This window comes from Eublepharis macularius, chromosome 12, assembly GCF_028583425.1.
Source record: "Eublepharis macularius isolate TG4126 chromosome 12, MPM_Emac_v1.0, whole genome shotgun sequence".
Taxonomy (NCBI): domain Eukaryota; kingdom Metazoa; phylum Chordata; class Lepidosauria; order Squamata; family Eublepharidae; genus Eublepharis; species Eublepharis macularius.
In genome coordinates this window covers 21,817,168-22,105,525 of record NC_072801.1, presented here as the reverse complement: position 1 = coordinate 22,105,525, position 288,358 = coordinate 21,817,168, and the positions used below count along the sequence as shown (strand labels likewise).

General features: G+C 45.5%; 1 protein-coding gene across 1 annotated transcript; it reads right to left on the bottom strand.

Annotated features, from left to right (window-relative positions):
• Positions 1-117,849: 117,849 nt before the first annotated feature.
• On the bottom strand, positions 117,850-256,505 carry TRRAP (transformation/transcription domain associated protein). The gene is made up of 71 exons (XM_054993020.1): positions 256,456-256,505; positions 253,606-253,768; positions 252,645-252,694; positions 250,335-250,445; positions 247,870-247,974; positions 247,645-247,728; positions 246,937-246,993; positions 243,693-243,818; positions 243,399-243,476; positions 243,050-243,138; positions 241,167-241,263; positions 239,133-239,271; positions 237,147-237,225; positions 235,090-235,324; positions 234,334-234,661; positions 234,123-234,220; positions 232,736-232,930; positions 232,124-232,315; positions 230,574-230,739; positions 227,740-227,996; positions 226,287-226,487; positions 224,379-224,530; positions 223,833-224,032; positions 222,056-222,273; positions 221,752-221,949; positions 221,037-221,297; positions 218,902-219,063; positions 218,691-218,787; positions 217,912-218,033; positions 217,648-217,818; positions 217,355-217,423; positions 211,320-211,439; positions 210,436-210,555; positions 208,612-208,776; positions 207,778-207,959; positions 206,840-207,038; positions 206,345-206,473; positions 203,944-204,210; positions 201,743-201,949; positions 199,533-199,691; positions 199,276-199,410; positions 199,047-199,157; positions 198,024-198,170; positions 190,410-190,623; positions 189,282-189,407; positions 186,505-186,651; positions 184,091-184,293; positions 182,725-182,846; positions 181,347-181,560; positions 178,548-178,727; positions 178,189-178,335; positions 176,737-176,856; positions 175,504-175,791; positions 174,297-174,434; positions 173,487-173,599; positions 171,367-171,502; positions 167,575-167,766; positions 160,585-160,780; positions 159,187-159,452; positions 157,882-157,982; positions 154,031-154,232; positions 153,690-153,854; positions 151,968-152,058; positions 150,049-150,248; positions 147,068-147,329; positions 135,268-135,493; positions 134,014-134,231; positions 129,609-129,793; positions 125,433-125,636; positions 124,102-124,296; positions 117,850-119,185 (listed from the first exon to the last, which is right to left on the bottom strand). Exons 2-71 carry the CDS (start codon positions 253,703-253,705, stop codon positions 118,901-118,903), a joined length of 11,514 nt encoding a protein of 3,837 aa, XP_054848995.1. The 5' UTR covers positions 253,706-253,768; positions 256,456-256,505; the 3' UTR covers positions 117,850-118,900.
• Positions 256,506-288,358: the final 31,853 nt, after the last annotated feature.

The window sequence follows — 288,358 nt, the reverse complement described above, 5'->3', positions numbered from 1 at the left end:
CATTACTTGCTTCTTATCATGCTAAAGGCCCCCAACACATTATATCATATTGCCCACCCCACCATTAAATTTGCCTCCCCTCAATGGTTCGTAACAGCACTAATAATAACTGAAAAGAGCAGAGCGAAGATTGAAAGAAATAAAACCTTCATGCTGTGCCCATTTTCACACCCTGTTAATGATGTTTCAGTCTCCTTGTCCATGCTTTTTTTTTCTCTGATGCAACTGTGACTTTTTTTTCTTCTTTTTTTCTGAGCAGGAATTAAATTAATCATGAAGATATTTTCTCCTCTGCTAACCTCCATGGGATCAGGTGCTTCTCTGGAAAGCAGTATCCATGAGAATTGCTTTGCTGCAGCAGCCCAGTGGGCCATGTTTTCCAGCAACCTGTTTCCTGTCTCTCTGCCCAGTGTCTATTTATCCCCCGCTTCCTCTGAGGCTCTCAGAGTAACATGCACGGTCCTCCCCCTTCATTATTTTATTGTCATGGCAACCCCGTAAGGTCATGCCTCAATGACAGGCATTGACTCACTGAAACGGAATAGCCCCAATTATTTATTTATTTATTTATTTATTTATTTATTTATTTATTTATTTATTTATTTATTTATTTATTTATTTATTTAATCGATTAATTAATTCAATTTATATTCCGCCCTCCCCGCATCAGCAGGCTCAGGGCGGATTCCAGTTAATACAATAATATAAAATACAAACACCTTTTAAACCAATAAAACATCTTAAATGTTTAACAAAGAACACACACAACAGCAGCAGATTTTGAAAAACATATGGCAGCAGATTTCACCAGCAACCACCATCCAATCACCTCCAGAAATATATGGCAAAGGCTAGGTGGTAGCTACCCTTTGTAGGGGCACGGCTATCTCTAGGTGGCTGGCAGGGAGGCTCAGAACGTCAACCATATGCCTGGCGGAACAGCTCTGTCTTACAGGCCTGGTGGAAGGATAGCAAATCCGTCTGGGCCCTGATCTCTTTAGACAGAGCATTTCACCAGGTTGGAGCCAGGACCGAAAAGGCCCTGGCTCTGGTTGACGCTAAATGGACCTCCCTGAGGCCAGGGGCCAGTAGCAGCTGTTTATCACTGGATCGACTTCACAGAGAACTTCAGGATAGAGTGAGGAATACAAGCCAAGTTCCTGGCCCAGGACCTTAACCACCACACCATGCTGCCTGTCCAACAGTGAGCAGCTACACACCCTAGATAAGCTACAAGCAGGCCAAGAAAGGGCTGATCAGATCCCCAAGCCAGGCTAGGGGCCGTTGGCCTTGCATTCCACAGTGAGCAGGTAGAGAGTCTCAGAGCCTTGCTACAAGTGACATTTTACACGTGAAGGATAAAGATCATTTTCGCAAGTCTTTCTGGGAACTGAAGTTCCTCTCCCCCACCCCTTTTCCTTTTGTTCCGTCCCCTCGCTGCCTGAAGAGACAGAGAAAGCCTGCGGCAACAGCAACTTTTGCGAATCGTTCCTCCAGTCACAAGCCTGCTCTCAATGATCTTTGGGGCAGGCAGCTGCAACTTTCTCAGCTTTCTCCGGAGCATTCCCACCCCCCCGCAAGACGATTTGCAAAAGCTGATGTTGCCGTAGGCTCTCTCTGTCTCTTCAGACAGCAAGGGGAAGGAACAGAAGGAAAAGGGGTGGGGGAGAGGAACTTCAGTTCCCAGAAAAACTTGCGAAAATGATCCTTTATCCTTCACGTGTAAAATGTCACTTGTAGTAAGGCTCTCAGACAAGGATCTTTTCAAACAAAAAGATTGCAAAATTGGAGTCTAGTAGCACCTTAAAGACCAACAAGATTTCCAGGGTATAAGCTTTCAAGAGACAACTCTCCTTTTGTCAGATCAAGTAGCTTTGAGTCTTAAAAGCTTATACCCTGAAAATCCTGCTGATCTTTAAGGTGCTACTGGGCCCAAATCTTGCTGTCCTACTGGCCGGCTGCCTGATGTATGGGTACAGCATGGGGCTATGTTCGTTAGCTGACCAACATATGAGTTGCAGTACATTATCTGTCTGCTTCCCTCCCCTTGTATGTTGATGGGCAGGAATCTGGAATTGATCCCGTTTTGGGACAGTTATCTGTTTGTTGATTTTATAATAGGAGCTGTTGTTTTATGAATTGTTGTTTAATATTTTATTGTATTGTTATAAACTGTTGTACCTCACCCTGAGCCCGCTTGTGGGAAGGGTGGGTTAGAAATGTAATAAATAATAATAACAATACTGCAGACCAACACAGTTACCCACATGAAACTTTAAAACAAGACACAGCTTTATGGGAATTACTTATGCATCCTAGGTTAACCTCATTCATGCTCTCACATTCGTTTCAAGGCTAGGTTGGACAGATCTAATTGTGTGCATAGGATGCTAGAGAAACACAGTTGTGTTGACGATGGAAAACAGAACTCTGCTCTGCCCCATCTCGGTCCCCTCCTTTGTAGGGCTGGTCATGTCATGGCTAGAGATGGGCACGAACAGAAAAAACAAACAAACATGATATTCATTGTTCATTGCCATCCATGAACAGGGACTCACAAACAACCACGAACATTGCCCTGTTCACGAACATGTTCGTGGTTGGCTGTTCGTGGGGGCCAGCAGCCTCTCCTCCAGCCATCATCCAAGTCAAGATCCCTACTGCACCACTCCCAGAAACCTGACCTGAGCAGGCACCAGGAAAGGTATCAATAATAAATAATAGTTTGGTTTCAGAGCCTGGCGGCAGCCGTGAACCTTAAAGGGGTAGATCCCTACCACACCACTCCCAGAAACCTTACCTGAGCAGGGAGCAGGAAAGGTACTAATAATAAATAATAGCTTGGCCCAGAGCTTGGCAGCAGCCCTGGAACTTGAAGGGGTAGATCCCTATCCCACCACACACAAAGTAAATTCAAGCTCCAATGCACTCCCTCTTTCAAAATGCCAACAGCAACTGTCTCTCTCCCTCTCCACTTTCTGCAAACTAAGCCAGAGCTGGGAGCCCCCCTCCCCCCTGCTCTTTGCTCCCTTGTTGTAACAAATTTGGAGCTCCACATTTGAAAGGAAGACCTGCCTATCAAGCTAAATTGGGCTTAGATTGGGGTCTCCAGGGCAACAGCAGGAGTTCAGACAGAGTTCAGACAATCCCTGCCTGAGTTGCCAAGGGAATTGATTGCAGGTGCCAGACTGTCTGCCTTGACAAACAGCAACAAACATGGCTTGCAACGACCACCTGTTCGTTTAGAATGGGGTCTCACGAAAAGCTTGTTCGCAAACAGCAGATTGGACTGTTTGTGGCTTTTTTTGTTCATAATACTGTTCGTGCCCATCTCTAGTCATGGCCCTTCTCTGCTCCTTCATCACCTCTTTAATCCTTCCCCCTTCAAGAATGTGGGTGCACCCTGTTCTTGCTCAGTACCAGATGTTCCCCCTGAGGAAATCTTGGTTGCCCTTCGCCTGTCTTATCATCTCCAACCATCTTTCGCTGCTTCATAGTTGCTGGGTGTGCAGGATAGTTCAGGGTCAATTATGGCTTGCAAATGAGCTGTTTTCTTGGTCCTGCAGACTGATGCATGTATATGTCTGTGTGCCATCAAGCCACAACCAACTCATTGTAATTCCAGCAAGGAGCTTTCAAGGAAAGTGAGAAGCAGAGGTGGTTTGCCATTCCTTGGTGGTCCTCCATCCAAGTACGGACCCTGCTTAGCTTCCAAAATCTGCCAAAATCAAGCTCTACTATCCCATTTCACATCCCCCTGCAAACTTAGGAGCTGATTGTTGGCACTTAATGAAACATAATCTATTAGCAACCACAATCTATATTTCATGTCTAGCACTCCTTTACCTGTCCCGGCCTCTGGTTATCAGAATGGTAACTGCTGTTAAATACAGGACCTTGGGAGGGCAAAAAAATGGACAGCTTTTCTTACAACTCATTTGTTCTCCTGGGATACATCCAGGGCACTACATCAGGCTGAAATATCTGCACTGACTGCCCTTCTCTTTCCAGACACAGGGCCTGCTTTCACCTTTAGGGCTCTAAATGGTTTGGGCAAGAGTATTCAAGGGCCCCCTCCTCTCATGCTGTCTAGTCCTCTGGTTAAGATCATCCACACAAGCCTTGTTCTCTGTGCCTCGACCTTCAAAGGTGAAGCAAGTGGCAACCAGAGGTGGGGCTTTTGGGGGGGGGGGTTCCTTCTTCAACTTTACCTGGTGCCTACATAATCCTCTTTAGGCTGCTTTCACACACATTGGATAATGTGATCTCAATTAATTTCAGCAATTGTTTGCAACTGGATTTTCCTTGCAAATGATCACTTGAAAATGTGTTATCTGACATGTGTGAAAGCAGCCTAAGGCCTCTTCCACATAGATCCAAGCTACAAGAGACAAATTACACGAGGAGGAGCAGGTGAAGCTGAGTTTTAAAAGAGATCAAAAGGCTTTGTCAATTTCCCCTCTCTACAGAGCCAGCAAAGATCGCTCCTCAGAGGGTTTGTTAATTTCCTCTTTGCCTCCTGCAGGCTCTGTCAGTTTCATCTCCCCTTCTAAGAGGCAAAGAGGAAATAAACCAACCTGCTGAGCAGCATCTCCATGGCTCTGTAGAGAAGGGAAATGGACAAAGCCTTCCGCTCTCTTTAAAAACTCAGCTTCCCGGCTAACATTGCGCCTCCCTTCACATGCTCCTCCTCGTGTAATTGTAGCTTGGCTTATAGCCAGTTTGGTGTAGTGGTTAAGAGCACGGGACTCTAATCTGGAGAGCCGGGTTTGATTCCCCACTCCTCCACAAAGCCAGCTGGGAGACCTTGGGCGAGTCACAGTTCTCTTGAGCTCTCTTAGCCCCACCCACCTCACAGGGTGATTGTTGTGGGGTAATAATAACACTTTGCTCTGAGTGGGTATTAAGTTGTCCTGAAGGGCAGTATATAAATCGAATGTTATTATTATTATTATAAAAGTGAACTTTACATCGGGCTTTTTGTAAATTTGACCCTTGAGGATCACATCTGCTTTATTCATCAGTTCTGGCCCCCTACTGCTTCAATTATTTAATTCCACACTTTGAGGGAGTCGAACCCAAGTGGTGTCTGTTTATTATTTCAGCATTAGAAAAATGCGCTGTTTCTGCAGAAGGCTTTCTGGGGTTCTGCTGAGGGCTTTCTGACATCAGTTTCATCAGTTGATCGCTTGAGGGATCCTCAGTTTCCTCGGTTGATGGCTGAGGAAACTTATAAGGTTTTTTTTTTTAATGGCACCAACCTTGCAACTTTGCTGTTAAAAAAAAATTAAAACATCAAAGAAGAATGGACTAAAAAGTACAGGAAGCAGCGGGGAAATATCAAGTGGGATTCAGAGCTCTCTGCAAAGATTTTGTGTTAGCCATACTGCAGCACTCCCCTACCCCACTCCTGGTAATTGCAAGGGTTCTTTTCTTTAAGGCGCTAACATTGCAACATTGCCATTTACATTTTTTTAATCAGGAAAAAAACTGGATTGGCTGATGTTCAACCAATCAGGATGCAGGGGAATAAAGGGGCGGGCAAAAGGCAGGGCCAGGCCTCACACCAAAGAAAGCATTTTGTGCTTTAAAAAAACTACAGTTTGACTTCCTTGGGGGGGGGGAAACATTGAGGTATATGCACAGGGGGGAAAGCCGGAGAAAAGCCGGGGGGAAATCGATTTCGCAGCAAATGCAGCCTGTCTCCGTGAAGAATGCAAAAAAAGTTTGGGAAGCAGTCTGGAGCCTGAATCAGGGTATTTTGACTGTGCATGCAGAACTCTGGAGAGAAATCAATGCAGTATGGGACCAGAACTGATAAAAAAGCCCCGTGCAGAAAAGATCAATGGCACCAGGCCAATAGTCTGTTTCTAGCCTGAGAACTGTTTTATGATAGCCTGCCCAGTGGTTCATGCTGTTTTTATGATCTGGCTGGATTTTCAACAGTTTCTCATTTACAACTTTTTTAGCTTTTCACTTTTTACTTTAAGTCACCTTGAGAAAACATCTCAGGAGAGGCAATATAGAAAATTTCTAGCTAAATGATAAAATATAAATTCATCTTTCTGCTGACTGTTTTGCCAATGATTGCTATTTTTTTCTTCCAAATTACATATCCCATTCTACTTTAGAAGTGTTTTCCCCCCAAGACTTTGTATGTTTGGGAAACAGAAAACCCATGGCAAATTGCAGGGATGGATTCCTTGCCAGAACATACCTGGTTGGCTGTGCAGGGTTGAAGGGAGCCAACACTAATTTACACGGTCAGAATCCGGGACTGAGTAATAATTTATGATGGCAAAGCTCTTCTGCAGCTAAAAGAGGGAAGGAAAATAGATTCTTCTGTGTGCCTGCCTGCTGCGGCAGGTATAAGGCAATTGGCAGGCATTATAGAAAGAGTTGCTGTGCCATTCTAAGCAGACTTGCAACATTATAAGTCCCTTGGATTCAATAGGCTTAGAAGCATGATAAAAATGCTTAGGATGGCACAGCTAGACAACCACATCTCCTAAGCCTGTAGAGATTTTTCTAAAGCCAAAGTAATACAGATTTTCCTCACTCCCCCCTCCCTGTTTTAAAAAACTGTAGTGCTTACAGGGTAGGTTAAAGCAACTGATCCTTTCTCAAACAAACCCAGCAGTGAAAAGTAACCTATACCTCTATGACAACATGCTTCATTTCTTTGAAGAGAAAAGAACAGGAAACTCCACTAGGAAATTCTTTTTCACAGTCTCAACTAAAATAAGCGCTATTGTCTTAACTGTACGGCTCCCATCATTTCACTGGGGCTTGTGCAGGACAGTATGGCTCAAGTATGTAGAGCAGGATTCGAGTTCAGTAGCATCTTAAAGTCAAACAAGATTTCTAAGACATAAGCTTTCAAGAGTCAAGCTCCCTTTGTCAGATATCCGATGAAGGGAATTTTGATTATCAATATTATCAAAATGCAAATATAGGAAGTATTGCAGAAAGAACAGGATAATATTAAAACCAAGAGCCGATAGTGATCCAAACAGCAGTCGATTAATTGAAAGGAAATTTAAAAAGCATCTTGATGTGGCACTAGAAGAAAGGTAACGTGCAGGCCCCTTGAACCAGACTTCTTCAATGAAGGTCGGATTTGATGATCAGGCAAACACGAGTTAGTTCGAGGTTTCCCCATGGTGCAGAGTGGTAAGCTGCAGTACTGCAGTCCAAGCTCTACTCACAACCTGAGTTCGATCCTGGAGGAAGCCAGGTTCAGATAACCGGCTCAAGGTTGACTCAGGGCCAAGCTACAAGTGATGACACTTGAACGGCAAGTGAACAGTCTCGCATGCATTCCTCCCTGTTCACTTGCGCTCCACTTGCGCTCCACTTGATCACTATGTGTGATCACTCAATCACTAGAGCTACTATGTGATTGAGCGGAGGGCAAGTGGAGTGCAAGTGAACAGGGAGGAATGCATGCGAGTCTGTTCACTTGCCGTTCAAGTGTCATTTATCACTTGACATTTGTCAGCTTGGCCCTCAGCCTTCCATCCTTCCGAGGTCGGTAAAATGAGTACCCAGTTTCCTGGGGGTAAAGTGTAGATGACTGAGGAAGGCAATGGCAAACCACCCCGTAAAAAGTCTGCCAAGAAAATGTCGTGATGCGACGTCCCCCCATGGGTCAGTAAGGACTCAGGGCCAAGCTACACATGACGAATGACACTTGAACAGCAAGTGTATTTCTCCCTGTTCACTTGCCCTCCACTCAATCCACTTGCCGTTCAAGTGTCATTCGTCATGTGTAGCTTGGCCCTCAGTGCTTGCACAAGTGACTTTACCTTTTACCTTTACCTAATCAGACTCTGACACTGAAATCCTACAGAACTTTCCCCCAGCATTGCTGAAATGAAATCAGAATATACCCACACACGAAGAATGGATGGTACACATACCCTAGGATGAAGTCCTTCACCACTGACTTTGACAAAGTGAATATCAAGTCTTAAATATAGAAGTCTCTCATTAGCGAGAATTACGGCACAGTCCTAAACAGATTTACGCATCACTAAGGCTATTTTCCAGTGGCCTTCAAAGGATGTAACTCCGCTTTAAGTTGTACTGTTAATCATTTTAGACTCAGCATTCATTTGGGGGAGCTAATAACTTCCTCTTTCATCCATTTAAGCCCCCCGTTCACCTTTTACCATAAAGGGAGAGAATAGGTTTCTGCCCTTCCCCACCCGTAAGCCTTCCATTCCGTCTGGACATCTTCTGAAAATACATTTTATTTACTTACTCGATTAAAACATTTCTGTGCTAACAGAATCCCCAAGGCTGAGAACATCAAAACATTAAAAGATTTGAAACAGCATTTAAAATAAGGGATATATAAAACATTTAAACAATTCAATACAAATATAGACTTAGAACACAATCAGGGAAGACGGCGAGTACAAGTTACTGGGGGGTGCCAAACGGGAAAGTCTGCATCAGTTGGCAGAAACACAATGGCCATTTTCACACTGCTTACCAGCCACGGAACATCGTGCCGAGGTCCCGGAACGACAGCGGCTTTCTGGCGCAATTTCGAGTGAGAACGGTAGTTCTCGCGCAAAATTGAGCCAGGAAGATGCTGTCGTTCCGGGAGCTCGGCACGATGTTCCATGGCTGGTAAGCAATGTAAAAATGGCCAATGATAGAGGGAGGGAGACAAGTCTCCCCAGGGAGAGAGTTCCAAACTTTTGGAGTCATGACTCATGACCAAGAAAACCCCTTTGCTGGTTTGCCAACCATCTAGCCTCAGGGGTAAGGGCACCGGAAAAAGGGCCTCTGAAAATAACCAGAGTGCATAGGCAGGTTCAGATCTCTTCTTCCAAAAGAGATATTCTCCTTCTTTGTCAGAAAATGAACAGATTTGAATTTTAGTGTTGTTTGCGGCTGTTGGTCTCCAGCAGTTGTTGGGATGTACTAATGATAGTCAGGGCAGACCAAAACTGCTTTCAGGTAATGAAACGTAACAGACAGGATTTTTAGGTCTATTAGTCTTATTGTTCAGGGGGATAAATAAGGGAAAGAAAATACAAACAGGCCCTTGCTACGAACAATTGCCTTTCTAAAATTTGAGAGACCCACATCTGTTTCAAAAAGCAGGCTACATAGCTGAAACATCACATTTTCTGCCAACCGTTAGAATCAATAGAACAATTAATAAAGCAAATAGAAGACTACGGAGGGATGGTGGGAATGAAGATTAACTATCAAAAAACAAAAATGATAACCAAAAACATGACTATACAACAAAAAACAGAGTTGACCAGAATAACAGGATTTCAACTAGAAAAAAAGTAAAGTATCTGGGGATATATTTGACAGCAAGATGTAGCTCATTAATGAAAGATAACTATGTGAAGCTATTACAGGAAATAAAAGGAGATCTGGACAGATGGAAAGGACTACATCTGTCGCTACTAGGAAGGATAGCAAGTATTAAAATGAATATACTGCCACGCGTAATATTTTTGTATCAAACCATTGCTATATGTATCAGCAAATCATATTTTGAAGGACATTTTCTGCCAATACACCCAGGCAGCCAGTACAGTGTAAAACCAGGGCTGTGAAGTGAAAACTCAATGAATACACATTAAGAACACTCCAATTAGCAAAAATATAGTTATAATGTGTATATACAAAATAATCCAAATACTGAAGTAAATCAAGATGTGAGTATTACAACAACCATCCCAGTAAATACATCACAAAAGTGCTCACTGGCACAAAACACTAAGGGGGGGGGGTGCACGCAGGAACCTCCTAAGAATTATACAACCTAAAGGCAGCAACACTCAATTACAAATATACAAAGGTGCACACTGGCACTACCATTCAATTAGGCAGCCATGGAACGGCTTACAAGGGATACCGTCCACAGCAAAAACATTTAAAGGGCGAAAATGTCCAATAACATCAAGCTGCAATTGAAGGAAAGAGGCTGTGAAGAGCTGAAGGGGTCCAACGCCAAGTCAGCAAATTCAGCCACATCAGCCACAGGACGGGATTTGCCAGCATACGTAGCATTAGCCCGTTTCGTGAATGGATCACTTCTTCAGCAGGCACATGTAGATAGATCCCTGTGGAACAGTTTCACATACTCTCTCAGTGAAGCCTCCAATTAGTCACAGACGCTATGGAGGCTCACTGGGTGAACTTAGGCCAGTCATACTCTCTCAGCCCAACCTATCTCACAAGGTTGTAATGAGATTAAAATGGAGAATGGGAGCACTGTGACGGGTCCCCACTGGGAAATGTGAAGTATAAATAAATTAACTTTAAGCAAATAGATCTATCGATTTGGGGGGAGGGTGCTTGCCACTGGCATGTTCAACATTTATTTGTTTATTGTCGAAGGCTTTCACGGCCAGAGAACGATGGTTGTTGTGGATTTTCTGGGCTGTATAGCCGTGGTCTTGGCATTGTAGTTCCTGATGTTTCGCCAGCAGCTGTGGCTGGCATCTTCAGAGGTGTAGCACCAAAAGACAGAGATCTCTCAGTGTCTCAGTGTGGAGAAGGAAAAACAGTCTCCCACAGGAAAAGTGTTTTTGCCATATATCAAAGGAATCACTGATCAGATGGGAAAGCTTATGTGAAAAAGCACAGCCTACAAACAGTATTCAATTTCAGACCCACCATAAAAATACAACAGATGCTATGTTCAGCAAAATGCAGTAGAGACCCCCTCACCTCTGCAGGAGTATACTGTATACCCTGCAGCTGTGGACAGGTTTACATCGGGACCACACAGCGTAGCATCCAGACAAGAATAAAAGAACATGAAAGACACTGCAGACTTGGCCATCTGGAAAAATCAGCAGTGGCTGAACATAGCCTAACTCAAACAGGACACAGTATCCTGTTCCAGGACACTAAAATACTTGACAACACTTCCAACTACTTTGTCAGATTGCACAGGGAAGCCATTGAAATTCATAAAAATAAACACAATTTCAACAGGAAAGAAGAGACTTTAAGAATGAATAGAGCATGGTTTCCAGTCCTGAAAAACACCAGGCTAAACAAAACACTCTACATCCCACAATAGCCCTGCAGAGAAGATTAGCATATCAAGCACCAATCCATATGCAAAAGAACCTCCTCAGGATACAGTGAAACCTCCCTCCATTAGCATTCCACACCCTGGGAAACTCCTACAGGATGACTCAGCCCAAACCCACTTTCCTGAGTAGATATAAATTACCTGCCAACATCTTCTCCACACTGTGACACTGAGAGATCTCTGTTTTTGGTGCTACATCTCTGAAGATGCCAGCCACAGCTGCTGGCAAAACGTCAGGAACTACAATGCCAAGACCACGGCTATACAGCCCGGAAAATCCACAACAACCATTTATTTGTTTGTTATGTCATTTATAGTCCACCGTTATCACTGAGACTCAAGGTGACTCATGTAATATGAGACAATTTAAATCAACAAGAATGGTACCTCCAACAAACAATGCAATAAAGCTTGGACGGCAGAAAGTGGACAATAAGCAGAAATCTGTAAACAGAGCTGAAACAAAGCATAAACATTTAAGCACAGCAGGTTAAGTGATGCAGTAATTGCATAAGAGGAACATACTTATAGCACTAGACAGTATGCACAGTACACAGTAGGCTAGTATCCAGTTCCTATCCCTTTACCAAACCATCTTTCTGAAACATTTCATTATAGGACAGCCCTATTACTTGTGTAAAAAGCCTTCCTTAATAACAATGCCTATATTGATTCTCACCCCGAGAACCTTGAATACAGGTGTGACACATGCACCTGTATATAAAGGACACACCCCACTGCCAAAAAAATTACAGGCACTATCAATTCAAATAGCACCAATTACCTGTTGTGTGTGAAAGGGATGAAATCACTTCTTCAATTTGGCCGGAAAAGTCCCCCCCACCACCCCAATCTAGGTGACTGGAGCAGCCACAATGGTGGCCAAACCCTTGAGAGAAGAGAAAAATAGTAAAGAGTCTAGTAGCACCTTTAAGACTAACCAACTTTATTGTAGCATAAGCTTTCGAGAGCCACAGCTCTCTTCATCAGATGTATCGTCATGCATCTGGCGAAGAGAGCTGTGGCTCTCAAAAGCTTATGCTACAATAAAGTTGCATCTGACGAAGAGAGCTGTGGTTCTCAAAAGCTTATGCTACAATAAAGTTGCATCTGACAAAGAGAGCTGTGGCTCTCAAAAGCTTATGCTACAATAAATTTGCATTTGACAAAGAGAGCTGTAGCTCTCGAAAGCTTATGCTACAATAAAGTTGCATCTGACAAAGAGAGCTGTGGCTCTCAAAAGCTTATGCTACAATAAAGTTGGTTAGTCTTAAAGGTGCTACTGGACTCTACTATTTTGCTACTACAGACTAACATGGCTAACTCCTCTGGATCTTGAGAGAAGAGGTAATTGCATAAGAGTTCAGGAAAGGGTATAGGTGTCTTGCCTTGCTATTTTGAAAAAGCATCACTTCCAGGGACAACAATAGAGAGTTAGCAATAAGGGGGGGGGGGAGTCAGTTGAGGTCAATGATGGCAACACCAAAAAAAATCCTTAGTTTCCCCCAACATTATCATATGACAAATTTATATTTGTGTGGGCATACAGTGTGATATAGCTAATGATTCATAATTTTCTGTCTTGCAGTTTTATTGTGATGATAATTCCTGATAGGTGCTTCCGCATTCCATGCTGGTTACCCCTTTACAGTCTGTCATTATAAATATCAATAAAAATGTTTTTAAAAAAATCTTTAAGGAGAATGTTGCAGGAGAGGAAATGTCTACCGTTAACCGTTATAATGAAATAAACGAAAGACGTAAGAGCCAAAACGGTGCACAGAATGGAGAGCCGCCTGTTCCCAAATAAGTAAATAGAAATCCTCCTTTTTCCAATAGCCTTCAAAGTGGAACAGCATAATCTGATGCCTCCTGCTTTTAAAAAAGGCAATTTGGCTCATTGGATTCAGTGTGACAATCCCAATTTATCATCCGTCTAATAAGAGCCTTTCAGCAACTTGCAGCTCATGAATTACTATAGCTAGGTACAGCTTGATTTAGGGCCTGGCGCACTCCTGAGGACTGAATATAGGATGCATCAGACTACTGGCCCGACCAGATCAGGACAGTCTCCTATGACCAGCAGCCATTCCCCAGGGGTCTCGGGCACACAAGAGTCTTTCAATGGCTTGCTAGATGGCATCCGTTCAGCAGCAATTACAAGGACTGAGGGCCAAGCTAAAAGTGACAAATTACACTTGAATGGCAAGTGAACAGACTCACGTGTATTCCTCCCTGTAGCTTGGCCCATGTGTATTCCTCCCTGTTCACTTGTGCTCCACTTGCACTCCACTCGATCATGTGCAAGTGGAGTGCAAGTGAACAGGGAGGAATACACATGGGCCAAGCTACAGGGAGGAATAAATGTGAGTCTATTTACTTGCCATTCAAGTGTAATTCATCATTCAAACCTGCCCTCAGTTTGCAAACCAGTTCGTTTGGTTTGTGAAAAAGTCACATCCAGATCAGAAAATTGTCACTTTCGGGTCAGCAGAAGGTCACTTCGGGCCAGCAGAAGGTCTGCATGAAGTCAATCCCCTGTTGCCTAGGAAACTGATTGATCGGCACCAGGCTGTCTGCAGTGATGAACCAAAAAATGAACCAAATGAACTAGCCTAAAGTTCGTGGCGGTTCATCAGAAATGGGATCTGACGAATCGCTGGTTCACGAACCACAAACCGGCCTGGTTTGTCATGAATTTTGGTCCGTATTTTGGTTTGTGCCCATCTCTACACATAACACACACAACTTATTTATAGTTCATTTGGGATCCAAAGTGACTAACAATATAACTCTCCACTCCTCAAGTTTATCCTCACAAGAACTACCCAGTAAGATAGGTTAGGCTGATAATGTGTAACTGGCCCAAGATTACCCAGCAAGCACCCATGGCAGAGCGGGGTTTCGAACCTAGTTCTCCCAGAGTCTAGTCAACAAGCCTCTTTTCCCTTCATTGCCTTGAATCTCTTCTCTATGGGGACCAGGCATGGTTGCAATGGCTCTCTAAAATCAAAGGGGATACCCTTTCCTCATGGTTTAAAAATAGCACGATACTCACAGAAGTCTGCTGGCTTCCTTGCACGATTTTTGCGGCATTTTGTAAACAGAGGGCGTCAAAAATCACACGAGGAAGCTGGCAGCCTCCCATGAGTATTGCACTATTTTTAGACCATGGGGAAACGGCCCCTACCTACAGATCTTCCATCACTAGTCTAGTTTGCCCTGTACTGGATAGACATGTCCATATGGGAAGAGACAGTCCTTCAGTTGTCCTGGGCCCACCCTGTATCCTTTGGGAGCTTTGCACGTCAATGTCACAACTTCGTATTGTCCGCAGCAACAAACGAGGATCCAAGCTCTTCCGCTTGACATGCAAGCTGTTTCCAAGAACCACCCGCCTGCTCACCATTCATCTTCAGTTCACAACCTACCAAGCAAAAGTTCATTGTTTGCTGACATTTGCTGGCCATTGCTTTGCTGCTGTTTGAGTTGCAGTCAGACTTGGCAGCAGCAGCTAAACAGACTGAAAAACACCAGGCCAACAAAACACTCCACACCCGACAATAGCCCTGCAGAGAAGATTAGCACATCAAGCACCAATCCATATGCAAAAGAACCTCCTCAGGATACAGTGAAGCCTCCCGCCATTAGCATTCCACACCCTGGGAAACTCTTACAGAATGACTCAGCTCAACCCCACCCCTCCTGAGTAGATACAAATGACCTACATCTTTTCCACACTGTGACACTGAGAGATCTCTGTCTTTTGGTGCTACACCTCTGAAGATGCCAGCCACAGCTGCTGGCGAAACGTCAGGAACTACAATGCCAAGACCACGGCAATACAGCCCGGAAAACCCCCAACAACCATCGTTCTCCGGCCGTGAAAGCCTTCGACAATACAGACTGAAAGGACTCCGTTCAAAGGCCTTGGAGAAAAATATATTTTTATCTGCCAGGATCACTTGATTGGTATGTCTGGCTATGCACAGTGAATCCACTCACTGCTGAAAAGCTGATCTCTGCCAAAATATTACAGATTAACCAATGGGGAGGGGCGTATCATTGGATCACTTCCCTCTATTACCTTACAAATGTTTTCCCCAACTCCTGAAATAATAATACGGTTAATGACTCCAGAAATTGAACGATTTAGTGAAACAATACCATGAAAGGCACAGCCAGCCCTGTGCTGCTAGAAGCTCTGGACTCAATACAATTAGCAAATTCATCACAGCCATGGATGTATTCATTTATTTGACCCTCGACCACCACTATCATTCATAAACTGATGGTCTTTCTCAATTCAAGTAAACCAATCACATCCTTCCCAAGGTATTGAAAAGTCTGCAACAGCTGTCTCCCCCCCACCTCTCTCTGACCCCCCCCCCCGGAGCACCTTGCCTTATGTAATGGAGAATGATGGTGCTTTATAGTACTCTAGTTATTTTTATGAACATGCTATCTATACGCTTGATTCTGCACCGTGGTCATATCTCCTTAATTTATATAAGTCTCAAAGTGAGATTAGGCCAGCACTGCAAAATCATAATAATGCAGCTCTCCTGGCATTGCAGAAGCTTCACTAATGAGTTAGGGAGGGACCATAAACTTCACCACTATGTTGCCTTACATATTATCTGTTGCTTTAAATATGTACTCCCATATACTACCTGTGCTTCATGTTTTCTAATGTCAGTCGTAGAATTGATTACGTTCTGTTTCCACATTTCTTCAACTCTGTATTGTATCCTTGATAATGTCTTTGTAAACTTGTATTTATTTATCCTATGGCATTGTCTATAGAAATGTCCTTGACACTGTATGGAAATGTCCTTGCTACTGATTGTACTAATCTCACACTACGTAATCCGCCTTGAGTCTCAGTGAGAAAGGGGGACTATAAATGACATAAATAAAATAAATGAATAAATATTTTCCTGAAAGGTAGACTAGGATTGTTTCCACATGTGTCCTCACGTGAAAAAGATGGGGCTGTCTCAGCCTTACTCGTGCTACCTTCATTATTCTCTCAGTAAGGAGGCCCTTTCCTTCTCTGCTATTGTGGTGGTGGTGTCATATCCCGGCCACCTTACGGCAACCTCATAGGGTTTTTAAGACAAGACAGGAACAGAAGTGGTTTGCCATAGCCTGCCTCTGCATAGCAACTCTGGACTTCTTTGGTGGGCCAACTCTGCTTCGCTTCCAAGATCTGAAAAGACTGGGCTAGCCTCGGTCATCCAGGATAGGTCATTGAAGGATCTCTAAAATAGCTTTTCTTTTGCGATAAAGCATTAAAGCAACAATTCCACAGCGGCAGAAAATTCAGTAACACACAAATACTATAAAAGTGCTTTCTGCAACCCAGCCCACAAAGACCCAGCTATCTACGCTTCAAGCCATTGTGGTGGGCAGGGCTTTTTTTCAGCTGGAATGCGGTGGAGTGGAGTTCAGGAACCTCTTGAAAATGGTCACATGGCTGGTGGCCCCGCCCTCGATCTCCTTTTTCAGCTGGAATGCGGTGGAACGGAGTTCCGGAACGTCTTGAAAATGGTCACATGGCTGGTGGCCCCGCCCCCTGATCTCCAGACAGAGGGGAGTTGAGATTGCCCTCTATCTGGAGATCAGGGGGCAGGGCCACCGGCCATGTGATCATTTTCTCTGAGGGCAACCCACTGAGTTCCACCACCTCTTTCCCCAGAAAAAAAGCCCTGGTGGTGGGAAAGGGGGCGTGCTGCTGAGTGGCAGAGCATCTGCTTGGCGTGTAGAAGGTCCCAAGTTCAGTCTCCCACATCTCCAGTTAAAAGGAACAGGTGGAAGAACTGCAATTAATACCCCAGAGAAGGCGGCACCTTCCCAGCTGCCTCATAGAGGGGCCATAGTTTGCCCCCATGGAAGGAGGAAGAGACAGACCTCCCTCCTTCCCCGGCATCCAGGAACTGCTGGGGGGCTGTAGAAGGCATCTCCACCCCCACTGGCTTCGGTTGCTCCGTGCGATCAGCCCACCCTCCTCACCCTGTTTCAGTGTGAGATTAGCCGGCTGCTGTTTGGAGCCAGGTAGGAATTTTTTCCCATTGTCCTAATTGGCAAAGCGGTGATGGGCTTTTCGCCTACCTCGTACTGCAGCAGGGGGTTAAGGCATTTGGTTGAGTGGTGCCTGTTAGGCTGTCCTTGGCAGGAGAAAGTTGGGGAATAGGGAGCGGGCCGGTGAGCACCCTCATGGCAATTCCCCATTGGTGGGGAAATGGGGTCTCTGAGGAGGGCTGGTATGCTTCACGGCTAGCACCACCTGTCAGACCGCCTCCAGGGAACCCCAGGTGCAAGTCCTTCCCTTGTGCTGTACGGCTGAGGCTTTAGGAGCTTGAGGCGGGGAACCCTTTGCCTGGCCGGCTGATGCCAACACTATTTCAAGAATGGCTCACACCCGGGGCAGTGGGCCTCGCCCAGACAGGTCAAGGCAGAGGTCCTGGAGTGACCCTGTGGCTTGACTTGTACCACCAGTTTGCCTTGCCACAGTTTAGAGTTTATGTAGTATTTAATAAAGCGGCCCTTAATTCCAAAGACTTGTGTCTGTCTCATTCTTCTGACGGGGGGGGGGGGGGTGGCAATTACTGCCCATCAGAATTGACAATAGCAACTTAAATGGACTAAAGCAGTGCGAGGCGGTTCAGGCATTCCCACCTTGACTGATTCATGACAATGGAATCTGTCCCGAAAAAATGGAGACAGAAAAAAAAGTGAGGAAGGGTGATAAGAGGCAAAAAGAAGATGCACAGCATTTTTCAGTGTCTTAAATGTTAATCACCAGGAAACAAAAAAATAAATGAGCTATGGGGATTGTATAATTGCAAGAAATTTTGAGAAATGAGTTGTGTCCAGAGAAATCCAATTAAGCTCAATAATCTTGTGCAGTGGAGGCAAGGAAGAGAGATTCTGCACTCTGTGGAAGTGTGGTGGTGGTGGGGAATAAAAACCCTTAAATTAATCAGACATGTAATGATACTTTCAACTACTTTTGGAACAGATTGCCCTAATTATCTGGAACAGAAGTGGAGGTCTCCTGTAAGCAGACTTACTCTGTGGTGTAAAGCTATTTTATGAAAAGTTTTCATATTCACCCGAAGCGATTGTTTTTGCCTACCCTCTCCAACAAGGCCAAGCCCCACGGTTAAAAAAAACCCCATTTTTGCTTGGCTGTCCAAGCAATAATGTATTTCCAATGAGAGCCGATGCAGTGTAGCAATTAGTGTTGGACTCAAGTCCAGTCGCACGCTTTGCAACAGCAATCTCCAATACGGCAACTATCAACATGTTTCCACGCACTCAGGGGCAGAGGAACTCAGCATAGATGGAACTGACAGCACAGTGAAGGAACTGAACTGAGGAATTCCATTCATCACTCATTCCAAAGTTGTTTCTCACCCAAGTGAATGTGTAGACTGGGCTCTGTACCCAACCCCATTCCATTCAACAGCCCGTCTGTCCCGTTTTCAGTTAAACCGAGCAATGCCACTTGGCTGCCGATTCTCTTATCCCCAGAATGCAAGTGAAGCAACTGCAGACAGGGATGATAATCCTTTGTGAACACATTGTGCTACAACAGACCCACTATTTACTTTCCACTCTATCCCTTCTTTGCTTTCCTTGCTCTCGCCTCGGAAAACCATTTCACAAATATACTCCCAGAAGATCAGTGTCGGTGGCCCGTTCAAGGGAGAAACTTTAGAAGAAGAGAATGGTCACTGAAACTGGCATCCTTCTAGATCTAGGAATATTCCCTTTGCACAGGAAAGTGGTATCAGAGGACTGGCACAGCAAGGAAACGTCCCTGGACTAAGGAACACGATTTCCATTTCCCAAATTCATTTTTTTCAAAACAGCAAGAGAGTCGGTGGAAGTCTCTATGAAATATAAAAGGCCAACTGAACCTTCTAGGAATTCAGAGAATGAAGAGTATTCGGCTTTGCTTCTGGGGGAATTGCTAGCCTTTTATCGTTAGGTAACACTACCCAGTCTGGCTTCATCTGGCTCTTTGCATAATGAATTGCCTATCTCCAGCTACCTTTTCACTCTGGCCGTTTTCACACTGCTTACCTTCTCTTGGAATGACCCGGAACATCGCACAAAAAACGCAGATCTCCCGCATTTTTTGTGCTATGTTCCAGGTCATTCCAAGAGAAGGTAAGCAGTATGAAAACAGCCTCTGTCTCAAGCAATTCCCCTCCATGCCACAGTGACCATCCCAACATGACTTTTGTACAGGCAGGTCCCATGAGTCTCAGCTCAGCACAGCCTTTTGGGTATTGGTCAAGGAGGATGTTTCTTCTTTGGGCTGATTGGATCCAAAGCAAAGACTATCATGTTTTCCTTCCACTCTCTGCCTTCAGAGGGGCCTGTGGTTTCCAAGCACAGGTCCACTGGGAAGGCATCTGATTAACTGCTGGCTTTTTTATTCTGTGATGTAGTGGCTAGAGTTTCAGACTAGGATCTGGGAGGCCCAGGTTTGATCCCCCTCTCTATCATGGAAGTTCCCTGGATAACCTTGGGCCAGTCATACAATCTCAGCTTAGCCTGCCTCACAGAATGGTTGACATGAGGAGAAAAGGGAGAAGGCGACAACATTGCAAGCTGCTTTGAGTCCCTGTTGGGAAGAAAAGTGGAGTATGAATGATGAATTGATAAAATTAAGGCCTGCCATCAAAGTCTTGCCAAACAGGTCAGTACTGGGGGAAATAAGGCAAAGAGCAAGAGCCTGGCTTGTTCAAAATCACCTAATTCACGATAGATTCCACCCAGGGGGTTCCTGAGCTGTGGCTATCTGTTCTCTTTGGTGGTAGAGAGTACGTTCAAGTCATAGCTGACTTATGGCAACCCCTGGTGGGGTTTTCATGGCAAGAGACTAAGAGAGGTGGCTTGCCGTTGCCTGCCTCTGCAACCCTAGTCTTCATTGGAGGTCTCCCAATCAATTACTAACCAAGGCGGACCCTGCTTAGCTTCTGAGACATGACAAGATCAGGCTCACCTGGGCTATCCAGGTCAGGGCCTGTTCTCTTTATGTAATTCTGAATAAAAAGTGCCAATTTTAATGTATTAAACTGAGTTTATATCAGGGCCTCCCGGACTAGGATCTGGGAGGCCCAGATTCAAATCCCACTCCGCTATGGAAGTTCACTGGGTGACCTTGGGCCAGGCACTCTCTCCCAGCCAAGTGTACCTTATAGGATGGTTGTATCAAAGATAAAGATGTTGTAAGCATTTTTGGGTTCCCCATGTAGAGAAAAGCAGGTACAAATAACTAAATCAGGGGCCTCCAGAGTGATGCCCTTGGGACCACGGAACCCACTGACACCTTTCCTGGCACCTGTCAAGTCTTTTTAGAAAGTGGGCAGGGCCAAATGAGGCTTTTGCTCAGCAGGGCTTCTGATCAGCCATTGAATCTGATTGGCTGTGCTGATTTTTAAGACGTTGCTTTGGCAGCTGCTGCCACTATATCACTGTGTGACTGAAGGTAAGCTGCATTTACACACAATAAAATATTTTAAACAATATGTTTATTAAAAAATATATCCTGTTAAGCAGAGCTTCTGCCTGAAATGTAGCTATTCATAATCTAATTCCCTAACATTTTGTGGTTCACTCCACCTCCTGCAGCAGCCATTTTGGGCTTGGTTCCACCTCCACAGCAGCCATTTTGTGATTACGGCTAGGGATGTGCGCTTCGGGTACCCGATTCAAGTTTTTAACCTGAATCAGGCCTGATTTGGAAAGATTCGGGATTCCCAAATCAGCCCCAGTATTGCTGAGATGATTCGGGAATCCAAAAGCAAAGCTTTCTGAAGCAATTTGTATCACTTCAAGAAGCTTCAGGCAAAACGGCAGCAGCCACGTCCACAGCACTTTTCTAGCAGTTTTAAAAGGTAAAACAGAAGATGGAGGAAGATGCTGAATGTAAGTAAAGCAAGTTTGAAGCTGTATTAAATACTACAAGCAAGTGCTGCTTGCTTTCAAACTTCCCACCTCGCCACTTCCCCCCCCCCCCCGATAGGAGGGGAGGGAGTCTTCCCCTCCCAGCAAGTAAAGAAAGCGTCGGGAGGTTTGAAACTTAAACAGTTTTCTTGCCGCTTGCAAGCAGCAAGAAAAGTTTGGCCAGAATTGGGTCCAAAAGTTTGCTTTAAGTTTCAAATGCCCTGCCACTTTCTTCACTCAATGGGAGGGGCAGCCTTCTCCCCTCCCATTGAGTGTAGAAAGCGTCGGGGCATTTGAAAGCAACACTTTTCTTGCCACTTACAAGCGGCAAGAAAAGTGTAGCTTTGAGTTTGGTGTGCTCCGTAAAGATTCCCGAATCTTTACAGAGCATACTGAAACAGCTTAAACACCCAAATCCCGAAGTAGCTTGCCACATAGGGATTCAGGTGATTCCAAATTGTTTTCCCACTTCGGGATTGCACAAATCTTTTTTTGGGTGCACACCCCTAGTTAAAGCACTACCCTGTGTTAGAATTTGAAAGGAGCCTGCAAGCTCAAAAGGGTTGGAGACCCCTGATATAAATAAATAAAAAGGAGACCAGTCTTTTAAAAAAACTTCGTTACTCTTGTAGCATTTGATACAGCATAAAACTTGCTTTACATTCCGAATCTTCTCCCATCTTCTGTTTTACCTTTTAAAACTGCTAGAAATAACCATCTCTAATCACTATTACTGGAAATGTCAAAGTAAATAAATCAGATTTCAAACATTTGGGGAGGGATCATGTCCAGAAATTCAGACCATTAAGTGTGCTATTTTAGACCAAATGTTTAAAATAACAAGTTATTGGATACCATGGAAGCTTACATATTACTGTGTTATCTGAAAGACAATATAGATTTAGAAATGGGTATACATTTATTAAGAAGAAATGAAAATTCAGTAGCCACAAACTAGGAAAATGAAAAGCTACCAAGATTATAATGGTTTAATAATAAGATTTGGAAAAGAAGTTTAATGACTAAGCTAAAGTACATCGTACAACAACAACATTCAATTTATATACCGCCCTTTAGGCCACGCAGAGCAGTTTACAAAGTGTGCTATTATTATCCTCATGACAATCACCCTGTGAGGTGGGTGGGGCTGAGAGAGCTCTGAGAGAGCTGTGAATTACCCAAGGTCACCTATCTGGCTTCAAGCGGAGGAGCAGGAACTCAAATCCCATTCCCCAGATTAGAATCCTGTCGCTCTTAACCACTATACCAAACTGGTTCACACAGTACATCACATTTGGAGGTAAATAAATTTGTTGAACATTGGTCATTATAATGTATTGGAATTCAATGTTCCAAAATGGAGTTCACCCATACGTATTTTTAGAACGTATGCTAATTTTTTAAAATGACAATTGCATCAAAATTAATAACTATTTGAACAAATATTACTTTTTAAAAAGAAATGATAGTCTTGGGGCTTTGCCATCTTTGAAGCAACTTATTGTCTCCCGTACCCTCTCGCTGGGTGTTTTGTCATCGGCAGACAGCTTAACAGAAAGTTTTTGAAAGCCTGTTGGTTACTTTATGATGTTTTGCTTGGTTGTAATTTTAAAAAGGGCTTTTATAGGGTGATTCCGCACGAATGGTTTTCCCTGCTTCAGCTTCTAAATGACCTCGATTTTTTCTTGTGTTTCCACACGTGGGAAGGCAATCCTAGATGCAGATTCGAAGTCACTGCACGTTTTGTCCATTTTTTTTCCATCCTGCTTTCCCCCGACTTATTTGTCCATGCGCAGCAGATTAGGGATTTTAATCATGCGGAATTCTTTATCCGATGTTCTCCCCACCCTTGCTCTTTTCTCTTGCCCTTCGAATCAACTTAATTTGATTGGCCAATCATGTTTTCTAAGCTACACCCACTACCCTTTCCCTTCCCCTCTTTTTTTTTTTAAAAAAAAAATGTAAAAAAACGTTGCAACGTTTCTACAAATCTATGCAGAAACATATCCTGTGTCAAATGACAACAGCTGACCAATAATGGGTCCATTTTACAACACGCCAAATTTGTTACTTGTTCCTCGCTGACAGCTGACAGCTTCTGAGGTAGAGTGAAAGTGTGATGGAGGGACTTCAGCATTTAACTAGTGGTCTAGGCATTTCATGGAGGGAGAAAGAGACCGTCCTCAACACACCTATCACTAAACCACACCGCTCACGAAGAAAGTGGGAAAGATAGACGCGGGGTCATTGGTAACAATTTTCCCTCCAAATGTCAATAGCCAATACTCTTCCACAATATCGGCGGGAAGTGCTCTGGCCTATCCAATATGTTTATTTGATGCAACGTTTATGTGTAGCAACGTTTTTTTGTGAGAATTTTTTTCTAATATGTTGGTTTGATGCAACGTTTATGTGTAGCAATGTTTTTTTGTGAGAATTTTTTTTCTAATGTGTTGGTTTGATGCAACGTTTATGTGTAGCAACGTTTTTGGGGGGGGGGAATAAAAATAAAAATATAAATGAAGATAGTCATCATTCGACACTTCCCCCGGAAAAAGCGATGAGGAATCGATTTTTATCCTGTCAAAAATTCCGCATGATGGACTTTGAGCCGATGAAATGTGCGAAACAAAAGCCTAATGTGGAATCGGGGAGAAGTGGGTTCGTAGGATTCCACTGCGGCATGACTGCTCAGAAAGTCCGATCAAAATTGATCATGCGGAATTCCCCATATATTACTATTGTTTGGGGGATTTTTTTCCCCTTGTGAAGCCACAGGGCTTCTCACAAGCTTTGTCTGCAAATGAGGACAAACTATTCACTCATTTTGCATGATTTGATTTGCACTGAGCATGCATGAACAGCAGACTTCCTTCTGATATATTAAAGATATCCTCTCCTCTGCTATTGGTCTCCGGTTTTTTAATGGTTAATGCTACAGTATCTATAATGGCTGCATGCTTAGTTCTGTTTATTCTTCCTCACTTAAATTGTAATGCATTAAAGGGGCAAAGGAGAGGGACAAAATCAGCCCCCAACCCCAAGGGGATTACTGTCAAACAGTGAAATGCGGCTAAGCCGCCAGATTTCTCCTTGGAATACTGCAAATGAGGAAAAGGCATCTGCAGAATTCTTCACATTTCGTGGCCCAGATAGAAGAGGAATGCTTGAGGCGGAGGCTGCAGTAAGACAGAAAGGGACAAGAGAATGAAAATAGAGCAGACGACTTGTTTGGCTTGTCTGCAGAGAGGTGGCCCTCTCTACCACCCTAGGTCCCAGAAATCAGCTACTTGGGAGGGCAGAAATTCTAACATTTTTGCCTTTTCTGATCAAAGCCCCAGGGTTCTACTATTTATACAAGGTCCAAACAGTCCACAGGCTTCATACTATCTGCCAATCACAGGGATAACTTTTGCAACACCCAAGCTAGAAGTGGGCTCTCAGTGGGTCACACATCTAACTCACAGGATTTGATCCTAGCCTAAGAACTAGAGTTGCCAGGTCCATGTTGGAAATTCCTGGAGATTTGGGGCAGAGCCTGAGGAGGGTGTGTTTGGAGGCCTAAGCTGGGTATAATATATATAACCACCTTCCAAGTCAGCCATTTTCTCCCGGGGAACTGATTTTTGTCACCTAGAGACCAGTTGTAATTCTGGGAGATCTCCAGCCCCCACCTGGAGACTGGCAACCCTTCCTAATACTACAGATGGGAACCCAATTTTGAAAATATTCTGATTTGATCTGAACATCTCCATTCTGAATTTGTTTCCTCTACCAACAGGTTTGAGCCTAGTCTCTCTCCTCTTGCGCTGAATTTTTTTCTCATCAACATTTAAAACCCTTTGAAAAGGTTATCTTTAAAGGGTATGAAAGTAGCATGAGAAGAAGAATCATCTGAGAGCCAAGCGACAAGTGACGAATGATGCTTGAACGGCAAGTGAACAGACTCACGTGCATTCCTCCCTGTTCACTTGCACTCCACTTGCACTCCACTTGATACGTGATCAAGTGGAGCGCAAGTGGAGCGCTAGTGAACGGGGAGGAATACACGTGAGAGCCAAGCTACAAGTGAGGCATGACACTTGCCTGGCAAGTGAACAGACTCGAGTGGAGCACAAGTGAATGGCAAGTGAACAGGGAGGAATACACATGAGTCTGTTCACTTGCCATTCAAGTGTCATTCATTACTTGTAGCTTGGCCCTGTGACCACTCTGAAAATGAGGCAACAGCAACACGTGTTGTGTGAGGACGGAGAGGGGCTATGGCTCAGTGGTTAAACCTCTGCTTTGCATGCAGGCAAGTCCCTGATTCAATCCTCGGCATAGTAAGTGATGTGAAAGACCTCTACCAGCGTCCCTGGGGAGCTGCTGCCAGTCTAAGGAGACATTGACCTTGACGGAAAGATAATCCCATCCAGTAGAAGGCAGCTTTTCATGTGAGACCCTGGAGAGCAGCTGTCAATCAGTACAGACAGTGCTGATTTTAATACACCAGCGTTCTGACTCAGTATAAGGAACCTTCATGTATTCATTCACCAGCTTGGAAAGACCGAGCGCATCGTCATCATCACAGCCTCCCCCCGCCCCCTGCCCTTTCATTAAACCTTCCATTTCCCCCATTCATCCCATGCTTCACCTCCTTGGCGGCAATGAAGAAAAGGAACGATGGACTCCCCTCCAAAGCGGGATGCAATGTTATGCATTTCAAAGCACGGGTGTTTCAAAGAACACTGCCTGGGGCCCCAACAGATAACCATTTCGGACGTTTGTGTTGGCTTTTGTAAGACGCTGGTATTTAATCAAAAGCAAGTTCAAAAGAAGCAGCCCACCTGGCAGCGCATGGGGCATTCTTCCTAGGGTCCTTGCCATTAAGAGGCTTGCATCTCAGTGGTGCACAAGACAGCAGGGGGGGAAATGTGCATTTTACAAATTTAATTGGATTGCCGGTACCTCCAAATCCAACTGGTATCCAATAAGGCAGGGGACGTTTATTCAAAAGGCGAACATGCATACAAGCAGGGCTCATTTCGAGGGGGAATGTGCAGGAACACAGTTCCGGCAGTTCCCCAAAGAGGTCACATGTCAGGTGGCCCCACCCACCTGACTCTCGGCCATTTTGGGCCCATTTCAGCCTGGAATGGGGCCGAAATGGCCTGGATCGGGCCTCTAACAGGTGGTGGGTCACTCTCTCACTCAGCAGCAGCCCGATTCTGACCATTTGGGGCCCCTTTTGGCCATTTTCAGCCTCTTTTTGCCATTTTGGGCCCAATTTCGGCCCTGAATGGCCAGAATTGGGTCCAAAAGAGCCGGGATAGGTGATGTCAGGGGGTGTGGCATATGCAAATCAGTTATGCCAATAACACATTTCTGGTGATGTCAAGGGGTGTGGCATATGCTAATGAGTTATGTTAATGGTAGGTAGTAGGTTTAATTGTATATGGCCAAAGGCCGTCACAATACAAAGTTAAAAACAGTAAAAATAGACATCTATCTTACAAGCATAAAATAGTTATTAAAATAATAAAAATAAAAATAAAAGTAATGTTAATGAGTCATGCTAATGAGTTCCGCCAGCTCTTTTTCTACGAAATGACCCCTGCATACAAGGTAGGGTTGCCGTTCCCCTTATCCTCCCGTCAGGACGGTGGAAGACCAGGCACTCACCTTTTGACACTCCTCATGCACATGTGAAGCACGTGTATGCTCCTGCTGCGGCATGATGATGTCACTTCTGGGAGTGACATTATCACTCCTGGCGGTAGGCATGCTCCTGCCTTCACAGGGGCCAGTCCCAGAAGTCACATCATTGCACCTGTGGGGAGCTCGCTCACTGCATGCCAGCCAGGTGAGTGGCAATGGGGGGCAGAGGCTGGGAGTGGGGGATCCCCCACCTGACAGCCACAGCACAAGGCAATATGTTAAACAGGTTAAAGGTTTCCCAACGAGAGGTCTGACATGTTTCCCCAATGACTGCCAGTTTGGTGTAATGGTTAAGAGCGCAGGACTCGGATCTGGAGAACCAAGTTTGATTCCCCACTCCTCCACTTGAAGCCAGCTGGGTGACCTTAGGTCAGTCAGAGCTCTCTCAGAGCTCTCTCAGCCCCACCCGCTTCACAGGGTGATTGTTGTGGGGATAATAATATACTTTGTAAACCACTCTGAGCCTGCAACCACCTTTGGAATTCTAGCACAGGGTGGTGGGAGCAATCATAAAATGGCTGCTCTGGGAGACGCTGCCGACCACAAAAAGTCAGGGAGTGAGTTCATGCATAACTCTAATAGTTACTTTTCAAAGTGTCAGAGGAGACCCACGAGCCCCATGTTGGGCAACTCTGTGGTAAAGCATTAGACAAGGATCAAGGAGGCTATTATGACTAGACATGGGCACGAACGGGGAAAAAATCCCGAACACCCTGTTCATCGTTTGTTGCCATCCACGAACAATGAACAATGAACATGGACGAACATGAACTGTTCCCGAACATGTTTGTGGTTCGTTGTTTGTGGGGGCCAGAACCACCCCCACCCCAAACCCCCCACTTAGCCCCCCTCCCCTCAAACCCACTTACCTGGCCCTTTAAAGATCCCTTTAAACTATCAGTGGCAGGCGGCAGGGGAAGATTCTCCCCTGCCGCCTGCGAGCTGATAGTTTAAAGGGCCCTGTCCTGGCAAAAACAGCAGTATCTGCTGGCAGCTAGTTTGAGGGGTTACAAAAGTGACCTTCCCAATGTCCAATACCCACCAAATTTGCAGGGGACATAGTCCTCACTGTCCTCTGAAGACCCCCCAAGTTTCAGAGAGATTGCACCCCGGGAAAGGCATGATACATAGGTCTCCCCATTGGCTATCATTTTCTTTTCACAGTGGTAAAAACGGGACTCTCTGCTGGAAGTACTTTGAAGGGTTAAAGCCGGAAGGAAAGCCAGAAGGAGTTCAGACAGAGTTCAGTCCCTCCCTGCCTCCAGTTGCCAAGGGGATTGATTGCAAGTGCCAGACTGTCTGGCTTGCCGAATGGCTGCCGAAGGCAACGAACGAGGCTTGCAACAACCACCTGTTCATTTAGGATGGGGCCTCAGGAAAAGCTTGTTCGAGAACAGCAGGCTAGGCTGTTCGTGGTTTTTTTCTGTTCATAATGCTGTTTGTGCCCATGTCTAGTTCTGACCCCTCTGTCCAGCTCAGTGTCTCTGGTTTGGAGGACTCAGGGAAAGACCCTGTAGAGCCAAGGTTAGGGAATCAGGAGGACCAGTAGGATCAGGGAGGGCCTGATTCTGCATAGGCGCCTTCCAACCATGCCCCAGCAGTTCCGGAGGCCACACTGCCAGAACCTGCAAGACAGCCCTTGGCATCAGCGTCTGAGATAACCACTAGACCTCTGACAGGCAGGACACAAACCTGGGCAGTGGAAGGCCCAGACTGAAATGACACAAAGGAGGCAAAGTGCCAGACTGGCTGTGTGCAACCTCCTTGTTGATCCAGTGCAGAGAGCTGAGAGTGGTGCTTCCTTGAACGATCCTGGGCAGAGCGCAGCACAGGCTCAAGAGCTGCAACGTCTTCCCACAAATACAGCTGAGCCTGATTAACACACAGCCTATTTCATCTGATGCTGGAGAGTGCTGTATTACTGGATCAACCAGTCCATTAGGCACAAGCTTTGCGCTCCATGCTCCCCAGGTGTAGCTCTATGCTCCAGTCTGCAGTCCCAAGTCTAGCCAGCCAATCTTGTGGCCTTACTCCAGAGGAGCCCAGACCTGGCCAGCCTGCAGAGCACAGGACAGAGACCCAGGTTCAAATTCCCCTCTCCATCAAGAAGCTGAACCTCACTGATGACCTTGGACCAGTCACGCTCTCTCAGAAATAAAATGGAGGATGGAAGAATCATTCTAATAACAACAACAACAACATTCTATATGCTGCCCTTCAGGACAACTTAATGCCCAGTCAGAACTGATTACAAAGTATGTTGTTATTATTATCCTCATGACAATCACCCTGTGAGGTGGGTAGGGCTGAGAGAGCTCCAGAGAGCTGTGACTGACCCAAAGTCACCCAGCTGGCTTTAAGTGGAGGAGTGGCGCACCAAACCCAGTTCTCCAGATTAGAGTCCTGCCACTCTTAACCACTGCACCAAACTGGTTCTCTTCTACTCTGAAGTGTGCTAAAAGGAAAGCCAGGATAAGAATCTACTAAATAAATAAATGTCTCTGTAAACATCTGGCAGCGGCATTCCATGTTAACTCAGGTTTTGAAACAGTCTTCAAAGGCAGCCTACCAGTGCAGCTGTCTCACCCAAACAGGGCAGTTGGGCAGTAGGCAGGCCATAGGCTGCGTGCTGACCCTGCTGAAGATATCCACATGGAATAATCCACAAACACAACTCAAATATTTAATCACGGGTGGGAGGCATTAATTGCCACTAGCAAGCCACATGGCTTGTGAGCTTTGAGAGATCATAGCATAGTGGTTAAGTGGTTGGGTTGCAAATCTGCACTTTGCTGGTTCGAATCCCACTACTGGGAACCATGAGCTTAGCAGGTAGCCTTGGGTAAACCCCTCCTCTCAGCCCCAGCTCCCCAGCTGGATTGTGAGGATAATAATAACACTGACTTTGTTCACCGCTCTGAGTGGGCACTGATCTGTCCAGAAGGGTATATAAGCAGGGCTTTTTTTCAGCTGGAACGTGGTGGAACAGAGTTCTAGCACCTCTTGAAAATGTTCACATGGCCAGTGGCCCCGCCCCCTGATCTCCAGACAGAGAGGAGTTTAGATTGCCCTCTGCGCCAACCTAAACTCCCCTCTGCCTGGAGATCAGGGGGTGGGGTCACTGGTCATGTGACCATTTTCGCCGAAGCAGATCTAAACTTAAAAAAACTCCCCCCTTGTTCCAGCTGACCCAAAGTGACATCATTGTGTAGTCCTGAGTTCCACCACTGAGTTCCACCACCTCTTTTCCCAGAAAAAAAAGCCCTGTATATAAGTATACTGTTGTTGTTATTGTTGTTGTTGTCGTTGGTGGTGGTGTCAAGAGGAATGCTTGCAGAAATGGCAACGAGTAGCATTTTTACTGATCCCAGCTTCAGGCTGAAGAGCAGGACAGTACAAAAAGTGCTGCTACAAGCAGTTCTTAATCTGTAGTTGAAATTCAACAACCATGGAAGGTTTTATACACCACCATCATTTTGCGCTGACACAGTCCCCAAGAGTGGGTCATTTAATTAGAAGACTCATTGTGATCTCCCCATCATTTTTTTTTCAATCTCCAGAAGCGTAATTAAACTGTTAAATTGTGGACAAATTAGCTCCGTTTACAAACCCCTTCAAAACAATATTGCAAAACAGGTCACGGTCAGGAGAGGGCAAGGGGGGTGGAATATGGATTCAGCAGTCATGCCACAAGAAAAAGAGAAGCAGATGTCAGGGATAGACTCACAAACCTGCCATTTCCTTGGTGTACCATGCAGGTAGAATCAGTTCAGAACCGTGTCTACAGTGGGCTGCCCTTGAAGAGAAACTGGACAAGTGGTTCATAACACAGCAGCCATCCATTGTCAGCTGACAGGAACACATCTCACGTATTTTAAAAAGAGCCACTTCACCTGCCAGTTTGTTTACAAATTCAACTAAAGTATGACTTGGAAAGCCCTTCAGGGCCCAGGACTGCCGTATCTGGACCATCTACACCGCTTATGCCCCATGCACCAGCTGTGGTCTTCTTGTTGCTGCCATCTAGCTGTTCCCCTGCTAAAGGTGACTCATTTGGTGTCTTCTAGAGCCTGTTCTTTGCAAGGGGGCTATTAATGTGTTTAAGATACAGGCATTTTCTTGGGGGTGGCAGATTATAAATTGGGTTTTATTGTATTTGCTTCACAAGCCATGATCTCTGTGCCCCCACCTTCAGAGGTGAGACAGGTGACAACCAGAGACATGGCTTTTTCAGTAGTGGCACCTTGCTAATGGGATACCCTTCCTCCTAGGCCTTGCCTAGCACCTACATTGCTTTCTACTTTAGGCCGTTTCCACACGTTCTTAAAGGGACAGCCCACTCACCAAATCCTGGCAGCTTTTCTCCTTCACTCCATATGTCTCCGATTTCAAAGCAGTAGCAAGCTGTTTGGCTTCCATTTTTTCAGCGCCTTTTTGGGGGATGCAGGAAAGTGTGGGGAATTGTGTTCTCATAAAAGGCGCCAAAAAAAGGAAACCAAACAGCCTGCTACCACTTTGAAATCGGAGACATGTAGAGTGAAGGAGAAAAGCCGCCAGCATTTGGTGAGTGGGCCATCCCTTTAAGGACGTTTAAAAATGACAGTCTGGAAGCTCTTATTTCAAGCTTTCAGTGGTCTGTTTTTACAGTCTATGTTTTTATGCTGGGCTGGGTTTTTAAATGCTGGATTTTAATAAATATCTTTTAATATTTTGTTTTTATTCTTTTTTAAAAAAAAATTGTGAGCCATCTCAGGGAGGTTAACCTAAGATCCCTGCTGAATCAGACCAGCGGTCCATCTAGTCCAGCATCCTGCCTCACACAGGGCCAACCCTGGAGGGCCAACAACAGGGCATAGAGGCCGAGTCCTTCCTCTGAAGTTGCTTCCTGGCACTGGGATTCAGAGGTTGACTGCCTCTCAACATGGAGGCCCCCTTTAGGCACCAGTTGATAGACCTCCCCTTCATTTATTATTATTTTATTTATTTACCTTCAATTTCTATTCCACCCTCCCCGAACTGGCAGGCTCAGGGCAGATTAATAACATTAATAACAACAATTTTAAAATTTTAAAATTAAATAGCAATATAAAAACAGTACAACAGAAATATTTAAAAGTACAAGGAAGGCAGTGCAGGAGTAATGGGTTTATCAATTTCAGTCCACCACCAAGCCACCATATTAAGATTCCTTGCGTAGCTGGTTAAAAGAAAGGTTGGTGGTGGATGCCTCTAGCAGGGAGGGCGTTCACCTCTATTGGCTGGTAGGGGCCCAGCTTAGCTTCCACCATACGCCTGGCGGAACAGCTCTGTCTTACAGGATAACAAATCTTGCTGGGCCCTGGTCTCATTGGATAGAGGGTTCCACCAGGTTGGAGCCAGGACTGAAAAGGCCCTGGCCCTGGCCCTGGCCCTGGCCCTGGCCCTGGCCCTGGCCCTGGCCCTGGTTTAAAGCTGCCTACGCCTATGGCCATTGCATCAGGTTCCTGGAAAGATGGCATACATTTTTTCCGAAATATATTAATTTCTAAATAACATCAGAATTTTTCAAATCTTGGAATGGTAGGCTGCCTTGAGCCAAGCAAAGATAGGGGCCATTTCCCCACATCTTTAAAATAGCACAACACTCACTGAACACTTCCTCACACTCTTTCTGACGTCACCCTAAGGCAAGCAGTAATGGTTCCGTTTTCTTTTATATATATATATGTAAGATTTTTATTTTTTTTTAGATAGAAAATAGGGAGTAGAAAGTAGAGGGAAGGGGGATAGAAAGAAAAGAAAGAACGAAAAAAGAAGTTACATATCTATTACGTTGCACCATTCACTCTAATACATGTCATAGTATTCTGCTAGTATTCAGCTCTCTATTTGCAAGTTTTTCCATTTATCTTCTATAATGTCCATAAAGGACCACATCTTAACTGAAAATTAAATTTCTCCAAACTTATCTTGTATCCATTTGTAAAAAGGCTCCCAAATGTCATTATAGGTTGTATTGTCCAACTCTTCCAATAAACTCGACAATTTGTCCATTTCAGCCGTCTCAAGTATTTTTTTCGACCAGGTTTTCTTATGTTGGGATAGTTGTCATTTTCCAAAGTCTTGCATATGCAATCCTAGCTGTTGTAATTGTATTCAACATCAAATGCTTTTCCTCTTTATTGACCGGGACCGATATGTGGTTTAATAAAAATAAGTTCTGGTTTCAGTAATGATTCCATATTCATGGCGCCGTGAAAATGGAATTGTCAATGACTGTCTCAGGGTGATGACCGAAACAGTGCAAGGAAGCCGCTAGCATTCAGTGAGTGTTGCACTATTTTAAGGATGTGGGGAAACGGCCAGGGTTTAATTATTTTAAATAAGTAAAACTTCAATCCTAACGCAAACCTTGGCTGCTTTCCCAGGTGGCATTAAAAAATTATTTTGGGAACTGTACATTTTTAACATCGTCAGGTCTCATGGGGACATGGGGAAAACAATGTTTCTGATCCAGAGGGGCAGAACCTATACAGTCTGGAGGCAAGTACTCAAGGTACAGGCACAGAAGCAGAAGCTAGGGTCCCCAACTCCAGGTTGGGAAATTCCTGGAGACTGGGCGGGGGAGCTTAGGGAGGGTTGGGGTTTAAGGAGGGGAGGGACCTCAGCAGGGTGTAATACCAAAGAGTCCAACCTCCAAAGCAGCCATTTTTTCCAGAGACTAGCATGCTTGCTCAGGCTTGGCAGGGTTGGACAGAACCAGCACCATATGCCATGCCTATACTTTTCTTACATCCTCAGAAAGGAAAGAGGCTGCAGCCTTATTCTCGATATCCAGAGATCGTTCGGAAACGAAAGACTTGACATCCCCATCTCCGAAGATGTATCATGGTCCAATCTGTGTTGAGTTAGCAGTGACATTCGAACACTAAGATATATGACAAGGTTCCAATAGTCGGGTGGAGGAAATATTAAGAATGAAATAGATAGCGCTTGGTGTGATAAGAATGGCATGCGAGGATAAAGAGATCCATCTCCTCAGTAATAACCAGAAAGCTCAGAGATGGGAGGCGAGACAGAAGTAGTAATGATGGGTAAAGGAACTGTATTTTATTATTGATCAAAAGTTCAGATATTTTTCAAGCAGGCCTGGGTGCACTGTCAGCTCTATTATCTTGAGCCAGCTGGAGCACACCAACATATTCTCATTGTCAGGGATGACTATGCATTAAAAAAGTAATAGTCAATTAATTGTCAGCTGTTTAGCTAAATACATTTGCATCCTTTTTTGAGCGGCTGAAGGAAGATGTGATGTGACAGAATGAATGATACTAAGAAGTGGTGCAACTCGAATAGCATGCTGGATGGTCTAACCACTACTATTGATATATGATCCTACCAGGTTGTGTCTGTGTTGTTCAGTATGTCACTTGTAGAATTGCTTATGCTCTGTTTCTGCATTTCTTCAGCTCTGCCAGGTCCCCTTACCTTCCCGGCAGGAGGAAGGACCTAGAGCTTATCTTCTTGTCGCACCTGTTGAGTTCCTCACGTGTGCATGCCCCTGGACCTGTGTAATGACATCACTTCCACGAAGTGACATCATAACGCTGGCCAATTTGGGCCCACTGCAGAACTGGGGAGTGCTCTCAGGGTGGCGTGATGATATCATTCATGGGAAGTGATGTCATCACACTATCCTGGGAGCCCGCCCAGCAGGCCCATTCCCACACCTCCCCCCCCCCCCACACCAGCCATGTAAGTGGTGGCAGGAGGTGAAGGGTGGAAGCAAGGGATCCCCTGCTCCCGCTGAGGGAAATAGGATCCCTATGTCTGCTGGTTTTTAAATCTTTGTAAAATTGCATGTATATATCCACTACATGTTTATTGAAATGTCTTTGATATGGACTGTACTGGCTCATGCTGCATAATCTGCCTTGAGACTCAGTGAGAAAGGCAGACTACAAATAATGGAAATAAATAATTAAGAGGAGAAGGTAGTTGGATCCCTTAAAGCCCCTTCTCTTACTGCTTTCACACACATAAATTGAAATCATGCCTTCAAGTCATAGTCAACTTATAGCGACCCCTGGTGGGGTTTTCAAGACAAAAGACTAATAGAGGTGGTTTTGCCAGTGCCTGCCTCTGCAACTCCAAACTCCCATCCAGGGCTTTTTTTCAGCTGGAACGCAATGGAACAGAGTTCTGGAACCTCTTGAAAATGGTCACATGGCTGGTGGCCCCACCCCCTGATCTCCAGACAGAGGGGAGTTTAGATTGCCTTCCGTGCCACTTGGCGGTACAGAGGGCAATCTAAACTCCCCTCTGTCGGGAGATCAGGGGGCGGGGCCACCAGCCATGTGACCATTTTCTCCTAGGACAACCCACTGAGTTCCACCACCTCTTTTCCCAGAAAAAAAGCCCTGCTCCTATCCAATAGCTAACTAAGGCTGACCCTGCTAAGCTTCTGAGATCTGACAAGATCAAGCTGTCTTCCTGGGCTATCCAGGTCAGGGCTCGCACTGATAAACACAGACAAAAAGCTGCCCTCTAATGACTCAAGCCCCTGGTCTATTAAGGTCAGTATTGTCTAGTCTGATGGGCAGAGGGTCTTTAGGATCTCTGCTGGAGGTCTGGGGATGTTTCTAAGTTCTACATCGACAACCAGTGATTCACTAGAGGAAAACCTCTACGGATTTTAATTTGAGCCCCCTTTGAAGCTACTGGCAAAGATTTCTCATCGATTTCCCGTAAGTTTCAGAGAAAGCCCTTGCTGCATTTCTAAAGATCTTTGAAGATAACTGCCTCGCCTTGCCATCCGTATACAAATGTAGCTATAAGAGATGTGTTTTGAGTATCTTTTTGAAAGTTGTTTGAGAAGGTTAGAAGATCAATAAGGAAAAGTGTCAGCGCCTATGAGGCAATTTAATTGGATTTTTCTCTGACAACACTTGAGGGGGGACAAAAAAAAACACGAGCACACACATGCACACCCTATGATTTAATACAAATGAAGAGCTGATGGAATTTGGGTGGGGGGGAGAAAAGAACATTTGTTAGAATGGTTTGAGGTACGCTATAATTATCCCAGCTGGGGTTTTTTTTAGCAAAGAAATGGGTTATAAACACATATGGAGAAAGGGAGACGAGAAAGTCTTCTTTGCTGAAGGCGGAAATGCTAGTTTCTGTGTGACATCTGAGCATCCTTCCTTAGACTGTTTAAGCATTGTACGTAGGACAACAATTTCCCAGTGTTCTGGGATCCACCACAGTGAGTTTGATAAAGTCCTAGCACATATGCAGATCAATGGGTCCACCAGAACCATTTTATCCAAACCTGGAAGAGTCCTTGCTCCAGCCCAAAAGCAGGAGTATAGTCTATTTATTTGTTCATTAAACGTATAACCTGCTCTCCCTGCAAACAGGCTCAGAGCGGGTAACGTCAATTTATAGTAACACATTAAAACAGATTAAAACATAAAAATCAGTATAAGAGGCAGCAATTCTACAAGCAGCCCATAAGCCAAACTCAAAACTAAATCCATCTCATGGGATGGGAGACCGTATACATTAGGCGAGTCAGCAGACAATTGTGGGGGGGAGGTGACATTCTCCTTCAACAGGAGACTGGCAAAGGGAACTTGCTCGTGCCCCAACTTCAACCATAGGCCTGGTGGAACATCTCTGCCTTGCAGGCGCAGCGGAAGGATAGTAAATCCTACTGGATCCTAATTTCCACAAACAGAGAGTTCCACCAGCTGGGTGCCAGGACCAAGAAGGCCCTGGTCAAGGTCAGGCAAGCCTCCTTGGGGCCAGGGACCCCCAACAGTTGTTTATCAGTTGATCTAAGTGCCTGCCAGAGAACATTTGATGAGAGGCAGTCCCACAGATATGCTGGTCCCAGGCTGCTAAGAGCTAGGATGAGTCTAGATCACTAATGCAAGCTGGCAGGAACCTGTAAAAGGGTCCCCTCCTCTACAGCACCAATTGTTTAGGATGTCTTTCCCCCCTGGTACATGGAGCAGAGCAGGTTGCCTAGCTCTGGCATTTCGCATTTCCTGGATGTCACAAGACCTGTTCCCGTAGACCTGATCGTGTACATCACTCTATGGCTCTCTGTACCCTCAGGAACGCTGGTCAGAGAAAGAAACTACCGGCCATTTGTAGCTCAGAGCTGCAATAACACATACATGTCCCAGCCTGGGAAGTCAGGTGATGCTGGAGCACCAATTAGGAGCAACGGAGGGTGTAAAGAAATGCTACATACATCCAATAGTAAGGCCGTTGGTTGGTGTCAATCATGAAACCAACAAAACAAGTCCTCCCACAGACCAGGCAGAGTTTCTCTGTGTTCAAGGGACTCCTCCATTATATATTTATCTAGTACATATTTACTCCATCCTTCTTCAGGGCAGCATATTGGGTTCCCTCCATTCCTTTCTTGTATTCTCACAACCACCCTTTGAAGCAGCTTAGGCTGAGGTTGACTGAGGGCCAAGCTAGAAGTGACGAATGACACTTGAAGGGCAAGTGAGCAGACTCACATGTATTTCTCCCTGTTCACTTGCACTCCACTTGCACTCCACTCTATGTGATCGAGTGGAGTGCAAGTGGAGTGCAAGTGAACAGGGAGGAATACACGTGGGTCTGTTCACTTGTCATTCAAGTGTCATTCGTCACTTCTAGCTTGGCTCTGAGAGTCACAGCCAGTGACTTCAATTCTCAATGGGGAATTGAACTGGGCATCCAAGTTGCTGACTTGACGTGGATGGCCCAGGCTAGCCTGATCTTGTCAGATCTCGGTTGCTAAGCAGGGTTGTCCCTGGTTGGTACTTGGATGGGGGACCACCAAAGAAGTCTAGGATTGCTATGCAGAGGCTGGCAATGACAACCCACCTCTGCTCATCTCTTATGTTGAAAACCCTATCTGGTCTCTATAAGTCGGCTGTAACTTAATGATGCTTTCCACCTTCACCCCAGATGCTAGTCTGACACATTGCACCATACTTAGTGCATGAAGCAATATGTGAATTTAGGACACTTTTGTTAGATTATTGGTTCATTTACAGTGCAATCCTATGGAGAGTTACTCTAGTCTAAGCCCATTGAAGTCAACAGGCTTATACTGGAGTAACTCTCGATAGGACTGCACTGTTTGCCTAGCATTCTGTCCTCCAATGGAAGCATGCCCCTGGTGTTTCCCAGCCCTGACACTCAAGATTCTTATTTTTATCACGGGCTGAAGACGTCGTACGTGCACACATAAAAAGGAAGTAGATAAAATTTAACAATTTTTTGGTGGAAGGGAGAAATGAATTGCTCAGGCAAACAGCTGCAGAAAGATAATGTTTGCCCCCTATTTAGATCTTTGCTGAATTATACTCCACATTACCCCAACATCGCCGAAGTCAAAAGTGACACCAGTGACGGATAAATTACACAGCTTTTTTCTCCCACAATCTCTGCACAACGTGGTGCTAATTGCATATCCCACCGTTTTGCCTTCTGCTTTTAGAATTGTTTTTTTTTCCTCCAAAGGAAGCAATTAAGGCCATGGTTAACACTGTATGTTTTCATTTTTGTTCGTTTATCTCAATTAGATTATGGCTGCTCTGTACCTGACAAGGAAGCCCAACTGCAACAGAAGGGGCCAGTTTTTAGAACCCAGCCACAATGGGAAGTGGGGTGCAGAAAGCATTTCTGAAAGAACTGAGCTCAGGAGGTGCCTGAATTCCAGAACTCCACCACTGCAAACTCAAAAAATCACTCTCGTCTCACTTATAACATTTTTCTTTTTTTTCCTTTTTTTTTGAAATTTTTTAATATTTCCAAAATAAAGAGGGTACAGAAAAAAGAGAGGGAGTTACAGGGTCAAAGGAGGGGTAGGATTTTGCACTACAAGAGTTATTGAAATACAGAGTACTCAAAACATATCTTAATCAGAGTTAATCAATATTAAAATAAAGAAAACATACTATTCCAGCTACTGAGTATTTTCACCTTTACTTTCACAAACTAAATACATTATGCAATCTACCTCGTCATTAATATTTGACCATTTCCATCTTATCTTAGCTTTATATTCAGTATTTATCAATATATAAACCTCATTCCGTAATTGCTGCACTATTTCATCTTAACTCTTTATATAACTGCAAACTCAAAAAATCACTTTCTCATCTCACATAACATTTTTCAGTCATTACCTTGTGTATGTAGAGATCACATACAGATATTTTTGAAAAAAAAATTAATGCAGTTATTTTTATGGAAGATGATATTTGGAGTCCCAAAAACAAGATATTTGGCAGGCAAATGGGGGTAGGGCTGTGGCTCGGTGGCTGAGCACCTGCTTAGCATGCAAAAGGTCCCAGGTTCAATCCCTGGCATCTCCAGTCAAAAGATAAGGTAGGAGGTGATATGCCATTTGATTCTGAACTGACTGGGACTCTTATCCTACCTCTATAGTTGTCTGAAATGGAACCCCAGATTGGCTTTGCTGCGGTTTAGACAGCTTAACCGAGTTCCAAAACGAAACATTTCCCCCCGTTCAAATCCTGCAATTCCTGCCACGCAGATGCTAAAAATGAGTCTCATTTTGATGTTTAAAAGAGAACAAACTGCTGGAAAGCCTTTTTTAAGATGCAAAAAAAAATGGCTGAAAAAGTAGATGAACTCCACAAGCAAAGTAGAAATATCAAACTTTCTTGATTCCGGCAGGAAGAGGAGGAAACTGAAACACATACAATTGGGATGGACCTGTCCTTTAAAAAAAAGTAATGGTTTGTAGGGCAAATAGTTCCATCCTAAGAAGAGTTAACCCAGTCTAAGCCTAAACCTACGGGCTTAGACTGGAGTCACTCTTTTTAGGATTGCATTGTAAGCAGGGCTTTTTTTCTGGGAAAAGAGGTGGTGGAACTCAGTGAGTTGCTCTTGGAGAAAATGGTCACATGGCCGGTGGCCCCGCCCCCTGATCTCCAGACAGAGGGGAGTTGAGATTGCCCTCCGTGCTGCCAAGTGGCACAGAGGGCAATCTTAACTCCCCTCTGTCTGGAGATCAGGGGGTGGGGCCCCCAGCCATGTGACCATTTTCAAGAGGTTCCGGAACTCCGTTCCACCACGTTCCAGCTGAAAAAAAGCCCTGATTGTAAGTCTGATTTCCAGGCTTATGGTGTCATTTGTGGCTGGGTGGAGTAGGGGGAGGAGGATGGCTGGGCATTTGTGGCCCAGAATTGGCTATCCTATCAGCCAAGTGGCTTGCAAGCGGCTTCCTGATTCCCTGCCCCATGGGCCAGTTGCATCACTGGTGAGGTCAACAAGACTGAAGGCTGCAGGATTTCCATCTGGTCTGTGACTCATCTTGAAGTGTAAGAGGCTGGAGGATGCTCATAATTGAGTCTCCCCAGAACACTGGGTTTGTGTCGTCCTTCTCCTCCCACGCCACGGGATGGTGCCCACTCCAGGCACAAAATGGGACCTGAAAGTTACAGATTTTCAGGTGCTCAAGATGGAAAACAGATGTTACTACTGCCACATGTTGCTGTCGTTTTTGAAGCATGTGATTTGATTCATTGTGTTATGGGTTTCCTATCTGTGAAGTGAAACAGAGCAGAACGTATAATGCAACACGTATGAAGACAAGAAGCTGCTTGATATTGAATCAGACCCTTGGTCCATTTTCTTCTCAGACTGGCAGCTGCTCCCCAGGGTCACAGGCTTTCACATCACCTACTACCTGGTCCTTTTAACTGGAGATGCCGTGAATTGGACCTGGGACCTTCTGCATACGAAGGAGAGGCTCTACCACTGAGCCACAGCCCTCCCCAACAGCATCGGGTCATGATTTTGCTTTAAAAAACAAGACTGGGAACAGCGGGAGGGGGAGAAGACATCGGCCTGCAGGGTTGGGTCGTGACCATTTGTCAACTGCAGTGTGTGGCAGTTTCCACACGGCTCCCCACTGCTCGTAACAACCCGGAAGATCACGCAAAGAACACGGAAGATCGCGTTTTCTCGTGCAAGATTTGCGCGAAGTGATGTCACGCAAATCTCACGCAAGAAAACACGATCTTCCGCATTTTTTGCGCAATCTTCCGGGTTGTTACGAGCAGCGGGGAGCCATGTGGAAATGGCCTGTACTTCTGACCAGAGAATCTACCTGTTCTGACCCTAAAGATGCAATATGGTCAACATGAATTACAACCCCTGATAGTAAGTCTGGTAGATGACCAATCGAATGCACGCCTCTCGTAATATCTGCTTTTCTGCCAATGGTGTTTTCCATAGCATCAAATTTCTGGTACCTCTGTTGCAGTGTGGCCTTGAGATGGAAAATTTACCTGGTTCCTATCCTGAAGGCACAACCTGGTCTCTGTGAATGGGACTACTCACATCTGAATCCTTGTGAGTAGCAAGTCTGACTCTCGCTTCTCACTGGCTGGTACATTTGCTCTTTCAAAACAAGCAGTTTCGAGTGTCTGTGCTGCTTCCATAGCTGCACAATTGGTGGCGCTCGTCATCACCCTTCCTTTGGTTCCCTAAACATGTTTCTGCTTCTCAAAGGCAAACCCACAATCTCTCAGTAGATGGGACACAAGGCCCACACAGTTCCCCATCTTAGACACACTCCCTTCTTTCTATTTGACTTTCCAGCTACTTTGATCTGCCCCAGTTGACCTCAGCCACTGAGTTGTTGACTTAAAAATATCCTTCAAAGAAGAGAGGGCAGAAGCCTTATTGAAAGAGGCCATTGTCTAGGATAAAAACACATTCCGAATTCATCTTATCTTTTCTGTTTCTTCGTAGCTCAAATTTCTTCCCTGCCAATGCACAAATTGGAATGATCTCCTGTCCCATCTTATATCCAATAAAGTGCAGCCTTCAAATCTTCCTTTCTGTCCCAACATTGATCAATAATTGATAGATCATCCCACCTGGAGGCACAAACCTCAACGTCCGCTGATGTGATGTGTTCATCTCAGACCATCATTTCACGCTTGTCCAAAGAGTAATACTTCAGTCTACCACTAACGATGGTTCCAATGGAGAGGGTTAATAAAAGCAAACGTTGGAACCTGCTCAACTGAACCTCATTACGAGCCAAGCCCAAACTTCCACCAAAGTTTGGTTCCAGCTCAGAATGGGTTTGCCTTGGTGCCACCACTGCCTCCTCCCCAAACACACTGCATTCCACTCTCTTCCACCAAGAGTCACTTGCAACTGGGGTAATGGAGGGGAATTCTGCCAGGACTCTCTGCAAGGCTTCAATTCCTTCTTGTTGCCCGGAATGTTGAAATGTCAGCTTCCCAGCTGCCTGGGAACCTGGGACATATGGGAGCAGATCCAGAGGAGTTCGCCGTGTTAGTCTGTAGTAACAAAATCGAAAAGAGTCCAGTAGCGCCTTTAAGACTAACCAACTTTACTGTAGCATAAGCTTTTGAGAATCACAGTTCTCTTCATCAGATATGTGCAGGGAGCAGGGACAGGGGCTGTAAATAAAGGATGGCAGAAGCATTTGAGCCTTGCTTTAGTTTTATGTGTAATATCATGAGTATGATGGAGTCCAAACTTCAAAAGGGGGCACAGAAACAATACACATTATTGGCTAGAAATTCCACCAGTGTAAGAGGAGTGATTTTCACTGATTTCCTGGGGACACTTCTGATTCGCCTCCAAACTATTCCCCATCCTTCAGGAGCAGCATTTGGGCTACTGCAGGAGGGGAAAACTGGTGAAAATTATTTTTCCCCTCCATATCTGTGGAAATACAAGCCGTTTTTTAAAACAGAATGTATTCGCCAAGGCTATTGCTATTATCATTTTTTAAAAATCCATCACAATAACTGAGGTGGATCCTAATCCTCTGCTACCACTCCACTAAGCAAAGTTTATCTATTTATTTATCAATATATTTATGCCCCAACTTTCCTTTTGGCTCAAGGTTGAAGCCTTCCTCCAGTCTAAGGAGCCTGCCTTTAACTGAAGTGGGCTCTTCCATTGGTGGAAGAATCAATTATGTTGGAGGAAGACTCTTTAGACTGGAGGGATACTCGGCGGGTGGTTGCATCCACACCCACTATAACCTTTCAAGGGATAGGCCTGAAAATCCACTATAAAAAGGGGTGTAAGGTTATTCAGATGGTACGATAGCATTTTTATTCATTGCAGTAACAGTGGATTGCAGTAAAGTGGATGACACAAATGCCTTCCTTTTGCATTGATGGATGGGGCAAAAAAGAGAAGTCACCCCAAGCTATCCGAACCCTCCCTCCGGCACAGGTGTCATAAATTCTAACAGCACCTCAGCTGCACACTATATAACCAACCCCACAAAAATATATGGACATCTGAGGAGCATTATGGAAGTTACACCAAGTGGCCATAATGGGCACAAATGACTCGTCCGTCTGCTTTTCATTCTACTAGCATTTAAAGGAAGTGCTCAGGTGTGTTTTTTCGAGAGGAGTGCACTCCAGATGAAGACAGAGCCTGCAGATCTTACCATTTAGGAAAGATAGAAGGTAGGCATTGGAGACACTCAACTGAGCTCCTTCCAAATTGAGTCCAAACTTCGGAGAGGACTGAACCAGTCTCAGAAGAGGCTGGGCTTGATCTCAACAAAGTCATTAAAGCTTCTTTGTTTCAAAATTCGGCGCCCCCTCTAGTTGCAAGCAGCCTGAATAGCACTTAGTAGCTTGATCTCATTAGAGCTTGGAAGCTAAGCAGTGCCGACTATGGGCTACAAGTGACGAACGACACTTAAACGGCAAGTGAACAGACTCCACTCGAGTGGAGGGCAAGTGGAGGGCAAGTGAACAGGGAGGAATACATGTGAGGGCCAAACTACAAGTGACGAATGACACAGGTTGGACGCTTGCCAGCTTCCCTCAAGTTTTGATGGGAAATGTAGGCAGCTTGGCGGAATGTTGGACAAGTGACAGTTGAAAAGTCCATTGGGCAGCAGTCAGAGAGTCAAGCTGCAAGACCAGGATGCCTACATTTCCCATCAAAACCACCTCTGCTCATCTGGCAAATGTGCTGAGGGTGAGAGAAAGGGAAAAAATTGATAAAGGGGATAGGAAGGGAGAAGGAGGGGGAAGCAGGAGGGAGAGGGTTTACTGTGATTCCTGTGATTATTATTGGGTTCCTGGGGGGAAGGTTTACTGTCATTCTTTTTTTATTAGTAGTTAGAATTACAACCACCTGTAATTTATTTTGCCCTTTTTTCAACAAATTGGCAAATTGTACTGTATTGCCATTGCCATTGCTTTCTCAGTGCTTTTATTATGCCAAAAAAGGTTACTGGAACTGGAACTGGAAAACCTCATGGTTCTGGGGTCACCATGAGTTGGTTGCAACTAGACAGGGCACAGTTATTATTAGTTGCAAACATACTCCATGCCTTTCTTCCTCACAAGGGTAAGTCTGGAGAGGGGATGAGGCAAGAAGGGCTACCACAGATAGGCAGGTGTTTACAACTGAGCACCTTCAGAGTCAGACCCCTAATTTGGAGAGGTCTAGGCCCATCCTACAAGGGACTCAAGGAAGCTTGAACTTCTGAAATTCATTGGGAACCACCACTAGACATGGGCACGAATGGGAAAAAAAAACCCCGAACACGCAGTTCGTCGTTTGTTGCCATCCACGAACAATGAACATGGATGAACATGAACTGTTCCCGAACATGTTCATTATTCGTTGTTTGTGGGGGCCAGAACCCCCCCCCCACCCCAAACCCCCACTTAGCCCCCCTCCCCTCAAACCCACTTAAGTGGCCCTTTAAAGATCTCTTTAAACTATCAGCTGGCAGGTGGCAGAGGGCAGCTGATAGTTTAAAGGGCTCTGTCCTGGCAAAAACAGCAGTGTCTGCTGGCAGCTATTTTGAGGGGTTACAAACTGACTTTCCCAATATCCAATACCTACCAAATTTGCAGAGGACATAGTCCTCACTGTTCTCTGAAGACCACCCCCCAAGTTTCAGAGAGATTGCACCCCAGAAAAGGCATGATCCATGGGTCTCCCCGTGGGCTGTCATGTTCTCTTCACAGTGGAAAAATGGGACTCTCTTCTGGAAGTACTTTTAAGGGGTAAAGCCAAAAGGAAAACCAGAAGGAGTTCAGACAGAGTTTAGTCCCTGCCTCCGGTTGCCAAGGGGATTGATTGCAGGTGCCAGACTGTCTGGCTTGCCAGACGGCTGCTGAAAGCAACGAACGAGGCTTGCAATGACCACCTGTTCATTTAGGATGGGGCCTCACGAACAGCTTGTTTGTGAACAGCAGATTGGGCTGCTCGTGGGGTTTTTTTTGTTCGTAATGCTGTTCGTGCCCATGTCTAACCACCACCACCCCATTTCAAAATTCAGTCCCATCACTAGTGAAAGGCCTACATTCAAGTCACACGTCGTTTTTCAGCACCCCTGAGCCCACCTGCCTCCATGCTGCAAGTGCCACCCAAGTTCATGTGGACAAACCGCGTTCTGAAGTCGTACTGTTTTGTGGGGTGGGGGGAAACTGAAAAGAAGCCACAGACATGTGCCTCACTTCTTGGTCAGTACAGGACCAGAAAGGCTTGGCTGTTTTCAGACATGTGGTGGGACAGCTCTCGGCAGCTGAATGTTTACAGAGCATGCCGCCAAGTTCACAAGGTTTGTCAGCCCCCACGTCTCTAAAATTACCTTGTTTTCTACAAGATGGCCAGATGCTGAGCGAAACTGAACCCGCTCCAGCATGTTTATTTCCATCTTGGCATCTCTGTGGGTATCTGAAAAAACATGGCAGGGTTAGTGGCTGGCCCCTGTTAAAAGTCATGTATTAATGTAAGAAGAGAGTAATGGATTAAGGTCATCATTGGTTTCTGCAGATAGATTCAGAGTTATATCTTCTGTCTCCTTTTTCTCCCGGTAGTAGTTTCCTCCACTTGGCCTGCAACTGAGAGTCCAACTGCATGCGATTCTGTGAGTCCCACCGCTTCTTTAGAAAATAGTGAGACAGAGTCCCAGTCAGTAGTCAGCTCACCCATCCTGGGCCCACACTTCTTCCAGTGGCACGGGCGCAAGAGGGAGTGGGTGCATCTCACTTGGGGCTACATAATACTATGAAACAGTGCTTTGTTGGTCCAATGAACTGGCACCTAACCCCAAGGCTCCTGGTCTGATATCCATGGCATATTAACACCCTTGATACTTACTTAGTGGCTCAGGACCACATGTGGGTCTTTGCATGCCACCCATGGTTCTTCAGAGCTCCATTCCCCAATATGATATCTGCCACCATCAAAGGGACTGAAGGAAGGGTACGCTGCTAACATCCCTGAACTGCAGGCCTCATGTCAGGGATTGAAACGAAGGGCCAGTCTTCACCAAAAACCTTCCACTCTTCCCACAGCCTCATAGTTATAATTGTACATGTAATATTAATAGTCATGTTATTGTAAGTTATGTTGGTGGGGTGGTGCTAGGGTTGCAACTTGCCAGGCCCAGCTGAGCAACCAGCAGGAAGGATGGATGGATTGGGAAAGTGGGAAGGCAGCCATTCACAACAATGTGACATCACTTCCAAGGGAAACTTATAATTGACATCATGCCTCTCTAGGAGTGGTCAGAAATTCTATGTTAAAACTATGGCGTTTTCAGCAATTCCTAGATATGACTGATGCCACTTTCAGGTTTCCCTTGAAGTAACATCACGCTGTCACTGACGGCAATTTTTTGTAAAAAATATCTTTCTCCTGTTGGCTGTTAAGAGTGCCAGTGGGCAAGTCTCAGTGTCCCCACTGGCAGGTGTTTATGGTAGCTAGGTGCCTCTTTTGGCTAATAGCAATTGTGAATATGGCTCTCCATGAGCCATGGAGTGAGTCCCACTGCTTTAGATGAACCTGGGAAGATCCTTTCATAATGGGAGCAACTGAGCACATTGTAAGCATCAACAGACCTTAGCTACACAACCAGCCTCCATGCTGAATGCCTGAAATGTAGCTCATTCTAAACTGTGAACAAGCCATTGGTGTAATTGTACAGGGTGCTCAAAGGCAGAGGGGGAAAGGGTTACATCTGATTTTCCCACGTCATCTTTGCAACAACAACAACAAAAACAAAGCATCCTTGAATTTGGCTGGCCGAGAAGCAGAGGTCAAATTTTCACCTGCAAAACGTGGGCCAAATTACCTACAAAGGTGAGTCAAATGTATAAAGTACAAACAGAAACTAACTCAAAATTCATCCCCAAGTCTGCGGCTTTGAACATAAGAGGTTTAAACCATTTATCTCTTCCGATGACAATAGAAGCATTAATACTAGCCTATCTCCCGTTTCTATTTTCCACCAGGAGTTTTTTCCCCCCACGGTGATATCCAAAATCCAGCAACGCAGACACCATTCTCTCACAATACGAGCAATTTTAAGACCAATTTTCAAGTCAGCTTTACAAAGAATGAGAGCGCGCCTATATTTCTGGCACAAAAGGAATCTCTCCCCCACCCCGAAAGCTCAGAGGCACCTGCTGTGTAAGAGGCTTGACTTCAAAATCACCAAAGAGAGGGAGTAGAGGGGGGACGCACACTTATCTTAATGGCCAGATTTTAAAAGGAGAATCCAGTCTCAACAAAGAAACACTGACTCATGGGAAAGCTACATCTCTGCATGAAGAGTAGGGCTTTCACCCTTAGCAGCTGGTGATAGATGAAATAGTGAAGTTGTCGGGATCCAAAGGATAACCTAACAGAGATAAGTTTGTTTGGAACAATTTGTCTCCTGTAGCCATAGCCTACTTTATTTATATCAACATGAGGCATGTGTTTGCTGTTACCCACAATTTATCGGCAGCAAACCAAAGGGAGGCACCATTCAGCTATAAGCAATGAATGCTGGGTGAGCTGATACTTTGAACAAATCTCAACACCTTTGATACAGTGTGTAACCATTTCCAAGGCCTGGACCCCACAACATCCCACTTTGACATACTTTCCTCCATTTTAACCAGTATCAAGCCCTTGACCTTCTTGATCTGTCTTCCCCACTTGATACATGATGTGGTTTATTTGATTTATTCAAATATCTGTATCCCACAAGGTCTCAGAACTTGGCTTTCAAGACAGCTTGAAATATCAAAAAATAACGGTAAAACCCAGCCGTGAAACCATGGTCAATGAGCCCAAAGAAGCTCTTAAAATGCATGCATGGCAATGACAAATATCCAAAAAGTTTTTCAGTGTGGATAGAGATAGTACAGTTGCTCAAGCTAGATGTTTGTTCACCTCTCGCTTTAGGGATTCCTTCCCCGTTAAATCCCCCTGCATATTTAAACTGTCTTACAGTTCCCACTCATAGATTTGCTTTTACTCTTGCATTTATTCTTCCCATCAGTGGAACTAACAAATTTACCCAAATTTCTTATTCAGATTCTGCGTATGTGCGTCTGGCGTGATAGAGACTTTAGCCCCTTGTTATTGTTTTGTTCTCAATAAATTACTTTTAAGTTCTATTGGATATTCCCTACTTTATTTAAATACCATCCCACATTAGAGCCATGGGTGATTTCTTATTTATTGGTGGACATTGATCCGGAAACAAGTCTTGGTGGTGAAATTTTTGGCAATTATACTTTCATTGAAATGCCAAAATTAGTCTTAAACTAGTTCTTAGGAGATTCTAACCCGTGTCATAGAATCTGTAAAGTTTTTTTACATGCCTATTGTTAACTATATGGGTTTTTAAATCTATTTTGTAAAGTATTATTATTTACTATTCACCTTTTACTTTGTAGATCTTGTATTTTTAATGTATTATTATTTGGTGACTGTATATTTGTATTTGATTTTAATCATGTTTAATTATACCTAAGGCCTATGGCCATATAAGCAGAATAAATTGGTGATGATATCCAAAATTAAGAGTAATAAAATGGTGTTAAACGTTAATAAAGATAAGACCATTTAATGGATGGCCATTGTGTAGTTGGATCCATATTGTTTTCTAGAGACAAGCTATATTCTCAGATGATGAGTCATTTAGCTTCCTAGGGTGGCAAACAATAAACACAACATCTCTCAAAAAGCTCATGTAATAAACATAGGTCTGGGGCTATCAACGGGGGGAAAAATAGAACAAGTGGCCCACTTTAAATATTTGAAAGTAACTAATTATGATGGAAACACAAAATCCAACATTAGGTTCAAACTAGATAAATAAATATCAACAATAACCAATTAAAAAGCACATTAAAACCAACAAAATGACTGTTAGAGCAAAGATTAAACTATAAATGGGTTGCAAAGAGGGAGAGAAACAAAATTCAGATACTAAATCAATATCGTCAATCCAATTATTGGATCAAATACACATGATTTATTCTGGAAACAGAAACTGAGCAGATAAGTTACCAGGTCAGTACTAGAGATGGGCACAAACAGCAATACGAACAAAAAAAAGCCACGAACAGCCCAATCTGCTGTTCGTGAACAAGCTGTTCATGAAGCCCCATTCTAAACGAACAGGTGGTCATTCCAAGCCTCATTTGTTGCTGTTCGTCAAGCCAGACAGTCTGGCACCTGCAATCAATTCCCTTGGCAACTTAGGCAGGAATTGTATGAACTCTGTCTGAACTTCTGCTGTTGCCCTGAAAACCCCAATCTAAGCCCAATTTAGCTTGATAGGCAGGTCTTCCTTTCAAGTGTGGAGCTCCAAATTTGTTACAAGAAAGCAAATACCAGGGGGGAGGGGGGCTCCCAGCTCTGGCTTAGTTTGCAGACAGTAGAGAGGGAGAGAGTTGCTGTTGGCATTTTCATAGAGAGAGTGCATTGAAGCTTGTATTTTCTTTGTGTGTGGTGGGATAGGGATCTACCCTTCAGGTTCCAGGGCTGCTGCCAGGCTTTGGGGCCAAGCTATTATTTATTATTGGTACCTTTCCTGCTGCCTGCTCAGGCAAGGTTTCTGGGAGTGGTGCAGTAGGGATCTACCCCTTCAAGTTCCAGGGCTGCTGCCAGGCTCTGGGGCCAAGCTATTATTTATTATTGGTACTTTTCCTGGTGCCTGCTCAGGTCAGGTTTCTGGGAGTGGTGCAGTAGGGATCTTGACTTGGGTGATGGCTGGAGGAGAGCCTGCTGGCCCCCATGAACAGCCAACAATGAACATGTTCGTGAACAGGGCCATGTTCATGGTTGTTTGTGAGTCCCTGTTCATGGATGGCAATGAACAACGAACATCATGTTTGGGTTTTTTTCTGTTCGTGCTCATCTCTAGTCAGTACCCAAGGACTTTCCACAGATGAGAAGCCACCAGCTAACCTCAGAAAGTGGGGGCACACAAAGAAGAGCCTCTGCAAATTCCCCCCCCCCCATAATTGAATTATTGATTTCAGTATATCGATCAAATAATGTGTTGGATTAGGAGGTAAACAATGGTGTTCCTATGCCATTTGATAAATAAATCATTATGTAGGCACCAGAAACCTAATTAAAGGATTCCATGTTTGGGCTGTTAGCAGAGTCTACCATGTGGCATAGGAAGCATGATTATAGGTGGTTTTGAGCTCGTTCTGCTGTCTGGTGTGTGTGCAGGAATGAAAATAATAAAAGCATACACTTGGTTTATATTTAGGAAAGAAATAAGAGTTCTTTATTGCAGGAACTCCATACTTTGATAGGAAAGGAAAACTACCTATCTAGTCTAAGGATGGTCATAGATGGCAGGACAAGGCCTGCATTCATGCTGCCAAGATGGAAGGAGGAGAAAGAGAGAGGTGTTACCTGGAACAAAGCCAGGAAGAGAAGGACTGAGAGGGAGGAAGTCAGGAGGAGGAAATCCTGACAACAGCAATCTACATATCAAAGGAAGTCAGAGCAGTAATCAGTAAACAGAGTGCCCTGACCTCTCTATCTTTCTAACTCTTTGGTTTGTCCCCCTCTGAAACCTGAGGAGAGAGACAGCGCTGGATTCTCCTCTTCCAACACCATTATCCCCTCAAATGTCGGAGGGAGAAGTCATTCCTGTTCTTTAATAAGAAATTACCTTTATTTACTATCAAATCATTCTGATTTGTGGAAGAATATAAAAGTGGCTTATGGTGGAGTGGTAGCTAGTGAGTCTTTCATATGGAGTCAGTCATGTGGCACGACATCTCAATCCAGGCTGGAATTCCAACAACAACAACACGGTGGGCCCCCACAAATGATACAAGCCACTGATATCAACCTACCATAACATAATGTCCAATAAGCATAATTATTAAAATAAAAATTTAAGTAGCTGAAATATAATTTTCTACATATTTCTATTGGTTTAACCTAACATGAGTAAATGGTTAAATGGACTCCAAAATAATAAGTAAGAAGGCTGGACCCAAGTTTTAAAGTAATGAGGTAACTGAGCACCCACTGATTCCACCCCTGTCATGACCATTATTTGTATTTGAGGGTTGTTGTCAAACGCTGTTCGGTGGTTTGGGGCAAGAGGAAGCCAAACCACCTAGTCCGGTCAAACGCATGTGGTGAGCTAAAACATATGGACCATAATATGGAGGAATCTTCACTTGGAGATAGTTTAAAGAGGTCTCCATGAGGCTACTGTATGGTTCGAAGTAGCTGGATTCTAAAGGAAACAGCTTGAATTCTGAGGAATAAATATTACTAGAACAGCCTCAAAGAATTTAAAAGGAGTGGACTATCAACGATAATAACATTAATAGCATTCCATTTATATACCTCCCTTCATGACAACTTAACACCCACTCAGTGCGGTTTACAAAGTGTGTTGTTTCTATCCCCACAACAATCACCCTGTGAAGTGGGTGGGGTTGAGGAGAGCTCTGAGAGAGCTGTGACTGATCCAAGGTCACCCAGCTGACTTCAAGCGGAGGAGTCGAGAATCAAACCCGGCTCTCCAGATTAGAGTCCTGCCATTCTAATCTTAACCACTACACCAAACAATGGTGAAAGCAACTTAAATTTATTTCTTGTATGGACTTTCTGAAGGGACTGGAGGTACAAGATGAGAGTTCCAATAGGGTAGGATTGCCAGCCTCCAGGTGGCGGCTGAGTTCTTCTGAAATTACAACTGATCTCCCCTGACTATTAAAATCATTATATCTGATTTTGCCCAGAGAGAAGCAAACGACATCTCCACACTTACTTAGTATGGCAAAAACTCAGTAAAGCAAAAGATCAAAACATGCACAACCAACTGCCCAATATTTCCATAATGTGTCTGAATTTTCATATCTTTGTATAAAATAATAAATAATAATAACATTCGATTTATATACCGCCCTTCAGGATAACTTAACACCCACTCAGAGCAGTTTACAAAGTATGCTATTATTATCCCCATACAACAGAACACCCTGTGAGGTGGGTGGGGCTGAGAGCTCCTACAAGCTATGACTGACCCAAGGTCACCCAGCTGACTTCAAGTGGAGGAGTAGGGAATCAAACCCGGTTCTCCAGATTAGAGTTCTGCGCTCTTAACCACTATACCAAACTGGCTCAAACTGGTTTTGAGACATCACGATGGAACCATAGAGGTGCGCTGACCCTAGGCTTGCCATCCTCCAGTTGGGGCCTCGACTTCTCCCAGAGTTCAGCTGATTTCCAGACTACAAAGATCAACTAGACTGGAGAAAATGGCTGCTGCAGAGGATGGGGTCTATGGGATCACTACACGGCTGATCTCCCTCCCCTCCCAAAACTCCACCATGCTCAGGCCCTGCCCTCAAATCTTCAGGTATTCCCCAGCCCAGAGCTGGCAACCCAAACTGACACCGAAAACAAATAGAATCTGACGAGAAGAGACAGAAATCAGAAACAAAAGCCCCACACAGCACATTTCATTAGCAATTGAAACAAAAGAATATACTCTGAAGATTTGCCATGTGTTTGAGGTATAGAACAGAAGTTTGGCTAATAGCATTATAAAGGATCGTGGCAAGAAAGGAGCATTAGGAATATAAGAGGGGGGGAGAATTATTGGCAGGAAGGGTTTTTTTTTTCTTTCCAAGAATAACATAATGAAAAGGGTTCAGACAAAGCCACCAAGGCACCATTCTAAGCGTATATATTATAAATCAGCACAGCCCTAAGGCGTCATGTTTATATAGACACTTAAATTTAAAATAAGAACACTCCGTCTTCATTGCAATGAACAGAGATTCAATTACTTTGAGTTTTACAGTCTGAATAATATACAGCATAAAGCTGTATTTTTGTCCCCCAAGGTATCTCTCACTTGCAGGTCATTTAAATCACCTAGCTAACAAAACAAATTAAACACCCAAAAAAGAGGGGGGGGGGGAATTAGTCCTTTATCTTTGCTATGACTTGCAAAAAAGAGCAACATTCCATAAATACTCTGCATTGCAAAAGCTTTCAAAGGTCTCCCCACCCCCCACCCCCATCCCCTCTTTGTCTCTCTAGACAAAGGCAGGAAACTTCTTTTTTATTGCAAAAGCTGTTTGACAAGTCGATTTTAATACCCTTATTGCTGCCTAGGTGGAAACAGTGCTAAGGGAAAAAAATGTGCCTAATGAAATTTCAAGCATAATGCAGCATACATTATGACTATCATTTGAAAGTTTGTTAAAACTGTGCTGCAGTTGGAAGTAATGTTCCCCCCTCCCCGCCCCAAGTCCAAATGCTGCCTCAGGGATTTGAGAATCAGGTATGGCTCAGAACAAGAGATGCGAGGACATCTTCCAAAGCACAAGAAAATAAAAGCATCAGAAGAGCTCTGTTGGATTACTCCAGTGGTCCATCTAGCAGCATCCTTTTTCACACAGGTGACCAACCATTTGCCCTGGAGGGCCAACAAAGAGGGGCATAGAAGACACAGGCTGAATCCACACGTCCCAGCATAGCGCTAAACTGTCGGAATGATAGCGTCTTCCCAGGGCTGGATCTACGGTTGCCGGCGCCCAGGGCAACCAAAGCACCATGGAGCTGGCGGCAGCAGCGCGAGTGGCTGAGAGGCCGCCCGCACCATTCGCCTGCCCAGCAGGACAGGGGGTGGCTGGCTTGCTGCATGCCCCCTATCCTGTCGGACAGGCAAATGGCGGGGGCGGCCTCCCAACCACCCATGCTGCCTTTCGCCTGCCCTGCAGGACAGGGGACATGTGGCAAGCGCACCCCCTGTCCTGCCACTCACGCGCTCCTGGGGCTGGCAGCTGCACCCGGAGCCCCCTCTTTGGCTGCGTCAGAGGCAGACTACCCCCCTGCCTCCCCCCCCCCCCGTCGATCCAGCCCTGCGTCTTCCTGGCACGATTTCTGATGTCATCATTCCACGAGAGCAGAAGTATGGTGCCATGAAGTCAGAAATCGTGCCAGGAAGATGCTATTGTTCTGATAGTTTACCGTTATGCTGGGATGTGCAGACTCAGCCTTCCCCCTTGATGTTATCTCCTAGCACTGATATTCTGATTCGCTGCCTCTGAATATGGAAGGTTTATGTTAGTCTTCACGGTTAGCAGCAATTGATGCACTTCACCTCCATGAATATTTCTAATCCCCTTTCCAAAGGCATCCAAACCATGATGCAAGTCATACTGAAACCATTTTGCTTTTCTACTGAGGAGGAACTACAGTTGCTTTTGAATTTCTCGTCACCTAAAGTTCTCCACGATCTTTCAAATTCTCATTAGCTAGCCCTGGAATCCTCATTCCGTTTCCGAATTTTGTAAAAAGCACTGAACGTTCCTGGTTTGCTTTTGAGGGGCAGGCAGTGTTTTATCAATGTGCACATAGGGGGAGAAGACATCACTTTCATTTGAAAATGAGAGAAATCTTGTTATGATCATACGTACGGTGGCATTATTTTCTTGCTCTTCTCTGCTGCGTGAAAAGATGTGGTGTCACTTCCTGATTCTGGAACAGCTTCCACTTTCACGCATTGGAGATGCACAAGTGTACGAATATTACACCTCTGCCTTACATAAGTTCCTCTTTGGACACACCAGGGACAGCTCAGCAAGCAGAAACAAAAGGTACTTGCAATAGCAACTTCTCAGTGCATCTAATAATTATCAAACATGGAAGCACGGTGGAAAGTGCTGTCAAGTCTCCACCGACTTATGGTGGAGGATTTTCAAGGAGAGAGATGCACAGAAGTGACTTGCCTCTGCATGGTAACCCTGGACTTCCTTGGTGGTCTCCCACCCAGGGCTCATTTTGAGGGGGAACGCACAGGAACGCAGTTCCAGCAGTTCCCCAAAGAGGTCACATGTCAGGTGCCCCCCCCACCTGACCATCGGCCATTTTGGGCCCGTTTCAGCCTGGATTGGGGACGAAACAGCCTCGATCGGGCCTCTGACAGGTGGTGGATCACTCTCCCACTCAGCAGCAGCCCAATCCTGACCATTTTGGGCCCCTTTTCGGCCATTTTCAATCCCTCTTTGCCATTTTGGGCCCAATTTCAGCCCTGAATGGCCAGGATTGGGTCCAAAACAGCCAGGATAGCTGATGTCAGGGGGTGTGGCATATGCAAATCAGTTATGCTAATAACACTTCCGGTGATGGCAAGGGGTGCGGCATATGCTAATGAGTTGTCCTAATGAGTTATGCTAATGAGCTCCTCCAGCTCTTTTTCTACGAAGTGACCCCTGCTCCCACCCAAGTACTAACCAGAGCCAACTCTGACAAGATTGGGCTAGCTTGTGCCATCCAAGTCAGGGCAATAACCAAACATACCCATAAGTAATTCAAAACATATCAAATTGATTTATTCCACATCAGACCATTGTTCCATCTAACTCTGTATTATCTGCTATGGTAAAGGCTCTTTAAGGACACAGGCAGAGAAAGGTCTTTTATCTGAGAACTGAACCTAAGACATTCTGCAAGCTGATGGTATGCCACTGAGTCACATGATCTGTCCCTGAAAGCACAAAGCTGTTCAGGATGAAACCATCCCTTGGTGCACGTAGACATCTAAAACTAACAACCCTGATATAACCACCTCTGGCTGTCAGTTGGATGACATTAGCCCCAGATAGGTCTGATGTTCTTGCATAACAGAGAACTGGAGAAATGGAATGGTCCAACTCCACAACAAATACCATCACAGCAGGTTAGTAGATCTTGTTCATGCCATGCTAGATTTCTAGGAGACGTTGTTACATTTAAGAGGCAACAAGATCTCCTCCAGAAAAAATGATGACACACTGCTGAATGTCAAAGCAGAATTTCAGCTGCAGCACAGCAGCTTTCCTTCTCCTTCTGGAAGCCAACTTCATTTACCAGACTACAGCAAGCACCCACGTTCTAATGAACAGGCTTATTCTTCCCTGCCAGTCACAGCAAGTTCTTTCTGCAGATGTGAAATATTCTCTCTCCCTGGACAGCTATTTCTTTTCTTTTCCCACAAATACTCTGTTTCTCCACCTTGATCATATCATAGCAAGTTGTTCTTGTGTCATGACTTGCAAATTTATTTTTTAAAGCCTTGCTCTTGGGCGAGGGGAGGGGCTGCATTTTGTAGTGGAAAAATAAGTCTCTTGCTAAAGAGTTTCAAAAAGACAAGAGGACAAATGCGTGTGCAAGGCCAAGATTTCCACCAAATGATACACGCAGGCAGGGCTTTTTTTCAGGGAAAAGAGGTGGTGGAACTCAGTGGGTTCCCCTCGGAGAAAATGGTCACATGGCCGGTGGCCCCGTCCCCTGATCTCCAGACAGAGGGGAGTTGAGATTGCCCTTCGCGCAGCAGCGCAGAGGCAATCTAAACTCCCCTCTGTCTGGAGATCAGGGGGTGGGGCCACCAGCCATGTGACCATTTTCAAGAGGTTCCGGAACTCCGTTCCACCGCGTTCCAGCTGAAAAAAAGCCCTGCACGCAGGGGGACTTTAATGACTAACAAGATTTACTGTGAGCTTCCAAGAGGTCTCCCATCCAGGTAGTAGCTTATCAGGATGGCAATAAAATTAGAATAGACCCTGGACTTGTGAGTTCTCCATGGACAGAGCATTTCAACTAGCCATGGATTTCATAGTGAATGTGTTTGGCAGCTAAGCACCCCATTTACAAAGAAAGGAGAGCTGATCTGTTCATCTCAACTCATAGGTCTTGAGCTACTGCCAAAAAACAGCTGCCTCCCAAAGGTCTAGATGAATCCCAGCATTTCAGGGACATAGTCCGATGACTGGTGAGGGAGATCTGAAGCCAGTACTCTACTGATCCTTCCAGTCAGCTGAGCTGGCTGCTGTTCTTCCCCACAAAACCACTTCCTTGCAACATTGGGAACTATGGGAATTTTCCTGTCTTGGCTATAAAGGAATAAACGGCCCAGAGATAAATCTGCCTTTCAGGCTCAGACGCGCCCCACCCCTCATGTGTCTCTTTCTGCCATGGTGGTGCTCACTCACCGCCTGCCTGACTTCTACTTCTTGGCCTTTGGGTCTACTCCACCACTGTTGGCCCACTAGTCCCTTTTAGCTACAGGGATATTGTCTCCTGAAGGTCTCAGAAGCAGGGTGATTGGGCCCTGGGTACTTCCCAGCCCCCCCCCCCACAACTCTGAGTAGACTGACCTCCACTCCAGGAACAACCAAGCAAGCAAGCCTCCTGCTCTCTCCACTTGTGGGTGGACCTCCCTTTTATCCCCGCCCTCACCATTCCCAGGCACCACCTCCTAGCCCCACCCCCCAACAGCTTAGCTGCTGCCCTGGCTGCCTTAGGTAGCCACAGCTGTGCCTGTTTTGCCCCCAGCCTCTCCTGGCCCTTTTCCATCCCCTCTAGCCTGTTTGCTGGGTTGTTGGGCTGCAGTTCTTCCCGTGCCTGCCACTGGGTTGGGGTGCAGCCCTGTGCCACCGGTGCTGCCCATGATCTGCTGCCTGTGGTGGCATGGGCTGACTGTCTCTGCCCCCTGTGCCCTCTTCCTCCAGCTAGGCTGGGCTGCTCTAAGGCTGGAAAGTGGGCAGTGGCTAGGACCCAGGAGCTGCCATCTAGCCTGCCCCCTGCTGACGAGAGCTTGTCAGCACCTGGGCCATCTAGCCTGCCTCCTGCTGATGAGGGTTTGTCAACACCTGGGCCTTCTTTGGCGTTCCAGTTCTCTGTTGGTGCCTTTGCTGCCTGTCTCCTCCTTGCTGCTGCTTGTTTCCTTCTTGTCAGGTGAGTGCCAAGGGTGGCAAGGCTGGATGGTAGGGCTGCCAGTCTGGGTTCTGGGTGTGGCTCTGGGAGGGTTCCCAAGTCCGGCCTGGTCGCCGGACACTGCCACTACTATCAATGAGGACATAAGTCAAAGATTAATAAGGTATTATTCCAACATAAGCTTTTGTGTACAATCTGGAAGTGACATTCTGTGCCCAGGTCTACAAGCAATGCAAATTGCATAAGGCAGACTGAATGTATTTTAACCTTTTAAACAACTAATTTATGATGATTTTATTTTTCTTTTACTCATGTATTGCTCTTCTCCTGTATTCAGTCTTAACTGTTTTTAAACTGATTTGCAAATGGTTTTTTATGTGTTGGTCGCAGACTGTAATAATAAACCTGAACCAGAATCTGGAAGTGACAGTGGGTAGCTCTAGGAATAACCAGAAACTGTATGGTCAACTCTATGGTATAGAATTTCCAGTGATTCCTAAACCTACCCATTGTCACTCCTGAGTTATACCTGGAAGTAATGTATCAGGACAGAAGCTGGACACTTTTTTCATTGATTTTTCTCACAACACCAGATAATTACCAAGAGATTGCTCACCATTAGCACGCACATAGTAAGTCAACTAGAACCCGCTTCGTCAGCTTATCTGTGTCAGTTGCATATTATTATTCATTGATACAGTGCAATCAATATGACTGGAGCTTTTTTAAAAGAGGCACATCTCTGCCCCAAGGAGCTTACAATATTTTTTTTGTTGTTAAATTTTATTTTATCAAAATAAGAAAGAATACAGAAAAGAAAAAAGGAGAGGGGAGCAAATAATAAGATAAAGAAGATTTTACAACTGTTCACTATAAGAGTTGTTAGAATACAGAGTACACAAAAACTTAATCATTTTCAATGTTTGTCAATATAGCAATGGAACCTTTATTAAATCTGATTACTATATATTATCCCTCTATACTGTACACATACTTAATGCATATCTCCTCCTCCTCAACATTCAGTAATAAATGTTAATGATCAAAAAGGAAAGACTCCTTAATTCATTATTACTGCAGTATTTTTCAACTTATCTCTTAATATAACTGATTAACATAATTTTAGTATAAAAATAATTTCTACTTATCCTTAACTTTATACCAATATTTCCATATCCTACAATCTATTTCAGCAATTATATATTCAAACATTTTCACCCTTCTCAAACTATGATCTCTTATAAACTGTGTACAACATGTCAGCATACAATCTTGTTCAGATTTGCAAGACTAAAACGTTTTGTATATTCTATTCTTTATGAGCAAAATAATTTCCCCATTTCTCTTCAAATTCTCTTATTGGTCTTCTATTTATATAACTTGTCAATGTTGCCATCACTGCATATTCTGCTATCTTGTCTTTCCAGATTTCCCTGGTTGGGCATTGATCTTCTTTCCATTTATTTGCAAATGTCACTCTTGCTGTCGTCAGCAAATATCTGAATAATTCGTGAGATGTTTTATCAATATTTTCTGGTATTATTCCCAACAGCATAGTCTGGGGTTTCATGGCAAAATCAAATTTTAAGATTTTTTGCATTTCAGCATGTATGTTTTTCCAAAAAAATTTACTTTTTTTGCATGTCCACCACATATGATAAAAGGAGCCATCTGCTTTTTTGCATTTCCAGCATGACCCTACATATTTCTTATCCATTTTCTCAATGTCTTTTGGTGTGATGTACCATCTGAAAAACATTGTATATCAGTTTTCCCTTAGAGTTTGGCTTGCCGTGAAATATATGCCCTTTGTCCAAAGATTCTCCCACTGTTGAAAGAGTATTTCTTCTCCAAAATTTTGCATCCTTTTTATCACGCAAATTTTAACTTTTTCTGTTTCTTATTGAAGTAAAAGTTTATAAATTTGACCCAGAATGTGCTCCTTCTTCTGTGTGATTATCTTCTGTAAATCAGTAAGATCTCTTAACTGTCCTGTAAAAAACTGATGAAGAGAACTGTGATTCTCGAAAGCTTGTGGAGAGAACTGTGATTGTCAAAAGCATCTGACGATGAGAACTGTGATTCTTGAAAGCTTATGCTACAGTAAAGTCGGTTGGTTAGTCTTAAAGGTGCTACTGGACTCTTTTCTGTAAAAAAACTGGTTTTTTCAATGGCATCAGGGAGCCAACATTAACCTTTTGTCTCCACCATCTAGATTTTCTTAAAATTAAATGATCCTCCTTGTCCAATCTGAAAATCTTATTAAATATTTACATAAGACATATAGGATCAAAACACTTGGTTTTTAAAAAGGGAATTCTTCTTTTAAGGTCAGGTAAGACTTAAATTGTTCTTTAGCAGGAAAGGGAACTAAAGAGAAGGATAATAAAATGTTTAATAAAATTTACAACGTTGTGTTCAGATAAAAGTTAGAGGAGACCAGATTTATGAGGGATGTTTCGCTCTGAGCAACAATAAATGTCAGCCCAATAAAGTGATTCTCGCCCCCTCCCCGCCCCTGTGAATGTGGACCAAAAAAAATCTCCAGCAACACAAAGGGACTGCCATAAAACATCAAGCTAGGAGCACCAGTTTACAAAACTACAGGTAACCAATGGAAGGAGGACAAATATTACAACAAAGCCAATTATGGGTGGACTATGGTAAAACTATAGAGTTTCAGAAGATTCCTAGAACTACCTATGTCACATCTGCTTTATGTTTTTACTGGAAGTGGCATGATGCCACAATTGGCCTTGTGGCTTCCATGTCCTTCCCCACAGGCCTCCCACTAGTTGCCTGCAGAATATTCCTCCATTGCTTTGGCCTTCCTTGAGTTTTAACTCACCACAGTCTGCCTCTTGGTGCTTGGTTTACATTCCCTTTCCACAGCTTTCTCAGTCTGCTCTCCACAGTCCTACCCCTTGATACTAGTAAGATCATAATACTGCTTCCCCCTCTCCCTGTCATGTGACTCTGACATCAGGTTACTTCTTCCCATCTGCTTAAATCTCATTGGGTCCCATCTCATCTGAGGGGATGGTCTGGAAAGGATGATGTCTGTTGCTGCAAAGGAGAAATGTGAATAAGTTTTCCCTTCTTCTCCTATGCAAATTGTACCACTTCCATTTTGCCAACCCTCAGCAGACATATGGTATTAGATCCAGAAGATTAATATTTTTGCCAGAACAAAACCTTCCATACACACAGAGCAATTTACCTGAGTTCCTTCTTGTGGCAATGTAACACTTCCCCTGTAATCCTTTTCCTGGGTAAGAGGGATTTCAGTGGGCATTTTGAATGTTACAGTAGTAGTGTTGGCAAGCTGAGCCTGGCAACTGGCAGGAGGACTCATGGTGGGGACACGGAGGCATGCGTGTGACATCCATTCCAGCAATTCCTAGAGCTAACCTTTGTCAGCAACATCACTGTTTTTACTTTATTTTTCTTGCTGGCAGGAGGCCTGCCAAGCCTATGAGGGAGGGTCATGTTGGGAAAATCTCACTCCATGCGTGAAAGTCCTTTCTAATCTACAGCAAAGCCCATTGCCAATAGGATGTGCAAAACAAACAAACAAACTGGAAATACCCCCAGAAATTGCTGTTGCATTTAGTTAAATTGGCTTCCGGAACAGTGAATTAAATCCAGGAAACCAAGTTATAATGCCACCCTCCCAGCAAGAATATTGTCGAAGGCTTTCACGGCCGGAGAACAATGGTTGTTGTGGATTTTCCGGGCTGTATAGCCATGGCCTTGGCATTGTAGTTCCTGACATTTTGCCAGCAGCTGTGGCTGGCATCTTTAGAGGTGTAGCACCAAAAGACAGAGATCTCTCAGTGTCACAGAGAAGACTCCACACTGTAACACTGAGAGATCTCTGTCTTTTGGTGCTACACCTCTGAAGATGCCAGCCACAGCTGCTGGCAAAACATCAGGAACTACAATACCAAGACCATGGCTATACAGCCCGGAAAATCCACAACAACCATCTCCCAGCAAGAAGTTCAGATGTTTCATTTCAGTTATTATTGCATAGTAGCAGCAGGCCAACAGGCACTGAGCAGGCAACATCTTGTTTTCATTGTCAGCATGATCTACCAATCAGATCCCAAGGAGAAAGAGCCCTTACATTATGTTATATCACCTCATTAACTCCATTGGTGGGAAGGGGGAATATGTGCAATGTGCATGAGTGCATCTTTTTTTAATCTGGAGCTACCCAGGGAATGGCATTGTCCTACTGCCAATGAGGTCCGTGCAAGAAGAGGAGCACCGACCAGTCCCCTCCTATCAGCTTCAGAAACATTTGTTTAACTCCATTGGAGGGAAGGTGGAATGTGCATCTATTTTTTTTCTTTTTTTGCAGCGCTACCTTGACAATGACATTGTCTCCCTGTTGATGTTGCAACAAGCAACAGCAGAACACAAAGGTAATAATTTATTGGCACTATCATTACTTAGAAAAAGGGGAGGGGGGAGTGAATAAAAATGGTTGGAACACTCTCTTCTTTGATGACCCCCTGCTGGCTCGCTACTACTTTGCCAGTTTCATACTATAGCGTGCGCCCGTCAATACTCACTGTCTGTTGTTCTGTGTCTGTAGTATACTTGAGGAAAAATTTGATGGATCAATGGTTTAGAGGGAGAATTATAGTCTGTGTAAATTTGGTGCTGTTAAGTACAAAAACAGCTGCCCCATAGCCTATTTCCCCACTCCCATCTTGAAAAGAAGTGTGCACATGCGCAGCTGACCCTTGCCTTCCTCAAGCATTCTTCAGGGTCCGTAAACACCAAAATCCATTGTTGTGTGTGCTCAAACTTGGTCAGTAGATGGCTTCGAAACAGTGATTTTGATGCTGTTAAGTCCAAAAAGAGCTGTCCCAAAGAGCCTCAAAGTTCTCATTGCAAAGTATGGGGCTGAAACTCATGATAGCCTGGAGAGGAAACGACTGAGAGATGATATGATGACCATCTTCAAGTACTTGAAGGGCTGTCATATAGAGGATGGTGCGGAGTTGTTTTCTGCTGCCCTAGAACGTCGGACCAGAACCAATGGCTTGAAATTAAATCAAAAGAGTTTTCGGCTAAACATTAGGAAGAACTTCCTACCAGTTAGAGCAGTCCCTCAGTGGAACAGGCTTCCTTGGGAGGTGGTGGGTTCTCCTCCTTTGGAGGTTTTTAAGCAGAGGCTAGATGGCCATCTGACAGCAATGCTGATTCTGTGAACCTTGGCAGATCATGAGGGGGAGGGCAGAATGGGTTACATCAGTGCTTAGTTCTCGTGGCCCTTCTTACATGCCCAGGGTAATGCCGATGGACACCTAGGAGTCAGGTAGCAATTTTCCACAGGCCAGTTGACTAGGGATCCTGGAGGTGTTTTGCCATCTTCTGGGCATGGATCAGGGGTCACTGGGGCAGTCGGGGGGCAGTTGTGAATTTCCTGCATTGTGCAGGGGGTTGGAGTAGATGACCCTAGAGGTACCTTCCAACCCTATGATTCTGTGATTCTAATCTATGATAACGGAAAAGCCAAACAGATTAGAACCAAATCAGGAATGCCTCGCCTGGAAAACACCAATAATGGTAAACAGTTTGTTTGGACACTCCAGTTTCAAAGCTGAAATGAAATGTTTTTCAGCACACATCCCTATTGGGATCTAGAGACTCTCACTCCTGTTCCTGTAGGCTGTACCAAGCGTCTCAAGACCCCTAGGAGCATCTAAGATCTCTGGTTGCTGATTTGTGAAGCTCTCCGGCTTCCTGGGTTCATTTGAGCACGTGTACCTCTTAGGCAAGCAATACTGGACACAGGGCCAAGCTACAAGTGACGAATGACACTTGAACGGCAAGTGTATTTCTCCCTGTTCACTTGCCCTCCACTCAATCCACTTGCCGTTCAAGTGTCATTTGTCACTTGTAGCTTGGCCCTCAGACAGGTAAAATATAATATTGGAGTTTATTCAAGAAAGAACACAGGAGCGTATGCAAAGCAGGAATTGCTCTTAAAAGGCATTTAGGCAAGACATGCAAACCTCTCTGAGTGGGTCTTAAGTCATCCTGAAGGGTGGTATATGAATCGAATGTTGTTGTTGTTGTTGTTATTAAATAAAGTCTTGTTGTTCTAACTAACTTCTGACTGACTAAAATACTGCAGGCTAAGTAAGTCTCTGACGTAGTTCCAGGGTTGGTTGATCTTACCCAAGGCTTTGCAAAGAGTCCATCCATACCAACTAAGGTCGTTTCCGCACGTCCTAACATCACGCAACCCTCACAGAATGAGGGCGTCTTCATGGCGCGATTTCTGACATCATTGCACCACATGGCACGATGACGTCAGAAATCACACCATGAAAATGCCCTCGTTTCTTGAGGGTGCATGATGTTAGGACATGCAGAAACGGCCTAACTCTAGGCATCGTGGTAGAGTGGTATGGAACTGAGAAGCTCTCTCATATTGCAGATGATCAGCAATGGCTGAAAGGTAAAGGTTGAAGGTGTCTGCCTAGAGACAGTGAGGGTTCTTGAGATCTAGGGAGGCCTCGGCCTATCAACTTGAACGAATCAGGGCTCAGTTATTTAATTGGCATTATGGCATGCGAAAGTATAGGGAGTACAGCTAGAGCTGAGACCAGCTCCGGGCTCCAGTCTTCTCAAGGACACTTTCTCACAAGAACAAAGCAAATCACAGGTGTACTCAATTAACAGCTTAGGACTTTCTAGCAAACAGGCCTGGTGAAAAGTTTATAGGACAGAAGCCTGAACCAAAGTTTCAAACTTAGCATTCTATATTAGGTGGTAAAAGGCCCGATCCTTACCATCTCTAGTTGCAAAATGTGCAGCTGAGCCCTACAATTAAGATTGGAGTTGATTGGCAAAATAAGCAACAATGGAAGGTTTGGTTGCTTCTTTACCTGTTTCTGAAAATCCTATTTTAGACAAGCCTGAGAGGACAAAGTTGGAGTGATGGGTCAGGGAGGAAGAAAATGAAACTCCCCTCACATATATAATTTACTGGTATAAAATATTTGGGTGGGAAGGTGATACGCAGGAACAAATCTTGAGTGATGTCCTTCTCTCTGGATTCATAAATACATCAGATACTCAAACCTCATCGTACAAACTCTTTTTCTCAGCAATGCAAACGTCATCTAAATTATTGAAAAGGCCCTGGATAAATAAGTACGAAAAAGGTTTTCCCCCTCAAAATCTGATAGATTTTAGCTCAGCTTCGTGGTGCATGTATCTGAGACATTCTATTGGATTTCCAGAATGAAATTCTTTCATTAATCTTCAAGATTTTCTATACCAAACATGCAGACTTAGAGATTCAGAGGTCTTCGGTCTGATAATTGCTGATTTATGAACACGTCCTTTGATGAACAGGGTTTTTCCCCCCTGGGCAAATAAGATTTATAGCATGGATCCAGCCCCGTGCATTAATAAAGATCAGATTAGATGGCTCTGACTTCTTTTTTTTTCCAATTTGGATTACAATCTGCCACCACACAGAACATTCACAGAGATAGAGCCTATTTGTTTTGTAGTCTGCTATTATAGACATCCAATGGATTATATGTCAAAAAAAAAAAACCCCAGTCGGCAGTGCCATTAAATAAATGAGCTCTGGTGAAGATGAGGTGATAGAGGTGACCTCTCAGGCCGCACATTCCAATTGTATAGTGTGGCAGATAAAAAGTTAATGCTCTTAAAGAAAGCCAGCCAGACGCAGACACAAAACGCAGGTGAAGTTAACAAAAAATGCCCATCATGTTTAGAAAAAAAATCTGATGGACAAAGAGCAGAGGACAAGAATCATGGATTCTTTTTCTTTTCAAGGAATGGATGTTGAGTGGCAGGGCTACTCAATCAGGGATCCTCCAATTTGTTCGCAATCTGTGGTTGTCACCCACTGGGTTTTTGCCACATTGGCTCAAAATATCCTTTTTAACTACAGAGGCTTACACAAGGCTCAAACTGAGGAGTTGAGTATCACACCTCTCATTTGGCCTGTAAAATGCACTCGGGTCCAACCCTCATCACTAGGTGGTGAGCTCCTACCCATATGAGCTTGTCTAGAAGTAGATTACTTCTCTTTGGCTTCATCTCAGCAGCCCCCATGTCCCTGGATCTTGCTGGCCAGCAGGGGTCATTTCGTAGAAAAAGAACTGCAGGAACTCATTAGCATAGCTCATTAGTACAACTCATTAGCCATGCCCCTTGCCATCGCCAGAAGTGTTATTAGCATAACTGATTTGCCTATGCCACACACCCCGACATCACCTATCCTGGCTGTTTTGGACCCAATCCTGGCCATTCAGGGCTGAAATTGGGCCCGAAATGGCCAAAAGGGGCCCAAAATGGTCAGGATTGGGCCGCTGCTGAGTGGGAGAGTGATCCACCACCTGTGAGAGGCATGATCCTGGCCATTTCAGGGCCAATCCTAGCTGTTTAGGGCCCAATCCTTGCTATTTTGGGCCCCAATAGGGTCATTTTGGCCCCGATCCAGGCAGAAACAGGCCCAAAATGGCAGAAAATCAGGTGGGCAGGACCACCTCACATGTGACTTCTATGGAGAACTGCCAGAACTGTGTTTCTGTGCGTTCCCCCTTAAAATGAGCCTTGCTGGTCAGTCTGACCAGAGCTTGGGGGCCTCAGCTTTTGTGCCCTTCAAGATCATGGCGTCTTCAAGCTTTGTTACCTGGGAGATGGGCAGGAGGGAGCAAAAGGGAACACATCCTGGCATATGACATCTCTGTCCTCATCTCTGTGCCGGCAAATGTTTAGTCCAGAGGCCCCCAAACTTTTTGAGCTTGCAGGCACCTTTGGAATTCTGAAACCGGAGTGGAGGTGGGGGGCAACCACAAAATGGTTGTCGCTGGAGGTCAGACCAAACATGAAATGTCAAGGAGTGATATTATGCATGACTCGAATAGTAACTCTGCGATGTTTCAGGCAGAAACGCTGTTTGACAGAATGCCTTTTAAAACAGATATCTTGTTTTAAAATATTTTCTTGTACATAAACAGCTTACCTTCAGTCACACACTGAAGATCCTTGTGCTATGGTGGCAGCTCCTGCCTATTGGGAATATATATTTAGTTTGGTTTAGTTCAGTAACTTAGCAGAGTAACATAGCAGTGTTATTTTAGTCAGAAGCATTTAAACCCTTAAAAACGTGCATTAATTAATTAATCTTCAGACAAAATCGTAGAAAGATAGAACTTACAGTTTATTGTAGCACATTTCTTCCATAGCAATATCTTCTGGTAATAAGAAGGGAAAGATCCCAATCTAAAGAGTTACATTCCCTATTCTAATGCCACGGCCTGAAAAAGTAGGTGGCGAGGCTGTAAGTGGGTCTGTGGACAAAAAGAAGCTCCATAGTGGAGCATGGAGAATTTATATCCTTCCTCTTTGGAAGACCATGTGGGGAGAGAGGAAAATTTCCCAAGAGGCACAGAGGCAAGAGAGGAGCAGTCAGTAGGCGTTCCCATCTTAGACAAGAGAGCAGCAGATTGCTAGACTTATACATTACATTCAAAGAGACATGCAGCGCCCCCCAGTGTCCAAAGGCAGGCTGAGTCACCTATTCCAACACTACCAAATCAACATTTTAAAAAATCTGTACAGCCAATTGGAACTCCAGTGGCCCGTCAGAAGACCTGCTGAGCTGACTTTCTAAAGACATCATGAAAGGTGTCAGTGGGTGCCATATTGGGGACCCCCGGTTTAGTCAGATTTATAATATTGTCTGCATGTACACGGTTTACCAAGTTCCACAGTTGCAAAGAAGCAGAATGGTGTGATTTCACAATGTTCTACCTGGAGATGAATGTTCAGTATTGAGTTCTCAGTGTTGAGAAGCTCTTGCAAGTTGGCACAAAATACTTGTACCCATGCTGCAGTGGATTCTGAGACAGATTCTAGGGGGGCATTTCAAGAAGGCACTAGACAGGGCTGGGGATGGCCCAGCAGTCTTGGTTTTGTCTGTACAAACGGTTTTCTCTGTGCATAAGCTGCTCATTTAACCCCAGATTCCCAGCTTTCATTAAACAAAAAAATTAGTCTCTAATCCATGAAAATCTGGGGATCTTAATTATCACTGGTGTCACCCCATCAAGGTATTAATGCCATCAAAGAAAAAAAATATATCCGCAATTCCTTACTATGTTTCAGGCATCCTATAAAATAAATCAGTAAGCGGGTTTCCGACAACTCACCCTGGATCCCACAGCGCAGGCGCATTAGTGCGCCCCTCGGGGATAAGAGGGGAGTTGCTCCTGGCAGCACTCATCGCCTTCAGTGCCCGCTGTGTCCCAGCTGCCAGCCCAGTAGGCAGGCAGGCGCCCGACTTGCTCTGCTGCCTCCTGGCCATTCAAGGCAGACAGGTGCCACATGGCCAGATCTCTCTCTCTCTCTTTCTCTCTTTCTCTCTTTCTCTCTCTCTCTCTCTCTCTCTCTCTCTCTCTCTCTCTCTCTCTCTCTCACCTGCATGTGGTCACGTGCGCGCGCACGCCAGGGGTTTTCCAGCTCCCCTCAGCAGAGGCCCATGGAGCACGGGTGGAGCCTGACTTGCTGAAGAACAGCACCAGCAGGCAGGCGGGCAGGGGCCCAGCTTGCTCCGCTGCCTCCCAGCCACTCAAGGCAGGCAGGCTCCGGCTGCTTCCTCTTCCTCCAGCAGGACAAAGGAGGAACAAATCCATGGGAAGCACAATACAGATAATCGTGCCAATTTAACAATCATTCACAAAAATGTATTGAAAGTGCAAGTGCTATAGATAATTCATAAATATTTCATACAATCTCATTTCATACATATATATCAATGGCTCAACCAGGGAACTTTTCTTGGGTACATAGTGACCAACCGGATATAATATAAAGTCTCTTAGAATACAGAGCCCCTCCAGGGCTGCTGCCCCTTCAGCCTTCCTGCCCGGCGCTCCTTCTGCCTCCGGGAGCATCTCCTCCTGCACGCCCACTATCCAGCAGGGGTTGTCATGGCAGTGACTCCCCCGGCAGAACCCCGTGGAGCGCACGCAGAGTCTGGCCCGCCAAAGGACAGCACCGGTGGGCAGGGCTGCTCTGCCTTCAACCATCCCAGCGCTGGGCCGGGCTGGCTGAGGGCTCCTCCCTGCTCCTCTCCCTCCCCCCGACGCGCTCCCCAAACCTCCTGCCGGGCTCTGTCCTCAATGACCACCTCCTAGGTGAGAAAGGAGCAAGGGAGTCTCCCCCAGAGACCCAGTGACCCTGGAGAAGGCCAGATGCCACAGGGTGCCAGGAACCACAGCAGAGAGTTCTGTCTGTGGAATGCCTGGAAAGGAAAAGGGCATTTAGTCTCCTCTTTTTTGTTCCCCATCATGGTAACCCTTCCAGTCCCAGAACAGCCTCTGGAAGTAAACCCAGCCACCTTCACTGGAGATTTGGGGGTAGAGCTTGGGGAAGGCAGGGATTGGGGAGGGACCTCAACGGGGACTGTACAGCCCACCATCCAAAGCTGTCATTTCCTTTGGGGAGCACAAGAAGAATCAGAGGAGCAATAGGGAAGGAGATCAGTTGTAATTCCAGATCTCCATCCACCAGCTGGAGGCTGGCAACCCTGGCCTCCAGCTGCCCAGTTCAGCCCCCTTCCCTCCCTCCCCCCGCTGCACTCCCCATGCGGCTAGGGTTGCCAGCTCCGGATTGGAAAATACCTGGAGATTTTGAGGGTGAAGCCTGGAGCGTGCAGGGTTTGGGAAGGGACATCAGCACAGTATAATGCCATAGAGTCCACCATCCAAAGCAGCCCTTTTCTCCAGGTGAACTGATCTCTGTGGCCTAGAGATCAGTTGTAATTCAAGGAGATCTCCAGCCACCACCTGGAGGCTGGCAATCCTAGCCTCCAGCTGTCTGGTTTGGCCCATTGGGGCACTGGGTAGGGGACGCCAGGCTTGGCCGCCTTGCCTCCCCCCCACACACACACACCAGATCAGGCTGGCAGAGGCTGCAATGTCTGGCCCACCTGCCCTGCCCTTTCTAGTGCCCGTTGTATTTTTTCCCCATGACAGGCTTTGTTACTAGTTAGTTACTACTAGTTAACTAGTAACTAGTTAGTTACTTCAGATATATAGACATTGTAAACCTTGATAATTTACAGTAAGGGGAAAGCTTCCCAGACACACTGCCATGGTCATGGTATCCTTCGTAGCAGAGCATCAAAACAAACATGAGAGCTAACTAATGGATCCACATTTGGTCCTTTGGATGATCACCAGAGATTTGGTTTCTAAATCATGGTGAATGTTGTCCTTTTACTACCGGTTAAATGTTCTAGGCAATGTCCTTTGGATGAGAGAGCACTAGATGGATGGAGTACTTGTAAGTGCTGTTTTATTTACAATGTGCTTTTCCATCTTGCTCAAGGAGTATTCAGAACCTTATTTCTGAAACTGCTAATTAGAGATGGGCATGGTCCGCATAACGGACCTAATTTCGTCACGAACTTACCCAGTTCATCCTTCGCAAACATGCGTGCCGTGGGAGCGTGTTTTTCTCACGAAACCGCCAAACATTAGGGCTTTCTGTCCGTGTGTCCGTTTGCCCATCATGCCAGGATTCCTGCTCAAACAATTTCCTCGGCAACGGTGTGGAGCCACCTTCCCCGTTTGGAACACACCAATCTTAGCCCAGGAAACCTTGATTGGCAGCTCTGTCAGCCAAACAGAGATCACCAGCCTTTCTGCATAAAAGACAAAGCGCGCAAAGCTCTGCTCCATTTTGCTGGCGTGGGGACGCGAGTTAGCTTAGCAACTGCTTGCTGTGGGGAAGGTGTTTTTTTTTTTTGTGAGAGCACGGCTTGTGCCTTGGGGCTTTGGGGCTTCAGTTGCAAGAGAGCTTACTCTTTTCTCCATTCCTGTTTAATTTTTTTCTCCTCTTTTCTATTCTAGTTTTCTTGAGAGCACTTTTTAAAAAATCCTTTTACCGCACTATCGGGTTACTCTGTTTTCTTTCTGAGTTTTTTGAGTCTTTGGGTTCTTCTCGGGCTTAATCCCCCCTCCCCCCCCAATCTCTTCCTTTTTTCTAGGTTGCCGGTGGGTTCTATTGTGCTCTGACGCCACCCACTCACAGACCCACAGTGGGTGCAAGGCAGCTTTGGGCGTTGTCTGCCTGAGTTCTTGCCTTCTTTCCCCCACGTTCTTTCTTGGCTGCTGATGAGATGCAAGCGGAGGGAGAGTGCTATTAGGCTCTGTGAAACACCCACTCTCTGATGACCGGCAGCAGGTTTTGGGGGGCTCAGTCTGCTTTACTTCTTTCTAAGCCTTTTAAACTCCCTAAATAGTGGGTGACTTGGGGGCCATTTCCAGCCTGGCTTTTGAGGTGCAGGGGGGAGACTGCTACTGGCCTCTGTGAAACACCCACCCTAGAACCACTGGCAGCAGGTTTTGGGGGGATCTGTCTGCTTCACTTCTTTCTAAGCCTTTTTCACTCCCTAAATAGTGGATTTGTATTTGTATATTGACGAAACAGTGTAAGGCACATGATGACTGAGCTTTACAAACATATATTATCCTCCTCCCGACGACAGGCCCTGTCCCTGGCACCTTCTAAGTACCTCCTCTTTTTCTTGATATGATTTGTATGCTGACAAAACAGTCTAAGGCACATGATGCGCTTCCTTGATGGACTGCATCACGTTCGGTGAAGTGGGTTTCGTCGACGACCATCCTGCTCTTGCGAGAGCAAGGGCCCCGCTGAGGGGCAATCCCCAAAGTCCAGTGAGAAGTAGGAAAGTGGCCTAGGTCAGCTTGCTTGATAGCAAGCAAGCTGACACACCACGTCACTAAGGTGGGACTCGTTGTCCACTGCCCAAAGAGGCTCCCTCTGAACAGGGTAGCATAAGTTTCCTTCCCTCAAGGTGTGGAAGACATCCTTTCCATCCCTCCCGTGCCTTCCATTCCAGCAAGGGGCCTTTGAATTGCTACATGATCCTGTTGCGGAGTTGGCTTTCACTCAAGTACATCCATTCATTTCCCATCATGGAGAGTTGGTCTCCCCGCCCCCGGGGAGGGCATCTCTTGTTGATGCAGCCCCATGTAGGTGGGTTTTGTGGGCAGCCACCTCTCCTGGACAGGAGCACAAGTCTCTCTCCTTCCCCCAAGGGTGGGTAAGGGTCAGTCAGATAGGGGAGGAGAAGTTGTTGTTTGTCTCTTTGGAAAAGTGATAATCAAGGAGCATTACATAAGAACCTTTGGTGGGGAAAGTCGACTGAAGTGAAAATCTGTGGGAAAACCAAGGCCTTTTCTGACTCGAACCAGTTCTCGAACCAGTTCTCGAACTGGGCCTGGTCCGTTAAAAGTTCGTGGACCGTGGTCCGTGGAAGCCCACGAACCCCGAACTGGCAGTCCGTAGGCAAATGCCAGTCCGTGCCCATCTCTACTGCTACTTCTTATTTCTGAAACCGCTACTACAGATGATGCCATTTTTTAATGTACAGAGAAAGGCCTGCATATTCTTGGATTTTTTATTCTTCAGTATCCACAGATATTTCCTCTCAGATAGCTTTTGAGATGCTGTAACATAGCCCTTTTCCAATAGACGGCAGAGGGTTCAGTTTGGAGACAAAGAGGGCTAAGCTAGAAGTGACGAATTACACTTGAATGGCAAGTGAACCGACTCACATGTATTCCTCCCTGTTCACTTGCACTCCACTTGTGTTCCACTTGATCACTATGTGAGTATGTTCACTTGCCATTCAAGTGTAATTCATCACTTCTAGCTTGGCCCAAAGTGCCATGTTTAATAGAGATTCCAACTAGTGCAGGCATACATGACTGTGCTTCCAAGCAAACATCTGCCATCAATGTGAACTCTTCCAGAGTTTTTCAACTGAGGGCCAATTACAATGTAGTAGAAGCTTGCTGGCCTGTATCCCACCACAGTGCTCAGCAAAGTAGAAAATTTTCTTCAACCTTAGGAACTTTCTTCCAATTTAACTGCCCCTTTTACTGGTGGAAAAGTTACTTACACAGGAAGGTTTTTTATGTTGGAGGACAGTTTCAAATTTTGCTGACAGTAGTTTCAGGATACGCACCACTAGGGTCACTCTACACCTTTATGAGATCCCCGTGCAAAAACAGTGTTTGTGGAGGGGGGGAGTTTTCCCATTTCTGCTGCTGCACATGCACAAAATACCTTCACGTGGAGCAGCAGAAATGGGGAAATGTCTCCCCGCTGTACTATTTTTGCATGGGGAAAAAAGCTTGGGGGGAAAGCAGGAGGTCTCCCTCCCCCCCGCCCCTGGCGGCAGCTTTCAAAACTCATTTGTGCTGGCCTTTTTTAATAGAAGCCATTCCCAGGAGCTACTGTGTGACTGCGTGGAGTATGGGTTGGCTCTATGGTAGGGATCCCATTCCCCCGGTGGGTGCAGAGGAATCCCCACTTTCACCCCTATCCCCACTCACCTGGCCAGTGGGGGGGGAAGGCATGAGAACGGCCCTTCCAGGTGTGCTCCAGGGGCTGCACAACAACATCACTCCTGGGAGTGATGTCATTGCATCGCCCTGAGAGCGCTCCTGCACTTCACCACAGGGTCGTTTTGGCCCATTTTAGGCAAAAATCGGCCCACAGTGAAGCACGTGTGCGCCCCTATGCCTGTGTGATGACATTGCTTCCCAGTGGAGGATCATGGGAAGGCTGGAAAAGTAAGTGTTGGGTCCTCCACCTCCTGCCAAGAGGCTAGGGGAGACCTGGAAATCATACTCCATGGTGACCCCATAAGAGAAGTAACGTATCAAGTGACCCTTAAAGGATTCAGTCATCGAGATCCAGAAGTATATAGCAGACATGAATTTGCAAGTTCTTTTCAGAAACAGTCGGAGGCGGGGGGAGGGGGGAGACAACGACAGAGTGGACTTGCCTGGAATCCCAGAGCAACATGTTTATGGAAGGAAAAGATGGGATAGTTTTGTTGCAATCTTGATACATTTCCTGTCTGAGTGTGTGTGTGTATCATAAAAGTCTGCAAGCGAATGCACTCCGTAAGCATGAGCATAAGGGCAGCCTTTGCAAAATAAAAAAAGACGTGAAAGGATTTCTAAACAAAAATTCTCAAAGGGTCATCTATAACCATAAAACAATCCTTTATGCATTTAAAAGAAAAACAATAGCTTCATATGCACCTACACATACATGATCCCCCCCCCCCCCCGCTTTACTGTTGGGCTTTTTTGTTTTCTTGTAACTTGAACGCTGCTCTTTAAAGTCTCAGATTCGATGGCTGTGTGTTTATCCAGGCCATCAAAATCCTACATGCCCCTGGTTAATGAGTTCATGTCAGGATATCCACCACTAGGTCTGAACTCTTGAACACTTGAGTTGCTGAAAAAAAGCTCTCCCTTGATCCTTTAATCCAGTTGACTTTTTCATATTAGAAAACACTTAGCATTCATTGTACATGATTTGCTTTACCAGCTACAACCAGATTTTCTTGTTGTCGTTTTTTTATATATATATAAAAATCCCTTGCATGAATTACAGAGGATATCAATCCATGCTTGCTTGCTGCTCAGGTGGGATGAAAGATTTCCCCTCACTATCTCAGTGAAATGTGGCTTGTACAGTGAAACCAAAAATTATCCATTAAGAACTTCAGAGGAGGTCTGGATGACGTGGGGAATCCAGTCTTATATATATTGAAAGGCATCAAGAAACTTACCCACAAAATAATCTATCTTTGCTATGCGATCTATAGGTATTAGTAGGAGTGCCATTCCCCCAGTGGAGGTGGGGGATCACCCAACCCTGCTCCTGTTGCCTGAGAGTGACAATGAGAGAACTTTTTAAATATTTCAATGTATTATTTTTAATCTTTTTGATTTTAACTTTTTTTTTAATTTAATTTTTTTAATTAATTTTTATTTTTTAAAATTTAAATTTTTAAATGGGGTATCATCCAACACCTGCTCCCATTGCCTGCTAGTGGCAATGGAAGAACTTTGTTTGTTTGTTTGTTTGTTTGTTTGTTTGTTCGTTCGTTCGTTCGTTCGTTCGTTTTGAGATTTTAAAGAGTTCATTATGCTTGCTTATATCTACATTCTAGTTCTCCAGGTTGTATGTTTCATCCTAATACAACTTTAACTGTGAATTCTAACATTACATACAGTATTGCCTTATTATTAGATTTTAGTCTCTATATTTATTCTTAATCCAGTTGTAGAGAGGATCCCAAGGCACAGAGAAGTCTTCTTCCATTTGTCCTTTCATTAAAGAAGTTAATTTGTCCATCTCTGCAGTTTCCATTATCTTCACTATTCCTCTTGCTGCGGTATTGTTTGTCATTTCCAGTTTGATGCCAATAAAATTCTGGCCGCAGTTACTGCATGAATTGTGAGGTGCTTCTGTTCTTTGCTCATATCTGGCCTACAATTGAGCAAAAATGTATCTGTTTTGAAGGGAATTGAAGTCTGTAATATGGTTTGTATTACAGTATGCCCCATTATCCAAAATCTATGCACCTCCTTACAGGACCACCACATATGAAACCATGTCCCTGTATGTTTCCCACATTTCCAACACTTATTTGACACATTTTTATACATTTTAGCCAGTCTATCCGGTGTTAGATACCATCTGTAAAACATCTTATATAAGTTCTCTTTGAATGTAACAGATTTAGTTATTTTAACATTCATTTTTTTTTAAACTCCGAGCCGGTTGCAGCATCAAGTCATTTCCAGTACAAAAAAAAATGTAAGTGATGTAGGGCAGCCACGGCCATCATCATCCCCCCCCCAATATCCTCAACCACTGCCAGTTGCCAGGCACAGCCCACCGGTTGCACTGCTTACCCAGCAATCCTAGTGATTATCCAATTCTCAACAGACAGGATGTTCGGAAATCGAACTTGCCTCGCTCTCAATGACTTTTTCTCTGGTTGAGCACCCCAAACGCATGCATTGATAATTTGCTGGCAATTTCACATGAGCCATGCTTTTGAGCTGTCTAACTGGGTAACTACCATTTGTAGGTCACGGACACAACTTACTGAATTGCTTGGTTTACGGTATTTATTCAAATGCAAGACAAGAGGGTTTTACCCCCCATCGGGGGGTGGAATTAAATGTCCCAACTATTGATCACGTAGACTTACACTGAGTAATCTGTGTTGGGTTTCAGTGAGAACGGTAGACTGTAAATAACATAAATTGCTATTTCCAGCCTCCAGGTGCTGCCTGGAATTCTCCTGGAGTTACACACATTCTGCAGACTACAGAAATCAGTTCCCCTAAAGGAAATGGCAGGTGTCAGAGTCCAGTGTATACTATAGAGTATAAGAGAAACAGTATTCCTAGACTGATCTCACAGCCTCTGTGAGCTTCCCCAAACTCCTCGTCAGACACCACTTCCAAATCTCCAGGAATTTCCCAAGATGGAGTTGGCAAGACAAACAGCAAGCCTCCTCTTTACAAAGGATGGACAGCTTTGTAAGGAGACTCTTCTACTCACAACTGTAGAAAAGGTCTTAGGGTATTCCCACTACAGCGAGATTTTGTAAGCGAGCGAGCCAGAATTGCCTGAAGGCATCTGCACAGGGAAAGGAAATGTAACAGATCAATCTGCCTCCTACGCTGTTTTGGGGAGGAAGGGGAGGAGAGAAATTTCCATTACAAGTATACCATGCCAGGGAGCTATTGATGTGACGAAAACCACCAACACAAGGAAAATAAAAGCAAAGCACTGAACAAGAAATAAAATAAAGTAGAAAAAGAATGCCACCCCCAAATGTCACATTAACAGTGAGGCAGGGGACAAAAAAAAATCTCTTTACAAGAATTACAATAGTCAATCCCTCTGAGATACATTCTTGGTTTCTGTCAACACTCCTAGCTGTCAATGGATGCGAGAGCTAATAAAGAGGGATGTTCTCCTGTCTGTTCCTCTTTATTTACTGGCAGGAAATTGGAGATGGAAATTGTTTAGTATTAGAGGGTTAGTGGCAGGTTTAAATGATATGCCGCACTCCTATGTGATTAAGAGTCATGTTGGAAACATTTATCCAATTAAATCTTCCATAATAATGAGATCCCCTATCGCCATCACAGCCCATCCACCACCACCAGAAGGAGGTTCGTTCCAGTTTGGAGAAGCAAATCCATCACCAGTGAATCAGAGGTGAGGACTGGAATCATACAGATATGCTTTACACCCAGTCGGACAATTGATCCACCTGTAGCGCTGTACATTTTTTTCCCTAAGTATCAACAGCTCTCTAAAGTCTAAGATGTGTGTGTGTGGGGGGGGTTCTTTGCAGTCATGTTTCCTGGGGTTCTTATAATTGGAAATGTCGAGGATTGAAGCTAGATGCAAAACTCTACATACTGACCCTGCTTAGGGCCGTTTCCGCATGTCCTTAAAGGGACAGCCCACTCACCGAATGCAGGCAGCTTTTCCACTTCACTTCAGACGTCTACGTTTTCAGAACAGTTGCCGGCTATTTGGCTTCCATTTTTTTTAATGCCTTTTCTGGAACCACACTTACCCGCGGTACCAGAAAAGGCGCCAAAAAAACAGAAGCCAAACAGCCTGCAACCATTTTGAAAACGTAGACATCTGAAGTAAAGTGGAAACGTTGCTGGCATTCAGTGAGCGGCCCTTCCCTTTAAGGATGTGCGGAAACAGCCTAGCTTCCAAGAGCTGACAAGATCAGGCTACGCCATACCATTCCGCATCCCCTTGGATACCTCTGAAGTGGGGTATAAATATCAGTATCTAAATTGGGGTGTAACAGCTTTGTTCTGCTGTTATTTTGGCTGTAGAAGCCAACACAGTTACCAGTCTGAAATTGTTGCTTCATACTTTTCTCTTTCCTACTTATCGACGTAACTACATCTCTTGCAGACTTTCTGTGTGAAATGCTCCAGACCTAATTCCCACCTCTAAATTTCTGCAGACCGAGAAAGCAAACACTAGTTTGGGGAGAGGGAGAGAGAGGCTGCCCACTGTGATGTTAAAGAAAGAGTCTAACATCTGTTACGATCCCTGTTCATTAAAAAAACATCGATTTCACTTTTGGTTTCCATAGGACATTTCAGACAACACAAATGCCCCACAACCAAACAACTACTGCTAAAACTTTTCTCAGCAGGGTCTTTCTCACAGGCTGGCTTCCAAGAATGTTTTTCTCCAGGCCTGAACATTTATTTATTGTGATTTGAGTAATCAAGCCGAGCAATGAAATGGCCAAAGGGAGAAGGCAGCAAAAGGCTCTTCTCAATGCTTTGCAGGGGATTAAGGGATTAAAGAAGTCAAATCTTTCCAACCCCATGTTTTTCATGCATGTCAAGTCATGCTCTGGCAAATCCATTCTTTCTCGTCTTTGGCTCCCTTTCTGGAATTTTGGCATCCTCCTCCTCCCCTCCCTGCTATTATTTTCTTGGGGGTACTTCAAGATAGATTGCCACTCTCCTTAAAGAGTATTGCTTATTGGGGAGTTGTTGTGGATCAACAGCTAGAATAGGTAACCTTGTCTGGTGGAGGGTCTATAAAGTCATCCTCAACCAGTTTGAGCCAGTTTGGTGTAGTGGTTAAAAGTGGCAGGACTATAATCTGGAGAGCCAGGTTTGATTCACCACTCCCCTGCTTGAAGCCAGCTGGGTGACCTTGGGTCAGTCACAGCTTCTCAGAGCTCTCAGCCACAAATACCTCACAGGGTGATTGTCAGGAGGAGAATAATAACCCATTTTGTAAACTGGGCCCTTTTCACACTACTTACCTGCTCCCAGAACATTGCGAAACATCCCACAAAAAACATGGAAGATAGCGTATTGTCGTGAGAGTTTTGCATGATGTCACGCAAAACTCTCATGGGAAGATGCTATCTTTCGCGTTTTTTGCGCGTTTCGCAACGTTCTGGGAGCAGGTAAGTAGTGTGAAAAGGGCCCTGCTCTAAGTGGGCATTAAGTTATCTTGAAGGGTGGTATATAAATTGAATGTTGTTGTTGTTGTTACCTCTGGAGATGCTACTCTACCCATAAACATAAGATGAGAGAGCGAGATGATTGTATTTGGCCGGACATACTATGAGTAAGCCGAGCCCCAGAGGCCACGCCTGTACCACAGGAGTTCATCTCTGAGCTGTGGGGGTCCAGGAAACAATGATGGTCAAGTCCTGCTGTAAGGAGCAGGCCTTGTTCCCCCTACTACAAAGGAAAACTTTGGTTCAGGCTTCATGTCTTCTAAGAACTCTTACTAGGCCTGTTTACTGGGAAAGGCACAGTCTCTGTTAATTAACTGCAGCTGTGCCGCTTTCTCCCTGCTAGAGAGTGGCCTTGAGAAGGCCGGAGACTGGTCCCGATCTCTGCTCTAGCCATACTCCCTAAACTAAGTAACAAGCCCTGATTGGTTCCTTTCAGTGGGCTGATGGCCCCTCCAGATTTGAAGAAACCTCTCTGTTGCTAGGCAGTTTATCATTCTATACCAAAATCCCAGTCTTCTTGACCAGCCTTGCAGCCATTAACAAGTACCAGCTGTGCAACAAGAGAGCTTCTAGCTCCATGCCATCTTCAGGATGCCTAGAGTGAGCTAGCATGGATGAACTACCAGCTTCGGAACCAACTCAGAGAATGTTTAGTCAGTCAGCCAGCAAGTAGTATTTTAGCTAGTTAGAACATGGTTAGATCAGCAAGCTGTTATTTGTTTTTGCCTAAATGCTTTCATGAGTGGTTTCTGCCTAGCACACACTCCTATGTTCTTTCTTGAATAAACTCCAATAATATATTTTACCAGCCTGTGTCCAGTGTTGCTTGCTAAGGAGGTACACAAACTCATAAGAACCCAGGAAGCAGGGGTGCTTCAAACAAACGACCAGAGCTCTTAGAAGCCCCTAGGAGTCTGAGTGGCGAGCCATCGGGAACAGGGGATGAGAGCCTCTGGGTCGATACACCTACTTATTGCCTTCTCTCACAACACTGGCTCCAACAGCACTACTAACACCTCATGGGTTTGCCTCAGTTGCTTAGGGAGAGAACTAGCACTACATGCTGAACTAAATGACGTGGTGGTATGCTGTTCGGCATGTGATCAGAGATCTTTCTACTCCTGGGCTAGAATCCTGGTCTGTATGTGGGAAAGAACTTCAGATCAGATTTTTGTTTAGATCAGGATAGCTCCATGTTATTGGTCGAACCCAGTCAAGATTTTACAGCGGAGGTGCACCTGACACTAAATGCTGATGATGCACACGCATCTAAATATGTACACAGTCCTAGGAATCCTGGGTGAGCCATCCAAGATGGAAATGTACATGGGATTCCAGAAAAGGAACCGGATTCCTGAGATGGTTAATATATCATAGGAGAAGACCAATGAAGCGTGATTCTGGCAACCATTCTATATTCAGGAGAAAGGGTCAACTCCTCCATGCTAAACACTCTACATGGTAGATTATTTATCAAGGTGAAAAGCTAGTATGAAAAGCGTGAACATTCAAGCTCGAAAAGTAATAATTCCCTTCTAATTGAAACATAATGACTGCTAGGGTTGCAAGGTCCCCTTACCCAGCCGGTACTCACCTTCTCTGTGTCCTTCCCACACCTGTATGACAACATCACTTTCAGTGACATCACTTCCGGGCAACATCATCGCACAGGCACATGAGCGCATGCACACTTCCCAGTTGGCTGATTTGGGCCTCAAATGGGCCCACTTCTGCTTGTTTAGGGCAGAAACTGCTTGTTTAGGGCACAAATCGGCCCATTGCAAGGTATGGGAGTATTCTCATTGTGGAACGGTGATGGCACTCCCAGGAAGTGATGTCGTTGCTCCACCCCAGGAGCACACACAGGAGGCCCGTTCCCACACCTTTCTCCCCCGCCAGCCAGGTGAATAGTAGCAGAGGATGGAAGGTGGGAGCGGGGGATTCCCCGCTTCCACTAGGGGACTGGTAACCCTAACAACTGCCCTCCCAAGCAAATGTTGTTAATGCTGTCCCCAAAATGGGGAAAGTGGGGAATTTAGACAGTGAAGTTGCCCAGCTCAAAAATGCTCAGCTGTGATTCCAACCAAGTGCTGTTCCTCTGAGAATTCGGCTCAAATGGTAATCACAGCCATAGAAGATTACAGCTTCTCCCTAGTGCCTGAGATGCCAGAAATGTTAGCATACCAGCACAAGGGACTATGGGAAATGTCGTTTTTCCTGTGGTGTCTGGGGTACTAACATTCCAGAATACCAAGCATCAAGAATTTAAAAAGGAAAGGTAGGAAGGGAATCTTCCTCCCCATTATTGTTGCCAGTACCACTGGGCAAGGTCGGTGAGAAGACCACTGCCGGGCAAAGTTTAGAGAGTTTGTGATGGTGATCACAGGGCAGAGCTTAGAAAACCAACCTCACTAGGGGCACCACAGGGTCTCTGAATTTCAGACTAAAATCTCAAATAGGAGAAAATGAGGGGATTCAAGAGCTTTTCCTGTTAGCTACCCTTACATATTCCTCATGGGATTATGGGATTATTTGATTTTGTCCCACCTCCCCCAGGCTCCACTCCTTTGTCCTCTGGCTCCGAGCCTGAGCTTCAGGGGAACTAGCATCGTGCAAGACCCCATTTCTATTTCCCAGCCCCTCCTATATGGCCTCACTCCATCCACTCTTATTCAACCAGGCTCCCTCAAGAGCTATGAAAAGTCTTTGCACATCATGAAAAAGTGTTGAGGCATCCCATGAAGATTATCACCCTCTGTCTTCCTGTACTGTTCTCAGCTTCATATCTATTCCCAACCAGTGTATGCCTGTAGGTCTTGTAAGCCCTTCTTGCCACCTTTCCTTTGCCTCTCCCTCCAGGAGGCTTCCCTGCTGTACCGCTGATCCACTTCAACTCTTCTCTTGTATGCCCAAAGGGACTGGAATCAAGCAGCTCAGCCAAAAGCTCCAGTGTCAAACCTAGATAATGCCAGTGGATTTCATAGCAGAGTCAGGAGCCGGTGGATGATACTTCAGCTTTCAGGGGACAGACAAGGGTATCTTCACTTGCCTTGAAAGCCCCTCCAGTGCTCTGATTTCAGGTGGCATCCATTACAAGCCACAGCCAGAGCATGTAAAACTTCGGCCCCGTCTGCATGAAAACAGCTGAATCTTCACTCATGTTGACAGCTGTCAGAGGTCTCCCACATCAGGCTCTTGTTTCAAGCTTGTACCTTCTCTGAGCAAAGAATCTGTCATTCAAAATTTACCAACCAGGGCCTGGAGCTGGGGGTGGAGGGGACAAAACAGACTAATTGGGCCCATGGTGTGAACCCCTGGTGAAGTGTGTGTGTGTCCGCCGCGCATACATGCATGTATGTGTTGCAGATAGTTAAATGACACCCTGGAAAACACTAATTCTGCAAAGCGTCACTGCTGCTCCACAAGCCACAGCCCAAACCCCCAATGAGTATTAATCAAACTTTTTCAGTGCGTATCATATGCAATTTTGGTAATAAGGCATAACACAGTCCCACATGCCACACTTGTGGCTGAACATCACAAACATCCCCCCAGGGTTGTTTTCATCTTAAATAAATCTTTACAGGCATAGAAAAAGCTATATATAGAGATATATATTTTTTCCTCCTGATATGAAAAAATACCAGGGAAAACAAGACCACTCTTGTTCACTACGGGCATGTAGAAACAGTAGCTTCCTGTACCAACCTTCGACTTTCATTCAGTTTCACTATCTAAATTCAGACTTTTCGCCTTGTTATTAATATTTCTCCTTTAAACAGCTAACAGCAGAGTGGAGGAGCCAGTTCCAGATACTGAAATCAAGTGGAGGTTGAACTCTCTCCCTTCTTTGCACAGCCCTTAGTCAACTTGGGGCTGCAAGCGGCATTTTAGGGACATAACACGCATTATTTCCATCTTATCATTTTAGGGACATGACTAGGCATGGGCACGAACAGCATTACGAATGGAAAAAACACACGAACAACCCGTTTGTCTGTTCGCGAACAAGCCGTTCGTGAGGCCCCATTCTAAATGAACAAGTGGTTCTTGTTCGTTGCCTTCGTCAGCAATTCGTCAAGCCAGACAGTCTGGTGCCTTTCAATCAATTCTTCTGGCAACGGAGGCAGGGATTGAACTCTGTCTGAAGTCCTTCTGGCTTTCCTCCTGGCTTTAACCCTTCAAAGTACTTCCATCAGAGAGTCCCGTTTTTGCCACTGTGAAGAGAAAATGACAGCAAAGGGGGGACCCATGGATCATGCCTTTCCCGGGGCTCAATCTCTCTGAAACTTGGGGGGTCTTCAGAGGACAGTGAAGACTATGTCCCCTGCAAATTGGACATTGGGAAGGTCAGTTTGTGGGGTGTTTAAAGGGCCCTGCCCCTGCCAGCTGATCGTTTAAAGGGATCTTTAAAGGGCCGCGAACAACAAACATGTTTGTGAACAGGGTCATGTTCGTTACTGTTCGTTGTTCATTGTTCGTGGGTGGCAACAAACAATGAACAGCTTGTTCTGTTTTTTTTTCCCGTTCATGCCCATGTCTAGACATGACACACATTATTTTCGTCCCATCTCAGCATTTATTGGGAAAGACTTGTCTCAGCCAGAAACCATGGAGAGCTGCTGCCAGCCCGTGTAGACAACATTGATCTAACAGGACCAAAGATTTGGCTTTGTTGTGCATGTCCATAGAGATAGGAAAGGAAGTAACTCATACACAATGATGGCCTTTATTCCCATGTCTGGTAAAAACAGCTGGTTTTCTCTTCCAATGCAAAGTACATTAAAAATGTAAGCAAGGAGAGGGTCAGCAGTGCACCCTGTACCTACAGAGAATCACGGCAGCTAACAACTCTTACCAGATGTTCAAGCTACACCACACTAGTCTTTTTCTAACTCTTGTGTATCTGCAGTTTGGCTAACTCTCCTACCCTTCTGCACTCCCAGTAAAGGATAGCAAGGCATGCATTCTCCATGAAGATAAGAAGCTAAAGGATAGAGGGCCTGCTGTGGTCTACAACAGCAGCCCACATGCATTGTCAGCATGCAACAGAGTACCAGTTCTTCATTGCAATTAGCCTCCCAGGTCTGGCTGCAAATATTGTATTTGGCAGGTCTGGGAATAACATTAGTGACTCATAGCCTTCCTGCACTGATATATTGGCTGCCAGATCCTCCTGATGCTCGGGGGGAGGGGGCAGATAATGATGCATTCTGAACCTTTTGTGGCTCAGTGACTGCCACAGCATCTCTTACTCGCTCGAAGGCTTTCTCAGGAATCACTCATAGTCCTGCAGCTGTTTTGTTAATAACCAGCAAAAGCACAAAATGGCAGGCATGTGTGGAGGGGACAGACGTGTTCACCGGGTTCCCTACAGTTCCACAGGGAATCCCAAACACTCCCAGCCAGTGCTGTTCATGCAAGAGGGTAACTCCAGGGGACAAGAGTGTTCAGCTCAGGCTTGGGGCCAAGTACTCATGAACACGTGGAGCTGCCTGATACTATTGGCCTATCAAAGTCAGTCTTGTCTCCTCTGACTGGAAACAGCTCTCCAGGGTTTCAGACTGAGACCTTTCCCATCACCTACTACCTAATACTTTAACTGCTGTGGCAAAGTGGTTAAGTGGTTCGGCTGTGAATCAGCACTCTACTGGTTCAAATCCCACTACTGCCATTTGCTCAGCAGGTAGCTTTAGGTAAGCCACTCCTCTCAGCCTCAGCTCCCCAGCTGTATTCTGGGGATGATAATAACACTAACTTATTCACCACTCTGGGTAAGGCACTAACCTGTCTAGAAGAGTGGTATATAAGCACAGTTAGCATTCGTATTCGTATTCATATTCATATCCGCATTCGCATTCGCATCCTCATTTGCATTAAATGCAGATGGGCAGGGATTGAACCTAGTACCTTCTGCATGCTGTGGCACTGAGCCATACCTTTCCCCAAGCAGAAGTTCTATTCATTTTCATTCCCCTATCTTTTTGATTTCGTTGTCTAGGCCCTGCTGGAAATCTACAGTCATGTTAGATGGCTTGATGCTGACTATAAATCCATAAGACTGACAAAAAAAAAAGAACTGACAGGATGCACTAGAGGCTAGTGTCAGGGGATGGCCCTCACCGCACCCCAGCCTCCCGAAGCGGCCCGCACAGCCCCCACCCCGCTGGCGCCCGCTTACCAACTGGAGCAGGGGTCTGACCGGCACCAGCAGCAGACGACGGCCCCGGGGGAGCGGCAGCCCTGCGCTCCCGTTGCAGCCCGGGCCCGGGAGAGCCAGTCAGGCCACTGCCGCCTGCCAGAGCAGCAGGGATGAGGAAGACGGTGCGGCACAACCACAGTGCCCGCAGTAGACACCACTGCCCCTAAGCCTCGGTGCGGCTGCCCGAGAACCAAGCGGCGGGCTGAGCTGCTGTAATGTGGCAGGCCGGCGGAAGGCGACCCCACCCACCACCGGAATGCCGACAAGGGCCGCCGCTGCCTGGGGGTGGGGGAGTAGCCCGCCCTTCAGCCCCCGGGTGGCTGCCAATCACCAGGGGGCAGGCAATGACCCCGGGGCCAGGGTGAGCGCTGAGAGGCTCCGAGCCGGGCAGGCACAGAGAAGGCAGCTGGTCCGTCCACCCTGCCAGCCGGGCCAGCAGAGACAGCACGGGGATGTGCGGCTACGGTTAGCACAGGTGGTGGGGCTCACCTTGGGCATGGGTGGTTGGGAATTGGGGCGGGGTTTGTTAACGGAACTGCTTTTAATTGGATGGGGAAATTAGCTTAGCAGTCCAGAACTAAATTTAGCGCAGATCTAGCCAGCTATACCAAGGTCCCTTCTTCAGAAACTCACGTGATAAAGAGGCAGACTACAGATATTCAATCAATAACGTGTATTTACTAATGGTGTGGCGTATGCCTAAACTTGCACAAACACACAAGGTTGCACACAAGAGCTAAGAAACACAGAGTAGGAAAATTAGAGACGGTTGCATGAGCAGGAACCCCACGATGACAAGGGATATACTTACAATCCTGGGGCAGAGCAGAGATCTAGCAGCGAGGTGGTCTAGTGCCAGCAGTAGGACCACGGGTAGAAGGGCAGCAAGGAAGTTAGGATAGGAATGGCACGCGCCCTCTGGTTTGAGGGACTAGCTTATATACTTTCAAAGTATTCGGGGGGCGGGCACCCCGTTCAGTGGTTCTCACGACTTAAATCAAAGGATTTGGGGCTATTGGAATAGACTTGATTGGACACTGTTTGAAGTCTGATTGATATCATGACAGCTTTTGGGAGAGGGGACGAAGGAAGGAAGGGGATCCAGGCAGTTTGCACATTAACAGCGCTCCTCCTGGTGCCATCAAGTCCGGAGTGCAGAGGTTGCTTTCATGTGCGATTGTTGATTTCTCTGGCTGACCAGTGCTCAATCTCCATTCCGGATAGGTGTCAAGATATGCAGAGGAGAGCGGAGTTCTCTCACTGTGTATGTGGTCAGCTCGCTTCTTCGAAATGTCTTCCCAAAGCAGGCAGTTCCCCTTGGTTTCCTGGCTGCCTGAGAACAAGGCTGTCATCTGGGCACGGCTAGGGCTTACTAGCAGGCTGCCCAGTAGCGAGGGCAAGCTTGGTAACCGGCCCGCAGGAGGCTCCCAGTGGGAGCTGGCCAGGGGCTGCCTGGTCAGGTCCCTGGCTGGCACCTGGCTGCTAGCAGCATGGCTGGGGCCCAGAGTAAGGCAAGCTCTCATGGCAGGCGAGGGAGCAGTGTTTAAGACACAGTCCGTGGTTGGTAGCAGGGCAAAATCACACAGGAGAGTCCCGATACAAGCTTGAGAGGGGCTGTGCCCCACAAGGGTCCTGAATGCAATTGTCCAGGAAACTGACACAGTCTGTTGCAGCATCAGATATGAAACTGACACGTGTATTAGAGGCACACGGGCAAGGCAATCTTTTAGTGTAGGACTCAGACACAGTTCGTGGCTGGCCTCAGGGCAGGAGGGGGGGTGCTGCTCGGTAACAGGTTGGCACTAGGGGATAAAAGGAGGGCTCTTAACCCCGACCAAGGAGGAGATGGAGAGACAGGGACAGCTGCCTCTGCTGTAAGAGGCAGCGCCTGACACAGAGGGAGACTTGGCCCAAGGCGACTAGTGACGGGCAGGAGAGGCCCCCGCCATTCTGACACTTTGGGGGGAGCCCTCAGCAACCCCCCCCCCCCACGGTGACCTCAGGCCAGCCAGCTAGGCGGCTGGAGTAGGGACAGCAGAGCGAACCCGCCAGCCCAGCCAACACGGCTTCGACCCCGCCGCGCCCCCCAACGGACCCGTCCAGAGTTGACAGCTAGTATGTCAGACCATGAAGGGGAAACCTGGCTTCAAATTCCCATTCCACTGTGATGTTTATTTCCATTGGCCCCACTTCATGTTATGGCTTGTACTGAAAGTTAAAAACTGAGACGTGCTGTTTTTTATCCAGGGTTGTACCACTGAATCCTACAATAGCATGATGTCACTTCCAGCTTCACCCAGGAAATGATGTCGTTATGTCAATGTGACAGCATACCCCTTGTCCCATCTCCTCCAGTTTCTCATCAGATGCCAGCCACTAGCTGACAACCCAATTTTTGACACTGAGAGCCAAGCTACAAGTGACGTCTGACACAAGTTGGACACTTTTCAGCTTCCCTCAAGTTTTGATGGGAAATGTAGGTGTCCTGGTCTTGCAGCTTGGCTCGCCATTTAATTGAAGTTTACAGAGTGGCAGTCTATGGGAGGGAGAACATGCAGTCAGGAGGGGATTGCAGGCATCAGGCTCTCGCCAGGCACCCCCTATCCCCTCTGCTGGGTGTGTGTGTATGTGTTTCTGTAAACCAATTAAATGGAGAGCCAAGCTGTAAGACCAGGATGCCTACATTTCCCATCAAAACTTGAGGGAAGCTGACAAGTATCCAACCTGCGTCAGACGACACTTGTAGCTTGGCTCTGAGAGACACTGAGAGATCTCTGTCTTTCGGTGCTACACCTCTGAAGATGCCAGTCACAGCTGCTGGCGAAACATCAGGAACTACAATGCCAAGACCACGGCGATACAGCCCGGAAAATCCACAACAACCAACCCAATTTTTATCACTCTTGTTGGCAGCAACTTTCGTGTAGTGGTTCAGAGCAGCAGGACTCTAATCTGGAGAACCGGATTTGATTCCCCACTCCTCCACTTGAAGCCAGCTGGGTGACCTTGGGTCAGTCACAGCTCTTCCAGAGCTCTCTCAGCCCCACCCACCTCACAGGGTGATTGTTGTGGGGATAATAATAACATACTTTGTAAACCGCTCTGAGTGGGTGTTAAATTGTCCTGAAGTGTAGTATTTAAATCAAATGTTGTAGTAGTAGTAGTAGTTACACTGCTAGTTTTTACTCTTTCCATTCTGGTTTGTTTTCATTTGTCTGAATGAGCATTGTAACTCACTGTAAACCATTTTACTGATCATCCAGGATATTTATTTATTGTTCACTTCACTAATACCCACTTTTCTCCCCAATGGAAACCCAAAGCAGCTTACATGGTTTTCTTCTCTTCCATTTTATCCTCACAACAACCCTGTGTGGTAGGCTCTGTGTAGGATTGGGCCTCTGACGGGTGGTGGATCACTCTCCTGCTCATCAGCGGCCCGATCCTGACCATTTTGGGCCCCTTTTTGCCATTTTGGGCCCAATTTCGGCACTGGCCAGGATTGGGTCCAAAACAGCTAAAATAGTTGATGTCAGGGGGTGTGGCATATGCAAATCAGTCATACTAATGACACACTTCCAGTGATGGCAAGAGGCATGGCATATGCTAATGAGTTATGCTAAAGAGTTCCTCCAGCTCTTTTTCTACAAAATAACCCCTGAATATAATAAATAATATAATAACAATAAATAGCATAGCATAATAAATGGGTCCCTGGTTTGAAAAAGTATAATACAATGTTCCCATGTGATTTTTATTTCAGTTGATGGAGGGGAAGGGGATAGAATTACATACCTCCATACGTTGAAAGTCTACATAGAGCCCATGAGTATACAAATCTGTGCTTTCTCTCTGTGTGATTCAGGAAATTTGGAGAATGAAAATGCCTTGTTATATTGAGAAAGAAGAAAGGCCTTCATGCATTGTATCAATGGCTATATGCAGGGCTTTTTTTCAGCGGGAACGCAGTGGAATGGAGTTCCGGAACCTCTTGAAAATGGTCACATGGCTGATGGCCCCGTCCCCTGATCTCCAGACAGAGGGGAGTTTAGACTGCCCTCCACGCCAGCTGAGCAGTGCAGAGGGCAATCTAAACTCCCCTCTGTCTGGCGATCAGGGGGCGCGGCCACCAGCCATGTGACCATTTTCTCTGAGGGCAACTCATTGAGTTCCACCACCTCTTTTCCCAGAAAAAAAGCCCTGGCTATATGGGACTGATTTTCTCCCACCACCACACCTCACTTTACCTGTTAAGGTTTTACGATCTTTAAATGATCGAGCGATTCTAAATTTTTCAGCCAGTACTTTGCTAATGACTCTTATTGCCATCCATTATTCAACAGGAAGTATACAATTAGTTCCTTACGTTCAGTTTGGTGTTCGCATTAGCATGGGGTTATCATAAAACATAATTATGTGGAACTGTAAATATGTCTTCACTATCTCAGCACGTATTTGTCTCTCTCTTCTCTGTGGAGCGGGAGGGGAGGGGAGGGACAAACAGGACCTCACTGTTTTTTGCTGAACCGATGGCAAAAGAGAAACCACTCTGCAGGAAAAGATCCCAAGCCACAATAATCTATTGTGCAGCGAGGGCCACAAAACACCCTAGGCTTGTCTTCTCTACAGACTTACACTGGCTAAATAACCATTCCCCCTCACCAGGAAATTCTGGGAAGAGATACCAGTTTTATGCCATTTTAACTGCCAGAATGTCCCTCAAACAATCCTTGAAATTGTAGTTTGGTGTGAGTCCTACAAACTCTTGGTTAGGGAACGGTCCCCAGTAAATTATGCTCTAGGATTCTCAGACCAGTGGGGCAGGGATATATGTTGGGAGCATGACATTGTATGCACTGTTACGGCACTTCCAGGAAAAGCCCAGAAGTGATGTAGAGTAGCTCTAGGAATCTCCAGAAACTCTATGGGAAAACTAGCCGGAAACTCTATGTTCCTAGAGCTCACTCACTGGATGGACGTTATGCAAAGAGGAATAATACTGTGGAGTTCACTGCTGGTGGTCACAGTGATGTCCATGAGCGCTGATGATTCTAAAGGAGAACTAGACAGATTCATGGATAAGAGGTCCCTCAATGGCTACTAGCCATGGTGACTAAAGGGAACTTGCACACTGAATTCCAGTGCCACGAGGGAGCCTTAGGGGAAGGCCTTGACCTCTGTGCTCTGTTCGTTGGCCCCCGAGGGGTAGCTAGTTGGCCACTGTGTGAGACAGGATGCAGGAATAGACAGATCACTGATCTGCTCCAGCATGGATCTTCTGATGATCTTGCTTCTCATTCCACTGGGTAACATGGGAGGAATGTTGAAGCCAACACGATGTACTGTGAACGAGCAAGACCTTGGAAGAACCAATCAGAAGGCACTTTTGCATTCCAAATAATTTGTGTACCGGATTCAAAAAGAAAAAAAATATGTCTAATCGTTATCTTGTTCCTTGACTAGGTAATTAATTTTTTGCATTGTTGCTCGGCTCCTCTGCCCATGTTCCGTTCATGTTAACAAAGTTTAATTGACAGCAAGGGGGGGAACAAAAAATGTTAATCAGCACGAGCAAAATATTTCTTTCAGAAGACATAATCTGCAGTAATAGAGAAGCAAGTGTGTATACATATTCTCTTATCAAACACTTCCTCCTCCCCATTAATTAGAGACCCAATGATAAAGCCCGCTTTACATTCTTGATCATACTGGCTTTTTAAAAATTAGAAACATGTTTTGGCTATGTGGGGAGGGTATGTACACCCTCTGGAAAACCAGCATGCACTCCCAGAGTTATTCAGGCTTTGTTTGGGACACAATCTTAAGTCAGAAATTCTTGCTTTACTCTAAAAAATGTTCACAAGATGACGTTTTAATTCTAAACACCAGTCAAGTCGCCTCTGCTCTCGGCAGACCATGCTGATTGGACTCACACAGCTCTTCCCAGAGGGAGCTAAAAAGCATTTTCCGGTGTAAAGTGAATTCGTGCTTCCAGGCAGCAGAGAGAGGTTTAGGAGTCTCCAAAAGCCAAAATCATGTCCTAGAATCCATATGACTTCTGATTACCAGGTAGCAGGGGATGAGAGATAATAGACCAGTCCTCCGCACAGCATGAGGGGGCAAGATCCACATTTCCCACTTGGTGCACCAATCCAATTCCGCCCACCAGCAGGGGTCCATGTGGTGGCATTGTTTCAACCTTTGCTAAATGCAACATGCGCAGAGCCGTGTGGTTGGGGGGGGCGGGATTTAATGCAGGGCTTTAACCAGGCATAGTGAGTCGACTTCATTGATGTTGGCCCCATCAAATGGTTCAAAAGGCTTTTGAAATTCTTAAAGCAGCTTGTGTTGTTAGCGATATTATGATTAACCTTAGGCCAGTGTCATGCACGTGGCGGTATCTTTTTCCTTTCCCTCCTGCACAAACAGCTTACACTAACATCTACCACGCAGGACCCAGGATTGGGGAAGTGTCCCCCCAGGTGCTTGGTATTCTTCACAGGGCACACCAATTATTTTCTCACTAGGAAGGCCGCTGCAGAACTCATTAGAATTATGCCCGTCTCCATGGAGACCCTGCCTTCGATATAGCCATTTGCTCACAGAAAGAAAGGCAAGAGGAAGATGGTAATGCTTTTTTTCCCTCCCTTGTGCTTGATTCTTTGCTGCACTTCCATCACCTGGAGTAGGACAGAAGAGGGGAAGCGACTGGACGTAGGGTTGCCAGCTTCCCGGTGGTGGCTGGAGATCTCCCAAATTACAACTGATCTCCAGGCCATAGAGATCAGTTCCCCTGGAGAAAATGGCTGTTTCGGAGGGTGAACACTATGGCATTATACCCTGCTTTGACCCTTCCCTTCCCCAAACCCTGTCCTCTCCAGGCTCCGCTCCCAAAATCTCCAGAAATTTCCCACCCTGGACCTGGCTATCCTAACTACTGGAACAACTTGCTCCACATCCCGAGAAAGCAAGCTGCTGTCACCGCCCTGAAGCCAGAGGGGTAGGTCCCCCATAGGGTTGCCAGGCCCCCTCAACCTCCCAGTGGGGGACAGGTGCCTGGCACTTACCTTTGGGGAGAAGGGGTGAGCATGTGCGGAGCACGCATGCGCACCCCACGGGTGTGATGATGTCACTTCAGGAGTGACGTCATTGCACAGCCCCTGGGCAGGTCCGTTTTCGGGTGATGTGGAGCGCTCCTACGCTGTGCAGTGCTGGAAATGGTCCATCCTGCCACAGATCAGGCCCATTTTTGAGGTGCTGCGGAGCACAGGAGCATTCCTGTGCTCTGCATTGCCTTAAAATGGGCCCGATCCATGGCAGAACAGGCCCATTTCCAGCACTGCACAGTGCAGGAGCATTCCTACGCTCCACAGCGGCTCAAAAACGGGCCCAATCCATACTGAAATGGGCCCATTTTGAGGCGCTGTGGAGTGCAGGAATCCGCAGCAGAACTGGCCCATTTGGGGCACTGCGAAGCACAGGAGCACTCCTGCGCTCTGCAGCTGCTGAAAATGGGCCCGGTCTGCTGTGGATCGGGCCCATTTTGAGCACTGTAGAGCACAGGAGCGCTCCTGCGCTCTACAGCAGCCCCCATCGGGGCCAAAAAGGGCCCGATCCCGGCGGCTGTGGTGCACAGGAGCATGCCGCACCACACCGCGGTGAAGCATGCAAGGAAGGTACGTGCCCCCCCTGCTGCTCAGGTAAGTGAGGGTGGGGATGGGGAGCGGGGGATCCTCACCCCCACTGGGAGTCTGGGATCCCTAGTCGCCCATTCACATGTAGCCCATAGCACCAAGCTAATAGAAGGTATTTAACAACTACATAAATACGCACATTCCACGGCCCCCCATCAGAACCACCACCTGCCATTGGCCCCCAGAGGATGAAGTAGACCAAAAGATCCATGCGGAAAGAAGACAGGCGTGCTGTCTATTCCCCTTGCAGAGATGCCAACCTGCACCCATTATACGCTACACAACATCACACTATCGCCAAACAAATAGAAACCTAGACTCAGAGGTGAGAAACCTCAGCATGCTGTTTACCACCCGGGACCTTTTCACCAGCAGTGGCATGAACACAGAAATCAGAGGAGATCTTTTAAATACATTTCAAAAACTGTCTGGGAGATCCAGAGCAAAACTTAGACTGGTGCAATCAGCTACACTATACTTATTCCCGTTTGTCTCTTGGGGCCTAGCTCCTCCTGTGTCCTTTAAATGAGAAAGCAACAGGTGGTTAAAAGCTTGTGGTTAGAGTGGCCAGCTCCAGGTTGGGAAATTCCTGAGACCTGGAGACTGAATCTGAGTAAGGAGCTTAGTGGGCATAGGAGGTGCCCAGCGGGTAGGTGTTGGTGGGAGGCCCAGCACCTACCTGCTATTTCCTGGTTGCGTGTGTGCAAAGTGCATGCACACGCACATGCACCCACTTCTGGGAAGTGATGTCATTGTGCAGGCCGTGGGTCATCCTGGGAGTGCTCCTGCACTCCACAGGGGCCTGATTTGGGTCTGGATTGGACTGCTGCGGTGTGCAGGAGCATGCTGTGCAGCCTAGGAGAGCACCCCGGGAGGCGCATCCCCCCCTCCAGCCAGGTAAGCAGGGGTGGGGTGGGTGGGTGTGAGGAGTCTCCCGCCCCCAGCGGGGAACTGGCAACCCTAGGGCATGTGAATCCATAAAGTCCGCCCTCTGAAGTTGTCACTTCCTCCAGGGGAGCTGATCTCTGAAGTCTGGGGATAGGGATGCCAGGTCCCCTTACCTTCAAAGCAGGGGGTGGGGATGTCTGCGGGTGGGGGCCTGATTCTGAGTCCTCTTGCATGCACATGCTCCAGAGACCTGATGATGTCACTTCCAGTTGAAAAACAGAAGTGATGGGGTCTCAGTGGGGGCAAAATCTGCCCCAAACAGAGCCAGTTTGGTGTAGTGGTTAAGAGCGGCAGGACTCTAATCTGGAGAACCAGGTTTGATTCCCCACTCCTCCACTTGAAGCCAGCTGGGTAACCTTGGGACAGTCACAGCTCTCTCAGAGCTCTCTCAGCCCCACCCACCTCACAGGGTGATTGTTGTGGGGATAATAATAATATAAGTTTGTAAACCACTCTGAGTGGTGTTAAGTTGTCCTGAAGGGGGGTATATAAATTGATGTCATCATCATCATCATCATCATCATCATCATCACTGGGGTCTCTGTTGTGCATGTGTGCCATTTTGCCATGTGCTCTGATAGTTCCAGGCATGCCTCCCTCTTCTTTTTCTCCTACTGGCCAGGTGAAGAGGGCTGGGGGGTGTGTGTGGAAGGTGGGAATGGGGATTCCCTGCCCCCATGGGGGGTTGGCATCCCTATCTGGGGACCAGCTGTAATTCTGAGAGAACTCCAGACCCCACCTGGATGTTGACAATCGTGATCAGGGCCCGGCAAGACTTACTATCCTTCCGCTGGGCCTGCAAGACAGAGTTGTTCCGCCAGGCATATGGCTGAGGCTGGGCCTCCGCCGGCCTGAAAAAAGGGGTGTATAAAATCTTAACCCTCCCTGTGAAGGCTGTCCACCATCCTGTTTTAAATGTGTATTAATACGCTGCGGTTTTAATGATGTTTTAATGTAGATGAATTTTATTATATTTTAATATGTTATCCGCCTTGAGCCCGCTTGCGGGGATGGCGGAATACAAATTTGAAGTAAATAAATAAATACCCCCTGCCAAAAACTCATTCCACTTCTATTGCATTAATATAAAATTTTGTAATCTGCCTTGAGTCTCAGCGAGAAAGACAGACTATAGCAAAAATGTATTCCACACAGTATTTGGTCCTGCACTTTTTTAAAAACCCAGGAAGGGCTCCTGCTTTCTTTTTTTTACATAAAGATATGCTAGAAAAACATAGTATGGTATCAAAGATGTCCTGGCAGCTGCGCGCTATGAAAATTGGCAGGCTGCGTGTTACATGGAGCCTAAGCATTCGTGTGTCAGTATTGGTATTCATATGTCTATAGAATCAAGAGGGCTCCCCAGCCAGCAATTTAACTGCTAGACTCCAAAGGAGGGAGCAGTGCCTGGTAAATGACAATTCTAGCTTATGAAACAAAAAAATAAAGCATTCCCTCAAAGGCATAAATATGGCTGGTGTTTTAGCAGGGACGTGTGCCAGAAAATAGGAACGTTCCTGGTTAATAAGAGGCACGCTGGGATTGTCTACTGAGGTCTCACAGCATTTATCTCTCCACAGAGCTCAGGGTGGTATACAGTGTTTTCTCTTCTCCATCTTATTCTTTCAACAACCCTGCAAGGTAGTCTAGGCTAAGAGAGACTTGGCCCAAGCTCACTCAGCAAACTTCATAGCAGTGGAGATTTGCGCCGAGATTTCCTAGGCCACGTTCTGAAATGCTAACCATGAACCCCAAGATGGCTTTTTAATCAAAGTATTCCTCCCTTCCATTTATAAGACATTCCTTTCTTTGAGGAAATATATGATAAATTTTATTTTTCCCCCTCACAAAAATATGGTGAGGTAAAATATAGTGAGACAACCATGGGCCCAAGGTCACCCACCGTGCTTAACAGCCTGAGTAGGGATTTGAACCGAGGTCTTCTCCGGCCGTGTCTTACTTGCATCACGGGGAAAGTAATACATGAATTCAGGGCTTTTTTTCAGCAGGAACGCGGGGGAACGGAGTTCTGGAACCTCTTCAAAATGGTCACATGGCTGGTGGCCCCACCCCCTGATCTCCAGACAGAAGGGAGTTTAGATTGCCTCTGCGCTGCTGCGCGAAGGGCAATCTAAACTCCCCTCTGTCTGGAGATCAGGGGACGGGGCCACCGGCCATGTGACCATTTTCTCCGAGGGGAACCCACTGAGTTCCACCACCTCTTTTCCCAGAAAAAAAGCCCTGTATGAATCGTTCTTTTATAAAATTGCTCAGATGTCTGTTTTTACATCTAACACGCACAGGGATGGCATAACAGTATTGCATACATCTACCTTTAAATTTTCTCCTCTGTATATTGTAATAACCCGTTTGGGGTGAGCTTACGGAAGGAGGGTAGTGTTTTTCCTTCATACACTTTTGCCCAGTTGGCAAACACTTTCCTTCACGCTCCTTACAGAGCTCGAAATGAACGTGGCTTTGTGTTCGCTGTCTTCTTTGCACGCCATTACCGAGGATGCTGGGGCAGCTTTGAAAACGGTGTTTGGTTGTTAATTGCAGCCACCCAAGCTCTCGGAAGCGGCGCAAGAACAAGCTGCATTTTATTTAGAGGGAAAGCCACGGTACATAAACATTGGTTAGTGGTGGGGTTTTATTATTATTTTTTAAATGAGACCCAAGTTTGCAGCCTGATGGCTGTTTTTAAAAGGCCATTTTCCCTGGGCCTGTTTTTATTCTGGCATATTTACTGTGGAAAAACATCGGATAAAGATAAGATTTCAGCCCTCAGTTTATCTGACAATAGAGTTGCTATCCTCTAGGTGGGGGCTGGCATTCTCCCAGAATTACAACTGCTCTCCAGGCCATAGAGCCATTTCCCTGGAGAAAACAGCTGCTTTAGAGGGTGGACTCTGTGACACTATGCCCCACTGAGGTCCCAACCTTCCCCAGCACCCGTCTACAAATCTCCAGGCATTTTCCAACCCAGAGTCAGCAACTCTAGCCACAAGCCACACTAGAGTATTGTGTTCAGTTTTGCAGAGTGGTAAGCTGCAGTACTGCAGCCCAAGCTCTGCTCAGTCATGACCTGAGTTCGATCCCGGCGGAAGCTGGGTTCACGTAGCTGGCTCAAGGTTGACTCAGCCTTCCATCCTTCCGAGGTCGGTAAAATGAGTACCCAGTTTCCTGGGGGTAAAGTTTAGATGACTGTGGAAGACAATGGCAAACCATACCATAAAAAGTCTGCCAAGAAAATGTCATGATGTGACGTCCCCCCATGGGTCAGTAATGACTCGGTGCTTGCACACCTTTACCTTTAGACAAGCTGGAACGCATCCAGAGGAGGGCAACGAAGATGGTGAGGGGTCTGGAGACCAAGTCCTATGAGAAAAGGTTGAAGGAGTTCAGAATGTTTAGCCTGGAGAGGAGACGACTGAGAGGTGATATGATAACCATCTTCAAGTACTTGAAGGGCTGTCATATAGAGGATGGCGTGGAGTCGTTTTCTGCTGCCCCAGGTCGGACCAAAACCAACAGGTTGAAATTAAATCAAAAGAGTTTTCAGCTAAACATTAGGAAGAACTTTCTGACAGTTAGAGTGGTCGCTCAGTGGAACAGGCTTCCTCGGGAGGTGGTGGGCTTTCCTTCTTTGGAGGTTTTTAAGCAGAGGCTGGATGGCCACCTGACAGCAATGCTGATTCTGTGAACCTGGGCAGATCATGAGGGGGAGGGCAGAATTGGTTTTGCCATCTTCTGGGCATGGAGCAGGGGTCACTGGGGCAGCTGAGGGGCGGTAGTTGTGAATTTCCTGCATTGTGCAGGAAATTCACATTGTGGACTAGATGACCCTAGAGGTCCCTTCCAACCCTATGATTCTATGATTCTAAATCAATGGCCCATGAGACAATGTGAGAGCCCTGGATCCAACCTGTGTTCTCAAGAAAGTATGAATCAGACTAGGATCAGAGAAACCCAGGTTTGAAACCCCACTCTGCCAAGGAAGCTCACTGAATAACTTTGAGCCAGTCACAACCACCCCAGGTTTCTGGGCAGAAGGTGGTTGTCATGAGGATGAAATGGAAGCGAGAACAGTGCTGTAAGCTGTTTTGAGTTGCCATTGGGGAGAACAGTAGGTATCAATAAATAGTTGCTTGATTGTTCATATGTTATATTATACAGGTTGTCAGGTCCCCTTACCCTCCCAGTTGGAGAGGGGGGACCCGGTTCTTACCTTTTGAGGTTCCTCGCATGCGTGCACACAGCGTGATAACGTCGCTTTCAGGAGTGACATCATTGCATCCAGTGGCGGGCATATTCCTGCCCTTCACAGGGACCAGTCATCGTGCCTGTGGGGTGCATGCCCACTATGCGCTGACCCAGGAGATTTCTTACCTCCTGGGCCCATTACTTGGGGCCTTTTCTCCACACCAGCCAGAAGAGTGGCAGCAGAGGGCAGAGGTTGGGAACGGGATCCCCCGCTCTGACAGGAGGACTGGCAGCCCTAGTATGGTAGGAAGCAGGGTGCTCACACCAACTCCTCCAAGGTAATACAAGGGACGAATTTTCTGTTGTGCACCCACCTGCCAGTAGTCTTGCCAGCCTCTAGGTGATAGCTGGAGATCTCTCGGAATTACAACTGATCTCCAGGCAACAGAAATCAGTTCCCCTGGAGAAAATGGCTGCTTTGAAGGTCAACTCTATGGGATTATACCCTACTGAGGCCCCTCCCCAAACCCCACCCTCTTTAGGCTCTGCCCCCCCAAATCTCCAGGAATTTCCCAACCTGGACCTGGCAACCCCCACCCCCCACCCCGCCCCGCCAGCCACCATCAATTGACTCCCAACTCCACAGTCACCTAAATTGGGCCTCCTAAAATAGCTTTCTGTGTGAGATGAAGGCAACCAAAAACAGTTTCCAGAGTGCCTGATTCATTGTGGGGGCCATCTGATCTTAATTAGGAGTCAATCTGTTAACTCTCCATATTGAGAGGTTCACTTGTTTTCCCTTGTATTTGACACACACGCACACCATATGGTTCATTTTCCAACTGGGAAGTCTGCTCCATAAACCAATAATGGCTCTCCCAGGTGAAATATTGTGTTTACAATTCAGTGACATAACTAGAGTAAATTACGTGTGCAAACAAACAGCAAATGGTTTGGAACTGTGTGTGGGGGGTGGGTGGGGAGAACAGACCTGTTTATTTCCAGGTATACAGAAAGCTTATTTTATCAATAACTATTTCATTGTTCCTTACCTTCTGGAAGCATTTCTTCTATTGTTTGCCTGTGTAGTAAGAAGAGATAGCTATCACGGCTTTCCATGTACACTGAACCTCTCTTTGAAATAGCTGGCCATTAAAAGCTAGTTTCAAAACGTGACTGCATGCTAGCATGCAAGCCATACAGCCTTGAAACAAGGGATTGCCAAATCTCCAAACACGCTGTTTCCCGTTTGAAAAACCTCAGTCCGGAGATGTGTATCTTCTCACTCAAGAAGAAACCACAGTCATCTAATGAAGTACAAGAGAATCATCACAGCTAAAACTGACATCTTAACCCAGGGCCAATGATTAAAGGGTCAGACTAGAATCTGGGGGGCCCACATTCAAAATCCACATTCTGCCATAGAAGCTCACTGGGTGACCTTGCCCCCCTCCTCAGCCTAACCTACCTTACAGAATTGTTATTGTGAAGATAAAATAGAGAAGGAGATGGTTGTAAGTCACTTTCATGCCCCAATGGGTAGGAAAGCAAGGTATACATAAAATAAATATTTCTGTAAATGGTTGCCTAGCTTAGGATGCAGATTTCTATTTAAGTGTGCATCACTGCACATAGACAGTTTTAAGCTAACCACAGCCCATTACGGTCTCGCCTCGTCATGCTTATAAAGCAGTGATAGGACTGTCTATAATAGATACATCCTGAGCAGAGCTCATTATAGCCCGCCTACACCCCAGTAGAGGCAAACCTTGCAGACAATTTATCCACCTTGCATTATATGTAGTAGGAAGGAAGAAGCCATTCTAGAGCCATAGGAGGAGACCGCACCCATTAACATGAATAAGCAACCAATGAGAAAAGTCCAGACAGATCAGCCCTGCAGAGGACGCCTCAGTAAAGGTGGATTGGGGGCACTTACCATGTAGGAGCCCACACAGGTTGGGCTCTTGACTTTTGGTTGTGAGGGACAGATGGCCTTGGATGGCCATACTCCACTGTGGAGAATTGATGCAGAGCAGTGGTTACAATGCCAGGCTATGACGAGGTCTGGATTCAAAGTCAGCCATGAATTTTGCTGAGTAACCTTGGAACAATCTCTCTCTCTTTCTCTCTGTGCTTGATCTCCCTCACTGAGGGCCAAGCTACACATGACGAATGACACTTGAACGGCAAGTGGATTGAGTGGAGGGCAAGTGAACAGGGAGAAATACACTTGCCGTTCAAGTGTCATTTGTCATGTGTAGCTTGGCCCTAAGTTGATGTGAAGATAACTGAAGGAAAGAATTAGGGACTTTTGCCCTGAGCTTGTTGGAGAAGGAGTGGGTAACACAAGTAGTAGTAGTAACAACATTCAATTCATATACCACCCTTCAGGACAATTTAACGCCCACTCAGAGTGGTTTACAAAGTATGTTATTATTATCCCCACAACAATAATCGCCCTGTTAGGTGGGTGGGGCTGAGAGAGCTTCTAAAAACTGTGACTGACCCAAGGTCACCCAGCTGGCTTCAAGTGGAGGAGTGAGGAATCAAACCCGGTTCTCTAGATTAGAGTCCCGTGCTCTTATCCACTACACCAAATAGGCAGAAGGAAGGCAGATGTGGAGAATGTATCTCATGGCTGGTTATTTCAGTTGCTGCCTTAAATTCAGTAAGCAGATAGCAGTGGTGTATTGACCAGGCCAGAGTACCAAGCCAGGCTCTGGTATTTATATCAGGCTTGGCCAATCCAGAAATAGAGTGGCCAGATCCACATAAGGCCCAGATATCTCCTGGAATTACTAACTGATCTCTAGATTACATGGTTGAGTTCGTCTGGAGAAAACAGCTGTTATGGAGGTTGCATTCTACGCCATTATACTCTGCTGAGGTCCCTCCCCTCCCAAAATCCTAGCCTCCCTAGGCTTCACTGTTAGCAATCAGACCCTCCCTCATACTGAAAGGGCAGTTTATGAATATGGCACTAAACCTCCTCTCCTCACATGCCCTGAGCACAAGACACACTGCCTGGCTAGGCAGAATGGTTCCCAACCCAGCTGGAGTTAGAAAATTACTGAAACTGAGCCATGAGGCAAGACTGGCTAGTTGCCCCCACATCCCAGAGATGTGCAAAGATTTCCAGGAGTCCAAGAGGTCTTCCAGGAGTTCCTAAATTAATCTCCCTTCCACACCCTTCCCATCTTCCCCCTTCCAATTTCCTAATCAAAGTTATTCAGGGACTTGACAATCTTCCCTTCCACTAATCGCAGGTCATTGATCACTTTTTTAAAAACCTATAGTTCTGCCCAGATAAGCGCAATCAAGTGTCTCCCAATTTATTGTCTCACCTCTGGAGACTGCCATTAAGTTATTATTCTAGGGACAGAAGTCAGCCCAATATTCACAGCATAATTGGGATGCCTGCTGCAATAGCCATGTGTGTGTTCTGGGATCTTATGCACACCCTCAGATGTGTGCCTGAGCCTTCTTCTTGCTGCAAAGCACTGGTCGCTCAAGCTGCTTATCACTACAGACGTCCTCTACCTTCTAGACTGGTATATATCGCCCAACCCCTGAATCACTCTCCCTCTTCCTCCCTGTTTTTTCCGGTTAGCTCTGTGTGTGTTGTGTGTATTCTGTGCAATTGCTCTTTTACTGCCCCTTTAAAAAAAACTTCTCCTGTTGAACACCTGCCTGTTTATTAGAGAGTCTTCTGCAGGAACAATCCTGATATACATTGGTGGACAGCCTGCTAGTTACCCCCTCTTGCTGTATCTCCTCGTATGCTAATTCACCCAACTCACAAGGAGACCCCTATTTGGGTATTACCACCCCCCAAATCACCAAGATTTTCCCAATCTAGAGTTGACAACCCTAATCCAGAAGCTTCATACTATATGCCAATGTAGCGTGGGACTCTAATCTGGAGAGCTGGGTTTGATTCCCCATGCCTTCACTTGAAGCCAGCTGGGTGACCTTGGGTCAGTCACAGCTCTTCCAGAGCTCTCTCAGCCCCACCCACCTCACAGGGTGTTTTGTTGTGGGGATAATAATGACATACTTTGTAAACCGCTCTGAGTGGGCATTAAGTTGTCCTGAAGGGCGGTATATAAATCGAATGTTGTTGTCGTTGTTGTTATATAAGTTCCCTTCCATTCTAGAAAAAGCCACTGGCACATGCTGGGCACATGGATTAGGGCAAGCCTTTCTCTGATCTGGACACCTTGAATACCAGAATCATGCCCATGATTTGACCCCATGCATTCATCTCCCTGTGCCCCATTCTCCTTGCTAAGTGTGCATGGATTAAATCAAGACAGAGAAATACACCGTTCTAAATTGTATGGTGCAACTGCGATGTGCACTCTAGCCAACCCTTCCATTTGCAGGCAGCTAAGAAACTTAAACATCTTTAAGATCAAGGGAGGGAAACAAACCATGGTGAGGAGGGGGCACAAGACCCTCACCTTCTTGCTCAAAACAAATAACCTCCGATGTTTCCAAAGGCGACCTACTGCTGCCAGGCTGCAGCAACGGCAAAAAAAAGATTTTTTTAAAAGTTAAATCATCACATAATATGATGGTAATGAGATTCTCAGGAAATCATTATGTCTCTGTCAGGTGGTAATAAAACGGTGTATTTGTCTCTGCTCCTGGATCGCTGGGAGAATATGCAGATCTGCCAGTCCACATTTTATCATGATGGAAACAAAATGCATTAGCATAGGTGCTGTAGATTTTAATGAGGGAGACATGCCGGAAAGTAATCCGGGTCAACGATAATGAAACAGTTACACCTAGCTGAAACTGATAAAAATCTAATTATGCCCATATCAATGGACTACTTCAGATCTGTGTGGCGTTGATCTCCCCATTTCAGGAACGCATTAGCTGTTTTCTACCTAAATGATTCCAGGTAATCGGGGAGTAAAGAACAAAGGAGGGGAGACCGGCATGTTTCAATTTTACAATAATATTAGAGAGAGAGGATATTTCTTGGGAGGGGGGGAATTAAAAATACATGTGTGCTTTTCTCTCTTTTTTCAGTGCAGCAATGTTTTTTTTTTCTTACTCCAGATCAAAACATAAAATACCTCATTGAGCAAAACAAATTGACGAGGTTAGACAATGGCATGGCAAAACTGTAAGTTTCAACATGTTTGGGTTCATGAGAAAGGAAGTCAAGTGGCTGGTGTTAAGGATCGAGATGTTGGTTGTGTGAGTACCTTCTTCAGACCATACAAAGGGAACTTTGTTATGGTTTAAAAACTCAGGTTCTTTCCTGGATTCCTTTTCGTACATCGCAGAGGGCACAGGCTAGGTCTCGGATCCTCATCCAATAAGTTGTAATGCAATCACATATGAGTTGTGGGATCACCTCTTCAGCGTTCCCCTGGAACAGTCCCTGGGTGCACTATTGGGCCTGTTGATAAGGCTGCCATCTTTGGGTTGGGAAATTCCTGGACATTTGCGGGTGCACATGGGGAGGGCATGGTTTGAGGAAGAGAAGGACCTCAGTGAGATATAATGCCATAGACTCCACTCTCCAAAGCAGCCATTTTCTCCAGGGGAACTGACTGCAGTCGTCTGGAGATTAGTTATAATTCCAGGAGATCTCCAGATCCCATCTGGAGGTTGGCAGTCCTCACGGGGATCACAAACAACATGTGGGTTTCCCCAAACGGCACCACTTGGGATAGTTTCAGGCTGGGGGAAAGGCAGAAGCTGCTTTCTCCATGGACACTGCGGTTCTGATCCTAACAGGGCACAACTAGAATTGCCAGGTCCCCGTAACCTCCCGGTGAGAGGGGGGACCTGGCACTTAGCACATATCACTCGTGTGTTGCTTCTTTGCGTGCGCACACCCCGGCCCTTGCACACGACTTCCCGAAATCAGCCCCAAATGAAGTGCAGGAACACTCCCGTGGCTAGTGCAACAACATCACTTCTGAAGTGGTTTCGCTGCACCCCCTGGGAGCACGTGCAATGCTGGAGCAGGTCACCTCCCGGCGGCTTCTCCTGTCAATCGCTGGCAGATCAGCGGGTGAGGGGGCAAATCCCCAGGAGTTTTCCCACCACTGCCAGGCACCTGGGAACCCAAGGCATGACACATGCAGGAATTGAAGAGACCCCACAACCCCACTCCCTTGATTGTGTTATGCCTGACACAGGCTGTGCCCTTATAATGTGGGGATGTAGAGGCATATAGAGAAAAGCAGGTGAAAAGCAGATATGAAAGGGAAGGGTACAGAGATTATTGCTTCTGGTCAGGAAAAGGAGGCTTGCATTTCCTGTGTGGATGACCCCTCCCCTCATGCTCACTGGGTCTTTTTGTAAGCAGATAAGTCTCATGAAAACTACCCCAGGTTTCTGGGTATCTCTCCTCATATTGACCTTGCTGTAAAATGGTTGCCACTGGAACTTTGAATCACCACAGAGTTTCTAGTGAATCCTAGAGCAGCATGTTGTCACTTCTGGGTTCAACCCAGAAATGATATCATGCTATTGACATGCCAACATTTTCCCCATGTTGCCATGGCAGCTGTCAACCCTAATTAGGATGCTGGGAGCAAAGCTGCCCACCAGATGAATATTTTCTCAGAAGACAAGAAGAGGTCATTTTGGTTGTGGAGGAAATGGGAGCTGTATCAAGAAGATCCAGAGGAGTTAGCCGTGTCAGTCTGTAGTCACAAAATAGTAGAGAGTCCAGTAGCACCTTTAAGACTAACCAACTTTACTGTAGCATAAGCCTTCGAGAACCACAGTTCTCTTAGTCAGGATGCATCTGACGAAGAGAGCTGTGGTTTTCAAAGTCTTATGCTACAGTAAAGTTGGTTAGTATCAAGAAGAGTCACTGGTTGTCCATAAGATGTAGCCAGGCCTACCAGCTTCAAATGAGCCTTTTGTTAAACAAGTGCAAATTCATCCTGATTTAAAGGAAGACCCTCAGCTCTGTGATAACAGCACAAGCCTTTAGGCCCCTGGTTCAACCCTCTTCAGTTCAGGGATCTCAAGTAACAGGTGCTGGGAAAGATCTTTCTCTTCAAGGTTGCTGAAGGCAGAGTAGACTGTACCAAACCCAATGGACCAAATGCTTCCCCCAAAGTTAGCTCCATAACGTCTCTGTATCCACAATGTCCTAAATCCTCCGCCTCCTATTTTGCTGCAATCTAGGCACAAAAGAACTGCCACCCACCCGCAGCGCTGCACTTGGCATAACCTTGATTTGCATCTGAATTTTTATTTAAAGTGTGTGTGTACTTGTGGATTAAGGGATTCAGTCTTGTCTGCAGGCCTCATCCAAGAAACTGATCCCTATTGCAAAATATTTGCCTACCTTAATCTGCCTTCTTGCTGACAAGTTATATAGTTGGGCTGCTTTCTCCTGGATAGAAAGGGAGATCAGGGTACACAGCGCACATGTATTCACTTTCAGATGTACACTCTTAAAAATCCATGCTCACAGGTCCAGGTATTCCCTGGAGATCCCCACCATATACCATTAAGAGTGGGTCAAAATATGATCAATTAAGGTTGCCATTCTCCTGGAGCAGAGGGCAAGCTTCCAGCATCCCAAGATCCCAGGGTCCACTAGGCCTCTTTGCTCAAGAGCAAAGCAAGGGGCAGGGGATGGGGAGCAACAACACACAACATTGTGACATCAGTTACAGTTTGTTCCTGGAAGTGACATCATGACACTCTAGGAATTTGAACATCTCTATGGTAAAAAGTAAATCCCTAGTGTATCATGACATGACTTCCAGGTACAAACCAGAAGTGAAATCATGTCACACCTTTTTGGTCCCCACCCCTCACTGGCTCTGACTTATTGCTAGCATTCAGCAGCAATCCTAAGATCGATAGAGCTGTCTGCATCTGGTATTGCTCTAAGCTTTTGCTCTAGGGTGGGGGTCCAAACTAGGGTTGCCAGGTCCCTCAAGTCTCCCAGCAGGAGATGGGACGCTAACTCTTACCCTGTCGCTGCTCTTGATGTCGCTTCCAGGAGTGATGTCATCGTGCAGGGTCAAAGGGCACCCCACATGACAAAGTCACACACGCTAGGAAGGAGCAGAGAGAGCAGGCAGCTCTCTCTCGCCACCGCCACCACCACGCCCCTTGTCCCTGCCGGCGCAGGCTGCACAGGGGCGGTAGAGGTGGCGAGAGAGCAGGCTGCGGCAGCCGTAGCAGCAGTAGTGAAAGCGGCCTGCTCTTGCCACCACCACCTGCTCTCTCTCTGCTGCCGCCACCGCTGCCCGCTCTTGTGGCGCGGGAGTGTGCCCCGCAACTGGGGGTGTGCCACACCACCCGGGGAGGGGGCGCCCCAGGGAGCGCCCCCCCCCCACCAGCCAGGTAAGTGGGCATGGGGGGAAGGGTGGGATTGGGGGATCCCCCGCCCCAGGTGGGGGGATGGCAACCCTAGTCTAAACTGCCCCCATTGGTTGAGGAGCTGACCTCTTTGGTGGCCCCTCATGGGCTTAAGCAGACAATAAGAAACCCACACCAGGGAAAGATTCAGTAATACATATTTTTTTAAATGCCACACTTAATACAAAAATGATGCCCAACTCGCATTCAATACTCTCACAAGACTTATCGTCCAATACACCATTCAAGATGATATTCAATGTCCCAGTGTCCCAGTGTCTGGAGGGGTGAACTCTCTAAGACCCCACGGCACACTGCAAGGTATAAGAATGTCCTCTAGCGACGATTCTCCGTGCTACAGACAGAAACCCGTCTGTATCTCCAATATAATTTGATTGATATATTTTGTAGTTGTTGTTTTTTCTTTTTCAGGTTGGTGGTACAATGAAGACGTAATGGGACCCCTGAAGGGGTCCCCCCGCCCTACAAGCGGCCGGCAAAGTTGGCTTGTTTCGTGTGATGTCCACTTCCTCAGGGGCCAATCAAATGACCACCAGACAAGCAGTACTCAAAGAATCACCAGAGAAACTTTCACATGCCTACAATTCAGTGCACTCGTCACGATTGTATGCACGTGAGAGTTTCTCCCACTGCCAGCTACAGAATCTCCATAGTCACTCTCTGACCTGTTTGCTTCACAGAAAGAGGAGAATGAAAAGGTAGGTTAAACTATACAGATTCAGATTGCCGTGGGAGGGGGACATGAAGAATCACATTTTGGAATGCTTCCTTGTGTTAAAGCCTCCCTGCAAATATAAAGCCAAGACAGGAAGCGGACCAGTTCTGTCTGCTGTACTAGTTGTTTGCATGCATGGAGTTTTTAAGGACAGAAAAAGATGCCTGAGCCCATCTTCACCAGACCATTTCCCCCACCTCAGTTGCCCTCCACTTCTTCTCCCCCACCTTATAGAACGCAAGTCTCCTTCAAAGAGAGTCAGAAAGTCCTAATAATAATAATCCTTAGCATTTATATAGTACTTTCAGTGTTTGAAGCATTTTTACATATATTCTCACAGTGATTCCAACAACAAGCCTATAAGGTAGACCAGTATTACAATCCTGATAGCAGGTAAGGTAGGGTTGCCACTTGCCAGCCAATGGCTGGCTCTTAGGAGAAGACTGGGGAGGGGGCAGGAACATGAGGGTTTCTCTCACTTCAACAGTATGATTTTATTTCTTGGATAACTCGGAAGTGATATGTCACTCTAGGATTCAATGGATCCTAGAATAACTTGATGTCACTTCTGGGCTTGCCCTGGAAATGACATTTTGCTATCAATATGGTGATTTTTGCTTTATCCCCCCACCCCCTTGCACTGGCCTATTTGGGTGGCAGTGGCTGCCAGTGGGAGATCACCTGCTATAAAGGGAGATCTGGCCACCCAAAATTGTAGGACTGAGAGAGATTGCCTATAGCATCCCAGAGAATTTGGGATTAAGATGAGCTTTGAACTGGCAAACTTTGAACTGAACTCTCCCTGTATGTACCCCGAAGAGCACTAAGATCGGCAAATAAGTACCTACTGGTGGTCCCTGGCCCCAGGGAGGTCCAGCTGGCCTCGACCAGGGCCAGGGCATTTTCAGTCCTGTCCCCAACCCGGTGGAACTCTCTGTAGGAGGACACCCAGGCCCACCAAGACCTCATGTCTTTTCGGCAGGCCTGTAAGACAGAGATGTTCCACCAGGCATAAGGTTGAGGCCAGCCTTTGATCATTTTAGGAGCCTCCCTACCAGTCTCATGGTGGGGGGGACGGGATGAAATCATCTTCCCCCCTATAAGCGCAGTCACTGGAATATTATTAACTGTGGCCCCCACCCACTTCCTTTTGTTTACATTATGATTGGGGAAATTGGAGGGGGCCGCTATCTGAGATGTTGTTCTATATGTATTTGTGTTTTAAATGTATTTATATGTTTTAATGTTTACTGAGCATTTTATTGTATCCCCTCCCTGAGCCTGTTCGCGGGGAGGGCAGGCTAAAAATTGTATGAATGAATGAATGAGTGAGCTCCCAGATCATAGCCGGTATCCTCAGCTACTGTAGTAGCTCAAGAGAGAATGCAAAAGACAGCCAGAAAATTGTAACTCATTGTACAGTAAGTGGCACTCACTTCCACTTTCCTTTTAGCATCCATACCACTGACACTTCTGACATATTCCCTGTTTCCTAACCCATCAGAGACCTTGGGCTGCCCAGCTTCTATTGGAATAATTTCATTTGTCTCTGATTGTCCTGAGTCCCTTTTGGCTCTGCAGAAAATGAAATGATTGTGTTAAAGATGATATAATGATGGGCATTAAAGTTTCCTCTTTTTAAAAAAAAAAAAAAAACATCCACGCTGTTTATACCATTTCAATAACACATCTATCATCTTCTGGCTCGGTTCTGAGCAGTAATTGCTCTACTTTTCTAAAGGTACACAGGTGGGAAAAGAGGCACTCGCTTCAATATTAAAAGGGGCTTGCAACTCCAGTGACATCAGCGGACCTCAATTAAAACCCAGCGCGGTCGGATGTCGAGGCGCATGAAGGTTCCAGGAGTGTTCTTGACCCCCCAGAGCTGAAAGCCTGATTGAGCCACCGCAGCTGATCAAAAGATCTTGCTGAATGAGGCAATTTGATCCATTAATGCCGCAGGCTTGTAAATACCACCAGGCAGCATGTGGGGAGACAAGAATTAATGTGGCCAGGAGACGTAGGAAGCCTGCCAGGGCCTCTGCCCTTCTCAGATAACACATAGAGGCGTCCTTTAATAAAACCTACAAAGCCAGGTCTGATTGGGGCTGGAAGGAGGGCAAGCTGTGATTGATTGATGATGCTGTAATTCTGACAGCATTGGAGCTCCTGTGGAGAAATATCATATTGCCGGGGTGGGGGAGCCCCACCATCCAGCCAGGCTTCCTTGTTTGAGCCCTTCTCTTGTTGACTCCATAAAACTAATGTGACCCACAGAAATAATAAATGCATGACCCCCCCCCCCAAGGGAACCAACAGGCTACTTTCCTAGATAGTTGTGTATTGCCTAAATCTTGGGTTAAACAAATCGCTCAGGTGGGAATTCTAACATGAACCCCTTCCCCAAAGAGGAAATATTTTCCCCATCTACCCACACGCTATCTCAATTTCACCAGGAAGAGATTCAAAGCGTACCCCAAAACATAATGTCCAACAAACAGGGCGCAGAGCTCAAGAAGACCTTCCCTTGAGGTTTAATATACAGAGATTGACTGCATCTGGATGCAGAGGTTCTTTTTATTATTTATATTTCTGCACCATCTTTCCACCCAAATAGGGTCACCATTAAAATGTTTCAACATTAAAACAGCATTTAAAATAATTTATGAAACAATTCAATAAAAACATACAAGGACAAAAACACACATCGCCCAAACCGGGGAGGAGGGCCAATAATAGTTATTCGGGGTATCCCAAACATGGGCTAGTGGAAGACAACGATAGACGGAAACAGACGAATCACCCAAGGGAGGGAGTTCCAAAGTTTCCGTTTGGCAGACACTCGAATCAGGGCATCGAGAGATTATTAGAACAGACTGATATGAGAGGCAGCGTGGTGTAATGGCTAGAGTGCTGGACTAGAACTGAGAAGGCCCAGGTTCCATTCTGCTATGGAAAACTTGTTCGGTGGCCTGGGGCGAGTCACACGCACTCAGCCTAACCTACCTCACAGGGTTGTCGGGAGAGTTAATTGGAGGAGAGGAGAACTAAGCAGGCCACTTATGGTCCCCACTTGGGAGAAAAATGGGATATGCATGAAGTAAATTTTAAAAATTAAAAGATGGAAGAAGGCTTATTCACTACGGCTCTCTTTCTGCCTAAGCTACTTTTAAGACTATCCATGCTTGTGGACATTGCTATGTCCACTGGCAATGAATAATAGATACAGAAGCTATTTCTAGCCCTTAACTGTCAGAATTGGTTTTTTTTAAATTTTATTTATTTATGTCATTTAGAGTCCGCCTTTCTCACTGACACTCAGGGCGGATTACACAGTGCTCGTTAGTACACTCAATGACAAAGAGATTTCAACAAACATGTAATGGGAATTAGAAAAGAGCAAAAGTCCAGTAGCACCTATAAGACTAACAACGTTTGTGGTAGGGTATGAGCTTTCATGCATCACAGCTCACTTCTTCAGATAATGGGTATATTCATGCAAATTTGCAATGATTTCAAAACCAGCAGAAATATAGGGTCGAGCTGAAGAAATGCAGAAATAGAGCATAAGAAATTCCATGAATGACATATTAAACAACATAAGAACTACCCAGTAGTATAATAGTAAAGAGTCCAGTAGCACCTTTAAGACTAATCAACTTTATTGTAGCATAAGCTTTCGAAAACCACAGCTCTCTTCGTCAGATGCATCGTCAGCTTATGCTACAATAAAGTTGGTTAGTCTTAAAGGTGCTACTGGACTCTTAACTATTTTGCTACTACAGACTGACACGGCTAACTCTTCTGGATCTATGACCGAGTAGTATCAAACGTATAGCAATAGTAGTGAAGTCTACGGTCCCTCAAAGTTTACAGCAATAGTAATAAAGTCTTATCCTTTTATTGATCGGTCTCTTGAGACTTCCTTACAGTACAGCCCTCCCAATTGAGTAAAAAGTCCTCTTGAATAATTCAGTTTTGCATTGTTTGTGGAAAGCCAGGAGAGTGGGAGCTTTCCTAACCTCCTCCAAGAGACTATTCCGTATGATGAGGGCCATCTCAGACAATTCATGTGTATGGGCAGCTGTTAATATTGCCCGTGTGCAAGGTGGCACCTGCAGAAGGTCCTGTTTAGATGAGCAAAGCTGCCATGCTGGAATGTAGGGAGAGAGGCAGTCCCATAGAGATGATGGATCAAGGCTGTGAAGAGCTTTGTAGGTGATAGCCAATACTTTGAACTGTGCTCAGGAATTGATAGGTAGCCAATGGAGTGACTGAAGAATGCAGGTAATATTCATGGCGGTCCTAGCTGCCAATAATAGGCAAACTATAGCATTCTGCACCAACTGGAGTCTCCAAGGTATCTTAGAGGGGAGGCCCATGTACAGTGCTTTACAGTAGTCTAGTCTCGATGTTACCATGGCATGGATCCAGGCGGCCAGATCAGCCATGTCAGGATTTTGAATAGCTAGTGAGCTCTCCAAAGAATGGGGTTGATTCAGAGTTCGTGCTTCAGTACCAATTTTTTATTATTCTTTCACCTTCCCTAGTGGGAGCTGAAGCAGGACAGACATATGTAAATATATGCAAATTTGCTTGGTTTCTTTTACCACTGCTTTGACTTTTTAAAGACAGAAGTTCTGTTTTACCTGTCAAGTTACTTCCTAGCAGGGCTTTTTTTCCTGGGAAAAGAGGTGGTGGGACTCAGTGGGTTGCCGTTGGAGAAAATGGTCACATGGCTGGTGGCCCCGCCCCCTGATCTCCAGACAGAGGGGAGTTGAGATTGCCCTCCGTGGCACGGAGGGCAATCTCAACTCCCCTCTGTCTGGAGATCAGGGGGCGGGGCCACCAGCCATGTGACCATTTTCAAGAGGTTCCGGAACTCCGTTCCACTGCGTTCCAGCTGAAAAAAAAGACCTGCTTCCTAGTAAGCATTCTCTTCAGTACTCACCATGTTAGAATGGTTATCTTCCCTAAAAATAAAGAAAAGGCCTCTTCCCACATCTTTTAAAAATCAGTTTGACCCGCAGACATCCACAGGTGACATCATCTCTTGGCCATGAAAAGTGTCACCTGCTGAACTTTCAGATAAAGCTTTTGCTTTATACACAGAGGGTCCCCGGTTCAATATCTGGCATCTCCAGTTAAAAGAATAAGGCAGCAGGATGTGTGAAGATCCTCTAGCTGAGACACTGGAGAGTTACTGCAGTTACTGCCAAGCAGTATAGACAAGAATGGCCTCGATGGACAAAGGGTCTGACAGCTTTGCGCGTCCCTGACATGCAGGCGAGGTTGTGTTCTGTTTTGTTCAGCTGCCATTGTCCATAAGATGGCCGACTGATCAGAAAAAGAAAGGCTGGTGTTTTGTTTTGTTTTTGCTTTGGGGGCAGCAGCTTGAAGAACAAGGGACCAAACTTTCTTTTCACTCTCTACCTCTCGCTGTTTTTTGTTTACCCGTACACTTAGGGTTGCCAGTTCTGGGTTGGGAGATTCTTGGGAGATTTGTGGGATGAGCTTGGGGAGGGCAGAGTAAAATGCCATCCAGCCCACCCTCCGAAGCTGCCACCTTCTCCAGGGGAATTAATCTCTGTCATCTGGAAATCTGTTGTAACCCTGAAAGATCTCCAGGCCCACTGGGGGTGGGGTGGCAACCCTACCTGTGAGGCACAGAATTGCACATTTTGGGGCAAACATTTCCACGTTTGACCTGAAACCACTTGTATTTCTGTGAATATTCCTGTCAAATACTCAAAAAGTGTTGGATGAGCATTTAAGCAATATACTGGCAAAATGGCAGGCATACTTGCCCAACACAAGGGGCCCCAATCTCTTATCCACCCATTCCCTCCTCCAAGTCACAAGTCTTTCCTGTCTAAAGGAAGAAGGAGTAAGCTGTTTCTTTAAAGAGAGGGCTGATCTATCTTTCTGGAGTTACTCTTCCACACTAAAAATAATAACAACAACATTCGATTTATATACCGCCCTTCAGGACAACTTAATGCCCACTCAGAGCGGTTTACAAAGTATGTCACTATTATCCCCTGTGAGGTGGGTGGGGCTGAGAGAGCTCCAGAGAATTGTGACTCACCCAAGGTCACCCAGCTGGCTTCAAGAGGAGGAGTAGGGAATGAAACCCGGCTCTCCAGATTAGAGTCCCGCATTCCCAATGGTAATTCAACACATCCTGACTAAGAGGCATGCAGACGGCTGCATAGGTGATACTGAAGACTTGAGCAGCAAAGAAATCCTCAATTCAAGCATGTGGGATACTCAACAAGAGAAAAATGCACACTGGGTCCAGTCCATTTTGAATGTGTTCAATTGCAAGGCTCACATTGCCACTACAAATCTCCTAATAAAGCTCCATATTGGCTCAAGCCAGTTATTTGGTCCTTTGGGGAGGAAGTCATTATTAATATTTTGCATTTGATAATTTTAAATTAGAAATCACATTTATTTTTGAGGATGTGAATGTATTTTTAAACTATGTGCCTGTCTTATGGACCCTAACCGATGGTCAACAGAAATGGACCCTCTGCGATCTTACAGTCACTAAAAGACTTATATTACAACATTGGAAAGACGAAAGTCCCCTTCCGGTAACTCATTGGATTGAGGACTGTATACACTTATCAACGTTTGAACATATCACAAATAGACACAACAACTGCGTATGGACTTATTTTTAGATATTTGAAGACCTTTTGTAGAAGCTTAGATTTGTCACCTTTTTCGCTTTTGTATCTTTTTTTGCTTTGCACAAATGAGCATTTTAAAAAAAAATAGCTCAAGTCAAACCAAAAGTTCTACCAGAGAATTAGTTTTTTCTGATTTCTCTCTTTTTTTATTAAAAAAAAAATCATGCATCCAGTTGAAACCAATCACCACTGTAAACTTCTCTCTCTCTCTTGGCATTACAAAAACAAATCTTTCATCGCTGCAGACGGACTCTGAGTCATCTTCACCCAGTACTTACTTATCTGTCTCTTTCTCTTTGTATCTGACAATTCGTGAAGAGCCCAATTACCGGAGAGGGGAGGGAGTTGGCATTCCACTCTTAGAAGATAACTAGAAACACTCAGCTAGTACTCTGAGATTTCACAGGGGAGAGGGGAAATTCAGTCTGTACGGCCAGACTTTCAGCAGCAACAAAATGCAATGAAAAAAGGAAGAACAAAAACACATGATACATTTACCAAACTTGTGAATCTGTTGTTTGAGAAGCTCAACACATTTGCCAGATGAATTGCCTAAGAAGGGAGGAATTATTTATTTAAAGTATTAACACACTGCCTTTCCAGTACAGGATCTTTTGAGGTAGTTTGCAGTCCAGCATCAGATAAAGCCCACATCAACAAACACAGCCCAACTGGGGTCTTCAAAACGATGCAATTCAGCTGTTATCAGGACTAGGCAGTGCGCGTGCACTGCAGGCTTTCTATTGACTGCCCATCAACCGCTGGGTTCCATTTGAGGTATTAGCTGTCACACGCAAAGCCCTGCATGCTCTTGGACCATTTTATCTGCACGATTGCCTCTCCTCCTACGTTCCACCACAACAGATCTGCTTATCTGTTCAGGACCTCCAACGGGTGCCCTAAAATGAACATCAACTGTCTAGTTGGTCTTTAAGGTGCTACCAGACCCGAATCTCACTGTCCATACACGTGCATTCTCTGTTGTGGCCCCCACTTGCTGGAATGTCCTGTCTGAGGTCAGGAAGGCCCCCCCACTCCTGTCATTATATATATTATGTACAATGGAGTTGGTCGGGAGAGTTTTTCTACACCATAACAGAATATAAAGCAAATGGGGCTGTGGATTCTTCTATTGTGCATCGGATGTGTTATCCGTTTGCTGCACCTATCACCCCGGAAAGGTAATTATTTAGCTAAAGGCTTGGAGTGATTCACAGAAGCCCTGATAAAGTTAAACTAGGTTGTGTTCAGGGCTGTAGGATCCAAGATTCATGATCTGGCCAAATAGGCAGATTTATACCAATCTGGCATAATCCGGCTATGCCAGATCAAATAGGCGAATCCCAGATCAGATCTGGGCAGCTGAATTTTGCTGGGCTGGATATTTATTCAGCCACAGGAAGCTGCAGCAGAGGCAGGGCAGCAGTGGGCAAGAAGGCAGCAGCGCAAAGCAGAGGCACCATAGCAGGAGTGCGGCAGGAATCTGGGACAGAAGGCAGCGGACCATCCCACCCCACTCCTCCACCCCTGCCTGAGCTCCAAAAGAGCCCATCAAGCTGCCTCTGGCTGCCTTTTAAACTCTGTGGTTCCAGCGAGCCTCACTTCCACCCTTTGCTTCAGTTCAGGATTCTCTACATTTACATTGAGGGGGGGGTCTTTAGTTTGACTTTATTTTTCGTTTATGTCATTTATAGTCTGCCTTTCTCACTGAGACTCGAGACGGATTACACACTGTGAGATTAGGTAAAGTTAAAGGTAGTCCCCTGTGCAAGCACCGAGTCATTACTGACCCATGGGGGGACATCACATCACAACATTTTCTTGGCAGACTTTTTGTTATGGGGTGGTTTGCCATTGCCTTCCCCAGTCATCTATACTTTACCCCCAGGAAACTGGGTACTCATTTTACCGACCTCAGAAGGATGGAAGGCTGAGTTAACCTTGAGCCAGCTACCTGAACTCGGCTTCTGCCAGGATCGAACTCAGGTCATGGGCAGAGCTTGGGCTGAAGCACTGCAGCTTACCACTCTGCACCACGGGGCTCCTTAGTGTGAGATTAGTACAGTCGATTTCAATGACATTTCTATAAACAATACCATAGGGTAAATAAGCACAATTTATAAAGACTTAGCATTAGTAAGAATCCATACAGCGTTGAAGAAATGTTGAAACAGAATATAAGCATTTCTAGGGCTAACATTAAATCACATGAAACACAAGTAGCTCATAGGAGCACATATTTAAGACAACAGGTAGTACATAAGGCAACATAGTGGTGAAGTCTATGGTCCTTAACTAATGTGAAGCATAAGAGCCCCTCCCTACAATACAAAAACCTTTTGGAATAATTCAGTTTTGCATCGTTTGCGGAAAGCTAGGAGAGTGTGGGCTCTCCTGACCTCCTCAGGCAGGCTGTTCCACAAGGGTAAGGGCCACCACAGAGAAAGGCCATTTACGGGCTGCTGTTGATTTCGCCCACGTGCAGGCTGGCACTTGTGGGAGACCCTGTTCAGATGAGCAAAGCTGCCGTGGAGGAACATGGGGAAGGAGGCGATCCCGTAGGTGTGCCGGGCCATGGCCGTGAAGAGCTTTGCATGTGATAACTAGTACCTCGAACTGAGCATGGTAGCTGATAGGTAGCCAATGGAGTGACCGCAGAATGGGGGTGATGTTCATGCTCCTGCTCACTCCTGATAGCAGTCGAGCCACAGCGTTTTGCACCAATTGGAGTCTTCTAGTTAGTTTAGATGGGAGACCTATGTATAGTGCATTACAGTAGTCAAGTCTTGATGTTACCATAGCATGAATCCAGGTGTCCAGGTCAGCCATGTCGAGGTAAGAAGCCATCTTCCAGGCTAGAGTGAGGTTGTAAATGGATTTTTGGATTTTCTGGTTGGACACTGGTTCCCCTCCTCTTCTATGGTTCTATTGGGCTTTCTTGGTTCAGTTTGCAGGGGAGTGGGACTTACTTAAGGTTTCCGTTTGCCTGGAAAGCCTTGGAAATTTTTTTCCCATAGGAAACAATGGAAAGCGGCTAAGACCCATGGTTAGTAAGACACCCGGTCCAGAAGCAAGCAGCTGTAAATTCTAAATAAATATAAGAATGGCAATTTTTAAAAATTCCCAGGAAAATGCAAAACAAGATAGGAACAAGAAGTTAGTTTAAGTGGAACCTCTTGAAGAATTACATTTATTAAAGAAACAATAATGCGAGAAAAGCTTGTTCAGCAAGGACAGGACTTTAAAAGATATATTTGGTTTTGTAATGCGTTGCCATCTGGTTACTTAGGATGGGAATAGGCTAAAACTTTGATTTATAACAGTAAAATACCGTCCAAAGACATTTTCCTGAAGACAGCTCTTTCTCTTTCACACATCCCCTACTGGAGCAGACCAAATATCCATCTAGTTCACTGTCCTGTTAAAATGTTTATCAGGGGCCACACAGATGTTTCTGAGAAGTACACGAATGAGCTTGAAGGAAACTAACCATTGGCTTGAGCTCCGGAACGTTCCAGAACTGCTTGTTTGCAGGCCCCACCTTTGGGTATGATTGGAGATACCGCCCCCTTCCCCAGTTCTCTAGTAAAAATAGTACACACTCCTCTGACCTTTGGGAGTCTAAAGCTCAAACGTCCTCAAATAGGCTAATAAAGTGATTCCTGAAAAGATACTCATGTTATCTCATTTCAGCAGCAAAATTGGCCTTCCTTTATGACGGATTTGAGGATTCCCGCCCTGGTGCCAACAACAAACATTAGACAGAGGTACTGGCTTTTAAAGCCAGAGGCTGAGCGGACAAGCAATTTAGATGACGTAATTATACTCCACAACCGTCTGCAGCCATAAGCGTTTTACAAGCCATATATATCGGTTGTCTGTCAGGCTTTGAATTGGGCCCAGAAACTATCACACCGCAGAACTGGATTATCTGTATAAAGCACAAGGCATAAAGGCGTTGCATAGTGGCTAGAGCATCTGACAAGGGTCTAAGAGACCCAAGTTCGAGTCCCCACTCTTCCGTGGAAGCTTGCTGGTGGTCACAACCTACCTCACAGGTTTATTGTGAGGATAACATGGAGGAGTGGAGTATGATGTAAGCCACTTTGGGTTGCCACGGGGGAGAAAGGCACGGTATAAATGGAGTAAAATAAAACAAAACAGGAGGTGGAGACAAGTCGCAGGGCTACAATTCTCTCTGTTTTGCCATAATTTATTTCAATTTTCCAAAGCATTCTCTTCGCTGCAAGAAAATCAGCACTTTTAACGCATTTTAGAAAATATTTATTATGAAAAATTCAACCTGTACAAATTTTAACTAGAACATTCTCAACACTGCAAGGTTTATTTTTAAAAATGCTAACACAGACTCAAATAAAAGACGTATCTTTTTTTTTAATTACAAAAGTAAAAGCTAAGAACATTTTTCTCAAGAAGCTACTTTATTGATATACATTTAATTGTGTCCAAGCTCAAAAAATATCGCCACCTTATCTTATACTTTTTTAAAAAAAAAAAACTGTGTTGCACCAGTTCCATCCAAATACATCTCTTGATGATGGTTTTATAAATTCCCTTTTTATGCATAAGTAAACTACTAAACTAGACTTCTGAAACATGCCCATTTTCACTGTACAGTAGCTTTGCCCCCAAGGGGGAAAAAAAAAAGAAACCTTAACACAATTTGATCGTTTTTTCTAACAACCAGCAAAAACACAGGGCTCTTCTATACATCATTACAAAAAAAAAAAATCTCTGTACAAACCCATCGTAGCTCAGGTATATTTCTGACTGAATAAAAACACTATTTGAGTCATCTTGGTACCAATGTGAAGGCAAACAATGAAGGAAAACACTTTTCTTAGTTTTTAAAAAAAGTCCATTCCACGAGTTCCCACCATGTAGGAATACTCGTTTTCTTCAGAGTATATAAAAAGGGCTTAGAGCTCAGAGCAGGTTGATCGTCGACTTGCGAAGTAGTGTCAATATTCTCACAATTGACATAAAACAAGATTTCTTCTGTGAAGTATTTAAGTCCTCCTTCCCCAATTTTCAGCTGTTGGTTAAAAAAAAAAGTTACTCCTGTATAACGACCACCTGAAATTGCTTCGAAATGGTACGATTGCTTCGAAAAACAGCAGTACATCTGTAAACATGATCACACCAAAGACGGAGGCGGCCCAGAGGGTGGCTGCAAGAGGGACAGAGGCAGCCATGGCGCCGGAATAAATTGCTTCACATTTCCTGCTCTCCCCCACCGACACCATCACACAACACAAGCTTCACAAAGCAACAGCGAAGCGTGCCGGCCGCCAGGGTTAAAGCCAAGGGTGCCAAGCTGGATCCATGCGGCAGAGGTTATCCAGGCTGTTGGCCGCGGCTACCAGAGTGCTGACTTTGCTCTCCCCTCCTTCGAACTGAGCCAGATTATGCAGCCGGGTCATGATGGCGGTTACGGCTTTTTGAACCAGTGAGACCAGCTGCTGGCTGTCCATGTTCTCCGGCTGCCCGGCAGCCGAGAGTGGGGAGGAAGTGTCTTCCTGAGTTTTCTTATGCCAGGCGATTATTTCATCTCGCAGCACCGTCTTCAGGATGCCATCGACCTGCGAAGGAGGAGGAAGATAATTACGTTTAACTAAGGAGGGGCCGTCAAGGGGATTAAGGGTTAAACAAAACTGTAATTTTTTTTAAAAAGTACACATTGGACCCTCCCCGCCACATAAATCTTTCTTTAGATGTTGGTAGGGGTGTGCAGCAAAAAAAATTGGTATTATTTGGATCCAGGTATCAGTAATACCATAAACAGGGCTCATTTCGAGGGGGAATGCACAGAAATGCAGTTCCGGCAGTTCCCCAAAGAGGTCACATGTCAGGAGGCCCCGCCACCTGACGCTTGGCCATTTTGGGCCCATTTCAGCCTGGATTAGGGCCGAAACGGTCCGGATCGAGCCTCTGATGGGTGGTGGATCACTCTCCCACTCAGCAGCGGCCTGATCCTGACCGTTTTGGACCCCTTTTTGGCCATTTTCAGCCCCTTTTTGCCATTTTGGGCCCAATTTCGGGCCTGAATGGCCAGGATTGGGCCCAAAACAACCAGGATAGGTGATGTCAGGGGGCGTGGCATATGCTAATGAACTATGCTAATTAGTTCCTCCAGCTCTTTTTCTACAAAATGACCCCTGACCATAAATATTCAGTATTACAGATGTCCAAATCCAAATAAACCAATATGGGTTATGGATCCAGTTTCATTCAAGAATACCAAACGTATTTGGCCATTATTCCCTATTCCGCTCCCTGCCGTCTGTATGCAGCCTGTCACTCAGTGGCTCAGAGCAGCCTCGAGGTAAGAGCTGCAGACGTCACCCTTTATCGCCGGTCCTCCTGTTCTCTCCCACCCCTGCAAAGAAGAAAGTTAACACAACACCACAGCATGCCGCCGTGGCAGCTTCATTTCTGATGCCTCTGTGTGGGCTTTTGCTTGTTTTTTCGGCACACCCAATTCTCTACTTTCCCTAACTGCTCTCTTTCATTCCAGCGGCAAGAGAACATTTTTTTTGGTGCTGCCTTTCTCGATTCTCTTCACAATATTGTGCCAAGCTCCAGGGAGTGTGCAGGCAGGGCTGGTGTTCCGTTTTGGTGGGGAGGGAGACTACCGCGTTGCGGCATGAATTTTATATAGTGAGCGTGCCATGGCAACGGCATAAAGTGTCCTGATGGTTTTCTACCTAAGTTAACTTTGGGAAGAGCGCTTGTCCCCATCTCTCCAACAAAGACTGGCAGAGGATGCAGGTGCAAGGTGTGCGCGCCCACTTCAGTTACTCCCAAAAGCCAGAGTCAGGCAACTGACGAGCAGCAAGTTGAACTTCAAGAAGACCAACGGCTCAGCTCTCCAGTGTGATGAGGGCCAGCAATGTCGTCCATATGGGAGAAGACACGCTCGCTCTGCGTGCTTGTTGGAGGGCACGAGAGGCGCCTCCAAGCCTTGAGAGAGGGGCCCGGCCAGACTGCCTTTTTGTTGGCCCAGCAGATCGGAGGACAGACGGTACACAAATCGCAGGGCTCTGAAAGGAAGTCCCTGACTATTTCCGCTGCTAAATCCTGGCTCACGTGCCTCACGTTCCCAGACAGCCTGAGCTCTTCCCCAATGGCCACTATCTCCATGGACATCTCAGGAGTGGCCGTGGGAGAACTCTGCGGAGAAGGGGAGGTACAGGGAACAGCAGAGCTCTACTCTACCCCTCTGCTGGCAGGGTGTCCTTCTCAGGCTGCGTACACTGTAGCCAACGAGAGAGCTCGTCCCTCAAGCTGGCGAGCTTCCTGGCCCTCCTGGCAATGCTGCCCTTGATGCTTAGGTCCCACAGGGTTGCCAACATGTACAACTCCTTCTTGGTGAGAGGTGACAGGTGGGACGGGATGCCCTTTTGCAGCCTTCTCACAAGCACATGCACAGCTGGAACCAGGTCTGCACATCTTACACATGGTACAGGAAGGAGGCCACCCTCCTCGGAAGTGACTGGATCAGAGGAATGGCTAGACCCAGAGTGGCCGTGTCAGAAGAGATCGTGACAGTGAAATCCTTCAAGGGCCGAAGGACCTCCACTGTCAGGGAGATGGTCAGCCAGCCCTCTTGGCTGCACTGACTCTCCTCCCTCCAAGCGTCGCTCTCGGAGAGGGAGGCCTGCTGCTCCAACCAACGCTCAAGCATGGCATGGGGAGACTTCCAGCGAGTGCTAATGTTGCAGATCAGGCGATGCCCTGGCACGCCTGCTAGACCTGCTCCTGGCACAGCTGGTGAGTAGATTTCACTCGGAGTGAGAAGCGACCTGTGATGCGCTGGCATCTCAGGATGAGACACCGGAACTCACAAGTCACAGCATCAGAAGAACTCTGACCCAAGGCATCCCCCCCTCCACAAGGTGAAATTTGTGGGCTGCGCAATAAATGCACTTGAGGCCCACTTATGCTGCCACTGCCTTGATGTTTGCGCCACCATCAGTCATCTATGGTGACATCCCTGCCTACCCTCTCCAGTTTCTCAATGGCAGCAGCGATGTTGTCCGCCTGATGCGGGTTGTCCCACCACCATCCAGAAGGTTGCCACCAGTGTGCAGTCAGCGACAGGTACACATGCTGCAACTGAGAGCATGTCCAGATGTCTGATGTGAAGTGCGCACTTCTCCCAACAGTAAAAATTCAAAATACAATTCCACCTCCAACAAGAAGAAAACTAAAAAATTACCACTGCCAAAAACTCTTTAAACACAGACAACAGTCAGTCAGCAAAGCAAAGCAGTCTTAAAACAGCTAAGGCGAAACACCTCTCCAAAAGTAAAAAACAATTTATGAAATATAAACTTTACTTATCAAAATACTGCCCCTTCTCTCCTTCCCCTCCCCATCCCCAACACCCCAAAACAGGAGGGGGAATGAGTCTAAGACTCCCAAACTAGGTGGTGGCCCTCCTCAGGCAACCTGGCAGTTCCTTCCTCCCTCATTCAGGTCTTCCTCCAGGTAGGCAGTGGTTAATCCAAAAGCCAGCCAGAGGGCAGGGCAGGCTCAGCAAGCACTCACAGCAATATCTCTGTCTCCAGAAATCTCCCACAAAATGGAGTCTGCTCTGAGCCAGGCCTGCTTTTTTTGTCCTTGCAGAATTTGAAAAAAGGCTCTCTCTTATCAAAGAATCCCTGATTGGCCAGACAACTTCAGCTCCTGCTACCACTGGTCACTCACTCACTCCCCGTCCCTCCAGCCTCACTCCCCCCTCCCCTGTGGGGAAAACGCCCAGGAAAGGGGGGGGGGAACAAGTTGGAAGCAGCCAGCCACTTTAAACCAGCTGGAGCAGCGTTTACTGGATATCCCAAATATATTCAGAAAAGTCAGCATTCAGATATTCTATTTTTATTTGGTATTGCTGGATAATGCCAAATTGGCATATAGCTGGCTATATACTCACACAGCCCTAGTGGCTGGTGCCTAACACAAGCCATGTTTATTAAATGCACACATTTATTTCTTTTATGAAGATTTATTTGATCTGTGAGTGCTTCCCTAAAGACTAGGCTGTGAATGACAGAGCTCTGCTGTTGGGACTCGGCTGCCGCCGCTGGTGGATTGTGATTCCTCACATTGAAAAGGGCTGTGGTCCTTATATTGGTTTGACTGTGTAACAAATCCTGAGGCAGTTTGCAATACAAACAAACAAAAGGCAGTGCACAATCAAAGCCACACAGTGAATGAGAAGCAGTGCAAGAGCAAGTGATATCCCGCCCGTCCCTGAGTTCCTGGCAATCTGGGTCTCTGCTTCCTCATAGCAGCCCAAGACAAGACCCAGGCGACCCACCTGCTCAGCCACTGATGGTGCTGCCCAAAAGCCCTGCCCTGATCTTCCTTAGGCACGAAGGCTAATCAGACCAGTGGCCCACATTTGGCTTATCTGCCCTGAATCCCCTAATTCTGCCACAGAATCTCTTCTACATTTGTAGAAGATTCCAGGGGCCATCCGGAGGTGTGCAGGCAGGTCAGGCCCACAGAGCTTCCTCACCACTCGGGGGGGGGGGGGGGGGTTGGTTGGCTGGCAAATATTTTATTGTTTTATTAACAAGAACAAAAGCCCAATAAAAAGGGAAGAGAGAAAAAAAGAAAGGGAAAACACAGAAAAAGAACAAAAAAATGTTAAAAACGAAAAAAATAATACTACCTATTTTATTTTCCATTTTTCTCTACAACACCTATCATATCTTTTACAAACAATGTAGTTATGGTTCCGATACCTCCAGAATTTACCTTTTCATTATTGCCCCCCTTCTATTTATTTTTCCCAAATTTATCTTCTTCTTAGAAATCAAATCTGCAAGTCATCAGTTTGGGGTTTTTTTCCATCTCACGCAGAAATTCACTAAGGGGTTTCCACTTAACCATAAAAATAGACAATGTTTTATCTCTGATCAAAGCTGTAAGTTTAGCCATCTCTGATAACCTCACCACACTTTGGAAGTGGCCAGCCACCATATTCCGCGCCCCGCCTCCCCCCCGGCTGTATCCTACAAGGGAAGAAAGGTGGGGGCAAGCTATAGGTTTAGGCTAGACAGAACAAAGAATGAAATCATCTCAGTTCCCAAGAACGATACATTTCGAGCCGGCCACAGCCGACCTTCAAGGACACTTGCTGGAGGCAGCGGGGAAAGAGAAAGTAAATATTTGCAAGATAACCTACTGCCTTAACATCAATAAGAAACTTCTCATGCCCTCAGAGGACCAGTACATAATACAGAATACATTCATGGCAGATATGCAGACAGGCATATATGGACGTTCCACTCCCAAGACCACACGTGCTGATTTCCCCTTCCTTGTCACAGAGACCCCGCCCTCATGAGCCAGCATCCAAGCCCAATTCCGGCTGTGGCTTTTCAGAGCATATAGGGGGGCTGTGTCGTGGGAAAGGAGACGCCAAACATCCCTTCTGCAAGCTCGCCACTATTTGCCGAACACACCCACAGTATCACACTGTACCTACCTTAAAGTTTGGCTGTGCAAAGCAGCGAGCAACCGCAATCATAGATGCGGTCAGGGGGCCGGAAACACCAATAGTGGTGAGGAATTCAGAAATATTGGGCGTGAGGCGGAACGGAACTGGCCGATTGGCATCTAGGTCCCCCGTTGCATCGTTAATGTCAAATCGGAAGTAGGCCACGTTCAGCTTGCCGGTATCCTATGGTTAAAATAAGGGAGGGAGAGAGACATACACAAAACTAAGTCTGGAAAGGGGGACGGAAATGTAGTATCAGGCACAGTTAAGTCTTCAGACGACGGGCTACTCCGGAGTATCTCTAGAAAGCATCCCTTGGATTCTAAGAGCGGGTTGAATGAACGGACGTTTCCCAACAACTCTTAACCTCTCACGTCCTTCCACATGGGCAAGGCCAGCACAGAAACAGGTTCTCAAGAATTTCAGATACGTCTGATTTCTGATTAGCTGACGTAGACAGGTGACAGACAAGAACATCCTGAGCCAAGGATTCGTCTCAAAATAATAAGCTCTTTTGTGTGCTGCACGGAGAGACCAGTGGAAAGAAATCTCTGTTCTGTGTCCCCCTGCACAGAAGTTCATTGTCTACTCTCAGTAAGCATCTGAAAAGGTAAGGGCTGTACAGCCCCAGATTCAAAAACAAAAGAGGGGCGCATCTTTTAATTTCAATAAAGCCTGACACATCTGGCATGACAAAAGTCATTTGGATGTTATCTGTTGTGTTTTACGCCCTTAACGGCAGGCCTAACTGCCAGTTCTGTTTACTGAGGGAGCATCTCTTTGAAAGTAATATTAACTGCACAGAATGTCCGGTCCAGAACAAGAATCCCCCCACCCCTGTAATATAATACTTGCCACGGCTGCTGCCATGACCAAAGCTTGGTTCACCCATACAGATACACTTGTTGGCTCACAAACAGGACTGTCAGGTTCCTGCTGCGGCAGAATGCCTCTTGCCCCCTCGTCAGTCCTTCCCCCACCACTCAGCTGAGCAGTGGAGGCTGAGCGGTACGGTAAGCAATGCTCTTAACTCTATGGTCGCATCGGAAGTGATGTCGCTACGTTGCCAGTGAGCCCCCTGGCCCCAACTGGTGAGTCTCCTGCTGGTTGCCAGCCTCATGTTTAATCTGGACACCACAGTGGGATTCACTGGAGGGTACAAGACCAACCGTGACTGGCCAAGGGAGAATGCTGTTTCATGTGACATTACAGAACTGGTGCCCTATTTGAGCTGCCTGACACGTCCAAGGCCTACTGTTGGGGCTTGAGTAATCAAGTGATCCGTGCACAACCCATGAGCCGGCTCCTTAAAGGCATACCTGCGCAATCTGCAGCATCTCTGGGTTGAGCCTGTTCAAGTGGAAGACAAATTCGGCAAAGCCAATCAACGCCAACTGAATGGTGAACATCTTTCGGAACGTCCAGTAATCAGTGGCGTTCGGGAAAGTGTGCAAAGCCCATTCCTTCAGCATGCTGCGTGGCACCATGTTGCCCTGAACCTCTTTCAGAATATCGCGGAGAACCTGAAAGGGAGAAGAACGTTATTAGGACAATTAACCTGCATGAGGCGGAGGGTGGGGGTTCCAACGGCGCTTTTACACCTGTAAATGATGTACTGGGCCAAATAGCTTCGCGCCCAAGTTAGGAGCATTATTTTCTGCAGGGAGTCAGTTCTGCATCCCAAGAGTTGTACCACTGAGACGTTGCTCCCGGAATCAAAGATCACAACGTAACATCAAAGAATGAATCCCTTAGACTATTCTTGAAACAACCCTAGCCTTTTCTACCAAGGTTGTACGGGCCAAAATGAGAGAGGCAAGTGAAACAACATCATGAAGAGAGACGGTGAACAGGTTTTCACGAGAATGGAGCTGGGATTATAAGAGCAAAAGGAGCTCCTCTCCCTTTTAATTAAACCGCCAATATCTAGTGTGACACCCTCACACCAAGGCTGATGAAGCCTCGGTGGCACTTTTAACAGGGCACTCCTGAAATCTTTATTCCTACTTTTCTGGGACCACTGCCATGTTCCTCACATGGATTTCAACCCCCCGGTGACCGTCTGATCTTTCCTGGTACTTAGTATGCTGCAGAGGCACTGCCATTAGTTTCGAGCATCTGTGTATTAATGTTACCACACATTCTGCAGCCAAGTTGTGGCGCGCATGTAAACATCTGCGAACTACCTCCATATTTAATTACTACAGCATGGCCTGGCCTAATTAATTAGAAAGAGAAATAAAGTTGGGACCCGCTCCAGTGCGCTCGAAAGGAATGATAATCACCCTTTGCTTAAATTAAATTACTCCGAGAGAACTAAATTTTCACACCTGGAAGGTAAGAGGCTCCAAAAAAAGCAAAACCCAAGAAAGGAAGGGGGGAAAGGAACTGATGTTCCAGGTCACTTAATTTTACTTTACGGCACATAAATGACTCATTGTTTAATGCAAGGCAAAACTTTCAGAACATCCACAGACCTGGAATTTCACGAGTTAAGTGGGGAAGAGAAGACAGCACCCTGGCTAACTCTGCGTCTTAAAGCTATTAAACTAACATCTTTTGCGAAGCGAAGAGCGATAATGGTACATTTAAGTCTTTTCCATACCACTTCAGGGGGATTCAAACTGCGTGTTAGCCTCCTGAAATTGCACCAACCCTCTTTTGACCAAAGTGGAGGTAATCTGCCTAGCAGAACACTGCCCTTATTCTTTAGGCTAGGTAAGGTAGCATTTATTTTATTACAGCCAAAGGCCATTATAATCAACCACAAAGAACTTAAAAACATAAATAATAAATACCGTTATTAAAATAACCAGATCTGTAAGTGCTTATCGTGTTAAAGCATTTCACCATTCAGATACAACTTATTTTCTTGGTTGCCAAGGCAAACAATGGAATGAGCAAGTCAGTATACGTAATTATTCTTTTTTCCCAAAGGAAGTGGATCAGAAGAAAATGGGAAGGAGGAACGCAGGACTCCCTGCATGCTCTAAAACTCAAGTACTGTCTGCTCTGACTGGAAGCAGCTCTCCAGGGTCTCAGGTCTTTCACAACACCTACTACCAGATCCTTTTAACTAGAGATACTGGGGATTGAACCTGGGACCTTCTGCATGCCGAGCAGATGCTCTACCACTGAGCCACAGCCCTCCCTTGGACTACTGGCTGGTAACTAGACATGAGCACGAATTGAACTCTGTTTGAACTCCTTCTGGCTTTCCTTCTGGCTTTAACCCTTCAAAGTACTTCCACAAGAGTCCCATTTTTGCCACTGTGAAGAGACAATGAAACAAAGGGGGAGACACATGCATCATGCCTTTCCCTGGGTGCAATCTCTCTGAAACTTGGGGGGTCTTCGGAGGACAGTGGGGACTATGTCCCCTGCAAATTTGGTGGGTATTGGACACTGGGAAGGTCAGTTTGTGGGGTGTTTAAAGGGCCCTGCCCCTTGCACGTGGCAGGAAAGGGCCCTTTAAACTATCAGCTGGCAGGTGGCAGAGGGGAATCTCCCCAGCCACCTGGCAGTTTAAAGGGATCTTTGAAGGGCCACGAACAATGAACATGCTTGTGAATAGGGTCATGTTCGTTACTGTCCATTGTTCGTGGATGGCAACGAACAACGAACAGCGTGTTTGGGGTTTTTTTTCCATTCGTGCCCATGTCTACTGGTAACTAGCATGGGGGAAGGAGCAGGACTCCCAAGCATGTTCTAAGCTCTCCAGAGGAAGAGTCTAGGGCATTCCAAAAAAGAAAAGAAAGATGGCATGAAAAATTAAAACGTGTCCTGTCAATCCCTGCATATCCCAAGCCAAAAGTCCCTTTGGTATGCCTGGATCTTTCATCTGAGATAGGATGTTCTCACCCTTTAACTCCAGCACAGCTCAAGACCAGCGGTGGAAGTAGGGTGATACGGCTTTCCAACTTTTAAGGAAGCAGCGGCGTGGAAGGACCAGCCAAGAAGCACAAGCAGCGCAGGTAGATCCGGAAGCCAGCACAGTGTCGAAGTCAGAGTGTTAGGCTAGGATCTGAGGGATTCCACGTTAGAATCCCCGCTCTGCCATGACTGACCCGGGGCCAACCACTCTCCTCCTAACCTACTTCACAAGATGTTTGTGAGGATAAAATGGAGGAGAGGAGAATGATGCAAGCTACTTTGTGTGCCCTGTGGGGGTACAAACGAAGTAAATCAGTAGCCATTGGAGACAGGGAGCTAAACTACCGAATAATAAAAATGAAGAAAAAGGAAGGGGGGGGGGTCTCTCAATGGGAAAGACAAGAACTGAAATGGAGAAGGAGGCTAAGCAAGAATGTTCCCCCAGTCTGCTGTTAACAGAGGGCTGTATTCTGCACAGCCCTTGCATTTGCAGAAGTATTTTCCTCAGGCAGGACTGTCCCCCGCCCCTGCCCCCAATACAAGAGGCCCTTATTCTCATATCAGCAGAAAGATTCTTTCTGCTGAAGGAAAATAGCAAAGAGTCCAGTAGCACCTTTAAGACTAACCAACTTTATGGTAGCATAAGCTTTTGAGAACCACAGCTCTCTTTGTCAGATGCAACTTTATTGTAGCATAAGCTTTTGAGAACCACAGCACTCTTTGTCAGATGCAACTTATGGTAGCATAAGCTTTCGAGAACCACAGCTCTTCGTCAGATGCAACTTTTTTGTAGCATAAGCTTTCGAGAACCACAGCTCTCTCCGTCAGATGCAACTTTATTGTAGCATAAGCTTTTGAGAACCACAGCTCTCTTCATCAGATGCAACTTTATGGTAGCTTAAGCTTTCAAGAACCACAGCTCTCTTCTTCAGATGCATCTGATGATGCATCTGACGAAGAGAGCTGTGGCTCTCGAAAGCTTATGCTACAATAAAGTTGGTTAGGCTTAAAGTTGCTACTGGACTCTTTGCTATTTTGCTACTGCAGACTAAGACGGCTAACTTCTCTGGATTTCTGCCGAACGAAAGCCCCTTCACTGGTGAGTCGTGTCTATAGGATCAACCCATGGTGAGTAAAAGATACTGGCATAGGTAGGTGCCCACAAAGTTTCCCCAGGGGCGTGCACATATGGGCGCCGCCACCACCTCCCACGCCGAAGCACCTGGCCCATTCTGAAACCCAGATGCGGGGCCTGTGTTGAGGGGCCACCAGGAACCCTTCCTGCTGTCCTTGAATAAAAGCTGCTGCGTCGTACACCCTGCCTTTTCATCTGGTCGTAATTATACCCTATTAATCATGCAAGGTGGAGAGGTAACGAGGTTCTTTTGAGGGTTCCTCTTTTTTTCCCAGAGGTTTGCCACAATATTAATGTGAGGCAGGTGCTCTCTCTTTCTCTCGGTCCTCCGGCAGTTGCTGCTTTGAAATATTATTTTGCTGATAAAAGAAGAAGGGGGGGGAGTGTGAGACGGATGTACCGAAGACAAGGCAAAGGAAGCAAAGGATGTTCGAGCAGCCCTTGGGAAAAAAGAGCATCTAGATGTATTAGCCAGAAATACCAATACCTGATGGCTGGCCTGGGTCCCTCGTGCTTGGACTGTGGCCAGCCTGTCATAGTAACGAGAAATGGGACTGTCGTGCTCAATCCCTTTTTTGGCGCAGCGTTGCTTGTAGATCTCCACGAGGGAGAGAGAGGAGGGATTGTCTTCTACCAAGCGCATCTGTGGAGAGACAGCCACGACCCGGGGGACTAGAAACAAGGTCGGGAAAGAGAGAATGGGGGTAAGAATCCAGGGGGGAGGGGGGAGAGAAGCAGAGAAAAAAACCCAGTTAATGTAAAATAAATATCAGGAATGTGGGCGAGACCCCACACGTTTGCCTCCTTTCCCAGGACCGCAACAGAGATCACCTTCGGATTCTCTCCACGGTCTTGTCCTACCCGGAGAGTCCCGTTAGGCTCCTCAATGCTACCAACCCCAGCTGTCCGAATGCCTCCCGTGCTCTCTTAACCCGCCCTGACCACTTTCTCTTCCTGTCTGTGAAATTCCACTCCCTTCGCCTACAAGTACCTGGTGCCCCCCCCTTTCCTTCACCCACCTCAAAACTTGTCTCCTCTCTGAAGCCTTTGGGCTAAATCCTTTCTTCTCACACCTAACTGTAACCAAGCTCTACTCGGCATAATCACCCTATGCGCCAGCTGCATCTATTAGTCTACCTTAACCGCAAACTCCTTTGAGGACACATGTTGAAAAGCAGCGCAGAAATCCAAAAAAGGAGAGAAGAAAAAATGTATTCACTCAAATTCATCCCTTCTCTCCCCATCCCGTTCATCTCTTGTCTTCCCCAGGGTCAAAAATTAGACCCAGTGATCCCCAATAGGGCACATCTCAGACACCTATCTGCCCACTTGAGCTTTTCCTGTGGTTTTGAGGAAGGTGGTTGGGCCCTTTTAAAAGCAGGGGCCTTTCGCCATTTTAGTTGCTCACCCATCAGCTGGGCAGGAGGGCCAGCCTGCCGCTCGCACGCTCCCCCCCCTCCCACTTATGGTGATAGCTATCAGTCTCTCTTACAGATCAAAGCCCCACAGGCCCAGTAAGTTTGGGGGACCCTGCATTAGACTGTAAGTTCTTTGGAGACAGGATCCTGTCTGAAGAAACTCCGAAGTGCCAGGCACATGGAAATAAAGGAGAACAGCACTGCAATACCCAAATCTGTATTTACAACAATTAGATCTTGCCATTCTTTCTGGAACTCCAGGTGGTGTACTCAAGAATTCTCCCCAAAGACCTGCTCTCCCATGTGCCTTCTCAATATACTTTGATTCCTGTTGCCTGAGAAGTTAAGAGCGATGGGTAAATTTGCCTGAAGATTATCAGCTCTCCAACACGGCCGAGATGGTTAACTGAAGTGTGTCAAGTGGCGTTTTTTGTTCCCCTTCAAGAGTCTTGCTAGAAAAGAGAACTCGCACACCAAAGCCCCACTTGGGCTGTTTTTGCTAGGTGCCAGGATTTTCACGGGGGAGGTATCACACTGAAGTGGATTCCGTCTCCCCTCCTGCTTTGCCAGCCCCAAACCCAGAGATCCGAGGTTTCTCCTTTGCTCTCCTTTCCCCAGTAGATGGGAAATGAGTTTTGTTCGGATATGAAAATCCACCACCTGCTGCCACGGCTGGTTCATCTGATTAAATCACAGAACAGCGTCTCTCTTTGCAATGCAAGAAAGCCAAGCCCTGGCTCAGAGCGACTGGAGGTTAAAGGAGAGCCACAACAATCAGAGAGAGAGCGAGGCAGGGGCTCTCAGCTGGGTCACTGGCTAATTCATGGGTGGCCAAGTTGCTCTTTGCTCAGTTTTATACCCAGTAGACCCCTAAGCTGCAGAGACCATATGCTGCCTTCAAAATCAAAAAAGGGTGTTTATTTATTTTTTTTAAGTCGGCGACTTCTCAACATGCCTCCTCCTTCTGCCAAACAGAATTATCAAGCGTCACAAATAAGGAAACCTCTTTCTTGCCAGAAGCATCAGACTCGCTTTGTGTTACCATGGTTTTTATTCAATCATTTCAAAAACATTTCCATTAATTTTTCTGTCAGAAGCAGTACCGTCGAACAATAAGCGTCTGCTTCTGTGTTGCCTCCATTAAACTCTGGGGGGTTAAAAAAAAACACCTCCAACGCCTGTGCAAATGACATAATAAACCCAACGGGGGGGGGGGGGAGAGCGACTGAGAGATGGTTTTGAATTGTGGTTTAAATTTAACTTTTCCCTGCCAAGCATAATTGCAGAAATGGATCGCACTAGAATGCAAGGACGGGCATTCGATCGTCCGTGGTGATCTTCAGGTTCATTCTGGCAACCGCTCCCTGAGCACCCCCCCCCAACACCCATGCCATGCACAAAAACAGAGACACAGATTTGGAGGAGAAGGAGGGGGTCTCTGGAGAACAACATCCCTCTCTCTGGGATCGCACCAGACACTGACTGAAACCCCAGTTGCATTCTGGGATTCCAGGCTGTCCAAAATTAAGATGGTGGGAGATGCTTCCTTCCTCACAGTTGAGTCACTGTTACTACCACAGGAGGAGGAGGAGGAGAGGGAAATCCTTCTCAGGCTCAGCTGTACCATCCATCCCAGAGTTGATGGGTGCGTGTGTGTTGTGTATTCATTACACCTCAGGTGGATATCACAAGCACCACTGAAGTCATACTCCAAGTACATGGGACACAAACTTTGACAGTCTTTCTACACGTCCTGATATGCATCTTTTGCATCATTCTTTGAGATGAGATAGATGAATATGCTCCTGCTGATTCCGCACATGTTGGATAATGCACTTCCAATCCTCTTTAGGAGATCATTAGGAACTGAATTTTTCGAGTGTGAAACAGAAAATCCACTTCCAAACGATAGCTAAAGTGCATTGAAAGTGCATTATCTAACGTGTGCGGAATCAGCCAGTTACAGGTGAGATCTGGTTACTGGCTCAAGGGCTCTAAGCAAGCTCCACAACTGAACAAGTGATGTGAACCCACAAGTCCCTGTTCTGAGTTCAGCTCATGCTTCACCCTTACTGTCCGTCCCCTCGGCTCTCTGCTAAACCACACTAGTGAACACAAGGTTTCACTAGAGTCCTGCCGCTCTTACTCACTACTGGAAAACTGGGTTTGATTCCCCCCTCCTCCACTTGAAGCCAGCTGGGTGACCGCGGGTCACTCACAGCTCTCTCAAAGCTCTCTCAGCCCCACCTACCTCACAGGGCGATTGTCGTAAGGATAATAATAACACTACTCTGAGTGAGCGTTAAGCTGTCCTGAAGGGCTGTCTATAAATCAAATGTTATTATAATATATTATTATTAAGGGAGATTAAAAGCACAAACCTAGAAACCAGGAACAGGTATGGCTAACGATTTAAAAACAAATTCTTAGCACAAGTCAGAAACGCCAGTCTAATTCTCTGCTAATTTTTTATCGCTGCAAAATGTTTTCCAAGTAATGAGGTAGGAGGAGGAGGGATTCAGTAACCAAGGAACCGCTCTTTTGAGGTCAGAGTCATAAAAGGAAGAGAGGAGGCTATGTTCAGTACTGAGCAATACTTTGGTCCGTGCACATGTCAGACAACAGAAAAGGCCACTTGATTTTCTTCAAAAGGAAGGGCAGAATTCAGAGTCTTATACTAAGTGCAAAATATTTCTTAAAAGCTCGCTCTCTGCTGGTCAACAGAGCACCTGAATCTTTAGCTAAATGTAACAAAGCAGGGCAAAGATGCATAGGAGAGCATACTACAACCCCCCCTACCTGCCCTGCACAACCAAATGCAACTTTTAACGACATGCAACCAGGGTGGAAGTCGGGCCCTCCCCATTTGTGCTTGCGGGGAAGCCTGAAATCTGTGATCCTGAACCACCAGTCCTCCGTGGGCATTCTATACATCCCCCACTACAGCAAAGAAGGGGAACGAGCTCGTAGGAGTTGCCAGACGGGGATCCAGTCATAATGGCTTCGATCCTCCTTATGTTTCCTGCTGATGGACCAGAGCAACTTTCAAGGAGTCCCCGTTCTCGTTGCAGACTCTTGCTTTGCCCGTCCCCACAGCTATTCTTGGGGCTTCCACTACTACAGGATTTAAGGAGGTGTGTGACAAGCTGCAGCGAGGAAGAGGGAATACACCTGCATACACGAAACAGGGAAGTTCCCTTCCGAGATCGCTACTGTGCTCGTGGTGCATGCAATTGTCATTTCCGCCCCGCACAAGGTGAAGTGGCCAGTTGTTGAAATCAGCCCAGGGTAAATGTACCATTGAGGGGGCCCTTGGGGGGGGGGGGGCAGGAGAAACATCCTGAAAGGGCAGCCTCCAAAATCCAGAATCTACTTCCCCCACTTGCTGATGTCCGCAGTATCATTCTTTCAGGTCACCCAAAGAAATGGAATTTTTCAGAGCTTCTTTGTTTGCTCCCCGTAGCCGTGCCCTACCTGTGAAAAAGAGATGCCTCTTGGTGCTCTCCTTCCTCTTCTCCAAGCAGGGGTTCAGAAGGCGAAGGAGCTGCAGCACACGCTCCTCCCGACGCGACTCTGTCAGGCAAGCATCGTTCATGACCAGATACGGGTAAATCTTCCCATTATGGCCTCTAATATAGAGCCTCCGGGCCGCGGTGTTATGTTTTTGTACTATCTCCACTCTTGGCATGAATCTATCAAGAGAAAGGAGAGAGATAAACGCACCTGAGCTTTCCCTAGTCTAACGCAACACTTCCCTCCTCCAAGATGAAAGCTGCAGTTTTTAATACAAAACTGAAATGCCGTACCGAAATGTGAACAAAAGGAAGCTTATTAGCAACCGACTATCAGTAAAATTAATGTTCCTCATTATGAATGTTTATAACAAAATGTAGCCCAGTGTGATATCCATTATCTGGCACGGCCAAGATCATTATTATGGGCCAAAAAAGCTTCCACAGCTGAGTTTGCGTCTTTGTCTCCTCTAAATTGAACAACAAAAGCATCCTCTTTAGAACAGCTTGTTTGCTATAGCTCAGGTTCTGATTTCCAGGCTCACAGACTGACACCGCCCCTGCTCCTCGCCCACTGTAGGGGCGCCCCACTGAGATCATGCAATGGATTTAGAGTGAGTCCAAGAGTCTCAGAAACCCATCCTTCGCCTTCTGAATCCTTGTTCAACTAGAAACCAAGGAGTCAAATTGAGTAAAAGGCAGTGAAAAAGAGAACATTTAAATTTACGCACATACCCACACGTCTCTCATAGTTCTATGCTGCCACTCCATAAATGGCTTGCCAAGTTTGCCAGTTCAGAGATAGTGGCAAACTATGGCATTCCTGAAAACTGGGAACTAATTAGCACATGGGGCACAAAGACAGAAGGGACAGGCTGGAGGGACCACCAAAGCCTGAGGCTCCTTCCAGGCTGACACATCATGCTTAACCGTGGATGGGTATCATGTCTCGACTTATGCACAAATCAATTGTTCCATAACTGGGAAACTTTTGACTGCTAGGCACCACCGACTTTTATTATGGAGCCTGATCATTCAAGAATGGCAAAACACACTTCCAACTCCCAGGACTACTCTCTGTTAGGAATGGGGAGGTCTATGAGAATACAGATGCTTGCCAACGTGGTTGGAGTCATCTTTTGGCACCTGCCATTCAAACTGATACTATGCCATTTTCCTCAAGAGCATGCTCCCATCTTCCTGTTTCCACTTTTACCGTGCAATCTTGATGTAATAATGTGTCGGCTTCGGCATGAGGAACTCGCCAGGAATTTCCACTTCGGCTGTCTGGGCGGAGAAGTTGCTCAGAAACCGACACTTTTCTTCAATGAGGAAGAACTTGGGCAGCTGTTTGGTTTTTGCCTCGAGGATTTTGATCCACTTCTTCAGCTTTGAGATAAGGTTGTGGAGTTTCATGGAGCCCGGCACACTGAAGTCGAAGTCTAGAGGAATTCAAGCAAAATTCCACTTGTTAGAAACTTGGGATGACAGAGACCCAAACAGTTTTGGTTACCACAGATGCAAAATCTTAAGTATATTCATGGTATTAAAAACCAGCCGGACCTATTTGGGTGACAACAACTTCAAAGAAATTGGGTTGGGTTCCACGGAACAGAACAGAGGGGCATACCATTCTCATATAATCATGTGTCCTATAGAGTCTCTCAGTTTGCACTCTCAGCCAAAAAGATAAGATCTAACGTGGTACTGAATGAGGCTGTTTCGTGACTCCTGAGATAGTCTGGCATACTGTATTGTTTTAATTAATTTTAGTAACCTATACAAACTGCGATAATGGATTTAATTGTTTATTAGTCGATGTTTGGTGAATTGTGACGGCCTATGGCCATAGACAATAAACTCTTTTGATGATGATGGTGCCATTCTCATCAATTACCCCCTCCCCTAACTGTTCTTTAGGGTCCCAAGTCTCCCTGGAAACTACAGGAGGCATTTTGGATTGCAGCGGGAGAGGGGATATGAGAAAGCCCCGCTCTGTGGGTGGAAATCCTACCAACCATAGAAATTTTTCAGCAGACTCCAAGCCACTAATTGACCAGAAAACGTAAAAACTTCTGTATTTCAGTTGAGTGATATACCATGTTAAGACCATTTCTTTAAGGGTTTTTTGTTGTTGCTGCTGCTGCAGCTTTTAAAGCCAAGAAAACTTAGTACTTCTAAGTTGCTTGATTTTTTTTTTAAACACACACTTTGGAATCTGGAAGTTCTACCTTATGCACTAATACATATTTGAAAGCAAACTTAAACGTTGTGTATAAGTTACAGATTCCAGTGACCCCCTGGCACTATTTCAGTGACTACCAGAGTACGTCAAGAGAAATCCAGTGCTTAACATGGATTTGCCTGTGTCCAGGGGTCTTTGTTCCTGGCTCTGAAGATCAGATCGCTTTGTTTCAAGCAAGGCTTTCTGGCATCTCTTTGCCTCTCCCTTTTCAAGCTAGCTTTACTTTATCGTATCAGTTTTACAAGTCTCGCTCTCTGAAGCCCTGGCGAACAGGTGAGATCTTACGAAACTCAATATACACTTCTGGCTATGCGGTCCACATAAGACATGCTTACTTCTACCTCTCATTCCTAAGCAGGATACCAATACCTGTTCGAGAAACCTTTTACCCAAGGTATGCACAAAATCTTTTGTCACAATGTGTCAACAGGGCAGGATACTTTAATTACACAATATGCTGACTGTATGATTTTTAAAAAGATAAAACTTGTATTCCAAATCAAGAGGTTTGGAAGACAAGGCTAAAAATGATGGCTGCCTTTCCTAGAAGTTCTGTTCGTTTTTACAGAGGCAGCACAAAACCCTTTTGTACCTGCAAATGTTATAAAAAAGCTGATTATAATTCCAAGTCTACCCTCTAGTGAAGAGTTGGAGTAAATCACTGGGGCAAAAAAGAAAGAAAGAAAGAAACACTGCACAGGTATCTTCCTCTGGCACCTTGAAGTGCAGAAATATACCAAACTGCTAGTACAATATTCTTGCTAATGATATGCAAATACCTGAAGGGAAAAAAATATTCAGCGGTGTTAATTTTTTAAAAAAGCTATACACACAACCTCAAGCCATTCATTGCACCATAGGAATCACTCCAGTTTCCTGAAAATACCTATTTTAAATTCTTTTTTTAAAAAAAATTGGGAGGTGGTGGTGGTTTTGCTTCTTAGTAGCAGATGGGAACGACAGAGAGCACTCGATTAATTAGCGGTCTTTGTTCATGTCACAGGGGCGCCATGTGGAGCGCCTGTTGAAGTAAACCCAGGTTTTTCAAAATGCAAAGAAATACCAGCCACAGGAACCACGTAGGATGGTTTCCCTGTACTGCAGATAGCTTAATTAGGGCAAATGAAAAACCCTTTTCCCTGTCAATCTGAATTCAAAGCCAACTCTCATTACCTGGAACTACAGTTTGGACAAGAGCATTATGGTTACATTCAGGAAAGGGAAATATGGACTTGCCAGTAAGCTTTTGTTGTCGATAGAAACAAAACCATTTTGTAAAGGATGGAGGCACAGATGAAATGACGTTTTGTATCTATATTTAGGGTAGGCAAAGGTAGTCCCCTGTGCAAGCACCGAGTCATTACTGACCCATGGGGGGATGTGGCTTCCTGACGTTTTCTTGGCAGACTTCTGTTACAGGGTGGTTTGCCATTGCCTTCCCCAGTCATTTACACTTCACCCCCAGGAAACTGGGTACTCATTTTACCGACCTCGGAAGGATGGAAGGCTGAGATTTTAACTATTTGAACGTCAATGTTTTAAATATTAGAATTACTGCAGTTCCCAGAGAACTATATGTGTTTTAAGATAAAATTTTAAATGCTAAATGCAGCCGGCTACCTGAACCTGGCTTCTGCCAGGATCGAACTCAGGTCATGAGCAGAGCTTGGACTGCAGTACTGCAGCTTACCACTCTGTGCCATGGGGCTCCTCCATTTTCTCCCCAGTAGGAACCCAAACAACATTAGTCTCCCTTTCCTCCATTTTATCTTCACAACAACCGCCGTGTGAAATAAGTTAGGCTGAAAGCGAACGACTGGCGCAAGGTGACCCAGCGAACTCACACGACAGAGTGGAGAATCAAACCTGAGTCCTCCAGATCGTAATCTGACACTCTAACCACTACACCACGCTGCCCCTCTATATAAGCCATGCCACATAGTCTAACCAACACAGACCCCCCAAGATGTTCGAGGCAGAAAACCCATCCATCCCACTGATGGCAATAAAACAACAGACAAATTGCTTTCCCCAACATCTGCCACCCACGGTGATTCCCCCCTCACCCTCACGAATGGCATAACCTGTAACCAGACTGAAAGATCTGCTGCCATCCAGATCAGAGCAACATTGATCAGCCATTAACAAACTCCACTGCGGTGAGTTGTCTGCCTCAAGAGCAAAAAGAGGACATCGTGTCCAGCTCCGCTTAAGAAAAGTAAACTCAGTTTGGGTTGCATCTGAACTTCAGGGGAGGGGCCGTGTCTTAGCAGCAGAGCAGCTCATTTGCTTTGGGTCAACAAAGTCCCAGGTTCGATTCCTGGCTTCTCCAGTTCAAATAATCAGGTAAAAGGTGATGTGAAAAGACCTCTACCCGAAACCAGGGACAGCCCCTGCCAATCGGAAGAGACAAGATGGACTCTAACAAATGAGTGATTAAAATGTGGAATGGGCTGCCAGAGGATACAATGATGGGCACAAGCGTAGACAGCTTTAAAGGAGGGTAGGTCTATCAACAGATACTAGCCATGGTAACTAAAAGAAACCTACACATTCAGAGGCAGTAAACCCCTGAGTACCAGTGCTGGGAGGCCTTGGCCTCTACTGCCTTATTGTTGACCCTCCATAGTAACCAGTTGTGTGATACAGGATGCTGGATTAGGTGGACCGCTCGTCAGATCCAGCAGGTCTCTTTTCATATTCTTATGACCAAGGGTCTGACTCTGTACAAGGCAGCTTCTTGTGTGTGTTCCTGGCTTTTGCCAAGAAGCCTGTCTTTGCAGGAAACCACGAAAATATTCTAAGAACTGGACTCCCGTCTGCAACACGCTTATCAACAGCTCTGAAAATTCCAAAGGCTCGGCAAATCATCACAGCAGAGAAAATACCTTGTGAGGATTTCGGAGGTCCAAAGGCGTCCTCAGCTTCAGAGGGTGCCGAAGGCCAGCCTTCATTGACTTGAGAAAGCGTTAAACATCCAAGCCATGACTACAGTTGAGACCAAGAGACTGCACTAATTGGAAATTCATTCCCAGCCATGTCTGGCATGGTGATTAACCTGCCTCTAAAGTGAGAGCGCAGGTTCTATTACAGTCGCAAATTAATCAAAAAACTTATTTTCTGCAAAATGAATTCAATTCAGATGCTCCCCAAAAGGCAAGCATATTGACCAAATTAACAGCGGCCATCTCCCTCTACCCTTCAACTCTGAACTGAAGTTTTATAGATTTCAAACAATCTCATTCAGCACGAAACTCAAATGGTTGTTGAAATCCCATAGTTACATGTATCCTATCATAACGGAAAAAGTAAAAGTTTCAAAATCCACAAAAGAGGTCAATAGACTTTACTATTCTAAATTAAAAGTTTACAGAAATCAGCAATTATTTTGAAGTAATGGATAATTTTTAGAAAACAGGGCCAGTCCTTTTCATAGGACATTTGAAGGCACGGCACAAAACCACCAAGGCGACCATCATAAATCATGGGTTCCATCAAACCCTGGTTAGTTCTAACACTTGAATACACACAGGCCAACAAACTGGGGATTTACTGTTAGTACCAAGCCAAGGTGTCAAACTCAACAAACTGGGTTTTATTACTTACATCTGATAGACTAACCAGAGATTGTATGCAAACCACGTTTGCAGAAATGCCCTCCATCCTAGGATTCACCCCTGCAATTCAACCACTGGGTCATGCTACATCAATGTCTCAGGGGCTCCTCTGCCAAACTGTAGCTAGAAGAAAGGAAAAGTACTGGGAATGATGCATTCGTCTTCCAGGCACAGAGCACTTTAGTGCTTGCATATGCTAATGTCTTTGGCTAAAGTAGGACAATGGTATACCATCACACACCTTGCTAGAACATCACCCCTAAAAGGACAGAGAACAGACAACCAAATGGCTAAGTTTTCCTCTTGAGGCAGCAAGATTTGAACGACCCATGACGGGGATCAGGGGAGAGAGTCTCTCCAGGGGAAAATATAAATTCTCACGACATGACGAAGAGGCCGTTGTCTCTTACAACTTTTGACCGAGGAGGCACTTGCCATGTAGGGCTAAACCTTTACCTAGGAACTCCATCCTGCCTGTGTGTCAAGGAACAACGGAGAGAAGTACCAACTCTAAGAGCTAAGGTAATGCTGACCTATAAACCCTACAACTGTAGAAATACTAGTCTATCCTATTTAAACATGGTTTAGGAAACAATACTTATTAAAAAGGAAGATGCCCCCCCCCCCTAAAAATGTTATACCCACACAAAAATATTACTGGACATAACGTTAATGTAAGATGACCCCTCTTTTTTGAAAGAATACCTGGGTATTCTGAGTAAATACTGTATGTATAGAGCAGGGCTCATTTTGAGGGGGAATGCGCAGGAATGCAGTTCTGGCAGTTCCCCAGAGGTCACATGACAGGTGGCCCTGCCCACCTGACTCTCAGCCATTTTGGGCCCGTTTCGGCCTGGATTGGAACCAAAACAGCCCGGATAGGGCCTCTGACGGGTGGTGGATCACTCTCCCACTCAGCCCGATCCTGACCATTTGGGGCCCAATTTCGGCCCTGAATGGCCAGGATTGGGTCCAAAACAGCCAGGATAGGTGATGTCAGGGGGTGTGACATATGAAAATCAGTTATGCTAATGACACACTTCCGGCAATGGCAAGGGGTGTGGCATATGCTAATGTGTTATGCTAATGCGTTATGCTAATGAGTTCTTCCAGCTCTTTTTCTACGAAATGACCCCTGGTATAGAGCGTTGGGAAAAGTGACTACGTGTGTTCACCTTTTCTTTGTACCCTTGCTCAACCCAATGTTTAAACAGACCATGTGTACTCTTTCTTTTTCTTCATTAAACTTCCCCATATTCTGAATGCTCTAAGTCTGATTTCTATAAACACACCACGCTTATTTGGTCTTGTTCTCTGAAGTGCAGCAATGGGCAGAGGCAGCGAGGAAGCTTACCATCCCTGGTGTGCCATATCTCAAAACTGCAAAAGTGCAATCACTCATCCCTGCACTAGCTTGCAGGAGCAAAGTGGGAGACACGGCAGCTTAGGTGGAACACTAAAGGGCAATGCATGTATACAGTATTGGATATGCAAAGAGGGAGATCCTCTGTGATTTGCTGGTGGCTGTGGTTACTGCCCAGTTTGGTTTTCGTACACCCTGGGAGTAAGGGAAAGGGTGGTGGTGCCAAGTGAAGGCCTGAGACAGCCGTGGGGCTTTCCAGCCTCCAGCGCCTTTTCACACCACATTTTAAACAAACTATAGTTCACTGCAACGTCTCAATGTTTCTGAAACATACTTTGTTTTTTCAATTTTATTTGCAGAGCCGAAGCCCTCTGTGCTGCCTTTTAATTTGTATTGTAAAATGGAATGTTCTATCCCTTTAAAGCAAGAATCATCATTCTGAATGTTAATACCTGGAGATTAAGGTATTTGTAACACACACACACACACGCACAAATCCTAGTTTTGTTGAAAGCTTTTAATCCAAGTTTTGTTGAAAGCTGCATCTGGGGAGGGGGGGGACCAGATGTTTTTGAAAATAGAAAAATGCCATTTGCAATGACTGCAGCTGGATCCCTTGGAATTTCCAGATAATGGGAAAGAAGCAAAATATGTCAGCTACTGTTTTCTTCCCTAGCGGCCCCCACGCATTAAATCTGATCATATGGTTCAAGGCTTCCATTATCTACTGCCATGGAACTGTTGTGCTTCAAAGATGACTTCACACAGTGCTTAACGTGCTGCTCTGATACAGAGGGCACCTGGATGACTTTCGCAAGAATCCCACAAGAGCACTTGTTTCCATGATCACAGGCTGCGGTCCAGAGAGCAACTTTACCTGCTCCAGTGAGATGTCGAATTGTCTTCTGTTCACAGCAGGCAACCCTCCCCCCACCCCCATACCATAAATTACTTTGCAAACTTGAGTTTCCAAAGCAGCACACCATACAAGTAGCGTGCAGGACTGCTGCTACAGAAGTACAAACCGGTTGGTGTGGATCTGTGGGACCTGGCTCTGATCAGCTCAGTGCTCGAGACAACCTCCGTAACTTGAGCCAAACTGGCACGTTTAACACCATCCCCGATCCTTCTTAAATTTCTTTCAAAAATGCCTATTCCTGACTTTCCAAGGGAGCTAACTACTATCAACAGCAACATTTAACACAATAAAAACCCTAATTTCGACATATTTGAAAATACAAACCCATTCAACATCCAAGCTGCACCCATAACAAACAGGGACACAAATGGGGTCCTGAAAGCTTTATATTTTGTCAGCTTATGTTACACAGTCTCCATCAAAACACACTTATATCTTGCTTTACATTGCAGTTTCCCTTTTTCCTCACTTGGCCATGAAATGTATAAAGTGCCCCTGGCCTACCAAAAGGGAAAAACAAACAAAGCAACACATTTTGAAGATGTTCTGAAAGAGTTCTATGGGTACAATTTTGAAATGTGTCTTCCAACAATATAGCATGAAGCAGGTGCCCTCCACTTTCTATTTTTAGTTCATTAGCCAGTTTGGTGTGGTAGTTAAAGCACAGAACTCTAATCTGGAGAACCGGGTTTGATTCCCCACTCCTCCTCCACAGCTGGGTGACCTTGGGTCAGTCACAGCTTCTAGGAACTCTCTCAGCCCCACCCACCTTATAGGGTGTTCGTTGTGGGGATAATGATAACATACTTTGTAAACTGCTCTGTTGTTAAAATATTTCTACCCTGCCTTTAAATCTAGAGAGCCATAAAGCAAATAAGGAAAATCCACTAAAATCCACTAAAATCTGCAAGGCTTGCTAGAAGCAAAAACACAACCATTGTCCAGGTTCCGTGTCCTCCTCTTCCTCTTCCCCTCTCCCCCACCCCCGTACCCCAAAGATGGCTAGCTAATACCTCTCATGGGCTCCAGGCTTCGCAAACAAGCACAGAAATGTTCTACTGTGTTCTTGACACTGCCCTACGGAGTGCCTAAGACATCTCTGGGGACCACAAATTCCCTTTAAAAATGAAGCGTAAAAGAAGTTCTGGACTGGGACCTATGACACTGTAAATACTAAGTCTGGGCGCCATTTGCAATTGGCCATCTGGCTAACTGAAAGGGAAATTAAACACACACACTGTAATGCGGCCCACAACCAACCTCACTAGATATATGAACATATGAAATTGGCTTATACTGAGTTAGATGATTGGCCTCTGTTTATTTATTTAAATTTATATCCCACTCTCCCTGCAAGCGAGCTCACAGCGGATCATAACAATACAAAAAATACAATAATAAAACATGACAGCATAAAATATAAAATCACCAAGCAATAATACAGTATTTTAAAACAGCCATGCACCCTAACCAAGCCCATGGGGCAGGGTGACCAGCTATCAGATGGATACAGATTTGGGGGCCGGGGGAATGCAACGACACCTTCTACTTTGTGGTCTACATTGACTGGAGGCAATTCTCTAGGATCTCAGAGAGCCAGTTTTTTTCTCAAATCCTGCTTCTTTCCGTTCGCATTAAGATGTCAAGGACTTGGACTTTTGTGTGTGCAAAACAAGTCTGTTCCCATGAAGCAGCTGCCCCTCCCCACAAACTATTCCACCAGAGGCTAAAGTGGATTTCGGCCTGCCTGGACACAGCTTCCAAACCCTACCTCCAGCCTTCCCCCTCCCATAAAATAAACCCAGTGTACCAAGAATTACGTTATGATTGTCCAGGGTCTGCAGCCCAGCCCCTGGACTTACCTGGAGAAGAAGACGGGAGACCCCCGGGGGGCAGTGGCCCAGCTACCTCAGCAGACAGCCAGACCCAGAACCAGCCGGTCACAAGGGGAAGGGAAGAGACACCCAAGCCTCAGAGGGTTAGAAGGGGCAGGTGGAGGCCAGCTAGTCCCACCCTCCAGTGGGAGTCCAGGGGGCCAGGTAGGGACAATGGGGTCAACCCAGATAGGGCTAGAGCAGACGGAGAGGGCAAAGACAATAGGAACAGACAGACAGCAGCTGGCCAAGCTGAAGCCTTACCAGCCAGGGAGGAGAAGCAGCCTCAGCAGCTCAGAGCCACGCCCCAGCCTGCAGCCCAGCTGGAAAGCAATAACCTAGTCCATGGAATGCTAGGAGCTAAGCAGCCCCAGGTGGAGCTGCCTGAGGCATTCCATGGGAAAAGATGGACAGCCAGCCAAGGAGGCTCAGCTGCGCCTGCCTTCAGCTGTCAGTTCAGTCAGAGAGGCTGGACAGCCAACCAACGAGGCGCAGGTGGCCCAGCCCAATGCTTCCAGCCAAACAACCACAGGTGCAGCTGCCTAGATCAGCTAGAGCCATGGTTAGAAGGCGGCAGGAGGGCGTGGTTGGCAGGTGAAGCTTGGCAAGCCTGAAGGGATAAAAGGGAAGTCCACCCACAGGGCGTGGTGGGTTGAGTAGGAGTGATGGAGTGGAGCATGAGAGGAGGTGAGGAGGAGAGTTGATGAAGGAGGAGATGGCAGAGATCAAGGGGGATGACTGGAGCAGGTTGAGCAGGCCAGTGAGTGGACTGAAAGGGAGTCTGGGTGAGGTATACCGCCCCTCCTTCCACAGAGCAGGGTCCTGCAGTATCCCTGACACCCCTGTGACGTCAGGGCCAGGCATGTCGGCGCCCCGCCCAGCGGCGGCTGCGGCGAGTCCTGAAAAAGATCCAGAGGCAAAGAAGTGTTGCTCCTCACCAAGCACCTTCTTAATGCAACACCTGGTCCCTAAAACTTAATGCAACACACGGCCGGGTAACAGAAACGAGTAACAGAGGAGTCACTCTTCCCAAAGGGTCTCCTTTAAAGGCCAATTACAGCTATTGATTTAAGTTATTCAACTCAAATGAGAACAGATATCAGATACTCAAAAGCCTAAAAATGTGTCACCTGGGCAGAGATGACTCATCTTGCAAACACCTTTATGCACCTCTCCCTCCCGCTGACGGTTCGGGCCATTGTGTTTCAAATTCCTATCACTGTGCATTGGAACAATAAAAGGTGAGCGGCCTGGAGATTAATTTTTATTCAACCCGCTAATGGTTTTATATCATATCTCTAAGTACTTAATGCAACAAGCCTTTCATCGAATCAAACACCACAGAAGTATTCTTTTTAAAAAATAAAAGCTAATTTCATGGCATTGATAGCAGAAATAGGGTAATTAACCTAACTGAATAACAACTGTTCCATTCACTATGCTGTTTTAAAAATTTTTACTGCATACCCTTTATATATTATTCCCAAATTAGCAAGAATGTGTTTTTTTTAAAAAACCCAACCCTGTTCTTAAAGAGGACTCGCGCGCACCATTGTGTCTCATATGAATGTTGAGAAAAGAGCATTCAAACTATCCATGCTTCCCCCCAGCAGATTATGACAAACGGGGAATGTGTCAATCTACAGAGAAAACAAACAAGGCCTACACAAAACCATACAATATATATGAAAAAATAGTTACAATATGTTACCATTCAGAATGATACATAAAGTACTGTATTTTGTAGAAACGTCCGCCATATATATTTCCATAAAAGGAGGTAGAAGTAATTAGTTTCACGAAATTCTACGACAGACACAACAATGCACAGCTGAATGATCATAATCGGTAATACATTGAAAAGTTTCAATGTTTAATTTCACAGGGTTCTTGCGAATAACACCTATCAGCGTGACAACCAATGTCTGTCTTGCTTTTAACAAACTGTGGGGATTTTTTTACTCGGATCAGAAGTACTGAAGAAAATACTTGTAACAGTATTGAAACAAGGCAGACCCGGGAGCTCATATTTATTTTTGTTGTGAATTATGTTTTTTTTTATATAGTATTTGGATACTATTGCTACTCATATTGTGGAAACAATATATATGGATAGATCTTACACACAGTATCTTACGCTGAGAATTATTGTACTAGCTGTAAAGTATATTGAAACTTTATGTATTGCTTATTATGTTCATTCAGCCTTCCACTGAATCAGATCATCAGTTCATCAAAGTCAGTCTTGTCTACTCAGACTGGCAGCTGCTCTCCAGGGTCTCAGGCAGAGGTCTTTCACATCACCTACTGCCTGGTCCTTTCAACTGGAGATGCCGAGAAGTGAACCTGGGACCTTCTGCGTACCAAGCAGATGCTATAACAACATCACCAACAACAACAACAAAAACAGCAACATCATCATCAACAACATTTAATTTATATACCGCCCTTCAGGACAACTTAGTACCCACTCAGGGTGGTTTACAAAGCATGTTATTATTATCTCCACAACAAACACCGTGTGAGGTGGGTGGGACTGAGAGAGCTCTGGAAGAGCTGTGACTGACCCAAGGTCACCCAGCTGGCTTCAAGCGGAGGAGTGGAGAATCAAACCCGGAGCCAGTTTGGTGTAGTGGTTAAGAGTGCGGGACTCTAATCTGGAGAACCGGGTTTGATTCCCTACTCCTCCACTTGAAGCCAGCTGGGTGACCTTGGGCTAGTCACAGTTCTCTGGAGCTCTCTCAGCCTCACCTACCTCACAGGGTGTTTTGTTGTGGGGATAATAGTAACATACTTTGTAAACCACTCTGAGTGAGCGTCCTGAAGGGCGGTATATAAATCGAATGTTATTATTATTATTATTCTCCAGATTAGAGTCCCACGCTCTTAACCACTACACCAAACTGGCTACCACTCAGCCCTGGCCCATCCTCCCCCACCCCCCATGAACAAAGAAGAACAAACTTTGGCACTGTATTTTTTTTAAAAAACGACTCACCTGTTGTGAACTGGCTTTTGAGTTTCTGAAAGACGGGATCTTGAGCCGTCGCCTGGGCCCTTCTTGCCAGTGACTCTGAAGCAGCGCTGGAAAACATGGTGGAGACATTGGAGACGTTCTCCAGGCCAACTCCAAAGGTGCTGACCAATTTTTTGACAAAATTCAGCGTGTGAGGGGTGATTTTGGCATCGGAAACTGCTCCACTTTTTTCGAAGGCCACCGAGTAGCATTTCGCCAGTCCCTGCTGCAGCTGTCGAAGGACCTAATGACAAGGCACAAAAGATGATGTAAACGAGGACCAGAGGAACTAAAAATGACACAAGCGTGCAAGTGACTATATAGCAATGTAACAAGGCTACCGGGGGGGGGGGGGAGGCACAGCCAGGTGAACCACTGAAAGATCTGTCTCAATGTCAAGGACAACCAATCCACTGTTATTCTTAATATTCTGCTTTCTAACAAGACAACTGGTCCGAGACCTGAACACAATGAAGTCTTATACAGGTCTATCAAGGGGGTAATTACAACTCAAGATTGCTGAGTTTGAGATAATTCATGAATTCAGAAGAATGGGCACCCTCTCCCCCAGGGCTAAACGGGGATGTAGGATACTTAGGTAAAGGTAGTCCCCTGTGCAAGCACCGAGTCATTACTGACCCATGGGGGGATGTCGCATCACATTTTCTTGGCAGACTTTTTACAGGCTGGTTTGCCACTTCCTTCCCCAGTCTTCTACACTTTACCCCCCAGGAAAATGGGTACTCATTTTACCGACCTCGGAAGGATGGAAGGCTGAGTCAGCCTTGAGCCGGCTACACGAACGCGGCTTCTGCCAGGATCTAACTCAGGTCGTGAGCAGAGCTTGGGCTGCCGTGCTGTAGCTTACCACTCTGCGCCACGGGGCTCTTGTAGGATTCTTATCTCACCAGAGATGCTGATTTTATGCATTTCCAGTCTCCCAAGCAATTGTCCCATGCTCTTTTTATGCTGGTTACTTTTTGCATTGTATCTTTGCATCCTGCAACACCCTCCCACCTCCTCACTCAGGGGTCTTCACTCCTGCTTGTATCTGACACAGGGAGTTTTGACTCTTGAAAGCTTATACTCTGGAAATCTTGTTGCTCTTTAAGGTGCTACTGGATTTGAATCTTACTCTTCTACTGCAGTAGAAAAGAGCAAGAGTCCAGTAGCACATATAAGACTAACAAAATTTGTAGCAAGCTATGAGTTTTCATGAGTCACAGCTCACTTCTTCGGATACAGCTAGAATGTGAGTCTCTCTCTCCTTCTATCTTGGAGAGTGCAGCGATTACAGATGCCGAATGACAATAGCCAGAGAATGACAATAGCAGGTGTGATTGGATTGGGTGGAGTATGCAGAGTAGTGAGTGTGGAGAAATCAGCATTGGTATGAGACAGGAAGTCTAGGTCTTGATTCAGTCCAGGTGGATGCATTGTCTCGAGCTTTGTTATCAGTTGCAATTCAGCCATCTCTCCTTCTAATCTCCTTTTGAAATTCCTCTGCAGGATAACCGTTTCTTTTAGGTCAGCAACTGAATGTCCTGGAAGGTTAAAATGTTCCCCCACTGTTTTTTTAATGTTTTGGTTTCTGATGTCAGACTTATATCCATTAGTTCTTTGCCAAAGGGACTGGCCAGTCTGTCCAATGTAGAGGGTGGAAGGGCACAGCTGACACGTGATGGCGTAAATCACATTAGAGGATGAGCAGGAGTATGAACCTGAGATGGTATAGCTGATCAGCCAAAGACAACGAATCAATGGACTTAAGTCTGACTGCTGGACTGTTGCTACTGGACCTTTGCTCTTTTCTACTGCTACAGACAGACTCGTCTTCTTCTACTGCAGACCAACATGGCTGGCTGCCTGAAACGACTGGTCTATTAATACCAGTCCAGCTTCCTTTGACTGGCAGTGGCTCTGCAGGACTGATTGCATCATATAATACTTGAAGCTTTTCCCTGGAGATACCAGAGATTGAACTTGAGACCCTTCTGCATGACAAGCAGATGCTCTGCCACTGAACCACAGCCTTTTTTCCATTAAGAACATTTTAAGGGTTATGAATGAAACTTCGTAGTGTTCCCCATTCAATAAGAAACATGTCTCTTATCTGAAACGTGCAAAAGAAATTTGCACATCAGCGAAACTCCTGAAATTTCAAAAATGGCAATTAAGGAAGCAGAAAATCCAAACTCCCTACTGCCATGGCTTCCAGGGACTATATCCCAGGGACTCCCGGAATTTCTTGGTAGCTTACGAAGGGTTTATCAATTAGAAGATTACTAATGGTAGACAAACATTAGTAATGGTAGACAAGCATTAGTAAATGCTTACTATTGCTCTTCTTTCCAACGTTCATATTTAGGGTACAACTAGGCACTCTATGGATCAGCACCGGTATCCAAGAGGCCTGGCCAGTGCAGAGACTCTGGGCCATGTTCCAAGGCGCATATATGAAATGAGTGTGCAAACCCACAGAACGCACCCCCAAATCCTTTGAAATAAACAGGGGTTCAAGGGCAGACACTGAGGCAGAAAGTGTTCCCCTGCAGGTGCATATTCATTCAGGAAAACACACCAAAGATAATCGATCGATGTTCTGATGAAAGAGGGGAGATTAATGACAAAATGGGGCTGCCTAAGAGTAAATGAATTTGGGACTGTTCAATTACTGACTTATCAGACAGTTTATTTGGATTTTTCCTATTGATTTGGTTGCTTTTATTTATTTATTTTTACTGTATATCTGCAAGTGGCTATGATGTTAAATGCGTAATATTAAGCTGAATTTGTGGTATTTCTTCAACTCAGTGGAGTACTCTTTGGTCATACTTCTCTTTTGCACAGTGCCGGTTAGGTTATACTTACATGAGGGTAAAGCCTTGATATATTGGAAAGAGAAAAACTAGAATAGGGAAAATGGGGAGAGGGGCTTGAAATGTTACTGTGACGAAAAATACCTCCTCGTGCCAGTTTTCTCTGAACCACACCATCTGATCGACAATCCCCTCCAGAGAGGAAAGCAGAGTTGGATGCAATTCTCTTTGCATGTGCATGATCCGGCTGCAACGCCACATTGGGGCAGTAGCTCTGATCGGCCCAGGATCCGACGCGGAATGAGACTGGTTTCCTACTGAACTTGGCTGTTGCTGTCCAGAATCTTGAACCATGGAGGGAGGAATACCGAGGGAAAAAAATCAATCAAACTACAAAAGTGTTCCACAGCCTTAAAAATAAGTTGATATTTCACTGTAAAATTACAAAACAATAGCAATCTGCAACATCAACAGCAAGTTATCAGCAGAACCGATTACAATACCTTCCGAGGACACCAATGCTGGAAAACCGAAAAGAGTCCAGTAGCACCTTTAAGACTAACCAACTTTACCGTAGCATAAGCTTTCAAGAATCACAGTTCTCTTCGTCAGATGTGATCACGCATCTGATGAAGAGAACTGTGATTCTCGAAAGCTTATGCTACAGTAAAGTTGGTTAGTCTTAAACGTGCTACTGGACTCTTTTCGGTTTTGCTACTACAGACTAACACGGCTAACTCCTCTGGATCAATGCTGGAAAATGTAACTATTTTTACGATGCTGTACTTCCTCTTAAACTCCTTGATGTTTACCATAAAAACTTGTGTGCCATGAAATGGCAAAGTGTTTTTCCAAACTGAACTTAAACACAGTCTTTCCATTCACAGAACCCCATGACGTGAATGAGCCCCGTTGTCAATATTAACCATAAGGAAGGGAGTCAATTCCACAAAAGACTGCCTATGCCATATTGACAAAGAATACAAGTATATCAACATCAGTTTAAAAAACAGTGAAGGCATGCAAGTGCACGATTTAATAACATGCTGCGGCATCAATCATTCCTTCATTTCCAGCATTTGCTTTTTTTAATATCCTTCTGTGCATCTGGAAGAATATGTTTGTCTTTGGGGGTCAGTTATGTAACATTTTAATACCCCATGTACTCTCCTACAATGAGAGTTTCTGTGGTGTTTCAGTTCCTTAAACGTGCATATTTAGGGGGTTTTATTAACTGAATGGGAGGGGAAAATGAAACACTGCATACCTTAATTAGAACATATTAGATTTACTCCATGGAGTAATCAGAATTACTCCCACATGATGAAACTCTCATTTAGCAATAAAATAACTGGATCAGCAGTTCAGACCAAGTGGAATAAGCTATTCCCTCACATCTGTATCCCCGGGAATTTTGCATTAAAGGAAAAAATGTATTTGGGATCTTCAGGGACATATAAGAATTAATACTGGGGGTTAGTATAGGTCCCAGACACCCCCATATCTATATCTATATCATCTATATCTATAGCTATATCATCTGTATCTATATCTGTATCTGTATCTATATCTCTCCCTGCAATTACCCTTAATGCAACTGCAATCTGCTAGATTTGGTGGGGTAAGAATTGAGGTTCAAAAGGCCTTAAAGATAACTGAGTTTGTTGTCTCGGAACCCAGCCGAGTTGCCAAAACCAAACTCCACCCTCTCCAGCCATTTTCCAAAACAAGAGGCTAAAGAGGTCCAAACAACCCCAACTAAAAGACACAACATCCTCAGACATACACAACACATTCTATTTAAAATACTGTTTAGATTAAAATAGTGCTTGAATACTGTTGTGAGTGCTGCCGAAAAGCACAATGGAAATATTAATAAGAGTGTCATAAACATTTCTCTTTTCTTTTTTTAAACGCTATGCCTCCACTAAGCTCTGTTTGCCCCAATTATCAAAGCAGATCTTATATGTATTTTTAAAAAGGATAAAAGAACCAAACTCCACCAGTCCAGGAGCTTGGTGATGGGCCACTGAGCACATTCCGTTGCGATGTTTCTCACTCACCGCTTTTGTAGCGTTCGCGCTGCTCTATCTTCAGTGTTAAATAGAGGGTCCGGATTGGGAAGTACACCGCTTGGGGGTAGACTCGGCCAACCTGTTTTGTGATCAAACACACGTAAAACTCAATGATTTTAGAACAGTACTGTGATCAAACAAAATTTGCCAGATTATTGATGGCTATTCACTCTTTAAGTATAAAAATCCTCTAGCAATGACACACAGCAAGTTAAACTGGGGGGGGGGGGATTGCCCTTGCCGTTGGAAGGAACACCGAACAAAGGCTCTATCGTATTACCCTGCAAGCAAAGCATCTGCATAATGCAAGAGCTCAAGAAATGCAAAATATCTTACTTATGCAGATAAAAGAAGGGAGAGAAACCAAAAAAGAGATCACTTAGTCTTCAAATGAGACCACAATTCCCAGTGATCCTCGCGCTACCTGCTAGCCAGGCAGCTCAGAATATAACCAAACTCCACACAATCGCTACATCGAAAGTGGGGGAAAACAGCCACTCAGTGTAAAGGGATATCACTTTCAGCAACCTGAGGTTTCATGACTCCTACAGAAAGGTGGGGGGAAACCCAGCCGAACAGACATTAATGTGCCATTTTTGCCTTAAATTTATAAGTTTTAATGTCTGTTAAATGAAGAGAGCAATATATCTGACCAGATGCTATGATGTTAATCCATGATGGGAGATTTTCCTTACCAATGTCCAAAAACGACAGAAAGGAAGGATGATCCCTGCTCCCCAAGGGGTGTAGAAATAAAACTCAAAAGCCACTTAATTGTAGTAATAAATTAAATTGAATTTGTAAAGGAACCATTCAAGATCTGTGTCAAGACGCACAGCACTGACTGTCAAAGCAATCCGATCTCAGTTAACAGTCTACTTTTCCCCGTCTCTTCCACACTTAAGTATTTGTTTAGCTTATTTATATACAGCTACACTCATAAACTGAATCGATGTTGATGCTGCCATGACAGAGGAGACCACAGACCCCAATCTGGAAAAGGAAATCAAGCCAGGTCCCCTGCTGTAGTCTCATCAGACAACTCAGGCAAGACATGGCAAACTGACTCAGTTTGGGGGATGAACCTTCTCCATATCTAAAAAGGTAAAGGTAGTCCCCTGTGCAAGCACCGAGTAATCACTGACCCATGGCGGACGTCGCATCACAATGTTTTCTTGGCAGACTTTTGTTACGGGGTGGTTTGCGATTGCCTTCCCCAGTCATCTACACTTTACCCCCAGGAATCTGGGTACTCATTTTACCGACCTTGAAAGGATGGAAGGCTGAGTCAACCTTGAACTGGCTACCTGAACCTGGCTTCCGCCAGGATCTAACTTAGGTCGTGAGCAGAGCATGGGCTGCAGTACTGCAGCTTACCACTTTGTGCCACGGGGCTCCTTTCTCCGGATCTAGGCCTCTCGTATTTGAGCTGTGTATTTAGCCTGGTGCAGAAAGTGGAGATGGTATATGAGTATACGCACACACCTTGATCTATGAGAGAATGTGCACCGAGGCCAGTGTCCTGTCTTAAGCAATTTTGCATGATCCTTGAATTAAGTCTTAAACTATAGTTTCCTTTCTCACTTTGCTCTTGCTCAGTCTATTCCCCAAACCTAACATGCACACACAAAAAAAACCCCGTGCTGCATTTTCAAGAAACTGAAAAGTATCCTGCCTCAAGTTTCCCTTTTTGTAAAGCGTGCGACGTACCTGACTGATAAGGTTCAGAAGGAGCTTGCCCTCGGACCCAACCAGGCAGGTTAGCAGCTGAGGAATCCAAGCCAGCCACTGGATAGGCGGGACACCAATACAGTACTTATCAACTGCATCCGCCAAGGTGTTCTTGTCGTCGTCAAAGCTTAGCAACCAAAGAACCTAAAAAGCAAGCAGTTCAGAGTGGGACACAGCACAGGCAAAAAGTTTGTAAACTGCATTTCAATGCGCTCCATGTGGGCAGAGAAATCTTTAGCGAATTAAAGGGAAGGCACAACCCCCTTTGCTAGAATTTTTTTTTCTCCAGAGAACCTGGCCGAGGAACACAGAGGACTCACCTTGGCTAAATACTTCCGCGACTTGCTCTCATTTTGATGGCGACATGCGTGCAAGTAGCAGGTGATTGCTGAGACGCCTAGATGCAGCTGGCGCTCCTTCACAAAGATGTTTTCTAGGTAATCCCCCCACATCGCCCAGGCTTTCACCAAAACGTCATGCATTTGCACTGCTGCAGAGAATGCTTTGTTGGCTTCTTCAGACCTGGGGGGGGGGGGGGATTGACATGATGTGGCGGTTCTGAACAGTCACTGCATTACAATACACTTACCCACCAATGGAAAGAGCCTCCGTTCAAAAACAGAGCCACAGAACCAGAAAAAAAACGATAAAACAATTCTTAAGAAAGTAACTAACAAACCTCCCCCCTGAATCTGTAACACAAGGGCAAAACTTGTCAGAAGCGGTTTTGCTGTATTTCAGGGGAAATGATGGAATCCAACGGCACAATTGCTTTAGGCTCATCCTGCATTGGGCCGGGGGTTGAGCTAGGTCTGTATGGCCCCTTGTGATTCTGTGAATCTGAATATTTCCCAGTTACATGCATGAACCCATGAACCCGGCTTATCTCAACTCAAACCATCAATCCATCAAGGTCAATATTGTCTACTGAGATCGGCAGTGGCACTCCAGGGCTCAGGAGGTGGTCTTTCATATCACCGAATCCTTTTTAAACCGGGGATGCCAGGGGACTGAACCCAGGACTTTCTGTACGCCAAGCAGATGCTCTCCCACTGGGTCACAAGCCTCCCCCATACTCAGGGATTAACTTGGCCAGATCCACATTTCCTAATCCTCAGCATTTGTCCAAAGCCGACATTTCATTTTTCCTCCATTCCTTCCTGATCCCCCTTTTGCTGGAGACGCTGATATCCATTTCAGCCACGACACCCTAGGACAGAAGGCTGGGAAGCAGGAGGCATTTTGTGGCCTGCTCTTAAGTTTTACTTAAGTTTGGATCACACAATCTATAATTATAGCCTGCAGCAATGCATAAAAAATAAATAACAACAACAATAAACTGATGGGACTGGAAGAAAACATGGCAAATGGAAAATAACCTTATCTGTCCAATAGCTTATTAGAGAACTAATTAGCCAGGATATTACTCAGCCTCTTCGGGTTTTTTGCTCACAGCTTTCCGTGTTCTCGGCTGTGCTGTGCTGCAGCTTATTATGGAAGAAGAAGGCTGATGAATGAGCCGCCTTATTACTGCTTTCTGCTGCAAACAGAATTTGTCTTCTGGATTTCCTTTTCTCCTTTGCCTTGCCTGTTATCTATCACCGATGCTGTTGATTGACGCCTACTGCCTTGCTCGCTGAACGAGATGAAAGAGGGACCCAGGCCGACCTTCCATAAGTGACCTTTTGGGCCTGGTTGTGGCGATAGCTAAAAAAGGTCCTACAATCAACAAAACCCTGGCAAATGATTTCATCAAATGAAAAAGGGAGCATGTCTACTGGGTACACATTGAGCACTAGACAAAAAGGGTCAAAGCTGCATTTTCAGACCTTTGTATCTAGCACTGTCTCCCTGCAAAAGTCCTTCTTTATTTGGTCCTAAATTATTTATCCCACTTTCCCATGCTAAGAAACCTTTCAAAAGCCTGGCTGTGGTCACTAACAGGCTGTATCACACTGTCATTAAAATAATTATATCCTTCTCCCCTATTTAAAATTCTCTGTAGATCTCTTCCAGAAAGGAGAGTGACACTTTCTGATGTAAGAGATTGTGAAGTTACACGTTGTTCATTTCAATGGACAACTTATTTGGCCTCAGAAGGGACTAGAGACGGGCACGAATCAAATTATGACCCCCCAAAATGCACAAACCAGGCCGGTTCGTGGTTCACGAACCAGTGGTTCGTGGAAGCTCGTTTCCATGAACTTCCACGAACTGGTCTACAGGTTCATTCGGTTCACATTAAAGGGACAGTTTAAATGGCCGTTTCCCCAGGGAAATGGCTATATAAACTTTTCCTGCTGCTTGCAAGCAGCAGGTCCCTTTAAACTATCAGCTGGCAGGCGGCCGGGGGGGGGGATCCTCCCCTCGCCGCCTGCGAGCTGTTAGTTTAAAAGGACCTGCTGCAAGTGGCAGGGCCCTTTAGATGGCCCAAACCCCAGCCCCCACCCCCACCCCCCCAGCCCCACACTTACCTTGCCCAGCCGCCCTGAGGGCCCGCAGCATCCTCCCCCAAGGGGCAGGAAGGCCATTTTTGGCCTCTTCCGCCACTGTGTGAGCTCGCAGGGTGGCGAAGGAGGCTGCGGCGGCCATCTGAGGGGCAGGAAGGCCGTTTTCGGCCTTCTCCGCCCCCCTGCAGGCCCGCATGGTGGCGGAGGCCGAAAACAGCCTTCTTGCAAGTGGCAGGTCCCTTTAAACTATCAGCTGGCAGGTGGTGGTGGGGGGATTCCACGAACTGGTTCGTGAACTTGCCCCAGTTTGTGCCAGTTCATGGTTCGTGAAAACCCACGAACCTCATGGTTTGGTTTTTTTGTGGTTCGTGCCCATCTCTAGAAGGGACTACATACAGGAGTAGCCAGAAATCACTTTCTTTTCCACTGACTGCACACAAGATGGATCTCTGCCTCCAGTTCAATTGGGAAGGATTCTGGAGGTCCGAGAGCATAGAAAGATCATCATTTAAGTTCCAATTTTCAAGAGAGTACCCAATCAGTACAAAAAAAAATACTATTGCCTTTGGATCAGGGCAGTAAGCTATGAAGGAGCCAAGAGAACTCTCGATAGGAAGTATATACATTTCTGACACTTCCCAACAACACCACGTGAGGCTTTAACATGGTATCTTTACAGTGCATTTTGCTGCATGTAGCTTTTCAGTAAATCGTAACCCATAAGCTCTACCGCCATAAGCTTGCAAGCCACAGACAGGTCTGAATTATTCTAAATACAGAACTTCTTGCACCAGATGCTCTACTTAAAAACGCTAGTTTAGTCAGCCTGCCTTTTTAAAAAATCTGCTCCTGTTTCCTTTATTAAGGTAGACAGATTTATGTGAATTCATTGGCTCATTTTGTACATATTTTTTCCTAAGCCTATGCCACGTTCCCCCGAGTCATAAAATATCACACTCTACTAACATAACCTACAGTATTTAAGAGGAGGTGGGCTGCTCTTGGGCTTCTAACGCCAAAGAATTTCCTTCTGCCCATACAAACTCTCCTGGGTATCCTGCAGCTGTAATAGGGGGAGGGGGGCTGAAATCAGATACTAAAAAAGAACCCCTTTACTAATTCCAGTGTTTGTTGGCTTATTCAGATTCTGAAGTTGGACCTTCACATGCAAGCAGGAGGCGGCAGTAGTGTCCTAACAGGAGGACACACAGTATGTCTTCAGAGGGGGACGGGGGGGGGGTTAAAAGATACTACACTTTTTAAAAAACCGTGCAAGCAGAAAAGTAGCTTAGCAGAGTGATCTGTGCTAGAATGTTTCCCCACTCTGCTAATTTTCTACTTGCAGGGAGTTTTAAAATAGAAGTCGGGGCGATTAAAAAATGGCACTCTCCACTTGCAGAACAATCCTTTTTTCTGATGCACATGTAGACTTTGGAGAGCCCCTTCACACTCTGGCACAATTCGTATACCAGTGGTATCTTTTCTTTATTCTGCTCCCCCTGGAAAGCTCGGCAAAGGAGTAGGTGGCAACAATCACTCTTCTCAAATTGCTGCATAGGGCACAGGTGAGGAGATTTATCACTTCGGTCCACACTAAGGCTGTCAACTTTGCACACATTTCCCTTGCGGTTTTTTGTTTATTTAGCATCTGCATCACCAGGCATGCCCGTGACACCTTTCCCCCCGATATGCCTGCTCATCTTACCCCCTGCCATACATACTTGTTAATCTGAGCCAAAAACATCCCCTTCAGTGCATAGAATTCTGCTGTCATCTCCTTGGTAAAATACTTCAGGTTTGTCGACTCAATAACCTCAAGGCCCTGTTGGAACAAATTTTTACAAGCCAGGATTATAGAACACACATCAAAGCTGGAATTACTGTGATTGTTTAGAACGACCAACATAAAACTTCTCTAGGGATCATTCCCCACCATAATAGTATTCCAGGCCCTTAAGGGTCGCACATCGGATGGCTCAGACTGCGCCCCCACCTCCTGCCTTGCCCCATCAGTGCCTCGTGAACAGGCATGAGGCTGGGCTATAAAACTTGGGTCACTGGGGGAGGCTTCTGTCCCTGCAGCAGATCACAAAAACCAGAAGGGGAAGGGATTCTGCGGACTGCCAGTTAGAAATCCTCTTGCAAGGGGAAAGAGGGTGGAACTGGGGTCTACGTGGGAGCTGGATCAGGCTTATCACTGGCTAGCTCAGTTTGAAGTCTTTATCAGCAGCATATCATAATCATTACACTCCTGGCCCATCTAAACTCGTTCAGATTTGTTTCCAGGCTCTATTCAAGGTGCCTATGTTCACCTGTAAAACCTTTTATCGTTTGGGATCAGCATACCTGAAGGCTTGCCTACTCCCTTGTGAACCTACCCGAGCACCAAAGTCATCTTCCGAGGCCCTGCTTCAGGTACTCCTGCCTACTAATATTAGGAAGGTGGTAACCCAGGACAGGGCCTTCTTGGTTGTGGCCCCAAAACTCTGGAACTCTTTCCCCAGAGAGACTCACCTGTCCTCTTCTACTGCTGTCTTCCACCAGTGGGTGAAGACTTTTCTGTTTAATCTGGTGTTCCCTCATTGATTCCTCCTTCCTACCCTATGTTTTAAGTATTGTTCCAAGTGTTTTTACATTTTTTTTAAGTTTTGGTTTTAATTGTAAGATGTATTTTTGTTATGCCTTGTTTTAACCACTACCTTTCTTGGGTAGAAAGGCACTATAAATCTTGTAAGTAAGTATTATTATTCTTTTTTCCCTCGCCCCTCCTGGGCTGGCTATGCTTCTATTTGTGCTGGTATAAAAAAAAATACATTTTAAGCATTTAAGTGTTTTTAAATACATTTTAAGTAGTGTTTTAATGCATTTTAAAAGTAGTGCTTTAACTGTTTTATTCCTACTTCATTATCACTGTAAGCTGCCTGGGGCATCTTATCAGATGGATAAGACGCAGTTTTAAATTAAAAACAAATTCTAGCTCTAACCTCTTACACAGCTAATAGTTAAGCCGAGTTCTGTTGCTATACCTGCATGCACTCATTTTTCCCCATCACTCCAGCCAGCTGAAGATAGCATTTGACTTGCTGCCGAATCTTCTGGAAGCAGTCCACGATCGGCACCGTTGGAATGGTATGGATGCGGCTAAGAATGTCCAGAGCCACGTTGACCAGCCCCTGCTTCCGTGCGATTTTCCCATACTGGATGATTGCTGACGCTGAAGCATGAACGCCCAACATGGCATTGTTGGAACTGGGGTCATGTTGAGTGCTGTTCTCATACGCACTTACGATGGCTAGGAAAGACAAGAAGAAAAAAGGCTGGGAGAGAGGCGTTTGTTACAATACCACTACACCATGAATATACATATGCTTCTTAAATATACATAAATGTTCATCACCAGAGAGCACAAATCCTATCAAAGGGGGCAAGGGGTTCATATCCCAACTACCCACTTGCACCAGCTTTTTTGGGGAGGAGCATGTGTGTTATGTGCCGTCAAGTCGCCTCCGACCTATGGCGACCCTAGGAAGACCTTCCTAAACGTCCTATCATTAACAGACTTGCGCAGATCCTGCACAGTGGAGGACGTGGCTTCTTTGTTTGAGTCCAGCCATCTCGTTTTAGGTCTTCCTCTTTTCCTACTGCCTTCCACTTTTCCTAGCGTTATTGACTTTTCCAGGGAATCTTGTCTTCTCATGATGTGACCAAAGTACGAGAACCAAAGTTTTGTCATTTTAGCTTCTAAGAAGAATTCAGGCTTGATTTCTTCTAGTACCCACTTATTTGTCTTTTTGGAGAGGGGCTGTTTTTCTGAGCCTCTTACGAAAGCTGACATTTGCATTAGATTTCGACTGTATTTCAACATTCGAAAAAGGAATTGCAGTTAAAATCACAAAACTTTGGAAATGAAAATGATCATCTTGACCACAATGAACATTTATTTATGACTCAGTTTTCTCCCCAAAAGGGACCCAAAGTGGCCTAAACCAATCTTTCTCCCTACAACCGCCTCCACTTTATCCCTTCAATGACCCCCTAGTGAAATAGACACTTCATCCGTCCAATGACCAGCCAGTGAGACAGGCTAGGCTAAGTGGGTGTGGCTGGCCCAACATTGTCAGGTGACCTTCCATAGCAGAACAGGGCTCTGAACCCAGATCCACTACCATGCTGCTTTACCACTAGAAAAAGGGAGAAAAATAGCAGGGGAGAAGGTCCTTTAGAAAACAGCACGTTTGGCCAAGTGGCTTGGTTGGGGTGAATCCTACCCGTATCCTCCCACTCCACGCAGCGAAGTTTAAAGCCTTTCTCCAATCTAAAGGGACTCCCCTCCATGTTAAGTAGCTCATTCATTGGAGGAACAGCCACTTTAGTTGAAGGAAGACTCCTTGGAGGAGGGTTGGATCCACCTCATTGCCTTTTACCTTGGTAATGATGCTGCCTCCACATAAAAATGCTGCTCCAGTGGGACAAGTCATCCGACACGATCGGCAGCCTGTTCCGCCAGGTCTTCACGACGGTCTTCATGTCATGCAGGCTGTTGTTCCGCCCGAGGTTTGCTGGCTGTAACCCGGCATTTATTTGGGCTGCCTCTTGCAGTTCAATGATTTGTTGTGCTGCCTAGGAATAGAGCGGAGTTTAGAAAAAGGAAAGCCTATCCAGATGGAGCGCAGTACAGCAGAAAGAGATGATCAGACAGGGTTTTTGTCAAATGTAGAATGTTCATGGACCGCGCAAATATGCATTGTCATTTATTTATTTTAAAGGGGACTGATTGCAGTTCATTGTCTGTCCTGGTCGTAAGAGCCCAGGGGGCTGGGATCCAGCAAACTTAAAGTTTCTGACTTTTTTTGTTCAATTGATCCATCTTCTCCCCATCGCCTGGGCCATAAGCTCTTCTTATCCAGAACCAGTTTGGCAGGGTTGAAATGCCCCTATATTTTTTTAAGTTTAAAACAAACATTTAAGAATTTTTTTAAAAAGGCTGAAATGCCCCTATTATTTCACCCTAGTCAAATATTTTGTGAAGCCAAAAGAGACTGTATAGCCAGCAATATATCTTTCTCTTTCATGATGATGTCATTTGATGCCACCAATTTCCCTTAAAAGCTAACTTGTCTTTTTTAACAGTTGCCGGAACTCTGCTTAATATCTGCTTTAATGTTCTATAAAAACATAGGCCAGCTCTGATGCTCCAGAATAAAACCAAAGAGAAGTGAATCATCCACAGTTATAGAAACCTTGCCTAACGTCGCTGAAAGTTCTTTTCATTGTTTTGCATTAACAGTTAATTCGTTTCTTTTCATTAGCATTCAAGCCACTGATTAAAGTATCTCTTTTGTTGTTCTCATTAAAAATCAATCCCAATCCTGTAAGTGAAACCATAATGGTGTAAGAAATCACTCAACTGAATTTTGCATACAATTATTTTTACACCTTCCACATAACGTCCTTACCCTATTGTTCTGTTTACTGATTCTCCCAGTTGCTGATCATATTGACTTGCATTGTGTAATCCGCCTTGAATTCAGTGAGAAAGGTGGACTAGAAATAACCTAAATAAATAAATGGGTGATCCAACCTTAAGCTGCAGTTACTTCTTCTGACCAAAGGAGCCTTCTGCAAACTAAATTGGCTCTTCTGTTGGCAGAAGTCTCCATAGGGCTGGAGAAAGACTTCTGACTTTGCCAGAGGAGTGATAGAATCCATGCCACATGCACCAATCAGCAATCAGCTCTGATTCCCCTGATCTGTTGGTTGCTGTTTATCTCTCCATGCTCATTTCTTTTATTCCTTTTTTTACTTTACTTCTTATTGCTTTTACAACTTGAGTCATAAACAGCAGATCCTCGTCCCACGGAAAGGAAACTTAAAAATTATCATATAACTGAATAACAGTTGCCAAAAATGTTGCCACACAGAGACTAGTTTGATCAAGATGGGTAGCCGTGTTAGCCCATCTGCGACAGCAGAAAAGAGCAAGAGTCCAGTAGCACCTATAACACTAACAACATTTGTGATAGGGTATGAGCTTTTGTGAGTAGAGATGGGCATGAACTGAAATACAAACCAAAGTTTGTGACGAACCGGCCCAGTTCGTGGTTCACGAACCAGCAGTTCAACAGAGCCTATTTCTGTGCCACAAACTTTAGGCTGGGTAATTTGGTTCAATTTTTGGTTCGTCACTGCAGACAGCCTGGCATCAATCTATCAGCTTCCTAGGCAACAGGGGATGGACTTCTTGCAGACCTTCTGCTGACCCAGAAGTGGCCTTCTGCTGGACCGGAAGTGACCTTCTGCTGACCCAGAAGTGATGATTTGCTGACCTGGACGTGACATTTTATCGAACCAAACGAACCAGTTCATGAACCGGGGCAGGTTCATGAAAGTTCATGGTTCGTGAAATGCAACGAACCACGAAACACACGATTCTTTTTTCCCCGGTTCATGCCCATCTCTATTTGTGAGCCACAGCTCGCTTCTTCAGATATCTGAAGAAGCGAGCTATGGCTCACGAAAGCTCCTACTGTACCACAAATTTTGTTAGTCTTATAGATGCTACTGGACTCTTGCTCTTTTCTACTGCTTCAGAATAGTTTGTCTCTGAGTAGCCAAGATGATTTTGCTTCCGGAGAAAGAGAATTCTGATAGAATAATGGGGAGATCAATTCAGCTCTTAATTCTGAAAATTTAGGACCGTCTAAGAAAACGTGTTCTACAGAGTCAATTTTATTGCTACCACAATTGCAGAGTCTGTCTGACTATGGAATTCCACTGAATCTTCCTAGCATAACAGCTGAAGGAAGGGCATTCAGGCACGCTAGCATAAAAGCCGGAATGCCAACTGAGAAGGATGAACACACTCTGTGGGCTCAAATCATCATGGTCTCGTAATCGAAGTCCCTAAGACATCTTCTGGTGAGCTGGGTCAACTCTTGACTTCTCATTGTTTCCATCACATGTTGGGTAACACCCAGGCATGACAATCTGTGATCCAGTAGTCTATCCTAGTCGCTTATGTGGTGGTCCAGCTTAACTAGTCCAAGGAAACCTGATTCCGGATTTGATTTTAATAGCCTAACAGTGTAATCCTAAGCAGAGTTACTCCGGTCTAAGCCCATTGAAATCAATGGTCTTAGACTGGAGTAACTCTGCTTAGGATTGCTCTGTAAGTTTCAGGTTGAATGCTCTTCCCCAAGCCTTTGTTTCAAAGGACATTTTAAGGAGAAAAACGCCAATATTTCAAATATATTGTAAGTTCCAAAGACTGAATGCCGGTGGGGTAGGGAAGGATTCTCAAGTGCCATGTATGTTTGCCTCATGTTCAAAAGCAGGAAACCTTACACCGTACACATGGAGCTGCCTTATACTGAATCCGACCCTTGGTGCATCAAGGGCAGTATCGGCTACTCAGACTGGCAGCAGCTCTTCAGAATGCCGCTGTACTGGGTGGGGACTCGGGGACCAAAAATGTGTTTGCTGTGCCAATCTTCGCAACAAATGCTCGAAAGCAAGTGGCATGAGAGGAACTGGGGTTTAATTCCCAACAGGATCCTAACTATTTTCAAAGATGCTACTTTGCAGCTATTAAACACTGTTCTGTATTCGCCCAACACATATATTTTTGTGACCGCTAACAAGATCCTAGCACTGTATTAACTAACCTTTACAGAATCACATTCAGTGTTCAAAGCACTTCACAATTATCTTATTATGATCACTACAACCCCCATGACAGCTAGACCAAGATTATCGTCTCCACCTTGCAGAGCTTGAGAAAGAATGCAGCTTGCCCACGGTTAACAAGTGAAATCAAGATTTGAATTCAAGACTCCTCACTTCATGGATTATAGCTCACTCTCTCTTAGCCACTAACACTACACCAGACCCAGAATAGAAGGTCTGCTTTAAAGACTGGATCCATTAAAGCCCATGCCCTCCAGATCAAGCCAAGCCACGTTACATGCTTACTTCAAATTGCTTTTCCATAACAGTTGTTCTGCAAACATTGCCTCCTTTCATATTCACCTAGCAAACAGAAAGCAGCAGCTCTTCCTTGGGTGCTAAAAAAAAGAACACACTCCTGCAGGTAGCTAGTTAAATCTGCAAAACGGACCTGTGAAACTTTGCTGGAATTTAAATTGCCTGCAGAGAATAAAACCGACATAACCGTTTTGCAAATCTTCTTGAGAGATAACCACTTGCATTAAGCTACTAATCAGCTAAAACTAAGATAACTGTCTTTCACCCAAAAAAATCAGTCTGTACTTACAGACAAATCTCTGGAAACAAAATAAATTAAGCAAAGTATAATTCCCCCCCTCCCAAAAATAATCGCCACAGTATCAACCCTCACAATAGCTTAACCTTCATCCTACTCCCATTCATCATGTAAATTTAATTTTCTAGCAGGTATTTAATCACCCACTATCTGATGTAGGAAAAGTAATTACTGCTGAGTAGTTCTATTGCTGTGTTTGTAACTTTGTCACTCACTGCCTCTTTTTGCAAGCGGGGAACGCGTGCAAAGATTTAAATATGCTACGTCAAGGCACGTGGAAGCATTAGAGAGTTTTGATTTAGCAATATTCGTTCTTTCTAACTGGGGAGCGGGGGCAGCCTTAGGTAAAGCAACCGAGTTCCCTGGAGCTCTAAGTTATCGAGGTAAGTAAATTTCAATGGTTTAGAACATTCTGCAAACGTTATCTGCTCAAAGAAAGTACACTCCGGGTTATTTTTTATCTTAACTCTTCCACTCCTTCCCCTCTCATGAAACAAAGAGCAGGCAGATTCCACAGAGGCGAAGCTGGTACATGCATATGTAGTCTCGGTTTCTATCTAATTCAGGTCAGTCTAATTTATAGTATTTTTTATCTTCTGAGATCTTTGTCGGTTGGAGCACACAGAAGAAAGCGTCTGAAAATCTTTCTCCCCCTGCACCCAAACTCTGAGCATGCTCTTCCGAGCAATTCTCTAGTGCAGCCCCACTGAAATGAATGGAAGCTCCGCAACAGCACTGATACAGCTTGGAGCACCTCCTGTCCAAATCTATGGGGCTGATGCAAGAGAACTTTCTGCCCCATGTGACGTATTTCACAGATTTTTAGATATGGACCTCGTGCTCTGAAATGTCACAGGAGAGTGAAACTCACACATTAAATATTTTAATATTAATAATAATATTAAATATACTGCTATTAATATCAATATTAACAACAACAACAGAGCTTATATACTGCTCTTCTAGACAGATTAGTGCCCCACCCAGAGTGGTGAACAAGTTAATGGTCCCCACCATTGCAGTTTAATGTACTTGGTTAATTTATTTTATTATTGCTTATTGTATATTGATTTTAGAATTATTGTTTTCTTATTAATTATTTTAACTATTGTTCACCGCCCAGAGCCCCTGAGGATGGGCCGTTTATAAATCGAAATAATAATAATGTTGATGATGATAATGATGATGATGATGATATTATCACCACAATCCAGCTGGGGAGCTGGGGCTGAGAGGAGTGGCTTACTCAAGACCACCTGTTGAGCTCATGGCAGTAGTGGGATTTGAACCAGTAGAGTATTGATTTGCAGCTGAACCACTTAACTACTGTGCTACAGCAGCCACGCTTGAAAAAATAGTGGTGTCGTTGCACCCACATCACATGACAATAATATCCGGATCCTACCATGTCTCTGTATGCTCAAATGGCACGAAGAAACAGGAGCACAGCTTTTCGCAGAGAAGGAAAGCCCTGGGAGAAGCAATGAACTTTGCTTCAGTGCGACAAGCAGAGAGGCATGCCTTTGCCCCTGGCCCGGGTAACCAGTCAGATTTTGTGGTTACCAATGACCCTGCTAATGGGGGCAGAGGTAACATCTTCATTGCAACATGGTTGAACCCCCGGAAGCATGCTCGAGGCCCTTTCGGGTAGAGCATCCCCACAGGCATCAACCCGTGCTTGTCTTCCCAGCTGAAAGATGGCAGGAATGGCCCATTCCTGTCCTGATATGCCAAGGAAAGACTCCGAAAGGTATTTTCTTGCTTTCCAAGCCACTTCATGCTTAGGAGACTTCACCCATCTCCCCCCCCCCCCAAGCGTCAAAGAGAGTGCAAATATCTCCCAGACCTTACCGTTGAAAAAGAATAAAAAACATCAGCATAAAACTTTGCTAGTCTCTGGTTCCTTTCCAAGCATCAGTGCACGGTTGGAGAGGCTCCCCCCACCATTCTCCAAGCCACAGAGAAAGGCAGGGGTCCCACCAGAATTTCAAAAATGTGTTTGCAAACTGGGGTCATTTACAGGCCTCCGCTGATTTAAAAAAATCTGACTTTTTGGTAAGGAACAGTTTATTCATTCGAGGAAGCTGAGGTTACTCAAAGCAGTGTAAAAGCATATTCTGGCCATGGATGTCATTGTGCCAGGTGAACACAGCAGGCATTTCCCCATTTTGAAATTAATCCCCCCTCCCAGGCATCTAGCAATCGTGGCTCATCAACACACACACGCACCCCGTTTCTTAACTTCACACAACGTATTGCTAAATCTCCATGGAAATAATGCCGTCAAAGTACTTCTTCCTTTCTACCTTGCCCTTTCTGCAAGATGTCTTGGCTTTAGGCCTACAACTGTAACTTCTATACAGACACTGTTTTTTAAAAAATGTTTAAAGTAAGCAAAACAAAATATTTCTCAGAAGCACTACAGCGAAGGGGGGAACCTTTCTTCAACCTACTAAAATATTCTCTGCACCTGTGATCCCCAGCAAGGCACCCCCACGGGCAGCATGGTGCCTGCAAATGAGTTCCTAAGTGTCTGCATGCTCTTTCCCCAAAGCAAAGAGCGAATTCTGGCTTTCCTCCACTCCACTGGAGTAGAAGACTATGGGTCTGCAGGGAACACCCACTCTGAAACAGCCACCCTTGCTACAAGCGCATGCTTGTTTTAGAAACTCCACAGCAGTCATTTTGGGATTGGTCCCACCATCTCAAGGCAGTGCCCACTACCCTTTGCCAAAATTATGAAAACTCCCCACAGCCTCAACAAGGTTGGGGACACCCAGGGCTTTTTTTCAGCTGGAACGCAGTGGAACGGAGTTCCAGAACCTCTTGAAAATGGTCACATGGCTGGTGGCCCCACCCCCTGATCTCCAGACAGAGGGGAGTTTAGATTGCTCTCCGCGCCACTGGCGTGGAAGGCAATCTAAACTCCCCTCTGCCTGGAGATCAGGGGGCGGGGCCACCAGCCATGTGACCATTTTCTCCGAGGGCAACCCACTGAGTTCCACCACCTATTTTCCCAGAAAAAAAGCCCTGGGGACACCCCTGCCCTCCACTTTCCACTGTCCCACTTCATACGGTGATTAAGAGACAAGAGTGTGCCTTACGGGGAGACCTGGAACCCTCACTACCTCACCTGAAGAAGTGGTGTGTGAACATGAGAAACCACATAAGGGAGCCTCCGCCACTCTCGAATGGCCAAGCCGCTGGCCATTTCCACCAGGCGTTCAATGTAATTCAGCTGCTGCTCTTCCGGATGGCAGATAGCCAGATAGCCCCGGTACATGTTGACCTTCCACATCATCTCCTTGGGGCAGCTCAGCTCCACCTGGGGGACAAAACAGCAAGAGAGTTAATTTACATGCAAACTCCTTGGTCATTACACTGGCCGAACCAACACCCTTTTTACACACATACATAGAGTCCCAAATCCACGCCATGAAGATGTTGATTTAATATTTAAAAAATAAACTATAATCGAATGGGGGAGGCTTCCCTGTAGCTTATGTTGGGAGATCCAATCATGGATTTCTGAAGGTCTTAAGCTAGTTTTTTTTTCCAAAGGCAGAAACAAGGAGCTTGATTATTCTCCTTTCCTTCCCCTTTCACATTGTTGCATATAGAAATGGGTGGGATCACTGGCTGATTCTGCACACGTTGGATAATGCACTTCCAATCCTCTTTATAGATCATTTGGAACAGATTTTTTTGTGTGCGGAACAAAAAATCCATCTCAAACAATTGATAAAGTGCATTGAAAGTGCATTATCCAATGTGTGCAGAATCAGCCACTTTTAGAACTGGGGTTGCCAACCTCCAGGTGCATCTTGTAGATATTCTAAATTTATAAATGATCTCTACATTACAAAGGTCAGTTCCCCTGGAGCAAATGGCTGCTTTAGAAGGTGGACTCCATGGCATTATACCCTGCTGAGGTCTCTCTCCTCCCTAAGCCCCCACCCTCAAAATCTCTGGGAATTTCCCAACCCCTAAACTAGCAACCCTATTTAGAACTGATAAAAATCAAGGAACGGCACCGGATAATGCATTCTGCTTGAGCAACAACCTCTTCATATTTCACAGACAACAGCATCTGAGGAAGGTCACCCAAATATACTGAACGTCAAGATCAGACAAATGGAAATAGAGGCCTGTAATTCCAAAAACTCAAGTTGCAGATCTCAACCTTTTGGAATGGGTCGCAGGAGGGCAAACGGCCCAAAGGCCACATCTCAGAATGCTGACAAAATCTCATGTGATTGCTGGCTGAGAGCGTCTTACCACAGACCACTTCCCACTGGCTTTTTTTCTTCAGACTGGCACTTACCCTGAACACAGCCAAAGGATTAAGCCAGAGGTGAAGGGAGTGCCCATTACCCAGGATATCTGCCAGCCCATGTCAATTTTATAAATGTTGCTTTTATGCTTGGGGCCAATAAAATGCCAAGGCACACCTAATTTCCTGTGCACACCTAATTTCCTTTTATCCTATTATTCATAGGACCACTGAACGTAACGGCTGTGTGAATAAATACAAAAACGTGCCCCATGTCCTATATATACGGCCCTCTAGGATTCCTTGATCTCTATGGAGTTAAGAAAACGGCTTTGGGAAAGCTGCACAGAGTGCTACGCTTTACAGAAGCTGTTTGGAATCACATTAAAATTACGCTGGCATCATACGGCCCTCCACTGAAAAGTAGACAGGAAGCAGAGACATTTCCAAAGCAGAGAGGTAATTACATCTCCACATCCTTCCATTTTTGGAAAAAAACACCCCGTTTTCTGGGGGGGGGGGGGGGCGGGATTTATACACAGAGATCTGACTCAAATCGCAGCAGCTCAATTTGCAGTTTTGGGAGTCTCTCTTTCGTTTATTAGCAAAGGCCTCGTTACTGAGAATCTTTCACTCCATCTCGCTCCAGCAGGCCCGCAGTTGCTGGTGGCTGCCGTGTTGACTCAGCCCGCAAGCCTTCACAAGGGGAAGCTGTCAGACCCAATCAATTCAGTGGGCTGCAACTCAAGAGTTCAGCTCTACCTTCCAATTTATTTGTTACTGCACTGCTGTAGAAAGAAAGAAACCCAACTCCGGCACCGAAATGTACTTATTATAAAAATAGCTGCACAGGTACTAAAGGGACTGCTTCCTTGCAAGCTTCAAGCGAATATTAGAGGACAACTTTTCAGGGGAGAGTGCCGCAACGGGCGTCTGAGTTGATGGTCATACAGGTCCTAACCCAGGGCTCTGGTTCTGAGTCATGCGTATGTACGTGTATAATATTTCCCCCACAACCGTATATGCTCAGTAGCATAACTGGTGGGGAGGAATTCCCAAAGGTTGCGTGTATTCTACACTAATGTAGCAAGCTATACTCCCGCTCTTCTGGCTTTCCGCAAGCTGAGCAAAACTGAATTATTCAGGAGGGCTTTTTGACACTGGTAGGAGGGCTGTAAAGAAATGGTGCAAAGAGAAGCATTGGTAAAAAATATAGGGATTACAGATTATACTACCGTACACTGTCCGTTGCTGTAAGCATGTTCCTACTGGGCAATTTCTGTGCCGTTCGATATGTTGAATTAGTTATCCTTTCTTTCAACAGTGTTTCAGCTCTATATTGGATTTCTGCTTGTATTCAAAAGTCTGCATTTGCATACCCTACTGCATTGTTCCCTGAATGTCCCAACCATTGATCACATTGACTGACCCTCTGTAATAAATCATTTGACATCAAAGGCATCAAGACATTAACTCCGTTCTTTGGGACTGTGCTGGAGACCCTGATTTCTTTCAGGCAACCCTTTCAAAAAACTCTTCTCACCCTTAGAAAGATGAAGAGCCCTCTCACTACCCAAGAGGGGTCCCATCCCACTAGGCTACACCTGGTAGCTTCGGCTGGCCGAAATCAGAATTTTAAAAATTTTTAACAATGCTTTTGTGAGAAACGATGCAAGAGAAAGTCAACGAGCAGAGGGCAGCATCCTGTGTACTGGGAGCTGTGGCTCAGTGGCAGAACACCTGCTTCGCACAAACACTGTCTCGGGTTGAATCCTTGGCGTCTCCAGGTAAAAGGATCAAGTACCGGAGACCCTGGAGGGCCGCTGCCAGTTAGAGCAGACAAGACTGGCCTTGATAGACAAAGGGTCTGACTCAGCACAAGGCAGCTTCGTGGGCTTGTTTTGCACAAGGACGGACTCTGGCTCAGAGGCAGAGCCACTGCTTTTGGTGCAGAAGGTCCCAGGTTCAATTCCTGGCATCTTTAAAGGATCAGGAAGTAAGTCATGCGGAAGATCTTTGCCCTAGACTCTGGGGATCCACTGCCAATCAGAGTAGACAATATATTGCTAGGCCTACAGTCTAACTCAATATAAGCCCGGTTTACATGCTTGGTTAAATACATGTTTGTCCTTTCACTTGACTCTGATGCAGATGAGCCAGGCATGTTTAGCTCTTCAAAAGGAGGCTATTCTGTAACTCTTCATTGTTGGTTCGTTTTCGCTAGTCTAGGGCTGCCTGGCTCTCTTCAGCTGTTGACTGATGATTCCTAAGGTCCCGTGGTATACCCAAGAGCACTTTTCGCTTCCTTCCCTCCCATCTGCTAGCAAAGCTCCCCAGACACGGAGGCAAGAGCAAAACTGACAGGAGAAGAACCACTTGACTGTGTTATGCTTGCAGATGCTCCATCAGCCTTTTGGTTGTTGTTTTTTTTAAGCTTGAGGAAATGACTTTGACAAAATTTCAAGAATCCCTCATACAAAGAATCCATGCCACTTGCCGGAACAGCCGGCTGTCCTGTGCTCTCTTATCACAAACCAGTGCCTCAAAGAGACGGTTTCAGTTGTCCCCAAATCGTTGCAGCAACAGCTGCATCTTGTCCAATCCACAAAACAGTAGGATCCTGCATTGCAAAGGCAGTGACGGAAAACCCACCTGTACCAGGGCCTCCTTCACAGCCGTCCAGTTCGAGACCCGCCACGCGCATTCCAGAACAAGGTAGGGATTGATGTGGCCCTTGGACTGTCCATACTCTGTCAGAGCTTCCCATTGATTCAGTTCCTTGGAACACCTTTTGAATGGGGTTGGGAATAAAAGGTCAATTAGCTTCGTTTCTTACAAAAGGATTTTAAATATTTCTTACAAACCCAGAAAAGTTGGTGCCAACAACAAAATGTTTTCAAAGAGGTGTAACGAGACAGTTGTCTCCCTCCCCCCTCAATTTTGTATTCTTGCTTTCTTTAAATCTCACCTTCCCGTTCAAAAGAACACACAAGGTGGGCATTTCTTGGCCGTCATTTCAAAAGTTCCTACTTCTTAAGTTTTCTGTATTGTATGTTTCAGTGTTTGCTGAAGACCTGGGACCTGCAATCCCGCCCTTGGAGGAAGAGCTGCTGTAGCACAGTGATTAAATGGTTGGGTTGCAAATCAGTCATGAGCTCAGTAGGTGACCTTGGGTAAGCCACTCCTCTCAGCCCCAGCTCCCCAGCTGTATTGAGGGGATAATAATAACACTGACCTTGTTCACCACTCTGGAGCACTAATCTGTCCAGAGTAGAACCTAAGTGCAATTATTGTTGTTATTATTATTATACTAGCTCAACAGAGGATGTAGGGAGTGTGTGCAAGTTCAGCCTTGGACAGCCTAGCTTTTCTTCTACAGAAAAAGAACCGAGGCTTCTCAGTGGACAGTTCAAAACTGTGGCTCACTGGCAGAGCCCCTACATTTAAAAGGATCAGGTAGTAGGCAGGGCTTTTTTTCTGGGAAAAGAGGTGGTGGAACTCAGTGGTTGAACTCAAGACCGCACGATGATGTCACTTTGGGTTAGCTGGAACAAGGGGCGAGTTTTTTAAAGTTTAAATTGCCCTCAGTGAAAATGGTCACATGGCCGGTGGCCCCGCCCCCTGATCTCCAGATAGAGGGGAGTTGAGATTGCCCTCTGTGCTGCTCGGAGGCATGGAGGGCAATCTAAACTCCCCTCTGTCTGGAAATCAGGGGGCGGGGCCACCGGCCATGTGACCATTTTTGAGAAGTTCCGGAACTCCGTTCCACTGCATTCCTGCTGAAAAAAAGCCCTGGTAGTAGGTGATATGAAAGATCCTGAGATCCCAGAGAGCTGCTGCCAGTCAACCCAGACAATAGTGACTAGAGATGGGCACGATCCCCAAAAAATTGCTGATCCAGCTGATCATGGGTCGGCGCCGGTGACAATCCCAACTAAACGATCCACACCGATCATCTCCCGTTCCCGATCCGTGGATCGTGGAGGCCAAAGCGGGGCGCACTGCTATTCCCAGCTATGTGGGAAGGCGGGTGTTGGTGGTGGCCACCGGGCCTGGCGGGCACAGGGAGACGGCGACGAGCCGCCTCCCCTCAGGGGGCAGGGGGTCTGGCCGCTCGCCGGCGGCACCCCCCATGTGCCCGCCCGCCAGGCCAAAAAGGAGCGCGCTGGCGAGAAAAGAATGGTGGGTGATGCCGGCGGCATCTGTGTTTGTGTTTGGCCATCTGTGTTTGGCCATCAGAGCTGCCTATCAGGGTTTGCAGGGATGAGATTGGAGTGCCCATACAGAACACCCCCTTCCCCCTCCCTCCCCTGGCTGTCTTCTCCCAACTGGTGACTGCTTTGCTGCTCCGTGGTTGGAAGGAAGCCCTGCTGATCAAGGAAAGCTGGGCTTCCATTTGGGTTTCCAGGGCGACAGAAGGAGGGGAAACACAGCTCAGGCATTCCCCTGGCTCCGTTGCCCCGGGAATAGATTACTGGTGCCTGAGTTTCGGGCTTCCCGATCCAAGCACAATCCAGCCCCGATCCAGCCCCCTCCTGATCGCTGGATCGTTGGCCGTGGCCGATCACGATCCGCTGAGTCACGATCACGCGATCGCCATTATCGTGGGTTTTTCTGGATTGTAATGCGGATCATGCCCATCTCTAATAGTGACTCCTTGATAATTCGTGAATTGCAAAAGTTAAGCCTAGCATTTAAGACATGAGTACTCATATTTTTCCCCATAACCTGTCAACATTTACATACTGGTGGACCAATTTAAATTTACTTACCGAATCCAGTGGTCTTCCCAGAGCTGATACTCAGGGAAAATAGCAGGGGAGGCATTGCTCCTTTCGTGTTCTTTCTTTGCTTTATCCATTGCCTTTTCATACATTTCTTGTGCCTTAAAGAAAACAGACATTTGGGAGTTTTTTTCCCCTTCTCACCAAATCCAAAAACACAAGAGCCCCAACCTAATAAAAAGCACTAGGATCAAACAGATGTGGTACACGTGCTGTCTGAGCTGAAAAGCCAGAACTGGGAATCGGGGCCTCAACGTTCAAGATCCATTCATGAGCACAAATTATCTGTTCAGGAATCATCAGCACTCAACTTTTCCCTCCTTCCCACATAACTGATGGCAAGCTGACCGGTGCTATACGGGCACAGGTCCGGCAGCTGGATTGGGCTTTTGGGCCTGGGGGAAAGGGTGGGTGGTACCCATTTGGAAGGGGCAGGTTTGGAAAACATGCTCCAAATTTAAATCCCATTTACTCCAAGATCCTGACACTTTACACTTCACTGGTCAGTGTTTAAACGTTACTGCAGTCTGTATAAAAGGGGCCTTAGCTATAAAAGCTACTTAAAACATTACAAAAACACTGCACATGCAATCCCTGTGGGCCCCTCCTGAGCGCCTAAGCTGGAGGGAAAGTCCATTAAGTTTGGTGATGCCCTGTCAGAACAGAACTCTGCCTGGAAGACGCATGTTGTCAAGGTTGCGCACAGTCCTTACTCTTCAGTTTTATTTGCTTCGATTAAGAACCACCGTTTGGTGAGCAAAACCCCACGGATACCAAGTGAAAAATCTAACACGCTACCTGCTCAAAGAATCCGTGCTGTTCGTAAGCGATTGCGGTGGCCGTCTCAGGAAATTTACAACGCTTTTGCCACAGCCCAGCCCACATGTCCTCCTCTTGTAACAAAGAGTACAGCTCCGCAAGAGAATCGAGGATTTCCTTAGGGGAGGGAGGAAAAGAAACAGAGTTCCTTCTTTACGTTCAGCACATTGTGAAGCAGGTTCCTGAGGCAATCAAGCCCAGATGCTGGAAGCTGGAAGACAGAACTGCCAGGCCGGCCCAAGGGACAGTTCCACTGGTGGGGCCCAGGTTTTAAAATGGGACAGGGACCTACCAGCACAGGAGGCCCCATGATCAATATAACAAAGAAACTCTGACTCTACTGGGTTTGAAGTGTTTTATCTCTAGGTTGGTGAGTAGCTTTATGGGAGAACCTCCCAGGAGAGACCTGGTGGGCAAGAATCCAGACCCTGCAGTGGAATGCCAGCGTCCACACATCACAACGATCCCTCCTTTGTGCCACAAACACCCTTTGGGTTGGCCACTTTGTGGCAGCTGTCCTCAAAGATTTGCATTTAAATCTAGTTGCTAACAAGGTGTTAATCACCAAGACTGAGAAACAATAAGATGCTCGTCCCCCATGAGACATTCATGCGCCCTGCATGTTGTTGCAATGCTTCCTTTCCCTGGGCGTTGAGACTTCAGTTAGCAAATGGGCATCCAGCTGTCAGGAATGCAGTCTCTCCTTTCATTGGGGCAAATTCTCCTATCCCCCCAAATGATGATCAAGCAATTCATCAGCACCCACCTAAAAAACAGCTACCTGCCACTTTTCCAGGGCTCTGGAGCCATCGTCTGAAGTGTTTTAGTTTTTGGTTTAGGGGAATTCTGACAGGCCTCAATCACAGTTCTTGCTGGAGCCAAGAAACTGCTTCAGGGTCACAAGACGGTGAGGGGGGTTCCACCCGGCTCCCTATTTACAGGCCACGTTTCACAGGGAAAGGACCTTGGATCTGAACCCATCCGGGGAGAGAAAATGAGAACGCCTTCTACTGATGCCCTTGTCTCTCCACCACAGCATGGATGAATTATGATGAACTCGGCAGCCTGTGTGAATTTGAGCTGAAACTAACCTTGGAGCTTTTGTTTTTTTTAAATAGCCAACTTGTAACCATTTGTCATTTTACTCAAGCTATGCAAAAAATACCTCACAGAAGTGCCTCCTTACCTGCTGGGGTGGTGTGATGCTTTCCTGCTCATAAAATTCAGTGGTCTGCTTGGGCTTAATCTGCAAGCTGAGGCCCTTTTCGAAGGCCTGGTGCTCCAGCATGAGTGTGGAACGGAACCAGAGGTTGTGGGTTTTCCCCAGGTACTTCAGCACACAGGGCCGGATGGGTATGGGAGGGACGCACTGAGACATGGCTTCCACAAAGCAGTTCAGGGCGCTTGGCTGGCAGTCGCGCTGCACCTGGTGGCTGCCGCTGCACAGGAAAGGACTTATTTCACCTGCAAGAGCCTGTGAGATGAGGGGGGAGCAAAATATTTTTTAAAAAATCATATTGCTGAAACTTTTCCACTGTATCTGAAAAAGTAAGCTCTGACTCACAAAAGCTCATGACTAGAGATGGCCACAAACGAGGAAAATTCCGAACCATGCAGTTTGTGGTTCGTCACGTTTCACCGATCACGAACTTTCACGAACTTGCCCCAGTTGGCGAACCGGTTCATTTGGTTCATGAAAACATCACTTCCAGGTCAGCAGAAGGTCTGCAGAGAGCCCATCCCCCCCATTGCCTAGGAAATTGATTGACTGGCACCAAGCTGTCTGCAGTGACGAACCAAAATACGAACCAAACAAACCAGGCTAAAATTCATCACAATTCGTGAGAAATGAGCTCCCACGAACCACCGGTTCACAAACCATGAACCAGCCCGGTTCGTGACGAACTTCAGTTCATATTTCGGTTTGTGCCCACCTCTACTCATGACAGAATAAATATGATTGGTCTTTAAGAAGCTGCTGGGCTTCTGGGGTTTTTGTTGCTGCAATAGACTAACACGGCTGTGTATGCAAAGGGCTGTCAAGTCACAGCCAGCTTATGGTGATCCCTGATGGGGTTTTCAAGGCAAGAGATGTTCAGAGATGGTTTGCCAAGAACTAACCAGGGCCGACCCAGCTTAGCTTCTGAAGCAGAAGTCCAATGTGCTATCTCATCTGAAAACATTCAAAGCTCTGATTGCAATAAAAACCAGAGAATATACATACTGGTTATTCCCTGTAACGTTTGAATCCCCACCACCACCCTTTTTCCCAGCTGCATTAATTCCCTGGGCTGTTTAAAAGCAGCTTCTTCCTACAATTGCATCATACAGCCATGATGCCAACAATGCATATTTCAGGAAAGAAGCATAACACTATTTTTTTAAAAAAGATTATTAAATCAGTGCTCAAAAGTCTCACGTGCTGCTGTCGATCGGATAAGATTTTCCACAATCGGGAGAAAAGTTGGATCCAGGTCTTTTCGGCTAAAGGTGTGGAAATGTGGCACAGCTGCACGAAGGCGCTGAGCAGCGCTCCAGTCTTGAAACATAAAGGGGGGGGGAGAGAACAGGCACATTAAATGAAGAAGCTGTTTCTCTCCTCCCATGGGTGCAGATATAAAGAACAGCAAATGCACACTTTGGGAAGAGAACCTTCAGCAAGGGAAGCCACTGGATGGAACAGAAGACATGTTAAGGAATCCAGCCAACCCTCCCTAAGCATTCTTAGATCAGCAGCCTAAAAAGGAGACTCTACTGAGCCAGAGATTTCATGTCCCTAGGTAATGGCATAATACTGAACCGGGGCTGCCCTCAAAGGCATGGTCGCTTGGCTGCTGCCTGGCTCAAGCTGCGACCATCACCCTGAAGATACTTTCAGGTGGGTAGCTGTGCTAGTCTGGAGTAGAAGACCAAGGTCCAAGTCCAGTAGCACCTTAAAGATCAACAAGATTTCTAAGGCATAATCTTCTGAAAATCAAGCTCCCTTCTCTGGATACCTAACAAAGGGAGCTTTGACTCTCGAAAGCTTATAACCGGGAAATCTTGTTGCTTAAAGTGCTAATGGACTTGAATCTAACTATTATCCTGGCTACCTTTCCACCTCTGTGTTCAATTCAAGGTGCTAGGCATTACCTACAAACCTGGGACCCAGCACATCTGGAGGACTATCCCTCTTGGCATGAGTGAAGGCACCACCCCTCTGATCAACTCAACATTAGCAAATGTTGGTGCCACCCACTGTTCTGCTTATCTGGCCTTCTCCAGCATCCCCCCACAGCACTTCGGAACAGTCTGCCAGAGGCCCCACAAGGAATCCCTACATGGCTTTTCTTCAACAGGGCTCACAGAACATGTAAAGCGGAACCCGCTCTAGAGGGAAGGACATGGGAAAACATCCCATGCTGAACGGGACGATTTTAAAGGGGGAAAGGGTATAGATGAAAACTTTAGGCAGTTCTTTTCTCCTCCCTCTTCAGTGTGCATTATTTATTTTATGTATGAGACAGCCTCTGTCTCTATTCCATCAGTCTTTAAGTTTGTAATCTGGTTTTACTTATTTAGAAATTTTGTATTCCATCTTATTTTTCGATCACCTTACGCGATTATTTTTGTTCACTACATATGTTGCCTTATCTAGATTGATGGAAAAAAGTGGCCAAAAGTGGGAGAATGAAAGACAGCAGAATGAAAATGCTGAAGCAGGCAGGCACTTGTCTGCTTTTTCAGTTGCTACCCTGCGCTGAGCTACATGTGCTAAAACTCACTCAACTTTAATGGCTTAAGGAGCACTTGAACTCTGGTGAACATCAGGCATCCATGGACACTTTCCTAAAAGATCCCAAACAAGCACAGGGCGGGGAATTCTGCTAACCTTTACTTCTCGGAGGGAGTCAAGGAATTTATCGTGTCTGTTAGTCAACATATGCAACTGGTTGCCGATGTCCTTTTCAGACAGTTCTTTGGTTTTGGGTGTGCTAGTCTGATCGCCAGGAGCCAGTTCAATGTCTATTTCCACATCCTGAAAAAAGAAGTTTGTGAATATAAATGTAGTTTTATTATACCAATGTCATTTAAGCTGTTATCAGACCCATGCCTGGGACCATAGAGAGCTTCTACCAGGAGGAGACAAATGGACCCATGGTCTGAGACTCCACTGGTAAGGCAGCTTAAGTGTACTTTAAAATGTAAAGAGAGGAATCTTTAATGCAAATAGAGAATAACAGAAGGTACCTCTTCTTTGGATTCACTGTTTTCTCTTTCACGAGGCTCTTGCTTGACATGAGTCACCATAGCGAAGGCTGCCCGGTCGTGACTATCAGCAAGGTTGATAACGTTTGTGATGGATGGGAGCATGGCGCCTTGACAACTCGTCCCAATCGTAGTGTTCCTCTCACATACAGCCAATAAGAGCTAAATGGGGATTTTTTTTCAAAAGAAGAAATTTAATCTTACTTGCTATATATACTGGTGTGTTTAAGGATTTTTTTGCTTTATTTGAAGTCCTGTTCAGTTTGGTTTAGTCCTAATATTACAGGTCTTTAACCAGGGTTATGAGAGAAGAAGCTGCAAGTTTGCCTCCCTCTTTCCACCCCTCTACAGTACAATTTTTCCCCTACTTTCCTTTAACTTTGTTACATTGATTCGGATACTAGCTAAGATCCCCGCCACAAACAGGATTCAAAACCAGGGTCTTCCAAGTGGATCTGTAAACCCTGGTTTAGAAGGAATCTGGTTGGGGAAAGGAGAATTTATGCTCAAGGAAAGAGGAGAGAAACTTGTGAGCTGACTGCTGATCTCTTAACCATGGTCAATCAACTGACAGCTAGTGGTTCAGTTCAGACAAAACACAAAGCCGTGGTTTGTTTTAGTTACATTTTGGTTGTGAAAACAAGATTCAGTTTGAGGGGACCATTCAACTCCTTGACAAATGCTGACTTCATCAACATTTGTGCTGTAGCTGGGGAAAGGCGGTACCTGGGAATAAGCCAGAATAGGATGTCTGCATTCATACATGACACACTATCAGAGTTAACTGTGGTTAATAAACCATCTTCAAAGTGCAGTTTCACATCCTGGGTTGACAGATCCTAACCAACCATTGATGATGGGGTTCCTCCCCTCCCCTGTCAGTTAGTTTACTTAAACCACAGTTTTGTGTAATGTCTGAATAATGTCTGAATCAAGCCCATGAATGTCTGCATCTGAATGGTCATAAAGACAGTGTTAACATAGAAATGCCAGCACCTGCATCTTCCTGCATCTCCAAGCCAGCCTAGATGCTATTTTCAGCGCGGGGATCCATCTCCCAACAGCAAGTTTCACATCTCTGTTCTGGGCCATGACATTTAAGTAGAACTGGAGACATGACTCCTACATCAGTTGCTGACTTCTCTTAAGAATATAAAGAGCAGCCCTGCTGGACCAGACCAGTGGTCCATCTAGTCCAGCATCCTGTTTCACGCAGCCGCCAACCAGTTACTATGGAGGGCCAGTAACGGGGCATGGAGGCGGATGTTGCCTCCTACAACTGGGTTTCAAACTTTTACTGCCTCTGAATGAGGAATGTGCCATGGCTAACATGAATCCAGGCAGTGGGCTTCCTACACAATGGACAGCTCCACTGCAGCAAGTTCCACTGACACGATACAGCCAGAAGACAGCAAACCCGATTCATCAATGCCCACCCCAGCAGTAAGCATAAAATCGAGAGAGGCTCTTAGCTCTAAAACGTCACTGCATTCTATTGTTTATAAATGTCAGTTGCTCGGCACTTGGATTCTTTTACAGTGTGGCTGAGTTGCTCCACCCTCCCCAGCCAGAAAGGCTATTTGAACAGCAGTGATTTGAAGAGGTAGGTGGTTATCTTGCTACACAAAAAGAATTGCTTCCTATCTGGTTACTATGTTTAATGCTCGGGTAATTATTTCATACACAGCCAGCAAGAGTTTAGGTTAGGTACTGTATTCATGCCATTGTACCTTCAATTAAGAGGTGTTTCATAGTCCCTCTTAAGCTTCAGGCGTTCACATCATTACCAAGATTTACTCATCAGCAAAGATGAATACGTTACCGTGAACGCAGGAGTTGATGACAGTCATAAAGGAATGCTAGATATATCACTAAGATGATGAAGTAACATTAGTGAATATTGATGCCAACTGGAAAGTGTTTGTCCACATTCACTGGTCTGGGTTTTTAGGGCATGTGTCAGCCTTTTATGTCACTGTATTTTGGACATTCACTATAATGTGCGCTAAGCATCTTCCATTCAATTCATACATGGGATGGAACAGGGCAGTGAAAACAGATGCCACTAAAACCCCGCTTGACCGCAGGGGAGTTCAATTGCATTTTTTGTCTTCTAGCAGCACCAACATACAATTGACTAAAAACCAAAATTTTATTGGTTAACAAAAAGCCTTTCGAGTAGCAGTGATGTTTTAGAAGCGTAAGAATGAACAGAAATCAAATTCCGTGCAACTCAAGCTTTTCGCTGGATTCATCACGTTGCCAGTATTCACATCCTGCCTGATCTAAAACCTAATATACCCAGCTGGATCCTTTTTGAAGTCAGACCATTAAAAGGCCATCAGTTTTAAGACTTCTTATTTTCATATAGGAGACAGCTGCAATAACTAACGTCCCTTTCCAAAGGCTTTTTCAAAAACAAGATATGACTTTGAAATTCCAGAGTGTAGGTCCGTTAAAAAAAAAAGACGGTTCAGAGGACTGCCTCCAAGAGCTGAGATAACGTGTTTCTAAATGCAATCAGCGTGATGGATTGGGTCCAGGTGCTCTAAACATGTCTCACACAAGTGGAAGATTCCTTGAGCCAGAGGCAAGCACAGCCTCTGGCAGAATGAGCCTGCAAGGTCCAACCGAGTGAATGGTTTTTCTTTTGTAAAAAAATCGAGATCTCCAGATCTTGGTGAGACTCCAAAGCGCACACCGCGCAACACTCTGGACACAAACCCAGCCCAGATTTCCTTAAAAAAAAGAGATGAAGCTTTCAGCAGTGTTCCCTCCTACCTCAATGCATTGCTTGATCCAAAAATGATTGCCCATGGCCTCCCAATTTTGAGAACAGGTGATATAAAGCAGGCGTTCGTAGACCCGTCGCTTCATAGAGTTGTCAAAAACCTCAAAGAATTTGGCTCGGATGAGTGGCTGGGCACAGCGAAGTCCCGAAAGGAATGCTGGTTCAAGCTTGGCAGTCAGCTCACTCCCAGAAAGACTTTCGTCCCTTTTGAAATGAAAAAGAAAAAATGATGAAGCACCCACATGACGCAGCAGGCAGGAGAGGCCGCTTTCCTTAGCAGATATGGGAAGAACGATCAAGTGGGTATCAGGGGTGGAGCTCAGATGGAAAAGGTTGCACGGCATTGGGTCAAGCGAGTATCATGGGCGGAGCGCAAACGGAAAAGGTTGTACGACATCGGGTTAAGCGAGTATCAGGGGTGGAGCTCAGATGGAAAAGGTTGCACGGCATTGGGTCCAGCGAGTATCGGGGCGGAGCTCAGATGGAAAAGGTTGCATGGCATTGGGTCAAGACTCCACCAAGATGTTTGCTACTTTACCAGCAGGCAGGGCACCTTCCACCAGGATAAGAGATAATAAAAGAATCAACCTTCCCCAACTGGAGAAGAGAACAAGAGCTCACCTGCCTCCCCTCCTGATCTCCCTGCAGTCACTTTCTAACTCAGGGTGGCATCTGACAAGACGCTTACTTATCAGAAGGGGTTTGAACAGAGGCCTGCCTACAACAATGTTTTGGCTAACACCCAAGGCTTGCCAAAAATTGCAGATCCCAGGCATTCGGTTGTAGGGGAAAACACAGGCTGCCAGGAGAGACGGGAATCCTTTGCAGCTACGGTTAGCACTTCTCAACCTTAACAGGTATAGAGTGCTCCAACAACAACGCGTTCCATGCATTTGTATGTGTAAAATTCAGTTGGGCTGATAATTTGACTGGTGACGTTCTTTGTCAAAACAGCAATTAAGCATTTAAAAGAACTGCAGTGGGGGGGACAGACTTATGCTAATGACAAAAACTCAATTTAGCTAACTGTTATGAAATGAAAATTAAAATTCTGAACGACTGTAATCAATTGCTATTTATAGCACACGCAGAGTATTTTGGCAAGTATGAGTACGTCTAAAATGGGATGCAATATGCAGGTATCACAGCATGCATTCCGTTCCCCTTAGCAGAACAGATGTAATATCTGGAGGTGTTGACGTGCGGATACATTCAAAGAAACCTTGAGGGGGAAATGGACTGTTATTTCACCTCCCCTCCCAAAATCTAAATTAGCTTTAAAAGATGGATGGCATGTTATTAAGGTCATGAGTGGCACAAAATTATGAACCAGTAAGCTGAAAAAAGGTGATTAATTGCTATAATTACCTATAGACATAGTTAACAAGGTCTAAGAACTGGGCATTTAATTCAAGGTCCTCTGGAAAACGTTTTTCAATGTAGGTCATCATTTTTACTAACAAAATGGACTTCTCTCGAAGGGTAGGTGTCTGAAAAGAGGTAAAAGAGAGAACATAAATTAGCTTTCCCATCTGGCCTCTCACAGCTCACAATGAAAGCAAAAGTTTAACTCACACATACATATGCATGTGTATGCATGCGCACACATGTATGTTTGCACATTTCTAACTGTTCTAACATGCAGCTGTAGACCAATTACCAGGTTAGCATAACATTTAACTTCTCACAACAAATACAGAAATTCACCAGTGATATATCTAACACATCTGCAGATGCCCACAAACATTGAAGTACAATGCAAAGTTCGAAACAGAACGTATGTCAGAAACACAGCAAGTGATGTGCATTAATGCAGAATAATCAATTCGAGGATGATGATGATAACAACAACAATAACAATAACAACATTCGATTTATATACCGTCCTTCAGGATGACTTAACACTCACTCAGAGTGGTTTACAAAGTACGTTATTATTATCTCCACAACAAAACACCCTGTGAGGTGGGTGGGGCTGAGAGAGCTCTGAGAGAGCTGTGACTGACCCAAGGTCACCCAGCTGGCTTCAGGCAGAGGAGTAAGGAATCAAACCCAGCTCTCCAGATTAGAGTGCTGCGCCATTTAGGTGGCTTGCTAAATCACTGTAGAAGACGAGTGTGCGCCATGTATGTCTATGTACATATATGTGCATTCGTTCCTATTGACATACTCAAAATATAGTGTGGTTGGAGCAAGACACACCTCTCTTTCAGGTAGACAAATGCATGCCAAGTCTTTGAGGCCCTGTCTCTTGCCAATCTCACTAGAGGTATATCCACTGCAGAGAGCAAAGCCAAGAGTGAAAACTGATCGCTTCCATTCTACCTCTCAAAGATATAAATGGCGGCAGAGTGGTTAACCAGGCCTTCAGATTTCCACCCACCTTTAACAAATGCTCTATTTGTGTATTGTTTCAGGTAGCCAAGGATGGTAATTGGCTGCTGGTTGATGGAGTGGCCAAGATTTTTTTTTCTCCTTATCCCAGTTGGGATAAACCCTGGTTGGGATTCTGGCAACAACTGGGGCTTGGACAGTATTATGCTTCAGATTCCCCCCCCCCCTTTTTCTTTTCCTTTGCTGATGCAACTGGTGCTTTTTACCACTGCACAGAGATTCTTGCTGGAGAAACTAATCAGGCACACAAAAAGTCAAACCCATGAAGGGGTTTTTGGTCTCCCCCAAAGATGTACCGGGACATTCTCTCTTGTTCACAATAGTAAATCCTTTAGATTACCTGGCTGGCAGCCGAGGGAGAGTTGTTTTTCACCCATTCTTCCACTATTCTCACCACCGCCCGAAGAATTTTGGCATCGTTCGATTTTTCAATGAGAGAAGTCAGGATGGCTTGAATGAAGTTCTTTCTCATCTCCATGCTCATCACAGCAAGACGTGTTTTCACAAGTTCCAAACTCAGCATGACCAACTCACTCGTGCCAGCTGTGGACAGAGTCAGAACAGGATTCCGTGCATGATGAGATAAGCGCACAGGTGGCGAAAGCATTCCAGGCAAGACAGAACAGTCGATTCTTCCCTGGCAACCAAGGGTGGCTTCTTTCAAGTGAATCCACAAAGCACCCCCCCATGCAGACAGCTTTAGGAAAGAACTTTTAAATAAAAGCTGCAGAGCACAGAAGCAATGTGTATGGAAGAGAAAAAGCACTATAAGAACATGGCCTCAACGGCATAATCAATGCCCGCGTATTTCAGTATTTCTGAACATAAAAAGACAAATCTAACATTGAGGCTTGGATGAGAAATGAAGACCAGCTAACATTTAGTTTTCTAGTTCTTGTTTTGAACTCTAGCCTGCCTTATCCTGAAATTACCAAGGTTAAGAAAGACTTGAACCCTGTTCTGGTTTCAAAATCAGCATGCCTAGGTGCCCCAGGGCACTGTGGCAAAATAAATTGAATCAGCAGCCCACTAAAGCTTTGTCCCAGTGATATTTCTAACGTGTGCCTGCCTAATTCTAAGGGTGCAAAATATAAAATATAAACTTTAGCAAAGAACACAGTGGCATGCTGATCTTTACCAGCCAAAAGATGTAACAGATGAAAGTCATATGAGCAATGAGGACCCGTGCTCAATAAATAAGGGCAGTATAAATTTGGCTCTTATAGATGAATACAAGCCACAACTAAATATAAAATGAGGGAAAGTTTCAATTACATCTCTACTATAAGGGCAGAGTCTCTGGGGACGGCTAATACCCTTGCAGCGACTGACTGACTGACTGACAGACAGACAGCTCTGAGAGTGGTAAAGCATTTACTCTAGCCAAGAAAAAAAGTTGACGAAAAATTGGGACTGTTAATTAAAGTAAAATAACTCAGCAAAACAGGAAGAAGAGAGGCTGAGAAACCCCATCAAATGGAAGAACGTTTCCTAGCATCTAAATTAATAGTCTCCTGTTTTGTTGTCCTAATGATTCCAAAATTTTATCTCTAACAATTGAAATAGCAAAAGAAGGAAAAGATTAAATCCAAAACTTGACAACCTGTCCTCCATTAATTTATCCCAAGATGAAGTTCATTTGGCTGCTATTACAAAGTTCTTTTTCCAATCTGGGTGTCAATTTATTCTGATAGTACTGGAGGTCTACCGAACAAAAATATTCTTTTTTTACTTTATAGAGCTCCTATTTGGATTTCGGCAGCTCAGGCTAAGCTAAGTCAGGGCAGGTTTCCTTTTTTGCATCTTTTGCTTGCCCTAAATGCATTTCAAATTCCAATTTATTGCTGGAATCAGGCTGCAGCCAATTTTCCTTTTTGGCCTGAGTAGTAGCAATAAAATTTAAATTCTTTTTGCCAGACTATGAGTCGTTACCAGAGCTTTTAAAAAGGACCCAGTTTGATTCCCATAAATCATCTTGGGATAAATTAATGGAAGCCTTGAACCAAAAGGGTACACAACCCCAAGTTAGACAAAGGCACAATGCCGAGTATAAAGAGTAACAAGATGCCAAGCAACGGTAGCCTTCCAACACAACTAACTTTCAAATCAAGCCTACATATAGTTCCCCTACTCTGTCCTCCACCCAGATTGCTCGCCCCACTATGTGTGCTACTAGATGTCACATGAAAAACCCTTGGGTTCCAACTCCATGTTTTCCCTTGCAATGGGAGGCGGGGAGACTTGCAGAGCCAAATTGCTGGGGGAAAGGGGCATACGTAATCCCTCCATTGCCTCCCATTCAATTTTGAACAAGGATGTGAGCTCAACCGGGAGAAACATCTTGGGTGAGGGTAATTGCAAGAATCTGTGGGCACGGGAAGGGATTTAACTCCCCTCGCTTTTCTACCCCAAACTGAACACCGAGGACTGCACAATCTAGTCTCCAATTTCTCAGTATCTTGGTAAAAAGCTCAGAGTTTGGAACCATTTTGTTTGCCAAGGCTAACATTTAGTTCTACTTTTAGTTCAGAAGACGACCAATTTCCCCACTCCCAAGTTCAGCACTACAGACTCTCCATCTCAATATTGTTGCCCATGAATGTCTGAACTCTGGAACAAGATTTCTCAGTTTTGAACCTAGGCCAGGAGACGCACTGTGATGCTCAAGCAAGTCCAAGCCCTTACGTCGAGGAACACAATGCCTCTCCCATGCAACTCAACCTCAGCACCCCGGTTGCCAGCGATGCACATTACCTGTGTTCGCTTCTGCTGTCCCTGCTTGTGCCTGCTGGTTTAAGTGCTCCCGCACCATCTTCTGTAGAGATCGCATGAAGACTGAAATCAGTCGGTCTATGTAACTAGGATTGTTACTGCATGCAGACTTCAAAATCATTAAAGTACCTGAAAATGGACCGAAAAGTACATTACTGGCGGTAACTCAACTGGGCTCGACTCCGTGTTCCATCACAAAACTTTGACGGGTGGCCTTGGGCCAGGCGCTTTCGCTCAGCCTAACTAGCCTTGCAAGGTTGCAGTCACTAAGCACAATGATTTATTTATTTATTTATTCTGACTTATACCCCGCCCTCCCCACGAATGGGCTCAGGGCGGCTCACATCATGATCACACAGAGACACTCATGAACTCATGAAGCTGCCTCATACTGAATCAGCCCTTTGGCCCATCAAGGTCAGAACTCCCGACTCGGACTGGCAGCAGCACTCCAGGATCTCAGGCAGAGGTCTTTCGCATCACCTACTGCTTGGTCCTTTTAACTGGAGATGCCGGGGATTGAACTTGGGACCTTCTGCATTCAAAGGAGAGGCTCTTCCGCTGAGCCACAGACCCACTGGGCTGCAAGTTCCTGTCTCTAGCCAATAGGAGGGTTCAGACAAGCCCAGTTGTGGTTCTCTCCTTTCCTTGACTCCATGCCAAACAGAACCTTCCCAAGTTCCATATTATCACCGCCCACTTCCAGCCTTCTGGCTCTCTCACACAGCATGGACACCCTTCTCCTCCAACCACATGTAACCCACACTGGAAGGGAGGGGAGGCACAGTTGCTCCCAACGCTACCCATACACTCCACCCCTTCTCATTTCCCCTGGCTTCCCCAACCTTCTTTCAGTTCTTCTTCTAACTCATCTCCCCTACCCCCTCCCACCATGGCTTAGTAAGCTACATATTCCCCAAGAGCCCAAAACTGCAGCATTCTGAAAGACTAAACAGTTTGCAACACGTTCCACAGCCACTGGTCTGGAAGCAGGAAAAGAGAATGGGCTCGACTCGCCACCCAAAAGGGCTGACTGCTGTGCTTGTGCCGTAGCTCCTGCCCTTACGTTCACAGCTGCATCAGCAACTAATCCCCAAAGGTCTTGTTCTCAAGTGTAACTCAGCAATTCTGTGTATGCCCCTCTGTTTCTGGAGGCCAAGGGAATCAATAACATGCTCCATTCATTTTTCTGCAGACCCTTCCCAGCTCCCATCTACCTGCTTCTGAAAAAGACACTTGATATTTATTTTGCATCCTTTAAGAAAGCCTACACCTGCCTTCTCTTTTAAAAACAGGAGGAAAAAATGTTGCGTCCTAGGTGCTGGAGAAAACGGGCCATTCTAACCTTGGGAATGTTCTGGACAATGATAAGAAGTATCTTTCTCGCTTAGTGCGTTCTATAGCCAAACCTGACACCTGACAAATAGGCAATTCCCAAAGTGAAATTACATCTGTCTACACAGATCGTGGGTTAGGATAGTGAAGGACATTTGCCATTTAAAAAAGCAGGCCTGCCAAAAAAACTAGGTCAGTTGCAAGGCCCGCTTTATTGACAGAAGTAATTCAGGGAGCGGGGGGGAGGGGGGACCAGCCTGCCGAGCTGTTTCCATAGCTATTACACATCCTCGCTATCCAATTCAAGCGATTAGACAGGATCCAGAAAGAAACATGCTCTTTGCTTGATAATTTTTTTTTAAAGTTGATATGTGAACCAAGAGGAGAGCTTACTGCACCATACTGTAACAGAACAGTTCAGGAAAGCACTTTATAAAGGTAAAGGGACTGTGGATCATTCCACTGCGTAAAGGACATGTTATTCGTTTGCGACATGTATCACTCTGTGGTCGTTCCACTGTTTTCTACTGATGTAATACCATTTTTCTTCATTATATCCACACCTACTATGCTATGTTCACTTGAATTTTGGTCATCCTAGTCCTCGTACATGGTTCATTCGACATCTCCTTGTACTGACTGTCTTAATCGTACACTGTGCTAATTAGATGTCTCTTTGCACGGACTTAATTATTTACCGTGCGTAATCCGCTTTGAGTTTCTGGACGACAGGTGGACTCCTGAAGGAGGACTAGAACAGGTTTAAAATCATTTGGGGACAGGTCTGCTTGGGTATCCTTTTAAGTGTGAAACTTAAATCAAGAACCAAATTTCATCAAGGTGGCACATACAGCTATGCAAAAACACAGGAACTACAATTGAAAAAACAAAAAAGCTCTGCAATCTTATTAAAATGTGGATTGATTAAGACTGAAAAGGCAAATTCTTTTTCAACTAGCAGGACAAAAGAGGGGGTGCCCTGGGAAAGGTCAATAACCAACCTTCTATGCCCGGCCTCCTTTCCCCCAACACTTGACCACTCTGTTTCCAGTTCATTCTCTTCGGAGATCTCTTCTCAGCTCCCCTTGCTCCTCCTAGCCTTCCCTGAGCCTTTCCCTGCCCACCCAGCCCTTCTGAGACATTAGCACATTTCAGCCAATCAGCACCAGAAGCTTTGTCATTACCACCACGGCTAGAAAAAAATTCCCTTCCAATGCAGAAGTTTTAACAGAATGGCTTGTGGGATTAGCTCAGTGTGGAAGAGTTATGTACTGGACTGCAAACACAACCTTCGAAACACAGGCTGATGGCATGATGTTTCCCCAGGGCAGCATGTAGCAACAATTGGGGTTTCCTCTAACAAGAATCACAATGACAAACTAGGTGGTCTCTGTCCATAGTTATGCCAGAGAAGAGAAACTTACCAAAAAGTTGGGAAGGGTTTGCATTGGTCGCTTTTTCATAATTAGTCAGTCCTTCGTAAATAACCTTCCCAACAGCGGCATACAGACACTCCAGTTCTTCATACTTGGAGGCCACACTTGAAGTGCCTACACCAGAGTTAACAAGAAAAAAAAAACAGTTGTTGTCTTTTGTTTAAGCCAGTGTCTTTTACTGGGATATGGCAGTGCTAGACTCTTATCACAACATTCGTTGTTTTGTTTCTGTAGGAGGTGAAGGATTGCATCTATGTTTCCTGCTTCTACCACTTCTCATCTCTGAAGATCTGTCAACGAAGCTTTGTTTAGAGTACACTGATAGACTGGCACCCAGAAGTGGCATGGCTTTTTTAGCAGTTGCCCCAACGTAGAGCAATCCCCTTCCTCTAAGGGCTTGCTTTTCTTCTCCAATTTCCTTATTCTGGAGGAAGGTGAAGGCTTTCCTGTATTGTCAGGTTTTCAGTGGTGGAGTCTAAGCAGTGCAAGAAATATTATTGCTGTTTTAGGATAACTTTTTAGTTTCTCTCTTATAGAGGTAACTGTTGATTCTTTGTTTTGCTCACAACTTTGAGAACTTTTCAGTTGAAAAACAGCATAACAGCACTGTAAATTAAATCGGTATGCTGGGGGCCAGGATCCCACTGCAAGGGTGTTTTTTCCCCTCCTATTCTAAAATTTATTTGCAACAACTTGCTCTTCCCATTTCCTTCCATGCTACCGAAGGTCTGCCTTCACACCCAATTTCCCTTTCTTGTCTTATTAAAACAGCAATGTTCAACAACTGAAAAACTGCACCTTCAAAGCAGAAAAAATGGTAATTGCAAAAGATATTAAATTTATGACATGCATTCCTTGAGCCAAAGTAATAACTTCCACAGGTTATTAAGTTTTTATGCCACTGGATAATGATGTATTCCTCATGATTACTTATTTCAACTTTTTCTTTTAATTGGGGTTGAAAGTGCAAGTTTTTTTTAAAAAAAATAACAGATCATAAAAAACAGAACCAATGAGAGGATTGCCTCGTTAGAGATGTTCCTTCCCTAGGATCACAACTTGTGCAAGGATAACGGGAAAAAATGGAGACCCCCCCAAATGTAAACACACACGTACTTGGTTCTGTAGGGAAGTTACTCATTAAGCGAGACAAGAGGCTGTGGACGGCTCGCAGAACCTTGGTATTTCCGCAAGTCATGCAGGATGCAATCCCCCGCTGCAGAGGCTTGAAACTACTTAGGATTGCCGTGGATTGGAGGACGGTCAGAAGGAAACTGAGAACCTCCAGCCCAGTACAAATGTTGGCAAAGTTGGCCTGGTTAGGTTGTTCCTGGAATAAAAGACGGCAGGGGGAGAAAAGAGTCTTAGAAAACAACCAACTCGCACGTTCGCAAACACAAAAGCCACAAACAAAGCAATTTCAGGATTTCATGTTAGGCTTTTAGCTACTGCACCAACTACATCGTATTCCACCGTACCCCGGGGTCATTCTGTAGAAAAAGAGCTGGAGGAACTCATTAGCATAACTCATTAGCAAATGCCACGCCCCTTGCCAACGCCGGAAGTGTGTCATTAGCGTAACTGATTTGCATGTGCCATGCCCCTTGCCATCACCGGAAGTGTGTTATTGGCATAACTGATTTGCATATGCCACACCCCCTGACATCACCTATCCTGGTTGTTTTTGACCCAATCCTGGCCATTCAGGGCTGAAACTGGGCCCAAAATGGCAAAAAGGGGCTGAAAATGGCCAAAAAGAGGCCCAAAATGGTCAGGATCGGGCCACTGCTGAGTGGGAGAGTGATCCACCACCCATCAGAGGCCCGATCCGGGCCGTTTCAGCCCCAATCCAGGCGGAAACGGGCCCAAAATGGCCGAGTCATGTGGGCGGGGCCACCTGACATGTGACCTCTTTGGGGAACTGCCGGAACTGCATTCCTGCGCATTCCCCCTCGAAATGAGCCCTGACTGTACCACTATCTAGATTTGATGCCACTGAACTGCTACACATATTGATCCACTGGGGTAAAGAAGAGTGTCTTTCCTCAGCACATTCACATTCTGAGTTCTGTCCCCCATGCCCACAGTCAAATTCCCCAAATTTTGCAGGGGGGGAGGGAATGGCTTTGTACTTAAAAAAAAAACTAAGTTCAATGTAACCTCCATCAACACCCCTCCACTTAAAAAAAACCCCTTCACTGAAACAAATCAATGGAGCGTGGGTGGCAAAGAGCAAGTAGCCAGGAAATAACCAGGGCAAGGAGGTGAGGGAGAAGGGAGCAGTCCACTAGAAGGGGAGAAGACCAAGGCAGAGATATTTATTTATTTTTATTTACATTATTTATTTATTTATAGTCTGCCTTTCTCACCGAGGCTCAAGGTGGATTACAAAGTGTGGGTTAGTACAGTCAATTTCAAGGACATTTCAATAAACAATGTAATAGGATATATAAATGCAACTTTGCAAACATTTAAAACCGGCAGACATCCAATAAAGAGGAAATCCTGAAAAAGAGTAAAAGCAATTCTAAGACTGACACATTAAGCAACATAGAACTACCCAGTAGGATCGTACACAAAGCAAGAGATAGCACACAGTAGCATACAGTAGCAAAGTCTATGGTCCCTATCCTTCTACTGATGCATAGCTCTGAGACCACTTCCTTACAGTACAGCCCTCCCCATCTGAGTAAAAAAGCCCCTCTGAATAATTCAGTTTTGCATAGTTTGCAGAAAGCCGGGAGAGTGGGAGCTTTCCCGGCCTGTTCAAGGACTCCGTTCCATAAGGTGGGCACCATCACAGAGAATGCACATGGATGGGCAGCTGTTGATTTTGCCCATGTGCAAGGTAGCACCTGCAGGAGGCCCTGTTCAGATGAGTGAAGCTGCAGTAGTGGAACATACAAAGAGAGGCAGTCCAATAGATATGAAGGTCCAAGGCTATGAAGGGCTTTGTAGGTGACAGCCAATACTTTGAACTGAGCCTGATAACTGATATGTAATCGGTGGAGTGACTGCAGAATGGGAGTAATATTCATTCTTCTCCTAGCTCCTGATAATAACTGAGCTGCAGCATTCTGCATCAAGTCTCTGAGCTTAGAGGGGAGACCTATGTACAATGCATTACAGTAGTTAAGACTCAGTGTTACCACAGCATGGATCCAGGTGGCCAGATCAGCCGTGTCAAGGTAGGGGGCCATCTTCCAGGCTAGAATGAGGCTGTGGAAAGCATTTTTATCACCTGCCTTAACTTGCTCTTCTAGCAGTAGCCCTGGATCCAGCATAAACCCCAGGGTCTTGAGTCTGCAAAGGTCAGACAAACTCCATCGAAAGTGAGGAGTACAATCCTTCAAGGTTATCTGCCTTCTCGATAAGCATCACTTCCTTCTTGTCTGGGCTGAATTTCAATTTGTTGGCTTTCAGCCATTTGCCCATAGCTGTTAGGCAGCAACCCAAGATTTCTACTGCATCCAAAGTCTTGAAGGACATTGTGCTTCCTACATTTCATGGGGTCCAACTGACCCTTGCTGACTCAGTTAAGAGCCTAAAGGTTATGCTGAATCCCAGCATCACTGTTGGAGAACGTTAATGCAGCTGCAAAAAAAAGCTTTCTTCCATCTTAACTTAGTCTGTAAGATGACTCCCATCTTGACTTGGCTGATCTGGCCACCTGGATCTATGCCACAGTGACCTCAAGACTAGACTACTGCGGTGTATTCTACTTGGGCCTGCACTTGAAGCCAACTCAGAGGCTTCTGTTAGAATAGAATACCATAACTCAGTTCTCTTGGGAGCCAGGTGTAGTGGGCATAGTATGCTCATTCTGCATTCACTCCACTGGCTACCAAGCTTTCACTGGGTTCAATTCAAATGTCATCCCATACAAATGTCATCCCATACAAAGGCCTTCATGGCCTTGGTCCCTCACATCTACATGACTACCTCTGCATGGATGTGACAGCCTTGCTCATCTAAACAAAGCCTTCTGAAGGCATCACCCTGCAAATGGGCAAGATCAATAGCTGCCCACACTCTGCCCACATTCTCTGCTGTGGCTCCCAGCTTGGGGAATGGCCTGTTTGAGGACAGGAAAGTTCCTGGAACTTCTGTCATTTCATAAAAGAGAATTGTTCTGGAGGGCATTTTTATAATAGTAAAGCAAGGTTATTAGTAATTGGATGGGAGACCTCCAATGAAGACTAGGGCTGCAGAGGCAGGCAATGGCAAACCACCTCTGTTAGTCCCCACCAGCAGTCACTATAAGTCAACTTTGGCCTTAGAGAAGGACACAAAGGGCAGAAGATGTCCTTAGGGATGGCTTGCCTGCAGCCAACTTTTAGAAACTTCAAAACCCACTTCTAAATCTCAGTTCACAGGTTGGGTGACACTGTCCCAGTCCTATTTAACCTGTTTATTACATATATCATGCAATGTTTTTTTTTAATATTGTACTGATGTATGCATTATGTCCACATACAATCTATACTTCATGTATATATACATATAGCATAAATTTAACTATCCATACATCTGATACAGACTTGTTTTCACCCTTTTCTCCCCCCCCCCAAAAGAGGAATGACCACAAGAATCATCTACTTTATATCTTTAACCATGAGCACACTCTCTGGAGTTTCGTTAATATAATTTGGTTGGTCTCTCCTCCTCTTACCCATCTTATATATCTAGACCATTTCTTCTTTATCATTAACGTTTTATTTTCTCATGTCTTATCCTGTTTTAGTATTGATAGAATGTCTGATTGGATCCATTCATATAAATACCAATTCCATCTTTCCAAAGTCCATTTAGAGGCATCTTTCCATCCATACGCTATTACAGCATGGGCAGCTATAATCGTGGCTTTTAACAAGTGCTGTCTGTTTTCCTGTACTTTCTTATTCCCCCAGATGCCCATAAATAGGATCTCCCCATTTAAATTTATCTCAGCATCGCAAAGCTTCTTCACCTTTCCCAATATCATTTGCCAGAAGACTGTTACTTTAGAGCATTCCCACCACAAGTGAGCATAGTCGCCTTTTATTCTATTGCAATGCCAACATTCCGATTTCATTCCCTTGATCATATAGGATAATTGGGAGGGAGTCCTATACCGTTTGAATATTACTTTCATCTCCAGTTCTTTAAATTTTTCCATTTTTATTACCCTTATATCTTTCATTAATTTATCTATCTTCTGATCTGTTAATTTTAACTCTTTCTCCCATTTAGATTTTATCAACCTGATCATATATTCTCTATATGATATATAGAGAATATTCATATATTCATTAAGTTATATAATTTTCTTGCTATACCCTTCTTATTGACATCCTTTATACTATATAATTTTTCAAATGGGTTGTCTTCCCATATTTACTATTTTGCTATATCTCCTATGTTTCATAAAATTATATAGACCCATAATCTTTAACCAAGGTTGGTTTCCCACTCTCTCCAATACTTCCTGCGTTGGAATCAAATTTCCTTGTGAATCACAAAAATCTTTTATTCTGTATAAACCCTTCTGCTTTAATTCCTCCCAAAAATCCGTTCCAAAATTTTTAAATGCTTCATTTAAGGATTCAATAGGGTCATATATCATGCTATGTGACTACATTGTTGTGTATTGTGTAATCCACCTTGAGTCTCAGTGACAAACACAATAACTCAAGTATATAAAGCAAAATAAAATAACATTTTGCAACAATTCCTTGCTATGTCTATTCAGAAGCTAAGAAACCTGACAGCTCTGAATTAAGGACGTTTAAGACTTCCTCATTGAACGTTCTTTTTTTTTTTAACATCTGTATGTCTCAACTCTGTGTTTCTGTCCAAAGTCATTTTCAATTTATGGGGGTGGGGAAAGCTCCTTTTCATTAAAGCAGAAGAGTACTATCTTGTTTGGCTCCCAGAGTCCGGGGGTGTTTTTCTTTTGCTGCACAGCTCAGGAGCCCTCTTGACAACCGCTAGAATAATAGATTTGCATTCAATTATTCAGAGCGAGGATGGAAGGCCAAAGATAATTCTTACAACGCAATGTAATATCATTTCATTTGTGAGGAAGAAGGCAGCGCGCACAGCCACTTGCTAAGTAATTCTGCTTGATCTTCCCCGCGCGGGTAACATTTGTTACCAAGCACGGAATTTTAATGGGCGCGCTTTCTCATTGAATTATGGAGCAATCCAAGGGCAACGGGGGAAAGCAGCAGATGGGGGGGGGGTCAGGGGTGTGGCTAACGCAGAAACTGAAGGGGAAAACCCACAACAGCCGTAATAACCTGATATGATTTTTTTTTTTACAGGTTAACTATTAGCTCAGCTGGTAAAGCAGAGGAGCAGTTGAACTCGGGGGATGTGGCTGAAGAACAAATCACGGCCAGAAGAGGAAAGGTCTGCGAATATAGATGCATTCTGCCACAAAAATTGGTATCTTTGCAATGAGAATCGAAGGAAAAACCAGCTTTCGAAATCCAAAAGAAAATGCAACCGAGCAAGATGAACCCAGCTGGAGCAGGCTGAATGCAAGATCCATCTAGTTCAGCCTCCTGTCTCCCGCTGCAACCAATCAGATGCCACAGGGAATCCTATGCAAGTAGGGAGCGGAGGCCAAAGGCAAACCCCCCACCCCCGCCCCCGGGAACTGTTATTCTGATGTCATCTACCTCTGGTGTTCTGAAGGACTCGGATATATCAACTCATATGCTCAAGTGATGAGATATACCACAGGCCCTGCCAAGGTTGCCTTTCAAGCATCAACAGCCATTTTTTCCACACTTACAGGCGAGGAAAATGGTAGCTACTTTCTCCTGAAATACTCCACCAGGGCAGAAGTGCCTGCCTTCCTGTCCCTGGGGGAAGAAGCAAGCCAATCCGAGGAAAACAGGAGGGTCCTTATAACCAAGTGGGAAAGAAACCAAGAAAGTTGGAAGGAAATGCCCCAAAGATCGCTTGAGGTCAGGAACCACCAGCAAGATTGAAAGCCCTTTAGAGTATCCTTCTCAACAGCTCTGGTCGCACGCCAAAGAGTATCCCACCCCACTAACTTCCAATGTGGGATATATAGGTAATTTTATGCATTTTCTCCAAGGCTAGGGTGAATCCATACTGCATTTCTGCCACAAAGTCACCAGGCTTAGAGTAATCCCACCCTGCATCCACAGAGAAGCACGGTCAACAACGGTTGTTCTTTCTGGCCAAAAGCTCAGGCTGGGTAGTGGAATTTTTTTAAAATATGCATTTATGGGAATCCCCCCAAAGTACCCACCTGTAGCATAGAACTATTCACTAGATGAAAAGTGGTAAGGTGGGTTCTCCTCTCTGGAGTCAAACCAACAGTCACGCAAAACATCAGCTAATAACAGTCAAGACTATTTGGGCAGCTACCACTCCGCCTCCGAACAAAATGAGCCCCCTAGCTAATATCCTACGGCAGAGGTCTTCATGTTCAAAGCTTCACTCACTTTTCAAAGACAAAAAACAAACCTCACAGCCCCTTAAAGGCAATGGCCGATCTGCGTGAGTTCAGGAAAACATGCTATGAACCCCATCTATAGCTGGGAGGCTACATTTTGCAAGATAAGCAGCCGCCCCAAGTATTTATTTCTAACCTTAAGAGACACGCATAGCAGAAGGCTGTAAGCTATGCAAGCCTATTAAATGAATAGAATAAATATCCCAGACTGCTGCTTATACTGCAGAAACAGGGAAATTAGCAGGCAGCGTTTCAAGGCAGTTGCGCATGCAAGTAGCAACGGTTAACGGTCCTTTTGGACCCAAAAAAGATGCATTTCTGCTACAGACAGAGGTTTTAAGAGATAAGTTTCCCCCTTCCCTTCCACTGCCCCGCAGCTGCCCCAATTTCCAGCCACCTCTGCACACATCGCACATATGCTGTGGCTGCCAAGCACCCCCACTGACCCCCACAAATGCTCTGAGTGTGTCAGAGGACTTGGGATAGGGGAGGGTGTCTTTTCTTGTACTCTGGCCTTTGAAGGGAGCTATTCATGTTGCTTTAGCGGGCTCCAAAGTTTAACTGCACAGCATGACAAGCTCCTCTAGGTATAAGTTACTTGGCTCCACTTTCCATAGCAGCCATTCTGTGGTTGTGCCTACCACTCTGTGTCCAAATTCCACATGTACCCACAGGCTCAAAAGACTGGGGACCCCTTAGTAGACAATACAGAGTTTGACAGACCAAGACAGCTTCATGATTATTACAATGGTAATAACAGCACGACTGACTGGCCATGTGAGTAAGGAATCTGGGACCTCCTCACGGCCTCATCACACACTTCTCTGGAAACTCTTAAAAATGTTAATGTCTGCATTAAATAGCATCCACGTTCATCACAAAAAGACCGGTGGGCCCATTCATTTCCAATTCTCAGCAGTTGACTTTTTAGCCTAATCCTGATGTCAAGAACAAGGACAAGCGTAATTATTTGAGACTGCAAATCAATTCCTGTTAAGCAAGTGTTTTCCAAGTCATGACACCACATTAAATTGCCAATTAAAAGAAGCGAACATGAAAATTCCAAGTTCCCTGCCGTCAAAGCCTCGTTGCAGACCTCTGCACATACGCAAGGATCTTCACCTTTTTGAAATGAATCAATACATTTGGGTGTGAACGTGACAACTTACAAGGCACCTGGGACTGTTTATGAAGCATTTGATTATATCGTATCTTATGGATCCTTAAGCATTGTTCAAGGCTGCAACATCGCTTACCACAGTCATCAGAAGCTTATCAAACCACTGCAGTTTGAGTTCGGATTTGGGCCACATGTCTGGCCGTAAAGCTGTCTTCAAAAGGTTAACGCAGCGGCGGGAGAGCAGTTCGCCAGGAGAGCCGGCCGTGTTGGAGTTGTCATTTACCTGGCAACGAACCGGAATAATTACCAAGCGGGCAAACATTTATCATCATAATCTTTCAGAAGTCGTTAATATTTTAATGCCGCCATACCTCCCTGTGCAAACAAGAACGTTTGTTACGCCTTCCCTGAAAAGAACTCAGAGAAAGCAATTAGGGCATGCTACAGGAGGGTGGAAGGAAACTAGAGCAAGAGGGGTCCCCAAAGAAGAAGAAGAAGAGCTGTATCTGGAGGGGAACAATTCCAGCATCCAGCAAGAAGGAAAAGAGTGACCTTTCCTTAAGGTCACTTCATAACATCCCTCCAGCAAACTCTAATGCTAGCCATGCCCAAACTTTTAAAGCTGTGCTTTCCCTTGCAGGTATTTATCTTCTAACACACACTCCCGGAGCACACTAGCTGTTCCTCTCCCACCGCAAGAGTCCCAGATAGTCCCAAATCCCATCTCCCCAACCATTATCCCTCCCACGTAAACACTCCTCCCACCACTTTCCCCAGTCTAACCATTTTCGAGCCACCCTTGTAGCCTCCCCTACTGTCATGTGCATACCGGGGCAAATGCGTGTAACTATCTCCCTAACCTGTAATACCATCAGTATCTATGCCCTTAACCTCTAATACCAAAGCTAAGCCCCTGCCTCTAATAACATAACTATGCCACTGCCGTTAATACTGTAATTGCCCATAATCATGCCTGAATGCTGTTCGCAAAAATCCTTAAGGATAAGAGGGAATTTGGTCCTTAGCATCAGATTTTTCTCCCCCTGTATCTACCCCGGGCCGTCTAAAACACTGCAGATCTCTTTTGTGGTGGGGCAGCAAGGTTGACTTTCAGATACTAACGAAGCCTTACCACATTCGTCCCAGAGGCACACAGTACCTGGCAAGCAATTCTAATGAGGAAGTTGATAACCGTATCTGTGTGTTGTTTGTCGATCGGCTTCGAGAGAAGCGCGTCGGCCCCTGGCAGCGACTGGCTGCGTCCAAACACCTGAAAGCACATTGAACATCAAAATGGATTATCAAGCATCTGTTTCAGTGTTTTAAAAAAATGCCCATGACAGGGAACACTTAACACAATTTGCTCTTTAAAAGCCAAAGATTCTTACCGCGCTTATTGTTCCCGTAGCAGTTCTGAACCGCTTCACTTCTTGGCCCGAATCAACAGATAAGCCCCTCTTGATGCCCGAGGAGGAAGAACTTGTTCCTTCCCCGCCTGCACTCTGATCCGTATCTGAATCCGGCTAGAAAACAAAGCATGCGCAAATGCACACGGGCAAACAAAAAAAGTCCAAGAGGATGGAATTTAACCCACGTTTATGCAGAAACACCGAGAACATTACATGTCGGACAATCTGCTTCATACCTGCTGATCTTTAATGCGCTGCAGTTCCCATTTGATCACCACTTCAGCTAGGTCAACAGCCAGTTTTCTCTGCTCGATGGTCACGCTGGGGGTGAAGCCCAGTCTCTGCATGGCACTCACCATGTGCTGGACCAAATGGTGTCTCACTGGAAAGTAAACCTGCGGAGGGATTATTTTCCCCAAAGGTTAGTGATACAGTACATCAGGCACACCCTTTGTGTTAACAACACTGTCTTCATGGTTTTGGTTTATGAAGTTTTGTTACTGAGAACGTTCTAAACCACTGGGGGTTGTCAGGAGAGTCATTGTGCAAAAAGAGCGTGGCAACATGAAAACTTGCCCTGTGCCCATTAAAGCACTGCTTGTGCAATCAGAAAGCAAACACAATCCATAAATCTCAGGGGCTACCTATCCACACTACAGTCACATACTCTATCGGAGTACAGTACAGTATCTTTCTTGCAATACTCCAGATGGCAAGGCATTTAGGTGCACCAACATAAAGGCACGCCTATACCGAGGAACAGTCAAATATGCACAATAGTCAGGGTGCTAGCCAGATGAAAGAATACCTACGAATTAAGTAGAGCAAAGATGTCGTGCTCTACAAATCGTGATGTTGTAGTCAGACATTTCTTAATCATGCTCATAGCTTCCTGTCTGGTGACTGAATGGAGTCAAAGGGAAGGCGAAGGAGCTGCAGTCGTTGCTGTACAAGTTTATCCCAGTTGGAAACATAAGAATCCTTTCTGATCAAACCCAGGTAAGCCCTCTTGGATGTCAGAGTATAAAATTTTGACTTTAAGGAGAAAAGCCTTCATCCAAGCCCAAGCTTCAAGAGATGATTGTTCCAATTTGGCTCGGAGGGCCACCCCTGCTACACAGTTCAGAATTCCAGAGATGGACCGTAGGAATTTAAGGAGAATTGAATCAAAGGACTCCTCTACTTTATCAATCCAGATACCAGCCCCAAATAAACTTTGCACAGCCACCTTGGTGTTGAAAAGCTTAACGGCAGCTGAAATATGTTGATCCCCAGATGAATAAAAGAAACAACAAATGATATTTGTTCCTGCTCTAGCCGGGACAAATAGACAAGCAGCTTGCACTGGCCAAGTTAATCTCTGATCAAACCAAACCTCTAGATAGTTAAAATGGGGGCTCTCCTCAATGTTATTACCATCAGTTTGCCACTTATGGGGTATGTGAGATTTTTTTGACCGAAGACAACGACCTTGTATTTTTGATAGCTGACTATCAGGCTTTCTTCTAGACAGAAAGACAAAAGCCTCTATCAAAGAGGACAGTCCTAATGATGTCCTTGATAGGAGAACTGTATCATCAGCAAAAAGCAAAATAGGAACTTTAACATTAGCAATAGATGGAGAACAACAATCTTGGGTGGAAACAGCAGAAATCATATCATTAATATATAAATTAAACAATAAAGGAGCCAGCACACACCCCTGACGCACTCTCTGCTGTAGGGAGATGACACTGGAAAGTTGTCTGTCTAACCCACAGTGGACTTGTGCAGTGGGGTTAGAATATGGAATCACAATCAAAGCCAAAAAAGGTCTCTTGTCAATAGATGTGAGTTTTAACTAGAGCCACAATTTAGCATGGGGTACAGTATCAAAAGCTGCCTTCAAATCCATGAAGGCAGCAGCAAGAATCCCGACTCTTGGTTGTGCATGTATTGAATAAGAACTGTAATGTCAAGACATGATCATCTGTACCAGCCACTCACCTCCCCAGGATTTTATTACATTTCCAGCCAGTCCACAAGTCAGTAATAAAGAGACGGGGCATAGAGCTTCCAGGCACTGATAGAAAGCTAATTGGCTAAGGGGCTGGAGAGTGAAGGACATTTGCAGGCACTGCTCTGTTTAGAGACTGCTAATTTTAGCTTACATTCATCTGGGTTAAACCATTAGCTCCTGAGTGTCTTCTCTGCTCCCTTCCCACAATGCAAGAAAGGCAAACTATGAATGCCACGAAATAAATAAATAGTTCACCTTTGTCTTGAAAAAGTACAGCAGCCCCCACTTGCATTCAAACTTTGTTCTACCCTATTCAGGTTACGAATTCAGCCGATGCCCCTCCTGCTTCCAAGAGCTGGCTCTGCTACCATTTAAGGACTTCACTAACCATCACTTGCCCTTTCTCCTCTACAAGTCTTGGGGATAACCATGACTCCACCAGGATACCTTGAAATGCTGGACGATCAAATGCAAAATGTGGACCAGCTGAGGAACCGTGTGGCCCTCTTCCACGATGATCTTCCTGGTCCAGTGAGTGAGCATCTGGTGACCGTCCTCCATGCGAGCTGGCACTGCCGGCGTCAGAATCGCCATCGCTTGCCGAACAATGGCACGGGCTTCCATGGCATGAGCCTTCAGGAGACTGTGAAACACCTGAAAAACAACATACAGGCGAGTAAAAAGCTAAGAGTTCCAGAGGAGGAGAAACCAATCCCGTTACCTACTCTAACTCCTGACCTGCCTGCAGCACTCTCTCCATTGTAATGCCTTCAACCTTCTTTGCTCCCATGAACAAAAAAAATAACCTAATCGCCGCTCTTAATACCATCCATGCCTCAAAAGTGCCTTCATTTCTGATTATTCCCCAGTGCTCCTTCCCTTCTAGTTCCCTCCCTTTTCTTGTAGGAGCTTGTGAGAGATTATATGAAGCTGCTCTACATGAATCAGACTCTTGATGTATTGTCGAAGGCTTTCACGGCCGGAGAACGATGGTTGTTGTGGGTTTTCCGGGCTGTATTGCCGTGGTCTTGGCATTGTAGTTCCTGACTGTGACACTGAGAGATCTCTGTCTTTTGGTGCTACACCTCTGAAGATGCCAGCCACAGCTGCTGGCGAAACGTCAGGAACTACAATGCCAAGACCACGGCAATACAGCCCGGAAAACCCACAACAACAATCAGACTCTTTGTCTATCAAGGTCATTGTCTACTCAGACTGGCAGCTGCTCTCCAGGTCTCAGGTAGAGATCTTTCACATCACCCACTGCCTGGTCCTTTTAACTGGAGATGCCGGGGACCTGGGACCTTCCACATGCCAAGTACGTGTGCTACTTCTGAGCTACAGCCCCTCCCCAAAGTGCAATCCTATGCATCCCGACTGGGGAACAAACCACCACTGACTTCAGAATGACTTATTTCTTAACAAGCATGGACAGCTAACACTGCTCCTCCAGCAAAAATAAAGCAGGGTCCATTGAACTCGTGATGCTGGTTTATACGGAGTCAAACCTTCAGACCTATCAAGGTCAGTCTCATCTCCTCTGACTGGCAGTGGACCTCCAGAATCTCAGGGGAAAATCGTTCACATCACCTACTTCATGATCCTTTTCAATGGAGATTGAACCTGGGACCTTCTGCATGCAAAGCAGGTGCTCCACCATCTGAGCAGATATTCTACCAACTGGCTCATGTCTGTATAATTTAAAAAGACTTCTCCAGGACTGAGCAAAGAGCTGGGATTTCTTGATCACTACAGATATTGGTTTGCCCTGAACTGGACAGCTCAGGCTAGCCCAATCTCATCAGACCTCGAAAGTTAAGCAGGGTTGGCCCTGGTTAGTACTTGGATGGGAAGCCATCAATGAAGTCTAGAGTCACTGTGTAGTGGCAGGTAATTGCAAACCATCTTCGGCCTTGTAAACCCCAACAGGGGTCACCATAAATCATCTGCAATCTGACAGCAACTTTCACACGCAAATATTTGGCTAAATCCAGACTATATTGGCAATTTCCACCGATTCCCTCTTCCAGCCGCAGACCTTCCCTTATGTAATTCCTCAGGGACTTCTGTCCTCTGAGAGCATTTCATAGAGAACTGGGAGCAGTTCATTTCAAGAACTGGAGCAGTTCATAGAGATCAGTGGGCTGCAGTGGGGCTGGGGAGAGAGGAAAGTTCCATTCTTCCAATGGAAAATTTAATCTGGATCTAACGCACTATCTTAGCACAATTCAGGTCTCCTCCTCTCCCAACTGCTAGCTTAGCAAAATTAGCTAACACTCTCTGTGCTTTCCTTGATTGTATTTTAATGTTTTACATAATCACGTTTCCCTGTATTTTCTGCAATTCATGCTCCCCTTGACCCTGCCTGGTTTCCCCACCCCCCTTACTTTTCACACCTCCTACATAAACTGTCTTCGTAGAAAGGATCCACTCATAGCATCCAAAGATGCCTTAATCTTCAACAGCATACACTGTCTTTAAAGGTACGTCTGAAGAAACAGGTTCTAATCCATGAAAGCTCATGCCAGAACACAATTTTATTTTTTTAAAAAATTGTTAATCTTCAAAAGTGCCACCGCTAGCCTCCTGAACCTCAATTCCAGAGGAGGCTTTGGATAAAAGTTTGCTATGTACAGATCAAAAAATACCTGTAAAACGATCTTCTTATGGATGGCGAACTTTGCAATGATGTGTGCCAGAATCAAATGCCCACTATATTTGCAGGCGGGATCCACACAAGCCTTGGAGAGGAGGCATGGCCAAGCAAAGGTCATGAGGCGGCGCAACTTGCTGTTCCTGTTCTTGTTGTTGTCGTGGATGTGATGTGGGGCGTGCTCCACCAGCAGCGTGGCAAACTGCAAGAGGTAAATCCGGAGCGAATCCAGCATGTCCGCTTGCTTTTCCGGATCAAGCACCTAGCCCCGTGCAAAAGGGGGGGGGGGGTTGTGAACGTGTTAATGAAGTTTGTAAGATCCCAAATGAAGCACTTTTAACCCGAGAGTGTCAGGGTCCAAAAAACGATGCAGCCTGCTGTGTATAGAAGGTGGCTTTGAATGTCTGCTTGTTCAACAGACTTCCCCGTAGATCACATGGCAAACTGCTTTTTAAATGGACAGGAGCTTTCAAAAGCAGCTTGTGACATGGGGAGGGAGGGTGGCTGTTCAGCAAAGATGGAATGTCAAAAAATCCCACTGGGACATCAATCCCTCAAATCAGATGGGACCTCCTAAACAACCGGTTAGTTGCAGCTAAAAGTGCAATTGCTGCAAGACGGAAATCACACATTCCATCAACACTGTCAAACTGGCAAAGAGTCCAGTTGCACCTTGAAGACTAACCAACTTTATTGGAGCATAAGCTTTCAAGAATCACAGTTCTCTCTGTCAGATGCATGACACGATGTCAAACTGCTATCTATAAATCTAGGACCATCTTATACTTGAAAAGATTAATGATAAAATATATCAATTTTCCAAATACAACTGGATTTTGGGAAAAATGGTTTCCCCTTTTTTTGAGTTCATTACAATCAATAGTATACAGCCTCCTAAAACACCGTATCAAGCAATCTTAAATTCATAAAAATTATCTGAACACAGACTTAACCAAAACGCAGATCTTGAACCGAACCTTGGCCCACAATACTAAATTAAGAAAACATAAAGAGATAAATATACATCTGTATTACTTTTAACTCTTAAGCTGTATTGTAAATAATAAATGAATATGCAAGTGAACAGAATACTTTTAATAAGAGTAGAAACCGATGTAAAAAGTCTATTTGTATTAATAAGTGTAGTTTAGAAAATTTAGAAAAGTTAGAAAATTTAACAAGGGTTTGTATTTTGCATCTTGAAAATAAAACATATTTACTTATATTAATTAGTGTAGTTTAGAAAATTTAGAAAAGTTAGAAAATTTAACAAGGGTTTGTATTTTGCATCTTGAAAATAAAACATATTTACTTGGGGGGGGATCACACTCGGCATGTCAAAGCACTTCGGCATGCCTAAAGGAACACTCTCCCAGCAGAGGAGGATGAGGCTGGAGAATTACTTGGTTCCTTGGACGTGCTCAGAGGACAACAACTATGATGCTAATTTGTTTAAGCCCCTCCCTTCTGGTGGGAAAATCCACACACCCCATCCAACCCTCCCCACTTGACAGTTTCAGGGCTGTTAGGAGGGCTCAGTTATTTCTGATTTTTTGGTTCTGTTGAGCAGCACAGCCTGGACAGCTGCCACCGTTCCTTGCCACAACTAAGTCAGAGCTAGGAGGGAACTGGACCCTGACAGCAGCAAATGGTTTGTCCAGCAGCTGCTGAGAAGTGCTGGCCAGCAAGGGAGTAGAAAGATGCACCCTTCCACAGTCTTCTGCACCATGCCCAAGGACAGAACATTTTGATACCAATGGGAAAAGTTAAGCACCAGCTTAAAAACACTTCCACTAGAAATCAGTGGGGTTTTTAGAAGGGCTCAGCTTTGAAGGGATAAGTCTCAGAGATGGTCAAGTCTTACAGGGGGTTCCCCAGGCTTGCCAGGCCTCCCTACAGTTTTATCATAGAGTTTCCAGTGATTCCTAGAGCTGCCCTTTGACACTTCCAGGTTGTACCCAGAAACGGCACAGCAATGTCACTGACATCACACGCATACTCCCTTGTCCCTGCCCTGCCGCCGGTTGCCAGGCTGAGCCTGGCAATGCTAGAGTTCCCCCCTCTGGGGAACTCTGGAGGGATGAGTGGAAAGAACCCCTTTACCAGCTGCACCATCTTGCTGAGGACTTGTTTCTCCTTTCCTGTTCAGGTACCTAAAGCTTAGGCATGGCTGGAGGCCATTTGGCTCGCAGCCCGTAGCACGCAGCCCAAGCCTTCGGATGAGCCAGAAAAGGAGTCCCGGACTGGCCCAAGATGCCATGTGTCATTTTGTTTTTTACTGGTTCAGGTTATAGTGTATGGGGGGCTATTCTGTTACAAGCTCTTTTGGGAAGAAAAATGGGGCGACAAAGAGTAAAATAACATTGAACGAAAAGAATCACAATTCAAAACGATACCTTTGTTATGAATACACTAGTGATGCTTTCAGGATTGTCTCCTTCTGGATTGGGGGGGCCCAGAAGTTGCTCGCCTTCCCCCTTTTCAAAGCTGTACAAGAAAGCGGGGTTGAGGATGTGCTGCAGAACCTGCCCAGCGGGGAAGACAAAATAAGGCTAAGAACAGGCAGCTGCAACTACAGCCAAGGGCCAGCGACTTAAGAAGAGAACACAATTACGGGCAGTTAGTATCGAAGAAAACTACGGATCCACTCTGGAAATTCCATTTCGCCTACATAAAAGGTTGCAGGGAAAACAGGTACGCTGATATTCTCAAATTCCAAAACCATTTGACAAATTGCTGAGTTCACCAGTTACTGCTCCTTTTTAGGCATGGTATTTTCACATAAATGGCCTTTGCAATTACCAGCTGACATTTAAAGCAAGCGAATTTTGTTGCCCAAGGAAATGAAACCTAAATACCAACCCATTCTCTGTTTCATCGATCAGCCATACCTTGGCTTTGAGCTCATCTCCAAAGTTGGGATCATTGAAGTCGACAAACCGGAAGAACAGAGCCCGTTTCTGAGCAATGGTGTAGTTTTTGGGAATCTCCTCTTCCATGTATTCCTTTAAGAAAGTCATGTTGCAGAGGAAACGGCCGGTAAAGGCTCGGAGAAGCTGGAAGAGCAATTCTATGTCACCATAATTTCTCCTGGGAAGGGAAAGAAAAACAAACAGGCGACTGTCTAGAAAAGATCACTGTAGAAGGCACATTAAATGCAGTGAGATTAAGTACGTAAACTTTCGCAGTAACTCAACACTACGAGTCCTCTGTAGTGAACACCCCTTCCTATCAACCACCAATTACAAGACAGCTCTTTCTTAAAGAGCAAGCTCAATGGCATTGCTTAAAATATGAAAAGAGACCTGCTGGATCATATCAGAGGGTCTTCCAGTTCAGCATCTTGTTTCACACAAAGGGAAGAGCCAACAAACAGGACACCGAGGCTAAAGTCGTCCGCAGTGTTGTTGGGAGGTTTACTGTCAGAGGTTTACTGTGTCTGGGATGTGGTGGTTCCCTTGAGTCACTGTGAGTAGCAGCCACTGATGGAACTCTCCTCCAGGAATCTGCGCTCACAGCTATCTCCCTATGTCCTCTGGCAGTGAATCCCACAATTTAATAACTCGTTGAGTAAAAAAGTACTTCCTTTTTGTCCATCCCAATTCTATTGCCCATCAACTCCACTGCGGTTCCCCCTCAAGTTCTACTATTATCAGAGTGGGAGAAAAAGTTGTCTCCATGCGCTTTCTCCATCCCGTGCATAATTTTATAAACCTCTACCACGTCTCCCTTTAGTCGTCTTTTTTTCTAAATTGGAAAAAACCCAGCCTCATGACCCTTTCCCTCGAAGGAAAGAGCAACATAAATCAGATTGGCAAGGTTGACATACTTGCAGTAATTCAACAAGCAGTATGCAAGGAGCTTGGGTTCCTTCCAGTTGGTGGCCGCCATGTTCTCTCTCCGATGCCTTTCCTGGAAAGCTTCACTGACCCATACGCGTCTCAGCTGGCTCACTAAGGAATGCTGGTTGGCTAGCCAACACTCATCATTCTTAACGATGATACTTATGATCTGTCCAGAGAAAAGGGTTACCTGTATGTGCGAAATACTTAAAACAGCCTAGTGTCTATTATTTACATTCATTTCAGGTTTCTTTTACAGGGATTCTTGTGGAAGGTGGTAATAACACTGTAGACAAGACAAAGAGAGGGACGAGGTTGTTTGAATATCAAAAGCAGAAGAGAACATTCCAATTCCAACATTCCAAGGGACCAACATTCCTCTTGGTCCCCTCTCTTTGGCTGATTCCGCACACGTTGGATAATGCACTTCCAATCCTCTTTATAGATCATTTGGAATGGATTTTTTTGTGTGTGGAACAAAAAATCCACCTCAAACGATTGATAAAGTGCATTGAAAGTGCATTATCCAACGTGTGCGGAATCAGCCTTTGTCTCGTCTACAGTGTCTCACTAGATGCCCCACCTTTTGGCAGAAATAAATCCTGGACTCTTGAAACCACAAAGGAAATCTGACCAAAGCAGAAGACTGAGGGGTGGGGTGGCAAGAGCAGATATAAAATAATCTTGACTTTGTGTGTGTAAAGTGACTCGACAGCACTTTATGCACACAAGGAGGAATCAGGGTACAGATCTGATAAACACCTAGTTGAAACAACGATGGACTCTCCAAGTGCAGCAGTTCTGTAGTGGGAATATTATACCTTGATAGCTTGGAACTGGAGATCGAGGCGCATCGTACTGGTGCTGGGAGAACCAGGCCTGACTGCAGCTTGGGTACCGCCAGGTAACAGCAATGTGATGAACCGGTTTGGATTTGCCGCCAGGACATCACGCAGTGGTTTCGCGTCTTTGTGCTTTAAAAAGCTCTGGGGAGGGCAAGGAACCACTATCAGGAAACTAATCCACTAAGCAACAGGCATCTTGCAACTCCATAACACAGGCACATTAACGTAATGCTCGAATACACCACATTACCCGGAGGGTGCAGGGAAATCACTAACAGAGTGGGTAAAGGCCATGGAACTGTGTCTTTCACTTGGGGTCAGTGAATGTTTTAAGACTCATGAACTTCCCCCTCCCCTCTCTGTAACTAAGGCTTACACTCTCACCAAACCTAACCATGGTTAACCCTAGACAGGGTTTGCTATTTGCCAGGATCTGAACATGGCAAGAAGAGCTCATAGAGCACCGTGATATGCTAACCAGTAACAATGAAACACAAAGAAACTGAATGTTCATTAGTGCAAGCAAAACAGCGACAGCTGCCAATACACATCAGGCACGGAGAAACAGTCAATTGAATGACAATAAAGTGCAAAGTGCAAAAATACAATTCAAAGTAACCGTGCCATCTGAACATAGCATTTGAATCTAAACCCCCCATTAGTGAAACCTGATGAAGAGTGACAAAGACTAGTAAGCATGATTAAGAGGCTAGAGGGTCATGCTACTGTATACTGTCGGTTGCTGTAACTATGCTCCTACTATGTAATTTCTGCCATGCTTAAAAAGCTTATGCTTTGTTTCAGCTCTGTTTCAGATTTCTGCTTGATTTTAGATTCCTGCAATCCAAACCCTGTTGCACTGTTTATCAGATGTTCCATCCTGTTGATCGTATTTGACTTACACTATGAAACCTGCCTTTGAGTCTTGGTGAGAAATGCAGACTATAAACAATGTAGGTAAATAAATAATAGTGCTGGCAGGAGAAGGAATTGCTGCCCCAGAGGGGAGGGGCGTGCCATCCCATGGACCACTGACCCCAACCCCTTAACTAGAGTTAGAGCCAAACTACAAGTGACGAATGACACAGGTTGGACACTTGTCAGCTTCCCTCAAGTTTTGATGGGAAATGTAGGCAGCTTGGTGGAATGTTGGACAAGTGACAGTTGAGAAGTCCATTGGACAGCAGTCAGAGAGTCAAGCTGCAAGACCAGGACGCCTACATTTCCCATCAAAACTTGAAGGAAGTTGACAAGTGTCCAACCTGCGTCAGGCGTCACTTGTAGCTTGTCTCTTAGAGTATTGGGCATGTGACTTTTGCACCTGGGGGTGGGGTAGGTGGTACGGCCTTTCCTTTCCCCTGCAAGCTCCGCACTGCCTATGGCCTCGGCCTCCCTGAGTACTGGGATTACAGGCATGCGCCGCCATGACTGGCTCATCTCTGGCAGTTTCTTCTTTACCGGGATCACTGCGCTCTGCAGAGCATTGCTGAAGACGTCCTGCTCGGGTGGCAGGGCCAGAAAGACAAGCCCCTCCCCTCTGGGATCAAAATCAGCTGACAGATCCTGCCTTCAGAGGAGGAGGAGCTATATCCCAAAAATAAGGACTGCCTCACTCCTGGACCACTGGCGAATAAATAACAGTACTGGCAGGAGAAGTGAATCGCTGCCCCAGAGGGGAGGGGCATGCCGTCCCACAGACCACTGACCCTCAACCCCTTAACTAGAGTTAGAGTATTGGGCATGTGACTTTTGCACCAGCCCTTAAACACAAGGAGCACAAGGACACACACACAAATGTACCATGAACATTCTGCTCCACTGCGGGTCATTCAAAGTGGCTTCCATCATAAACAGTTCCACCGTCTGGGAAGGATGCCGCGTCAGAAACTTTATTAGCGGTTCTCTGAAAGGGCTGCCAGCCTGTAGGCAACAGAGTAAAAGAAAGCTTTGCATAAAAGAGACAAGGGTCACAGTTAACGTCCATGAAATTTTAGATAAGGTTCCCCTCTGCCCGCTGCTTTGCTCGCTGTTTCCATTAAACCGCTGCTCTGTTTCTCTAATTCTGAAATCCAGTTTTGTTTCATGGTTTGTTGCATGCATTATGCCATTTTATTGTATGTAGCAGACAGTTTTTAGTTCACTACCCTCTGAATCTGTAACCCCCATTTTACGGCATTGCCAACTGTTTGTATACAGACTGCATAGTTTTAATTTTGTAATGTGCTTTGAGTCTTGGTGAGAAGTAAATAAATTCATTTAACATGACAGCAAAGTTCACACTGTTGGGGGGTGTATCTTAGGTTTTTGCCAAGGACAACCAGCATACTATCAGCCCTTGAATCTAGGAAGATGGGGACGGGGACGGGGGGGGGGGGGGGGCTTTTCTTTAACACTTGTGAACCTTCACTGTCTTCCACAAATGGATTTTTCTTTATAGTAACGTTTCTGTAAGTAGATCCAGAGGAGTTAGCCGTTAGTCTGTAGTAGCAAAATAGAGAAGAGTCCAGTAGCACCTTTAAGACTAACCAACTTTACTGTAACATAAACTCCATGCATCTGACAAAGAGAGCTGTGGTTCTCAAAAGCTTATGCTACAGTAAAGTTGGTTAGTCTTAATGGTGCTACTGGACTCGTTTCTGTAATTCTTTCTAATCTTGCAACCGAGTACCTAAAACAAATTTTACCTCTATCAACATAGCTCGTTCTGTTTTCATCACAACCTCTAGCAGTGGCTTCACCAAAGTCTGGGGAGCCGCAGGAATCAGATGAAACAAGTTTATAATCGCCGAGCAGATCTTCATTTCCTGCCAACAAAATGCAAAACATTAGCAAGCGCCAACTGCCATTCCACGGCAGTGCCTGAACATCTCGCACGCACACTACCAAATCCTAACCAGAACTAGATTCCTCTTTTCTGGGCGTTGGCACAGCTGGCAAAACCAAAATGTGAGAGTTAAACCACAGCTACTTACCTACAGCATATAAACAGATCTCTTAGGATTAGCTAGATCGTTCATATGTTTCAGTAGTGGCCTTTTAAAGGGTTGATGGGGGGGCTTCTCTTTTTAAATGGAATGACAACAGAGGGATGGGGGATTATATGGAACTCTGGGGTGGAGTTTATCAAACTTTGACTCATTTCAAAGTCTACAGCTGCTGCTGAAAACTGACTTGAGCGCGAAACTAATACCGGAACAGTTCTGTTTGACCATCCTTCTCCAGCACTGAAGCTTCCAAGAGGCTTTAATAATTCAGCTCTCCTCCACCAATCAATAAAGGTGATTTTTCTCTTGGCCCACTTGGACAATTCCATGTCAAGTTACAATGAACACTGTAAAGGGAAGGGGAAGGGGGACCTGGGTATGCAGAGGAACACTACATACAAAGTGGAAGGCGGCCTTTGTGAAAAGAAGGCCTTTCCTAAACTGTGGGCCGAACGGACACTTCTCAAAAAGGAGTGAGGCGAAGGGTCTCAACTCAAGATAATCCTTTTAACCCTGCAGAAAATTAATCTCTTTTCAATGTTAGCAACTCCAAACACATTTTAAGAAAACTGCACCCGAATGCCCTAATTTAAAAAAAGAGGGGAAAAAAAACATGCTTCGAAACCCCTCACAGGTCATAGCAAGTGTTACTTATATCACTCCGCCACAGACAGACATAGGACAAGTCACGGCACTGCACTTCAAGGCACAATGCATGTCGCCCGTCACGTGAACAAAATACAGCTATCACAAACCATAAGCAAGAAAAAAACCAAAGAAAGAGAGACGAAGAACAGACGGACAAAAAAAAAAACCCTCCTGGCCACCTCCGCTGGAAAATTCTCACCTCTACCCCTTCCACGGCAGGCTGAACCAAAAACAAGAAACAAAAATTCACAGCATGAACACCAAAAAAACAAACAAAAAAACATAAATGCAAAAAAAAAAAAGTGTGTATATGCTATTCTTTTGGATTGCAGTCAGAGACTGACTTTAGTAGGGTTTGTTTGTTCTCACCTCAAACTGACCGAATGGAGGCAAGGAACATCTCCCGCACTCGGAAATGCTCTCCTGAGGATATGGAGGAAAAGCATCTTTTTTTGTTTGTTTTTCTTTCTATTTGCGCGCGCACACACTATTTACATTCAACTTCCTATATTCTTTTTCATAAACTTGCACATAAGAAAAATAGATATATTAGCAATGAACAAGACAGGTGAGAAGCAGCATTTGAATATCTTGGGAGACAGGCAATCCCCACAGAGACAGCGACGACCGGACAGGTTTTTTTAAAAAAAAGAACCCATCTGTGATCAATGCAGCAGAACTCAGCAACTCGACGCAGGGGTCTCGGTGCCCATCCCATCCCCAGCGTAACATTTTGGGAAACGGCTCGTTGTTAAGTCAGCATCACCAATTGGGAAAGCAGAGGCACACAGGGATTTGATCCTGCCAGCTTTTTCACTAGGGCTCACTTAATCCTTCTCCATTTCTACAGTCCCCAGTCCCACACGGTTTTCACCCATGCAAGTCCTCAACATAGCTTTTTCGGTGGTTAAAGGGGTAACCTTCCTCCTACTGGCTGGAGCCAACCCAAAGATCCCCCCCCATCACCCACAGACACACAGTTGCAATAAAAGCCACAGCAAGCTCCTACAATTCCTGCAACCAGCTACAGGGTAGAAGCAAGACCTCCTTGAAATGGCAGGCCAAGATTCTCCAAGTACCGGCCTGTTATCAGGCAGCCTGAAAAGGAGAGTGTCCTGAGGAAAAGTCATCTGTTGGTCACCAAGCACAGCTGAGCACAAGAGCCTGCAAGCAGATGTCCAACGCCCAGCCTTTCTGCAGTATCACACGCAGCCGTGAAAGCTTTAGTGAACAAATCCGTGAAGCATCATTTAGCTTAGCACAGGGAATAAAAGCCCCTTCAAAAACAGACAACGTAAGAAGCTACATAGAACCTGCTGCTCTTACATACAGATGACTTAGGGAGACTTAGGCTGAATAAAGGAATGTTAGGAGCGGAGGAGGAGGAGCCTTAATCTTGAAAGTCGTATTTTCATTTGAACAAAAGCGCTATTACCGTTGTTTAAGAGCAACACTGGAGCCCAATAGCACCTTAAAGACCAATGAGATATCCAGGGTACACGTTTTTGAGAGTCAAAAGTTTCCTCTATCAGGGAAGAGATGGGAAGCTTTGACTTTTGAAAACTTACACCCGGGAAATGTTGTTGTTTTATTAAGTGTTTCTGGACTTAGATCTTCCTCTTCTGCTGCAGACCAGCCCGGCTCCCCACCTGAAGCCATTGTTTAAGACTCTGATGGGCGGGCCAGGGGATGCTGACAATTTGGAGGAGGTTCTCGAGCCCCCTCCTTGAAGACAGACCACTTTGGCCTTGCTGGCCAAACAGGCTTCTTAGGAGAAAGCCCCTTAGACCTCACCCCTGGGGGACAGCAGAGAGTCCCATCTCACAGCCAGTGCAGGACCGGTTCAAAGCCGGACTGAGCTGATGAAGCTCCCCAACCAGCCCTGGGGCATTCACACACCTCTTGGCCACTCAGGGTTGCTGTTGGGGGGCTAAAACGGAGGAGGAATGAACCCCTGCATGCTGCTCTGAGCTCCTTGCAGGAATGGCAGGGGGGGCGTAATAGACGACGGATGATGCGGAAAGAGGAGAATGATAGAACCGCTTGTAACACAGGGAGCAATCCTAAGCAGGTCTGCTCAGGCTCCTACTCCAGTCTATTCAATGGGGCTTACTCTCAAGAAAGAACAGCACATGCCGTCTTTTTGGTATCTCTCACAGAGCAAGCTTCCCTGCCTACGTTAGTTGCTGGCAGGGAAGCAAGCTTAGTCCCGGGCTTCACAGAGTGAACTGTGACAGACATTATTTGGGGAAGAAGGGGAGAAATTCACCATAAGGAAGCTGAACCCTCCAGGGAATGTAATAGTTTTGATCCAGATCAACGTTTTTGCATTGCAAGGATTTCTGCCCCTGGAATATGACTCCGTTTGTTTATTTACTTTCATTTATGCCCCACCTTTCTCCCAAATGGGGTCCCAAAGCAGCTTATATCATTCTCTCCTCCCTTTTATCCTCACAACAACCCAGAGAGGTAGGTTAGGCTGAGGGTGTGTGACAGGTCTACAATCACCCTGTAAGCTTTCATGACTAAGAGGGGGTTCAAGCCTAGTCCGACGCTCTAATGACCAGGGGTCATCTCGTAGAAAAAGAGCTTGAAGAACTCATTAGCACAACTCATTAGCATATGCCACGCCCTTTGCCATCACCGGAAGTCTGTCATTAGCATAGCTGATTTGCATATGCCACACCCCCTGACATCACCTAGCCTGTTTTGGACCCAATCCTGGCCATTCAGGGCCAAAATTGGGCCCAAAATGGCAAAAAAGGGCTGAAAATGGCCAAAAAGGGGCCCCAAATAGTCAGGATTGGGCCACTGCTGAATGGAAGAGTGATCCACCACCCATTAGAGGTCCAATCCTGGCCATTTTGGGACCAATCCTGGCTGTTTTGGACCCGATCCTAGACATTTTGGGCTAAATCCAGGCCGAAACGGGCCCAAAATGGCCCAAAATGAGGTGAGCGGGGCCACCTGACATGTGACCTCTTTGGAGAACTACTGGAACTGCGTTCCTGCGCGTTCCCCCTCAAAATGAGCCCTGCTAATGACTATCCAACATTGACTTTATTGCTTCCACCCTTCCCCTGGCAGCCCGAAATGCCCCCCATTCTGTTCTGGGGGAGGGGGCTGTTTCCCAGAGACTTCCGGAGGCATTCCATGAGGCAGGAAAATCACACTCCACAGGGGAAAGTCCTTGTATCTACAGAAACCCTTGTCTGGATTCAAGCCACTCCCTAGAGCTGCTTCAAATACACAACCACCTTTCAAACAGAAGCTAACCTACATGCAGACAAACTCACAGCGTAGCTGCAAACGCTTATGTGACAGCACTCCAAAGTTACCAGGAACAGTTAAACAGGCTGTGGCGTTGGGAACATGACACAGCAACCCAGGACATGGAAACAACACCATCTATATAGCACACAAGCTTTGGTTACTACTGAGGATGGTAATTCCCCTGTTGTCCCCACCCGAGGCACCAGGGAAAAAATTAACTTTTAATACAAGTATTTGCACCAGCACTACGACATTTAAAAAAAAGAAAAGAAAACCATCCTGTTGCCACAACTGGTAATTCGATCAACTTTTGGGGGCCCAAATAGATAGGCCTGGAACATCTCCAGACCACCACATATAAGCACATAAGCACCCACCAAAGGCAAACCACCCCGTCTGGATGTTGCCCACTGACCTGACAGGATTGGATGGGGACGGGGCTCAATGGCACATGTGCTTTGCACACCGAAGGCTCAATCCCTGGAAAATTCCACTTAAAACATCTTCAGTAGGGGATGACTTGGAAAGACCCTTCTCTGACCAAGACTCTTTATATCCCCTGCTGGCCAACAGCAATACTACAGTGGAACAGCATCCGCCAAATGGCGCTTTACGTGCCACAGATCGAGTCTAAATGGCTGAGGGTCTCATAAGCAGAGCAGCAAGCTGTTATGGCCTGTTGCAACCTGTCTAGGAGCGTCTTAACAAAGGGCATTTGGTGTTACTAATTCCCATGATGCTTTGTAAAACACACTTTTTTAAAAAATGGGGTAAAATATCGACTGAAACGGGATTCTGATGCTTCCATTTGCCGATCTTGCATCCTTTAAATTATACATAAATAGGCACTGAAATGCGCAAGATTTACGAGCGGAAAACGTTGACAGCAAGGACACAAAGATGAGCTTGTATTCTTGTTGAGATACTGCATAAAATTGCCATGCTGTGGGGATGGGTCGGGGGTTGCACAATACTCGTATATTTAATAGATCTCGTGCTATGGAAGCGCCTCCTAGACTGCACACCCCAAACCCACAAAAAATGAACCATGCCTGCCCAACACTAGGTGCAAGAGCTGGATCTTATTGCAATATGAAGTGTTAACGATAACCACTTATGTCAGCCAACAACACAAAGATGCATCCTTCTCCATGTACAATTATGGCCCAAAGAACCCTGCACTTATCTAACATTAGTCTATAATTCCAAGGAGAACAGAAGGCACGGGGGAAACACAGTTTTAAAGCTACATGTTGCTCATTTTCCTTGTCAATCCAATTCCTGTCGTAGAGTCTTGTTTTCATTTCTCACAACTGTTCAAGGACTTAAGTTTAGATAGTGGAGAACATCACGTATTATTAGCTTACAAATGATACAGAATATGCTGCGTGTTAGTTTAGCAGGGATATCCCTATACAAACAGATGTCTTCTAGAAGGAAAGGTTGTTTCAATGGTGCCGTTTGCACTCACCTAACTTGGTGACTGTAAACCACATCTCTCACTAGGTTCCTCCTGCCCCCCCAATAAGCTCTTCCACAGCAATGAAATACAGCGGCAAATGTACCACAAGACCATGCAAGAGGCCCCACGTGGCAGACAATCGTCAATCACAGCAACTACAGTTCTTCAGACCGCTAGTCAAAGTGGTCCTTCGTACATGCTCCATTGGACACGCTACCTTGTAACAAACGATCATTAGGTCGATACGTAGTTTGCAGCGGATGTAAGCAGCTAACAGTTACAGTGCCTCTCCCAATGTATCCTGTTTAATTTTTGGCCCCTCTTGCCCCAGAAAAAGAGCTGTTGAACTTACATTTCCATCACTTCTCTGGCCTCCTTTGTGAGTGATAACTACCACTTCCATCCACTTGCGCAGGTGTTGCTGTAAGAGAAATCCAACATCAACAGTTGTTTTCTGTATCTTCAAAGCCCGTTAGCTGAAAACGGCTTTGGGTTTAGCCCACCCCCAGCATCAACACAGGGACAAATAAAGAAAACACCTTAAATAACGTTTCAGCCTCTGCTTTAAAACCTTTGTTGTTGTTGTTTTGTTGTTTTTAGGGTGTCCATTTCTCAGCCAACATTAAAACTACTACACACTCGTACCATCATCTGATCGCAGAACTTGTCATTGAAAGAGTTTGGGAAGAGCCGGGTGACCGACGTCAGGCGGTTCACAACGTTCAGCGTCAGACTTCGGTAGTCGCCCAGCATCATAAGCAATGGCCTCATGTGAGTATGGATCTGGTCAACTTCTATTGTAGCACCTTCCAAAAACTGCAGAGGGAGGAAAAAGAAAAAGAAGTGTCATGAAAGCAATTTCTGTTTCAAAAAAGTCAAATAAAAAGCTTTTGTTTGGGAGCCACCAACCTTCCTCATACAGGCCTCTCCTGCCTCTTGGAGTTCGTTGTTGGTCGAATTAAGTGCCTTGAAAAGTGCGGCAATGATTTTCTCCCTCGACTGCGGCAAATAATTGCAGGCAGCTAAGGCATCTGCACCAAAAATCAAAGTAAATTGCTTTCCCCTTATTCAACACAGAATTCAAAAGGGAAGGGGGGGACTATTGTTTATAATTTCTGAGACATTTCCTTGACTCTTTCCAACATTACTGATCACTTAACATATTCTGCCGGTAGCAACAGGCTTTTGGAGAAGGAAAAAATGGGGGCAAGGAGACGGGAAGATCGTACTATTTTATAAAAGAGATGTTTTCGAAGTGCATTTAATATTCTAGGCCATCAGCACATCTGAAAAGATTCTAAAAAGAGGAGAAAAAAATGAACGTCTTCTCTCTGAATAGCTCTTCACCCAGGCCAGGCCATTGGCAGGGCCGGGTAGGGTTAAAAGTCACATAGATTGGAGAGTGGCTTACACAGAATATATAAAAAGATGTTTGCCTGCGCTTTTGAGCGCCTTCTGACCAATAATTGGTAGAAGGCAATTTCGTTCATCCTTGTACAGCCAAGTTCCCCGTGGCCCCACCATTGTGAAACCACAATGCAGTAGACTGACCTAAATTGACAGGTGCCCAAACCTTCCCTGGTACTTAGGGGTAGAAGGACATCTTTAGCACCCCAACAAGCGACATCTTTAGGACTCCTTACCAAGCGAGCTGACGGCAGCTTTAACGTGCCAGGTGCTGAACTTACTCAAAGCAGCGATCCGAAGCGGTACCAGAGAAGGTAGGCTCTTGTAGCAGGGTAGTTTCATCAGGGCACAGTCTTCGGCCTCGCACAAATTCAACAGCTGGAAGTTGCAACAGAGAGACATTTAAGCACACTCGCCGTTTTGAGGGGCAGAAGCCCACTAAAATCGACAGCTGGTGCAAAAGAGGCCAGAATGTATCTGTCCCAAAAGTACCTCTGTATAAAATACTTTATGCTCCACCACATTTAGATCCATGGTAAACAGCCTGGGCTGGAGCGTGGTGCAAAATGTGTTCCCCTCCATCAAACCAATCTGGGCATTGGCGGGCTGGTGTCTAAGCAAGTGCTTTTTCGGAGGAACCATATCTTGGAGGACCTAGAAGAAAACGAAAAGCCGTTCAAGGCACGAACCTCGGTCACATCCTCTCAAAGCCATCGTCCTTTGCCTCAATCTCCCATACGGCCTGACACCAAGGACTGAGAGAACTCAAGTTTAAGGCTGTACCCTGCCCTGCCGCCCAGCATCCTAGGAAGCATTCTTCGGGCGGAAGGCTCTTCACACTGGGAGGAAAGCTTAGGTGAATCAAGTGTAGAATATAACCATCATCCACCCGCCTCCCGTTTCCCTGACATCCCCCCACCCATACACAATTACAAGCTACAGAACTCCTCAAGAAGCAGCCGTTATTAGAAAGCTTCTCTGTTATGCACATGAACTGCAAGAACCAGACACTGCCGTTGCTCCATTGGTGAAGCGGAATCTCTTATTCGTATGTTCTTTCGCTGTCCTTTCCATCAAGTCTATAGGGACAAGTTTATTTCCCCACTCTTAGACACACCAATTGCAGAGGCAAATAAGGCCTGCCTGGAGAAACTCCTAATTGATGAAAATCCAACTATCTCCAGGCAAATAGCCAAATTCTGTCTCTATTTGCTTAAAGTCCATAATAAAAAGAATAGCCATACATAGCCTCCTGCTCTCTTTTTACGATTTTAACTATTTTAATGTCAATGTTTTAAATATTAGAACTGCAAGAACAAAGTCTTTGGCTTTGTTATGGGAGACCTCCACACATCCCTTTTACCAGGCAGGAGAAAACACGGTTACTCCTAACACAAGCTGTACCAAGGCCCACCAGAATACTCCTTGAAGCACAGGCTTGCATCCTGCCAAAGATTTCCAATGACGGAAGAATTTCCAACAGAGGGCTCAGCATAAATCCTTGCCCCACCATTCCCATGGCAGCCCCAAATCCTGCCCCCCCTCCCAAATGAAGCTGCAAATCAGACCCTTGGCCTATCAAGATCTGCACTGTCTTCTCTGCCAGGCAGTAGCTTTCCTCGGTCTTCTGGAGAGGTCTACCGTACTTCCTACTACCTTGAGCCCTTTAACTGGAGGTGCTGGGGATTGAACCTGGGATCCTTTGCACTACTGGAGCAAGAAGACACTACCACCGAGCTACGGCTTCAACCTGAGATCCTCTGTGTCAGGTTCAGAATGCTGTGTTGTGCTGCTTCGCTTAACCGACTCCATCTTTAATCCTTTCAGTGTTTAAGTGCTCTCTCCACAGGTGCCAAGGTTCCCAGGCAGCTATCTCACAGAAGAGGATCGTTTTGGCTACCGACGCTCCACCAAGAACCGGCCTTGGGAACTTTCGCTATCCTGACTTCAAAGGGGTTGTTTTGAGAACTATGGGGGGAGGTTGGGCCTACTGTGATCTGTTACTTTGTACCTCACGCTTTGCTAGTCATTGGTAACAATGCATATGTACCATCCTGAATATTGCATTCAGGCTAGTGGACTATAATGAACTATTTTTCCAGTAAAAGCCTTTTGGAAACAATGGACTGTTGTCTGATTGCAGAAGGTAGTCTGGAGTAAGGACATTATCTAGCCACAGTTCTGACATTCTGCACACAAGGATGGTGCCCTATGGCCAAGCTACAGCCCATCGCCTTTGCTGTTTGCGGGGGATAGGTGACCTCCACACACAGCCCAAGGAGGGACTCGGAAGTCAGTAGCAAGAATGGGAATCTGCAGGCTCTAGCCAGGATATTTCCAGAAAGCACAATTCAAAGATGAAGAGTCTCATGAATTCATAAGTATTAATATAAAACCTTCATGTTCAATTTTATTAAAGCATTAGTGCAGCCAGAGCACTAGCGGGCTTTGGACACTTGAAAACACGTTCTGGCAAAATGAGGTTTGCTGGGCTTACTTAGTCAACCGCAGTTCTCATCTACATCACAGGGCCTGTTGCATACAAATCCAGAGGCGACTGGCAGCACTTGACAAAAGGGCATTCACTGCCACTCCCGACAAGCAATTAACATTCCATACAGACTCACCTCTTTATGCGGCTCCATAATGACCGTGACGCTTTTCCCCGTGACCTGGGCGAGCACTTGCAAGGAATGCATGGCTTGTTTCCTCACGGTGGAGTTTGGAGAGGTCACTTCTCGCACCAGGTCATGGGTCACGTGGTGGAAGGACTTCTCCTGTGCTGCTAGAATCTCCTCCGTCTTCTCTTCGTCCTTCAGGGGAGTCGCGCACCGAATCAAGAGCTGCTCCAGGGTTGTTTTGGCCATTGCAACTGCTCCGTTAGAAACCTAAACCAGCAGCAGACCCATCAGTCAGTGCACCGGAAGAGGAATAACAGAAAAATAAGGAGAAACTCAGAAGTACCAAGTTCAACGGCAAAGGGACCAACTGTTGTGAAACTTCAGCTTGCGCATGGATTTGGGGAGAGGTGCTTTGCGATTCAGCTTCCTCTCCCTCTCCAAGCACCCTTGCAATCTCCAGGAATTTCTCAAGCCAGAGTTGGCCACCCTAATGATAAGTAAACTATAACAGCACAGTAAAATGATGCCATTATTAAGCATCTGCAGATGAAGATGGCTAACGTAAGCTCCTATGAAACAACACCAACATCTCATTCAGCGAGCTTTTGAGTTTTCTTCACGTCCCAAAGAAAGCAGAGAAAGAGTGGGAGAGAGCTACGCATTAGAGAAGCCCAACAGAAATACGTTTTACGAACGCTCGTGAAAATTGTAACGTCAATACCTCTCCGGTCAGATCCATCATAACAAACAGGAGAGCCTTGAGGAACGTCTGCTGGTTCTGGAGGACCCAGATGAGGGGCAGCCGCTCCATAAGAAACTTGATTGACACCACGCCCCCGAGCTTGGCGTACCAGGCCTGTTCATAGCAGCAGGCGCACAGGCGTTCCACAATGTAGGAGAACAAAGGGAGCTGGCAAGCCTGGTGGGGGGGAACCAAGGAACACACGCATCAGCGCCGGCAAGCTCCATAGAACCCGTCACCAGTTCTGAACAGCAGGCTGCACGGGAGGCCTTTTTTGAATTACCCTTTCCTTCGATCCCAGGATGATGCTCGCCACATCGAAGATGACCGCGAGGGCCACCTCTCCTATTTTGCAGAGCTCTTTCTCTTCGTACGCCATGCAGATGGCAATAGCGTCGATCAGCACCAAGGGATCCATGCCCTTGGATCCGTTTTCTTCGCTGTGAAACATGGCTGTGCTGGGCTGGCTTCCAACCTGGTAACACTGGAGCAAGAAAGGACCTGGAATTGACATGAACACAGAAAGGGGGACGGGGAGGGGGGAGCCTTCAATTAGATACCAACAAAGCCTCAACCATTAGAAAAAACAAAGTAATTATTGCATACTTGCAGACAAACAAACTACAACGTTTTTTTCCTTTCTGGTTTAAAAGGGGCTCCCCCTCTCGTTTTATCAACTGCAAACTCCAAGTCCTAACATTCCCCACAATTAAACTGCAATGTTATTTAATCCAATGCCAATTACTAAGATTTCAAAAATAATGTGGTTCTAAACAAGCTTGCTTAAGATTGTGTTTCAAGCCCTCTATTTTAATTTATCTGTTTTATTCTTCATTCTATTGCTTTTTCAAACGCTTGAAGCACACTAACCGCTGATTAAAAACCAACGCTGAAAAACAAGAAGACGGATCCGCAGGTGCATTAAAAAATGCAGCAGCAGCCGTAGAGCGGATTTCATACACATTGGATTATGCGCTTCAATGCCCTTTAGCAATCATTTGCAACTGGATTTTCCTGCGTGAAACAGGAAAATACACTTCCAAAACGTAGCATGTGTACTGAAGTCGGATTATGCAACATACATGGAAGCAGGCAGAGAATCTAAAATCAAATGCCTTACTGGAAAAGCGAGCTTATAAGGGAAAAAGTAGCTTTTATTTATTTATTTATTTATTTATTTATTTTATATTTTCAATTTATATACCGCCCATCCCCAGGGGCTCTGGAAAAAAGAGCTCTGAAGCGATCACCGCAAACGCCTTGCTTCTAAACACCTCTGTCCTCTCTTGTCGCAATTAACATTGCAGTTAGCAGGGGGTTACTTACTACCCCTAGCACTAAAGAGAACCAAGTATTAGACTTAGATAATTGCCATAGTGCATGTTAACTTCAACAGGGAACTGGAGCATTTTCTGTCAACAGGCAGGGAACCCAGAACCATTTGCAAACGACAAGAAAAGTGCTGCTTTGAGCTTCTCGCCTGTTTTTACTCAATAGGGACTCACTACAACCCCCTCCTCCCCCTCCCATCGGGTACAAACAGGTGGAAAGCTCAAAACGGCAATGCTCTTCTTGCCATTTGCAAAGGGCAAGGAAAGTGTTGTTTTTTGAGCTTCCCACCCTGCCACCTTTTTCACTTAATAGGAGGGAGGAAGAGGGAAGAGAAGCGCTGCTTTAAGCTTCAGTGTGCTCCTTAAAGATTCCCGAATCTTTACAGAGCATACCAAAGCAGTTTAAATGCCCGCTTCGAGGTGTGGGTTATTCCGAATTGTTTTAGGAAAACCCGAATCCTTTTCAGGTGCACATCCCTAGTGAGCAGCACCCTCCTTAGTACAGAAGAGTTTACAGTCATAAGTACAGATTGTCCATTTGAGCATCACCCCAAGCTATACTTAGTGCAAAGCACCATTTGCAAGCAGCAGAAACCACATTTCCATTTCTGGCTTGAAAACAACAGACTGGTGATCCGACATTACATCGGGTCACAGGTTCAGGATCCTTAACCTCTGCCCTGGGGTTGTGGGCACACGACAGAGCTGGCCGCCATGCATTTTACTCACCGCACTGCTGGGCAACCGCCACCATTGTGTAATGGCGGATCAAGCTGGCTACAAAAGGAAGAGCACTGGGGCGGAGGTCTTTGATGACAGCTGACATGAAGGCCCCTGTCAATGCCTGCTCAAAGGTTCTGCGGGCGGGCGTATCCTGTGCTTTGTAGCGATGGGAGATGATGACACTGGGGATAGACTTCTCGGTAAAGCTGCAAGAAATCCAAACAAAGAAGGCACTGGTTCACGCATTCCAAGCCCGTACGTCAACCCCAGCCCACCATTTCACAGATTCTTCGCAACAGTCTTTCGATCAAAGTCAAGCCGGAACAATTTATCTGGACCAAAACAGCTGACCACTGGCCAGGAAATAGAGCCACACTGTCCTATTTATCGTAACAATATGCCAATTTTCTGACAAAATGCCTAGCAGCTGTTCATTTCATTTATGTAGTATATTCGGCATTCACAGCGCAACAGGAAGAACTAGGGGGTTGGGCGGATGGTCAGTCTCAGATTTTAGACACGCATTTTTAGAACAGGGGGAAAAAATCATACTTGGGATGAGCCAGAAGTTGATACAAGGCATGTTTGTTATCGTCCAGGTTCATCATGGCCACCAGGAAGCATTTGATCACCTCCCACGCCTGCCTTCGATAGTACGGCTCTGTATTCGCACTCTTCAGGCAGTCCAAAGCCGTCTCGATGGCCTAAAAACAGAAAATGCTTGCTTAAAGCAAACCAAAGAATGCATCTGCATGTCCCAATTTGGCAAATGATTTTTTTTTTGGCAAGAGCCTATCTTGCGCCAGGCCCCTCCATCCTTTACCGTATTCTTAACCAGAGTTTAATTCTGGCCCATGTTGCCATTAATAGGAAGTTAACCCCACTGGTTAAGCTATGTCCCCGCACATCACAGGTAACTGGAGTCACTGGAGTCACATCACCATCCTAAGCAGAATCACTTCTTAAGTCAATAGACTTAAGAAGGTACAACTCTGCATAGGATTGCACTTTTTGGCCTTAAACCAGGCCTTGACAAATCCCAGGCGCCAAGTCACCAGGACACTTAAGAAATTTCACTGTGAAGCCTAATATTGTTTGTGGTAGTGAGAGTTAGAAAATATGACAGACATACCTCTGAAGGTAGTCTGCCTCCTAACTTTTTGACTTGGCTTCTACTGCCGAAGAAAATTTGTCAAAGCCCATCGTAAATCCATACCAGTCCATCATCGCAATATAAACAGAGACCACCTTCTGATTCAACCCCCAAGAAGCTGGTGTGTGCAGGGGAGTATTTAGTAAAGGCGTATTATTTATTTATTTATTTATTTTCAATTTCTAGTCCGCCCTCCCCACACCAGCAGGTTCAGGGTGGATTACGTTCATAGACTCTAAAAATTTTACACAATTTAAAATCACAATAAGTACAGTATAAATATTTTAAAACAGCAGTCTAAAAATAATTTAACTCAGTCTCCAAACCGTCACTCAAAATACATTAAAAAGAAAATTGTTTGGGGTGGGTGCTTTGATAGGGAGGGCCCCATCCTATTCAATTCGGCCGGTGGGGTCCCTGCCCAGCATCAACCAGACACCTGGCGGAACTGCTCTGTCTTACAGGCCCAGTGGAACGAGAACAAGTCCTGCTGGACCCTGGTCTCATTAGACAGAGCGTTCCACCCGGTTGGAGCCAGGACCGAGAAGGCCCTGGCTCTAGTCGATGCTAGGCGGGCCTCCCTGGGGCCAGGGACCATTAATAGCTGTTTTTCTCCAGATCGAAGTGTCCTCTGGCACAGTTAGACACTCCTTGTTTGGGGGCTACCTCTATCCATCCAGAATTCCAGTTCAACAAGAATGTAAATAACATGGTTGCTGAATTCAAACGAAGGCACGGGAGAAGTGACTAGGGGAACAGAAGCATCATAAAGCATCAATAAGGAAATTGCAGAGAGGCCCCAACCGGATAAGCGTCCTCCAGGAGGATCCAAAACAAGCCACGCTCAGCCGCTACTCCTCCCTCCGCAGCCAATTCACTTAACGTTTGCTGCTTGACACTGTCAACAACAGTGTACTGCAGCACCCAAACCTGTAAAATTATGGTTTGCGCTCAGCCTCCAAACCACAGTTTGGAGGGAACACAGAAACCAAAGAATGGAAGAGAGAAAGAGCCCAAAGATGGGAGTGTGGCAAAGGGTTTTAGGCCTCTGGCACAACTGAGCTGTCACGCAGGCCACACTAAGATTATAGTAAGTTCTCCCCGTACAGCTTTTACAAACAAAACCAGAATTTAGCAGGATGAGGTTTTATTCATAGGTGCAGGATGTTCGCTTCAAACTGGCTACCACTGGCTTGAACAAACATTACTTGTTTAGTATTGGCAAATGAACTGCGGGCAAGATTTGTTTCAAAGGAAATTTGATTTGCTAACGGCAGAACCCAAAACCCCTGCAAAATAAACCCAACCTTCTCCATGGGGAGCTGGATGGATGCTTTGCAGTCAGAGAACTCGGCCGTGATGCTGGGCCCTTGGATCTCGGTCACGACGTACTGCAGCTTCTGTGACTCTTTCAACATCTTTCTGTTGCTTCCACCAAACTTGCCAAGCACACGATAAGCGACGTGGGAAATGGTCTCGGCCGGATTGCGAAGGGTCCGCCACAAGGCCTTTGAAGAGGGATTTTTAATTATTTATTTACACCAAAAGCATTTATAAACCATCTTCTCCAATGGCTTAAAGCAGCTTACAACACATAATTAAACCAATAAAAACCCCAATTCCACCCACCCAGTTAATAATATACCTGCAACATATAAGTCTGCATGTGGTTTAAAATGGCATTGCTTCAAAGCAGGGCTTTTTTTCTGGGAAAAGAGGTGGTGGAACTCAGTGGGTTGCCCTTGGAGGAAATGGTCACATGGCTGGTGGCCCCGCCCCCGATCTCTAGACAGAGGGGAGTTGAGATTGCGCTCTGCGCTGCTCGGCGGCACAGAGAGCAATCTCAACTCCCCTCTGTCTGGAGATCAGGGGGCGGGGCCACCAGCCATGTGACCACTTTCAAGAGGTTCCGGAACTCTGTTCCACCGCGTTCCAGCTGAAAAAAAAGCCCTGCTTCGAAGAGATCATTTTTCCCAATAGCAAGCAAAATGCATCACAACCTATGTTGTTTTAAGTCTACACTGAAGGAGGGAAAAGATCCCAAAGGGAAGACAAATTAGAGTTTCTTCTCCCAACTACCATCACTTTCCAGGCCCAGAACCCCACAATCTTTTATATTACATTACTTTGGGGGGGGGGCAAGATACAGAAACTCAATCTTTCCTTCAGAAAGGGGAAAAAATCAAAAATTTACTTCATAACTTATACAGCATTCAATAGTAACAAAAATGTGAATGAGGTGACAGGGCATGTTTGGGGGGAGGGATTCAAAGTACAAACTGCAGTGTCACAAACCATCTCTAAAGCACACTTTGACAACACTGCTGTTCTACAGCACTGCAAAAGGTTAAGAATGCCAGACCAGGACCTGAGAGACCCAGGTTAAAATCCCCACAGTGCCGTGAAGTTTGATGAGTGCCCATAGGCCGGTTGCTCTCTCTCAGTCTCACCCACATCACAGGGGGAGGAGAGTTGTGCCCTGACCCCTCTTTGAAGGAAGGGTGGGACAAAAATATACTAAATGAATAAAAATAAAGCAGCACAACATTGGAATTGTCTTATTTTTTTTAAAGACCTTTAATTTTATAGATGCATGGAGTAATTAAGGCGTAACCAAGTGCTCTGTTATTACTACAACACGGAAGTCACAAAATCCTATTTTATCTGTTTCACAATACGGCCAACGCCAAAGCGAATCGGCACCGATAAGCTGAACAAACAGTGACCTCTAGTGGGCATTTCTGACCACTGCCTCTTCACCTGCATCAGCTCCGCTCGCACTGGCTGAATGTGATCGTACAAGAAGTCCGGCTGCAAATTATCCACGCACAACTCCAGCGTCCGCAAGCCCTGGCTGACCAGCGTCTGAGACCCGTTCAAGGCCGACACTAAGGGATCCATCAGCATCGGCAAGTAAGGGAGAAGGGAGCTCAGTCGAACCGGCACCGTCAGGCAGAGCTCCACGAACAAATCCTTCATGTGCTGTTTGTGCAGCCCGCTTTGTAGCATGTTCAGACCTGAAATGTGACCAGAGGGGAGGTATCAAAATAAAATCCCACCACATCCAAAATCAAGTTGCCATTTCTCAAATATATCTGATCTGCTTTTCAACTAACCGTTCAGCAAGGCACTCACTACTGTAGTCAAACCCAAACATTTTTCACAAAACAGAGCTCCTAATAATACAGAGTAAAGAGTCCAGTAGCACCTTTAAGACTAACCAACTTTATTGTAGCATAAGCTTTCGAGAACCACAGCTCTCTTCGTCAGATGCATCTGCATCTGACGAAGAGAGCTGTGGTTCTCGAAAGCTTATGCTACAATAAGGTTAGTCTTAAAGGTGCTACTGGACTCTTTACTATTTTGCAGCTACAGACTAACACGGCAAACGCCTCTGGATCTGTAGTAATACAGGGGATATACTTAGGGCTGCCAACCCTGTAATTTTCCCAGAATCACAATCTACAGATGTTAATTTGGTCCCCCTTATGCAGGACGCCTGACTGAATTAACAGTCATTAGTAGTCCTGATGGAAATGGCAGCTTTGGAAGGCAGACTGTGTGGCATCACATCTCCACTGCACTCCTTCCCTCCCAAACTCTGCTCTCCCCAGACTCTGTCCCCAGATCTCTGGGAACTTCCCAACCCATTTTGAAGACTGAAAGGAAATCTATTCTGCGACCACCCCCCACCCAACAGCACTCTTCATACGAATCTGCAAACACTGCCTTGGTTCTGGAGAATCAGCAGGTTGTTTTCTCTCGGCACAATGGGGAATTTTGTCCTCCCCAAAGGTTGGGGGTCCTTCCTCACCCATGTGCTGCACAGCAAAACCAGCCACCAAAAGCACCCCTAGGCACATTGCACATGGGCTTCTCTGGATCATGGGCAAAGGGTGGAGCAACCAAGGAAGGACAATCTTGGTTGGTAGGATACAAAGCTGTGGAGGAGAGGGGTATGGCGTGCAAGCTGAGCCTGTGGTTTTCCTGAAAGCAATTCCTGCAATTTCGCAAAATATTCATACATTCCTTTTACAAAAGGAGAGAAGATGTTGACCCCTTTGGCAACTGCCATTGTGCATTGGAGTCACTCCAGGTTTCTTTCTAGGAACCTTATGAGAACAGCTGAGCAGACTCTTATGGGAACAGCTCGGCAGACCTCATGCGCAGCTCATGCTAGGCAAGTGCTCCTACCTTTCACCCGAACCTGGAGAAAGGGAAGGGCTCTTCCTGACCTCACACCAAGCTATTCAGTCCCACAAACACCTGACCCTCTACCCAGATCAGAGCTAGGAACAAAAGCAGAGATCTTCCCATATTTGTGTTGACTGACAGCTTCTTTGGCAAGGCTTCTCTTAGGACACCATTAGGATTCTTACCCAAGATGCCAGGAAGCCTCCACCTCCTTCCCCCTCCGCTGCCAGCCAGCGCACAGGATTAACTACAATACAGGGCACACCAGTAACAACAGTGTAGAAACAACCAAAAACGCCGGTGTATAGGAACTACACGGTCACAATGTTCAATAAATGATTTTGAATACATTTTTTTGATATTTATATTAATTCAAAGTGCAACAGTGCTCAGTGCTATACAAATAATTCCTATAACATTTAATGAACAATTGTAACCCAGTCCTCAAGCAGCCTTCTGCAGTCATGACATTGTTCTGTGAATAGCTTGATGGAGTCATGAGTGTTTAAACGAATTATGGTGACCATCCGGATAGACATTATTGCCTGATCAAGTAATACCTTACGAAACGGGTACTGAAAATTGCTGGCTAAAACCCGTAGCTGCAGAATCTATTGGGCTCCAGCACACACGTTGTCTTCTGGATTTGGAGGCCACCTTTGGGCCATTGTGCAATATACCTGAATATTAATTCTCACGGACTCGTCTATCTTTGTGCTTGAGGACTGGGTTACAATTGTTCATTAAATGTTATAGGAATTATTTGTATAGCACTGAGCACTGTTGCACTTTGAATTAATATAAATACCCCCCAAAATTATTCAAAATCATTTACTGAAAATTGTGACCGTGTAGTTCCTATACACCGGCGTTTTTGGTTGTTTCTACAGCGCACAGGATTAGACATGTCATCAGAACAATGAAATTCAAGGCAATTTCTTTAGACCTCTCGTGAACACATGAAGCTTCCATATACTGAGTCAGTACGAGGGACCATCAAGGTCAGTCTTGCCTTTGACTGACAGGAGCTCTCCAGAATCTCAGGCAGAGGTCTTTCACATCACCTACTACTTATTTTAAAACATGAGATGCCAGGGGTTGAAATCTGGGACCTTCTGCATGCAAAGCCAATGCTTTGGTTCTTCGTCAAGTGGATGGGGAGCCATGGAGGAAGGAAGCCAAATTAACCAACAAACCAAACAGCGTAGGCCGTTTAACTGATTCATCAAGTAAAAGAACAGCTACAGGAGAATCGACCTTAAAGACTGTCAACGTCTCGCTTAAAAAGGACATGATTCTACGGCCAGGCGTCAGGCTTTGAAACCAGAGCAAAATGAGATTCCTTGCCAACCAGCATTCACATCAGAAGATAAACAGCAAGAAAGGGATTTGGCTCTGACCTTGTAGTAAGTTTGGTAACAAGGGCAGGAATTCCTGATACAGGAGATCATGGCTCCCCCCGCCGATCGACCGGAAGAGAGCTCGAAGGAGCAAGAAATAGTTGTAGGGTTCCTTTGCAGTCTGTGCAAGCTCCATGGAGCTGTTCACTATCTTGTGTAAATGCGGCTGTAAAAATCAAACATTTAAAGACTTGAACTCCTTCTTGTAAGTTTCTAAAAATAGGCAATTTTCCAGTGGTGGGAAGAGGATACCAAAGGCATGGACAAGAATTTCCAGAGGTGCATATGGGGACACTTTTCACCAGTTCCCCGCTCTGTCCCCCCTCCCTCACCTATTCCAATCCTAGGAAGAGGGAAATCACCTAAAATTACCCGCCCCCCTCAACTAAGAAAAATGCTATAAGCCACTATTACTACAAACTATAGTTAACAAATCAAGTACAAACTCTGGCTAGAAATCCCACTTTGGTGCCAATCAATAAATCCTAGTTTGCAGGATTGTCTATGATTGATGCCATAGCTAACTAGGGTTTGATCAATGCATGTTCTGCTTTCTGAACAGAGGGTGTACTTGTCCTGATCAAGCCACAATGCCCCAAACATCACTGCGGTTAGAACATTCATATTTAGGTTAAGATATATTCACCCATCAAGAAAAATGTTAAAAGTCTTGAGAAACAATCATAAAAAGACACACACATACAAACTGACTCAATCCCAGGTATGAACTCTGAAATAATTATGGGTTATTAATGTCTAAAGGCTCCAAACCTTTCTTTTGCAAGTGCTGCAAATAGCTTTCATCATTCAAATTAAATTGTCTACTCAAGGCCACACCATCAGCGCTTGAGAATCAAATAATTTAACAGGCGTGGAGTGGCGATGGCAATATATCACACAATTTAAATTGGATTTGCCGTTTATGAAATGAAAGTGACCTTGGTTCTGGCGGCAGAATAAACGGGACACAACAGCGGCACGCAGAGTATACCTGTCATTTCTTTAAAGGCAGCTGTTTTCAGATGAAGTTACCCCACTGGTGAAACAAAACTTCCCAGCAGATGAAAATATACAGCACAATGTAATTCTTTTCAAACCGAGTTTCAAAAATCTAAGCCCAATAGAAGTGGATTCTTTGCGCCAAGCAAATTAGTACATGCTGGATAGTGGCCAAAGAAGTATGTGGATGTTTAAGCACTTTCGCCAACCCGGTGGAATTTTCAACCTTTTTCCTTCTGTGAACAACACATACACACAGCATAACACACTCTTCTTAGAATTCCTCTCAGTCTCAAAAGTAGTTTGCCATGGACACAAACCGAAAAGCAGGTTCGGGGGGGGGGGGGGATCCCAGCTATAATCATGTCTTTTTTGTGTACACACGAAGTGCAATATTTTTACACCAACATATGGGACCACAGAAGTACATTTCCAAGGAGGGCTAGATACTCTGAATACAATCATTCCAAGAATCTCTACCCCCTCCCCGATGCAAGCTCACACCCCAAAACCACGTTACAATCTTGATTTTCGCCTGATCACCGCTTTACCTTCAGCATTTGTTCATTTTCTGCAGCGAAGAGTGAAACGGAGCCAAAAACCAGCTTGAATAGTTTGAGATATAGATTGGACAGCTCCACGTTCGAGCCCATTTCAGGCAATCGGTCTAGCAGGTACTCCACCAAAATCGTAGCAAACAGAGCAGAGGTTGTTGGGTTGGCCAAAAAGGAATTGGCAACAATCTGTCGAGAGACCACAATTAAAGGGAACCTTGCCGTCCCAAAAGAGGATTCTTTTAAAAAAACGGTATCAGCCATTGTTAATTTGAGATGATTCTCAAGCAATCTGTTAATGTTGTGGATTTCATTTCAACCATCTCCTCTCCACCCCACCCACCCACATGATAAGCGTTAAACCAAAAACAACCTGTCAAACCCCTATCTGCTTTCTATTGTTGACAGGAGATATTTCTGTTTAATTTAATTGCAATCTTAAAAAAAAAAACCTTGCACAGTTCCAACCCTGGAGCGCTAAACCAAATTCAAAGCCCGAGTGGTTTGCAGAAGGTGGTGGCATCATAAATTTCAACAGAGAAAACTTCACGGCCAGCTGCCATCTCTGCAGTAGTTTACCATTACAGTCAAGTGCACAAAACATGCTACCTGAAGGGCATAGTTCTTCGAGATTCTTTCAACCATGTAAGGAACTGTAGTCTGGAAGATTTCTTTAAAAGTCAGAGGATTCATCATAGTGAAGACCCCAGCAAAATGTTCAAGGACCTCCTTCTCTTCTTTCATCCTGACCGTCTGACAGTTCGCAACTCGAATGTATGTCTGCCCGTTTCCAGCTATCTGAACCTTTGGCAACAAAGACGTTTCACGTGACTCAATACTTCCCCTCTTTTGTATCAGTTTTCTAACTCTTCCAAAAACATCCAAATTAACGGAAATACTGTCTTAATGTAGAAAAATACATAAGAGGGAAAAGGAACAAGACACACTGGGGAGATCCAGAAGCAACCTCACAGACACACACCTAGCAAAGCCCTCAGACCGAGGGGAAAAGAAGAAAAAGGAATGCAGAGCAGAGAAGGGGGCTAATGGGAAACTCAGCCCTGCTGTGGGGGGGACAGGCAACCAGCTTCTCCCGTCCAATGATTCCCCTGAGCCATGCAGAGGCCTCCTCAATAATAGCCTGCCAGTAGTGGTTAAGAGCGGCAGGGCTCTAATCTGGAGAGCCAGGTTTGATTCCTCACTCCTCCACTTGAAGCCAGCTGGGTGACCTTGGGTCAGTCACAGCTCTCTGGAGCTCTCTCAGCCCCGCCCCACCTCACAGGATAGTAGTAACACACTTTGTAAACCGCTCTGAGTGGGCGTTAGGTTGTCCTGACGGGCGGTATATAAATTACCATGGGTTTCATGGTGTGCCTACTCAAGAGCAAGACAAGGGATGCAGGAAGGCCGCCTGGAAACAGCACAGAGCGAATAAGGGCAAGGGAGAATGAGCTCTGGGGCTCACGGTGGTTAAAGGGGGCAGGGGGGGGCGGTATTAATTCAGGCATTGAACAAACTTTATTTGTGAGGAGTTTAAACTCTGTGTAATTGCTGGGCTCGCCTGCTCTCCTCATGAAGCACAAGAAGCTTGAAGGCGGGGAGGCTTCAACCTACTCTAATTTAACTCACTCCAATGGGGTCACGATGTCCAAATGCAGGTACCTTGAGTGGAGACTGAATTGTGCCACAGGTAAGAACCCCAGTTATTAAGAAACAAACCTGCATCCATTCAGGCTCCCGTAAACAGATGTTGTGACAAATGAGTTACATATTCAATTCTGGCTCATCATGTGAAGGGGAGACCACACACACACACCCCAAATTAATCAAGTTTGCATGTCTGAACAAAGCCAGGGGGAATAAGATTCTGTGAGAAGAGACAGGGGCCACGGAAACCCTCCCCTCCTAATGAGGCTAAAGGGACCCCCAAACACACACATGCACAAACACACACGCACAATCATACAGACACCAGAACACCAGTCAAATTCCATACCTGATAAATATCCAAAGCCTGCATTGCATATTTGACCAGTTTTATATAAATCTGCGTCTCTTTTGGTTGAAGCTGCTTATTAGGAATGAACTGTGCTTCTGAAAAAGACAGGGAAGGGGAACCGACAGCAAAATTACTTTTTACTGCAGTATGCGTATTTATGCTCTCCGTACAATTAAAAAGCATGCAATTAAACCTTGCGCAATATTACCGCCAGGTGCTTTGCAAGACGTTATGCCCCAGGTGATTGTTTTGACGCCGCAGACTAAGGTCTTTACCAAGCTCCGGCAATCGGTGACTTGGAAAGTCTGTTTATCCTCCTTTTCTTTCTCCCCCTGCTTCTCGAACACGGGTCCTGCAGCAGAGGCCACAGGTGTGGTGGGGGCAGGGGACGGGACAGGGACTGGAGCTGCGCTGCCACCAGCCGGAACCCCCGGCAGAGCTCCCTCCACTGCCCCCAGTTCAGACTGTGGCTTGCACTTCTTAAAAATGACAGAGAGCTGATAGCGTGCGATGGTGTGGAATTTGAGAACAAAAACCTGAAGGAGGAAAGGAAGGAAGCTGTAGCTAAAAAAAAAGCCAAACCCCAAAATAACAATCAAGACATGCAATGAAATTATACTGCCCTCCCACTCTGCACCATGCTGAGACTTAATATTATTTTATTGTTTGACTGAGGTTCACTATAAGCACTATACTGTTAAAGAGAGTTGTTTTTTTGTTTTATACCCTGCTTTTCTGCCCTCACAAGGGCCACCAAGGCGGTTAACAAAACATACACAATAAAATCACATTTTAAAACCATTAAAACAAATCAACCTCACCCCCCCACTTCATTAAAACAATTAAAACCACAGGTAAAATACATACAAAACCATAAAAACAACCATTAAAACACTGGCCAGGAAGGAGGGACCACGGAGCTGAATATTCAAAATGGCAGCCCTCCGTCTTAAAGCACCAATACCTCCAGCATCCTCATGAGGATGTCTCTGCCGTTGCCATTTTCCTGCTCGCTTTTGGACCGGATGCAGTCCACCAGGTTCAGCAGAAGTTTGCACGACATGGTCTGGATACTGCTGGGCAAGGACTCGTCATCAATATTCTTGGCAAACAGCTGGACGGCGAGGGAGAGATCGTTGAGTGGTAAGTGCTGGCGGACGTGATGCACCAGATCTGCCAATGTGCTATAGGCAAGGGGTCTAGGAACCCACACAGAAGGGAAAAAATAAAAGAGCGTTAATAGCACCCATTAGAGTACTTCTGGTTTGTTTCGAGGAGTAGCAGTTTCTGAATATCAGTCTCAAATCAACAGCAATGTCCAATGCAAAGACACAGGGAAGGGTGAGACCGAAAACAGCACAATCCACATTGCACAACCATCAGAACTGTGTCCGCAACTTACCTTTATTGCACATGGATCGACAGTACCTCCCAAGAAGAACTGCCAGTGCAGGCTTCTGCAGAGGCGCTGAAACAATCTTGAATCTGGACCTAATTCTCAAACGGAACGGAATGCTATCCCCAAAGGAGCAGCCTGACTAGCCGAAACTGCCTTTTGTATGATGGAACTTGAAAGGAACATCTGCTTCAAACACCAGGTGACCACCGCCTCGCAAGTACAAATGGCTCCTAGCACACTTCTGGATGCTGGCACTTCATAATGGGAAAGACCATTAACTGCAGTTTCAAGGTGTGAGTGGCCACGGGTTCCCCCACAAGTCATCCATGGGGAAAGAGACTTTGCTTTGTTTACTGGATGTCATATTCTGTCAATTAGATCTGCCTTACACTGTGTAATCTGCCTTGAGTTTCAGTGAGAAAGGCAGACTGCATATATAACATAAATAAGCAAACAACAGGAAATGGTCCTTTCCCAAACGGAAGTGCTCTCTTAAGCAGGATCACACACACGCTGACTTCAATGGAAGGGCCTGACTCTGCTTAGAAGTAACCAGGAGAAGATCAATTCCACGTGATGGCAGTATAAAAGCTCTTGGGAGTGTTTTACTGGGACTCAAGAGTAGCCCTACTGGCTCAGATCAAACGCCCCTCATCTCCAGCACTTTGTTTCCATAGTGGCTAACCAGATGCCTCCAAGAAACCCACAGGCAGAGCAGATGTGCAATACCCTCTCCCACCCACCTTTTCCCCCAAGTAAAGCAACATTTTTTTCCCCCAGAACTGATACACAGTGTAAGGACCCGCCTTATTCTGTATCAGACCAGAACTCTCCGCACTGACCTGCAGGAATTTTTAAGCTAAGATCTTTCCCAATTACTAGAGATCCTTTTAACAGGAGATTCCAGGGATCCATTTACAAACTTCAGGCACTCTTTCACTATTCAAACATTCCTTTTTTAGGAAGCTCATAGCGGTGGTTTCGTTCTGAACATATATAACAGCCCTGTCCATATGTCACAGTGAACACACATCCATTCTTCCTGTATATGCGTATGTGGGGAGGGGCCATGGCTCAGCGGCAGAGTCTGCTTTGCGAACAGAAGGCCCCAGGTTCAATCCCCAGCCTCTCCAGCTAAAAGGATCACGTGGCAGGCAATGTGAAAGACCTCAGCCTGAGACCCTGGAGAGCCGCTTCCAGTCTGAACAGACGGTATTGACCTTGATAGACGGAGGATCTGATTCAGTATAAGGATGCTTTATATGTTCCATCTGTTTATAAGGAGCCAATGTGCATTCGTTTAACAAATAAAACCAGGGAACAGTACCTGAATAAATAGGAAGTTTCCATCATGTGTTCATCTGTATATGTGTTGACTGTATCATGAGAACTATGCACACAAAGAACAGTCTGTACACAGACGGTACATGTGTTCACTGTAACTAGTGAACAGGAATAAGCTCTTTTTGCCTTCTCCTTCTTCAGCCAATGTATTAACCAACCAGTAAAGGGAGTGAAGTAAAGGCCTAATGAATGATTCTAATGCGTCCATTAAATGTCCCCAGGCACCTACACTGTCTCACTTCGGCAAGGAGCTCAGCCCAACATGTTTCACTACGCACCTCAGGGTTTCCCGCGCAGTGTATCCCAAGCCTATGAGTATGGATTCATCAAACAATTTGTCCATGCATGGAATAAATTCTGGAATTTAAAGAGAACTTTGTCATAATGGAAGGCAGCAAAACAGAAATGATTAAGCAGAGTGCTGTAGAACTAATACAGTCCAAAATGCATGCGTTATATAACTACTAAGCTACCTCTATTGTCCAATCTACTGGATGGCATGTGACTTCTCGCTCTGCCTCTGCTGTAAGTTGTTATTAAAAGCAAAGTATGTGAGCAGTTTTTGAACAAATCAGCAGCCGCTATCAACAGAGAGCCGGTGTGGTGTATCTGACCAGGAACTAGGTGACCCTGGTTCGAAACCCACTCAGCCATGGAAGCTTCTTGGGTGATTTTGGGCAAGGTACTCTTGCCCGAAATGATGGGGGAAATGATGTGGCCAGAAGCTCTGAGTCCCTGTCTTGGAGAAAAGCAGGGTCAAAAGATCTGTTCTAAATGAACAAATAGCCATTGGGCAAATATTGATTTCTTTTCAAGTGATTTCTATTAAAGTCTAGTGAAGTGACGTGGGATTGGGGGCCCTCCCTCCCCTAACCGGGTTAAGCAGGAGGACCCCACCTCCTCCAAAGAGGCGATTTAAAAAGTGCTGCTGTGCAGTAGAAAACTCATGCCAAAACAAAAAAAAATGAACGAGTGCAGGGATGCTCGTGCAAGAATGTTAACGCACTGCCATCCCACCCATCCCATAAGCAGTGTGATACGGGGGTTGTCCCATTTTATGCACAATGCAACCCTGCGAGGTAGGGCAGGCGGAATTCCTGAAGGACACATTTTTCATTACTGAGAATATAACACCAAAACGTAACGAGATGGACATGCTTCCTCTCCCCCAATCCCAAACAGTGTCATCCTAAAGAGAGTTACACCCTTCTGAGCCCTCTGAAGTCAACAGGCTGAGAAGGGGCGTAACTCTGTTGAAGTCTGAGCTGTGGGCCCCTCTGCCTTCCGTGTCAACAGGGAGAATCGTTTAATTAACAGGGAGAGAATCAGCATGACTCCAGGTTCCAAAAGGGACCACTAAATGTTTCAAGGAACTGAATGAAGTTTAACTGGACCTTTACAAATATCAAGAAGGAAGGAGGGGCGCACGGAAGCACTGGGGGAGGAACTGTTTGGAAATTCTCCACCTCTCAACATTTCCTCCTTTGGGCTTTTATAAACTCTAAGAAGCTAGATCAAGGCTGATTACACGCAAACTTTTCTTTTCCTTTAACGGACTTTTAACATTCTGTCCTTTCTGAGGAACGTGTCTAGTCCTTACCATACTAGTTTGGACACCCTCCCTCTCTTTCCCCAGTTACTTTCAATCCCATTTTAGTATTGAAGCATAGCATATATGTCACTGCTATCTCGGTTAAAAGAGCTGAATCACACTGAATAAACCTGTCATGCACCAGGTTTAAAAAACAAAATCTATTTGGCTTCAGGCAGCTCGATGCCAATAAAGCAATTAAAAAGCTAACTGCCTACTCACTGAGGCTAATTCCTTGTACTGGGAGAGAGCTGAGTTTCACTGAATCTGCTCCAACAAGCACCGTTCCAGCAGTCTATTGTGAGGAGCCAATTCACGACAGGAGCTGAAAAGCACGCTCTCATTTCCATAACCAAGTATTCTGCTCTTAACAGAACACAGGGCGTACAGATTTGAGAATTATGTTCTCTCAGTTTCTGAGGAAAAATAACCCCCAGCAGCTTCATGTATTTGCTCTACAGTTTTATTTACAAACGCAAACACACAGGGGAGAGACACCCTTTTCTACTACTACGCTGAAAACAAGGGAATACATTTCAGGCTTGGGATTACAAGGTGGCAAACGCTAAACTATCTCTCATCATTTGTTTATAACAGTGCCATGGCCAACATTTCTCCCAACAATGCGCCTTCTACTTAAAAAAAAAGAAAATAAAGTGTAAACATTACATACGGCTCCTCAAGTCTGTGGTAAGAATGTGCTTGGCGGCAATGAGAAGCTCTTTCCTCAGATGAGCCGTTTCAGCTGGACAGTTTGAAAGCAACTGTAACATTCCCTTCACCATCTGCTGAGAATACTTTGCCACCAGCTCCTGGCAAGGACAAAAATAAACCCCCATTATATCTACAGGATATCTAATTTCAAAGTCCTGCAAAGGTGATGAACTGATAGCAGCCTGATCCACCCAAAGGTAAGTTACCAAACCTGCCATCTCTCACTGCACAAACCCATCTGAAGAAGTGAGCTGTGACCACAAAAGCTCCTACCCTACCACAAATTTTGTTAGTCTTATAGCTGCTACTGGACACTTGCTCTTTTCTACTGCTACAGACAAAGCTACCCATCTTGATCTATCTGCACAAACCCAGACAGCACAAGCTACACACCTCACTGATACCTCCCTGTTGCTCCATCGTCCTCAAGGGTGGCTACAACAGCTGAAGACCATTCACTGGTGCTTTTTTTTTTGTAATAGCCCTAAATCCCAAACACTCTGTGTCACACAGTGGCCAAAACCCAGGTGTCCTCAGGAGGTGTGCCAGTGGGGAAGGAACACTAGAAGCCCTTCCACTGATTGCCCCCCCAAACACCAAAAATACAGAGCATCACTGCCCTAGACAGAGAGTTCCATCTATACCTTATGGCTAATAGCCACTGATGGACCTCTGCTCCATATGTTTATCCAATCCCCTCTTGAAGCTGTCTATGCTTGAAGCTGCCACCACCTCCTGAGGCAGTGAATTCCATGTGTTAATCACCCTTTGGGTGAAGAAGTACTTCCTTTTATCCATTCTAACCCGACTGCTCAGCAATTTCACTGAGTGCCCACAATTTCTTGTATTGTGAGAAAGGGAGAAAAATACTTCTTTCTCTACCTTCTCTATCCCATGCATAATCTTGTAAACCTCAATCATGTCACCCCTCAGTCGTCATTTCTCCAAGCTAAAGAGCCCCAAGCGCTTTAACCTTTCTTCATAGGGGAAGTTCCATCCCTTTAATCATTCTAGTTGCCCTTTTCTGCCCTTTTTCCAGTGCTGTAATATCTTTTTTTGAGGTGTGGTGACCAGAATTGTACACAGTATTCCAAATGAGGCCGTACCATTGATTTATACAGGTCTTGGGGGGAGTGGAAAGGGAGAGCAGTACAGTTCTTCACACTAGTTTAGTTGCAAATCAAGCTACTAATCTTAATAAAATTGATATTCCTTGGTGCGCTTTCAAAACCTGGAGGCAACACAAAGGGGAAGGGGGGAATCAAGCTGGGGAATGGTGGCAGCCCTTCTCCCAGTCAAAGCCTCAAAAGAGAGGAGCTGACGTTCTTCTTGTGGGCACCAGAACTGGCTCCACTTAAAGGTAAAATTATCTACACCAGCTCTAAAGACGCAAGCAAAAAGAAATGTCAAGGCAGAAAACATAAATGTCAAGCACATGGGCCGGAGGAGCTCAACAGAGCATCCATTTCTGAGAAGCTGGGTGGCTCCCTAATTGTGGCCTTTGAAGGCTGTCCTGTGCAGTGCCACACTTAGAGGGATCGTACGTGGTATAAAGGACCAGAGTATTGTTCATTGTCAGAACATTGTCTCTTTAGAATAAAAAAGATTGTGAAGAGGGGGGGGGGGTTAAGCCTCAAGAAACATCAAAACCTCCAGAAAGAACATGGGATACTTGCCCTGTTTTGAGAATTGTGCTCAGAAGAATGGTGCATATTAAAGAACCACATGTGGCTCCTGAGTCACTGAGTGATCATCGTCGATGCAGGGAGAGAGAGAGAAAAAACGGGGGAAGGGGAGGCTCAACAACTTCCCTCTATTCCACCTCCTCAATATACCACAAGTTCCCAGAGGGACCCCAGTTGCGTCGTCCATAATTCAGAGAACACATCGATGTTGACTTTCAAAAATTCTTCCTCATTCTGACATTTGGGCCAGAGGCGCAAGAACATCCCACTGAATCACAGTTGACAGAACTCCCACCACCACAGCTCACCTGATAAATCCTTATGATGTAAGCCAAGAATGATAACGTTTTAATTTGTGCGGCAATGAAGTCGGCGTACAGCTCCTTGTTGTAAAGTTTGTGCTGCCTGGAAACAGAACAACACAGCATGGTTTTAAAATCTCTCGTTTTAAAGAAATTAACTCACGAGTGCTGCCCCTTCAGCTGCGTCATGAAACACGAGGTTTACTTTATTCACAGAAAGGCCCTCCCATTGGGAGAGAAGAAAAATGGATTATGAGACATGGCTGATTTTGCACACGGGCCAAGCGGAGTAAACAAGTGGATGGAAGAGTCTCAAGCGACAAGCCCTGAATTTAAGCGTGATGTCAAAGGGGCGAAGAACTTCTCCGTGTGACTTTCCACATGCACCCCACAGCATCTTGTTTAAACCAGGCCACTATTCATGCAAAGCAGGTATACTTGCGAAATGAACAGCCACAGGAGCTTTGCATACTGAGCAGCCCGATTTAAACAAAATGTTAGTGATGCGCACGGTGCACGTTTTCTTGTGCTTCACTAGGATCGTGTTTAAACCAGGCTGTAAGGAACAACGCTGGCAGGAAAATCTGGGAAGGGCCAGCAGCTGCAGTACGGGAAAGGCAGCCACGGGGCCAACTGAGTTCTCCGTTAGAAAAAAAAATGAACCTAGTCAAGAAGATGCTCTACTCTCGTTGAACAGGCTTTGGAAATAATCATTTGCCTACAGTGAGAATGCAGGGCCCTCTCAGGCAACGAATGATGCCTCTGACCTACAGCTAGTTCCCAGCAAGAATCTAGCTCTCAAAACATCCTTGTTGAGCTACTGCAACTCCGCTTAGGCTCAAAGCATTCAGTTTTATTCCACAATCAGCATTCATTCATCTCCAATAAATCATTAACAGTACCGCCCCCCTCCAAAGGTACAAACAGTAAAGGTAAAAGGGGAAATAAGATCACTGCAGAAGCAATACAATAAACAGAAAGCCAACCAAAACAGATTTCGAGAGGGGATCCAGAAAGCAAATGCAAAGGATGGGGGAATCAATCAAAGGCCAGACAAAATAAAAACCGTATCCCTCCTAACCCAGATTGTTTTGTGGGACTGGCAGCTTGCATGGATTCGAACTGCTGCTCTGAAATCCCTATGAACAGGCATTCCATGTTTAATTATTCAATAAAAGCAACACACACACACATACAATTCAACAATAAATCAGCCTCTGGAATGCCAAGTTTTTCTAAGTGGTGCTTTGTAACCGCCTCAAGCAGGTCTCTGGAGAGGCAGAGTACAAGGTTTGTAAATAAATAGATTACCAAAAACACACAGCAAAGCAGAGTGCAATTCTAAAAAGAGTTACTCCAGTCTGAGTCCACTGAAATCGACAAGTATAGAATGGAGTGACTCTGCCTAGGATTGAACTAATAGTCTTCTGGTATCTTAAGCAAACTTACTGTGGAATATTGGTTCAGATCCCCCCTCTGCCATGGAAGCTGGCTGGGAGACTACGGGCCAGTCTCACACACACTCAGCCTAACCTACCTCATAGGGTTGTTGTGAGGATAAAATGGACCAGGGAGGACTTTGGGTCTCCATTTAGGAGAAAAGTCAAATAAATAAAACGTAAGCCTTAATGTACTTGCTTTATCAGAATTATAGACTGTTTACATCACAATAAATCGGTTGGCCTTTAAGGTGTCATTCTGACTGCAAAAGACTACTCAAGGTTACTCCCTCCAGAATTTCTCACTAGGAGGTGGTGGCCAGTACTGAGCATAAATTAATGTCATTCATGAGAAGTATCTGTAATAAATCTATTTTAAAGACATGCACGCGTACAGAGAAAAATAATAAATCAGGGCTTTCCCAGAGATATTTTGTTCCATAACCTTACCTTGCTTGCGTGGACACCTGAATGATAATAGTGTTCATAATCAAAGGCACAAATTCAGCCACCACGTTATGAATGTTCAATTTGTAAAGCTAGAAGATGCACACAAAAAAAAAGAATGCCAATATAAATGACCCAAGTAATTCATTCTTGTTCTAAGCAACGGGAGACTTTGAGGGTTTTAAAAAGTTACCTTCCCCACCACTGAATATCCTGAGAAATCACCGGGTGTTCAGCTGGGGAAGACAGAGGAATTCCAAGGATGCATCCCTGGGAGTAAGTCCCACTGAATAACATGAGACTTACTTCTACGTAGACATGTTTAGGCTGGCTCCCAGTTTCCCATACTTACCTGATACATAAGGACAACAATGATTGGCAGCTCAGCCAACACTTTCAAGGAGAGAGAGCCTCTGGGAATTATAGAATGCTGTGAAAAAATAAAAGAATGATGATTCAGTTCCATGAATATTATGTAGAGAACGTTTCCCCCCAACGCATTTTAGAAAGCTCAGAGCTCCTCAAAACTCCCAATGGTCTTCTCTCTCAAATATACACCCATTTGTACTCAGACAAAACTCCCACCCTGACCAGCAAGAAGGGGAAAAAAGCTCCATTTTATGAGCCAAATATTTAATATATGTACCGTTCTTGTTTCACCGTCATCCCGTTCTGGATTTACTTTCACTACAATGGTTGTGATCATGCCGACCATTTCAGGGGTTGGAACAGTGTTCTCTGGCACTACCTGCGGATTCTCAAAGTATCGATTCTGCAGCAAGAAACAGGTGAGATTAAGTATTAATGACGCTTCTTACAGCGCCATCCTATACGGAGTTACATCACTTGGAATTCCTTAATGTCAATGGGGCTTAGAAGGATTCTGCTTTGGATGGAGCATCCATCATCCAAAGCATTTTCTCGGATTAAAAAACGTGTCCTAGAAATTGACCATAGCAGCTTAATTTCGAGAACCCGCCGTTTGTTCACCCTTCTGCAAAACCACTGTGGGTATAATATTCAGTCTTGCCAACGAGAAAGCTCTGCAGTATCGTGGGATAGGGGTGTATTGATTTTGGGAAAGAAAGACCAAAAAATAAGGGTGAACAAACGGCGGGTTCTCGAAATCAAGCTGCTATGGTCGATTTCTAGGACTCGGTTTTTAATCAGAGAAAATGCTCGGACAGAATTTGCCCTCGTTGCTTTAATAGGATTGATACATTCTTTCATGCCCTGTTTGAATGTAGTTTCTTCGAAAATATAAGGGATTATATTGGGATTATTATATTAAGACCTTAATTAAAGGTAAAGGTGCAAACACTGAGTCATTACTGACCCATGGGGGGGACATCACATCACAACATTTTCTTGGCAGACTTTTTGTTATGGGGTAGTTTGCTATTGCCTTCCCCAGTCATCTACACTTTACCCCCAGGAAACTGGGTGCTCATTTTACCGACCTCGGAAGGATGGAAGGCTGAGTCAACCTTGAGCTGGCTCCTGAGCCCAGCTTCCGCCAGGATCAAACTCAGGTCGTGAGCAGAGCTTGGGCTGCAGTACTGCAGCTTACCACTCTGCGCCACGGGGTTCTTGAAACTAACCATCCTCTTATACTCCAGAAACCTTGCCTCATTTGCTTAGTAAGGATCCTAAATTTACCTTAGCAATTGCAAAATATATCTCAGTCCTTTTAGCCCTTGCATCCAAAAAAGATAAGGAATAAGTATTTTCCACTGCTCAAGATTTATTAATCAATGAGCTTCTAAGGGAATAAAAGGAAGGGAGCCATCCATCTCACCAGCATCCACAAACTTTTTAACTTTTTTCAGTTGTGTATTTATAAATGCAACTCAGTTACAACAATTTATATTTTGCTTCTCCATCCCAAAAGGGCCACAGCATGAAGAACAGAAAACCATATAAACTACTGCAGAATGGCAATGAAGCAAAATTAGCAGCCTTGAACAAATGACGAGAGAGAGAGGAAGAGGGCGATGAGCAACTGGCAGACCAAGTGCAAATCTGGCCCTTTGAGAGATTCCAACAGGCTGGCTTGTTGCTAACCCAGAAGGGAGGAATTGGGGGAAGCAGATGCTATGGCAACAGGACTTTGACAGAAGGCCAACAGGGAAAGCTTGGGAGGGTTTGTGAACCTTCCATTACCACGGCTTCCCCAAAGCAGCCTTCAATTAAAGCTAGTTATGGTTGGGAGAAACGTGATAATTCGGAGAACACCGGAGTGTTTCCTGCCACTCCGCTCAACACAGTTTGAAACCTTCCTCCAGCTTCAACAGCTGTTTCTCCAGTGGAAGAGTTACTTCCATCAGAGGAAGGCTTCAAACTTCGTTGAGAAAGCCACTGTAATGCTGGAATAAAAAAAGGCCAATAAAATCCCTGCTTCATTCCACTGTATAGGAAGGGGATAATTATCAAACAGTTGTGGGAACAGGCACCGTGGTCAACCCAGCTATTCCTCCAAGAAGTCCCAGGTGTACGAAGTTCTCTTCTCCCCTCTCCCTCCATTTTATCCTCACAACAATCCTGTGAAAAAGGTTAGGCGGAGAGAAAGCTCCAAATTCACTCAGCGAATGTTATGGCAGAGTAAGTCTCTGGTTTCTCTGCTCCTATATTATAACCACTCTGCCCTATGGCTCTAGACAACAGACAGTTGAGGACTATTTTTAAAGATCTGTTTCCAAGACAGCTGCAGTTTTAAAAGAAAAGAGTTGCCCTTTAAAGATCTCATACAGACATACTGCTTCTTAACTTAGTCATAGGCCAGAATCAAGGAAGTCCGATGCAAAACACAATTAACACAGCAGGTCTTCTTTCCCTGCCCCGCCTTTCCCCAAAAGAGCACTCTTGAGGATGCAAAGGGCCATGTGGAGAGGTTTTCAGCGCAGCATCAGGGATCTGGCGAACAAAACTCCCAATACGGACTGCTCACATGTGGGGAAGGGACGGATTATGATTGTTGAATCTACTCTGACATTTCCAAGGAAAGGGAAACAGAAACATTGGTTGTTTTTACATGTCTTACCGGCCACGAAAAATTGCAGAAAAATTCTCAGAACATCCTCCTGGCGCGATTTCCCATCATGACTCCAGTTTGTGGCACGATTCGCACCAGGAAGACGCCATTGTTCCGGGAGTTTTGTGTGATTTTGTGCGGTAAGACATGTGAAAATGGCCATTATATAACAACCAGGGGTCATTTCGTAGAAAAAGAGCTGGAGGAACTCATTTGCATAATTCATTAGAATAACTCATTAGCATATCCCACGCCCCTTGCCATCCCCGGAAGTGGTTCATTAGTACAACTGATTTGCATATGCCACACCCCCTGACATCACCTATCCTGGGTATTTTGGACCCAATCCTGGCCATTCAGGGCCAAAATTGGGCCCAAAATGGCAAAAAGGGGCTGAAAATGGCTGAAAGGGGACCCAAAATGGTCAGGATCGGGCCGCTGCTGAGTGGGAGAGTGATCCCCCATCTGTCAGAGGCCCAATCCAGGCCGTTTCGGCCCCAGTCCAGGCTGAAACGAGCCCAAAATGGCCGAGAGTCGGGTAGGCGGGGCCACCTGACATGTGACCTCTTTGGGGAACTGCATTCCTGCATGTTCCCCCTCGAAATGAGCCCTGACAACAACCCAACTAGCTAGATGGCACTCAGCTTCTATCAACATACAATTTTAATGGGAAAGCACTGAACGAGGGGCAGGTTTCCCTGTGCCTTTCAGACACACAGGAGACAAAAGAGCCAACAAACCTTTCGATAGAGAAAAGAGAAATGCCATCCCGCTAGGGCTATTTGTTGGCCGGATTGAGGCCCACAAGCCCATAGGCAGTTAAACAGAACAGCACTTTAAAAACCAAAGGGAGACTTACCACTACTTTTGGAAGTTCCTTGTAAATCTGTTTCACAAAATCCAAGAAATGATGAATCTGGGGAACAGGGGAAGAAAACATTGGTTTAAAGGTGGGAAGCTATCCCACCTGAAGATCTTTTCATGAGCAATGCCACAGGAATGGAGGAAAGTCCACTGGCCAACATCTAAAGTGCACCGCTAAGCAACCTCAAGGGCTTGGTGTCCCCGGTGGATCTTTTGACTTAAAAGAGCAAACTCCCGTGTTGTATCATGACCTCCATTTCCAAATAGGGTTTGGCAATGGGAGAGGGATGCTGTTCAAGAATCTCAAGGCCAGCTTGGGGCACGGCCCTACATTAACTTCATCAGAAAACATACAACACTGATAACACGCAAAAAGAGCAGTGAAGTAATACTATTTATTTGTTTGTTTAAAAGAGTTAAATCCTGCCGTCTCCTGCGATTCACAGTGGCTAACAGGAGGCAAGGAGGCAAGACATAAATATTAATGAGATGCATGGATTAAAAAGCACACAGACTTAAAAATCACACTGACTTTTTTAAAAACACAGAATTAAAAGGAAAGTATGCATCGTGATATGTACAGATCTAAACACATGATAGTTCAACATTTCAGAATTAAAAACTAGACAAAAGGTGGGGCTGAAAAGATACGGTGTAGTATAATATTTTCATCTCATCCAGGTTTTATGCCTAAAATATTTACCTCCTGGGTGATCGGTGGCCGGAACTGTTTGTGCAGTTCTATAATTATCCGTAGACAAATCAGTACATTTTCCTCGTTTTCAGTCTAGATCAAGGGTGGGAAAGAGATTTATTAGATCAGAACTGAATTCCTAACCACCTACAACAATTGTGGAAATAAAATTATTTCATGCTCCTAAAAAGAAAAGCGTATACTGCAGTACTGCAGTGTCTTAAAATACCGTACCTCTAGAAACCTGAACATCACAGATAAGATATTTTTGGTGTGCGGACGAAGGTGTTCATTTGTTGGTATTCTATGGATTATTTCCAGAACTAATTTTCTCAGTTGCTAAAGAGAGAAAAAAAATGTTTTGAAACTACGTAATTATAGGTACAGGTAAAAAAGTGCAAGATTGTAATCATTCCCTACTGAGATCCATTAAGAAATGCTCAGTCAAAATGTCAATACATGCAACAATTAGTAGTCTTTCCAATTTTCAAACAGTTGGGAGCAACATGTCTTCAAAACCATGTAGTATTTTTCACTTCTTGCTTTTGACATTTATATTTCTTCAGTCAAAGAAAAGGTAACAATTAATAGATGTTAACATACAAATAAATATACAAACAGTATTCAAAACACAGCCTGCAGAATTATCCATGGAATGTATTTCAAAGCACACTTCTTGAAACTAATTTTTCCACACTATTTTTTAACTACACATCCGAGCACAACTAGAAGAGCTGGGTGGAACAAATCTCCATCGAGTTGTAATACTTCAGCTTTGCTGTTAAAACTCAACAAGCATATTTTACCCACACTGGCACTTGGCAGAAGTTAAGGCCTTTTCTAAAAGCTCGTTCTGATATAAACATCAACCTAGAGTTTAGGAAGAGGGCAATGAGATCACAATTCGTTCCCCTCGCACTCCACTTCCCAGCATTATTCGCTATCACCCCTCAACCCGGATCAAACTGATATTGTGGATAGCCCTGAATTTGGGGGAACAACTATTTCCATACATTACAGATCAGGTAAAGAGACACAACAGAAACTGGCACACAAAAGGGGCAGGAGCTTGTGATCTCCTCCAACTAATTCTGGAACACTATTTTTTTTTAACATGTGTATGCTGGGTCTAAGTGAATTGGGGTATCTGGAGGTATTTTGAATGTGTCTTCATAATCCTGTAGACATTGGTATTTTGACAATTAATACTCTGTGATTGTCTCTCACCCCCACCTCACTGTAGGGCAAGGTGGAAATTTAAACAAATAAAAAGCAGGCTTGATTCAGCAGCTCTCAATGGCTAACAGGGCTTCCCTAAGATCTTCTGATCTTTGGGTCCTCCACCCCTCCCCTTCTTCTTTTGTTACTGAGGGACCGTCTCTCCCCATATATTCTTCGGAGGACCCTACGATCAGGAGAAAAACAATTGTTATCGGTCCCTGGCCCCAAGGAGGCCCGCCTCGCCTCGACTAGAGCCAGGGCTTTCTCAGTCCTGGCTCCTCCCTGGGGGAACGCTCTGTCTACTGAGACCAGGTCCCGGCAGGATTTACTATCTTTCCGCCAGGACTGTAAGACAGAGTTGTTCTGCCAGGCTCATGGCTGAGGTAGGACCTCCGCTGGCCGGAGGATTCAACATCTACCCCCCTCCCTGTGAAAGCTGCCCATCACTGTTTGTTTTTCAGCTGCTGTTACTGTGCTGCTGTATCTAGTTGTACTGCTGTATTGTTTGTTAGTAGTTGTATTGCTGCCGCCAGGCAAAGACTGCTGCTATTTTTATATGACGTTTTAATATGGAATGTTAATGATTTTAAGGTTGTTATCCGCCCTAAGCCCGCTTGCAGGGAGAGTGGAATACAAGTATGATATAAATAAATACAATAAATAAAATAAATTGAGAATACATCCAAGAACACCCTTATCACAGGTTGGACATCTCAGGGCCCTGGTATTAGAAGCCACCAGCAGCCAGAAGGTGTGGCTTAGAACAGAGCACTAATGGCATCTGGGAAGCTGCCCTACCATCATTCTCTAGCCGCTGCCACAGTATCTGACACTGCAGTCCTACAAGGAGTTACACCGCTGTAAGCCTGCTGACTGACAATGGCTTAGAAAAGTATAACTCTGCTAAAGATTGCACTGTTAATGTTCTGCCAGGCCACAATATTGCAGTATTTGATAGCATTTCTTCCACTGTGTTTAAAAAAAAAAGAACTATTCATTTCAGCAACTAGTTTTAATTGAAAAATATGACAGATTTAAATTCTAGGCTGTTTGGGGGTACCAATGTTCGTTCGTTCTTTCTTTCTTTATACATCACCTTTCTCCCCAATGGAGACCCAAAAGGGCTGACAACATTCTCCCCAACTCCATTTTATCCCTACAATAACCCTGTGAGGTAGGTTAGGCTGAGAGTGTGAGACTGGCCCACGGTCGTCTAGTAAGCTTCCATGGCAGAGTGGGGATCCTAATCTGGGTCTCCCAGATCCTAGTCCAACATTTTAATCGCTACACTACGCTGCCTCTCTAGCATGGCTGAAAAGCAGAGTATGAACACATCCGCCAAGCAAGTCAGTAAGACTCCAATTCTGCAGTGCCCCATATGCTCTTCTCTTTACTATAACTCCATACTGCTACACTACTTTAAGCACTGTAACAGACATGAACGTGCATATGCTCTTTACCAAGGTTTAACCATGTACCTGTGCTGGTTTTTCCTGCAGAAACTGAACTTCTCCATCTTGAAGAAAAGTAAGAAACCGAGGGATGATGTGTTCCAGGAAAGTGGAATACTGAGGGGATGACGTCACATTCTAGCAAGGAAGGGGGGAAAAGAAAAGGCTTTTAAGTAAACAAATACCCTCCTCCAAAAGAAACGTAGCCTCTTAACTAGTCTCCTGTTCAAGGCCTTCAAGAGAGCTTACAAAAGTGGGAAAACATGAGATCAAGCCATGTTAAAATGAAATTAAACAAGCAATAGCGCTTTATAAGAAGACAAAGAGTGCATCCTCCTAAGCAGAGTTACCCTTCTCAGAGATACTCAGCTTAGGGCTGCACTCAAACAGTAAAATCCTAACAAGAGTTACTCCAGTCTAAACCCATTGATTTCAATGGGCTTAGACTGGGGTAACTCTTTTTAGGACTGCACTCTAACTCAACCAACCAAATGCAGAGAACAAAAACTAAAACGTCTCAAACCTGTCTCCTAAAGTTGGATCAAGACTACACTGGCAATTTCAACTGGTAAGTGATAACCCATTCCCAGGGCAGTTCTCCTCCCATGCCATTCTGCAGGGTCTCCTGATTCCCAGGAGCAGAGTTTTGTGGAGAGTAAGGTGTGCTCCACTGGAAGAAAGGGGGGGGGGGGTTCTGTGTTGCTGTGTTTAGATCCAACCCTGTGCTTTTCGCATGTGAACTGTGAAGAAGTGAATTGTAATCATTGTGCCTTGTCTTTGCCACCTCAGAAAACGTTGAGCGCTACAAGCAGCAGCAGCTTTACACATCTGGAAAAAAAGCTTACAATACTGCCACTTCAAAGGATGCGTGGAGCTAACCTCCATTTACCTGTTTCAAGCATACACGAGAAAAGGAGACGCCAGCACAGCTAGCTCCACTCAGCACTAGAGGAGTGTGATCCAGCTTTACAGCCGGGTTTATGCACCAGCACACGTAAGAGAATCCTGGATCAGATCCAAGGAACCGAATGCCGCTGAGCCAGATTACTTGGCTTGCAGACAGCTAGAAGCAGAGGCAGGATGGAGAGCTGGTGGGCAAGAGAGCAGCACAAAGCTGGCCGGGCAGGGAAGGACAGCAGGCAGAGCGGATTCCCATCCCGTCCCTCTACCCTTGCCCGAGGCCCAAAAGATCCCTTCAAGCCACTGCCAGGCACCTTTTAACCTTTACAGCTCCAGGGACCTTCACCCTCCCTTGCTTCTGTTTGGGAGGATTCTCTGTTTTGACATAGGTTCCCTTGCTGTTGGGCTTTGTTGGTTCAGCTTGCACTGGGAGTGGGACTTGCATTGGGACTGGCTTTTGGCCAGGGGCTTGCCTTTGCTTAAGGTTCCTTTTGCCTGGAAACTATTGGAAACGTTTCACCCTAGGAAACAATGGAGAGTGGCTGGCAGAAATTTGTTCAGGAGCGCATAGAGCTGGCCCTTGAGGTCCAATCTTCCTGAAACTCAGAGAATCTTTAGTGGACAGGAAGGAGTGGGTTCCCTGCAAATTTGGTGGCATTTATTTGAAAAATGACCCCCCCCCCCATAGTTTTTCTCATTATTCCTCGTAGTGAACAATGGCCAGATACATTTGGGATTCTCTAGCAGGATTAGAGAATCAGACCTGGATCTACGTCACCGGGATTTATTTATTTTTTGGGTGCACACCTCTACTCAACTCTACAGCTCATAAAAACTCAAGAGGCACAATCAAAGACACTAGGAAACGTATTATTTACCACCAGTGGGCCAGTTTTGAACGCCACTGGTGTTTGTAGGGACATTGAGACACAGCAAAGATGCAGGCTGTCCATGTTGAAGGTCCCAGGTTCAGTTCTTGGCATATCCAGTTAAAAGGCTGAGACAGGGGTCTGATTCCGTACATGGCATCTTCATGCATGAGACTAGATACAAGCCAACTTCTGCATGCACTAAAAGGGAAGCACAGCCCCAAGTGCACTTTTTGAGCTCAGTCTTCAACCAGAATGAATGGTGAATGCCATATGATTCAGGAGACACCTTCCCAGCACATGGCATCAGTTGTGGCACACACATGATACAGCCTTATATTGAGTCAGACCCTTGGTCCATCAGGGCAAGCATTGTCTGCTCTGGCAGCAATTCTATGGGGGCCTGGTCAAGATCCTTCATGTCACCTGATTCCTTTTAACTGGAGAGGCCAGGGATTGAGCCTGGGACCTTCCGTACACCAAGCGGATGGTCTGCCACGGAGCCACAGCCCTTCTGGGAATCACTCCACAAGGGCAACAATATTTAGATGAGAGAAACAGTTGCTACCTCAAAGTTTTCACTGACTTCTTGCATCATCTTCAACTTTGTTTCATCCGCTACAGAAGGAAAACAAAAAAAAAACCAGTAAAAACATTCAGCAAATGTTGAAGTAAAATATGATTTGACCCAAACACAAAGAAGCAATCAGATCTTATCAGTTTGGCTCTCATGACCCAAGACTGCAAGAGTCCATTAATCACAACTTTCAGTCACACAAGCCAGGATTCTCAATTGCATCTTCATTCTTTCATCATCATCATCATCATCTCTCTCTCACTCACACACAAGCACACACACAAACACAGAGATTCTTTTTGTAGGGTTCGAGAAAGCAGCACTCATCATTTTGCTTCTTTGTAAAAGCAGGGCTCGGGTCAATCTCAGAGCACAATGCTGAAATCGTACCACTCCCATGCATACTGCAGGATGAAAATCCAGTGTCAACGTGGGGGAAATCCACCCACCTGCCCACCCTCGTGTCCCTTGTAGGTCTTAATCAAAGTTCAGCATTGCATTTGCACCTATGCTAACTATGGTTAGCAATGACCAGGTTCCTTCCTATCCAGGGCTCACAAACTCTGGTTTCTGATCGTGGCTCATGAAAACTCTGATTAGCAACAACCATGCTTTGATATAAGTGTAGATGACAAACATGTAGGAGGAGAAGAGTCACAGGGAAGCACACATCCTAACGCTGGCTCCCGATTTGCAAGTCACAGTTTATACAGCATTATTTATCGCTTTACTTGATTTAAAGCAGCTGACACTGTTCTCCTTTCCACTTTTATCCTCACAACAGCCCTGTGAGGTAGGTTAGACTGAGAGGGTTTGACTGGCCCAATGTCTCCCAGCAAGCTTCCGTGGCAGATTGGGGGTTTAAACCTGTTACGTCTGTAAAAGGGCAAAGCTAATAACTGAACCAGCAAACCAACCCCAGATCTTGAGATAATACCCAAAACAAACTTACGTGTATTAACATCTGTTAGAGCTGCCACAAACTGTAGATATTTTTTCATTAACGTGGTTTGGTCAACCACTGTGGGTCCTTGTGTTGAAACAAACGCCATTGCTCTTCGGAATCTGGCTGTCACTCCCAATGACTGGATGGAACGTCACAAATACAGGCCCCCCTGCTGGGAAAAAAACCAGGATGACTTTAACAATATGATATAAGCCTAGCACATACGGTGGGAGCCCAAGACCAGATTAGATCCACACCTCCTGCCCTGACTGTCCTTCACACATGCACTGAGAAATATACACAAACAGCCCTGAACTTCACAATTTGTGCACTTCGGTCTTATGGTGTGCAGATCGTGAGATGCAGGCTTACACACAAAGGCCCTTTTGAGGAAGCGTTCTGTAGCAGTTAGATTATCAGATTAGGATTTTGGGCACCCAGGTTCAAATCCTCACCCAGTCACAGAAACCTGCTGGGTGACATGAGGTCTCTCTCGGCCAGACCTACCACACAAAGTTGTGAGGATAAAATAGAGGAGGAGAAAACAACATTGTACATTAGTTTGGGTCCTTAATGGGGAGAAAAGCAGGGTATAAATATCTGAATAAAAATAAATTTTGCAAACATGGTGGGAGGAATCAGAAGAACCAAGATCAAAAAGAGTCCAGTAGCACCTTTAAGACTAACCAATTTTATTGTAGCATAAGCTTTCGAGAATCACGTTCTCTTCGTCAGATGCATAGTACAGAAACTGGTCAAATATAGAAGAGGAGGGAGGAGAAGGGGAGGAGAGAGAAGAGGCAATTAGGGGGGGAGGGGGAGGGTGCAACCAAAACATTCCTTTGCTAGTATATGTAAACATCTCCTTTTGGTGTGTGGATTAGTTGGCTTCAAAGGAGTTTGCCCTGTTAGTTTGTAGCAGCCAAACAGCTAGACCATCCAATTCCAATGCAGTATGAGCCTTCGATAACCACAGCTCTCCCTGCCAGATGCATCTGTGGTTATCGAAGGCTCATACTGCATTGGAATTGGATGGTCTAGCTGTTTGGCTGCTACAAACTAACAGGGCAAACTCCTTTGAAGCCAACTAATCCACACACCAAAAGGAGATGTTTACATATACTAGCAAAGGAATGTTTTGGTTGCACCCTCCCCCTCCCCCCCTAATTGCCTCTTCTCTCTCCTCCCCTTCTCCTCCCTCCTCTTCTATATTTGACCAGTCTCTGAACCATGCATCTGACGAAGAGAACTTGATTCTCGAAAGCTTATGCTACAATAAAATTGGTTAGTCTTAAAGGTGCTACTGGACTCTTTTTGATTTTGCTACCACAGACTAACACGGCTAACTCCTCTGCATCTATGAAGAAGAACCAAGGAGGGTGAAACGATCCTGGCCACCCTCAATGCTAAGTAAGCAGGCTTGTACTCTGCGGAGATGGTTCCAGAAGGAAGAGAAAGTCTGCACTGGATCTTTGGCCCAAAGCCCAATGGAAATGCTAAATTCCTCACCTAGAACCCAATTAGATGTTATGCCTCTGGATTATCCCTTGGGAAACCTTAAGGACAGAGGATTGCTTCACAGGGAGAATTCTGAAAAAAATTAAACCATTGGAGATGCCCCCTAGAGAAGGGGGGGGAGAATAACAACAAGGGTTTGATCTATTATTATTTAATTAAACTCCCTGATCTGGATGGCCCAGGCTAGCTCAATCTCACCAGATCTCAGAAGCTAAGCAAAGTTGGCCCTGGTTAATATTTGGATGGAAGACCACCAAGGAAGTCCAGGGTTTGCTACACCGAAGCAGATAGTGGCAAACCCCCTTTGGTTGTCTGTTGCCCTGGAAACCCAACTAGTGTCACCATAAATCAGCTATGACTTGACAACACATGCCCTGACCTGGATACTCCAGGCAAGCCCCATCTCATCAGATCTCAGAAGCTAAGCAGGGTCAGCCTTGGTTAATAACTGGATAAGAAGACCCTAAAGGAAGACCAGGGTTGCAGAGACAGGCAATGGCAAACCACTTGTTAGTGATTTGCATTTAAAGCCTCAGCAGGGGTCGCCATAAGTCAGCTATGACCTAAACGCACTTTCCAGCACACATTCAGAAACTGCTGTAAAACAGAACTGGCCAGAGAGGCATTTATAAAGGGAAAGGGGCAGTGCATTGCATAACATGTTTTTACTGCACTCTTTTCTAAATTCTGTAATGGGGGAGCTGCACAGCTTACAGCATGTCCTGTTTCATGCAACTTTTTAAAAAAGTACATCGTTTTGAAATGTTGTAGTCTGCCTTGAGTCCAGTGGAGAAAGGCGGGCTATAAAATAAAGCAAATGCATGACGATGGGTTTACTGCAGATTGGCCATCATTGCCTTCGAGTACATGGTGTTATCCGCCTTGGGCCTCAGCAGAAAAGGAGGGCTACAAATAATTACTGATAAATAAATAAATGCAACCTCCCCCAATGGGTCAGTAATGACTCAGTGCTTGCACAGTGCTTGCACCTTTACATTTTTTAAAATAAATAATCAAATCCTTCTTTTCTCACCAGCCTTCCTCCCCCTGCAGCCACCCCTTAGCTGAACCCCCCTCCCCACAGCAAGGCAATGACGCAGAAGGCCCCGCCCCTATCCCCCTTCATGTCAAGGCGCCCCTTCAAGCTATGCCACGGTCCAGCCCCGCCCCCTCATTAGCATTGGCCCCGCCCCCAGTTCCTCTCATTTGAATAGGCCCACCCCTTTCATTTTCCTATTAGCAGCGCAGCAGAGGAGGGATACGAGTCAAGCCACGCCCTCTCTTCCTCCCCCCTCCGCCACCCCCAACCCAATCCCGGTCTTCGAATCGCCCCCACACCTGTTTAGGCCGCTCCGGTTCCTTCATTCCCTCCTTTGTCGCTTCCCGAGCCCTGCGGCAGCAACTACGGCGCATGGGCACATCTCTCCTGCCCGCCTCCCTCCTCAGGCCGGGCCGCGGCGGAAGCACGTGACGTCACTTCCGCACCCCTTTTCCTGCCCCCTCTCGAATAAAGAGTGGATTCTCGCCACACTTCCGGTTCTGGTTCGCCTCTCAGCTCTGGCAACGCCACAGCACGTCCCGCTGCAAAAAATCGCAGGAGTAGAGCCGACCTGGAAAGGGGTTTCCGGTTCCCTTCCGGAAGTTCGGGCTCTGTGCCAGTCTAGGCTTCTTCCTCTGTGCGCTAGTAGTCCCAGGCGGCCGCCGTCTGTCTGTCAATCATCCTGCCCGCCTTTGCTCTGGAGCCTTTCCGAGGAGCGTTGCAGTCGGTGGGGAGGGAGATGCAAGGCAGCCCCGGGATTGTGGCAGTAGTGCGAGACGAGGGTTGAATGTGAACACACACCCCTTAACGTTTAAATAAAGAATTTATTTTTAAAAATTTAGCCAAAGAAGGCAGTGCCATCGCTCCCAAGCCTGGGCCGTGCACCAGAACTGCCACGTTTCGACCACGACTTAACGATGGATTTGCAGCGCGGCAACCCTGGCTGCTAGAGATCTAGAGGTTGTATTTACAAATTCTCCTTGGAAAACCGCTGCATTAGATGTTCTTCCCTTTGGGGAAACGCCGCCCCGCATCCCTGCGTGCTGGTTTACTCGAGAGTAGGTCCCATTGAGTTCCTTAGGGCTGGCTCTGAAGTAAACGGGCAGAGGATCGTTTGTAGCCTTCGCTTCCAAAGAAAGCAGGACGAGGAAGGGAAGCGGCCGGGTTAATTCCTTACTAGTAGCTCCATCCCGCTCCCCAAGCTCGAGGGAATAACCTCCCTGCCTTCTCTTACACAAGACTGGGCACGCACTCCAACAATAACCCGCGGCAAGTCCAGTCAAAGAATCGTTCCTGGGCATGCTTACTCGGGAGGAAGTCAGTCCTAATGAATTCAAGGCGAGTTGGGGGCGGGGGATCCCCATTCCTGCCTTTCCTCATTTTTTTATTATTTATTTCATTAGACTTTTAGTCCGCTCTGGAGCGCAACCTAAGGATAAAACCAGGGGTTTTTTTCTGGGAAAAGAGGTGGTGGAACTCAGGACTGCACAATGACGTTACTTCGGGTCAGCTGGAACAAGGGGAAAGTTTTTTAAAGTTTAAATCGCCCTTGGGAAAATGGTCACATGGCCAGTGGCCCCACCCCCTGATCTCCAGACAGAGGGAGATTGCCCTCTGCACCAAAGGGCAATCTCAACTCCCGTCTGGAGATCGGGGTGGGGCCACCAGCCATGTGACCATTTTCAAGAGGTGCTGGAACTCTGTTCCACTGCGTTCCAGCTGAAAAAAAGCCCTGGATAAAACAATGGTAGCAGTTACATTATATTAAAACATCATAATGCCGCGCGCACCGTGCCTCCCAGTTATCCAGATATCAGGGCCCATGGGGCAGGTTGGCCATCCCCCTGATGACAGCCTAAATCAGGAGGGGACATGTCCCGTCCCCCCCTAGCAGGAGGCGCTCCTGCTCAGCCCTCATAAGCCTGGTGGAGCATCTCTGTCTTACAAGCCTGCCTTGGCTCCAGGTCCCGCTAGGTTCGAGTCTCCAAAGATAGAATTCCACCAGGTGAGTGCCAGAGCTTTAACATCCAGGTAAATTAAACTTTTGGAACCCTCAAGTTTGTTCACTATAGCTGGTTCCAATCACAAGATGCTATGGTATTGCTGGTTTTATGGGAGGGAGATGCCAATTTTCTGAGTTAACAGTTTATTTACACTCGGTTTATTGGTGTCCCATAGGGTTGCCAGGTCCAGGTTAGGAAATTCCTGCACATTTTGGGGGCGGAGCCTGAAGAGGGTGGGGTTTGGGAGGGAAAGGGGTTCAGTGGGGTATAATTCCATAGAGTTCACCCTTCAAAGCAGCCATTTTCTCCAGGGGAACTGATCTCTGTTGCCTGGAGAACAGTTGTAATTCCAGGAGATCTCCAGCTACCACCTGGAGGCTGGCAAGCCTAGAGTCCCTGCCCTTAAATTAGCATGCTTGGAGCGCTTTGCAGCCACAGGACTGTTTATTACAATATTTAGGGGATGATCCTTATTTTAATATTCTAATACTTGAGTGCTATTTTTGACAGTAAAACAAATTAGCAAAAGCCATTAAACTCTCAGGTCCAAGTATACAGGCCACCCAACCCTATATTTTTTCAGAAGTCACAAGTCAGCATGGCACGAGGGCGCAGTTTACATAAATCCCACTACATGCTGAATCTATTGTCAAGTGAACAAACTGGGCATCCTGCTGCTAGACTGCACACCTAAAACAACTTTCTTGCAAGTAATTCTTGCCAACAGATGTGGTAATACTTGCAGATTATGGGTTTCAGGAGAATAAGATACAGGGACAAAGTCATAGATCCAGAGGAGTTAGCCGTGTTAGTCTGTAGTAGCAAAATCAAAAAGAGTCCAGTAGCACCTTTAAGACTAACCAACTTTATTGTAGCATAAGCTTTTGAGAATCACAGTTCTCTTCGTCAGATGCGTCAGATGCATTCATGCATCTGACGAAGAGAACTGTGATTCTCGAAAGCTTATGCTGCAATAAAATTGGTTAGGGACAAAGTCGTATCTCTGGAATTGTAGAGTTAAGATTTTATTATTCCTTTTCTTATAAGGATTTTATAAGCTATTATACTTTCATACACATATATTCTTAGAATGAATTAATAGTGCAGAGTGCCTTATTCTTGCAAATTCCCCCCCTTTTTTTCTCTCTCTCAATGTTCGATCTTTACTGAAAGTTGCTTTAGAGAGAGAGACAGCAAACTGAAGGCCGAACTGTTTCGCTTTGTCAGTTGCCTAAGGGACTTAGATAAGACCACATTCTTTAGGCTACTGTCTCATAAGAAGAGAGAAATAGATACAAGGATATATTCACTCTCTGTATCCCTAACGTTTGATTCTAAACTTTGGAAGTCAGCAAAAAGTGAGAAATTCAAAGTCAGGAAAAGGATAGTGACCAAATAAGGGAAATAGAAAGTTACATTGATAGATGCACTGTCACGAGACTAGTTAAGAGAATTAACTAGTTAAAATAATTAAAATAACTATAGAGATCAGATGCAGGGCTTTTTTTCAGGGGGAACGGAGTTCCGGAACCTCTTGAAAATGGTCACATGGCTGGTGGCCCCGCCCCCTGATCTCCAGACAGAGGGAAGTTGAGATAGCCGGAGGGCAATCTCAACTCCCCTCTGTCTGGAGATCAGGGGGCAGGGTGACCAGCCATGTGACCTTTTTCTCTGAGGGCAACCCACTGAGTTCCACCACCTCTTTTCCCAGAAAAAAAAGCCCTGATCAGATGTATGTAAAGGACCAATTGCAAATTGTTCAGCAGGTAGTTCCTTTTGTACTAGAAAAATGTCTTTAAAACTGCTTGTAAGCTTTATGTTCTCAGCTCTTTTTTAGAAGCTGTACCCAATATTGCAATATTAATAAAAATCCTTGAAGCAGGCCCTTGTCTGTCTCCATCTCTGCTCTGAAGAATCTGGGTAAGGGCAGAAGGGCACTTAATTTGTGTAACAAAATGAAAGGGGCTAGAGACTTATTCTTTAATGAAAGCTGGGAATTCATATAGCATGACAGACTGATTGTTATAGAGATATAACAATATTCAACTGCTGGTTTTTAAAAACCTGAAGACCGGCTCTCTAGGACTGGGTGGGGAAGAGATCTGCCATGGGGGATCCATTACCACTGTGCTGTATCACACAGGCTTATCCCTGTGAGAAACACACCAAATTTTTAGATGTAACAGATATGAAAGAAATGTCACCAGGCTACTGTTTTTTTTCCACTTTGGGGGAAAGAGCACATGACTTAGAAGGAAAGGACACAACACAAAATCTGAAAAGTAGCACACAAAGTACTTGCAGGCAGGCTGTTGGGTTTACTGGCTATTCACATCATCGGTGTTTTCAGAAAGAAGATGTGACCTCTTTTCCTCTGTCCCCAAAACTTCACTGCCGCCCAGCAGATAGTTGTCAAAACACAGCAGGGACTCGCTCAGAGACAAAGAGCAACCTCCCCAAGCCAACTTTTGAATGTGCCCCAGCACATTCGAAAAGGAAGAAGGAAGGGAAGCCCCTGGAAGTTTTAGTGTGTGTGTAGCTCCATATGAAACATTAGCTTGACTTAGGGATAGTGTTTGTATTTAAAATATTTTTAAAATTTCACAGCTTGATTCATTGTGGGGCGAGGGAGATGCTCTGTGCTTATCTAGCTGGTTGTTTAATTTATAAACTGTTTTTTCTACATATCCGGGAAGTCTTGGGTATGCAGAACCCCTCCCTCGGCTGTGGATTTGTCAACACAAGCCACTTGATTTATTATTAAAATATACTAATAAGCGATTCGGCTTTTACCGAAGGAAAATTGTGTACATTTCTAACCAGTATAAGAAACTGTTTCCTACACGTACACTTTTTAAAAGTTAATCTACGGAATCCTTAATTTACAGTTGAAGTCTCTTGACCTTCTATCCTTTGAAAAAGAAGGAGCGGGAGGGAGAATAAATTGAGCAATTAAGGACATCGCAAAACGAACAGTTGATGGACCAAATGGGGGAACTCATCCAGAGAACTGATTTTGTTAACCTTAAAGATCAATGACCTGGAAAAAGGAATGTTCAGTAAAAAGATGAAATTCACTGATTTAAAGTCAGGGCTCAGGAAGCAAAGACAGGTAAGCAAGTGAAGGGAAGCGAAAAATACCCACTACAAAGTGCTTTATTATGCAACTCACTGAACAAAAATGGAAAGGAAAACAGTCAGAAGACAGAAGAGCATTCCTTGAACGAGAAATCCTTGGACGGAGACTCGGTGGTTGTTAAAAGAATAGATGTAATCTTCTTACTTCCCCAGATCCAAAAGACCACTGGGCTGTAGGAGAACACTCTGACCTTCTTTGGTTAAAGTGCTATTGGTCAGAAATCATCACAGGCCCTAGTGACAAGAATTCAGGGCAATTGTCACATCACATGGAAAGTCTGTGATTACTTCTTGCCCCCAGTATGGGAGAGATTGGGGCTCCAGCCCCAAATCTCCAAGAATTTGTCAACCTGGAGTTGGCAATCTACTGCCTGGGATTCTGTTTTGTTTTTTTATTCCTCCTCATTATAAATAGAATTAAATCAGCTCAGCCAATGGCAGCCTAAAATCCTTCTGTGACTTAACAGTGGCTTAGACAGTCACACGACTCAAGACACTTCAACCACCACAAAAACACAACAGCTTCAGCAGGCCCAAGGCTTTTTTTCAGTGGGAACGTAGTGGAATGGAGTTCCGGCACCTCTTAAACATGGTCACATGGCTGGTGGCTCCGCCCCCTGATCTCCAGACAGAGGGGAGTTTAGATTGCCAAGCAGTTCAGAGGGCAATCTAAACTCCCCTCTGTCTGGCGATCAGGGGGCCGGGCCACTGGCCATGTGACCATTTTCGCCGAGGGCAATTTAAACTTTAAAAAACTCCCCCCTTGTTCCGGCTGACCCAAAGTGTCGTCATTGTGCGGTCCTGAGTTCCACCACTGAGTTCCACCACCTCTTTTCCCAGAAAAAAAGCCCTGAGCAAGCCCAAAGTCGTCTGTATGTTTATTGAGCCTAGTCGGGTGGCTTTGCCTTTGCTCAGTTGTCCTTAAAAGGTCTTAAGTGAAAATAGTTTTGCTATTTCAAGGTCAATCAGGTTGCAGAGCTGGCCTCCTCGGGGCTGGAACCTGACCCAAATATCAGGCTTGCAAATCAGCAAGAGGCTGGCTGACCTGTTTATACAGTTGATAAGAATGTCAGGCAACGGCTACCTTTTTAATTTCCATGTTTCTTTCAAACAAACTTGTAGCAAAAAAATTGCAAAAGGGAAGTTAATAATGGAGCAGAATCAGAACTTGGCAATGGTGATCAATAAAGATTTGGGGGCAAGTGGAATCAAAATTCTATCTGCAATTTCCAATTGGTATGAGATCCTCTGGGATTATTTTATAATGGAAACACTCTCAGACCAACTAGCTCAACTTGAAAACCAAAACTATGAATCCCACCTGTTAGAACAATGGCTCCCAGTTCTGGAATATTTAACAAGCAAGTATTCTAAGCATCTTCAGAAATGGATTATTATTATACACTGTCATACCTCTATCAGTACTGAAAGGGTAATGTAATTGTTTCAAGTTAAACAGAAATTTAAGCTATTTGGCCAAACAGATTAAGAGTCTTGGATAAGGAGATAGGACTTTCAATTTACATGCTGTTAAATAAGTTTGTTACCTAATGTTGGTTACTGTTTGGTTAAATTTAAAAAATGTTTGTTAACGTTTAAAAATTGTTGAATAAAATATAATTTTTTTAAAAAATAAAGAGTTGGGGCATATAGACCTCATTCCTCCACTTTCACCCCAAGGGACCCAAATAGACAACAGTCTGTCATGGGAATCCATTCTCTACAAGATGCCTTGGGTATACAGCACAAATAACCTTTTATGAGAGCTGCTCTCAGGTATTCGGTACAGTCCCATGACAGTCAACCGATTGCTAATGAAGCTTCCTGAATGACTGTCAGCCAGTAATTTTCTCTTCAGCTAGCCTACTTCACAAGGTTGTTGTGAGGATAAAATGGAGAACAACATACATCCCCCTGCAATGCCTGGAGAGACAAAAAGTGAGATAAAGATGTAATACATTGATAAAAATTAAATAGAGCAATAATCTGAAGCGTGTACAATAAATAGGATAGAGGCACGTTTACACTATGAAGTCAGCAAGCAACGAAGTTTGTCCCTATTTACCTTTCTCCCTACCTCTATGACAGGGGTGGCCAAACTTGCTTAATGTAAGAGCCACATAGAATAAACGTCAGATGTTTGAGAGCCGCAAGAGATGATGTGTTGAAGTGACTTCAGATGAGGAAGTGGGTTTCAGGGAGTGTCCTGAAAGTGACATCACAGGAAGGGGTGGGTTTTGGTGCAGTATGCTGGAAGTGAAGGGGTGGAGCTTGGGAAGAGCCATTATCTGACTTTTGACTTGGAAGTGACATCACAAAAGTGACATCATATCCTTACTAGGCTTCACCTCAAAGTCCCCAGATATTTTTTGTGTCAGACTTGGCAACCCCAACATTTTTATTGAAAACATGAAAGGCATGGAAAGGAAGAAGGAAGGAAAAAAGAAAAAGGGAGGGAAAGACATGGAAAGAAAGGAGGAAGGGAGGAAAGGAAGGGAGGGAAATAAACTAGACTAAAATAAAATGTATGGCCACGGCGATACTCAGAGATAGAGATGGGCACAATCAGCATTACGACTTGGAAAACCCCGATAATGGCATTCACGCCATCAGGACTCAGCTAATCGGTGCTGTCCATGGCAACCGATCCAGCGGTCAGAGGTTTGCTTGTTCGGGGCTTGATCGGATCGATCAGTTTCTGTTCGGGATTGCAGACACGCAGGCGCCAGTAATCTATTCCCGAGGCAATGGAGCCAGGGGAATGCCTGAGCTGTGTTTGCCCTCCTTCTGTCGCCCTGGAAACGTGAATGGAAGCCCAGCTTTCCTTGATCAGCAGGACTTCCTTCCAACCACGGAGCAGCCAGCAACGCATCACCATTTGGGAGAAGAGAGGGGAGGGAGGGGGAAGGGAGTGTTCTGTAGCCACCACGGGCACTCCAAATGTTTTTTGCTTTTTAAAAAAAATGGGGCTTTGTAGGAGGAATGGCTGTTTTTCAGTATGTCACTCTCTGTTTTTAACCTGTTTTTAAAACACTGTATTTTGTGGGGAAACCTCATTCACGGTTCTGCGTGTGTGTTTAAAAGGGAGTGGGTAAAAGCTGGATCCAGATGCTTTTAAACGGATCCTCATGAATTCATATGATTTTTATATTGAAACAAAACAAAACAAAAAGGCTGCAATATTATAGATCATGTCCTAGTCTACAGACAGCAACAAAACAATCATGCATCCACTAATCCGTGGTGCTGCCACGGCACAAAAACATGCTAAAAAAGCACGGATCCGCATGGATCCTCTTGATTTTTAAGTGGGGCCACCCAAAATCCACCACACAATCACAGACCATGTCTGTTGCCACAAATGGGACCAAAAAATTCAGCTATCCACTACTTCGTGGAACCGCCACGGCACAAAAATATGGTTCAAAAGCACGGATCCACATGGATCCTCTAGGTTTTTACATGGGACCACCCAAATTCCACCATACAATCCCAGATCATGTCCATTGCCACAAAAGGGGCAAAAAAAATCAGTTATCCACCGCTTCGTGGCACTCCCACGGTGCAAAAACATGGTCTAAAAGCATGGATCCTCATGGATCCCCATGATTTTTACATGGGGCCACCCAAAATCCACCATACAAAACCAGATCATGTCCATATCCACAAATGGGACCAAAAAAATCATTCATCCACTGCTTTGTGGCAGCGCCACGGTGCAAAAACATGGTTCAAAAGCACGGATCCTCATGGATCCTTTTGATTTTTACATGGGGCCACCCAAAATCCAGTATACTGTCCCAGATCATGTCCAATGCCACAAACAGGACCAAAAGATCTAAAATATGACAGCCTTTTTGTTTTGTTTCAATGTAAAAATCATATGAATTCATGAGGATCCATGTCTCAGATTCATGTTTTTTCACTGTGGCAGCGCCAAATATTTTTGGATCTGTGTTTTTTATATTTCAGTCTGTGGACCTGGCTGTGAAATGTGATTTGATGTTTTATTTGTGTTTTTCCTATTTAAAAAACCACAGGATCCGCAAGGATCTGTGTGGATCCTGGTTTTACTTTCTTCCTGTTTAAAATATGCTTTTGGAAGACTGGCTCGTCGCAGGGTTAAAACCTTTTCCCCCCCTCTGCTCTAAGTGTGTGGGGGGGGCACCCCTCCACTTTGGCCTCCCCGATCCCCGATCGGAAACGGGACTTGTTCAGTGTGGATCAGTGATCTGGGGTCGTCGCCAGCGCGGATCCACGAACAGCTTGATTGGTATTTTTTTTTGGATCGTGCCCACCTTTACTCAGAGACCTCCAGGAGCCACATAATATATCTAGAAGAGACACATGTGGCTCCCGAGCCACAGTTTGGCCACCCCTGCTCTATGAGGTCTAGTATGCTGTGCTGCATATGTGTATCTAAGGAAAAGCAAAGGGAATAGAGTGCTTATTATGCTCCTATGGCAATCTCTATGCAGGTAAAATAAAGAGGTATGGAAGAAGTTTAAATTCTACCAAGGATGCTGAAGGCAGATTTGTTGCATATCAATTTGCCAAATCCAGGACCTTCAAACACCTCATTTGGCTCTTTCAGCTAAAACTCCTAAACTGAAGAGAGAGAGAGAGAGAGAGAGAGAGAGAGAGAGAGAGAGAGAGGTGCCATCAAGGGGCTTTTAAGGCAAATGGAAGCAGAGGTGGTTTTCCATTGCCTTCCTCTGCAGAGTCTTGCTTTGTGATCTCTCATTCAAGTACTGACCCTGCTTAACTTCCGAGATCTGGCGAGATTGGGCTATGCCATGCTACCTTCCCTCCCACCCCAGTTCGTAGTCCCTGTAATTTTCAAACAATTGTGCTGCACAATTTGGCCAGCAGGTGTCAGCCTTGCATAAGAATAACAAGATTGCCTTGCATTTTTGAAGGAAGGGCTTGAGGGTTGTTTTAAAGAACCCTGGGTCGTTTTCACACTACTAACCTGCTTCTGTAACGTTGAGAAACGTTGTGCAAAAAATGCAGAAGATAGCGTCTTCTCGTGAAAGTTTTGCACAAAACTCTCGTGAGAAGACGCTATCTTCTGTGGTTTTTGTACGACTTTTTGCAACGTTACGGAAGCAGGTTAGTAGTGTGAAAACGGCCCTGGCTGGACCCGTTTCTTAGAGGGGCATCCTGTCACAAAACATCTCTTGACTGACCAGGCAACCCCTGGCCCATCCAAATACACGTTTTCTGCCGTGAGTGTGGAGAAGACTTTTCCCTCCCTGCAAGGAAATTGGGGAGGGGAGGTTGCAAGAATTCCACAGGAAAAGAAAGCGGCGTGCCTGATCATTTCATCAAGGACGACGTCGAATCCAAGAGCCACAATAACTCCTCAAAGTTTCTTTCTGACTGCATTGGAACCTTGTTTTTTTTATAAAAAAAATCACTACCAAGCCATCATTTGGAAAATGGCAACGACCACAGGGGAAATCTGGGGATTTGGTGTTTGAGAGCGTGAGGTGATGATCTGGGTAGGGATGTCAACCTCCAGGTGTGGCCTGGAGATCTCCCAGAATTACAACTCATCCAGGCTACAGAGATCAGTTCCTCTGAAGAAGATGACTGCTCTACAGGGGGGATTGTATGGCATTACTAGCAAGTATGCCTGTTGTGTGAAAAAGTACAATGAGCTCTAGCAAACTGATTTGGCGGGCCCCCTCCCAGTGGCAAGCGGGCGCTTCTCAGCGGCCTCGAGGTCAGAAATGTCGGCAATGTGCCTGCGTGAGGATAAAAAGTTAGTCATCATCAATACGGCTTGCCTTTTATATAGTAGGATACCACGCAGAGCTCCCACCCTACTCTCCTTGGGCTCCATCCCCAAATCTGGAAGAATTTCCTAACCTGAAGTTGACCACTCTAGATCAGCGGGATCTGGGTTCAAACTCCTTCTCTGCCGTGAAGCTTGCTGGGTAACCTTGTGCCAGTCACATGCCTTACCTACTTCACAAGTGATCAACCGGCCATCAGGGAAAGGCCTTAATAAGCAATGCTGAAAGACCCTTCTCAAAAGAAAGCCAAAGTCAAGTTTTCTCCTCCAAGTCAAGAAAAATCAGCCTGGCAATAGATGCATTTTTCATGAAATGAAAGATTCTACACCATTCCTAATAAAGCACAGAAGGCGAAGGAGGGAGCTCTCAGCAGGGAAACGTTTGCTGATAAATGCAGCCCAAGGGATCAAATGACACACACAATTGAGAGATGCTAGCAACTGTGAAATGTATCACAATTGGTACCAGCGGGTTGCCTATCTGTACGACTCTGGGGGGTCCTGGTGGCTTTTGCTAAGCTTGAGAAGGGGAAAAAATAGTTTTGACATTTGCAAGGGTTGATGCCTTAAGTCCATCTTCGTCACCCCCCCACCCACCCTGCAAGTAGAGATTTCAATTTTTAAAAATCCAGGACGTATGAGGATATAAAGGTGCCTGTGTCTTCAACAACACAACTCTTAGAGCACCTCCACATTTGAACCCTTGCACTCTTCACTGTTTTGATACCCTTGCCCCAGTCATCACTGCACCAAATTTGCCAAGAGTCTGGCTTAGAATATGGTACCAACTTTTTATTTATGTATCTTATTTTACAAATTATACCATGCCTTTCTGCCCTCATCAAGGCTACCAAGGGGGCTAACAAATTAAAAACATACATAATAAAAACCCATCATAAAAACCATAAAACAAATCATTAAAACAATTAAAATGAAAGCTAACACTCATACAAAAACATAGAAGCCACAATGAAAATATAGTTCTGGAAGGAGGAATCATTCAGGGAATGTCAGACGTCTTCCCACTGGCTGATGATGGCAACAGAAGAGAGCAGGTCACCAATAACACTTCCATTTTGTCAAGATTAAGCTTCAGTTTGTTAGCACACTTTCACTCCAAAACTGCCTCCAGGCACCGGTTCAAAGTTTCTACAGCCTCCATATAATCAGCCAGAAGCATGAGATAGAGGCTGATTCCCCACATGTTGGATAATGCACTTTCAATGCACTTTATCAATCGTTTGAGGTGGGTTTTTTGTTCCGCACACAAAAAAACCTGTTCCAAATGATCTATAAAGAGGATTGGAAGTGCATTATCCAACGTGTGCGGAATCACTCACAGTTGAGTGTTACTTACACATTGGTGACAACCCAGCCCAAATCTCTGGATGACCTCACCCAGATTTTCTACGTAGATGTTAAAGAGCATGGGGGACAAGATGGAACTTTGCAGGACCCCACAAACCAAAGGCCAAGGGGCCGAGCAGCAGTCCTCCAGCACCACCTTCTGAAGCCTACCCTCCAGGTAGGACTCGGACTACCACAAAACAGTGCCTCCCAATCCTGGCCTGGAAAAGCAATCCAGGAGCATACCTTGCAGCTAAGTAAAATATACAGCAGGTTTCTGTGACTGGGTGAGGATTTGAACCTGGCTGCCATAAAACAGGACATTGGTTGATGGGGGACAGCGTGGCTGGGATTGGCCGCCAAAGGCTGGAGGGGAAGAAATGGGGAGAAACAGGAACCCCCCAACACAGTCTGACGAAGCTGGCCATCAGCACGGATGGAGGCATTGCAGCGGTTCGTCTTTAACAAACATTAATTAACTGATTGCTGTAGTCTGGAGATCAGTTGTAATTCTGGGAGATCTCGAGGCCCTACCTAGAGACTAAAGCAAAAAGAGAGACCCAAACAACAAGCATATAGCGCCGTGACAAACAAACCAGAGACATTTTCGTGCACAATAAAGTATGCATGAAAACTGTGTTATTTACTGAATACTTTCATAGACAATCATTACAGGGTCATAGATTTTAAAGACATAAAATATGCCAGTTCCAATGTTTTTCTCATAATATCTACGAGGCAATCAATATACATTCAATAAAGAACAGTAATCAAAAGTCACAAAATATAGAATATGCTCAAAGTAGCCTACCTACCTGGAGAGTGGCAACCCTAGAGTTGCCCCCCTCCCAGTGTCCCCACCCCTCTTAAGCAGGATCAAGTCAAAGAAGTGGCCCTCTAAGGTAGCAGGGGAGGGAGGAGCGCTGATAGGGAAGGCCTGGGCAGGGAACCCAACCACCTCTTTTGCCCAGATGCCCTTTCATGGGGCTTTAAATGAGACCAGGGCTGCCTTGCCTACAGGTCACTGTTTAAAAGGTAGGAGGGCAGGGTAGCCCTGAAAGACGGGCCAGACCTCTATCTTGCAGTCAAAGGAGAGGAGTGAAGCAAGGGAGAGAGGGGCTAGAGCAAGACAGACCCCCCCCCTCCTCCCCCAGTGACTGAGGCTTTGTCTGTGGCCCACTGCTAAAGGACGTCAAAGTAGGGTTGCCAGCCTCCAGGTAGTGGCTGGAGATCTCCCGGAATCACAACTGGTCTCCAGGCCACAGAGATCAGTTCACCTGGAGAAAATGGCTACTTTTGGGGTGGACTCTATGAAATTATGCCATGCCAAGGTCCTTTCCCTCCCCAAACCCCACTTTCTCCAGGTTTCACCAGGTTTCACCCCCCAGATCTCCAGGAATTTCCCAGTTTGGAGCTGGCAACCCTACGTCAAAGGGCATAACATTCCAACACAGTTCACTCCCTTCCCCAAACTCCATCCTCCCCAGGCCCTGCCCTCCAGTTTCGAGGTATTTCCCAAACTGGAGTCGACAATCTTACGGTCTCACAAGTAAATTCCCTGCATATAATAAAGAGCACCTATTTTTTATATGGTTCTACCCAAGGCAGTGCCATGCTGCGCTAGTTTTCTCCTGGAAAGGATTTCTTTTAACTTAGGGTACAATTTTAATATGAGATTTCCACCTGAAGTCTGAAAGGGAATCCGCCCATTCTATCACTTCAGGGTTCTACCACGTCTGTAGCTTAGGCCTCCAATTAACCCCGGAAGAGAACAAGAGGAAGGTGGGACGGGCTGTGGGTCGGGGAAGAGCCTATGCCTTGTATGCAAAATGTCCCCGGTTTGATTCTTGGCATCTCCAACTCAAAGGCTCTCAAAGCAGTGCAGGGCTGCTTGATATAGAAAACTGTCCTGTCTTGAATAAAGAATACCAGTCCTTGAATTACATTCTTATAGCTATTCAGGATCATCTCAGTAAATGCTGAAAGGCTGCCGAAAAGTACTCCCAAGGGACTGAATTTCCCTCCTGAGTAAAATATATAGCTTTCCCCCCGAGGTCTAGCTAGAGAAGTTAATGCTTTGATTTGTAACTTTCCAAGGATTTAAGAATTCTGGTGCTGTAGCAAGGCCCGAAGTTCAGACACACACGTATCATGCTTATGAGATCTGTTAGAGAATTGTCATCAGCTTGCCCCCCCCCCCAACCGTGAGAATTTTATATATATATTTTAAAGCTAATATTTCAGCATTTCTGCTTCCACAGGGGAACTTAGGCATGCAGTATTAAACCACTTCCAAATTTCAGGAATGATTGCTTTTATACTCAAGGTCAGATAATATTTTCAATTGCAACCAAAGTCACATTGGTGATATTGCCAAGTCTCACGCAGTTCAGAACCAGGCATTTTATAATCCAGTCTAAAATCATTGGAGTTAGGATCATTCGGAAGCTGCTTAAGGACTAAACGTGAGGCTGCTCCTCGGATTTCCATTAAACCCAGAATCCTTTCTAACAGGACGTGCCTAATGCAAAGTTCTCATAGAATTGTTCTTTCCCAGGGTTTTGAGTCTTTAAACTTATGGGGCAGGGGGGAAACTTATCAAAAGAGCAAAAGTGGTCTGGTTAAGAAAACAAGGAGGGGGGATTTTAGCCAATCTTTAGCCCACATTTTCCCCCGCGCTCCTAAACAAAAACACTGATACTTTTTTCTTGTGTGTGGCATTGGGTTGTAGGGTTAAAGGCACCATCTTGCCCCCATTTCCAACAACACAGGAGCTAGCAAGGGCAGGTCCAGCAAAACAGTCTCCAAGGCAGGGCTGTTGAGGAAAAAGGGCAGTTGCCCAGCAAGGTCCAGAAGCAGTTCCATGGCTTCATTGCCACTGCAGCAAGATTATTATTTCTTAAACATTTATACCTTGCTTTTCTTCCTAATGAGGAGGAGACTCCATGCAGCTTAGCTTAATAATTCTCCTTTCCTCTGTTTTAGGAGGTTGGGCAAGGTCTCCCAGCAGACTTCCACAGCAGAGCAGGGAACCAAACCTGGGGCTCCCAAACCCCCGGATTTCAGTGAGGTATAATGTCATAGAGCGCACCCTCCAAAGCAGCCATTTTCTCCAGGGGAACTGATGTTTGTCACCTGGAGATGAGTTGTAATTCCGGGAGATCTCCAGCCACCACCTGGAGCCTGGCAACCCTAACTGTAGACTGGTTCCAGACACTGTGAGAGGGTTTTATAGCTGGCCCTGCAGTCCCACCCCTTCCAGGAACATTAGCAAGCCCCTCCTGCGCACGCTTCAATTCAGCCTTGGTTAGACAGGCATAGATAAGTTCCCTCTTACAGACTTCAGACGTTTTGGCAGTGTCCAAGTCAAAGAAACATCACCATTTCTTTCCCATTACTCTGAATTTTTAAGGAGGGTTGAGAAGAATATTGAACTACCAGTGGAGATCCTCAACTCTGCTCTCATTCTTCGCATGACCTTTTTGATGAATTTTAAAACCCTTGCACTGTGTGCCATGCCTCACCATCGGCAGAATTCTTCTTTTTTCTTAAAAGAGAAAGACATTTCAGAAGATTGGCTGGGAGTTGAAGAAGAAACTGTGTTTTAGAAAGAACTAGAGATACTCAAAGAGACCTGGGGGGAAATACCCAAGGGAAAGGACTGCAAAAAAAATATATCTCATTAAAAATATCGCCCCCAGAACTCTTTTTATTGGGGGGGGGAATAGATGACATATCAGTGAGATTATTGATGTCCTGGGATTTTGATTGGGCCAGCACTGAGGAACAGAAGGGGAAATGGTCCACCTTCGAGGCCTTGTAACATTAAATATTATATAAAATGCGAGACCTCTTAAAACTAGATACTTATTCCCTAAACATCTGTACAAACTTTACACATTTCAAAAGTGCTTTCCAAGGCCTTGGCTGGAAATAGAGTTGCCAGGCCCCCTCAACCTCCCGGCAGGAGATTGGAGGCCTGGCACAAATGTTGTTGGGGACTGTGCGCATACGCACAGCACGCACTCCCGATAGGCGTGATGACATCACTTCCGGGAAGTGACATCATCACACAGCCGCCCTGGGAGCATGCCAGCACTCCACAGGGGGCTGATTTGGGCCTCATGCGTGGCCCAGCCCCCTCCCCAACTCACCTGTTCAGCAGGCTGGGAGGCAGCCAAGATCCTTCCGAGCTATCAGAGTCCCCATAGGAGTCTCTGAGAGAGGCAGGGGAGGCGCGCTACACCACCACCACGCCCGCCGGCCAGGTAAATTGGGTGGGTGGTGAGGCTGTGGCGGGGCAGACCAGCTGGCAACCCTAGCTGGAAAGCAAAGATTCGATTTTGTCTTTAATGGGTCTATATCAATAAAAGCAATGCAATCACCAGCAGGTGGTTTTCTTTTTTAATTGCCAGTACAATACCTGGAGATTTGTATGCATTCTTCTGCTGATTTCTGCACTTAGGAAAGTACTCCAGAGGTCCCCAAAATGCTGCCTCTGGGCACCATGGTATCCGCCAACAGCTTTCCTGGCACCCGCCAAGTATTTTTAAAAAGTGTGCAGGGCTTTTGCCCAGCAGGGCTTCTGACTGGTCACTGGAGGCCGGACTGGCCATGCAGATTTTTTTAAAGGTGCTTCAGCAGCAACTGCCACCACAGCACAGGGATCTTCACTGCATTACTTTGCATATATGCAAGAAAATATTTTTAAACAATATGTTTGTCTGGCAACACCGTCTTCCTGTCCAACCGCCCCACCAGCCTTGCAGCAGCAGACACCGTCCTCAGGCCCTGCAACGCCGCCTCTCTCGGGATCTCAGCTGCAGGTGCCTCTATAGAGCCCCGGGCTACCTTAGGACACCAGCAGCCGACTCGCAGGCACATCCCTGGAGAACAGCCTGCAGCCACCCAGCCACCCACCCTTCTCTTGCAGATGCCCAGGCAGCTCAACCTCAGCCAGGCCCACAGGAGATTGCTGGCAGCATGAGCTGGGCAAGCACAGGCCCCAAGCTGCCAAGGGTGCCACTGGAGAGGCTCCAGAAGCAGCAGGGGTGAGTCAGGCAGAGAACAGAGCAAATGCCCTGGGCTGGGCTGGAGTGGGTGGGGCCAAGAGACTGCAGAGCCTACCCAGCCCTCTCATCAGATAGGCTGGGAGAAGGGTCACACAGGGAGGCTGGGTGAGGATTGGGAGAAGATCCAGGGAGGTGGGGCAAGCGGAATCCTTTAAAGGCAGGTTCCTGTGAGGGCTGTGGAAGAATGGCAGGGAGAGGCAGCTGGAACATTCTGTCACTCCCGAGGCAGGATACGGAACGTGGTGGTGCAACCCCCTTCCTTGGCCATCTGTGGCCGGAGGACACCTGCCTGGGGAGCTGGCAGGATAGCAAACCATCAGGTGGGGGTGCCGGTGAGGGAGGCGCCACACAATTTTCATTTTAAAGGCATCCTATTAAACAGAGCTTCTGCCTGAAATGTTAGCATGTTTTTATTAGAGTTATGTGCAACTTCATGCCCTGACATTTTATGACTGGCTCTGCCTCAAGAAGCAGCCATTTTGTTGTTGGGCCCACCATCCTCTGTCAAAATTCCCAAAGTGCCCACCTGCTCTACAAGGTTGGAGACCCCTGGAGCACACTATCGAGGAAGAGTGGGGAGTTCAGGTCCAGAGTGCACCCAGCCAAAGCTGCTAATCCATTTCTGTGTTTATTTTGATATTTTTGTACCTCTTTTCAGCCATAAGATTTTCAAGATGGTGTTGTCACCATGACAAAGTATATTTATATCATTTCAAGTATGAAACATGCATTTCCCCCCTCACGTCTTCATGAGTCATGAGATTTTGTGTCTCGGATCCTGACAAATGTTCTCTCACAGCCCAGGGTCCCTCAGGTGGTTTCGTGCCTACCTTTCCTTCAGCCATACCTTTAATCAGAGCATGACCTCGGGATCGCCCTTGGGTCCACCACCACACTAAGGGCCAAGCTACAAGTGATGAATGACGCAGGTTGGACACTTGTCAGCTTCCCTCAAGTTTTGATGGGAAATGTAGGCCTTGCAGCTTGGCTCTCCAACTGCTGCCCAATGGACTTTTCAACTGTCACTTGTCCAACATTCCTCCAAGCTGCCTACATTCCCCATCAAAACTTGAGGGAAGCTGATAAGTGTCCAACCTGTGTCAGGCATCACTTGTAGTTTGGCCCTCAGAGCCACAGATAGTACAATCTCTTCAGCAAACAGCATCTTTGCTGAAGTAAACTTTGATTACACAAACAGACCTTGTGTGCTTCACAGAAACTTCCAATTCCGCGTCTTACATTGACTTTTTACGCACCTGCTATTTGGCCCACATTTGGCCCTGTACTGTGAGTCTCTGTACACAAGACCTCTTACACGAGGATGCTCAAGTGGAGAGAGATGCAATGTTAGCCGGGAAGCGTAGTTTAAAAAGACAGAGGCAAAAGGCTCTGTCAATTTCCCCTCTCTACAGAGGCAGCAAAGATTGCTCCTCAGAAGGTTTGTTAATTTCCTCTTCGCCTCCCCCAAGGGGAAGTGAAATTGACAGAGCCTTTAGGGAGGCAAAGAAATCCTCCTTGCTGGCTCTGTAGGGAGGGGAAATTGACAGAGCCTTTGCATCTGTCTTTTTAAACTACGCTTCCCGGGTAACATTGCGTCTCCCTTCACTTGAGTGTCCTCGTGTAAGAGGTCTCTTGTTGAATGTTTTTCTGCTTTATGCACAGCATTCAATACCTTCAGTGATGATCTCCACCCTATGCTAGGATTTGACAGAGTTTAATGGATGCTGGTTTATCGTGATTTTTTCCTCAATGCAAGAACATGCTCGGTCTGACTCCCACTCAGAAGTCTGCATTTCCCATTTCTGGTTTTCACAAGGGCATCCACTGTAACTTATGAACAGAGCAGTTTCATATGTTCATGATAGTCCTCATATTAGCAAAACTGGAGATTTGTTTTAGGCAGGGCTCTAGTTTATTAAACAGATTTTACATAGCCCGTTTCAAAGTCTTACTGAGGGTCTCGGTCCCAAGTACGTATTGCATTTTAAGTCACCATTCCTGCAAGGAGCTCAGACTGGGGGACAAGATTCTCCCTGCCCCGCACCACCACCTCCATCTCATTCTTACAATAACCCTGTAAGATGGTCGAGGCTTAGAAAAGGCAGCCCCAAATCACTGAGAATACAGACGTCCCCAGTCTGAGAATGAGGTTAAGTGGATACAGGCTTTAATATGTATTTTCTTCAGCTCACACATCAACTGTGAGAAGCAGTGCAGGGGACGGGTCCTTCACTTTAAAAGGTCGGGACTTCTTTTCATGCTTTGCTGGAGCTGTTTTCCTTTTAATTTTTGTTTGCCTTCCAAGCAGTTTCATGGGCTTCCAGAGGGCTAAGGTTCTAATGTATTGTCTATTTCTTTGTAAAACCGATAGCATGTGGAATTGTGTCGCTGATGACCTACTTCCCCCCACCCCCAGAGAACTTGGTCACATGGTTTGCTGAGAGGTGACTGACACACACACACAAAAAATACAGCTGCTTTTCAAAGTATATTTCTGCATCTGTTACCATAGTAATGATCCACTGCACCGAGCAACAAAGCCTCATTTCAAGGAATTTTACCAATGACATCTAGAAAGTGGCAACCATCAATAAATTCTCTCAGGGCCTGATTAAAGTGTCAACAGACCTGTAGATTTAAACCTCAATCTGCTCCAAGTGTGTAGGAGAGTTAGGTAAAGGGGATCCAAATTTTGAGCAAAACATTTTTGAGTTCGCATCCCCTGCAGTACCTCATCGTAGGAGCTTTTCTAACAGATAGGGCTGCCAGACCCTCCCACCCCCGCCCCCACCTACCTGGCCAGCGGGGAGGGGGCGCACCTTCAATGCGCGCCCCCCTGCACACAGCAGCAGCCAGGATCAGGCCTGTTTTGGCGTGGATCGGGGCCCCTGTGGAGCACGGGAGCGTTCCTGTGCTCCGCAAGGGCCCACAACGGACCCAGTCCACACCAAAACGGGCCTGATCCACGCCAAAACTAAATTACAGGAATTTAGATTTTTCAGAATTGTCTGTGGCCATTGGATGAGCATCCTCTGCTAAATCACACACCAGAGCATGTGACCAATGCCTCTTTCCCCACCTAGTATTCATAATGCATCATAGCTGAGGATTTCATGTTCTTTGAGAAATGCTACCTTAGACAGGAAGTAACCGTGTTTGCAAACTTCAAGGCAGCTTCGAAGCAGGGTTTATTTTTTTCACCTTCTCTGTCAATCACATCAGCAGCTTGCAGGGCTGTGAGGAAAAAGAAAGTTTGAAAGAGATCCATTAATTAGCGCTTTGCCATATTTGCAAAAAAAAACCCTGCATCTTTCACAATGTGTCGTGTTAATGTGCAAAACACCCGGTGAGCAGAGTTGTTGTTATGCTTATTAGGCACAGCCAGCTTGAAGAAAGCACTTTAAATTTGATTAAATTAGATTACATCTAATGCATGTTTAATGCGGTGTTTGCACACTTTAAAATACTACTCTATTAAAAGAGCAAGGAAGGGAAGAGGGAGGAAATCCCAAATCATGGGGTGTGAAAGGAACAGAGAGGGGTGAAATAAATAATAGATTAACTAAGAAGAAAATAATTTTGCTACTTCTCCCACTCGAAGAGCCTCTATATGTGGCAATCTTTTGCAGTCAGCACTCTTAGGGGAAGCTGGTGGCTCAGGGAGTGAGCGTCTGCCTGGCATGCAGAAGGTTCTAAGTTCAATCCCTGGCATCTCAAACAAGTGCCAGGAAGATCTGTCTGAGACCCCAGAGAGCTGATACCGGAGAGACCAGACAAAATTAAGCCCAAGGGTATACCTGTGCCAGGTAATTTCAGATGTTGCTTTTCAAAAGCAGGAACAAACCCTTGGGTGACTGGGTTGTCGTGCAGTGTCCGACTAGGACCTGGAAGATGCGGGTTCGAATTCCCACTTTGCCAAGCTCACAGAATGACTTTGGGTCAATCATGATTTGGGCCAGGAAAATCAAAGTCCAGGAAAAGGATTTTGGAAGCTGCTTTGAAAAGCATAGGATGACTATCCCAAACAATACATTGTATGCAGGGGTCATTTCGTAGAAAAAGAGCTGGAGGAACTCATTAGCATCACTCATTAGCATAACCTATTAGCATATGCCACACCCCTTGCCATCACTGGAAGTGTGTCATTAGCATAATTGATTTGCATATGCTGCACCCCCTGACATCACCTATCCTGGCTGTTTTGGACCCAATCCTGGCCACTCAGGGCCGAAATTGGGCCCAAAATGGCAAAAGGGCTGAAAATGGCCAAAAAGGGGCCCCAAATGGTCAGGACTGGGCTGCTGCTAAGTGGGAGATTGATCCACCACCTGTCAGAGCCCCGATCTGGGCCGTTTTGGCCCCAATCCATGCTGAAACAGGCCCAAAATTGCTGAGAGTCAGGTGGGCGGGGCCACCTGACATGTGACCTCTTTGGGGAACTGCTGGAACTGCGTTCCTGTGCATTCCCCCTCGAAATGAGCCCTGATTGTATGCAAAAGGTCCCAGGCATTCCTAGTGAACGGCTTTCAAGGAAGAGATTATGGGGGAGATCTTTGTCTGTTGGTGATCTTGGTGAGCTATGACTGGTCAGACAAGACAACCCAAAGCTAGACGTACTCGAGATATGGTTCATATGCTCAGCTTCCTGAACAACCAGCTAAACATTCTCAGCTGCATCCCATTGGAATACAGGAGAACTTGTCCAACCCCACAAACGGCTCCATTTGCCCTGCACAGTGCAGACCGTTGCTTCCTCTAGAAAACATTTATATATTGTTTCTAAAATCTTAGCACATAATCCCGGCGCCTGGTTTGCTTCTATGGCTGATCTGCCCGTTATCAAATACGACACAAGACTAATCAATATTTGCAGACTGACTTGCAGGACACATACTGAGAGAGCGAAAGAGAGAGAAATGCTCCCAGGCAATTAGAAGTCGAGTCATACCCATGGAGAAAAGTCCTTCAAGCAACGCTAAAGAGAAGAAAGAAAAACCTTGCGACCACCACCCGTTACATTAAATAGAAAAACAGGATTCTTTTCAGAGCTTCTGAATATGACCTGTGAACCCTTGAATGCGGAGGAGGAAGAGTGTATTTGTCAAACACGGAAAGAAATAGAGACTGGTGCTAGGATTTGTTAGTTGAATACAGTGGCTGAAAACCAGTGCTCACAGTCTGAGTAGGATATGTTCAGCTAGCCCAGAGGGAGGAGTTGTGCATAAATTTAAAGGCCAGGTCAAAACTTTTTACATATGAAAAACGGGAATTTTGAAAGGCTTAAAAATCACCTCTAAAGCTATACTGCTCCTGTATGCTCTGCTGACTCCTTTCAGCAGACTGAAGTGCCATGTCCAGTTTTTTAATAATATTTAATAATAATATTAAATAATAATAATTTTAATAATAATAATAAGAGCCAGTTTGGTGTAGTGGTTAAGAACACAGGACTCTAATCTGGAGAGCCAAGTTTGATTCTCCACTCCTCCACTTGAAGCCAGCTGGGTGACCTTTGGTCAGTCACAGCTCTCTCAGAGCTCTCTCAGCCCCACCCACCGCACAGGGGCCGTTTCCACACTTCTTACCTGCCTGCAGAACAGTGCGTGAAAGACCCGAAAGACAGTGTCTTCTTGCGCAATTTCACGCGAGAAGACACTTCCGGGTCCTTCACGCAATGTTCTGCAGGCAGGTAAGACATGTGGAAACGGCCAATGTGATTATTGTTGTGGGGATAATAATAACATACTTTGTAAACCTCTCTGAGTGAACATTAAGTTGAAGGGCGCTATATAAATGGAATGTTGTTGTTGTTATTTAAAAAATAGAGATTTCTTGCCAACTTCCTGATCCAGCCAGTCAGGGATCACATAGCTATACATTATGGCACCAAATGGCCACTCTGAGTTGGCTGTGCAATAATACCCCAAAGCGCACTAAAAATTAAAACACTGTATCTTGCTTTTCCTCAGAAGAGAAGAGTGTTTTTTTTCTTGGGTGCACAGCCCCATTCCAAACTATCAAGAAGGTGGAGAACCCCATTTTACAGAAACAGAAATTTTTCATAAAATCACCGAGTGGACTCAGTGATCTCAGTACTAGTCTTTCGATGAGTATTCTCAGAACCCATGTTTGCCCCAGTTGTCCAGTCCAGCACAAGGGAAACTTACCTTCCCACTGGACCTTGTTGGGTCAGCTGTGGGAGGTCCTTCCTAAGATGTATCCCCTTCCTAAGCTGTGAGCCGTTCTGCCCTCTGTGGTTTGCCGTCTTGTCATTCCAGCGGGGTCTGAAAATGGCAGCACTGCCACTTTCGGGTCCTTCCAGCCCCTTCTGGGGCCAGCCATTCCCTTGCTAGATTCAATTGCTTTCTCCAGTTTTCCCTTGACAGACAGCTTCTGTATAAGGCAGCTTCATGCACTCTGGGCCTCTCGAGCTGTACGATAACCACAGGTGAGCAAATATCTGTTCCAGTTACACAATCCAAATTAGCGATGCTCTGACGTTCCCAAATCATCCGCTCAACAATAAAATACACCCCCCTCACACAGCCAATTTTCTCTCAAGCCAGTCGCACCCATTTGTTCACATTTTGTTCACAGTTCAGAATGAACAGTGTTTCGTGACATTTTGCATCCACAAAAGCTGGTGGCATTCAGAACAGCAGCTGGCCAGTTAACCCCACTGGCACATGCTCACAGTTTACTATAGGAGTCACCAACATTTTTCAGCCTGCGGGGCACCTTTAGACTTCTGACACAGCATGGTGGCCAGTCAGCTTGCCAACCTCCAGGTGATGGCTGAAGATATCCTGGAATTATGACTGATATCCAGGTGACAGAAATCAGTTCCCCTGGAGAAAATGGCTGCTCTGGACAGTGTACTCTATAGGATTATAACCTGCTGAGCTCCAGCCCCTCACCAAATTCCACCCTCCTCAAACTCCACCCACCAAATCTCCACATATTTCCATATCTGGAGCTGGCAACCCTAGGCCACAGCCACAAAATTGCTGCCAAAAATGGCTTACCTTCAGTCACACAGTAGGGTTACTTACCAGGTCCTCTTACACTCCCGGCGGGAGGCACTCACCTTCTCTGTCCCTCTTCTGAGCAACATCATTGTACAGGTGCAGGAGAATGCACACGCTTTGCAGTGGGCCAATTTGGGCCTCAAGTTGGACCAGTTTGGCCCAGTTGGGGCCCAAATCAGAGCACTGCGAAGCATGGGAGTGCTCTCAGGACGGTGCACTGACATCACTCCCAGAAAGTGACATCATCATGCCCCCGGGGGAGCTTGCCCAGGAGTCCCAATCCCATTCCTTCCCCCACTGGACAGGTGAGTGGTGGGGGGGTGGGGGTGAAAGCGGGGGATCCCCCGCTATCCCTGGGGGACTGTACCCCATTGTGGTGACCGCAATGGGGTACAATGCCATATTGCCCACACTCTAAAACTGCCATTTGCACTAGTGGAAATGATCTCAGTAGCCTGGAAATGACTTGTAATTCAGGGCCCACCTGCAGATTGGCAACCCTAGAAAGGGGGTTTTCAGACCACGATGCACCAAAGTCACCATTACATCTGCACTTCTGCACACGTGCAACAAAGGAAAAAGGAAAGATGGGGGGGGCACAAGCTGAGTGGAATAGGAATGTGCAGACCCCATTCCTGCTCTACTGCCATCACACTGCATGTTTTCATGCTTCTCTGTAGATGTAGCATAAAGTGTGCACAAACATCATGCAAATTCAGTAACATTCACTGAAGATGCACACAAGAAGACTGTGGTTTCTGTGGTTGCTGTGTGTGTTTGTTGGCCAGTGTTCCATTGCAATCCCAACAACAGGCCAAGCCTGCATGAAGATATTTCTGCCTGATCTGTTTATTCCAGGGATCGGAGCTGCAATTGCCTCAAAACACTCTGCCTCGTAATAACATTCAGCATTATTAGAAAGCCCCCTCGGCCTCTGTCTCCTTCCGAATGGGACATTTCCCGAGAGAAATCCAAACAGTGTTTCAAACCGCAGCCTCAATAACCAAAACAGGCCTGTGGAAGACAACCAATTTACGTTGTAACGACTGTCCTCGAATTTTGCGCCATTCGTGCCCGGTTCTGTCCCTGCGTGGATGTCACCGTTAGCTGCCCAGGTGACAGACACTTTCCCCCTCGTGGCTGACAAACCGCATCAGAGGCAGCTACCACAAACCCTGCTAATGAGTCCCAGAGAGACTCATTATTTCCCGAGATAAAGTTATTTTCTTTTAGATCCCCGCTTTTATCCCAAAGGCAGCTTGCAACATCGTTCCCTCCTCCTCCGTTTTGTCACCACAACAACCCTGTGAGGTAGTTATGGTTGCCAACCTCCAGGTGGGGCCTGGAGAGCCCCCAGAATTATCTCCAGACTACAAAGATCAGTTCCCGTGGATTAAATGGCTGTCTTAGAGGGTGGCGTAGGCATTATACCCTGCTGAAGTCCCTCCTCACCAGGCTCCACCCCAAATCTCCAGGAATTTCCCAACCAGGAGATGGCAACCATAGAGGTAGATGAGGCTGAGAGAAAGCGACTGGATATAGGCCACCCTAAATCTTTTTTCCCCAGACATTGCACAAGGTTGCCAACCTCCAGGTAGGTTTCCTGGAATTACAACTGATTTTGTGGGGTTGCCAGGTCAAGGTTGGGAAATTCCTGGAGATTGGGGGAGGAGGAGCCTGGAGAGGGCTGAGTTTGAGGACAGAAGTAACCTCAGTGATGTATAATGTCATAGAGTCCACCTTCCAAAACAGCCATTTTCTCCAGGTGAACTGATTTCTGTGGCCAGGAGATCAGTTGCAGCCACCACTTGGAGGATGGCAACTCTTATCTCCAGGCCACAGTGATCCATTCCCCTGGAAAAAATGGCCGTTTTAGACTATGGGCTCTATGGCATTATGCCTTGCCAAAATCCCTCCTCTCTTCAAACTCCACCCTCCACAGGTTACACCCCAAATTACCAGGAATTTCCTAATTTAGAGTTGGCACCACAAAGAGAGAAGGATCTTCTACGGAGCCAGGACTTACTTGGTAGTGTGGAGTCTGGCATGCAAGAGCTGGAGCTTATGAAATGGCCAATGCAGAAAGAAACCATTTTCAGCTCAGGAATTAAATAGATTGAGAGGGAAGAAGCCGCACCTACTCTGAAGACAGCTCCTGGGACTCCTCTGGCCAGGGCTTAATTGGGCCAGAATCCTGCACAGGATTAAGTTAAATGGAGTGGCGATCTGGCAAGCTTGGTGCAGTGTCTCCCTCCACTAGACTGATTCTGTACAGGCCTGTTATTGTCACTGCTCCTGCAGGGTAGAGGCAGAGCTTAGAGCAGTGGTGGTCTGGGACCCAGCACGGCACAACTGAGATGGTTTGCCATTGCCTCCCCCTGAATGGAAAGCCCAGTTTTCCTTGGTGGTCTCCCATCTAAGTACTGACCATGGCCAACTGTGGAACTCTGTGTTCTGAGTAGGGTTGCCAGGTCCCTCAAGTCTCCCAGTGGGAGACTGGGATTCTGGCTCCTCCCCCTTGGTGCTCTTGTTGTGACCGCGCGCACATGCGCACTCTCAATGTGTGTGATGACATCACTTCCGGGAGTGATGTCACCACGCAGGGTCGAAGGTGCCCACGTGACAATGTCACACACGCCGGGGACAGAGGAGAGAGCAGACAGCTCTCTCTCTCTCACCACCAAGCCTCTTGTCCCTGCTGGCGTGGGCAGCACAGGGGTTGCGGTGGCCGCAGCAAGAGAGCGAGCTGCGGAGGCCATGGCCTGCTCTCTCGCGTGCCGTGGCCACCCCTGTGCAGTCAGTGGTGGCAGGGACAAGGGGTGCAGTGGCAAGAGAGAGAGAGAGAGCAGGCCGTGGCCACCACAGCTTGCTCTCTCGCTCTCTCACCACCACCACCACCACCACACCCCTTGTCCCTGCCGGCGCCGGCTGCACAGGGGCGGCGGCTGCCATGGTGAGAGAGTGGGCTGCAGCCGCCGCAGTAGCAACGGTAAGAGCAGCATGCTCTTGCAACCGCTGCATGCTTTCGGTCTGCCGCCTCCCACTCTCATGGCGCGGGAGTGCGCCCCCCCACCAGCCAAGTAAGTGGGTGCGGGGGGGATCGGGGGATCCCCTGCCCCGAGTGAGGGGATGGTAACTCTAGTTCTGAGGTAAAAATCAGGTCAAGGAAACTGCAGACAGCTGAAGAAAGACGTTACAAGACTCTTAAATAGGGATAACATGCTTCGCTTTATTCAAACACTTTGGTAAAGTTACATTATTATGCTATATACTACAAAAACAACTGAAAAAAACACCACAAAATGTTACATACCCATAAGTACTATAACTGGATTTAAAGTAGTTAAATACCGTAGCAAAGTACGGGTATCAAGCTAGTATACATACATATATATAAATACAAGTATTGGCACCACTTGCAAAAAATGCATGAAGTCACACAAGGAACTACTTTGACCTCTCCAGTCCAGCCACATGTTTAAATTAGGCCTTTGTCTGATGCAGCAAAGAGGTTCTTCTGTAAAGAACAAAAATGGCAGGAGGAAAGAAAGGTTTGCCCAAGGTCATGCAGAGGTCAGCAAGGGAACTAGAGCATCCTAGCTTCTGCTTCCCCTCACGTAGACGAAAGGGGTGTTTTTTTGAAGAATCATAACCCTGCTGTGTCTCAGTGTGGCCATCTGCTGATAGTATTTATGGTTCCTTGCAAGGCTTAATTAGTATTTTTAGTGCAATCCGTGGGAGATTTTTCAGAGAAGGGTAGCAGCAAAGCAAAGTGCTTTATTGTCGAGATGAAGTTGCAGTGTTGAGAACTTCCTCTGTGTATGCACGCACACACACATTTTTATTGAATCTATCTTGATTTTTCATGCTTTAGTTCTGCCTATAAACAAATTATTTGTATACCAAGCGGAAAAGGCTTGAGGCAAAAGACCTAGCTGTAGTTCCTCTTCTGGATTTATCACCCACTTCTATTCCCCTGACAGGTTCAGGGCAGGTAACAATGGCAAAATAACGAAAAGGCACATTAAATAAAGTATATATCAAACTACATTTCATTTTAGCCATCAGATCCTGAAAAGTTCATTGTAAGTGTATATTTATACTATTCATTCATTCATTTTTATATATTGCATGGCCATTATGTTTCCTGAGTGAACCCTGGGAACTGTAGTCCAAGGAATGGAGGGGGGAGCTGAACAGAGTATCGTCAGCATCTTCATCAAACTGTTTTGGATCCTGAGGCTACAATTCCCTGGATCCTTTAGAAAAAATGAGATTACAACTGGGATTAAAAAATGGAAAAAAATGGAGAAGAGAATGATGTAAGCTGCTTTGGGTCCTCAACGGAGAGAAAGGTGGACATAAAGTTTAAAAAATAAAATAAATAAAACTTGCAGTGTAGAAATGTGCCATTGAAAGCAGCATACTGCACGAAAGGTAGAGGGCCATCTGTGCGACAATCCCAGCGTAAAGAGTTATAGGGCACCAGCGTCAGGCCCTGCAGTGCCGGTCACATAAGTGCGTTTTACACCTCGTATATGGCACATGTTTCTTCCTAAGCCATCTGAACGGAGGGATCCTTTTTCCGAGGCAGGGAGAGCCCTCTCTTTAACCACTGGGTATAGCAATAAAAAAATGATATATGAAACATCACAGTAGTGGAGTTGAACATATACTCGTGTGGGGTTTCCCAACAACCCTTTTATTGTCCTTTTAACATTTTGTTTTAAAATAAGATGACCAGAGCTCCTCATTTATACAAAGTTTAGCACCTTTAGCATTCAAGCGCAAACCAAGTTTTAAAAAGAAGTCACAGAGATGGACTCAAGATAATCACTGCCGCTTCCTGTCACATTAATGTTCAACATTTGGCCTCTTTCAAGCGAGACGTATTTTGCTCTCTGGAACAGGGAAGATCAGGGGGTGCTTAAGAAAGATGGAAACATAAACAGCAGACAGCCAGTTTGATATAGTGATTAGAGTGTCAGACTAAGATCTGGGAGATCCTGGTTCATGGAAGTTCGCTGGGGGGCCTTGGGCCAGTCACACCCTCTCAGCCTGATCTACCTCACAGCATTGTTGTGCACAGGGGTCATTTCCTAGAAAAAGAGCTGGAGGAACTCATTAGCATAACTCATTCGCATACGCCACACCCCTTGCCATCACCGGAAGTGTGCCATTAGCATAACTGATCTGCATATGCCACATCCCCTAACATCACCTATCCTGGCTGTTTTGGACCCAATCCTGGCCATTCAGGGCCAAAATTGGGCCCAAAATGGCCAAAAAGGGGCCCAAAATGGTCAGGATCAGGCCGCTGCTGAGTGGGAGACTGATCCACCACCCGTCAGAGGCCCGATCCGGGCTGTTTCGGCCCCAATCCAGGCTGAAACGGGCCCAAAATAGCCAAGAGTCAGGTGGGTGGGGCCATCTGTCATGTGACCTCTTTGGGGAACTGCCGGAACTGCATTCCTGTGCATTCCCCCTCGAAATGAGCCCTGGTTGTGAAGATAAAAAAGGAGGAGGGGAGAGGGACGTAAGCCAGTTTGGGTCCGTACTGGGGAGAAAAGCAGAGTATAAATAAAGTAAATAAGATAGGGATGAATATTTGCTGTAACAAAGGCACTTTGAGGCATGGTCCTCGCATACAGATAACATAGGGAGTATCAGGATTTTTTCTTCCGCAACTGAACTCTGCCTCCTCCCCTGTCATTTTAAGCTTATGCTTTTAATCACGTCCCAACGACATTTGAGAAGCTGCAGAAATTATTTTCTCCACTCTCATTTCTCGTCCCCTCTGCCACCCCCGATCATCTGCAATCAGTGAGTCATTAGTAATGGTTATTTTATATGTACAGATGAAAGCAACTGTTGATAAAAACAGAAACCCTGGAAGGGGGCTGTCTTGTCATCTTCCTTCCTCGCAAATGCACCCTAGCCGTTTTCCACAAGGGTGGGGGGGAAATTGCTAATTTTTCATGTATCAATGACATTAATGCTGGATTGCACCCAAGAGGCAAGATTAACATCCGAGTACCCTATAAGTTTTGTGGGTAAAAAGAGATGTAACTTTTTTAACACAACGAAGATGGTTTTAAAATGCTTTCTATGACTGGAAAATGTATGTGCATTTTAATGCTATGGAATGAACTTGTGAGGGGGGTGGGTGCGCTGGGTTCTGAAAGTTTCATCAAGGAATCACCAGTAGATATAGCTTTCTTTACACAAGAGGTCCAATTGCCAGCATCTTCAGCATTTTCAGGGAAAGATTTAAGACTCCAGAGAACTGTACGCAATGCAGCTAGATCACCTCCCAGTCTGAAGGGTCTGTATGCCATAGATTTATTCAGCATAGGTTTTGTATTCAAAAAGGTTCATTCCTAGCAATTAGAGTACTTCAGATAGCTGAGGAAGAATGCCCCCTAGATAGTTGCTGCCAGTCAGAGTTAACACCCACAGATTGACTCAGTGGCAGCTACGAGATTTGAGGGGGGCGGGACTTGGTCAAGGACTCCCATGCCATAACCTTCAAGAGATGCAATATGAAATCTGAGCCTCTTTCAATTTGTTTCCAGCTTTTCTGGTGCCCTGTACAAAGCAAAGTCAAGATCCTGCTGGGGTTTGTTTGTTTGTTTGTTTGTTTGTGTCATTTATAGTCCGCCTTTCTCACTAAGACTCAAGGCGGATTACACAGTGTGAGATTAGTACATTCAATATCAAGAACATTTCCATAAACAATGTCATAGGGTAAATAGATACAAGTTTACTGAGGGCCAAGCTACAAGTGACAAAAGACACAGGTTGGACACTTGTCAGCTTCCCTCAAGTTTTGATGGGAAATGTAGGCGTCCTGGTCTTGCAGCTTGGCTCTCCGACTGTTGCCCAATGGACTTTTCAACTGTCACGTCCAACATTCCGCCAAGCTGCCTACATCAAAACTTGAGGGAAGCTGACAAGTGTCCAACCTGTGTCATTTGTCACTTGTAGTTTGGCCCATAGATATAGCATTAGCAGGAATCCAATGCAACATAGTGGTGACATCTATGGTTCCTAACTCATTATTCTGAAAACCATTCTTCAAATTGAAATGGTCTTCAAATGGAAACGTTGGGCACTGTAATAGCTGCTCGAACCGCTGGCCACTGCAGGTGCAAAGAGCCTTCTATATATAAAAAGCTAGCATTTGAACCAGCTCTAAGAGCTACATTACAGTGCACCATTTTATATTGTTTGCAATCAGGACTTTTTTTCAGCCAGAACACAGTGGAATGGAGTTCCGGCACCTCTTGAAAATACTCATATGTCTGGTTCCCCGCCCCCAATCTCCAAACAGAGATCAGTTCCCCTCATTTCCCTCTTGAGAATTCCACCACCTCTTTTCCCAGAAAAAATGCCCTGTTTGAAATCGTTGCTTGGTAATCAAGATTAGAAAGAGGACTTAATTAGAAAAGACACTCAACAACTACCAGGCTGTTTGTAGGGGTGCCAAATATTGGGGAAGTTTGTTAGCAATTGTAGCAAAGTTGCACAGTGAGAAAAGCATGAAACATTCTTCAAGCCAGTATATTGCAACTGAGCCTGCTTGTGGGGAGGGCAGAATACAAATACGGTAAAATAAATAAATAAATAAAACTTACTTTTGTTGAAGTGGATTCACATTCACTAGCAGAAGACAAAATAGAAACTTTATATAAATAACACTATTCCATATTACAAGTGGCCAGCTAATTTTACAGCATGTGAGTGGGCATGTGAGACTCTGTGTGTGTGTGCGTGCGCGCGTGCGCGCGCGCGTGTGGCCAGCTTGGGAGAGC

Coding starts and splice junctions, on each gene's coding strand:
- TRRAP (XM_054993020.1), bottom strand. CDS start 253,705: ATGGCGTTTGTTTCAACACAAGGACCCACAGTGGTTGACCAAACCACG. Junction 230,740..232,123: donor AAAATGAACAAATGCTGAAG/GTAAAGCGGTGA, acceptor TGATTTTTACAG/CCGCATTTACACAAGATAGT. Junction 218,034..218,690: donor GCTTCGGATCGCTGCTTTGA/GTAAGTTCAGCA, acceptor TTTTTGGTGCAG/ATGCCTTAGCTGCCTGCAAT.